Consider the following 288358-nt stretch of genomic DNA (forward strand, 5'->3'; position numbering starts at 1 on the left):
ATTTACCTTTCTGTCGACTGGTTTCGAGCGTGATGTTGCCCCTCTACGGGGCTGACCAACCACTGATTACTCAGGATGTTCATACGTTGTTCCGTACACATCCAATAAGAAGAGAAGATAAGCTTCTGGATTCTCAGATTTGTCAACTTGAAAAGGCAGGATATAATTGACCACTTTGTCAAGCAGTTTTGGCGTGACTTTCTACCAGCGATTCCACAAAACTGGACCAACTAATTTCTTTTTTTTTATGAAGCACACAAATAATGGCTACTTTTCTCGTGGTTCTAGAAGAAAAAATCTCAAAAATTATTTCAAAGTTCGAGTGGTAGTAAACGTCATTTTGAGCAGATCAATAGTTTTCTAGTTATGATTTTTTGAAAAAAAAATAATTCTTTTTTCAAACGCCCTTTTTAAAAGTTGCTTTGAAGAAAAAAAATCATATTTAAATGAAAATTGGTTGCAGCGAATATATGAGTAATATTTAATTTAAATCGGAAGCACTCATTTCCATCCGGTTTGCGTTTTGGGCTAGAAATGCTACATACTAATGATGATGATTGAATAATATTTCGAAAAGAAGTAAAAACCGACTTGAGTGACGGTGCCTTGAGCCTCAAGGAATTAAGTTAGAAAAATCGGACGCATCGATGTGTGAATAAATATGATATGATAATGATATTTTGGTGTTTACTTTCTCAAAATTAGCAGTCTGCATTAGACTACGGAGTAACACTGTAGTTCTACGACCGTTATCTCGAACACATTTATCTACTCGATTCGAGTTCATAAACTTGCAAGAGAGTAAGATGTTCGCTCATTCTCTGCAATCGAAGTGGAGGCTCGCCGGAGTGAGAGTTGGGAAATTTTCACAGCCTCGTCGTCGTCACTGAAGGAACCTGCTGTTCAGTTCACCAGGACATTTTATTGTGATAATATCCGTAATCAATGTATAGATGATTTAGTTTTCTCTGTTTCTTTGTACATAAGACCATAAAGTGTGATAACATTTCATAGTGTCACGAAATAGATTGTCATTTGGTGCATTGTAACAGTAACATGAAGATCGCCTGATTGTCCATCTCTACTTTTTTTTTCTCCATGTGAAAAGAAAACCCGTAAAACAGATTTCCCAGACCCCAGCAGACTTTCCGTCTCGGTTTCTCTTAACGGTAGGAAGAAGAAGAAGACAGAACAAAGATGTGTTTTTTTTCATTGAAGTCAAATGTGGGTGACTTTTTTCTCAAAAGGTGGTGAACATTTTCCTTAACCGCATATAGTCCAGGGGTTTTGTCGATACGAGCAGCGAGCCAAGAGAAGAAACTATGTGCTCATAGTACGAAGAATGGAATGAAGACAACAAATAAACGTTATGAAATTTCCGCACTAGTACCTCAACAAATGTAGCAAGACAGTGGGAAATTAGTGCGGTGCATTAGATTTGAAAGTGCTTCGTAGCTTATTGGTGTTATTTCATGTTAAAACGCCATTTTGACGTTTTAAAAATGCATGTATAAATTCTGCACCCGTGCGGTAGTGCGACACGGTTTTGAAACTATAATCATCACGAACGGATTCGAGAAAATGTGAAACGATGCACAAATGAAATAATCAGCCTGGAAAAGCAGGAAAGAAAATCAAGGAGTCACACAAGAGCTTCGATTTTCTCTCTATTATAACAGCAGCGTTGCGTGTCGTGGTGGTTGGTGATGTGCTGCGAACCCAGTTGAAGTAAAAAAAGAAGGCCGCCGCAACAGTCCAGTGGCAGTGTATAAAGCATAAGCCGTATCCCTTGATATACAGGAAAGGCGACGTCGTGACACTCTCCGTGTTGTTTAGGAGGAAAATGGATGGAGTACGGTTAAGAATGGTGCAATGTTGATGGGTTCAGTATTTAGTGCGATAATTAACCGTCGGCAAAAATAAATATTGATACACCAATAACAAGCCCAGGTCAGGTCGGAAGACAAATACAAGTGTAGTTTGAAAATTTCAATGTGAAATATCATATCGTTATAGGAGGATAACGTTAAAGGATTCCGTGTGCTCATTTATTATTTTGATCAATAAGTACCATAAAACCGCTGTGCGGTGCTGTGTGACAGGAGGTGAAAAAATAAATGAAATTATTTATAATTCAAAATCAGTGAAAGACATGCAATAGTTATGTAAAGAGGAAAAATAATTTGAGCAGACCAACTGCTCGTCACTGGAAAAGCGAGAGAAAGAGAGTGAATACAATGCCATGTGAATGTAAAAACTGTACATAAATGTGGTGCCAACAAACCTAGAGTGGTAGCTAGTGGCAATTTACTGCAAAAAAAAGGAAAAACGAAGGAATATAAACAGTCTGACGAAGAAAATCTGTGAAAATATTCTACTAGCCGTACTGAACTTGTCCAGTAATTTTGCATTTCTCCCCTACTAACACGAGCGTGTGTCCTGACGCAAACCTTCAGGTGGAATCGTACTCATACAATCGTACGCGTAGTCCGTCGCACCGGGTGTACCGGGTACTGTAGAGCATTATCCTTCGATGCTGATTGATGATATGCATAGTTGAGTAGCGTGCAGGAGAACGAAAACCCATCTTCACGGCTACTCTTGCGAGCAGTACCCGACCAGCCTGAGCGAAATCCGCTGTCCACTAAAACACGATCCTATGACGTCCCACGGGCAATGGGTGATTTGCTAGGGATGGGGTGCCCATGGCGCCCCCATGTGATTAAACAATTCAACTGATCAATGTTTGATGATTTGTTCCTTTCTATTCGATCCAACTCAAATACATTGCTTTTAAAAACATCGTGTCGAAGCCATAGAACGAAAACGAAAACGGAAATATCATATCAATACCCATAAGTCGGAGAAGGTCCTGCTCCAATGCGAAGGTGTGCGTGTAGTGTACCGATTTTCCTCATGCATTTCAAATGTCAACTCGCTATGGATATGATGCGGAATTATTGAAAAGCTCGGAAAATTTCTCTTCATTGCTGTAGCGGCAAGGGATACAATACAGTGGTTGGACATAAACGAAAGAGAAACGACTTCAAATAGACCGACAGCTAGCGAAAATACTTCAGAAACCCAACTCTACATTCCCGGTAGAAGACGTATCGTCGACGACGGAAGCTCGGTGGACCTACTGGATTAGTAAACATCATCGACTAATCTTCGCAAGGATATGGATGAGGAAATCGTTGAACGTACATTCCGCGAGAAAGCCTTATTTTACACGACTGCCTTTTTTATCTTGCTCGGAACCTTTAGCCTTTTCGCTTTTCTGTTCTTGGTGCCATTTGTTATTGAACCTGCTTTTACCACGATTTTCATGCAGTTCGATGAGTCACCGGCATTTTGTGTCACCGTCGATACTACGCATCTGTATGGCGCGAAAAACTGCAGCTGGGCTTCATGCCGTGAAGGCTGCACCAAGGACATCTATGACTGTCTGCAAATTCGCGTTAATTATAAAACTAGCGCACAGCTAGCAGCAGAAGCAGCCGCCGCAGAGGCTAGTACCGATGACGCATCGACGACGTCCACGGTTGCTTCCAAAGCAGTCCCAGCCACAGCTATAAAAAACACTGGTGATAGTAGTGTTAGTAATGCTAATAGCAAGAGTAGTCTAAAACATAATTTGGATAGCTTAAGTGGAAATAGTGAAACTAATAAACCAATTTCTACGGCGGATAGAGATTCCTCCTCCAGTCTGTACGGTAGGAGCAGATTTGATACTGCCCTGAGCCGATTTGAACGCGCAGTCCGTGCAGACTATGATTACATCGATATGCTTGTAGACGATAGAACCAATGGTTTCGTTGATCATAAGAATGGTCTCATTAGTTCAATCATCGGTGAAGATAACACTTTGATGGAGTATCCAGATGACATGAATGAAATGAACGGCAATGAGTCAGAATGGTTCTTCACAGGGGCGCGACTGTTTCCCAACGTGAAAGGTTGCGGGTATCCCCCGATACTTAATTGTACAATTTGGACCAAAAAGTATTTGAAAATAGGGACGAACTTCACGTGTTACTATTCCCGAGTGGATCCTGGACTGGTAATTAGCGACTTGGATATGTGGCAGAATACACTAAACCTCGTGTATGCAATGGCCATACCAATTCCTTCATTCATCATCTCCGTGATATACCTAGCGTTTGCATATTTCGTTATTTTCAACGAAGATGAAGAAGCTGCTTTGCTGGATAAGAACGACGAAGAAGAAGAAGAAGGTGCCGAGGACGAGTTGGACGAAACTGATGAAGGAAACGATAACAAAATTAACGAAAGTGAGGCGGAGATCACGGCGAACCACATCAACGAGAATAATGTGGACAGTGATGGCAATTTGGTACATAGTACCACTACGACACCGATCCAGCAACTACCGAATGGGACGGCAAATTCGATCACAAATATGAACAACACAAATACCAACACAACTGCAACTACCAACACGAACGGATCTTCGAAACCTATCACGCCGAATTCTACGTCCGATATGAATTCATTCGGTCACCAACTCAAGGTAAAAATGGCCGATGAAATGTCTCGGGAAAGCATCGATGGAGGATTACTATCGAATTCTGCGTCCATTCAAGGGTTAGTATGAAATGAGTTTTGATATTTGTTTATGTTTATAATAAAGCATGCTGTTTACGTTAAATGTTTTTTTTTTCCAAAGTATCTGAGGGTCATTGCGTTATTGTAGCGAAAATAATGGCTGAACCTTAAGTAAGCATGTAATAAAAAATAAATATATGTTCTTAATATGAAGTGCAGTGTGCCACAAGGCCGTTCTCACAAGGAATGGTCACGATGGTGAATACCGAATTTTCGAACGGAACTATTTTTTTTTCAGATTCAGCATGCTAAATGACGAAATCCAAAATATGAGCTGTGAAAAAGCAGATACGGATCTATCATAAATGATTATTATTAATTTTCCATTATATTCATAAATTTGAATAGTTTTATTAAATATATGAAGATGGCATGGAGGCATAAATACTTCAATTTAGAAATATGAAGAGGTTCAAAAACAATTAACTCATATCTAATTTAACCCAATAGAACCCCTCCTGGTCATATTCTTTATTTCGTTGGTATGCTGAATCTTCTAAAGGTTAAGGCTATGGACAGTGAAAATTTACGGAAAAAATAGACAAAAAATGGTCACGGTCGAAAAATGCGAAAAAAAAATAAATTTCGAGGCAATATTTGAACTAACAAGAGTTCTAGTGGTGAATGATTTTTAGATTGCTCGAATTCAGTAATCGTCTATGACAAGTATTATGTGTGTGACCTAATACCAACCAGTTAAAAACAAATAAACCATACATTGTATGTACAATCTGATAAGACGTTTTTAAGGCGTTTCGAAAACACCACGGAGCATTAGGACCAGTTTCATGAACTGACAATTTTTACAATGATCCGAATCCTCCGGTGGACAATCCCGTGATCCTCAGGGTCATTGTTCTGGCCACAACTCCGAATTCATACTTATAGTTATAAGACGTCTATAAGTGGTATAGAGAAATCCGCGGAGCTTTTTTTTCTTCCTTTATTTAACGTCGGTCTCTGTTCCACAATTTAGTGCCAATTACCGACGGACATCGATTGCCATCCATTGACGGCAATCGAATGCTTCCACACCAGCGTAGCATATCGCACCAATTCAAACACACATGGGCCGGGACCAACGGCTTTACTTCCCTTCCGAAAAAAGACGTGACCAGAGATTTTTATGCCTCAGAAAAATCCCACCGACCTCGGCTGGGATTTAACCCAGGCCCATTGGGGTGAAAAAGCAGTCACGTTTACCAATACAACACCGGCGCCGGCTCAAATCCATGGAGCTCAAGGATCAATTTCATGGATTGATCAGTTTTTTAGATGATCCGGATCTGCTAGTGGACTACCCCGTAGTTTCCAGGGTTCAATTTTTCGGTCATAACTCCAAATTCATTCAAAGTGTTTTTTATGTAACTTCATACGCGAAGTTAACGATTTTCAGAGTTGGTTGGAAATGCTAACATGAAGCTTTAGTGTGATGATTTATTAGCTAGAGAATGATCTTTAGAAGAGGGTAGGTGGATAGTTCCGTTAGAGTACGGCAGTATGAAAATTGAATAGAAGTTGAAAATGAGCGAAGGGCCATTAAAGCGACAGTTTTTCAAGATAGACGCACATTTTTGCCTAGCCCGTACGATGTACGCGGGGACTTGAAGTATGTAAGCCTGTGGACTTGGAGACATACTTCAAGTCCCCGCGTACATCGTACGGGCTAGGCAAAAATGTGCGTCTATCTTGAAAAACTGTCGCTTTAATGGCCCTTCGCTCATTTTCAACTTCTATTCAATTTTCATACTGCCGTACTCTAACGGAACTATCCACCTACCCTCTTCTAAAGATCATTCTCTAGCTAATAAATCATCACACTAAAGCTTCATGTTAGCATTTCCAACCAACTCTCCAAATTCATTCTGATGAGACGCCTGAGAGTGGTTTCGAAATAAAACGTGGGGCACTAGGATCAGCTTCGTAAATTGATCACTTTTACGGATGTGTCGGATCTTCCGGTGGACCACACCGTGGTCCCCAGGGTTCAGGTTCCAGTCACAATTCCAAATTAATTCTCATGAGATATCTATGAGTGGTTTTTTAAAAATACGCGGGGTGCTGGGATCAGTTTTACGGATGTTCCGCATCTTTTGGTGGTCCATTACGCTGTACCTTGGATCCATATTCCGGTCACAACTAAGAATTCATTCTGATGGCAATATGAGTGGTTTCGAAAAATCGACGGAGCTCTAGGATCGGTTTTATGAACTGACAATTTTTACGGATGTTCCGGATGTCCAGGGTTCATATTCCAGTCACAACTCCGAATGTATTCTGAGAATACGTTTATGAGCGGTTTCGAAAAAAAAAACATGGAGCCCTGGGATCAGTTTCGTGAATTGGCCACTTTAACAGATGTTTCGGATCTTCCGGAGGACCATTACGTGGTATTCAGGGATTCCAGTTACAACGATGAATTAATTTTAATACGAAGTTTATAAAAAAAAACGCAGAGCTCCAAGATCAGTTTCATACATTGATCACTTTTACGGATTTCCGGGTCTTCTGTAGAACCAGACTTGTGACTTTCCGGATGAATTTTTTTTCCAAAAGGTGGTCATGTATCTTGTCAATAACTTTTTAAAATAGAGCAAATTACCCTACAATAAGAGTTTGTCCCTTTGGGGGCGACGTTGCATTAATACTGATACTATATTGTCAAACTTTTCAATTACTAGCATAACTATGTCATCCCCAAAGCCTGCAAGCTCGAAACCTCTTGAGAAGATTGTCTACAGCTAAAGACCACATAAGTGGCGAGAGTACACCTAGTTAAGGACAGCCTTTTGTTGGCCTTACTTTTATAGAGGACTGTATGATCTTTTGCTGGGGGATTTTGTAACCTAGAAACTATAGGAGTTTTTTTTTCAAAAGATTAGCTTATTTGAATCCAAGATCACCTCTTAAATTTTTTGATTTTATGTTTGTATTCGGTAAGGACTCTTCTATACTGAGTCCAATCCGATGTGTGTTTCTCTTGTTGAATAATTTTCAAGAATTTTCCCGAAGCTATTCTAGCTTTTTGTTCTACCATGGCGCGTTAGACTGATGCAAAATTTGAAATTTTCGCTCCACAGTGCTCAAACGGTTCCAAATTGAGTCCTGATTAGCCTCTCAACATTTGAACTCATTTAATAAGATCTGCCTCCCTGGCGTCGGTAGCATTGGTGCTCAGCACGGAATACAAGATCGACGGAAAAAGAAATCAAGGAAAAAAAAAGAAGATATGAACCGAAATTATGGTTACCCCATAGTAATTTCCATATAAACTTCAAATGGTTTGTGCCAAGTCAGTTTCTTATCAAATGAGTTTAAACGTTCGGAGGCTAATGAGGACCATATTTTAAGCCTTGTGAACACTGTGGAGCGAAAATTTCAAATTTTGCATCAGTCTAATGGCACGTCCCTGCTCGATGAGTATTGCTTGATAGAATAATTAATGAACTTACTTTGTATCACAACTTCTACTTAATATGAATCTTAAAAAATAGTACGCTTTGATGAGTAAATGAGTAAATCATAATCCCTGTACCGTGGAAGCACCATATTTGACGCGGGTCCAAACTTGACGCACTTTCCAATCAATTCGATCATAACTCCTGTTTCGGTTTGAATTGCACCGAAATTGTAATTTTCTGTCCTTTGTTTACACTCATGCCACCCATTCATAACAAAAAACATACTTTGTTTATTGCTAATAAGAGCAATCAAAATCAAAACGAAAAAGCCATCTGTCAAATGCGTCATTTTTTTCTCATCGTAGCAACAACGCTAAGGAGCAAGTTTAATGTTTATTGTTACTTTTCACGCAGAAAATCAGTTTTTGTGTAATAATACGTTACTAACTATTGAACTGTAAGTATTTTTAACGTTTAACAGCTGATTCAGCAATATATAGTATGTTTAGAGCACATTATTTAACGAAAATGTTTTGCGTCAATTTAGGCTCACAGTGGCCCTTATTATTTTCTATGTGAAACATGGAGCCCAAAACAAAGTACATGACCTACAGTAAGACTGCACTCGGTAAAGCCGTGGACATGGCACGAAGAGGTACATCAGTTCGGAAATCTGCTGCCTCGTTTGGTATTCCGGAGGCAGCCAGAGAAGCGAAGAAATTGGCCGCAGCAAAACGTCTTGAAAATAAACCTAAATCTGCTCCAAAGAAGATGAAATTGATTGTTTGATCTTTAATGATTTGTATATTTACCATATTTCATCAACCATTCAATAAACACTTGTTTTTTGTTGAAATTAAGCTATTTTTTTAAGTGCGTCAAATAAAGAACACCTTGCGTCAAATAAGGCACATTACAGATTCTATGCGTCAAGTTAGGAACCCAAAGTACCAAACAGAAATTTATTATAACATCAAGAAATTAACAGATATTTACGTTTTATTTATTTTTCCTACATTCTGTATTTACTGAACTATTACTGTGTAAAATATTGATTGAATTGGTAAGACTCTCATTTTTTAGAACATGTTTGAATTTGAAATTGTCTTAACTGCGTCAAGTATGGTGCTTCCACGGTAGACAATTTTTTGGAGGTCCTATTCTAAGATAAAAATATTTGATTGCGCAGCGAGTGTTTCGTAATTGGATGAATCAATCAAATTGTATTGTCTATTTTGAAAAAAAAAACACTTCTTTTATCCTGATGGCGGAAAGCTGGATATGACACTCGGACCTCCTCAGATCAGAAGTCGGTTTTACAAGCGACGTAAGAAGGGCAAAAAGGCTTTACGACCGTATAAACTTAACAGTAGCACCTTTTTCAGAGTCACAAATTGTCAGCCCAGAATGGCTTCGCTTTGAAGCCGCGCTTTTGATGGCTAGCCTTAACGAAGGTCCATGGTTGAATTTTAATGATTTTGTTGCATTTCTAGAGCGAAAAATGAACAAATAGTACTAAATAAAAACGTTGTGAAATACCTATACATTCTTTATTCAGTACAAAAATGTGGACAGACTTGCGGTGTGATTCAAATATAAAGTCCACAAGTTTTTGGGTTTTTTTCGCGCCACATTTTTCCATACATATTACGCATACTGTCACAAATTCTAGGGCCCCCTCCCCACCTTAAAAATGGACGTCATATGTAAATTGGCAATCCTCTATGATTTCCTGCAATGTTTGTTACTCTGCTTTTTACTGATCAAAATCGATTTAAACTGAGTGTCTATAATTTTGTCATCAAAACAATCAGAATAAATAGTGTTGGCACCTTTTGCAAATAAAATAGTAAATAAAATTAATAACCATACCTAGTCGCCAGTATTCAATAAATGTCATTAGCTCATCACCATTAATGCACTCTAAATAACTAAGAGCCATGTCATACACTGTCATCATTGTCATTATCAATTTGGCAAACTCGTATCTTGTCACCAGGAGCCAATTATCGATGCACGTCGGCTCGAAATGCACCGGAAGCTTGCTTGACAAGTATAACAACACAAGATTCCACATTGGTGCCAAAAATACTCTGGCACAAGCACCAACGCGGCGCATGAATGTTGCGATTCAGCCCGTTTCAATTGTAATTAAAAACGGCCAAGGGTATACGGTACGATGTGCATTATGAATGGCATCGCCGGTGATGGTACCTCAAGTGGGCTTTCCCCGTTCGATATCCTTGGAACCTTTCATGAATTACGTAATTTTGGGGAAAGAAGGAGGGGATCTTGAATTCCGTTCTTTTCAATGCTTTAAATTAAGGTAAACTATATTTGGAAGGAGAAAGAAGTAGTCTAAATGTGATTTTTTAACTAGTTTCGCATTTTATGAACGTTCCCTTTCCACAATTCAATCGGTATGTGGAAGCTGATGATGCTGCTGGATTTTATCTTCGTCATTAATCGTGGCACATGTGGTGCTCAAAAATTACACAGATCGGGAGGACTGTCGTGCTTAGCGACGAATAGAATCTTTGTTCGTTTGTCTCAATGCAGATCAAAAGGCAAATATTTCATCCTTTTTATATGTTTCTTCGGAGAAATGTAATGGTAGTTCAACAGGCTGTAGTGAAACAAATCACTTTTAGCTGAATTATTTTGATTATTTTATAAGTTCAATCTATGGGTGCAAGCAAATATATTATATTAACAATATGATCCACTCTTTCGCTTAGCTGGCGAACCGAATTTTCAGCGATGAAAGCACCTCTGTGACCAAAAAGGCTACCATTGTATTTGTTTATCATCACGAGGGGTAAACCAAATGAAAATTTGTTTAATATTTCAAATGAATGTATTTCGGCATTTTATTTTATTTGATGACAACAGTGACATGTCAGACAAATTTTAAAGTAATATACACAATGTAATTAATGAAAATATTTTGATAATTTGCAATAAGTGCTATATTCGCACCCCTCGATTGTAATTGAATGATTGTTGCTGACATTTTTCAACGCTAGATGGTGCATGAAGCAATATTTTGCGGGTCACCATTGCAAAATTTGGAAAAGGCATGATGGATCATATTGTTAATATGATATATTTTTGGAGGCGAACCAGCCCAAGGCTGAAAGCCTCCTTAATAAAGCTAAATAATAATAATAATATGATATATTTGGTGCAAGTCAAGGTTGCTTCAATGCACTTCGCATTAATTTTAATGGCTTTTAAACAGTGACAGAACCACTCCGATACTTGATTTGAATTATTCTAGCCTTCGTTATTGTTTCATTGTACTATTTCAATACGTCTTATGGATTTTCTTGGGAAACTAAACACATTCGCTAGCTTAGATACGGCCTATGTTTGTTTTCACGGGTAATTGTGTACACTTTTTAACTTTCCTACTTGTTTTTTTTTTCAAGAAAATCTACTCCAATAGTTATTGTTATTGTGAACAAGTTATTATCAAAAGTTTCCCAATCCGTCCACAACTTCTTCTTCTTATTCGCATTTCAAGCTTATTACGTAGTGCATATTAGCTTATTGCGTACTCTCAACTTAGTGTTCTAAATGCTCTTCCACAGTTATTTATTGAGAGCTTTCGATGCCAATACCAATGAATGAATTTGCCCAAGGAAGTCGAAGTCATGTTCTATGGATTTTTTCCTTAAAAAATGACAATTTTCGAATTCAAATATCTCGAGTTAAAAAAATGATACCTCTGCCAATTTTTCAGCAAATATAGAACCAAATTGCTTCTTTCCATTACTTTCAATAGATTTGCATTAGTTTGAAAAATACTTGGTTCAAACCTTAAAATGACTATATCTTTTGATTCAGTGGTCAAAATTAGGTGATCAAAATGTGTGTTTTTTAATGATCTAAAAGTGTTTTGAAGACTAGTTTTCTCTAAATACAAAGCAAAACAGGTTATGGTCAAAAAACGGTTTTTTCATGAATCACCCTAACCTTCTAGTTGTTTCAGTTCGTAGACTGCGTGGATGATGAAATAAAAATTTGACGTCTTGGACAAAGTTGAATGGTTTTGCATCCTTTACAACTTTGAAGAAGTAAAAAAAGTTCCCAAAAATTTCCCTGAAGAGTTAGATTTTTGAAGTCACCCTAAAACTGAATCACCCTAATGACTGATCCATTGAAAAGATGCGTTTTTTTGTTACCAACAATTCTTTCGAAGACATCAAAACGCTACAACCAGTAGATTTTGCGGAAAACCCAATTTCCATGTATTTTTCCGCTCTGGACCACTGTGCAGTGTAAATTGTCCTGTGTTAATTAACTACACAACGTTTGAAAAGTAAGAAAAAGTTAATCTATGCATTTTGTAATAAATACGATGGATTATCATTACTAGACGATTTTGAGTATGAATTATTACTATGTTTTATTTATTTTGACTAATTCTGTTAAATTTTATGAGAAATAAACACTTGAAGTGTTAAAACGAAGCGTTGATATGCTGATAAAGTTAACCCCTCGATTACTTTTTCAAAGGAACATATCTGCTTTTGTAAACAAAGATTCAAACGTCAATTTGTCGAAAATCTTAGCACACTCCCGCAAACTAAAAATATTTCTTTCTGATTCTTTTTAATTTTTCATTCTGATGGTGGGGATAAGTTGAATGGGAGTGCTAAGAGTTTCGACAAATTTTCATTTGAATCTTTGTTTACAAAAGCATATACGTCCTTTTGAAAAAGTAATCGAGAACTAATATACTTTGCAATACTGAACAGTCTATGAATTTTAATAGAAATAAAAAATTGAAGTCAATTTTGACTGTGATTCACATTACCAATCTAGCTTATTACCTATCGCGCTCTTCGGGGGATCACAGTAAGTAGATTCAATTCTGTTTTTACGCGTTTTTATTTTCAGAAATTTCATACCTTTCATTTTCTTTTTTCATTATGTTTTTAAACAAGTTGCACTAAATTTAGTTGCAATTTTAGTTCACACTATCAAAAATACAGTACTTCTTTTCTTTTATTTAACGTCGGTCTCTGTTCCGCAATCTAGTGCCAATCACCGACGGAAATCGATTGCCATCCATTGACGGCAATCGAATGTGCAGGAAGGCAGCTTCCACAACTGCGTAGGATATCGCACCCATTCAAACACACATGGGCCAGGACCAAAGGCTTTACTTTCCTTTCCGAAGGAAGACGTGACCAGAGATTTTTATGCCTCAGAAAAATCCCACCGACCTCGGCTGGGATTGAACCTAGACCCATTGGGGTGAGAAAGCAGTCATGCTTACCAATACACCACAGACGCCGGCTTAAAAAATACAGTACGCGTAAAGTAGAATTGAGTGTAGTTCGAAAGAATTGCCTTCTAATGACGTGTTTAAGTCTAGATGATCATCACATACTACTCTTGAGATCACTTTTTATCTTCCACCTCACATGTTATTTTTATGGAGTGCTTACCCCATATACGAGTTTCAATGATTGAATACGATTGAATAACACGGTCACTGAGGATAATAGTACGTTCAGACTACAGAGTTATAACCTGTTATAGCGCTATCTCGATGGTGGTTTCTGTGTTGCAATTATTTGACAACCGTTATAACATGTTATAACTCTCCAGTCTGGACAGCGTTTAAGCAAACACAACATATCAAGAAGACTGGCAACTCTTCCATTTTCTCATACTACCGCTATGAGACCGACACAATCGCGTCATCTGTCGCGTATATGCTGTATGTGTATTTGCTCATTTTTCTATGCAGTACTTCCACCTTCGCTCAAGCGCAGCGCTACTGTATCTGTCGCTTGGATTCTGGCAGAGTTGCCAGTCTTCTTGATTTGATGTCTTCGGTTTAAGTCTCGCCGTAGAGTTGTATACTACAGGCAACCGGTGAACACTCGTGTTTATTTCAGTTACCATGGAGACGTAATTTGTGATTAGCCCCGGTCCCTTTCAAATTGTATCATTATTTATGAACGGCCTTATATTTGAAATGACGTTTCACATTCATCTAGTGATGTCCGATTTTCATTCGAATAATCGTTTAATCGATTAACGAACCGAAAAGTAAACTATTTATAATCGGTTAGATCATGCCGATATAAGCATTAACATCTCCACAGGATCATCACCGATCGTTTCAAACATGTGCTGCACTCTCATTGGTGGAAAAATGGCAGCACAGCGAACAAAAAATAATCGATTAGTTGTTAATCGAGTAATTAAAAAATGGGACATCTCTGATTTTGGTGTGATTGTTTTGATGAAAATGAGCGCAAAATTTCATCTCTTCCGAGGGGGCAGCAAAACCACAAAATTACCTTGAATACGGGGGGTTCTCATTGGATGAAAGGGACCGTGAAAGAAGACACTAAAATAGAAAGTTTTTCTTCCGACAGTTTCATCTTAGTATTCATCTTTGCTACAGGAGTCCCCCGAAAAGTGCAATGGGTGGTGCCGTCCGTTTAACGGTTTTCCTCAGTTATCCTTAAACCAATTGAGCTGAAGGTGACTAGGGTAAATTTGCCATTTGCCATCCGTGTATAGTTTAAATACTATAGATTCCATAGATAAGCAGAGGCACAAACAGTTGTTTTGGCAACCATGAAAAATAAATGATCTTACTGGCATCCATGAAAAATGTTCATGCCATCATAGAGCTCTTCGTTGTGCAGTTCAGTTTAGATTTATTTTGTTTCGTGCGCAAAAGTTCAAAATGAAGTGCAAAGCAAATCTTTGCAACAATGAATCGAGCAGTGGTTTGCGTTATGTTTTTTTCTTCCGTTTTTCGTTAAATAAATTGGAATGTGGAGTGTGGAAAGCGTTTTTTGCTCATAATATTACAATACTTCTCCCGCAAAAAATACCATGATGACGTCATGCTCGTTTGGCTACACTAACTGACAGTTCGTTTGGCTACATTGTACTTTGCCTCCGCTTATCTATGGAATCTAAAGTATTTTTAGTGTATAGGTGGTCAAGTACTCACGATCCGCTAGTGTTGGTGAGTTATTTTCCGATAATACTCATGAAAAATTCACTATTTTGCCATAAACAGCGCAAAAAAGAAAATGTGACCGGATATGGACAGATTTGTACCTGTTTCATATGACCGGCAGGTGTATACTGGTCACAAATCCCTTGCCAAATTGATTTCCTACGCAAATGATCAATCTTTGATGTGATACAAGCTTGCAAATGCTCATTACAGCTAAAATGCTATTTTTCGGATTAATGAACCTATGAAATATTTTAATGATAATCCTTATTTACCAGATGCAAGAAAAGCAGGTAAAGTGTGTGTATTGACAGGTTTTATCAATTTAGCTTTCAGGGGGTCAGAATAGGGATTAGCTGTAACGATGAGCAACGTGATGAGCGAGCAATCAGCGATCATACAATCGCTAGCTGTGACGTTCTGAAAGCAAAATTGACAAATTTTATATGTCATACACAAAATATACCACCTATTCTTGCTTCTTACAAATAAAAATTACCACTATAGTATCTCATAGTTTCATAATTACGAAAAATAGAATTTTAGCTTTAATGAGCAATTACAAGCCTGGATGTGAATTTCGCGAATAAACACGAGGAAGATTGATTATAGCAAAACTTGCCATCTACAATCGACATAGTTCATTTTAGTAAATAAACTAATACTTCTCCCTTGTGTGGCACCTTTGTATAAGACGCCTAGCCCGGATACACTGTTTAGTGGGAGTATTTCCCAAAGAACGGGGAAGTTAGCTGTTTTCTGCACACAAACAAAATAATTCAAATCAAATCATCAAATTGGATGCTTAATATGCCGAAAATATAGAATATATATTACTTGTCAAAAAGGACAAAATCTTCATTAATACATGAACTGAAATTACGCTTGCTTTTACTGCATTTGTTTATTTTTGTGGTTATAAAAATTACATGAGATTTTCAACATGATTGAAGTGCATTCTCTGGGATGTAATATTAAAATTTATTTTTTGCTGTGCAGAGTGGCGTGCTCGGTGGCGTGCTATAAAAACACAAAAATTGCGAAATCTATTCTCGATGAACATTACAAATGGTCCTACCTGCTTTGATCGATTCTCTTAATCGACTTTCTCTTTTGATAACTACTGCTATTCAAACAGATTTCGCGCTAATTCTACCACATAGTTCGATAAAGGAGGTTCTTATCTAGCGTCCAAAACGTCAAATACAACAGGGAAAGGTTTTGCAGCTGAGTTATTGACGAAAGAGAAAGTCAATGAAGAGAATCGATCAATGCAGATAGGACCTTTAGAAATGTTTACCTAGTATTGAGGAAATTGGTGCATTGTGAATGCTTAAAATAGTTGAAGGGGAAGTGTGGGCATACTCGTCACTGTGGGAAAGCTCATCACCCTACCATTTTTACTAGAAAACAGTTTTAGTGTAACAAAATAAACACAGGTCATTTTTCTATTGATTATTTTAAACATTTTGAGATAAAGTGAACCCAAGGTTGCAAATATTCATTTCAGTTAACAATTTTTTTTTTTTTTTTTTTTTTTTTATTGTAGCCACTTTAACGCTCTTGGGTCATTCGTGACTTGTCCGGGGGTGAGATTTGAACTCGTGACTTTGGCGTGAGAGGTATGGATGCTAACCACTACGCCGGGGTCGCCCCCAGTTAAACAAATGTTTTTTTTCGGAATAATACAACCAATAGATGGTATGATCACATGTTTTACTTGTAAGAAGAACTAATAATTGCGATTTGATATAATTTATTTTTACATTGTTAGATTGATATAGTTGTAATAGAAGTCCTTACAATGAAAAGTATTCATTTTAACTACCACTTCGTCTTCTGAATTACTGAACTTAAGCAGGTCACTTTCACACAGCGAATTATATTCTATTGTTGATTACGTTATATATGGACGTAAGTAATTCAAAACCAACCCACTTGGTACCATGAATTGCTTAGCAATAGGTAGCATGTTAGCATTTTAGCAACAAGTTGATACCTGAGAGATGTATGAAAAAGGTCGCATTTTTTATTTTTATATTTTGGAGGCGAACCAGCCCCAGGCTAAAAGCCTCCTTAATAAAGATAAATTAATTAATTATTTTTATATTTTAGAAGACATTTAATATATTTATGAGCCACCAAGAGCATTTTTATTGCAAAATTTTCTGATCTTTCCGAAAAAAATATTGTCGGGATTGGAGAACCGCGAAATACATTAAAAAATGGCCAAAAGTTAGCAACATTTTAAAAATATATACTTTCAAACCGCTACATCTCGAAAACGGTGTGGCTTAGAAAAAAAAAATCACTTGAGTGCTTTTTTATTGTAAATTTGGTGTACTTTCATTATAAAAAGTCGAATAAGTAATTGGACTAAGTTTTGGATATTTTTCCAAAAATTTGAGTTTTTATTTAAATTATAACTTTTTTGTCCATTATTTCTCCATCTTGACGTATAGTGCAATAGATGGCATTTTTTCCCTTAAAACATATCAGCAAATAAAAAAATGAAAAAATCCTTTTTTTGAGAATTTTTTTTTAAGATTCTCTTTGAAATTAAAAAAAAAAAGTTGGGCAATTTAGAGTGCATATTTTTTTAAATAGTTTCATCCATTATCTGCAATATTACCCAAGACACCAAACCGATCGGGCAAACAGTTTTCGAGTAAAAAATTTCTGAAGATATGCTTGATATTTTTCTATAGGCCCTTTCAACCAAATCAAAAAATACAAAAAATAAACCGATTTGCGAAATCGTAGAGAATTGCTCAGTTATAAGAAGAGTTTACAAAGTATGTGTTTGACACATAAAACCTGTCAATTTAGCTTTCTTTGAGCAATTTGCTGATCGCTGAGTGAGTGGCTGATTGTGACTCTCACGAAGTGAAACAAACAGGTTTGATATGTCAAACACATTCTTTGCAACCTCTTCTTCTATGATAGCATATATTTTTTCATCATTCAGAAAAACATTTTTTTAGCTTAAATGAGTATTTGCAACCTTGATTCGACCCAAAATGCTGTCAAATGCTAAGAAAATAAACAAAACATACCCAAGTATTGATTGTGTGTTGCTGGATGTTATTTTGTATCAGCTGATTTTAAGGTTTTGACAGCACTAAAAGATTGGAATCCTGTACTTTTACACAGATAAATATTGCCATCTTACCCTTTAATCATCATCCTTGTGCGATTATAGATAATTTTGATCAATAATATTCACTCTTTGTGGCTATTTCGACTTGTATTAAGGTGATTGAGGCCCCCAATAGCTGTGCAAAATTTGAAGGAATTTGGTTGCAATCTTAAATTGCACCAGGATTTTAAAGATGTCTGTGGATATAGAAGGAAACGGAATGAAAATATTCACTTGCTTGTCACAAATTCACACTTTTCTCAACATCGCATATGTTTGAGATTTAGATTGGGCAACTCATACAGCATAACTTTTTTGAACACTGCAAATTAATTCGACTACTTTGCAAAAAGTTAACTATAACCAATTAAGTTAAATAAATAATAATCAAGCTCTATGCACATACCTACACTGCCTATAATCTGTCCCATGTGGATTTTCATTTATTTTAAGATAACAACGTTATCCTCTATAAATTGGCATGTACTTTCATATTACGTGTTAAAACTACGGACTTTGATCATGAAAAATGTGAAAACAACATAAAGTCAGGTTGTACCATTAAGCAAAGCAATCGCATATCAGTCCGATCCTGAAATTCGATCGTCCAGAGGTCAAGTTACAGTTCCATATTTTTCGCTGATATAACAAAACATGCAAGATTCATTGTAACAGATTTCAACTTGGAAAAATGATCAATTTAATTACTACTATTTTTTAAATTTTTAAATGGGAATTGCACTTCGTAACTTCAACTGCCATTTTCTCAATGCCTACATTTTCCATATGGGACTGACATGGGATTATAGGCAGTACAGGCGTATAGTTAGCAAACCAGAGACGGAGGAGCACTGATGGATTCTTAATTCTAAATAGTTACCTGTTTCAATTGTAAAGTTTCTAATTAATGCTTTCTCAATCGGCAGTTAATCATTTCACTAAGCCTCGCAAACATGTAATTTAATCAAAATTTAGAATGTAAAAATCTCGTTCGGTAAAGAGTACCGATCTTAACCCGAAAGCATGACGGTCTGACCCTGCCCTGTTGTAAGTATAGTATGTATGTTTTTGTCACTTTTTTGTAATAATCAGTAATTAACAAAATATACCTTAAATTGAAGTTACCATACCCAAAGCTTTTAAAATATGTTATTTTAGTCACTTTAATATTCGTGACTTGTTCGGTGATGAGATTTGTTCTCGTGACTTTTGCATGAGAGGTATAGGTGTTAACCACACGCAAAAAAAAAACCGTTCCGGTATTCGTGAACGACTAATCACGAAAGCATGAACTGCAAGTTCGTTTGGATTCATGACTTAGTTCCCGTAAACGTGATCGAGTAAATAACATTTTCATGAAATAGGGTAGATAGGGGCAATATGGTCCCCCTAAGAAAAACACATTATAACACATGCAAAAACATTCATAAATATATGATAGCTGTGATCATGCTCGTGCTTTGGAATATGTTTGATAATATTCAATGTTCAAAATATGGATAAAATATGAAAGACTCAATAAATTATTCTGTTTGAAACATTTCAGTTTTTGCTCCGATCAACAACCATACGGGGTAATATGAGCACCCTACTAAAAGTTAACGTTTTGACAGGTTTTCACTACAAAATAACATTCAGGAATCATGTGAAATAGAAACAGAAGTTCTTTTAGCAACAGTTACGTGTATTGCTCGCTGTAGAACCAGCGGATCAGTAAAATGTAATATAGTGAATACAATGCAATGCGTACTGAGCCCTCGCGCAGAATCAAGAACCCACGAACATCTCAAGCATCACGGAAATCATCTATAAAGCCGCTAGCACCAGTATACCCAAAACTGGCTGTGTCCCCGGGCGGAAGGCACTCCGCTGGTGGAACGACGAAACCAAAAGGGCAGTAAAAGCCAGGTGAAAAGCACTCCGGAAGCTCAAACGCACCACCCCAAACGATCCAGCAAGAGAAGAGGTCCTCGCGAACTATCGCTAGCAGCATAATAAATGCCGACAGGAGATCCGGACGGCGAAACAAAATTGCTGGACGGACTTTCTGGAGAGTATCAACGCCGAACAATCATCAGGGGAGCTCTGGAGTCGCATTAACGCCCTTAGCGGCAAGCGGCGATCATCTCCGCTTCAGATTCGAACAGACACCGTCACCATCACTGATCCAACCGTCGTAGCAGACGAACTGGGCAAGTACTTCGCCAAACTATCTGGCATCTCGGAGTACAGCGAAAGCTTCCGACAGCGAGTCCGTCCCTCTCTGTCCTCTGTGTCTACCTTCGGAATTCATCCAGACAACGACGACCTACCGATCAACAGCCCACTCTCCTGGGAAGAACTCGTGTTCGCTCTCAGTCGGAGCAACGGGAACTCGGCTGGACCGGACGAAATCGGCTACCCGCTGCTAAAGCACCTTCCACCCGAAGGCAACACGAAACTTCTCGACCTCTACAACCAACTCTGGACCGCTGAAGAATGCCCGGAAAACTGGAGAGAAAGCCTCGTTATTCCGTAACCGAAAACCAATGTCAGGACCAAAAACATCACTGGGTTCCGTCCCATTGCACTGACCTGCTGCATGGCGAAAGTCCTGGAACGGATGGTCAAGAGGAGGCTGAAGCAATATCTTGAGGCCAAGGGGCTGCTTGACCATCGGCAGCACGCCTTCAGGCAGGGGTATGGCACCTCCACCTTCTTCGCCACTCTTGGGGAAGTCCTGAAGGAGGCAAAGGACCAAGGTCATCACGCGGAGATCGTCTCGCTGGACATCTCCAAAGCGTTCAACCGAACATGGATACCAGCTGTATTGAAGAAGCTTGCTGATTGGGGCCTGAAAGGACACATCCTTCACTTCGTCCGGAACTTTCTGACCGACCGATCTTTTCGGGTTTCGGTTGGAAACGTGCAATCCGGAAGTTTCAGTGAGGAAACCGGAGTGCCACAGGGTTCAGTGATCGCGGTCAACCTCTTCCTGGTGGCCATGAATGGGGTCTTTATCCAACAGAGGACGAAACTGAAAGCGCAAGCGGCAGTCTCCTCGGTGGTCAGATGGGCTGACTCTGTTGGTTTCTAGCTTTCCGCCGGCAAGAGCATGCGCTGCCATATATGTACCACCAGGCATCGCAACAACGGACAGCCCATCATGAATAAAAAACAATACCGACCAAAAACACCGTGAGGGTCTTGGGAGTGCTCCTCGATCGGAAATTATCCTTTGAGCCGCACTTCCAACAAGTAAAGAAGGACTGTCGCAGTCGGTCCAACCTGATTAAGACCATCTCCCGCCCCCACCGATACAACAATCGCGAAATTTATTATGATGTTTATCAAATGCTTTGAACGATAAGATTTTTTATGCACCGATGTGATGTGAATGGGTCTTATACACGGGAAAAAAATTAGTTCCGAAATTCATCAACCTCAAGACACGATTTTCGGAACAAGTCAATCTTTCGTTTACGAAAGTGCACCATGAATGGAATCGTGAACAGTGTTCCGCAAAATAAACGTAACGCCTGCGTTACGATGCACCGGGCACCAACAAAAGTCATAGAAACGTGAACTCTGTTCTGAAAATCATGATCTTGTTCTTGTAAACGTGATTAAAGTTCATGAGTTTTGTGTGTGTGTGTGTGTTTTTTTTTTGCAAGGAGGAAACCTTCAAAAAGGCCATCGTGCCACCGCTTGACGACTGGGTGCACAGTCGCGGTGACACGGTGTATGGGATTCTTACCGCACTAATACCTCCTTGGATGCCTTGCCCTTTTCTCCCGGAACCACTTGTCGTGTTACTTTGGGGGCGTGCATTACGCACCTCACTTTACCTCAGCTAATTGGCGCTTCCAGTTCGCTGATCGTCTCTCCAATTTGTCTACTCGGTTATCCCCGGTGGTGGATTCAGCCTACTCTGACGGAGAGTTCTCCCGGCTTCGGCTTTCAGTTCGCACTTGTGTGAGCACATTACTACTTTCTAATTGGTCTTCTCGCCATTTTCGCTGCAGCGCTGACATGATCTGCGTTACTGCTCTGCTGACGGCGTTAAAGGTGCCCCCCTCTCGACACATTTCTTCGACGACATTCTCCGTGCTAAGGGCGAGCATATCCTCTCGCACATCATCAAATCTAGGACATTCGAAGACCACGTGCTCTGGTGTTTCTTCCACATTCCCACACTCCGGACAGAAGGGTGAAGTTGTGTGTCCGAACCGATGCAGGTACTTCCTGAATCAGCCATGACCAGACAGGAACTGCGTCAAGTGGAAGTTGACTTCTCCATGCTTCCTGTTCACCCAGGTCGAAAGAGTCGGTATTAGCCTGTGTGTCCATCTACCGTTCTCTGCTGCATCCCACTCCTGCTGCCACTTAGCCATCGACTCCGTTCTCACCATTTTTCGTACTCCTCTGGTTTCTCTCGTCATATAGCACTCGTAGTCCTCCGCCAAGGTGATGCCGATTGGGATCATACCGGCGATAACGCATACTGCCTCCATCGAAATGGTTCTGTACGCACTCACGACTCGCATGGCCATGAGCCGGATCGTGCTGCTCAATTTCTTTTGGTTCTGCTTCGTTTTCAGCGCTTCAATCCAGGCTGGACCTCCATACCTTAGTATCGATGAGGACACACTAGCCAGAAGACGCCTCTTGCTGCTGCTTGGACCAGAATTGTTCGGCATGATTCTGGTTATTGCGTTGATGAACTTCGCCGCATTTTTTTTTCTTTGGTTTGTTTTCCGTCGATCTTGTTTTCCGTGCTGAGCACCAATGCTACCGACGCCAGGAAGGCAGCTCCCACACCTGAACCCTACCTATCGACCCATCAACTCATGAACCGGGGACCAACGGCTTTACTTCCCTTCCAAAGGAAGGCGTTATCAGAGATGTTATGCCTCAGAACATCCCGGCGGCGCCGACTGGGATTGAACCCAGGCCTGCTGGGGTGAGAGGCAATCACGCTTACCACTACACCACCGGCGCCGCTACCTTCGCCGCCTTCTCGCAAGCATATTCGATGTGGCTATTAAAGTTTAGTCGGTCGTCGATCATCACTCCCAGATACTTTAGCACGCGCTTCGAAACAATGGTGTGCTCTCCAACGGTGATTTCTGCCCGTTGCACTGCTTTGCAGTTACTGACCAACATCACTTCTGTTTTGTGGTGGGCTATCTGCTGCTTCGCTCCTTGCATCCAGTTTCCAATCGTATCTATAGCCAGTGCCACCAGCATTTCCACTTCTTCCAACGTCTCACCGGTTCCCGTCAAGATGACATCGTCCGCAAAGCCAACGATCTCAACTCCTTTGGGCAGCATGAGTGTCAGCACGCTTTTATGGAGCGCCTTGGCGATGGCCTCCCAGCTTTCGCTATTGAATGCATTCTTCACATCAATCGTAATCACGGCGCAGTATCGATTTCCTCTCCGCTTCTGTTTGGAAGCTTTCTCGGCTCTGTCAATCACTGTCCGAATAGCATCCACCGTCGATCTTCCTTTCCGGAATCCAAACTGCCTCTCCGACAATCCGTGTTCACTCTCCGTGCATTTCGTCAGCCTGTTCAGGATGATCCTCTACAAGAGCTTTTCGACAGTATCCAGCAAGCATATTGGCCCGAGTATTGGCCTATACGATGCAGGATCTCCCGGCGGTTTTCCGGGCTTTGGCGACAGAACAAGCTTTTGTACCTTCCACCTATCAGGGAACTGACCCTCGTCCAGACATTTCTGCAGCACCATCCTGAACATGTCCGGGAACGTCTGGATCGCCGCCTTCAACGCCACGTTGGGAATTCCATCCGGGCCAGGAGCTTCATTCGCTTTCAACCCTTTCGCTGCTGCTATGAGTTCCTCGTTGGAGACTTGTTCAACGTTGTCTTCCTCTACCTCGCCATATGGTGTAGGTGGCAAGTTCGTTGGGTCATGCTGTGGGAAAAGTCCCTCCACGATGACTTTCAGCTTGTTGGGACACATTTCAACCGGCATCGATGGACCTCTGATCTTCGCCATCGCGACTCGGTATGCGTTGCCCCAGGGGTTGGCATCAGCGTCGCGGCACAGCTCCTTGAAACTATTTGACTTGCTCAGCTTTATCTTTCGTTTTAGTGCAGCCCTGGCCTCTCGGAACACCACCCTGCGCTCCTCTCTGGCTGCTTCTGTTCTTGCTCTCTGAGCACGCCTTCTTCTGGCTAGAAGACAAGTAGCACGGAGGGTGCTAATTTCCTCGTTCCACCAGTAAGCTGAACGCCGCCTGTTCGTTGGCTCCAGTTTTCTCGGCATAGTTGTGTCACATGCCCTTGCTAATGATTCGGTCAACTCGTTCGCGCTTAGGCCCGGGACGCTGCTGTCTACCCTTAGAGCTTCGATGAAGAGATCCTTATTGAATGCCTTCGTCTTCCACTTCCACTCGCTTACTTTCGTCCTCCGCATTTCCACCGGTGTCCGTTCGCCGATACTGTACCGGATCGTCTGATGGTCACTATGGGTGTACTCTTCGCACACTCTCCAGTTCATATTTGCCATTAGCGACGTACTGCAGAAAGTGACGTCGATAATGGATTCCCTACCATCTTTGCGGAAGGTGCTGATGGTTCCTAAGTTGGCCAGACTGACGTTCAACTTTGCCAGAGCTTCCAGCAGGCTATACCCTCTTGCGTTGGTACATCTGCTCCCCCAATCCACTGCCCAAGCATTGAAATTTCCTGCGATGACGACTGGTCTCCGTCCAATGAGTTCTCCGGTGAGCCCATCTAGCATCTTGTGGAACTGGCCTCCCTTAGCTCAGTCGGTAAAGGCGCAGCTACAAAGCAAGACCATGCTGGAGGTGGCTGGGTTCGATTCCCGGTCCGGTCTAGGAATTTTTCGGGTTGGAAAATTTCTCGACTTCCCTGGGCATAGAGTATGGTTGTACCTGCCACACAATTATACTAATGCAAAAATGGTACAGGCATCGAAAGCTCTCAATTAATAACTGTGGAAGTGCATCTAGAACACTAAGTTGAGAGCACGCAATAAGCTAATAATGCCATACGCAATACGCTTGAAATGCGAAGAAGAAGAAGAAGAAGGAACTGCTCAATTGTCCATCTTGGGGGTGCGTAGCAACTACATACATAGATTTCATTGATTTTGGCGATCACGAAACCTTCGTATGAGCTTGCCACCACTTGTTGAATGGGATACCTGCCCATGACTTGTATGACCGCCATTCTTGCTCTATCCACCACCCAGTTACCATTATCGAGAGGGATTCGATATGGCTCTGCAATGATTGCAACGTCGCACTTTGTTTCCGTTGTTGACTGCCACAACAGTTGCTGTGCTGTGTTGCAATGATTGAGATTTATTTGGGTTACCTTCATTATTGCTGGCCCACCATCGCCTTCTTGAACTCTGGGTACCTGAAACTTCCCGTCACATGGCCGTTTCCGTCCTCCTTTTCGCAGAGCATGCACCTCGGTTGCTTTGTACAGTCTTTTGCAACGGAGAAGGGGCCCTCCGCATTTCCTGCACAGATCAGATCTATCTGGGCCTTTGCAATTTCTCGCCTGGTGACCGAAGCCCATGCATTTGTAGCATCTCTCCATTTTCTTAGATACCTGAGGAATAGCTTTCAACGGGCACACTGACCACCCAACCTTAATTCGGCCTGTCTTCAGCAGCTCGTTAGCTGCGTCCGAAGGAAGTCGTATCGATGCCATCTGCGTGCCACCAGACGCCTTCCTCAACCGAATTGCCATCGGTACGTCTCCCAGGTTGCATAGCACCTTCAGCGCACTCTTCTACTCGTCTTCTGTTGTGATCTCGTCCAGATCCCTGCACTCGACCACTGACTCCTGGGATAAAGCTCTTACGTTCGCCGTCTCGCTAAGAGATTTTTCGACGAGCTCCTTAAAAGCTGCGCTCTTAACCGTAGGATCCCTTTTCAGCTCAAATAGCATCTCGCCTTTCTGGGTTCACCTGGTTTTCACCACGTTCTCGCCTAATTGTTTCAAGTCCGGATCCTCTCTCACTTTCCGGAGGAGTGTTGCGTAGGACGTTTTGTCCTTCACCTCAACAACCGGAGCGTCACCCTTGCTTCTCTCCCTATGAGGCCTAGACTTCTCCTTATTCTTCCTGTCTTCCTTCTTCTTCTCTTCCTTCTTCCTCGCTTCCTCTTCCTTCTTCCTCACTTCATCTTCTTTCTGTTTTTTCTTCCTCTCCTTCTGGTTCTCGACTTTACGCCACCCACCATTTTTCCCCATCTCCTTGATGCCTTCCTCGTCCTTGCGTTTTTTGGGCTCCTCCTCATCTCCTGACGTGTCCCTATATCTCTTTTCAGGACATGGATTTGTGGGTCCCTTCGGCGTCTCATGTGCTTCAGCCAGTCTTATGCTCTCCTTGGCCTCCCGGAGAGCCTTTTCGGCATTTTTGGCTCTTTTTCTCCACTCTTGGAATTCCCGATCTGCCACTTTTATGCCGGATTTGATTCCAGTTACAAGTTGCTTGATCTCTTTGTGTACGTTGTTTTTATCCTTTACGAACACATAGAGATCATCGATCTTCCTCCTGACCTCCGTCATTTTGGTTCTCCCAAGCTGCAATTCTTGCTGTTTGCCACCGCTGGATTTCGGTGTGAATATTTGGCCGCACCGCACCTAGCTGCTCTCCTTGGGATCCATGCTGTTCCACTTGGGGGTATAGTGGTTACCGTTTCCGCTTTCCAAGTAGAAGGTCACGAGCTCAATCCCAACCTCAACCCTTTTTTTTATTTATTTTCTACGCCTAATTAATTTAAATCGTAATCATAGATCGTATCACTCACGACAACCAATTCATAAATCTATTGAAAAGAATAGCATCCTTTCCATCGAAATTAGAGAGATGGATAGGTAGCGTTGGTCTCATGTTAAACAACTATGAATGAATTAATCATTTTCACATCTCCTTGAATTAGCTAGAGTTACGGCTGGGAGTGCTGATAGGTTTTTAGATTCAAGCTTTTATTACTTATTTAGCTGCCTAGGATAGCTCAGATGGCAAGGCAAGAGGCTGGTGATCGGAAGGTCATGGTTCGAAACCCATTCAATGACATGTGTGTATGTAGTAAATTTTCTAGGATCTATGTGCGTGCTTCGACAGAATTAAATGACACATCAATCACTAACGAGAGAGAACAACCCTGCTCTGTCCCGTTCTTATTTTTGGATTAATTATCCCGTAGTTTAATAATCGTTTAATAAATGTATAATAGTGTCTAATTAAACATTATTTCACATTATTACTTCACCATCGCTGTTTAAGGAAGTAATGATGTCGCCGAATAATCAAATATTTGATCGAATAAGCTCTGTTACAACTTTTGTAAGTCGAATAAAAGCTTCTCGACATACCTTATTCAACACCAAATAGTTCGATGTTGTGGTTGAATAAATTCTCCAGATTTGTGTGAACAAAGCCTGAACAGAAGTTATCATTAAAAATAGTACAAGTATTATTAAGCATGAAGTGGAATAAAATCGTCAAGAAGTCGTTTTTTCAATAGGCAATTGTTTGTTGGGGTCTTCCTTCGGAAAGGAAAGTAAAGTCATTGGTCCTGGCCCATGTGTGTTTGAATGGGTGTGATATCCTACGCAGGTGTGGAAGCTGCCTTCCTGCACATTCGATTGCCGTCAATGGATGGCAATCGATGTCCGTTGGTGATGGGTACTAGGTTGAGGAACAGAGACTGACGTTAAATAAAGGAATGAAGAGATTTCTTTTATTCTTCTCCTCTCCATATCTCGATATCTAAGAGAGATAGAGAAAGATCGAGGTGAAGAGAATATCGAGATATAGAGCACTTGATGTATAAAAATCTGAAACACGGCCAACCATACCAACTCAATAAGAATAATTGACTCAGAGAATTTTCTTTCCATACGAAATTTACTCAGATTTGGAAAAAGTGCAGTTAAGGTATCAGTACACGAGACAAATATTTGTCTTAATTTGACAGATACATTAAATGTATCTGTCAAATTAAGACAAATATTTGTCTCGTGTACTAATACCTTTACTCATAGCTTATGAGTAAATTTCGTATGGAAAGAAAATTCTCTGAGTCAATTATTCTCAGTCACTGAGTTGGTATGGTTGGCCGTGAAGGAATGTCCAAAACATCGAGAAATGGGAGAATTATCGAGATAAAGGGCGAACACGAAATTATTGCGACACATTCAACAGGGCATAACTTTTTTACCATTGGGTAAAAATCAACCAAATTTTGCACACTTTCTCATTGATGTGTATTGTGTACATGCTGTCAAACTCGAAGTCGTGTTTTTCGATTCAACGAAAATGGAGGTGAACCAACGCGAGTTGAGAGAAAAAATTCTTTCCAAACACCTGGAATTTCCTGACCTGTCGCACCGGCAGTTGGGAAAAATGTTGAACATTACCATTCAACCGTCTCCAGAGTGTTGAAGCGGTTCCAGGAGCGGTTGACGTTGGACCACGGCAAAGGAGCTGGAAGAAAACCGGGACCGGAGAACAAAAAGACGGGGGAAAGGTGAAGCGGATGATTAAAGTAAATCCCAACGTCTCAAGCCGTGATTTGGCTAAAAAGATCGGCATGTCGCAGAGCTACGTCCAGAATGCAAAGAAGAGAGCTGGACTACATACATACAAGGTACAGAACTTCCCAAACCGCGATGAGCGGCAACAATCGACGGCTAAAACTCGGGCACGGAAGCTCTACGAGAAGATGCTGACAAAATATGGCTGCTGGGTGATGGACGACGAAACGTATATAAAAGCCGATTTTAAGCAAATTCCGGGGTTGGAGTTTTTCACCGGCAAGAGCAAGTTCGATGTGGACGACAAATTTAAGAAGAAGAAAATGTCGAAGTTCGCCTCCAAATATCTCATTTGGCAGGCCATCTGCTCTTGCGGACTGAGGAGTGAGCCTTTCGTGACAAAGGGCACAGTAAATGGCGAGATCTACAAATATGAGTGCCTCGAGAAGCGCCTTTTGCCGTTCTTGCAGCAGCACGACGAAGCTCCGCTATTTTGGCCAGATTTGGCATCATGCCACTATTCTAAAAGTGTCCTGGAGTGGTATGAGGCCAATTCTGTCCATTTTGTTCCAAAGGACATGAATCCGCCAAACTGTCCGGAGCTGCGCCCGGTGGAGCAGTACTGGGCAATAATGAAGCGGGAACTTCGGAAGAGCAAGAAGACAGTCAAAGACGAGAAGGACATGTTAAGAAAATGGAAAAAAAACTGAGAAACTGGTACCGGATGACACTGTAAAGACTTTGATGGAGGACATCAAGCGAAAATGCGTTCAATTTTACACTCAAGGCTCCATCGATTAACTTTTCTTTTGATTTTTGAAGTAAATATATGTATAAAACTACCCTAAAATTTTGGTTTGATTCTAAACATTATAAGAAAATTGGCATGACATTTTCGGTGTCGCAATAATTTCGTGTTCGCCCTATATAGAACATTGATAAATTTATAAAGTTGGCTATATAACAATTAGGGGAAATGTAAGTAATGTCGGCCTACATGTCCCTAATTTGGGCCCATAGCAAAAAAAATCTGCTATTTATCAATTTTATCTAGATGAACGTGTCATTGGGACGGTACTAATGGGTATTTTTGGTCGCTATTGAAGATTTAGTCGATTGCTGTGAATTTATGTATGGGCCCAAATTAGGGTCGTTTAGGCCAACATTACATCCATTTCCCCTATAAGCTCAATTGATTTTCTGAACTACTTCTTTTCAAATACAATATCGATTCAATTAGCAAAGTATTTCTTTAAGACACCAACTGCATCAATATTGGTTTTATTTGAATAGCGCGAAAATAAATTAAATTTAGAAGCTCTCATACTAACAACTGTGGCAGTAATTTCTCAAAGAAAACTAAGTTGAGGGTAGGCGCAAGGTTCCAGCTGGAATAATTGGAATTTTACATAATGACGTCAATTCTGTTAATATTAACTGTCTTTTATTCTCTTCCTTTACAGAAACTTGAGCAAGACGATGACGACCAGTATCTCGACTCCGCCTGGTCCGATAGCCGCAGTTTGAAGCGCCAAGTGCACGGGTTAGACGATGTTAAGTTTAAATTTACTAAGTAAGGGAAAGCTTTTCTTATGAGTATCAAAAGACAGCAACACAAACATAAGCAAATGAGATATTTTCAGTGTCCAGCATGCGCAATAATTCTTACAATTGATAACACTCTGAGTAAAACTACAAATTGCAAGTATTTTTTAAATGATCGGAAGGAACGGAAGCTCATTTTAAGAGAATATTCTAATCTAACACTCAAACAGCAACACAAATATGCACAAAACGGTACAGACCAGTAGGATCTAGAAAAAAAAAAATACCAAAAACGATTTTGTTCACAGTAAGGAATATTTATGTTTCAACATCAATTTTGAAGCTAGCTAGGTGAGTGCCGAGTTATCGAAAGTACATGCTGGAATCTGTTCTATGCGTTAAAATGAGTCAAATTAAAACGAATTTTCATTCTAATGTAAGGTAATGCAGGATCAGTGCACTGGGTATTTCTGGAAACATCTTTTTGAAACCATAGTCCAGATTTGGTATATTCACAGGAAATGGTAGGGTAAACTTTTAATTCGTCGGTTTAGGTACACGTGCACAGAATAGTCATACAATAAATTGTCCACAGAAGTCCATAACCGTAGAGAAACGACTAAACACAAACCATGTTTCAATAATGAAGATGAAATTTACACCACTGTTGCAAAGCAGTTCTACAGGCAATAATGAGAACCCACCAAATACATAGCTGTCCATGGAGCGTTGTTTATACATTCGTTCCAACGAGAATTCAAAATTTTATTCATTATACAAATACAAACTTTCCAGAAATATCCATGCTAAGGGAAAAAATGAGATGATTCAAAATTATTTATTCAACGTGAATTCCTCTGCAACTCTTTTAGTCATCGATTTGTTGAAAGCACAGAAAGCGAATATAATTAGATGCGTCACCAAAAGATGACGAAGCCATTGATAGACTTTGCTAGTTCTACGGAATAGAATAGGCAAACTGAGCGTTCCGGAAAGATTTTAAAAGTTTTTTACAATAAATTGACAAGATTGGGAAGGTTAGATCTAGTCAGCGCTAAACTGTTTTGATAAAGTTCTTGCTTTATGTTGATAGGAAAATATGCTTCTTCAACTATACACTGTTTAATTTCACGGAACACTGGAGAAATCAAGTTAGCTTTAGAAATTTTATTTGTTTTTCGTTCGTTCGTTTTTGGCAGGTCTGAGTTTGTTGGTAGAAACCTGTTGAATTTTGGCAACATTGACATGAAACATTTTTGTTATGTTTTTACCCAGTTAGTGAATATTTAAGGGCCCATTCAATTACTACATAACGCCAGAGGGGTTGGGGTAGCCTAACTTTGCATTACACGCCATTTGTTACGAACAGGAAAAGTTTGTGATTAGGGGTGTGAGGGTTAGTTAGTTTAACATTATTATAGAGACTTTTTTGCGTTATGCTTTGTTAATATATTATAACTCTGTACTCCTGTAGTCTGAACATAGCATTGCGTAATATTTGAAAGGGCCCTAAATGATGAAATTTAAAGTTCCATAGTTGATGTTAATAAGTGTCTCGCGAAGACTGAAGCCAAAAGTACCAATCGAACTGTCAAGTGCGGTCGAGAGTGAGTATGGTAAAGTATAGTACCAAATGAGTATAGTAAATAAACATTATTGTTTCCAAAGCCGGTGGACTGCAAATATTGTATTCATTGCAGAAAGTATTCTAGATATTTTTTATAAAAAATATAATTTTGGATTATTGAGTGCATTTTGGTATTGATAAAAATGTGGTTGCCACTAATATGTCAATCACAAATTTTGCTGCTTGCTTGAAATATTCTTTCTTTTCGGGTGACTTATTAACATCTACTCTGTAGAGTTCAAAAAACTTAGCTTCAGCATGACCATTTTCCCCATTTATCAGATCAGCAGTATAAGCTGTAGCTTTTCATATTTGATGATTAAAATTACATTTTGTACGTTGTAGATTTGTAAGCAGTATAGTATTTAAGGTTTTTTTTTATGGAAAAAGCAATATTTGGCTATACCACGAAGCGATGTGATGCGAAATGTTTCATTGTTTGAGAAAGTTCAGATTTATATTTTACAAGCCAAAACTACAAATCTATTTTTATAACATTTGATGTATCTCCAGTTTCTAGACATCATTTTCTTCGAATCATTCTTGCTCTAGATAAGTGTCAACTGTTTAAAACATGCGCTGAAAAAAATATTATAAGATTTCGAACAAAAAAACGTTGCTTACTTTAAAATCTCTATGAAAAATGACAGGCAAAGTGAAGTATTATGTCTGAATGCTACCATTACCGTTTTCAATGTGTGCAAACTATTCTTTTACACATTCATAACATCATGAAATATAAAAAAAAAAACTTAACGAGTATAATACATCAGATCTATGAATAGAGCTAGGCGAAACAAAACTAAAATCTATTAGCTTGGCTGATTATAGAAGCGAGTAAAAACAGATAACAAAAAGCTGCAAATACATAATAATGACTTTAAAAGCGATGATTTTAAATAGATTAAAGAATCATACAATCAGCATTGCGAGACATAAACAACCTAGTTTTATTCCAAACTCACAAGCAAATAAGAAAATTAAACTTAAAATAATAAAATAGCATGAAAGATGAAACAAACGATTGTCATTGAGCTGGATCGTTCTTTTCAAAGTTTATCTTCAACATTTTGATTGTGTAAATATTGAAAGTACAGAATTAAACAAACGATAATAATCGCTACAGATTTATTCACAACGTCAGAAACCGACAGAAAGAAGGAATCATTGGAATCGGTAAGCTATTCCCATCACAAAAAAAAACAGAAAAGAAACCATACACAGTTCAGAGCCACAACTTGTTATTGCAAAACAAATTCACAGATGCTATAACAAAGACATATGATGGAACATTGAAAAGATTCTCAGAATTGTATATTTTCAAATATGTATTGCCTTGTCATTGCTACTAATTTAAGGTTTATCAAAAGGAAGAGAATAGATGAAATGATAAAATCTATTACAATTAATAAATAAAATGTGAAAGCTTTGATGGTTGCTTTTACATGCATTGGAATTTGAATGAAATCATTTACTCCCTTTACGGTTGCTTTGACCAGTGCGGCGATATCGACAAAACATTTTTGGTCGCTCATTCGAGTTAAGAGTCATCTTCACGGGAAATGACGATGTCTAGTAACGTGCTATTGAGTTATCGTACCATATACTAAACTTGAATTTGATGGCAACTGCGATGGTGATAATGCTCGATAATTTTGAAATTTTAAAGTCCTTAAAAATACTATATTGCAGGTTTAAATTAAATACCTTCACCAATAGATTTTTGCTGAAAACAATTTCGTTCAATTTTACTATTATTTCTATCAAAAATACTATGCATTTTGAGCAAGCATAGTAGTTTGGCCAGAATCATAGTAAATTTGTCAACTTTCATAGTCAACTATACTGAATTCATAGTAGATTTAATAAGCGTGGTTATATTGAAAATAAGTGTTTTCTGCAAAATAGTATTCCTAACTCATTGTCATTGTTTCAGAGCAGTTACACTCACACCTGTAGAAAGAGAAGGGTGAAAGAGAGGGTGAGCGCGAGAAAAAAAGAGAGGGATAGAGAGAGAGATTTCGGAGTTATGAAACAATGAGATCAGGAAGACTCTTTCCCTGTCAACCGATGCACCGCAGCTTAAATAATTTTGACATTTTTGGGCAAACCTCCAAGAACTCGCTTGGAAATCTTCTCTGAAAATTTCAAGTCGTTTGGTATCCCGCATAAATGCGAACCATTGCTTGATCTTGCCAAAAAAATGGTTAAAAATTGTTTATAATCCCTGTTAAACTTTAACTGAAATGGTTATGGAACATTACATGAACGTTTCAGCGTGGTAAGCGTGATTACCTCTCATTCTGAGGCATAACATCTCTGATCAAGGGAGAAGGGAAGTAAAGCCTTTGGTCCCCGGTTCATGAGTTGATAGGTACAGTCCAGGTGTGGGAGCTGCCTCCCTGGCGTCGGTAGCATTGGTGCTCAGAACGGAAAACAAGATCGACTGAAAACAAATCAAGGGAAAAAAACAAAAACAAAATTACAAGAACGTTTGTGTGATAAAGTTTTAACCATATATGTTTTCTCCATACATTTTCGGAAAGAAAACTATATAAAAACCTTTTTATTTATTATTTGAGAACTGTAATGGTAATGGTTATGGTAGTCAGTAAGGTCAATGGATGGTTTTGTAACATCGATCAACTTTATGTGCAATATATCGCGAATAGGTTGCTTGTAAATTAATAATTAACAATTCGCGAGATATTCCACGTAAAGTTAACCGTCAATAAAAAACCATCCATGGACCTTACTGACTACCATAACCATTGATTACCATTAAAATTATCAAACCATAAGTAAAAAGGTTCTAATATAGGTTTCTTTCCGAAAATGTATGGATAAAACAAGAATTTTCAATGGTAATGGTTCTTAACAACCCATTATTTGTGGGGGCTACTACCAAAAAACCATAACACATATGGTTAAAACTTTATCACACAAACGTTCATGTAATGTTCCATAACCATTTCAATTAAAGTTTAGCAGGGATTATTACATTTTTAAAAAATTACAAAAAAAAGTTCTGAATTTTAACAGGCAAATTTTGAATAGTCGACCTCACGGCAATTGAATGTTTTATCAAAATATTTGCCGAAAGTTCAGTTGTTGGATTCTCGACACTTTTATGCCGGGCTTTGCAAAAAATAAAATCTAAGTGTTTAAGATACTCCTTTTAGTGAGCAATATTCATCACGAACACGATTTTCTTATGTTGCAAACTTTTAGGACTGTCCAATAGTTTCTAGATGTATGTTCTCACCCATGACATATAACGAATAAAATTGGTAGGTATGTTGATTTTGCTTAACGACGTGTTCAGGGTATTATTCAAACCATTTGTGGAATAGTTCAATCATTTGGGTTATCGTTCGGGCACAGACAAACAGACATAACTCATTGAATATTTCTCACTGTAAAACATCGTCGCTAAACAATTGCGCCATCTGTTGAGTACACTGTGGTGGGTAGTACGTTGAACAGATGGCGGTAGTGTGTAAACGTCAAATGCAAGGGAATTGACTATGCGCGCCACAGGTGATGCAACTACCAACAACGATACTTTTAAATTGGCCGTTAAATGCGTGTTCGATGAACAACTAGCGAGTGTTATGTCTGTTTGTCTGTGGTTCGGGTATGGTGTTTATTTGATTAGGGAATTCTTCACTATAGAGATTTTCACGTCCGATTGTATTGGTGCGATATGTGAGTGCGTGTTAGTGATAATCCTAAGAAAATACATAACAAATCACTGTCAAACTCATTTTGGCAGATCTAATTTCATACATTTTTTAGGTTAGCCAGAGGAAAATAATAAACAACTTTACACGGCGGTGCCCCCGCTAGTGTGCGTGCGTTAAACGTCACTAATCTCTATAAAATATATCGGACAATATTCATATTCATCTTACCTACACTAATAAAAATTCAATGATTATTTTTATGTGTCCCACACATGAATTTTTGAAATGTGATAAACAAATCACATACTATTCATTTGACTCATAAATTTCATGTGAGAAGAGCGAGTAACGACCCTTTACATTTACGCCTTTATCCGTTCATTCTATGAAAAGAACAAATCCAAGCCGGTACGGAGGAAACTCGGGCACTGAGTGAGTGCCGCTGAGATTCAGGTGGCTTAAATCACTGAGTGACTGAGTCCATGGTTGAGCAAGATTTTACTATAGTCGCTATATTCATAGTCTGGCGGATAGAATCTCGGGAACCAATTGACCTGTCAAATAGCGGAACCAATCGAACAAATCACGACCAACAACAGAAAAGAGCACATCAGGTATTGCGATCAAAACTTCGGAAACCCTTTTCTTGTGACTCAAGGCTCACTTACGCAAACTAACACCATCTTTGGGTTGAGGAAAGTTTCCCCTATCCGAAGATGCCGGTAATTGGCATTCGATTGGCGAGGAAAGAATAATCAACGTTTTGATTATAAAAGATGGTACCTTTTCAATTGTTGGTCTATAATATATAACTGACTGGTGGGAAACGGGAGCTTAAGCAATGGCTATTCTGTATGCATTTAAGAGATAGTCTACCAGAATGGATGATTTTTTTTTTTGTACAATTTTATGTTTTCTGATGGTTTCGGTTGCAAAACATGAGAATTAACTTTTCCAATGCTTTCAATTGTACAAAGCATTAGAGCTAGAAACATGATCTTGTAAACACTACACGCCTTAACTGGTAGTTTACTAAAAAAGATGCTGCTACAACCGTCAAGCTCGCTGTAATGTCACCAAGTGCCTCGTCACCTACAAATTGGCGCCTATGTCAGTGGTCTAATAACTTTTAGCGCGCTAATGGCATAGTTCCCCTGCCGCATAGAGAGTTGCCGCAATGATATTAGGTTAGCTAAGGTCAGTTAACTGACTGGTGGGAAACGGGAGCTTCAGCATTGACTGTTATGTACGCATTTTTATTATGTTATCTAACAACAATGGTGTGTAGTGTTTACACGATCATGTTTCTAATTCTAATGTGTTGTAAATATAATTGAAAGCATTTGAAAAGTAAGATTCTAGTGTGTTGTATATCTAAAAACATTAGTAAACATCTACATTTGAAAACATTCCAGCAACGTTAACTTTAAACGTTTTGTACATCTGAAAACATCAGAGAACAACAAACACGAAATACAATTGAAAACATCCGAACAACGTTTAGTTCTAACGTTGTGTACATCCGAAAACATCCAAAAAACGTTTGGTTCTAGCATCGGGAGACATCTACGTTAGAAAACATCAGAATACATTTACATATAAAAACATCCGAACAACGTTTGTTTCTAACATCAGGAAACATCTACATTAGAAAACATTAGAAAACGTTTACATATAAAAACATCCGAAAAACGTTTAGTTCTAACGTTTTTTACATCCGAAAACATCCAAAAACGTTTGTTTCTAACATCAGGAAACATCTACATTAGAAAACATCAGAAAACGTTTACATTTAAAAACATCCGAACAACGTTTAGTTCTAACGTTTTGTACATCCGAAAACATCCTTAAAACGTTTGGTTCTAATGTCAATAGATTGAAATTTTTGACGTCAGACCGACATTAGAATGGCAAAATTTTGTTCCAAAATTTCTGATGTATACACCATGTTACGTTGCTTAAATACAACTAAATCATAATGTTTTCTAATGTTTGACATCAGGCATACATTTGATTTCGATGCTGATGTAGACATCAGAATCAAACGTTGGGCTAATGTAAATTTCTATTCGGGATATTGAATTGGTTCCGCTTTTTGATAGACCTAAATTCTATCCGCCAGACTATGACGACTATAGATTTTACTGGATGGAAATTCTGTACTGATATGGAGACTTGACTACCCAACAAACAATTTGAGCTAAATAATGGCTGCCATTTTTTAGCTGAAGAATCATATTTTTGCCTGAATCGGCCTGAATAAGCTCTTATTCTGTATGCAATGTTTGTTGGGTAGCTTATTGGTCCCAAGCAAACGATTAACGTATCCCATTCTAGTTGAAAATCTAGTACTACACTATGTCTGTTTTGATTCGCTATGAAAGTTTGACAAACAAAATGAGGGGTTCGTGGATGTTCCTATGTTTCGAGGGGTGCATCGATTAGCTTGGGACCGAAGAGAGTACCAGAGCTGAGCCAAAAAGTTGAGCACGTTTCTTAGGGACCTGCTGGTCTTAGAGTTACCTCTATGGTTATACCAACAATCAATACGAAACTAACGATTTTAAATTGGCTCACCACTTGACTAGCCTATTGGTCCCAAGCAAACGATTAACGTATCCCATTCTAGTTGAAATTCTAGTACTACGCAATGTTTGTTTTGATTCGCTTTGAAAGTTTGACAGGTAAAATGAGGGGTTATTGGTTTTTCCTATGTTTCGAGGGGTGAATCGATTAGCTTGGGACCGAAGAGAGTACCAGAGCTGAGCCAAAAAGTTGAGCACATTATTTCGGGACCTTCTAGTCTTAGAGTTACCTCTATGGTTATACCAACAATCAATACGAAACTAACGATTTTAAATTGGCTCACTACTTGACTAGCCTATTGGTCCCAAGCAAATCGATTTACGCACCCCATTCTAGTCAAAATTCTAGTACTGCCAATGTTTGTTTTGATTCGCTATGAAAGTTTGACAGATAAAATGAGGGGTTGTTCGATTTTCCTATGTTTCGAGGGGTGAATCGATTAGCGTGGGACCGAAGATAGTACCAGAGTTGAGCCAAAAAGTTAAGCACATTTCTTCGGGACCTACTAGCATAGAGGTAACTCTAAGACCACTGGGTCCCGAAGAAAATCATTATTATTTTTGGCTCACTCAGTACCAGAACAACGGTCCCAAGCAGTCCCAAGCTATTTCACTCACCCCTGCATGTTCTGCATGAATCCACACACCCCTGATGTTATCTGTCAAACTTTCATAGCGAATCAAAACAAACATAGTGTAGTAATAGAATTTCAACTAGAATCGGGTACGTTAATCGTTTGCTTGGGACCAATAGGCTACTAAAGTGGTGAGCCAATTTAAAATCGTTAGTTTCGTATTGATTGTTGGTAATAGTACGTTCAGACTACAGAGTTATAACATGTTATAGCGCTATCTTGATGGTGGTTTCTGTGTTGCAATTATTTGACAACCGTTATAACATGTTATAACTCTCCAGTCTGTACAGCGTTTAATTTCAATTTTTTTATCGAAACAAAACAAAAAATTTCCGGCTGAAAATAACACAGAGTGGTTTTGACTTATAGTACGTTCAGACTATAGAGTTATAAAATGTGATAGCGCTATTTTGATGGTGGTATCTGTGTTGCAATTATTTGACAACCGTTATAACATGTTATAACCATAGAGGTAACTCTAATAGTACGTTCAGACTACAGAGTTATAACATGTTATAGCGCTATCTTGATGGTGGTTTCTGTGTTGCAATTATTTGACAACCGTTATAACATGTTATAACTCTCCAGTCTGGACAGCGTTTAATAGTACGTTCAGACTACAGAGTTATAACATGATATAGCGCTATCTTGATGGTGGTTTCTGTGTTGCAATTATTTGACAACCGTTATAACATGTTATAACTCTCCAGTCTGGACAGCGTTTAAGACTAGAAGGTCCCGAAATAACGTGCTCAACTTTTTGGCTCAGCTCTGGTACTCTCTTCGGTCCCAAGCTAATCGATTCACCCCTCGAAACATAGGAAATACCAATAACCCCTCATTTTATCTGTCAAATTTTCATAGCGAATCAAAACAAACATTGCGTAGTACTAGAATTTCGACTAGAATGGGATACGTTAATCGTTTGCTTGGGACCAATAGGCTAGTCAAGTAGTCTGCCAATTTAAAATCGTTAGTTTCGTATTGATTGTTGGTTTAACTCTAAGACCGCTGGGTCCCGAAGAAAATCATTATTATTTTTGGCTCACTCAGTACCAGAACAACGGTCCCAAGCAGTCCCAAGCTATTTCACTCACCCCTGCATGTTCTGCATGAATCCACACACCCCTGATGTTATCTGTCAAACTTTCATAGAGATCTCCAAGCGCAATCTCACGAACACTAAAATCCAACATCCATATATAAAAATTAAGAAGAAGAAGATTCAAAAAGGTATCGCGATATCACAACTACTTAAAAAGGTAGCGCGCAGTCTCACGCACACTTTTGTGCATCTGGAGAACTCTATAGCGAATCAAAACAAACATAGTGTAGTAATAGAATTTCAACTAGAATAGGGTACGTTAATCGTTTGCTTGGGACCAATAGGCTACTAAAGTGGTGAGCCAATTTAAAATCGTTAGTTTCGTATTGATTGTTGCTGGTACTCTCTTCGGTCCCAAGCTAATCGATTCACCCCTCGAAACATAGGAAAAACCAATAACCCCTCACTTTATCTGTCAAACTTTCATAGCGAATCAAAACAAACATAGTGTAGTACTGGAATTTTGACTAGAATGGGATACGTTAATCGCTTTGTTTGGGACCAATAGGCTAGTCAAGTAGTGAGCCAATTTAAAATCGTTAGTTTCGTATTGATTGTTGTTATAACTCTCCAGTCTGGACAGCGTTTTACTCTGCGCGATAACGTAATTTTCTCAAAATTGAGTAAAAGTGCGCCAACTCACTTTTGAGTAGCCATACCATAGAGGTAACTCTAAGACCACTGGGTCCCGAAGAAAATCATTATTATTTTTGGCTCACTCAGTACCAGAACAACGGTCCCAAGCAGTCCCAAGCTATTTCACTCACCCCTGCATGTTCTGCATGAATCCACACACCCCTGATGTTATTTGTCAAACTTTCATAGCGAATCAAAACAAACATAGTGTAGTAATAGAATTTCAACTAGAATAGGGTACGTTAATCGTTTGCTTGGAACCAATAGGCTACTAAAGTGGTGAGCCAATTTAAAATCGTTAGTTTCGTATTGATTGTTGGCCATACCATAGAGGTAACTCTAAGACTAGAAGGTCCCGAGGAAACGTGCTCAACTTTTTGGCTCAGCTCTGGTATTCTCTTCGGTCCCAAGCTAATCGATTCACCCCTCGAAACATAGGAAAAACCAATAACCCCTCATTTTATCTGTCAAACTTTCATAGCGAATCAAAACAAACATTGCGTAGTAATAGAATTTCGACTAGAATGGGGTACGTTAATCGTTTGCTTGGGACCAATAGGCTAGTCAAGTAGTGAGCCAATTTAAAATCGTTAGTTTCGTATTGATTGTTGGCCATACTTTCCGCTGAAATAAGCATGTCCGACTCAATTTTGATTTGTTGCGAGCTGAGGGAGAGTCGCGAAGTGAGACAAATAGATAGTCAAATGCAGCCAGACGGCTGTCACGAACTGTCATTGGGAGCCGAAAAATTTTATGATGTTTGTCTTACAGTTGAACAAGAATACACAAGGCAGTATTGAAATCTTGCGTAAAGTAATTTATGACAAACTGTCGTTTCCAGCTATTTTATTCAATGGGACACCGTTTCTTTTTAATTCATTCTAAATACAAACAAATTAATATTGGAAGATACCATTAACCAAAGTTTTGTAAAAACATCTAGTGGTATAGTAAAATACCAAACAGAAAGTACAGTTTCTCACTGAACACTGAACAATCTCAAACCAAAACACGCTATTGATTAACAGACAATTAATTTAAATTTGAGTTCATCTATTATTACTCAATAGATGAGTAAATTTGACCCATCGCCGCTTTTCTGATTCACTCAACGATAGACCTCAAATGATAGAACCCAACGGTGAGTTTTTTTAAACTTAATTGTGAGTATTTTTTTCTTACCGTGTATAGTTTGTTTTGAATCCGCTCCTCTCTAATCTTACCCGTCGCTAACCACTTTCAAAGCAAAGGAATTTTATGTACTAGTAGTATGTAAAATTAAGATAGAAATCATTCCATATCGCAGTTGCAGTTTTTAACTGATAATCCAATGGAATCTATCAATCATTACCTAGAATGAATAAACCTTCTGGCCTATGTTATAAGATGGATTCAATAAACCGTACATGCCGATTTGTTTCAGTGTAAATGTAAGTAATCATTGAAGATGATGATGAGTGATGATGACCAGTGGAAAAAATAACAATACTGCATACTGCACAACAGTGGCAAGTGGATGAAGTTAAGTCGTTTAAAAGTGGTGAAAAATTAGTGAAAAACGTGAAAAATTGGTGAAAATGAGAAAACATTTTGCTATCGAGTGAATACTAATACGTTTCGACATGGATTCCAAAAAAGATATTTACAATCTGTGGATTCAATACACGACGAAGGTGATTTTTCATTCATAGGAAAAGTGAATTTGTTGTTTTTGTTGCTTCTGATGTGTCACTACTTTTTTTTCATAATGAATGAAGCGATTTAAATTCATGTTTTGTATGTTTTCTGTTGATGCAACAAATCTATTATAAGATTATTTCTTCCGATGGATAGAATGAGGAGATCTACTTCCGGCAGTTCGTTCAAGGATTCGTCAGTATCTGGCAAAGTCAGCTTCTGCTGGATTTCGATAACGTTCCGCGTTGGGCATCTATTTCTCCCGATTCTGGACCACACCTGAATCGACTTCCGGAGGAGTTGCTACCGGCAATAGAAAAATTTCTGATCATAGCCCGGGACAAGTATGAAAAGGTAAAACAATCCATTTCCATAAACATTCCACAGTAACGATTGCGTAATAAAAAAGGATACCTATATTCAAAACATTCGGCTTGTGTACATATAGATAGTGCATATAAAGAAAAATAAACGTGATAAGAACGGAGAAGAAAATACCCGCGTTAGACGTATTCGCGATGGAAGCTTATTTATCTATCTATGTTGGGAAGCAGGTGGTTCTGATTGTATATAGGTCTCGATCAACAATTGAAAATGACCTATCAGTGGTTGTAAAGTAAACATTGTAAGCCCTTTCCTCGCAAAGCGTAGGTCGCCCACGCAAACCATCAGCATCATCGGGATTATGGAATTTGAGTTTCATCATTGGCCTGATGCACAGTTTATACTCCTATCGTAACCAATAAAACAATAAACTACAAATCGGGTAGGGGAAACTTTTCTCTACACGATGGTGCTATTGATTTGCGTGGGCGGCCTTTGGTTTGCGAAGAAAGTCCTTACATAGTTTTGTTTACAAAAGCTGATAGACCCTTTTCAATTGTTGATCGAGAATTGCGCTCAGTGAGTTTTGTTTGGTTTCCTGGACAAGAATTGATAGCCTCAAATGTATTTTAATTTTAGACCTCCAGTGATGGCGCAGACGATGAGAAGGATAATGAAACGATTATGGAAATTCAATTATTGGTACAATGTCTGACAATAATATGTCGTCACTTTGACAATATCGGAACGATAATCAAGTCAAGCTACATATCCAGTTGCGTTGCGATTTCAAATTCGATTGTTGATAAGGTATGGTTGTTCTGAATTTATGTTTTGTCTCAAAAGATCATTGATTTTCGCCTTAATCTCTGACAATTGCTTATATATTCTAGTTGAATGGATCGGCATCGTTCAGCACCGCACAACCCCAATTCATAAAATGCTTCAGCAATTTTCTCGAAGTGCTGTACGATCCGTATTTTACCTGGAGGAACTTTCTGCGTGGCGAAGTGGCCGATTATGCTAAACTTGGATACAAGATCTCCCCGATGCATGCCGAGATAGTGCCATTCATATACGATTGTTTTCAAACGAAAAAGGTTTCCAAGAATCCGGAAATCGGTAAACATTTGATTCATATCCTAGGTGCAGTGATATCTGGATCACAGGTAGGTTTTGATTTGCTAACACGATGGTAGTTGAATTCCAACATGGTTAGGTGGCTGATGGGTTAATCACAACAAGAGCACTGTATAGGCAAGCAATTTTCAGCATAAAGTAACAAAAATTGTCATTTGGCTTTGGTAACAGTCGGCTTAAGTCATTTTGAATAGAATGAAAATTTAAATTGGCATTGGTGCTCAGCACGAAAAACAAGATCGACGGAATACAAATCAATGAAAAACAAATCACTTCTCCGTTTTTCTTCAGGTTTGAAGTGTTCATTGTGTCCAAAAAGTATCTAAACGAGAAAACCCAAAACTAGTGAATGATTGAAACATAAACTTATCAACTATCTACAGCTTGACATTCGCCAACTGCGAAGGTCCCATTAAGTGGTTTCCATTGTTTTTTTTTGTTCTAAAAATTAAATCTTCAGTTCAGTTCTTCCATTTTAAACCATACAAAAAACAGTTTGAACCTAGTCAAATTTTTAATGTATATTAAGTTTAAATGATCTTATTTATACATGTTTTATTAATTGCATATCTCAATTTCAAAATTCATTTTGTGATAGTGTACATACTTTCAAAACAATTTTTAAACAGGAATTGTCCTTGTTTGGTACTTAAAACTATGGATATTGTCCTCGTTTTGCTCCAGAATTCAAATGAAATGTCCTCCTTTTTAATTTTGTAATATCCTTGAAACCTATGACGATTTTTGTGTTGAATTTCATTCATCGGAAATTGTTTTGCTGTGCCAGTAGTTGTTTTTGCTTCAGATGGAGTTTTTGTAAATTTAGTGCTTAGATTGTAACTGTAATACCTTTTCATTGTAATAGTTAATGTCTCAAATTTTAATCATACCGATTTGTAGGTTGCTCTTATTAATGAACCGAATCAGAACATTAATTCTTATCATCTAAACTATCCTACTGGTGACGGAAATGCTAATGTGGTGAGTCTTTGCTTTGAATGTTATCTTGTTTCAAGTTGCGTGTTTTCATATTTTGTTCAACATAAACTCATCATACCATGCTTAAACCTAGTACCTAACATGCATGTACCTATTGTTCCAAAATATTTCGACTTTTAATACCTGTTGAATCCGAACAGGATAACGGATTGCGTGCCATAAGTCCCGCCACGGTTACCATAGTTATGGATGTTTTGTCCAAGTGGGAAAGTGATTCGAGCTTACGCCAGCTCGTACTGCAATGTTTCACCATGATGGCAATCATATTGCAAAAGTCTAGTCCTGAACAGGTACAGTAGTTTTCGACTGTATTGCAATCGTGTAGCTAATTACCACCGCTCTAATTTTAGCGTCAAATCGATTTACTTACTATTTTTCAACTGTATATGGGAGCCGTTCACACCTTACTGGAAACGGAGCATTTCCTGCAGAAAACATCGCCGGCAGAAAGTTTCGAGGTTTCGCCAAATGATGATAATTACATTGACGTCGGGGCTCTGACTGCTATTATCGGAGTGATAGAGCACTTCCTACCGGGGCACGTCAACAAGCATGTACTGTGCAATGCCATGTTTGAAGCAAAATTTATACCCAGCCTAGTGCTGATCCCGGAACGTGTTAAGGTAAGAGTTGCACTTACTCCCCGTCCACAATTATTCAAGATACTTGTTGGCTTTTCGTTTATCTCCAAAACAGTTCTGGCATATCGATCATCAAACATTGGGCTCAACACTGGTCAGGAATTTCCATAAGCTTTGCAGCAGTTCTGAAAAAATCCACTACAATCTAATGCATACCAACAACGTGAACGTTTTGTTCGATGGATTGAAACTTTTCGGGCGACCGTCTCACGATTTGGTATGCGATTGTTTGTACTTTGCCTTCGAGGGAGGCGATTACCATAGTTTGAACGCTCGAATCGTTATCAAGCTGGTGGAGTGGATACCTGCGATGGCTGAAGCGGAACAAAACTACATCAGTGACGTACTGCTAAAGAAGTGTTCGGCCAGCATTCAAAGGTAAAAAAAAACCTATAAATCTGTTTAAAAAACAAATAAATAAATCGGCATTATTTTTTTAAGCAAACATTCAATATCGGAGCAACGGATGATTAAGTGTATCGTAGATTACTGCCTGGAAGATCAAAATAAATTGTCAGCAAAGTGCGCTGTAAACTTGCTTAAATTGATAGAGGAACTCGCCAAGCATAGTATCCACCCGATTGAGCTGAAATGTCTTCTCCGGTTGCTCAGGAACGATGCTAGCTTTGAATATAGAAAACAGTTACTGGAAGTCATTCTGAAGGTTTCTCAATATAGACTGTCACTTGGAGTTACCCCAATAGAGTATCTGGATATCCAAGGTAACACAAATGGCATTACAATTCCCGAAATACGTAAATGGGATACCGCCCATGGATTTGTGTTTCATGCTTGGGTTCGACTTGATAAAGACGTAGAACATTTTAACGACGCGGAAGGCATTAATCTGCAAAACTATCGCAGACATTTATTCAGCTTGACGACGAATTTCGGAACCGGGTATGAATTTTTCATCCAGAAAAACGGCAATTTTGTGGTTAGTGTCATAACAAAAAAGGAATTTTTCACCGCAACCGCTCAGTCGACCCACTTGCTGGATGGTCGATGGCATTCGATTACTGTAAGCGTAATTCCACCGAAGAGATTGTTTTCATACCATCAGATCAACGTTTATATAGACTCGGTGCAGAAACTTGGATCAACGATGAAATATGCAGCATTTGCCGAGGTGAGTATTATAGATTGTGAAACTGGGATACTTTTGAAGGGTTCTAAAAATCATACCCTTTTTTTTTGCTAATACGCCTCAACTGTAACTTTACGCCTTTCCACCATTGAGAGCTTTATATACCTGTACCATTTTTGCATTCGTATCAGGTGTAACAAGCACGATAATACTCTTTGCTTAAGGAAGCCGTTTTTTTTTAATCCTAGACCGTATAGTGAGAATTGAACCCTGCCACCTCCAACATTCTTCTTCTTCACATTTCGCTTATTGTGTTATTGATTGAGAGCTTTCGGTGCCTGTACCATTTTTGCATTCATTTGGACAATCTCGAAATTACATTTCCCGAAATGACATTAAACAAAAGATTATTAAATCTAGTTTTTAGGACAAATATGAATAGGTATAATCGTAGTTTTACATTGGAAGACTTTTAATATAATCTATTTTTATCGGAATCAAAGACACTATTGCATGTTATATCAAGCATAACATTTGATAACGGCACAAAAGCATTTGTAAACAAACTTTCTAAGGCCCTTTACACGTGAACCGAAGTACGCCCACGCAAACCAACAACATCGTCGAATAGGGGCAACTATCACCTTTCCGAAAATGGCATTGGTTTGCGTGGGCGTACTGTGGTTCGCGTGTAAAGGTCCTTATAAAGTTGGTTTACAAATGCTTTTGTGCCGTTATCAAATGTTATGCCTGATATATATTTTTTTTCGAAAATTTAGACACATAAGAAATTAAGCGGTGTATGTTTTTTCGTTTCTGAATTACAATTTTAGGGTTAACTACCCCATTTCCGGCCTATTAAGCACAACCCGCATTTAGTCTTTCTTAATCTAGCGCAGTTTAGCACCAAACGGAATGTTATTATTACTGATGGCTTCCAAATTTATTTACCTTTCCGTATGTACCGTAAGATTTGATAAAGAGAAACCAATCGTTGAGATATTGTCAAAAGTCTAACACTGCTTCTTGACGCCAAACTCGCGATACGGATTCTAAGCTCGGCCTAACGCATTGAAACGCTATTGAAACGCCAATGAATTCACTTCGGCCTATTGGATGAAGATAAAATTGATTCGGTCGGAGCGCTTCTTTTGTTTTTGGGAATAATGGGTGCAAACCTTCATATCACGCGTTCTCATTGGCTTCGATCCGTAGCTTATTAACTAAAGTATCGTACCAAACGCATAATTGACTGGTTAACTCTGAAATCATGGATTTATTTGAAGTTTCTGCTCGAAAGGCCCAAAATGGGCGATTAGGCCGAAGTAGTTCTCTACCCTATTAAGTTTTTAGGTTTTGCTCATAAACTGTCATGACCATTATTCAAAACTCAATACTTTTGAAAAATTGTAGCTCAGAAACATACGTTGCTGAATTTTGTATAGGTTGTGTAAATAAGTCCAAATTTTCAAGTAAAAATACAACATACAATAGTGCTTTTGGTTCCGAGGTCATGAAAATCATGAAAATCGATTATAACACTCCGAATACGGTGGGTAAAAAACTTTACGCCGACTACGAAGCCTCCGAAAAACGTGTAACGGCAAGTTTGCAATGGCACAACTTAGCCATTTCTTAATGAATTTCAAAAATTGTGGTGCCTTTAGAATTCCTAGGGTTTCTAGATGATTTTGATTGCAAAAAACTTGAAAATAGAGTCGTCTACTTTTTTAAAAAGCGAAAAGAGTTGTTACACGTTTTTTTGAAAGGTGTGTTTGTAGGGTTTTGCAAGTGGCGCAAGATCTGTAATTTAGATTAATGGGCACAAATGTTCACAACTAGCCAGAACACAGTCATGGTTCCTATATATGGATCCTGGAGACAACGGAACGGTCCTCGAAATATCCGGAACATCCTTAAAAATGGTTAATCCATGATCCTGATCCTAGAGCTCTGCGGTTTTTTTTTTAAAACATTAGGAACTGTGATATAAACAAATATTTGGGATCGTGACATAAAATGTACCTGGATGGCCATGGGACCGTCCTCCGGAAGATACAGAACATCCGTAAAAGTGATCCAGAGGTTTCTTATATCACAGTGTTTAAAAAAGAACTGCAGAGCTCTAGGATTAGTTTCACAGTATGATAAATTTACGGATGTTCCGGATCTTTTGAAGGACAGTCTCATGGCCATCCGGATCCATATTTATATCACGACCCTAAATTCTATCTTAAATCGCAGTTCCAAGAGTTTTCGAAAAAAAACCACGGTTTTTTCACAGTTTCATCGATGATCCACTTTTACGGATAATCAGGATCTTCTGGAGGACGTTCCAATGGCCATCCAGGTTCATTTTTACGGATCTTCCGGAGGACTGTCCCATGGTCATTAGGTTCCATCTTTATGTTAAGACTCCAAATTCATTCTAATATCACAGTTCCACGGCTTTTCGTTCTTGGATGAATTTTATGGCTTGCAATCGGGCTAAGGCCTTGTTGTCCTCTGCTGTCCGAAGAAGTCGTCTCAACTCTACTCGATCCATGGCCAGACTTTGCCAGCCTCGTAGTCTGCGAAGGGTCCGCAGGTCACCTTCTACTTGGTCGATCCACCTTGCCCGCTGCGCGCCTCTTCTTCTTGTTCCTGTTCGGGCGCTTTCGAGAACCATTTTCACTGCGTCGTCGTGCAACATTCTTACGACATGCCCAGCCTACCGTTGTCGCCCAATTTTTGCAATGTGAACGATGGATGGTTCTTCCAACAGCTGGTGCAATTCTTGGTTCATTCGCTTCCTCCACGTTCCGTCATCCAAGGGCGCGTTTGTACTCCACGAGCATAGTCACGGTCTCGTGGCCGTAGACGACCACCGGTCTAATCAGCGTCTTTTAGATAGTCAACTTCGTGGCGAATTTTATTCGACCGGAACGTCTTCCGGAGTCCAAAGTAGGGACGATTCACTGCCATAATGCGTCTTTGAAATTCTCTGCTGGTATCATTTTCGACGGTCACCAGTGAATCCAAATACACGAACTCATCGACCACCTCGATTTCGTCACCGTCAATCTGAACTCGGGGTGTCTTCCCTAGAACCTTTTCCTTTCATGTATTTTGTGTTTAATGCGTTGATGGCAAGTCCAATCCACCTAGCTTCAGGCTTCAGTCTGATGTACGTTTCCGCCTTCGTCTCAAAGTTCCGTGCCATGATGTCGATGTCATCGGTGAAGCCAAGAAGCTGTCTTAATACTCGTGTCTATCCCAACTCTTCTGATCACACCTTCTAACGCGATGTTGAATAGCAGACACGAAAGTCCATTACCTTGCCGTAACCCCCTTCGAGATTCAAAGGGACTCGAGAGTGTCCCCGATACTCGAACAACGCACATCACTCGATCCATCGTTGGCTTGACCAATCGCATCAGTTTATCTGGAAATCCGTACTCGTGCATAATCTGCCATAGCTGATCTCGATCGATTGTGTCGTATGCGGATTTGAAATCAATGAACAAATGATGTGTACACACTTAATCTAGCTCGGTAAAATCTCCAACAGCCGATTACTTCGGCATTAACTTTTGCTGATATCTCTGCAAAATATCTGTTTGTTAGCTGATATCTCAGCAAAATTTTATTTGTTGGCTGAGTCTCGGCAATTGTTTTACTGAATCTCAGCAAAATAAATTGCAGAACTACTCGGCTATTGGAATCTCGGCGAAAAAAATTAAGTGTGTAAGCAAGTTGTATTTGTGGCATTTCTGCAGAACCTGCCGAATCACGAATATGAACCCATGAATTCCTGCTGGTATTGCCCAAGAAATCTCTTGCAAATGGTGACAGGCGGCGGCGTATAATTTGGGAGAGTACCTTGTAAGCGGCGCTCAGCATTGTGATCGCGCGGTAGTTTCAGCAATCCAACTAGTCGCCCTTTTTGTAGATTGGGCATACAACACCTTGCTTCACTCCTCCGGTAATATCCTCTCCTCCCAAATCTTGGCAATTACCCAGTGCAGCGCTCTAGCCAGTGCTTCACCACCGTATTTGAATAGCTCACTTGGTTGTTGATCTACACCAGTTGCTTTGTTGTTCTTCAGTCGACCGATCTCCTCCTCAACTTCTTGAAGATCAGGGGCCAGTAGCCTATCGTCTCCTGCACGTGCTCCAAGGTCTGTTTCCGTGCCACCTTCGTTTTCTGCTGCATCACAGTTGAGGTGCTCGTCATAGTAATGCTTCCACCTCTCAATTTTATGGAGTGACCATTTTACGGATGTTGTTGATCTTCCGGACGACGGTCCCATGGCCATCTAGGTACATGTTTAAGTCACGATCACAAATTCATTCTTATATCACAGCTCCTAATATTTTTGGAAAAAAAAAACTGCGGAGCTCTAGGATCTGTTTCATTGATTAACCTCTTTTACGGATGTTCTGGACTTACCAGAGGATGGCCCCACGGTCATTTGGGTTCATGTTTATGTCATGACCCCAAAATATTTCTTATATCGCAGTTCCACATGCTTTCGAAAAAAACGTAGAACTCTAGGATCAGTTTCGAGGGTTGACCATTTTTAAAGATGTTCTAGATCTTGCGGAGGACGGTCCCATGGCCTTCTGGGTACATGTTTATGTCACGACTGCAAATTAATTTATATATGACAGTTCCAAGTGTTTTCGAAAAAAAACCGTGGAGCTTTAGGATCAGTTCCGTACATTGACCACTTTTACGGATTTTTCGGATCTTCCAGAGGACGTTTCATTCTATCATCTCAGTTCTTAGTGTTTTTTTTTCAAAAACTGCGGAATTTTTCGGATCTTCCGGAGGACGTTCCGATGGCCATCTGGGTCCATGTTTACGTCACAATCCCAAAATCATTCGAATGTCACAGTTCCTAACGTTTTCAAGAAAACCACGGAGCTCTAGGATCAGTATCGTTAATTTTCCACTTTCACGAATGTTCCGGATCTTTCGGATGACGGTCCCATAGACATCCAGGTTCATGTTAATGTCACAAGCCTAAATTCTTTCTATCATCACAGTTCTTAATGTTTTCAAGAAAACCACGGAGCTCTAGGATCAGGATCGTGGATTTACCACTTTTACGGATGTTCCGGATCTTCCGGAGGACGGTCCTATGGACATCCAGGTTCATTTTTATGTCACAAGCCCAAATTCTTTCTATCATCACAGTTCCTAATGTTTATAAAAAAAACGCGGAGCTCTAGGATCAGGATCGTGAATTTACCACTATCACGGATGTTCCAGATCTTCCGGAGGACGATCCCATGGCCATCTGGGTCCATGGTCCAAATTCATTCTTATATCACAGATCCTAATGTTAAAAAAACACGGAGCTCTAGGATCAGTTTCATGGATTGTCCACTTTTACGGATGTTCCGGATCTTCCGGAGGACGGTCCCATGGCCATCCAGGTACATTTTATGTCACGATCCCAAATATCACAGTTCCTAATGTTTTCAAAAAAAACCGCAGAGCTCTAGGATCAGGATCATGGATTGACCATTTTTACGGATGTTCCGGATTTTTCGAGGACCGTTCCGTTGTCTCCAGGATCCATATATAGGAACCATGACTGTGTTCTGGTTAATTGTGAACATTTCTGCCCATTAATCTAAATTACAGATCTTGCGCCACTTGCAAAACCCTACAAACACACCTTTCAAAAAAACGTGTAACAACTCTTTTCGCTTTTTAAAAAAGTAGACGACTCTATTTTCAAGTTTTTTGCAATCAAAATCATCTAGAAACCCTAGGAATTCTAAAGGTACCACAATTTTTGAAATTCATTAAGAAATGGCTAATTTGTGCCATTGCAAACTTGCCGTTACACGTTTTTCGGAGGCATCGTATTCGGAGTGATAATCAATGTAAAACCACGATTCAAGCCCATATTCTTATTTTTCCAAAAATCTAGATTTAATAATCTTTCACTTGACAGCTTGATCAAAAAAAAATCGGTCCAGTGATGGTCCAGATTCAAGTGATTTTTTTTTTAAGTATCATGCCAAACGACAGTTATTTCAAACTACTTTATATCAACCGACTATTATGCCAAACAGGGTAGATCCATCCAAACAAACAAATCGTTATAGATTGCATAAAAATTGCTTATTCGTATAAAATATACGTGCAAATTTTAGTTTCTTTTGAGTTGATTTTACATGTACGATTACAAACAAATTCAAATTGAAAAGTCTTACAAAGTTATCGAATACAATTTGTGATACAATACGATGGAAAAATGATTCACCGCATTTACACACTGTCTTCATACTCGGAAAAAAATCCGTTCCCATATTCGTGAACGGTAGCCGCGCCTAGAAGGAAATGTACACCGTGAACTATAAATAGTTCACGAATCTAGCTCTCGAATATGGGAACGGATTTTTTTTGCGAGTATGACCGCAGTCGGTAATATTTGACCGGGGGTTTGAACAGCTGAACAATAAGGTAAAAAATTACAATTAGGTGAACAAAAAACAAGCTCAGAATAACTTATTTTTTTAATTTTTCACTGATTTAAGCTTTTACCGAACAGTTCCTTAGTTTAAAAGTTACCGAACAATGGGGACCTAGGGCCACATTGCGCAGCAAGAAACGATAACTTTTTTTTATACAAGCGTTCATTCAAAAAATGTTTCGTTCCGCAATGTGGTCCCTGGATTAGTTTGAATGTTATTCTTATACGCGATGTTGAATTAAACTGTAGCAATTACGATGCTGTTTGCTCATGGTTATGCGACTTCTAGTTGTCTGGGTTGCGTGTCCGAAACGATAAAGGGTACTTCCTGAAGCAACCGTACTCAGATTGGAATTGCATCAGTTGGAAGTTTACATCTACATGCTTTCTGTTCATCAAATCGGGTGATTCGGTACTAGCCTATGGGTCATAGCCCACATAGTCATAAGTAAGTATGAACGTTCTGTTCAGCTTAACTTGATTCCGCTTGGTTTTTCAGCGCTGTTAACCAGACTGGACCTCCATACCTTTAGTATCGACGAAGATACGCCAACCATAAGAGGTCTCTTGTTACTGGTTGGTCCAGTTCAGCATTATTCTAGCAACTACCGTGATGGCCTTAACCGCCTTCTCACAGGCATAGTCAACGTGGCTGTTGAAGTTTAGCCGGTCACTCCTAGGCAGTGCTGAGATTTGTCATTGTCATTGACAGACTTTCGCATGATATTGACAAAATGGGTTTTCACATATTCATTGACAGACTTGATCTTCAAAAAAACCTTCGTCAAAATCTCATTAATTTTTTCATCAATGACAAAGATTCACCTGGTAACCAAAAGTATAATTTCGTGCATTCTGTGTCACATTATTGTTATCCAAGCAGTGCAGGACGTAGATGCTTGTTCACTTTAACGACTCCATGTAATTATGTTGCTCAAATCATTTAATTAGTTAATAAAAAAATATAAACATGTTCGTCACTGACAGCATTGTCATTGACAATTGACATGGTTTGCCTTGAAGGACTGTTAACTCAAATGAGTGACCAAAGCAGAATTGTCAATATTACCGTGTATTGTTGAGATTTTGCAGCACTGCTCGTAGGTAATTTCAGGACGTACTTCGAGGCTATGGCATGCTCACCGACGGTGAGTTATGCCCGCTACACCGCTTTACAGTTACTGACTAATAGCACTTCCATTTTGTGGTGGGCAGCTTCGCAAACTAGATACACAATCCACTTCTTCTGGCGTAACACAAAGCCAAAGATCTGGGCATAAATAGTGTTGGACCGAGGATGGAGAATTGTGGAACATCTGAAGTAGTCCTGATCGATCTCTGTCATTTCATATATCATTACCCCATTCTGGAAGTTACTCTTCAGAATCCTGCAAAGATAGTTAGGAACCCTCATTCTGTGCAATGCATCCGTAATAGCTTCCTACTTAGCTCTATAAAATGCATTCTTGAGGTCAATCGTTATACGGCGCAATATCGGTTTCTTCTTCGTTTTTGTTTCGACGACTTTTCGACTCCTACTATCACTGTCCAGATTGTATCCACCGTAGATGTTCCCATTGCACATGGGATTATTTAACCCAAAAAGTTGGCCAATACCAATTTATCCTAACATTCTGCCCGGAAATGCCCGGAACATTAACAAAAAGTAGAAGGGTCTGTGGCTAGGGGCACGAACGGAAGCTTGACGTAGGACCGCTAGTGGACGGAACAAATGTGAACATTTAGTTCTTTTAATTGATCAATCATCAATTATCTTAACTCTTTCCGTTTTTTATTTGTAAGCGTATCAATTTTGTAGTATTTATTTCAAAGAGAAAGTTGATGAAGAGAATCCAAGGGACTGTCAACTTGAGTATTTTCGATTCATCTACCCGACTTTAAAAGGTGTATTTTGAAATTTTTGTTATTTATGAATTTTTAAGTTTTGTGGTATTAAAGAGTATTCAATTTACCCCTCACAGGATTTCCTTCCGAATTATATGAATGGGGCGGGGCGGAAAGTATCGTTTGTGCAGAATATGTAAAAAAGGAGGGACTTCAAGAGATTGAACTCGTGAGAGCTAATTTTCTCACAAATTTGATTTTATTGGCTTTCTGGGGACTGAATATACACCCAAAGCGAATTATTCCCACTTCTCTCAAATTCTATGTGGATTTTGAACACTTCCTACCACCGTGTTCTGGAAAATGGTCGGACGATGATTAATCTCACCAATACATTCGGGCTTACAATTCCACATCTTCTATAGAGACCAGGTTGAGCCTTGATAGCTAGCTGCTTGCGGGAACTGATGACCTTGACAAATGTCCAAATAATACTCTTAACAAATTTATGGTGGTCCTGAAAAGGACCGTTTTTTAGTGATGGTTGAGTAATGCTGAGCTGAGCACGACGAGCTACTGATTCCGATCCTAGCCTAGCGGTGGGACTTCTTCCTCCTTCTCGCTGCTTACAGGCAGCCTTTCGTTGTTGTTGTTGTTGTTGTTGTTGTTGTTGTTGTTGTTGTTGTTGTTGTTGAAAGCACTCCTGCTGCTGCTGCTGGACTGGACACCACCACTTACGGTGATTGAATGAGCAAAGTTTAGTGGGACCGCATCGAATTCGATTTTAACACAGACTGTGTTAGGGAATGCGCTGTTTTCAGACATTCGGTGATAATTTTGATCACCATTGCAACAGTTGGACATTTGATATTTTTCAATAGTGACCTATTGAAAATTAACTAAGTGTTCATTTTAGCAGATTGGTAGATACATTTCCAATCGTTTGGCTTGTATAGAATTAAAACCTATCTGCTATTGGTCGAAACCTGACCTCTTTTCGTAATGCTGTGCATTTTGGTTTTTTGAAATTGCGTGGATTCTATATATCCTGTGGAGACATATCTAGCTGATGTATGTGTTGGTAGAGGGAAAAATGTAAACTTTGCGGGAGACGATGTCGTAACACTCGAAAGCAATTTTGTGAAATATGAAGTAAAACAAATCCTAGCTAGTTCTGCATGATGATTTTGTTTGTTTGATTTTATTTATTTGTAAAGTCGCCGGGAAATACCAGCTGGCGATTTGTTTTTTATGATAACTCCTTACTTGAAAACAGGCAAAAACTCACTAACAGGCTGCTTTTTCATGGTATACAGTATGATAGTTCAATAATCAATAAATTATCTCAACATTTAGCGGCAAACCATTCATAAATTTTGGTAACATACAAAAAACTTCTATAATCCACATTAAATTTCATATGTAAGCGCCGATTGAAACAATCTTTTCGACGTCACTACAAGGGTGATTGATTAAACGAAAGAAACAAATCGTGCGGAATGAAAGCCGAGGAAAAACTAATTGCATCAATATATTCAGGCCTACAATTACACACCTTCTATAGACAGGTTGCGCCTTGATAGATAGCTGCTTGCGGGAACTGATAACCTTGACCAATGTCCAAATAATACTCTTTAACAAATTTTTGGTGGCCCTGAAAAGACCGTTTTGTAGTGATGGTTGAGTAATTCTGAGCTGGGTGTTCAACACGGATGAGGCTGTCAAGCTGTATGTCGTTTGGAGCGAGGGTGACACGCTTGGCATAGATGACCGAGCCGCAGCGAGTCACGAAGAGCTACTGATTCCGATCCATAGCATAGCGGTACAGCTTCTTCCTCCTTTGATGGTTGCTTATGTGGGCTTTGCAGCTCGCTGCTTGTAGGCAGCCTTTCGTTGTTACTGGAGAACAATTTTCAACACCACACGCCGAAAGCACTGCTACTGCTGCTACTAATTTAGACGACCGAACACCACCACACAGTGGTGTGGTCGTTGGGAGCATGTGGTTCTGAATATGGCGATGAGTGTGCAAAATATTACGCAATTCCATCCTCCCTATTCGCACGCGCCCGAGGATCGCAGGCGAATTTCCCTTCGACTTGTTTCGTCTACTTACTACTCTCTGACGACTGTGCTGGGGAAGCAGCATATGCATGTAGGTAATTGATGAATTTGTTAGTTAATTCGACGCTTTTTGACAATGCTGGACATTTACCAGTTTTTCAATAGTTTCTTGTTGAAAATCAACATTCGGAAGCATTGTTATCGATGCGTAGTCATATTTCTGATCGATTGGTGATAAAATTATTGAAATTTGACCAGGGGTAGCTGAGTTATTAACGTTCAAAATCTTTCTTAATTTGTTACATGTTCCATTTTCGGTTTTCACAAAATGTACCCCCATATAGAAATCAATGACGTAGTCCTACGTCAAAATACCTTTCAAACATAATCACCAGTGGCGTCCCGTATAACCTCACTTTTTGCCTGTGCACCAACTTTCAAAACCAGATTTAATGCCATATTCATACACTGCCACTCATCTATCCATTGCAAGCAATATTTTGATAATTGTTTATGTTTTGAGAGTAGGTAGATTGAGGTTGAGGAAACACCACAGATAAAGACATAAGCAAAAATCGTGACCTTAATAATTACTATGTTTGGCATATGGATCTAAGATTATCGCTAAAAATCTGCTATTTATCAATTTTATCCCGCAATCAATTTTAGCAAATAAACGCGTCATTGAAATGGTACTAATAGTATATCTATTATATTGGTTTTTATTGATAATTTAGTCGATTGCTGAATTTATGTATGGGCCCAAATTAGGGGTATTTAGACCGACATTACATCCATTTCCCCTACCTTTAACTTGAAAATCCTTTTTAATTCAGGTTGCTGCTTAGCTTTAAATTGAGAGAACTTTCCTTATTTTCAAACGAAATTTATAGCGAATTCGTTTATTATTCAGTTCCAACCTGGATCGGGTATCAGGATTGGGTCTGCTTGTTTTCTGACAAACGTCAGTTTGCTCGTTTGTTTTTAAAACCTAGCTCAGGTTGAGGTTCGCACTGACAAAAAGTTCGGTTTCGCACTGGGTTGGAACTGGTTCCAACCCCGATAATAAACGAATTCGCTATTAGACATGCAACTAACAGCAGAACTTTGACAGCTGACAACGGGATGAAAACAAAACAAAGGAACATAAAATGTCTGTCATATAGTGCACTGGTGAGTTAGGAACACGAGACGTCGGAGTAAAGCAAACCCCACACGCATCAATATATTGAAGCGAAGGGGAATTATTGACAATAATATTGATAATGTGAATTCAGAAATATTGTCAATCTCGATGTATTGACGTCAATATAGAATGTATTGACAATACGATTATTGTCAATAAAAGCAATCGTGTAGGGTTCACTTAAAAGCACGTTTTTAGTGGCGAGTGATTAGGAGAGTATTTGGCTGTGATAGATATTACAAAAAGCGGACATAAATTACGTTTGATTTATTTTTTTTCCTTTGTGATCTGTTCAAATAAAAACAAAGTGAATTAAAGAAAGCAAGGGAAAAGTATAATATAAGTGCGATATGACGTTATTTTTTGGTTGAATTGGAAAAGAGGGTATCCTCAGAAAAACAAAATGGCGTGTAGCCACACGTCTACAGCAATGCAAGAAGAAAAATAAAAATGGGTAACGCGGAACAAAAGGAGGGTGAAATTTGGAGACAGACCGGCACACCTATGGATATCCCCGGATCAAAAATGCAAACGAATACAGGCATCAATCAAGGAAAACAGAAGGTCAACTATCAATACGAGAACGGTGACCAAGGACCGTTTCGTGTTATGGTTGAACTTATCGATACGCAGAATGGAAATCTGAAGATCAACAAGTTGTCGCTGGCTAGCACACTACGAAAGAAAACAATGTACAAGAGTCACGTAACTGAAATGAAACAAGTTGGACGAAACAAGCTCATAGTATATTTCAACAACTACCAGATTGCGAACAGGCTAACGGCAGATGCGGACTTGAATGAGAAAAATTATCGAGCATACATCCCAAGACATCTGGTGTCTGTCACTGGTGTGATCGCCGGAGTACCACTAGATATTTCTGAGCAGGAAATCGTAGAGGAAATGCAATGCGAATGTCCAGTAATGACAGTCTACCGCATGAACCGACACGTAAATGGAAGAAAAGAACCAACCATGCGAGTAAGCATAACGTTCAGAGCGGCCAAACTCCCTGAGCAGGTCAGAATTTTCTGCTGCACAGTTGGCGTCAGAGCGTTTTATAGGAAAACTGTACTGTGCCATAATTGTCTTCGGTACAATCATCTGGCAGCAAACTGCAAGAGCAAGCGGCGATGTAATAATTGCTCGAGGACACACGACAAGGATAAAGATTATAACGATTGCAAACAACCAAAAAGATGCTTGTATTGTCGAGTGAACCACACCACTACGGATACCAACTGCCCAGAACGTACCAGGCAAAACAATGTACAGGCGATCATGGCACGAACGAACGTAACAGCGATTTAGGCAGTGGAAATATTTCCTATCCAAACTCGAAATTATTATGAAGCGCTGGTTGAAGGCGCTCAAGAACCGACGCCCGCCGAATCCTTCGCAACCATGACTGCAGGGAACTATAGGAAACGCACAGTACCAATCAACCGACCACATAAACGTACGGGAGAAGATGAAAAATCAAACAACATCGCGCAACAAGTTGTGATTATGCAGCAGAAAAAGCAGAACACAGATATGAAAAAAAAAATGTGAATGTGGTGGCCTTGTTCAATAAGTTTAAGGTCACGGATGCAGAAAATTGGAAAAACAAACTACGACAGGCAGCGAAGCAACAAGAGAGAAATGCTGAACCGAATGATTCACAGCACACCCCATCAACAAGCATGGGGGCAATCCCGAAGGAGGGATTTGCGATGTTTGTATCGAACATGATCGGAGAAGGTAAGGTAAACCCCTTTAGTTTGGAACTGACCCAACCAAGCAAAAATGTAAATAATATAGAATAGCAAGAGTAAATGTGAAAAACAGTATCAAATAAATTGAAATGCGAATAGTTCAAGCTAATGTTCAAAGTCTTCGGAAAAATAAAGATGAAATTTTACGAGTGTTAAACGAAGAAAATTACGATATCGGAGTGTTCTCAAAAACTTGGACGAAGCCAGGTGAGGAGACAAGCCGAGCGTATAGAATAAGTGGGTATCATCAGATATTTGCAGCAAGACCAGACAGCTACGGCGGAGTCGGAGTATATGTTCAACACAAATACAACTACCAACAAATAAACCTCACGGTGCAAACGGACCAGATCCAGATAATTGCTGTCAAAATACTGCGATTAGACGTCGTTATCGTTGGAGTCTATGCGGCACCATCAGCGGCAGCCAATGAATTTGAAATGGAAATTAACTCTCTTTTGTTTTAACTGGAGCGATACAACAAAGTCGTCATAGCGGGCGATTTCAATTGTCACCACTATTCATGGGCCAACACCACCTGCGACAGAAAAGGAGCAATACTGATGGACGCAATAAATGGCTCAAACCTACTTTTGATAAATGACGGATCAAAAACGTTTGTTCCAATAGACATTGCAAAAAGGGCCACAGCAATTGATTTAACAATATGTTCGGCAAGACTATATTCGCACATGGAGTGGAAAGTTCTTCCAAAAACCATTGGAAGGAGTGAACATTTGTTGATAGAAGCGATCTGGATCACACCTGACAAGCATCCCAGACCACTTTTCGTAAATCATCGGAAAATATTCGAAGAGGTCGCAAATTGGAACAATGCATAAGTTCAAAGCTTGGATGACTTCATAAACAAAGTAAAACAATGCGTAAACAAGAACAGAAAAGTAAGTAGATATACTCCTAAAGCATGGTGGAATGACGAGGTAGAGAGAGCGTGGAAGGATAAGATGGATGCGATTAGAAGGTTCCATGGACAAAGTACTGTAGAAAATGCTATAGAGGTAAAAAAAAAAAATTCGGCGATATTTACTCGACTAAAAAATGAAGGTGTTAAAAAACAAATTGAAGAGCTTGTGGAAACGGTTGATCCTCAAACAAGCTCGAAGGTACTCTGGAACAAAATAGCAAGGATATCAGGGCAATAAAAGGAGAGTTAACAATCCAAAACAGGAAGACACACGTCTGGGAGAAGAGTTTCTGGATGTACACGTTGGAAAAAATGATGTAGACATCGAGGTACCGTTATCATATGGGCCGGTATGTCGATACAACCTGATGGATGCGGAAAAATGGAACCAGATTCTAACATCAAAGAACTCGAAGTCAGCCCCTTCCGGAGATATGATTACATGCGGTATACTCAAGCAAATAAAACCTGAAATAAGAGATATCATATTAGAACAAATCAACCAAATGTTCATATCAGGCACACTGACATATCACCTAAAAGAAATAAAAATTGTTTCGATTCCTAAACCGGGCCGGGATCAAGGTACTGTGCAGGGGAAAAGGCCAATAGCCCTGATTCCAACTATCACTAAGATCATCAACACAGCTGTTTTGGAAAAGATTCACAACCATCTAAGCGATCGAAACATCTTACCAAAACTCTCCTTTGGATTCAGAAGAAATGTTTCTACGTCAACCTGCGTTAATTACGTGGTGAATGTAATTTAAAAAAAAAATAAAAGAGAGGGATTTATCACAGCCGTAACATTCCTGGACTTGACGAATGCATATAATGCTGTCAAAACAGATGTTTTGGAAGAGATTATGCAGGAAATGATATTTCCATCAGAAGTGATCATTTGGGTCACGTCTTTTTTGAAAAACAGAAAAGTGGAAATGAAGGTTGGAGAAAATACATTGGTGAGGATAGTAAGTAATGGGCTTCCACAAGGCGATGTGATGTCTCCATCGCTTTTTAATGTGTATACGACTAAATTGCATACAAATGAGGATGCGGATGTAGTATTGGTTCAGTTCGCGGATGATTTCGCCTTGATAGTAAGAGCGAAATCCATTGAAGCTATAAATCAGAAGATGAATTACCAACTAACAAACTTCACACTTAAAGCAAGAAACTTGAACCTAGATATCAATCCAAGCAAGACCAAAGCAATCCTATTCCATAGAGGAAATAACACGTTGAACATCAAGCTTAACAATGCGGCGATAGAGATGGTTAACAGTCACAGATACCTTGGAATACAAATCGATAGATTTCTGGGATTTGGGGGACACATACGGATTGTAAAAGAGAAGATACAAGAACCGCTAAAAATGCTAAAAATTATCAGTAACATTCGAAACGGAGGTCATCCATAGACTATGAACTTGGTCTACAATGCCTTAGTGAGAAGCTACGTTGAATACGGATCATCTATGGTCAACAATGCGTCTGCAACAAACAAGAATATAATTCAAACGGTACTAAATTGATGCTTACGGAGGGCCACCGGATGTAGCAAAACGACACCACTGAACTCACTATTGGCAATATCAAGTCAGAAACCGTGGAATATTCGAAGCGAATATATAGCATGCAAGGAGATCGCCAAAAGCGTTGCATACCGAAATCCGATCTACGAACAACTACAAGAGATTAAAAACTATGAAGGAGACGACGGCAAATTGTCATACCTAGAAAAACAATACCTGGAACATCAAAACGTCTTCCAGACCATTAGTCCTATCCGAACGGTTAAAGCAAATTCCAGTTCGGACGTGATCGAGATCCACATGAATGTGGGGACCGCATTCAAAAAACAGAACCCGAAGATGATGAAACAAATAGTCCTAGGGCTAATAAACGGAAAGTACAGATCCAGAAATAAGATTTACACGGATGCTTCGATTACGGATGGAACTTGCGGGGTAGGAGTTTTTGTGGAATCCATGAACAAAAGGATTTCGCTGAGGCTGGAACACCAATCATCGATTATGACTGCTGAGCTGGTAGTAATTAAGGTTGCAACAGAAGAGATCAGAGGAAGTCGACTAAAGAACGCTGTGATTCTCACGGATTCACTGTCATCTTGCATGCTGTTGGATCATAGCCAGAGGCATCTGGAGAGAAGCGACATAGCGGACGAGATCATTCGAACATGCCGGGAATGGAAGGTGGACATCCAGTGGATTCCAAGCCATATCGACATCAGAGGTAACGATCTGGCCGACTCGTTGGCCAAACATGGAGCGCAGCACGGCGAGCTTCTAAAGCACCCTATATTGTTGAAAGACGCATATTTACAATTATTGCTGAAAACAAAAGAGACATATATTTGGTATAAGGATTATGCCAAGGAGAAAGGAAGGAAATTCTTTGAGATCCAGCCGGAATTCAAAGAAAAGCCATGGTACTACAACTTACCTCTCAACAACATAGAAACGAGAACGCTAAACAGACTGCTAACCGGACACGATTATAGTAAATATTGGCTTCATAAAATGAAACTGAGAGACAGTCCAAATTGCGATATATGCAACGTGACTGAAACTGCAGAACATGTTGTATTACATTGTAAACGATACACTCAAATGAGGAACATACATGGCTTTGATGGTAAATTTCAAACCATCAAACAGCTATTCGAAGCGAAGGACATCGGATTCCTTCGAGAAGTTGTGGATTTTTTGAAGAAAACCCAACTAAACATATGAAAAAAAAAAAGAATGATCAAAAAATAGTGTAAACAGATAAAACCACGACTACCTATCAAAACAAAATACAACAAGGCAACGGCTGATTAGACGATCGGCTATCCCGCCTACTGAGTCCGATTCTCTGCAACTGCAGCCATAGGGGTGGGCTGTCAAATCGACGTAAAAGAAATAGATGGATTTATGGTCACTGTCACCTGTCCAACCAAAACAGAAGAGAAGAAGAAGAAGAAGGAACACAGTGGCGTGCATAATGATGTGCTAAGCTGCTAGGCCGCTTTTTGAGTTTTGTCTTTTTTGCCAGCTTTCTTGCCCAAATACTCCTCTGTGCATTGGCGTATTTTTTCCAAATGTATCCGGGATGCTGGCTCTCGTAGAGGCTTTCCTGGTTTCGCCAGCGATACTAATTTCTTTATCTTACACCTATCTGGGAAGTGACCTTCATCTTAAACATTTATGAAGCACCAGCCTGAACATATCCGGGAACGCCAGGATCGCCGTTTTTAAAGCCACGTTGGGGATTCTATCCGGATCGGGCACTTTCTTCACGTTTAATCTTTTTACCACTGCAACGATTTCCTTATTGGTGGAGATTTGGAGACAAAAAAGTACACTAACAAAAAGTTCAACAATTTGACCAAAAGTTCTTGTTCTACGGTTTTTGTCAGTTTTCAAGTGTACATGGTTTTTGAACATTCCAAAAGTTTGCATTTTTCATAAGCTTTTTTTACTTTTTTTTAACACGAGCAAGGGCATTTTGAGATATTTGGGGTCCTTTAAATATTAAAAAAATTTACTTGAAATTATCAAAAACATTTCTATAAATATTATTACCAAAAAACATTAGTTTTTATACAACTTGGTATCAGGCGTCATTTCAATCAGAAAAATTCTAAGAAATTGAAAATTTAACATTATTTAATTTTACAAGTACAGCAAAAATGTGAATCGTTGCCCATAACATACAATTTTGCAAAGTTTCATGCATATCGGAGAAAGTTGAGTTTTTCCGAATCGTCATTGGGTGTTGAATTTCACCAATGACTTAAAATAGCTTGGAATCCGTTTTGGCCCGTTTATGTGGTCAAAAGGCACAGTTTTTTTTTTAATTATATTAATTTTATATATTTTTTTTACTATTTAATTTTGATATTTTTTGGGGGCCAAAAGGCCATTAACTCTTCGGGCACCACACTAAAAATGGAGTCGACAATTTTTTCAAAATGATGTATCTCAGTCGCTATTTATCCGTTTTCAAATGTTTTAATACCGTTGGATAGGTCACATCCTAATCTTTTCATTAGCTTGTTATTCACGCTCCCTGATTGTGTCATAGCTTCATAAAATCAGGATTACCAAATTATAACAAAATTTTCGGAAGGTCATTATTCATTCTGTAGGGCGATTAAAAATGTGTGCATGGTGCATTCTATTAGATACTTTTATAGGCTTTCAGGAAAAAATATAAAAGGACAAACCGATCAACTTCAACTATCAAAAAGGAAAATTAATACCCTTTCCAACAAGATAACAACATAGTTGAAGATGCTAATTTCAAATAACAGACTGTAGTGGTAATTTTTATACGATAGATGGAGTAGATGAAAGCATAGAGTTGATAGTTCCGTTAGAGTACGGCAGTGTGAAGATTGCATATAGATATTAGAATAGTCAAAGTACATAACTCTGGATGGGAGCATACCATCAATTACTGTCAATGGTCGAAAGGTACAGTAGCAGCACCTACCCCACCCGTGTCCCCTCGAGATCGTCAAGTCGACGATGACAAGAGCACATATCGTGGTAGGGGTAAACAATAGTTGCAATTTCCAAAACCTACGACTGGATGCCTTCCTTCAAATAACAACTGAAGTGCGGTAAAAATCGGTAGAACTGTTTCAAACACACAGTTGGTACTTGAGCGGGTCGGTTTTCATCTCTTTTTGCCAGTGGTGGCGGGGGGGGGGGGACACCCCTCACCATCCCTCTCCAAAGGGGGAGTTTGGTAAAGAGAGATGAAAAAACCGATTTGTACCTTCCTTAAAAGTTGTTCTAGCTCGCTATTCTAATATCTATATGCAATCTTCACACTGCCGTACTCTAACGGAACTATCAAATCTATGCTTTCATCTACTCCATCTATCGTATAAAAATTACCACTACAGTCTGTTATTTGAAATTAGCATCTTCAACTATGTAAATCGTTGACTTCACGTAGAAGTAAAACTAAAACATATAGTCAAAGTAAGATAACAACATCAAAAATACATGAAAATTTACCGAAGATATTACAAAAATAGTGAAAAGTGTGATTTAGGTGTGGCAGTCGAAGAGTTAAGCTAATTGACAACTATCCCAAATTATTATTTAATACTTATTTAAACTTCTCTGCGTCTTCATTATACTCGTATATATGTATTCTTGATCATTCAATTGAGCAACTATTGAAAAACAATTAAAAGTTTTTGGATTCGATCATTTGAGGCAGTAGTTCTAGTACGTTTAACAAAAACACAATTTTGCATCTCAAAACAAAACAGTTCCACGCCAACTGACGAATTGATTTTAATTTTCCCTCTCCAAACTCCATGAAACTTCGCATATTTTTTTTTTATCCTTTATTTGAGAGATTTAAAAAAAAAAAAAAAAAAAAAAAAAAACTTTGCATATTTGTTCACTACACGGAGATGAAAAACTGCCCAAAATTTAGTACTTTTCCCTCAATTCCGGGGTTCTGCCCAATAACCCAAATTTGAGTAAATCGCATATAGTAGTTTTCATTTAACACCAGCAAAAAAAAATTACCTACCTTTAAGTATATTCTACCCAAAATTAAGTTTAATTCACGTAAATTTGAGAATATGCAATTTACTCAAAAGTAACTTATTGGGCTGAACTATATCGTTGGGTCGAATCTCTTGTTCCTTTATTGACAACAATAACGAGTGCAAGTGAGAGGCTGAAGTCAATATTAAGTAAAAAGAACTCAAATTTTGGGTAGTATTTTTTCTCCGTGTAGGGGTAATGAACCATATATGTGGCAGAATTCAGCCATTTTGATTGATTTCCTTTATTAAGGAGATTTTCAGCCACAGGCTAAAAATGCAGCTATTTTTATTGACGCCTATTTTGTTCAAAATGGCGTGTTCGCTATTTTTGAATAATTCATAGCACGAAAACGGCTCATCTAATTATCTAATTGAATTGACGTTTGACACAAAGTTGTAGGAAACTGGATTGCCTTTTTAGATTGCCTGGGGCGTTTGGTTTTTACCACATTCTCTCCTAGGACCTTCTGTCGAGACCTGAATCCTGATACTCTCTCACTTTCCGGAAGAGTACAGCGTACGTCGTTTCATCCTTTACCTCGACAATCAGAGCGTCGTCCTTGCTTCTTTTCTTACGAGACCACATTGGCAACAGACGGACAGGTTCCGGGTAATCATGCGGTACATCAAATCACATGAGAAAATTGTGCGATTATTGGCCGTCATAAATAGCACCAAAACTTTCAACGTAGTTTGCGAGCCCCTGGAATTTGAGTTGAGTTGGTGTGACAAACCAAAATATGTTGATTTTTTTTTTAACCAGACCCATATTACTCAAAAATTCTCTGATTCCTATTCTCGATCGATTCTCGTCTGGTTTGGTGAAGAATCTTCTCAGGTTAAAAATTTGCTGGCTTCATTAGGAACTATTCTTCTTGCCATTCTATGCACAAACTTTAAAAAGCTCTCAATAAATGAATAATTAATTGGAATTTGTGATACTTACCTTACTATTTATTAGTTTGTTTTCCATCTCAAATCATGACCTGATTTACGAAACTTGTTACATTTTTTTGCTCATTTGTTACAGCTATTCCATTACTGTGCCATTGGTGCTCCGTACAACAATGTTCGGAAGGTATCACATACTTCCCATCTGTCGAACACGGCTCGCATGGCATCGTCACCGGAAAGTACGCCTCCTCCCGTCGAGAGAGACGAAAAACCTAAAGGTGGCCTATTTCCCAGCTTAATGGAGAAAACCTTCTTCCCTGGAATAGTGTCACAGGTCCCGAGTTACTTCACTCTGCCTGCGCGCCAGTCTTCTACATCGTTGGACCCGAGTGTGAAATCCTATCCGATTGGAATGCAGGATCTAGTGTTTGGTGAAGCTATCAGCCTTAAAGGACAGCTGGGCAGTGTTCTGCTGGCTGACACAAACATAAGCCTGAAAAGCTTATTCGAAGCTGGCCCTAGCATTGCCAACGTACTCGCTACGGATATGATCGAATCGTTCGACATGGCTTCCAAGTTTGTGTTTTGCTTTTCTCCGAGCGCATGCTACGACGGATTGTGTTTAGATCTTGCTCCAGGAAATCAGTACAATGGCCACGTGGTAGCCAACGTATCCAGTATATTGTCAATTCAGAATGCCATCAATGGAGTGGGAGGCATGATGGCTCTGTTACCAATTTTGGATAACATTTGTAAAATTCCCGCATGCGATATCCCTACATCGGATGAACTGCTGCCATTAACGCCGGTGGCATCACCCACTGCCACGAGGGAAGATTATTTCAGCGACTGGGAAGTACTGCAGCCAAATTCACTGACAGAAAACAAGATCATACAGAATCCCATAGCTTGTTTCATTTGTTTGGTGAGAAATTTTATCCACGGCAACGATCTAAACAAAGAAAGCTTCCTTAAGAATGAAGGCATTTCCCTCGTAAGCCAGCTGCTGCAGTCGTGTAACGAAGCGTGGTTTGATGTAAATGTCCTGATGGCAGTACAATTGTTGATCGAATCAATTCAAAATGAGATGCCCTCTGCCAATATGGACCTACTGCATGTGCTCTATAAAGATTTGGTGTTCAACTTTCGAATCTGGTCGAGGGCGCAATTCCAGATTGTCATCGGACACATTCAGTACATCAGTGCCATCATCAAAGATGATAGGAAATATTTTCGCAAACACTTCGGAACGCAATTTCTGCTGGATGTGGTCCAGGAGTTTTTCGCCGGCAGTTGTACCCTTCCAGCACAGGATGCCAAAATGGTGCGGGATTCATTGTTGAGGATACTTCGGTATTATATTCAAAAGGAAGTTAACATTAAGGAGGTAAGCACTTTTTATTACGATTATTAGTGCAATCTGCCACTAACTAAATTCATATAATATTTATAGATTTCCTCGCTGCTTATATTTTTGACGACAGTCAAGTCGGAGCCGGTTGTGGTGGAGATCATTGAAATGCTAACAGCCCTCATTGAAGGAAAGCACGTCAAGGATCAGATCTTCCTGTTGATGTACGAACCACACATGGCAGAAGCTCTGTATTCTCTATTCACGGATCGCCACTTTGGCAGCGATGTTCATGTACGGCTGCTAAAATTCATCAGCGGAATGCTAAATACCAAAAGAATCTCCAGCAAACACAAAGCAGCACTACGACTTTATGAAAGTTCAATCGAATGCAACAGTTTGTATCCTGGTTTGTTTTCGTTCATGATACCGTTCGATTTGGAACCGGATGTGATACTTGGTTTGCTAGATTTAAACCTTTGTTTAGATTCTGAAATGGGATACGCTGGGGCATTGTGCTTGATCTATCATGCTAATTTGTCGAGTTTATCATTGAAACTGGAGATCGCCAAAAGGCTAATGACCAGTACATTTACCAAAGCAAAATCACCTCAAATGATTGCCAAACAAGTGGGATGGCAGGAATCGATTGCTCGGTTGTTGATCAAGAAACCTGTTGAAAATCGATCCCTTTCGGAGAAAGAAAATGAAAAGAGACAAATTTTGACTGATATAGAAGAAATTGTTAAACTGGAGAGTGAGTCATCGATTGGTGTGGGTCAAAATGATTTGATTGTTTTCGACGATGAGACTATGGAACTGAAAGCTCAGGAAACCCCAAAACAACCAAACTCGTTTATGACGGAAGCAGCGTCCGCGATTGAAAACGAGATTAAAGAATTAGCCGACAGTGTACAGGAGGCCGTGGTTGACAATATCACATCGTCGATAACTTCGGTTTATTCGGCACTCAGACAGAAAACTTACGATATACAGGATACGTTGGAATCCTTAACGCTGAGTTTCGAGGAAGCTTCCGGTAGAAAGAAAAATTCGTCCTCCTTTTCCAGTAGCAGTGATGAGAATGTTTCTTTGGATGAATCATTAGCAGTGTCGTCCATGCGAGATGATACCCATTCGACCAGAAGTGCTGATGATTTAAACAGTAGTGCTACCGTTGGAACCGATGATCCTAATCTGAAGTGTTCTGAAGATAGTGATGAAGAAAATTTAGTGTACCTTGTGTCGAATATATTGTTTACCATTTTGTGGCGTGGTGTAGAAAATTCTAATGATTCGTGGAAGGAACGGGGACAAGTAATGGCATGTATAAATCTGATAGCGCTGAATAACGAGTTGTACTGTTCTCATTTAAGTTTGAGGCTTCGGATTCTTGAAATGGGTGTGCAAGCAGCTCTAATCGATTTGGGTGAAAATGCGCAGCTAGTCGTGACGCATCAGCAAAATGCAGCTCAATTACTAAGGCTCGCGTATGATTTAGTAGTGCTCGATCCGAATGAAGACGACTCGAAAAAGTGCTCGACTAAATTGTTAGATGGAGTGCTATCACTGTTAGATATCCTGATGGTGTTTCAGCAAAGCAGCTCAGACGATTGGTCTGAGATGTCCCATTTGTGTTTAGGTTTGCTACTGAAGTGTTCGCATAATCCAAACTCGGACATTGTAGCAATGGCTACTGCCAAATTGCATGCGCTGCTGCAAAATCGTATAAATCAAGATCCCGCGGAAATTGGATATTTGTTGTATAGTTTAAATCAAGCCATCAGTAGTGCAATAGAGGTGGGCAACTCCGAACAGTATTCGTTTTTAATTCCTGTGTTGAAAGCGTTGTTGGAAAAGTCAAGAATGGCTATCGGATTGACGACCAGTGCACCGGATCTACCTTCCACGTCCTCGGGACCTATCTTCTTCCAAAACTTTCAAATGTACTGTACGAGTAAGCAGTGGACCACATACATTGATAAGAAGGTAAGTGATATATACTCATGTTAAATCTGTGGAAAACTCACATTTTGTATTGTACATTGTGGTTTGGCTATGTAAAACCGGTCCATATTACGGCACCATAGTAATCCTTGTGCTAATGTATAGATTTCCTACATAAAAAATTTCTTGCTGTCCTGAAAACTTCTAATAGACGGGTCTATAGAAATAAGTACAATGGAACAAATCGGGTCTATCCTGTTTGGCATAATGCCGTTTGGCATAATACTTTGAAAAATGGTACTTGAAGCTGTTAACCTTTGCGTACCTAACGTCTAGATTTGGATAGATTTCAAATTTCAATTAGCTATAAAAACATCATTTTCTGTACAACAAGTTGCATTTTGACGGAGATCTAATCAAGCCTTTAAATCCGTCGAAAAAAATAACATTGGTTCAATACACCGGTCCACGTGTGTATGTATAAAATGGTTAGTGTCCTAGTAGAAGTTGCTAATATTTCAATGGGCCTAATTTTTATCAAAAATATGGTTAGGGTGGTTAACTAAAAATGAGGAATCAATTTTTTTTTGTTATAGGTGGTTACATTCTTCAGAAAAGTTTTCTGCTTTAAACTAGGGTGCCCCTAAAAATGGTTAGGGTGGTTAACTAAAAATGAGGAATCAATTTTTTTTTGCTATAGGTGGTTACATTCTTCAGAAAAGTTTTCTGCTTTAAACTAGGGTGTCCCTAAAAAAATCAGTTTTTTTTTCTAGCTATTTCCTATTTTGTTCCAAATGTTTCGGGAAAGTGGTTTTTAGGAGAGTTGTAGGGAAAATCATGGATCACATATTTGTTGAATAATGTGTTTGGGTATAACGCTTGAATATAGCTTGAATATAGCAACTTGTTGTCTAGTGCAAAAATGTAGGCTGTAACTAGTTCTAAAAGTTTTCCTTACACTAATGTAAAACATGTTAAAATATATAGCGGCGCCGGTTGTGTAGTGGTAAGCGTGATTACCTCTCACCCCAGGAGGCCTGGGTTCAATCCCAGTCGGCGCCACCGGGATGTTCTGAGGCATTTTGGTCCCCGGTCTATGAGTTGATGGGTCGATAGGTAGGGTCCAGGTGTGGGAGCTGCCTTCCTGGCGTCGGTAGCATTGGTGCTCAGCACGGAAAACAAGATCGACGGAAAACAAATCAAGGAAAAAAAAAGTTGAAATACAAAAAAATCTTTTTTTTTGAGGCACCCTACTAAACAAAGAATAGTTCTAGCATGGTCAAATTATGAGCTAGACATACATACGGTTTTTTCGGCAAATTTGCCTGTTAGAATTACCCATACATTTTGAATGTTAAGTTATTCCCAAATACTTTTTTCAGCAGAAAATTGCATCATACTACTTTTCTGAAGACCCGTTTTCCGAAACATTTAAAACAAAAAAGTTAGAATATAAACATGGATTTTTAGTAGGGGCACCCAAGTTTAAAGCTGGAAAATAGTTCTAGCATGGGTAAATGTATAGCTAGAAAAATGATGTCTTCTGTAAAATTGCTTGAAATATGTTTATGTACCTACTTCTTTGCTGAAGAATGTAATCACATATAACGGATACCCCTCACCATCCCTCTCCAACGGTAGTTTGGTAAAGAGAGTTGATTATCCCGATTCGCCCCTTCCTCAAAGTTGTCCTTGCTCGTTTTCTACTCTCTATATGCAATTTTCACACTGTCGTACTCTAACGGAACTATCAACTTTATACTTTAATCTTCTCATCTATCGTATAAAATGACCACTTTAAGTCTGTTATTTGGAACTAGCATCTTCAACTATGTAAAATTGTTAACTTCACGCAGAAGTAATACAAACATAAATATAGTTAAAAAAAAGATCGATTTCTGATTTAAGTTAACATGAGGTCCACCTAACCAGCATTTTTATAGAAAGCAGGTCAATTTAATTATAAACAACTTCTACGAAGACATTAACCCCCTCAAATGAATAGAAACGTATGGAATAATTTATTCCCGCCGTTTCAGCCCACAGTGCATTGTTTGACAAAGAAATAAACAAATGAAAAAAAAATCCGGTTTCCGTTGGGGTCACCCTCAGGCATTCTTCTGCTCTAAGATTCAAAAAAGCAAGCTTTGAATCTTAGAGCAATCTTTGAATCTTTGAGAATGAAATTTTACTAAAACTAGAGGCGGGGTAAGGAATGAAAGAACAACTTGACATCTTCTTGGCTTTCAGTCACATAAAATGGAAAATAGAGAGTTTCTACAGTTTCTACAGAAATCTATTATCCTAAGGAAAATGCAAAATACATTGCGCCGAAACGTCGGAAAGTAGAAACTCTCTGTCTTCCTTTTTATGTGTCTGAAAGCCATATCAAGAAATCAGATTATAATTACTGTTTATAATAAGTATATGTAAAGAAAAACATTGAATGAAGGATGTTACGATCAAAGTTTGGTTGACTTAAACTTGACGCATTTCTATTAATCGAGTATTTAAAAACCTGAACACCCCTCATTTTGTAGGTGTGTGCGTGCAGAATTACAGACATTTGCTCTTTAGTTCTAAAAGTGGCGTCCAAGCAAGAGGAGCTACACATAAACATTATACACGCGCATCACGAAAATCCGAACTACTTGCACGCCACGTCACGTCAAGACAGACCTTAAAAAGCTGGGACAGGAGCTTTATACGGCAACCTGGAAGGGGTGAGGTGGCAGACATGCTCAAGCATATGAACCTGTCGAAGTTCGCTAAGAAATATCTGGTTCGGTAGGCTATCAGTACCTGTGACTTGAAAAGCGGCATTTTTATTGCAACCGGAACCGACAACCAGGAAATTTACGTAAATCTGAAGAAGACCCATAAAACTATTGGAAGTGAGTAGCAGTTTAAGGGGGTATTCCCAATCTTTTGCCTTTTTTCGGCCTGTTTTTCAATTAATTTTTTTTCAAGGAAAATGAATAGTGATGCGCCTAACTCTTTGGGATTCTTGTTTATTGAACATTAAAGTTTACAAATAAATTTTTTTCGACATAAAAAAAGACATTATTGACGTCACAAAATGGCGGCAAACAGACCCCTGTTCGCCGCAAACGCCTGGACGGGCGAAGACTTTTCTCTGGAACGGCTTCATCTGAAACAGATTTCGTGATGAAATTAATAATCTGATAAGATTCTCTGGAGCTTCTCCCGTTGGCAGCAAAAAATCTTGCAAATTAACAAAATGGCGGCCATATGAAAAAACAGGCGATTTTTAGCCCGCTTTTTTGCAGCTTTAAGGTGCTTCAAACAATGTTAAATGTTAATATTTTTGGCTGAAAGTGGGAGAAGCTCCAAAGAATTTAATAAGGAACAAAATGCGCAAAGATTCAAGTCAATATCTCTTATAGTTTCTGAGAAAAATCTTCGCCCGATAAAAAAATGTGGTTTCGAGAAAAACGCGTTTAAAGTTTTGACTTTAGTTAAAACCATTTGGGGGTTCTTACCATTAGTCAGCTATGCCTGGACACCGAATTCGCTGATCGGAAAACGGCTTGGGGGGATGAAAGTATATAGTCTAAAGTACAAAAAAACGTGAAAAAAAAAAAATTTGATTTTTTGAAAAAAAAGATCGGGAATACCCCCTTAAGGAAAACTGGCGCTCTGCGGCGAACAAAGTGGATAAGGTGACTGTAAAATCTTATGGCAGGAGTTAAATGAAAAGCCTGGCAACTCGGATTCGGTCAACCAGAAGCTCAGCTGTATATTTTTAATACTAATTGAACATAAAAAATAATTTGATTTTTTAAATAAAAACTTTAATCAACCTACACGAATTCTTGTTATACCAAATTTTGCTCGTAACACCCTTTGAAGCGTCATTGTAAGCTTCAGGACAGACGTTTTATTTAATTAGCAAGCTTCATGATTACAGTGAGATCGGATTATGAACTTTATGGCAAGCCTTGTGAGGAGAAGCGTGATGATTACTCTAATTATTTTTTTGAAGCATGAGGCCATTAAAAAAACAGTATGTAGGGGAGGAGGGGCATAGTGAACAGGTGGGGCATAGTGAGCATCCCGCAATTTGGCTATGAATCTCCAGCTGCATGAAACAAATCAACTGGTAGTAGGTTCAATATCATTATGATATTGATCCTACCACCAACCAATTTGTTCCGAACGGCCGGAAGTCCAAGCTGGTGCACGGGATGCTCACTATGCCCCAGCTGTTCACTATGCCCCTCTTACCCCTACTGGTTTTCTTATCTTTTAAGTATAAGATTGAGATTACTCAAATAAGTATAAGATTGAGATTACTCAAAAACTAATATCATAAATATCACCTTTCCTAGTACATTTTTTGACAATAATTTCTACAGGGAACACTATGCTGACTTGGAGTGATAATTCAAGAACACATAACATTTACTTAAATATTAATATTAGGGGAAAAGTTGGCTTCGGCAATACCTTAACCTATTATCGTCAGGGGGGTAAACAAAGTCCCAGAACACTCAAATTTGGCCAATAGTTGCTCTGAAACACAATGTATCCACATGCCAAAATTGAGTTCTCAAGGACGTTGTTTACCCCCATGACGATAAAAGGTTAAGGTATTGACGAAGCCAACTTTTCCCCTATTAAATTCAGCGCTTTTTTGGGCAGAAATGCTAGTTTCAGTACTGAGCTATTCCTTTCTGTTTATTCAATTCACGAATTTGGATGGGAAAACCTGTGAAAACCCGCATGGAGCGTTTTACTCCAGGATGCATTTTGTACTGTTTTCATCTATTGGATTCTACCAAAACCTGGGTTAAAGTTCTCAAGTAACATTGCAAGTTTTATCGAGGTTTTAAAGCATGCTACAAGTCTAAATCATTGTCTACAGAACCCTCCTAAAACCAAAATTGTTACTTGGGTTTCGAGCCGTTTAAGCAAATTCAAAAAGACATCAACTGGCTAGCAAATTTCGGTGGAATAAATCAGTTACAACTCAAATTCCAACAGCTCCACTAACAAATGATATGGTCATAACAAATGCAGAAGCAGTATTTTTTGTCACGTGCAGCAACGAACAGGGGGCTTCCTTAGCTCAGTCGGTAAAGGCGCAGCTACAAAGCAAGACTATGCTGGAGGTGACTGGGTTCGATTCCCGGTCCGGTCTAGGAATTTTTCGGGTTGGAAAATTTCTCGACTCCCTGGGCATAGAGTATGATTGTATGTGCCACACAATTATACTAATGCAAAAATGGTAGCAGGCATCGAAAGCTCTCAATTAATAACCGTGGAAGTGCATCTAGAACACTAAGTTGAGAGCACGCAATAAACTAATATGCCATATGCAATAAGCTTGAAATGCGAAGAAGAAGAATAAAGAAGAAGAAGCAACGAACAGCTGGGATTGAATCAATTATTCGATCCCTCAGAACATGGAGATCGTATTATAAAGGATTACAAGAAAAACCATGCATGGGATCGTTCATGATCCGAAAAATGTGAATCCAAGCTGCTCTGTGCATAAGATTTTTTGAAGACTGGTCACTCTGATTCGGCATTTGGCTTGACTGTTCTGCTATAGTTATTTACATACGATAATCATAATGTTTTCTCACTCAAATTATGGATTGGACCAATGGCGGCTATACCGATGATCCATGGTCACATTGGGCATCCTGGATATATTCTGATGCCTCCAATTCTCGGCACGTACCGAAACCCGTCGTACGACATATCAAACTTCACGATTTTACATAAATCGGTCAGTAAAGGCCTTATTGAGAGTCCACGCTCACATTGGCTCTACCGAAAATGTTCTAGTGCCCCCGGGGAAGTGGAAAATTATCGACAAGAACCAAAATCCGTCGTACGACATATCAAACTTCACGATTTTACTATACTCGGCCAGTAGAGGCCTAATTGAGAGCCAACGGTCTCAAAATTAATAAAAACTTTTTATTTATTAATTTCTAGTTAATTATGTATTGTGAACTTTTGAACTTTTAATTACACACATTTTTGTTGAAGCAACCAAGTTACTGTCTCTTTTTGGTGAAACATTATTTACGATCTTTATTACAAACACGTTCTTTTCAAATTTTCATATCTAAAAATGGTGCTAGTGGATTTATATGATATTAGCTGCATTTCAAAGACCGCGTTTCCATTCATCTACACTGAGAAAACTGTGCAGGTTTTAATCTAGGTCTGGCAAAGACGTAATGATTTTCGAACCAACTTGAACTGTCAAAATCGAACAAGTTTTTACTGTTATTTTAAGAAGGAAACAGATAGAAGGTATTGCAATATGAGTGAAAAGTCAACCTTTTTTTCTCGGAATTAACTTCATGGTTATGACCAGTTGACTTGAAAATACGTTATTGCGAAGGCAACTCACAGATAACAAATACATTGTTAGACTGAGTCAAGCTCAGAGAAGTGAGTTGCCCTTTTCGCTCATTATATCCACAAATCGCAACATGTGCTTATTTCACGAGACGAGAGTGAGTGCATTCTTTGGTAGTTTGGGGTTACAGAGCAATAGCGAATTTGTTTATTCCCAGGTTGGTACCAGTTCAAACCCTGTGCAAACCCGAACTTTTTGTCAGCGTGAAAGTCGACCCGTGCCAGGTTATAAAAACAAACGATCAAACTGACGTTTGCTAGAAAACAAGCCGACCCTACTTGATACGCAATCCAGGTTGGAAAGCTATAAGCAAGCATCAGCAGATAGGTGCTGACCATCGGTAGGGGAGAACAGTCTATAATCCACCCCCGGGGTAAAATGGCGCCGTGCGGGTTTTCGTTGCTATCCCATTACAAATTCTGGAAATATCATGTGCCAGAATGTTAATTCAAGCACTGAACTAGCAATGCTGATTGTGAAATTCACGAATTGACAATCGTAAAGCTATGAAAAACAGCGCAGGGCCATTTTACCCCAGGGGTGCGTTTTGAACCATCCTACCCTAACTTTGAACACGAAGGCTGAAACGAGGAGGATGCAAACAAGTCGACTCTTTCGTTCTCTCGGTTTCGAATGCAGCAACAGACGTGACGTAACGTCTGTTGCTGTATTAGAACGCGATGAGAATGAAAGAGTCGACTTGTTTTCTTGCATCTCACCTGTAAATAGCGCACATTTGGCTCGGTAGTACATCGGATAGTTCTGTCAACACGGTGAACTGTTCCTTTCTTTTTCACTCCACCGAAAGGACCAATGCCGTCAACGCAAATACATGTCTCTTTCTTAATTCACAGACTGAAAAAGCAAAAAAAAAAAAAAATCACGATCATTATGGCATCAGTTGTACATTAATCCGAACAACTTCTTGTACTCAGCTGTACGCATTGAGATCTTTAGTTTGTAGCGTGCACTCACAACAAGACTTGCGTAGTATAAGTAATGTATCGTGAGTGTACAGCAATGATGTAGTTATCGTCTTGCTCTCTTGGTATCTTGGTAACTCACTGTTCGAAATGCTCTCTGCGTATTAGTGTTAAGAGTCAGAGTTCATCGTTAGCTTATGATGATGCCAAAAAATCTTGTAGCAGGTGTGTGCGTATTAATTGATCGCTAGAAGCGATTTTTTGACATCACTGGTTATGAGACAAATACGTATTGTGTGGTTGTTTTTTGCTACGAAATCGTATTTATTTTTAACTTCCAAATGTTTTTCAAACGAGATGAAATTAATAAATTGATAAGCTTAGAATGAATATCGTGGTATTCAAGCAAATCGATTGGAACTTCAGGTGTATAAAAATTTAGTTTCACTTCCATAACAACCGATTCAAAATGTGCACAACACAGCCCTGCACTTAGGGAAATTTCCATTTCCGGATCCATTTAGCAAAATGTTTACCACGCACGGCACAGGAAGCGATCTTTCTCGTAACATCGCATTTCAACTGCTTACGAAAGCATGAGCAGGAGCATGATTGACCGCCCACGGTTGCTACTCTGTTATTTCCAGATCAGCTGTTATTACACAGAGACCCAATAGACGATGCTTGGGCCTAGCAATCATCCTCAATGTGTAAAAACTGGTGATCTCAAACTAGGCAATACCAGCACCGGCCACGCCCGAACACAGGTCAAGAAAGGAATGGGTAGGAATGTGTTGACGTGACACTCGCTTTCAGTGCTGTGAATTCTCAAAATCAATTGAACATTTTTGATGAAAATGAGAGAAGCAGTTATTCGCAATCAAAGGGGACCTCCTTCGAATGGGTGATATCAGTTGCTTAGTCATTTGACGAATGCATGGATCATTCTCATTTGAGAAACGCTTGATTTAATTCAATTGATTGTAACCTACACATAAACGGAGCTCTGGTCGACATTCCGGCGAAAAAGCTAAGCCAACCCGACACCAACCTGACTTCTACCAAACCCCAACACGATGTTGACCCGACATAAACCCGACAACAACACGACATTGGGTCGACATAGACCTTAAATTTGCCTTACATTGATCCGACATCGGGTCGACAAGTTTGTTCGGGAACATTTTGCTGGGTTTCTTCCATATTCCATACTGTCGTATATCAAATGATAGTCAGTGACTCAATTGGCAGTGACGATGAGGTTCGAATGAGAAAGGGGCTCTTCAAATTATGATCATGTGAGAAATCGTTTTCACAGAATTGATTGAATGGTTGCATTGGTTCATCTGCAACCGAATGATATGAACATTAACAGCACTGCTCGCTTTAATGGAAGGTGAGCACATCTCTGCACTTCCACGAGGAATCACTAAGATATTGGGTAAGAGGGTTGGGTTTGCAGCAGGGGTCGTTAAGCAGAATTGATATCCTAATGATCCTAAGCGATAAATGAATCTTGAATGTGGGGGGAGGGGGAAGGGTTGAGATTAAACTCATTATGTTCTACTTAGTAAGCAAAAATCGCTCTAAGGTCACCAAGTCCCTCATATTACATCATTTAAGCTACGATCGCGTTGCTATTGCAACCATTCAAAACCGGCCCCGAAGCTGACGTTGATGACGATGTTAAGTTGCATAAAACACACGATAATCAAGCGATGTTACTATAAGTCTCCTTAATATTATAGGATCTGGGATTTATTCAAACTCAAACTCGACGGCGGTGACCTTTACACAAGAATAAGTCTCTATGATCGATGATCTTTTAATCCTGGAGACAAAAAAGCTACGCGACATCCATTGTTTCCATTTGGTCCTTACGTAAGACGGGAACAGAATTCATAAAACTTTCACATTTTTGGACTACCGTGCCCCTTACTTCACGAAGTAAACTACAACTGACGCGACGATTTTACCGAACTCTATTGCGTTTTAAAACGACTGTGGTCTCCTTCATATTTCACCGAACCGCCCCGCGTCAACTACCGCATCAAAACTACCAAACCACAATCAAACACGACCCGCCGTGACTACCGTCAGTCTTCAACCACGGCTCTCATGATCGTGTTGAGGACGCACTCAACAACACATCAAAAACTAATCGGTCAAGTGCCAAGCTTGCATATTCGATCGCGACATTTATTTTTTAACGAACTATGCTTCGAGATGAAAAAAAATCATTATGCATTATTCGTAGGCACCTAACCGTAAAAACCGAGTAACATGCCTCACGCGATCGAGGTCATACCTCTGGCAAATGGGAAACGATGAAAATATATTTCGATTACTCCCTCGAAGGGACGCACCGCTCCCGCAACCGGCACCGCACCGCTCCAGCGCAACCGGCATCTCGGCCACGCATGTCAACACCACCATCAGATAGGGGAAATTTTCCCCTACCTGATAGCGGCAAATGCAAATGCAATCGAGAAATGTATAAGAAAAATCTTCATCCGGAACGTACTCACCAAATCAATATTTTTCTCTAGTCAGCCACACAATAACTAAATATTACTTATATTTTTCAATTCACTCTGTGCACAAAATCAATGCACATCGCAAAAATCTAACAATAGATCAGCGCTGTCGAGTCACACCGGCAACAAAGGGAAGCGAGAGCACACCAAGCACCTTAGCAGTAGGGAGAAAACATCAGCACAAACCTTTCCAAATCAAATTATCGTGCCCGGGACACAAAACTATTCAAATTCAAGCACCGAAAAACTCCAGCACAAAGACAATCCGAACTCAATAAATAAATAAAATAAAATAAAAGCCGCAGCGGAGCAAAAATACTGCCGTTCTCGAACGATTCTCAAAGCAAACTCCGCATTTCAATTGCTTACGAGAAACGAAAAAACGAACAACTAGGTAATGTAGTTACAAGAGAGTCATGCACAGCTCATGTACTAATTTGCTTTGTTTACCTACTTGACACCGAGGTCCTAGGTCTTAATTGAGGAACTCATATATTTAGCTTCTGGAAAGGGCGTACTTTTATAAGGAAATCGTCTATATCAAAAAGAGATAGCACTTTGGTTGCATTATCAAGAATATCTAAAATAAATGGTAAAACTTTACCCAAGACACTATCAACCTAAAATTAATGGCTTGGGTGCAAACTATTAATTCCTCCAAAGTACGGCATTTGGACCACTGTGCACTCACGAAATCTCTTCAAATCTTTTAGTTTTTATTCGTTCTAAATCTACGGGTCAAGTCATCGTTAATAATGTTGAGTTTATGGTCCGTTTTTCTCTAGAAAATTGAGCGGAATGTCCCAAAAAGCCACATATACATTTTAGGGTGTGGTTGCGAGACAATATTATCATATGTATGATTTGATTGCGATAAGGTTAAAATTCATAATGGGATTGATATTACTTACCTTTTTTTAATCATTATATTCTCAACTTGGAACATCGGATCAGAAATGTGTGTTTGCCAACTCCAGTGTACGAAATATAATCTTTATTAAACAACAATAAATAATAACTCAATTCTACCTATAAAATCTTTGAACAGGACAATACTGTTAAAACTATTTTAAGGTCTCTGTAAACTTCATCCTTCAAATCGCGCCCCTGTAACCTATGAACTGCTTGCTTCAGACGAACTTAATGCCTCGCTATTCTGCTTGGAAGTTAAATCCTTTTTAACCCTTGAATTCTGTAATTTACCACTGAAGGTTCCTACATCTCCGATTTCATCGTAGTTCTCATCGTCCACATCTAAAGTCTCGTAATCCAAGTTTGCTCGGTAGTAAGCTCCGTTTCGGCGAGTTGGTAGGAATCCACTGTATAGCAGAGGTTCTTTTTCATTACTTCCAGCGTAGTATGTTTTGGAATTGGATTTCTGTATGGAGAGAATATTGACGTCCTCAAGACCCGACGGTTTCTGCGGAGCTGGTTTGACACGTTTGCCCTCCACCGACTTGTAAAGATCGACGTCAACTGCCTTGTACTCTGTTTGTGATGAGGGTGGTATTTTTCTTGCGTAGTTAGGATTGCCAGGTGACTTCTTGTAGTTGGGAGTGTTGTTTTCCTTGCCTCTGTTCTGGGATGATTGAAGAACAAAGTTTGCTGGGAATTTGTCTTCATCACGTGTCATAGCAATTCCCACGGGTTTGGAATGTTTCATTTGTTTTTGTGGTTCAAACTCGAGAAACTCGTCGGCATCGATGGCAACCTGGTGGAAGTCTGAGCTTGAACCATATGCATCGCGTAGATCGTCTGTATCGAGATTATGAGCTACAGGATTTGTGACCGGTTTGGGTTTCTTTTTCCTGCGAATCTTGTTGCGGTTAACGGTAGAAGGCGGTGAGTAGAGCTCTTCTATTGAAAAGCCATCTTCGGGTGGCTCCGAAGGTCTAGTTTTTGTTTTGACGGATACCCTTTGTGATTCAGAAACACCATCATAGTATGAGTTCAGGTTGGAGAATGGATCATTGTCGTTAATGGTTTGTACTGAGCTAACTAATGACTTGTTTGGATTTGGTTTTGTGGGAGTGTGGAACTGATCTTGCTCATAGCGATACGGTAGGCTCGGATAGTATTCATCATCTTCTTCATCAGTTGAACTATGCGATGTACTGTGTGTTGAGGATATACTACTAGTTGAATGAGTATTGGGATTTCTCTTGTATGTGGAATCGTAATCTTTTGTAGGTTCGAACAAATTCGATTTAGTATGCGTTATGGGTACTTCATAGGAGGTTAAAGGTGTTCTAAATGGGTTTTGTCTGAAGCTTTCCAGAGGAAACTGGTTCTTGGGGGTTTCAATGTCGGTATGATGTGTAAAACTTGTCTGGTCTTTGTTAAAATTAAAATTGGAACCATCTCCGATAAACGATGGTGAGGATTGGTAAGATGGTTGTTTGTTATTAGTGAATGAGGATTGCGAGAAGTGCCCACCAAATGTAGGTATTTTGCTAGCTGGAACGCTATGTGAATGACTATCCAGTAGTCCTGGAAATTTCGAGGGATCGAATCCTTTCAGGTTAGAGGATGCAAGCGAGGGTTTGCCAAATCCTTCGAAACTTGTACTTTCAAAGTTTGGTCTTCCGAAGGTTGACCCTTGATATGAAGTCGTACCTTGGCCGTAGGCAAATGGTGGTGAACCAAATGCTGGTGATGGTTGAATTGGGCTTCCGTAGCTAACTGGGGGCTCCGCAAAGGAGTTATGGTCCGAAAAAGATGTTTCATAGCTCGTACTAAATGTATCATCAAAGTTATGGGGGCTGTACTGCGATAACGGTGGGAAGTTAATGTTTGGTGGCCCATACTTTACTTTCGGCTTTGGTGGTCTTCTCGGTGGCCGAGGTTTGCGGCGTGGGGGTGGCAGTTTTGGTCTTCGCTTAATTACTCGGTGTATTTCTATCTCGTGGCGCTTTTGTCGATGAAGCTTTGGTAGTTCCTTGTCATTTGTCAGTGGTCTTGCCGTGTTGGTGACATCGAGATCGGAAGCTGGTTGCAATCCATTATGGTTGGTTACTTCTAGGGCTACAGCAGAGCATATGATGAACAGCTAGAAAACAAGGAATTTACATAGTTGGATAAACGTCAAATATCACTTTGACTATATGTTTAGTATTACTTCTGCGTGAAGTCAACGATTTACATAGTTGAAGATGCTAATTTCAAATAACAGACTGAAGTGGTAATTTTTATACGATAGATGAGGAGATGAAAGTATAGAATAGATAGTTCCGTTTAGAGTACGGCAGTGTGAAAATTGCATATAGAAGTAGAAAGCAAGCTAGACAACTTTTAGGAAGGTACAAATCAGTTTTATCATCTCTCTTTACCAAACTCCCCCTTTGGAGAGGGATGGTGAGGGGTGTCCCCCCCCCGCCACCACTAGCAAAAAGAGATGATCACCGACCCGCTCATGCACCAACGATGTGTTTGAAACAGTTCTACCGATTTTTACCGCACTCCAGTTGTTATCTGAAGGAAGGCATCCAGTCTTAGGTTTTGGAAATTGCAACTATTGTTACCTCTACCACGGTATGTGCTCCTGTCATCGTCGACTTGACGATCTCGAGGGGACACTGGTAGGGTAGGTTCTGCTACTGTACCTTTCGACCAATGACAGTAATTGATGGTATGCTCCCATCCAGAGTTATGTACTTTGACTATATGAAGTTGAAAATACGCACTTGTCACTTGAAAATTCATATTTGTAAACCATACAAATTCATGAAATAAATATCATTTAAAGTTAAAAAAAAAAAAACATCTGGGTGGAAAACACTCTCCGGTGGTTCGTGTCAGCCTGACATTTACCAGAAATATTCGTGCAGAATGTAAGAGGTACTGTTTGTACTTCTCGTACCACAGGCCTTTCTGTTGTCAATACTGGAAGTCTAAAATGGTGGTACCCAAGCAAAGTCCAGCATCAAAATGACAGCAAATTGAAATTAAGTTTTGATATCAACATCAAACTGAAATCATAATTTGATTTCAGTTTCGCAATTCACAATTTTTATACCATATTTTGTTTTCATTTTGCTGTACATTTGCTCTTAAAACATATGTTGTTGCGGGTTTGTTTTCATTACCTTAGCATAACATCAAATTGAATACTTGTTTTGTTATCAACAGGAAAAACTTATATCAAATTTAGTTTTCAGTTTGCTCTCACTGATAGCAGAAATAGTTTTCAATGTGATGTCACAGGAAGATTTTTTGCTCTCAATTTAGATATTTTAACCGTTAAAACGACCAAAATGACAGCAACCTGAGTAATCATTATCAGCGAAATCACAACATCAAATTTAGATTTCCATTTGATCTCAGACTTTGCTCGGGAACCCATACACATACAAATAAAGCTTTTTATTAACCTTCATGCATATATTTGTTTATTATTCCTTACTTTAGGTAAAAAATCCCGATATAAATGGATGATAATTTTCTTCATTTTTATCCCTTTTTTAAATTTTAATCGCTATTTTCCAATCCAGTTATATTTGTTGCTTGATACGGTTTTGATCATTCGCGAGAATTTTGCGCATTTTTGAACAAGGGTTCATGCGGATTTTATTCCAAATTTCTCGTAACAACCCTAAACATTTTATCGAATGCTTATGTAATCTAGTAACAGGCCGATGCCTGTTCGTGACCTTTCGTAATTTATGCACAGCCTCTTTCTACAGTTGGTACCCCTACATTGGATAAATATATTTTGTTATATATATAGGCCTGACCAGCCTTGGTGAGTCTGAAAAATACCTTTTCCTTTGCAGTAGACACTAATCTACGCTCAAGGCATAGAGTAACGGCTAATATTCATTTTGGAACTGTAACAACAGCAGCAGAGTAGAATTAGTGAATGTTGTTGTGGGCCATGTGACACTGCTCTCCAATCAAACAAGCTTTGGTGACCTACCCGCACTACGATAAGTGCAAGGGAAGGCAGTGCGAAGCGCACCCGCTGGTTTAAAATGGTCAAAACTTTCGCAAAGCTTGATAGAAAATTTCCCATTCACATCAACAAATTATTTTTTGAAATCCTCATGAAAACGGATACATTTACCCCTGGGACCTTATATGCCATATTCAAGTCGAAACGGAGCCAAAGGACGGCTAGGTCGGCAAAATTACCTCCTACAGCGTGTGCCGCACATACCACGGCAATTAAACGAACGACGGAAAAGCGGTCGAATTAGTTTTTACTTTTTCTCATTCTTTGGTTGATTTTTCTTTCACTACATCCACGCGTCTAGTCAGCAATTGCAATCCAAACTGGTTTTCTGCATTGGCTTTCGATTTTTAATGCCCCATACTACTGCTACGTCTAGGCAGCACCTATTCTTCTTGTCGACCCCTCTGAATCGTGATGGAACTATTATGCGATATGGACGTTAAGGATGTTCAACTCGGCGATGGGTTTGAGTGGATTTGCAAAAATGTAATTTGTATGGCTCGTTGGAATGGGATCCACAGTTTCACACTTTTTACTCTTTTACTCTTTCGCTGGAAGATTGGATTTTTGAACTCGTCCAAAAATGATCATTGAGTTCATCATCCGGAAATGGACGCTTTCATACAATATTTTGAATATTTCATTAAATGACTTATGTAACGATAACTAGGAGACCCATTTATTTAATACTATTTATATGCTCACACATATGTACTAAGACAAACCTAGATGAATTCAAGTGAACTAGTGTTTAAGATAATCATTGTAACAAAAACGGTCATGATTGACATGATTGACGACAAATAAATTAATAGACTCATAACTTTACATGAACGTTAATGTAAACTTATAAAATATATGACGCTCCATTTATGTGCATCATATTAAACAGAAATGCCAATATCAACAAATACGCATGCAATACACACTAGTTTCAACGTAGTCTTTCAAATAACGTTATGTAATCCCTAATTGTTACGTAGTCACGCAATATTCGGTAACATTTCAAATTGGAGAAAAATGGCAACATGCGTGCATGCTTTCCTTTTCCTTTTCTTTGATGTGAAGTGCCTTTAAACAAAACCAAAACCATGAACCAAAAGATACAATTGCGTGTTCAAGATGTTGATCTGAAGAGGTGTTTAGGTGTTTCCAAGTATGCTGCTGGTGAAGATCACTGAAGGCTTTCAAATGGGCAAGTTCATATATTAAAGTTGATTTAAGATCATACTATCATGTGCATGTTTTATACTCTCCGCTAATTGTTATGCATTCTCTCGGTTTGGTTAATTTGTTAGTCTTTCAGGGCTTCTGGAGTAATATTTCACTCAGGGCAACACGATTCTTTGCCACTTTGAATGTTTGTTTAGCGCTTTTTTGAGTACCTGACATGAACAATGCGTCTTAGATATCTCATCTAGGAATGCTGAATGAGTAGTCTACTTAATGTGATTTAAAATGGCAAGGATAGTTTTGCTCGGTAAAGCAAGATTCACCTACAGTTCTGTACAAATTATTTTCGAAATCTGTAATGAATTTCCACATATACAGATTCGGTATTCTGGGTGTCGGAGCCGTGGTTTTATAAAATTAATATAAGCTAATTTTATGAGCCACGTCGATTAGTATCGAATATATTGGTTCTAGAAAAGCTGCTCGTTCGCTCGTTAATTTTTCCATCACACCTCGCAATTTCAAGAGCACACAACTCAAGATCTACGAGGTTTATACATCTGCAAATTTCAGACATTGCTTGCTTCTCCGCAGCAAACAACAAGTAGTACATACATAGTTTCAGCTACGTGCATTCACAGAAACCTTATTATTTTTACATGTGAAATTGCGAAGTATAATACGAAAAAGGACGCTACAGGGAATCACCTTGAGCCACTACATTTTTCGAAGTAGCGTATGCGAAAGAAGGATGAATTCTCGCGTCACTTTTCAAAAGGTCCTAAGTAACAAATGTAAACAAATCGAAACCGAGATAGAAAGTACTTAAAAATAAGTACTCCGTTATCATCAAAGTTTTGGATGATCATTTGAACTCAGTGATGAGTACTTTTAATTTAATCTTGAAGTACAACCAGAAATCTTACTTTTTTGTGAATTGTACTCAACCAGTATTGTTGAGAGAGTTCTTATTTTTAAGAGAAATTCAAAGATGCATTATGGCAGGGTATCGTGCCTACTTTGGACTCCGGAGAACACTGTCGAATAAAATTCGCTTCACCACTGACTATCTACAAGACGCTGATAAGACCGGTGGTCCTCTACGGCCACGAGACCTGGACTATGCTCGTGGAGGATAAATGCGTCCTTGGTGTTTTCGAACGTTAGGTGTTGTGGACCATCTACGGCGGAGTGCAGATGGAAGACGGAACGTAGAGGAGGCGAATGAACCACGAATTCTATCAGCTGCAGGGAGAACCATCCATCGTCCACACTGCAAAAATTGGACGATTAAGGTGGGCTTAGCCCACGTAAGAATGTCGTACAACGACCAGTGATATTTAGTTTGAAAGTGATCCAACTGAAACAAGAAGAAGAGATGTGCAATCAGTCAACACGTGATATGACCGGAACATAATCCAGTGTTTGTTTACGAGAGGGTACGTTACCTAAAACATGCAAAACCTATCATACGAAACCTCAAATCACATGAGAATCCAACAACAAGTTAATTGGTGGTCATACCAAGAAGCCAGTTTCTGACCAAACCTCATCATGCGACACCTCAAATAACATGAGAATTCAAAAATAAGTTCATTGAAAGCCATATGTGGCCACATTGGTCACAGCCGGACATGTTCCGAGAACCCCCAAAAAAGTTTCAAGTTCTTGACTAGAATCAAAATCAAAATTCGACACATCAAATTACATCAGAATTCAATACCAAAATCAATAACAGCCAAACCGAGTGCTTAGCACCACATTGGTCCTGGGTTCTTAATATGACCAGCAATGAGCTTGTTTTAGAGTTCTCATGAAATTTTACATGTCGCATGATGTGTGTTAGCTCTAGCCAACACCTGGACATGTTCCGGATACCACCTGGAAGGGATGGATTTCTCTTTGGCGCATTGCTCATTACTTTTTAATATAGATAGCTAACGTTAAGTTCAATTGAATTTGTCATTAATCCATCTTAATGTAAATAGATGTATGCTAATATTCACCCCATCAATTTTCAAAATATGCGCACCGTACAGCCACACTCAGTGTTTTTAAAATGTTTGGCTTAATATTTGATACAATCTTCAACTACTCAAATCTACTTTTAGATAAAAAATTAAACATTTTGCTCGATTTAAAACGGATTCTAATTCGAAAATATCAATCTAAAATTATTTCAAATTAGGGGAATTTACGTATTCTCGTCAATCTAAGCAGCGTCCGAACTTCTATTAGCGATTTCTCAGTTTCACACACATACATGACAGGTTTGTTTGTTGACATTTATCTGCTACTTGCTGTTCTACCAATTCCAATCGACAGAATTGATCAAAACGGGTTGAACATGTTTTCACAACGCTCCAAACTTCTCAGGTGAGTGTGACTATTGTCGGCAGTCTCTTTTTCTTCGGCACCCTTTCCATTTGAACTGCGTGTTAACCAGCTGTTCTATTATCGGCAACTCGAAATCAGCCGTATTTTGTAGTGTGTATATTTCATTTAAAAAAAAAATATGGCAGAACAGGATTGCACAGTCGTAAAAATGTAATCAGATTGAAGCTGAAAAGGTAAGGAATCGGCTTAATACATTCAGCGAAGAGTTTTGATGCGAAAATACAGTGAAATTAACGTTTCAATTTCGGTTGCCGAAAACAGTCAATGGGTGCCGAAGCCATAATTTACCCTACATAAAGAATAAAAATTAAATGCAACCAAGGAATGATTAATGTTTTTCTTAGATTCTCTATTTCTCGAGTTGAACATTTTTCTGGATAAAGATAAGTTATTATTATTATGAACAATATTTGTTCACTATTTTTTTTTAATGAAGTATCCTCTGACAACTCTACTCGTTTATTATTATGGAAAAAAGGCAATAATTTAACGAATCATCTACTATTCTATTAGAGTTGGTTCCTACTAATAATACACTTCATTCTTAAAAGAGCTCCTTGATCGCTAGCGTCATTTGTACTAACCGCTGGGCACCGAAAGGGTAGGTGTACCAGCTATGGCTACGCGTTCTTATTATGGTGTGCTTCAATTGTGGCCTATGGAATTCCCCCCGTAAGAAAAATATACTGAAAAATAAAAATTGGCTATGCCTCTAGGAAACATACCAAACATACAAACATTACACAGTAATTAGGCTGATATAAATATTATTTTCATTTTATGTCCGACTTTACTCAAATAGGTCGAGGGAGAGGGGGGGCGCAGAAAGGAACAAGGAAAAAACACAATAAATAAATAAATATTAAATTAATAAATCAATAAAAAAAATTTGTTGTTGTATTAGGAGTAAATAATAATTTCGAATTAGGCTGACATAAATATGAAAATAAAATTTGCATCAGCTTTATTAAAAAAGCACGTGTAATCTGTTTTTCCTACTATTAACTGGTTCACTCTATTTTGATGTAATAGAGGTATTCACAAAGCGCATCGCAAACGTATACACCCTCGTAAGTGAGTAAACTTCCATTACACTCCAATGGACCCTGGTATTTTTACGATCGTGTACTACTATGCACATACATTCTGCATAATGTTCATATTACGAAGTTTATTGTCACTTAATAAATTTCTACCTTTCTGCACACATTATACACCTTGTTATTTATCAGCTTTACAGACCAAAACTTTCTTCTTCTATGGCCGTTCCACTACGTTTACGCGACTCCCACTGTTGCTTAGTGTTTCTCACCTCGCAATATTACCCTTTACGGATCTCAATGAAAAAAAATGTAAATTTGTTTGGACTAATTTCCTTTCACATAATTGACTCATTTGGAGTTTGTTCCATCTTCCACCGCTTATCTTGTTTTTCGATATTTACCGCGAACGTTAGCTGCCGATAATCCATGATTGCTGCAGCTGTGATAGTTTTCTAAACTATGCGTGAAGTCAGGTGTGTGGTTCAATTTTCTACGGCTGCGTGATTCCTATTTTGCGGTTCAAGTTCAAATAGCTTGCACCATTTCGCTCCGCTTATGACGTTCCACTCGTTGGTTGCAGTTATTGGCAATAATAAATCAATTACTTCACATATAACTGTCTTTTACATACAATTTCTATAACACTGTGTATCATTTTTATCCCGTTGAGAAAACTGCTCTCAATTTGCCTTGATTATTCATACTTTTCTTTATGGTTCTTTCACTTGGTGCACAACATCCGAATTCAAAACTAGTTTTCGCGCGCACTTTTTTCCGAGCGATCGAGCTCTTATTATCATTACGTTACGATCAAACAAGCTCGTGTTGTTTTTATGCGGTGAAACGGTGATCAATAACAAAATTCCAACTCCGGGTTGTCTGCTGGTGGCGATGATAACGTTGCCACTTTCTTTGCCAGACTAACCTTCCAAGGTGTCGAGGATCTTCTTTTATAAAATTTCAACTTATTCCAACCTGATCTGGCGGCACGATGGGCTTAAGCCACTCGGGGGGTGCTTGAGTCTACATGAGAGCTGAGCTGCTGAACAGCAAGATGATATTATTGAAGACGCTATATGGAAGGCTGCGCGCGCCTTTCCGCGAGGAAATTCCATTTCATAGCATGCGAGAGGGAGAGTGTTGGAAAATAAGCAAGATCGTGGGCCTCACGAAGGCCAATTTGAAGGGATAGGAAGTCTCCTTCCCGAGTGCCTATCAACGCCGTAGACCGCGTAGTTCCGTTCAAGGAGAGGGGTAGAAAATCTGGTTTTTCCTGATGGGCAAGTTGAGTTTGAAATTCTGCGTTTGCTCATCGAATCCCCTTCGCTTCACTTTGTAATGTGTAGAAAGGAGGAAATAAGTAACATAAAGAACTACGAATCACATCTAATGCTTTTTTTATGGTGCACATTAAGCTTGTGAATAAACGGGATGTCAAGATATTCTTATCATATCTTACATAGGTCTACCTTAGTTCCGGTGGTTAACATTGATAATATCTCTACTAACATAATAAATCACCCTTATTTTCGTTTTCGATTGAAAAGCATTTCACATCTTGATAGGTAGAATATTTCCTCGCCAACTAATGAATTGTTGAAACGTGACTTTCTATCATCTTCATATCTGTCTGTTATTTGCAATCATTCTCATTTGTGCAAACCTTTTAAATTCAGCTATTTTGAATCATGCAAACATTATCCAAATGGCGTGTTTGATATTTTTCAATAAATAATAGCACAAAAACGCCAATAGTAATCGATACGTCTGACCCAATCGCGTAGGTAATAGGTTTTCTTTCCAGCAAAAATATAAACGGTGGAAAAATCAACAATTATGGTAAACAAAATCCAACAATGTGTTACAAACATAAATAATTAATTTTCTTGCAATATTTTTGACTTTTGTTTTTCATTTATAAGCTTAACAAATATATTATTTGCTTCGACATTTCAAATCCAATCCACTTTCATTTGGCTAAATCGTAAAACATAAATTGTTGATTAAATTTTCATTTTTTTTTTTATTATAATTTGTTTGTAATTTTTGCAAAGAAAACGATGTTTAATGTTTTAAAAATCGTTCACTACACACTAAGAAAAAAACATGTAAGTTTGGGTGCTCTGAGACTGACACATACGAGCGTCAATTTTGACATAAAAATGAGTAATAACAGACGCGCAATTCAACTCAATCAAACGTACTTTTCGTCGAGTAACGAACTTTTCATTCTGGGAGCACTTAATTTTACATGAAATAATTGTTTACGTCTGATCCTTTATGTCAAAGATGGATTCCATCACGTGTAAAATTAGTTATTTCTAAGTGTGTATTACGCCCCGAGCAATCAATTTCCCATTATGCTGACGGAATGGCAGTTGACTTGAACTGTATGAAAGGTGCTTTCTCCTCTACTTACCGGATGCTTCCATCTGAATGGAATTAGTATTCAGTGCTTTCACGAAGCTGCCAATTTTGCAAATGAGTTGTGTACTTCAATTGGAGCAGCTGACAAAATGACAAAAAGACAAGCAATCAACGAGCCGAATGATAACGCTATGTCAGAAATGGAAAGCAATAATGATATAATCTTCTTCCCTTTTTTCATGACAAACTGCCTTTGCAATATAGCTTGCTCGGGCCGGTAGAAGGCAAGGTGCTTCACGAAGTAACGCCGGAGATGATACACGTGTGTTAATGAGATTTCTGTTTGTTATGTGTTTTCTCGATTCCGATCAAGCTGTGTCATCAACCGTTTAGAATGCAACAAAGCAGGCAAACAATATATCATTATTCTTCTATTCGATGTTCATATAAATAACATGTTAAATTTTTACACCATTTCGGTACTCTGGCTAGAGCGATATTGATGAACTTTAAAAGTCTTTCATAGAAAAAAATACCGTTATACCTTTTACACGACTCCTAAACCTTCATCAATCTTTACCATAATTGCACAGGCTCATATTTTGGGGCTATGTAAGGGATTGGAGGATGAGCACCAGCTATGGCTATACATTTCTAATATGGTATGTTCCTATCAAGGCATATGAGACCATAGCAGCTGATGCTACCCTATCACTATTAAAACAATTCAAAGCTGCTGATCTTCATCTTTATACTTGCATCTATGTAACAAATGCCTTCGATTTCGGTACGCAAGGTGCGAACGATGTAACGATTGCCTTTAATGATGATTATGTTGCACTTTCCTGATAGGTAGCGAAAAACGGGTGTATCTTTATTGTCCATTAAGACTTTGAGCTGGCTTACACTGATAATGCACGTGAATAGTTATAACCAACGAACTGGAAAATTTCTTTATGCACGAAGTCAGGTACGGTGGTAATTAAATGGCGGTACTCTGGTGCATACATATTATTCGAACTTTTTCGGATCAGCCACCCAATGTGATACACTCTTGAGCTATGTACATAAAAGAAGGTGCATCACAATGTGTGTGTCGTATTACAAGACATTTGGATTACTTAATTCATGTTACACGCGTAAAGGAATGTTTTATTGACCCATCAATATTCCAACGATGGTAGCAAGTATTGATACAGCTTACCTTCTCCGATCTTTGCAATTGACATTTTCATAACACTGCAAACAGCATTCTTCTATCCTATTTGAATTGAATCGAACAAAAGTTACAACAACATAACAAAATAATGGAATGAAGAAGTAAACTAATAGAAATCAGCTGGATGGAAAAAGGTAAAACCACCTGAGATACGACGATTTTCGAGAGTAGCCGATGTATCTCAATTACCCAGCCAAGTGAACGCATGATGCAGTTTCCGACCTTACCGCTTTCATCTAAACTGGAAAGTTGTCGGTTCATTACACTGACCCGTTCGATTCATGTTGGACAGGATCAAGTTCAGTATGGTTGTTTCTTCAGTTTTTTTTTTCTGTGGAAGGTAATTCGCTCGGGAATTCAAATCAGCAATGCAGTAGTTTTGCGTGTACAGATGTTTAGTGCATGTACAAGCAAAATCGATCACACGATCACTGATTGGCTGACTGACAGCAGACGAAATGCCGTTTGAAGAAATTTAATTAACGTTTCCGATGCTGGGTTTCCTTCCTGCTCATGGACACTAGTGCATGTTGTGAAACAGGTTGACCATGGCTAATTATATCCGTTCGTATGTTAGTGAGTCAGTGTACCTTAGAGTGTCCTTCCATATGAGATGAGCAGGCAGCGTATTGCATAACGTGATCCACTTTTTACTTCTTTCGTTTAGTTTCCGTAAAGGATTGAGTGCCCTGGCCATACATGTTCCGGGGTGAGGTGGAGTTACTGTCACTCAAGAAAATGGTCATAAAGATTAAATTTGGCAGCCTTTAGAATTGATCAATAGGTCCATAACGCTCCTTGAAAACACCCACATGATTCATAAAATCCCCGTTGAAAATCCTGTGTGAATGATCCATATTTTGTTTTTGTCTTTATTAGAGAAATTTTTAGCCGATCCATAAATAAAATCAGTAATATCCATATTTATTTAAAATTTAGCAACACAAATATAAAACTGTACTGCTTAATTTCTAAGAAATGAGCATTGAAATCGTACGAATTACCCATAAACAAATTGCAAATGATCCATAAAACGTTCAACAATGATCCCTAAAGTAACTAAAATTATCCATAGAAAATAATGTTTGCGCTTGATCCGGAGATGAACCAGCCATCGGCTGAAAATCTCCTAAATAAAGAGACAAAAAAAATGTTAGCACACTAAAAAATATAGATATGATCCATAAATTAGACACATATTTTTCATGTTTTGGAGGTTAATTGTTTAATTTTGATCCATAAACCATGAAAAATTGCTGATTTACTATGTAGCTACTCAGATTCACTGTTCTGCCCAGCGGTGGTAGTGAGACTTTTTTTTACAAAATAATGCCACAACGAAAACCGATGGGCGAAAAATGTTGTAACATTTTCTCCCATATAATTTCTATGACATGTCCACCTCCCTGCCCTTGATTTTTAGTCAGAGGAGCTGAGTGATGATGTGTCGATGGTGTGTTATAATGCAATTCTTCTTTACCCAACTATTGTGTTGTTCATCTCGACTGGAAATGCTTTCGCTCTTTATGTAGTCATGAAACGTCGCTAGAACTATTCCACAGCCACATAAAGTATATGAGCAAGTGAAACGTGCATTTTACTGGTTGAAAAAAAAAAAAAAAAAAAAACAAACAGCTGTCAAGTCGAACACTTTGACAGCTGATTTCGTTGTTGAAAATACTACACAAATCAACTTTACACGGCTACGCTCGCTAGGTTGTATTACTTAGATCTTGTATCGAGAAGTATCGAGTTAGGTCAAGACGTGTGCGTTTGACTAGTTCTGTCGCCCTTCGCTCATTCTCAACTTCTATTCAATTTTCATACAGCCGTACTCTACCTATCCCCTTCAGACCTTTCTCTAGCTAATAAATTATCACACTAAAGCTTCATTACAGAACAGAAGTGAGAATTGTGAACGAAAAGTGGGACAACATTTTGGCTTGTGGATGCGCTTCATACGGGTTTTCTGTGGGCACGTACACCTTCAAAGCATGCTGCCTATGTAACTGAAGGTAAAGCTTGGCTTGTACCGCTAGGTGCGCTAGTGTTCACAAACATAAATGGAGCCACTTTTGGATCTGAAGTTCCATTTCTGTTCTGTGGCTTCATGTTAGATAGCTAAACTTCATGTATGAAGTAACAAAAAACACTTTGAATGTCCTCATAGTTGTTTTCTAAGGACAATGATCCCAGATTGTGCTGCCATTTTGACTGATTTTTCGTAATAAATTATTCGATATTTTTCAATAAATCGTAGCACAAAAACGGCTCATATAATTGAAATGACGTTTGAGACAAGGAATTGTAGGAATCTGGATTCCCTTTTCAGAAAAAATAGGCGTTAGTCAGAATAGCTGAAATCCGGCACAAATTTGGTTCATTGCCACTAGTGATCAATTATGCGAAGTTTCATGAAATTTGGTGAGGGAAAAATAAAATCGATTTATGTTTCTGGAGGGAGTTGGATATTGGGAGTTGGGAATACCGTATGCGTGATAATGTTTGCATTTGCACGATTGAGCAATGTCAAAATTAAAAAAATTCTCAAAAATTTCATTTCGAGTTTTTTTTATTTATTCAAAGGGGGGATGTTTCTCAGAGTCTTAAGCAAAGTTAATCATCGGTCTAGTTTCCACTTGCTGCAATTACGGCCTCCACACGCTTCCGGAATGCACGGAAGGTTCTAATAATGTAGTCTGGATCCATTTCTCTCCAGGTACGGGTCAATGTTTGTCTGAGGCTTGCTGTACTCGGGTGGCGTTTAGAACAGGCCTTGGCCTTCATGACGCGCCATATTGAGTAATCCAGCGGATTAAGATCGGGGCTGGATGACGGCCACATATCCTTCGCCCAGAACGGAAGATGTTCCTGCAACCACTTCTGAGTGCGGTTCGAGGTGTGGCACGGAGCCCCATCTTGTTTAAATACAACATTTGGCTTCGGACCGTACTGTTCTTTGATCCACGGAAGAACATACTTTCTTAAAATCCCTATGTAGACCTCCGTGTTGACCTTGTCGCCTTCTGGAATGAACACCGGGTCCATTTTTTGCCATCGGAAGCCACCAATCCAAACACCTTAACGCTAGCAGGATGCTTGGTCAGATACACGTTCTTGTGCTCGTCGGTCACGTCTTTTACCGGAAGAGAACTAATATACCGGTCGGTTCTGGAATTTGATACGGGATCGACAGTAAACATGCTCTCGTCGTTGAACAGGATTACCGGATTTTTTCGCTTGAGGAAGTTCAAGATTTTCTTGCATCGTTCGACTCGTAGCTCCCGGATGCGGTTGGTAATCATGTGAGTTTTTTTTTCCGTGCCCTCGACTTCGCCCCGCAATTTTCCTTTGCAATCTTCCGTGCCGTAAAGTCACTGAACCCTTATTCCTTTGCCATTTTCCTTATTGAACGCACTGGATTCACCCGAATCTTTGGTTATGGGGCAGTTAGAAGAATCTTTCGGATTAGTTGGAAGTGTGCTGTGCTCGTCACTGGATGTGTTTGTTTTCTTCGGTCGTGGTTCGTTTTGTTTTTGTTGTTGATTCTGTCATATTTTGTAGAGGCCCAAAACGTGTTAATCGCTTCAGAAACAAAAAGCAATGTAAACGCCATCATTGCTGGAGTTTTAACATAATGAATTTAGAATCGTCAAAATAGCCTTACTCTTAATCTATCTATCTATCTATATATATAAAAATGAATTTCTGTCTGTCTGTCTGTCTGTCTATCTGACCCTTATAGACTCGGAAACTACTGAACCGATTGGCGTGAAAATTTGTATACAGGGGTTTTTGGGGCCGTGGAAGGTTCTTATGATGGTTCGAGACCCCTCCCCCTTCTGTAAGGGGGGGGGGCTCCCATACAAATGAAACAGAAATTTCTGCATAACTCTAGAACTAATCAAGCAAATGGAACCAAATTAGGCATGTGGGGGCGAGTGTGGGGGTATAAGGAGATAATCATAGGGGGTAGCCCCTTAGATAATAGGGGGAGGGGGGCTACGTACAATATAGCATGCTTTTTTTTAAATCGGCGCATAAACTCAAGCTAATATTGATTCCCGAGCAAGACCGGGCACACTCAGCTAGTATCACATAATGAACAACAAACCTCGTTAGTTTTCCATGAAAACGTCGAAATCGTCAAGGCCATACAAAAAAAAAATCACTTAAAGTTTAACAAAATAGCGAAGAAAATGGACCAGACATGAATAAAAGAGAACTTTTTTGTTCATGTCCGGTATATGTAGTATTTTTGCACTATTTTGAAAGAGTATAGACTGTTTCGTTAATTATAAACACACAGTGTATTAAATTAAACTTGTGTAAAGCTTTAGGCCATTTTATTTTCAAATGTTGTTTATTATCATGTTTCCTTTCACACATAAATTCAATTTGCAGAATTTTATTGAGAGTAGCACAGTACCTTCGCCTACCATTTTTACCATTTTAGACTAATCTTTCATGAATTATTCAACTGTATCCGCTGGTTTAACATGTTTACTAAGCTTTGCCTTTGACAAAGCCCAGAAAGTTTCGATAGAAAGAGCCTCAGGACAATTTAGCGGATTCATCTCTTTTGGCACATATGTGACGTTATGATTCTTGTACCACTCTAGCGAATCCTTTAAATGTGCAATATTAGTACACTGAAGTCTTTTTTACACGGTTTTTTTTACGCGGTTTTTTTTACACGGTTATTTTTACACGGTTTTCTACGATTTACACGGTACGTTTTTATCGATTTCTCGACAACGATACAACATATCTACTTGATTCCAATCACGTTATCCGTTTCAAGCTATTATGTAATCGAATGGCATACTTAGAAAAAAATCACAATTTTTGGTGTAAATACAGAAATTTTTAAAATATGTCTATATTTATTTATTTCCATTTCGTCAAGCTAGTGTAGACTACATACAATGATTATTATAATGTTTACTTACATACTATGCATTAATTCTATTCTGTTTTAGCTTAGTTTTTATTTGCTGCTTGGAAATAGTGATGTCAATAGTTCCGCAATGCAAATTATATAGGCGCATCATTCGATTGATTGGGCTATTTTTTGCATAGTTTGTTCTGTACGATGTTTCTGAAAATAAATTCCGTGTTCTAAGATATCGACAAGGTGTGTAAAAGATTAATTGTGCGAGAATTTCTGCCGAATCTATGCGCATTGAAATAATGTCGTTGATGAAGAAAAGCATTGCAAATTGGCGGCGCTCCTTAAGTGTTTGTATATTGATGAGCATGCAGCGCGCTTCATAAGATGGTAATGGAAATGCAGTCCAATTCAATTTACGTAAAGCATATAAAAGGAATTGTTTTTGGACAGATTCTATGCGTTCTTCGTGTATGGAAATGTATGGATTCCATACTAGGTGGCAGTATTCCAGAATTGGCCTTACATATGTGGTATATAAAAGCTTAATGTGTATGGGTCTTCGAAATTATGACTGAACCTTTTGATGAAGCCTAGCATTCTGTTTGCTTTACTAATGATAGTATTATAATGTTCTATAAAAGTTAGTTTGGAGTCTAGGATTTCACCCAGATCTCTTACAATTTTGCTTTTTTCTACTATTTGGTTGCCTAATGATATTTCAATATGCGGTGTTTCAATTTTTCTGCTAAATGCTATTGCAATACATTTTTTTACGTTCAGTTGAAGTAGACTTTTACTACACCAGGTGTGGAATATATTGATTTCATTCTGGAATTTTTCTGCATCGCTAGAATTACTTATTTCCATAAAGATCTTCATGTCGTCTGCATATACAAGCAATTTTATTTTTTTAAGTATGTAGGAAATGTCGTTTATGTACAAAATAAAAAGAAGTGAGCCTAAATGAAAACCCTGGGGTACTCCAGAGGTGACTGAAATTGGTTCTGAAAGTTTATTTATATGGACCATAGCATGCTATAATTACAAATGGCATCAAAATCTGATTTTTTTTAAAACATTTAAGCTTGTGAAAAATCAAAATCTCGTATATATTTTTTTACACGGTTCGTATCCCCCGTGTAAAAAAAGACCTGAGTGTACGTTGGTAAAATCATCGTCTATAGTAATATTGCTTGATTATCGTGTGTTTTGTGGTTTTGAATGGTTGCAATAACAACGCGATCGTACCTTGTATGATCTGATGTGAAGGGTTTGGTGGCCTTAGAGCGACCATTTTTGCTTACTGAGTAAAACATAATGAGTTTAATCTCAAGCCCCTCCACATTCAATATTTGTTAATGTGAATACATTGGAATCGCAGCCTGCGGCTAAAAATCTGCTAAATAAATAGACAAAAAAAAAACATTGGAATAACAACAAAACTATCATTGGTGTGTTGTTATAAAAGGAGCTCATTTGCCTAGTGGCAAACGTTTTTGCTTACTGAGCAAAAGACCGTGGGTTCAATTCCAAGCTCCTTTGCTTTATAGGATCATTAGGATATCAATTCAGCTTATCGTTTACCAAAACGAACCCTGCTGCAAACCCAACCCTCTTACCCAATATCCCAGTGATTCCTCGTGGAAATGCAGAGGATTTCTCGGCTTTCAACATTCCTACCCTTTCCTTTCTTGACCTGTGTACGGGCGCGGCCGGCGCTGGTATTGCCTAGTTTTAGATGACCAGTTTTTACACATTGAGGATGATTGCTAGTCCCATGCATCGTCTATTGGTTGTCTGTGTAATTACAGCTGGCAATAACAGAGTAGCCGACAATAAATAAATGACAACACTCTAGCGAATCATATGAATAGTGGCAGGAAGCCAGATAAGGCCAAAAGATTACAGGTTTGTCATGCTGCCTGATGAAGGGTAGTAATCTGTTTTGTAGACATTCATTCACATAAACTTTGCCATTCATTGTGTCTCTTGTTATAAATGGTCGAGAATTTTTTCCACACTGGAATATCTCCTGCCAAACCATGATCTTCTTGCCAAATTTTTCGGTGTAAATGGTGTTGATCGATTCAGAAACATCCTTTCCTTTGGGCGAAGTGTAGAACTGCGGTCCTGACAGAATCTGATGATCGAGTTTCACGTAATACTCATCATCCATGATTATACAGCCCGATTTTTCCCCCAGCATTGAGTCGCATAGCTTCCGAGTTCTCGTCTTCACAAATGCAGCCTGCTTTTTGCTTTGTTTTGGTTGCTTCTGCTTCCGATGGGTTTCTAATCCCAATCTTTTCTTGGCCCACGTGACATTTGTTGCCGAAGTACCGATCTTCTTCGCCACATCTCGTACTGATGCTGATGGAACCTTCTTAAAACGATCTCTTCCACGGCTCGAAGAATCTTCGAAAGTGCATGATTCTTCCGCATACTTCCGTAATGCGGTTTGTACTGCTCCAACGCTCACACCCTCATCCTTAGCCAGTTTTCTTTAGGAAAGTCCACTCACGGTACACCTTTTGTGCACATCCCGTTTCACAACGCATTTTCACATTTCCTCGCAAAATATATATAAAAAACTGACAACGTGTTAGAGTAGGATGTAAACATCAGGATGCAGCCAGAATTTTGTGAAATATTGCACGCAGTTTGAAATGACGGTTCATCGTTAGTGCATAAGTGTTACTTCGAGGGGACATGGTGAACGGTGACTGGCTACTTGACGGTATTTATTTTTTCAGTAAGTGATGATAATCTATTACGAATCACTGTGATAGCTGCTAAGCAACCCGGTTCACGGTTTTGCAGCTTTGTTGATCATTTTTGATAAATCCTGGCGAAAAAGTTCATTGCAGTTTTTGCTTTAAATTATACTTTAACATGTAGAACCCTCCCCTTGGCTAGTTTTTGCACCTTGCTGTTGGTGGGCGGGCTTAATTTCATGCTTTATAGTGGAGTGTTGGAGACGGTAGGTTTATGGTCGGCGTTGCTGGCTCATGGCAATGGGTATTACTAAGCTTCCCCTCTCTGATAAACCACTGCATGAGAGAACCAAAGATCTAGTCTAGCAGTGATAGTATCACACTTGTTACTCCTTTAATTGAGAGCCGCGTCGTAGTACGCTTACGTATACGCACTGACGTTGGGTGTGATACTGGCGGGTTTTGCCGAAAATCACACTTATTTCATTTATTTTTACGCAGATAGATTTATTTGGGTTTGCAAGGGAATTATACTATTGGAATATTTCAGAAAGTGCCCTTCTATTTGCGTGACAAGCTTTCATTGTTGTTTTCATTGAAGTATTACTCAGGAAACAATGTTAAACATCATTTTTGTACATGGTATTGTAACTAATCTTATATGTGCTTCATTTTGATTTGGGATAAGTGTTTGAACTATGGCTCGGGATTTCCACTGTGGCGTGCTTCTATTGTGACATACCCATACGTATTTTTGTGGTGCGACATAGTGGAAGCGTGTGAGCATAGTTGGAGCATATACCCTCTATAATTTAAAAATCAGCTAGGAAAATAACTTCAAAATGAAGCATTTTAGTCACATGAAGGTGTTACCTGGGTCGAACTAAGATATAATAAATAGGTATAGGCCAAAATCAAAAGTACTTGAAACACGTTTAATTTTAGATTACAAGCACAAGTTCAGGTACTTAATAAAGCTCGGGTTATGATTGATTAGGTGAATTAGAGCTTTTAATAATTTATTAAATTAGACTAATGAGATATCATGATCATCAAATGAACTTAAATAAGAAACTTCAGAAAGTCTAATGGCATTAAGTAGATTAACAAAAGAACTAGGATGCGGGGGGTCCGCTTAGGGGGGCAACTAACCTTTAAAGTTGTAGAATAAATCTTCTTATTTAGTCTTGAAATTTAATAAGAAAACGCAAGCAGACCAATAGCATTAAGCAGATTAACAAGGAGAGTAATAGTTTAGGAAATAAGTAAAAGTAGAGGTATGTTACAATTAATAGCTTTTAAACTTTTGGAGGCATTGTATTCCCCTGAGTTTGTTGGACTCGATTACTATATTATTCTCTCAATACGCGAAATCTCTTATTTATGCGGCTAAAGCATTTGAGTTTACTTATTTCTTATTGTTCAAGTACTTGCATTTGCAACAGCAGTCAATGTTAATCTATGAACTAAACCCTACGTAAAATCGATCTTTCCTTATGTGGTATTGATGCATGTTTAACTTTTCGCGGCTGTCGGAATCAACGCGCCTAAGTCTTCTACGGAGCTTACGCAGAAGTGATTCGCAATGCGGTAGAGCTCACCAAAAGTTTTTTTGAGCTTCTGTAGTATAGAATTGGTTCGGTACGGTTGTGAAATCTTGAAATGATTGATACGTGCGGTAAAATAACTAAATTGAAACAAATCTCAACAGTAAAATAAGTAGAATATTTAGGGAGGAAACCAAAATTAATCAACTTGCCAACATAGGCTATCACATTTATTTTTGTGGCACTCTTTAAGTGATAATAAGCTGTTTTTTTTCTCTACGGTTGTTTCGCGTGGCGTTGACAATTTGCGCGATTTTCGTATCTTACGTAATTTAGATGTTTAGCTCTAAACGGTTTTACTGACTCGAGGTCGTTCCTTAAGCGGTGTTGGTACAGGTTAAACCTTTGCCGACTGTCGGATTCAACGCGCCTACGTCTACGGAGCTTACGCAGAAGTGATACGCAATTCGGTAGAGCTTGTCAAACGCTTTTGAGCTTATGTAGTATAGAATTTGTTCGGTGCGGTCGCGAAATCTTGAAATGATTGATACGTTCTTTAAATTAACTAATTTGATACAAAGCTCAGTAGTAAATAAGTAGAATATCTAGGGAGGGAACCAAAATTAATCAACTTGCCAACATAGGCTATCACATTTATTTTGGTGGCACTCTTTGAATGATAATAAGCCTTTTTTCTCGCTTCGGTTGTCTCGCACGGCTTTCGTTATTTGCGCGGTTTCCGTAACTTACATAATTTAGATATTTCGTTCGAAACGGATTTACTTATTCAATCGGTTTGCTACGCGGATGTATCTACGCGCACACGTCACAGCATTCTAACTATCTTGCAACAATACATAGGGTTAATTACCCCATTTCCGGCCTATTAAGCAGAACTCGCACTTAGTATTTCTTAATCTAGCACAGTTTAGCACCAAACGGAATGTTATTATCACTGATGGCTTCCAAATTTATTTACCTTTCCGTACGTACCGTAAGATTTGAAAAAATAAATCAATCGTTGAGATATTGTCAAAATTCTAACACTGCTTCTTGACGCCAAACTCGGCCTACGGATTCTAAAGTTGGCCTAACGCATTAAAACGCCATTGAAACGCCAATGAATTCACTTCGGCCTATCGGATGAAGATAAAAATTGATTCGGTCGGAGCGCTTCTTTTGTTTTTGGGAATAATGGGTGCAAACCTTCATATCACGCGTTCTCATTGACTTCGTTCCGTAGCTTATTAACTAAAGTATCGTACCAAATGCATAATTGACTTGTTAACTCTGAAATCATGGATTTATTTGAAGTTTTCTGCTCGATAGCCCCAAAATGGGCCAATAGGCCGAAGTAGTTCTCTACCCTACGGAATCCAGTGTTCAAGCGGCCAACATAGGCTAGTCCTTCTGCTGTATTGTCAAAGATAGAAGCAAAATTTATTCAAATGGGTCAAGTCTTGAAAACTAAGCTGTCACGCAGCTCCAGCTTGATACCCAATAAAAAAATATATATACTTTAACATGTAGAACCACATTACCCCCAAAATATCCTGGGACCATTCCATGTGTTAGCAACATAAAAGTTGTATCAGAAGATCTTGTGAAAATGTACAGAGATAACTAACATCCCTTATAAACGGGTACCATACACAAACGATATCATATATGGTGCAACCATACAGCATTTAGTTGAGATGATATCCTGAATTGGTGGTTATTTCAACAGCCAATCAACTATTGAACTCTCATAAACCCCAACTCATATGATTTTCTGGTCGCGTTCACTGCATTGCTCGTACATTATTCGTTTTGTTGAGTATTCATTCATTGGCGGAAAGATCGATCGCATTTTATCTCCGCTGTTCGTGATATGTTGAAAGGTTACGACCAACAACTATTCGTCATGCTTTGAATATTATTGCCATTTCCGCATCGATGCTACCTTGCAATTCTTTTTTAAACTGTGCCTCCTCTATAATGGTTGCTTTTCTCTTATTGCAGATTAAGCCACTGTACAGCACCTACCAGAAAGACTTATCCAACTCGCTGTGGGAGCCGTTGAATACATTTTGGGCCGAGTGCTACGAGTCGTGTAAATTTTCGTCTCAGCGTCGCGCCAAGCTGCAGATGGAGAGCCGTCGGAAGTTCCAGGTAAGCTATTATAGCCTATGCAGTGACGATGTATGTACATATGTTGGCGGTTGTTGTTGATGATGATTGATTCCTACCAAGTTTGTTACATCAATTTATTTCTATGCATATTATTACTCTGCAGGAGAAAATATTGATCCCATGCCGAATACGGCAGTCGGAGGAACTTGCACGAATCAACGTGCAGCAGACTCAGCGCAAGGCTAAAGATGCACACATTGACCGTAGGTGGCGTATATTGAAGCGGTTTTTGTACGGACCGAAGGGAGCGTGGGCCAAACTGTGAGTAGCTCTTTCATTACCAGTCTCGAATGTCTTCGCAATCGGTGCATTAATAGGATAACTCAATATCACAGATACATTTCTTTGGAATCTTACATAGATACTTGAGAAACGTATAAGAAATTTCGGATTGATAATTCACAAAACTGTTATGTTTCCTTTTCATCGTCATGAAGCTGCGTTTTATCGTTCGTGATTGATTGAGCTAATAACACTAGAATAACACTTAAGTCACACACACAGTCAAACAGGAGAGCAAACGTGTATGATTATTACACTGCTCGTCGTAAGCATGGGTGATATTTTATATGGTACGTTTACATTCTTTGAGCGATTATGTTACTATTTACACATGAATGATTCTAATTGTTTGTGTACAATGTGTACAAGTTTTTGTTTAAACCGTTTATCGTAGTCCTGTTGCGGGGCAAAGGTCATTTCCACGCAGAATATGTTGTGATTTTCAAATGATTGATCGGAGATTTATCTATGCAATCACAACTGATTCATATGGTGTTGCTTATCTGAATTTTTAACCAATGATGGCCTTTCCATAGGCTGGATATCCGACATGGGCAGCTGGGTAACCGGCAACATGAGCAGCTGGGTAGGCCAGAGGGGCTGCGAACTTGGCAACTGGGGCAACAGCCTTGACGCCAAGTGGTTCACGGTGTACAACGGCGTTGAATCCATTGACTGGATCAGCAGTATATTCAACAACACGACGGGTGCCATCGGGTTCGACCAGAGCGTACGATCCAGTGACAACATCTCCGTTGCGAGATTCCTGCTGTTCCTTGTTGTCTCCGGTCAGAGCATCCTAGAATATAGATAATTGTTAAGCTCTGTTGCCATCATACAGCTTAAGTCCTTACGGCAATGTGGTAGCTGTAGCTGTACTGTGGGTTTGGATCATAATCATCGACGGCCTTAGCGAGGACCGGGGTGGCAATCTTGGCAACACCGACGGCTGGGTAGGCAGCCGGGTAACCAATGGCGACGGCGTTAGCGACGGCCACGATGGCGGCGAAGACTGCGAACTAAAAGAAATACGAATCACGTGATCAGTTTTGCCAAATAGGAGTTTCAAACAACAATCTTACTTTGAATGCCATTTTGGGATCTGTGTGAACTGTTTGACAACCGTATGTTGATTATGTTCTGTTCAGAACTGTCCACTCCTTTTTATAGTCGTTATCTGCTAAAAATTCGCTCACATGGTACGAATGTCATTGCTGTGGCTATATTTCTCTCAATTGGTGTATTTTTTTTTTGTTTCTTTTCTGGCCCAGATCAAAAGTGCGTACCTATGTATCAGTTGCACTTGTGTTCTATCACATGCGTTGAGGGTGCAAGTTCAATCTCACGACATGCACATGGTGCATTTTAAAGGCATAGGCAGATTTTATAAACACAAAATATAACAAATGTGATGTCTGAAACATATCCAATTGCTTTCAGTCGTGTTCAATCAGCGGCGAGTACAAATTCGATCGTCAGCTGTACGGTTGGTCGGCTTTGGTATACTTTATGTGCTTTTTCTTTTAAGCCCACGTACAACAGCAGACAAGGTGTGGTACGCGCCGTAGATGGAACGAGATAGGTAAAGAACGTTAATAAAAAAAATCTGCGAAATTAAGATTATCTTTCGCCCTCCAAGGGAAACTTTACGACCATGCACAAATCGACTGATCAAGCACCGGTTGGGTGATGCAATTATTGAAATTTTTGGCCCTTTGGTGATAATCATTTTTGGGTCAATGTGAAGTTGATTGAGCTATTTGGAATAGATTTACTGCCTATAATCGTAGCTGTTCCATATGTGTGCTACGATTAGGCACAGATGGAGGGCGAAAGATAATCTTAATTTCGCAGATTTTTTTAGATTCATGATTGACTGATAATTGCATCACCCAACCGGTGCTTGATAAGTAAATTTTAAGATAATAACACTATGCACTATCAATTGGTATCTACTTTCATATTGTTTGATCAAATCAAGGAATTTATTCATGAAGAAAAAACAGTGATCTCTCTACAACTTGATATTGAAAGGACAATCGATAACAATCCCATAAAAAAATTTTGGTCGAAATATGGAATAAATTAATTATAAACATAATTAGCAAAATTTGCAAAAATTTCATATTTTAAAATAATTTTAAGTTGACAAAATACAAAAATGCTTTTAATATACTTTAAAATTTACTGAAATGTTAAAATTGGTCACTTCCAAATGGATCAAAATTGTAGAATATCAACTTTAGACACTTGTTTTTAATTAATTTCGTATTATTGTTGCACAGAAAATGGTTCTTAAACATAGGCTGCTCCGCCTTGTTAACTCGTTTAAGATGCCTGATCATATTTAACCACCTGTACAATTATTTCACTGATTGGCTAATGTCGAAAAATAATGTCGCTTGCATCTATATGAGTGCATCTCACCACTCACTTCAAAAATAAACTTAAAAAGACATAACGACCAATAGTTCATAAGGAAAACGAGTGTTGAATCAATATTTAATACCACAACAACCTACACACTAATATTATTTTACAGGAGTTAGTAATTGAATTGTTTGCTGGGTTTTTGAATTGGTGAAAAAAATTCATATTTTCATATATCATCATATGATCATATATAAGATATCAATGAAATAAACAAATTTAATTTTTTGTCATTAAGGTGAATCGCTGTGGAAACCTTATTTCTGATTAATTTCGTTATCACCTCGAAACTTCGAAAGCATAAATATCAGCTATCATAAAACATACAACAATGAAGGTGGTACTAAACGTTTGCTGCAGCCCATCAAACAGGGTGTAGTAATTTCTTGAGCGACATCGCAACGGTTTCAGAGATTTGCGCTCAAGAAAACTTGAAGTGAGAGGGCATATCACATCATGACGGCCATGTTGGAACTCCTCAAGGAATCACCTTATATAAGGTTATCAGAGCAATGTTTGTACAAGTTCGTATATTTTCTGATTTTTGAATTTTTCTTCAAACTTCTGTGGAGATCCTTAACTACTTTTTAAAGTTCTCTTATCTTTTAATAAAAATTCTGTTACGATCAAGGACCAAATAAAAAGAAGAAGCTGCGAAGCAAGAAGGACTCCTGAGAGGTATGACGAACTACAGATTGTTTAAGTGTTCTTCGATGATCTTAAAGTACTTATAAGAGGATCTGCAAACTTAAGTGCTGTTTTTAATACTTCAGAGAAGTTCAGAGAGCTTCGTAGTCGAGCTGCGGTCGAGAACATACACCTGGTTTTCAGGGATCTGATGAGGTCATGAAAGTTCTGAGAGGTTTAAAAGATTTATGAAGGGTTTCAAATACTCAAGTACGTTCTGGAAACTATAGAAATGTTCTGAAAATTTTATAAAACATGGCTTATTTTGAAAAAAAAAAAAAATTCTTTTCGCCAGCATGATTGATGAAATACCGCTACGTGCGATGGTTCGAGTATACTTTCTCATCTTGATGAAATCGGCTGCTTTATGTAGAATGGGTAATTTGGATCTTGGGTACATGAGCATGAGTATGAGCGTGATTGACCGCCCGCGGTTGCTACTCCGTTATTTTCAAATCACCTGTAATAACATAGAGAACCAGTATGTTTGGTCATCTCATGCTTTTAAAAAGGTAATACCAGCGCTAGCCACGTCCGAATGCAGGTCAATTAGGGGATGTGTAGGAATATGATGACGTGATACTCGCTTTGATGGAATCTGAGAAATCCTCTGTACTTCCACGAGAAATCACTGGGAGGTTAGGTTTGCAGCAGAGCTCGTTTTGGTAAACGGTAGGTTGGATTGATGGTGATGTGTTATAAAAACAAAGTGTTCTACGACTCTTGAATAAGAACAGGCATGAGCATAAACCCACAATCTCTGTTACGATCTTCTCAGGATGCAAAAGAGGTTGCTCAAAAGCTTTGCTCATATTATAATACATTACTTTTATCCGAGTCGCACAAGACACGACAAGCAAGCAATGTTTTAAACTCTTTAATATGATCATTTACGGACAGATTTGGAATGGTTTGTACCTGTTTCATATATGTAAGTAATTAATCTCTGATGTGATTTTTTGGCGAATCAACGTGATGATCAATTCTTATTGTACAAACTTGCCATACAAATTGCCATTCTTCGAGGGCGACCCCGGCGTAGTGGTTAGCATCCATATCTCTCACGCCAAAGTAACGAGTTTAAATATCACTCCCGGACAAGTTACAAATGACCCAAGAGCGTTAAAGTGACTATAATTTTAAAAAATTGCCGTTCTTCATTTTTTGTCAACAAGCTAACACCAATTCCTTTTGTTAAGCCCCATATTGAACGGTGACGACGACGGCAACTGTCACACAAAACACAACGAGCAAACAATGTGAGCATGAGTATAGAGTATGAGCATCAGATCCAGAAAAATCTGCACGCATTAATAGGGATTGGGATTAGGGTGCAACATGTGGTGAATCAGTACTTTCAAGGTCAATAACGACGCCAGCAACGTCTTTGTGGGCATTTGGGAAGGGAATGATTGTTAGTTCGATACCCGTTGTTGCAAGAAACCGACTATCTCTCTGCATCGTCATGGTTGTCACAGGACAGGAAGGACTTTTTTGTTAGTGGGAAGGGTTAACTATGTCTGGATTCACATTTGAAATTTAAGCGATCTTTCAACTCAGTAATGTAACGATGCCTGGGATAGAATCCACGATCTTCTGCTCAGCAGTGGCGTCGCCCTAACATCAATCTATCTGCTCCACATCGCATACAAAACAGTTTCAAGGGATACAAATTAGTAAAACTCTGCGCCATTTGAAACTGATTTGAATGTTAACATGACCCCAAATAACGTTTTAAAGTTGTTGATAGGTAAAAAGTGAGGTTACGCAACGCCACTACTGCTCAATAAGCAAAAACAGTTGCCACCCGACAATCGAGCCACTTAAATCACAACAAACTACTACAACCCTTGATGCCCGGAAGCATAAAACTACGAAAACACACTTAGGATTAGTCATCTTTTTTTACACAGCGAAATCCAATTAGCCACAGAACCAAGCATGCATGTTCAATCGTGATCGCGGCATCAATGTTTGTTCCTCAAAACGAATCATGTTTTAACATGAACACAAGCTCAATTCATCACTCGTTTCCTACGTTCCTACGAGAACAGCGAGTGGTGTCAAGGCTGCGCACCGGGCACAGCAAAGTCTCCCACAACTTCGGAGGAACACCGTTCCGGAGGACCTGCCAAACCTGCGGAGTGCCATCCACCTTGGAGCACATCCTCGTGAACTGCGCGGAGTTGGAAGACCTTCGGGCTGCCTTCGGCTTGGAGTCAATCAGCATTCGGAACCTGTTGGGCGACGAGTCTCCGGCAGCAGCCGCCCTCATCACCTTCCTAAAGGAGGCGATCACAATATCTGAGTGTTCTTTGTTTATATTTCCGTTTTGTTGGCCCTTTTGGCAGTTTTCTACACCTTTTCATTATCGCAAGATAAATGTACCACAGACAAGATTGGGAATCCGTCTCCTTATTAAGCTAAAAATCTCTATAATAAAGAAATAAAATCATTCGTTTCCAACCGCACCAACCGAACAATAGATCACGTTTGAGCGAGGTTAACCAGCCGCGTAGCAAAAGTGAATCAATAACAATATGATGTTTCATGTAATGATAATAAATGTAAAAAGCATATGTATCGACAGAGTAACTTGGATCTTAAATACAAACAACAAAGTTGACATGTTCTGGAAACCCAGGTTTTGGTTACCAACTGGAAATATCAGTGTCAGGTAGGTCTCAATGTTCCCTGGATTGGACTAACCTGACAACCAAAATATTCTGGATCTCAAAGCCTTCTGGACATTCAATTTCCCTTAAACTGCCTCCAGAAATCTTCAAACCTGGACCTTAGTCCTTTGAACTCATTAACAAAGTGAACCGGGTTTTCAACGTGCCATGAACGGAACGGATTAAACCGTAAACTATTAAAATTTACAATATGGTAACATTCTCATCTGATATTATCAATTTGTCTATATTGTGTGATAGTCGTTTCAGAAATCTTCCAAACAATTCCTAGAACCGAATAAAAGTTTGCATTCATTTGGTTCTAGTGATCATACTCTAGGGTTGTTAATCAATCTGGCTGCCATGTTTGCAAATATGTTTATTCAATAATTAAAAGTCTTATTGAAAGCGGAAACACTCCTATTGTTGCGGTACGTTAGAAGCGTTAGCTGTGGCTAAGTTTATTAACCTCTCTTTAAACTGTTCCCCTGGTAGAGGAGATTAGAAGCGTTAGGTTCCTATTGTTGTGTATGGCAAAAATAGGAGTATTTCTTCTACATTAAGCGGGAAATGCAAGTAACACGTCAAAAAACTCGACGATTTTCGGATTTTTTTTGTGAGCAAATGAAACAACGCAAACGTTTGGGGTTTTTTGCATTTTCCTCGTGCTCGTAGCATTTAAAGAAAAAAAATAAGGTAAAATAAAAAAAATCGATAAAAAACATTTTTTTACTTGTATTTCCCCCCTTAAGTATGAAGTTAAACTTTTAAGTTGTTGGTTACTGCCGTTTTGTCCTATCAAGTTGTCAAAGTAATGTCTTGTTTACAGAAGAAAAACTAAATTTTTTAAGTACATTATATTTTATTCTGTTTTTGTTTTGTTTTTTTTTGTTAACATCGAAGTATTTACAACACACAAGACCTTCATGGTATCATAAAGTAAACAACGTTCAAATTTGCTAAGGGGATCTTGATCACAAGGCTAGGGGATTTTGTATTCCGTGGTGCATTTCTCAGTACGATGATCTTGGCTCAACCGATAACTGGGTGGGCAAATGGATGAGCGAAGGGGTGAGCGGCGTAAGGAGCAGCGATTTTTGCTACTGGTGCAACGACTTTAGCAGTTAGTGGTCTGCGGTGCACGACGGCATTGAAACCATTAACTGGGTCAGCGGTATATTCGACAACGCGCTGGGTACCGTCGGGTTCGACCAGCGAGTAGGAACCGGTTACAACGTCTCCAGAGCGGGATTCCTGTTGGCTCTTGTTATCACCGGTAACAGCATCCTAGTTTGGGTTGGAATGTATTTACATTTAGCACTACGATATTTTCGATAATAAATCTTCGCTTTCATACCGCAACGGCATAGCTATAGCTGTACTGGGGGTTCGGGTCGTAATCAGCACCTGGAGCAGCAAATTTTGCTATGCCTGGAACTGGGAATGCTGGTCGATAGCCATGAATAGGTGCTGGATATCCAACAGCAATAGCATGGGTCACAGCGATGACTGCTGCTAGGATTGCGACCTGGTTTGAAAAATATGTGAAACCAGATCAATTAGATTTTTGAATGTTGGCAAATTTTTCACTTACTCTAAAAACCATTTTCTGTCTTTGCTCTATGAACAACACTTGACGATTGCATGGTTTATCGAAATTGTCTTTCCTTTTTATATGGCAAAGTTTTACTTCGGTCATAGATCATGTTTCTATTGCATGCACTTCATTCGACATGAAAATAGATCAATACCTACCTAATGAAATAAATACATAAACGAAGTATCACATGAATCTGATAAGCTGTTGGCGTCTAAATGTGACTGTAAAATATGGTCCGAATGATAGCGCTTGGGCGACACAGAGAAAGAGAACATTTATATCAGTTGAACCCAGTGCCAGTACACACATAACGGTCGTAAATGGTCACATTTTGGACATGTAGAAAAAGACCCCTGCCCTGTTTGGTTAGTCCGTTTTTTTTTCTGCTGTCAATACTCCTACTAGAATGTCTATGTCATGTCTGAAACGTTTTTACTGCAAAAGGTGAAGTGTCCACCGAAAAGTCTTGCATTTACGCAGGCGCAACTAAGATGTCAATCGTGATCTCCTTCGGCCCTACCCTGAATTGTTCTAATATTGATTCTAGCTGTCACTACTAGCGGCAATGTGACTAAGGAGTGCGTTTTGTAGGCAATGTGACTAAGGAGTGCATTTTGTCGTACAGCTAGAATTTGGTAATAAATAACCTATAACAAGTGCTATAAGTGACGGACGAGCCTCACGTTGAAGCAAGCATTCTTGTTTCTTATGCTGAAGGTCACGGGATTAGCGGTGCCGGTGGTGTAGTGGTAAGCGTGATTACTTCTCACCCCAGCAGGCCTGAGTTCAATCCCAGTCGGCGCCGCCGGGATGTTCTGAGGCATAACATCTCTGATCACGCCTTCCTTCGGAAGGGAAGTAAAGCCGTTGGTCCCCGGTTCATGAGTTTATGGGTCGATAGGTAGGGTCCAGGTGTGGGAGCTGCTTCCCTGGCGTCGGTAGAATTGGTGCTCAGCACGGAAAACAAGATCGACGGAAAACAAATCAAAGATAAAAAAGAAGGTCACGGGATTCGTATCTCCACCTCTGCACTGGTCTTGAATTTCCGAAACAGTATATTGTTAAAAATGTCTATCAAAATGATTACAAATGTTTTTTAGGGCTAATTCCATCCCAAATGGAACTTTGTGGACCCAATTTAGTATTATTTTAGAATTAGTTTCTTAGAATTCCATTGCATATCATTGTAAACTGTGTGTTAAACACAATGACGTTAATGATGATTAAAGTAGAGTCCTAGATCACGTAGAAATATCCTTCAGATCCAAATATGGGATGACTGGTCTTTTCACCTGCGAAAAATACCTGGCCTATCATACCGAAAATATGTGGCCAGTGTCATCCAGATCGAAGATAGTCGAGTTCGGTGACTGACATGGAATCCGTCAAAAAGCAAATCTGGATTGTCCCATCCCCAACGGAAAATTATAGTTTTCAACAGGGTTTACCCATATGGGACTGATATGCTTTTATGGGCAGTATGCGATACTGACAAATAAAACCAGCATACAAAAAACCATGGATGCAGATCTTTGGAGTACCTGGTCTACTTATGCTTTCTGTTCCAAAATATTGTTTTTAGTTTTAGGGATGTAATATTGCTGATTCACAGTAATCTTAGCACAAATAAGAAGAAACAACCACAGTTGTCAAATATTCCAATTATGCATTATAGACACACCCAAATTTCGGTAATAGAAATGTAGACTACAACCAACACAACTGGAAAATAATTATCACTAACCGAAGTGTTGTTTAACTAATATAAATATCCAATTTTAAATCCAATAATCCTTGTAGTTTAGTAAATCAACGGTAACAGCAGAATTGCTTGTAGTTATAAGTATTTGTTTAGCCGTAGGAACCTAGGTATAGTTTAATAAGTAGATTTATAAGGAGGTAATGAAATTGGGTTGTTAGCGGAATGCTTAAATAAAACAGCAAAAAAAAAGGTTATCTTCCATTTAATTCCGCTTAATTAATTTTGGTATCCATGACAGATACGTATTTCGACTACAATGTGTTGAATCGGAACCTACCTAACTAATTAAAACCAAAGATTTAAGTAAACTAAAGGAGAAAAATCTATTCAACTCTCTAATAAGGAAAATACCAAAGGCTAGGTAGCCATCATAATGAGGTAATGAAATTGGGTTGTTAGCGGAATGCTTAAATAAAACAGCAAAAAAAAGGTTATCTGTAGTAGTCGAAATACGTATATACTATATACGTATTTCGACTACTACAGATAACCTTTTTTTAAGAAACTTTCCTGTTCGGTGTCTGCCAACTAGGGTTTTTGATCTAATTTCCGTCCTACTAAGGACATTCCGCACTTTACCACGCTTTTTGGAAAGGGTTTGAACAAAACTTGGAATGTTTTCATCAAAGATAACTTCTAAATTTATCCACCTTTCCATACGTACCGTTGGATTTGATAAAGAGTCAAACAATGTTGAGATATTATTAAAAATGTAACACTGCTTCTTGCTTCTAAATTCGTCCTACGCGTTTCAATTCCGTCCAAACGCATTGAAACGCCATTAGATTTTCTTCGTCCTACGGATAAACGGAGAAAAAGGGGATGCGCTAGGAGCGCTTCTTTTGTTTTGAGAACAATGAGCGTAATTATGCATAAATGCGCTCTAATAGGATTTATGTTGTAGCTAATGAACTAACGCATCGGAACAAACGTATTATTGTTTGTGCATTGTGAAATCATTGATATTATTGATGATTTCTGCTCAATAGAACGGAAATGGGCGATTACGACGAAGTAGCGCTCTTCCCTATCAATTTAACTTCTCTTATTGTTTTCGTTGTTTACAACCCCTGTCCGCTTTATCCTTTCATCGCGCGGCAATCCCTCGTATGCCGATGGGTGTGGTTGCACTCACTCGTCAGTGGTGGGTGTACGTGACACACATTTGAAGCGGGCGTAACCAACACGCAGGCTCGGTTGAAGGCGGAATGAACTACTTGATATTTTCGACATGATTGGCTGGTTTATCAATAGATTATCACTCTAGCTGTGCCGGAACCATTTGTAAACCTACGATCTACGAAACAGCTGCACAGTGGTTCCAAGGGTATCAAAACACGCGCTTTTTTATTTACGCTGAAATGGTTGATTAAAGCTACTAGATGTCTTCTGAGAAGTTTCTCGGGTTACAACACTCCTTCTTATGGTAACAGAAAATTAAAGATTAATCCACCTAAAAGTGAGATGCAAAATTTATTTTTTCAATAAAATAAGATACAAAATAATTTTGCTAGGCAAAGCTGTAGGGAACATTACTGTGAACAACTTTGCTGAAGACTATAACTTTCTAGCTCTTATAACTGCTGAGATATAAAGGTTTTTTGTGGAGACATCGTTAAAATCAGTTTTGTATCTGTAACTTTTTCTACAATATTTCTACATGTCTGGCATGTTGTACAAATATGTTAGAAATATCAAATCACATATCTTTTAAGAAGACTGCAAATTGCTACCATCAATATTTGAAAAGTTATTTACATTTTTTGGTTGAAAATTACCCAACTTCCAATAACAATAGCTTCTAAACAGGCAACTAGTTAGTCACTAGAAATAACCCAGGTTGCTTGGTTATCCATTTGTATGCCTCTTTTCACACCCACTCGATAGCAGTCCCGTTGTTTCACAAAATCGGCATTTCAAATTCTGAAAAGTGACAAGTTTTAATGCAAGTATTTTGGTTAAGGGTCAAGTGGGGGCGGTCTGGTTTCTTCACCATTTTATTGCATTTTCTTGTACTTTCAATTGCTCAATGAATGGCCTGCTTGTTTTTGCCCGTTTAGAAGCTGTTGTTATTGGAAGTTGGGTAATTTTCAACCAATAAATGTAAATAACTTTTCAATTATTGATGGTAGCAATTTGCAGTCTTCTGAAAAGTTATGTAATTTGATATTTCTAACATCTTTATAGAACATGCCAGACATGTAGAAATAGTTACAGATACAAAACTGATTTTAACGATGTCTCCACAAAAAAACCTTGATATATCAGATGTTATAAGAGCTAGAAAGTTATAGTCTTCAGCAAAGTTGTTCACAGTAATGTTTCCTACAGCTTTGCGCAGCACAATTATTTTGTGTCTTATTATGTTAAAAAAATAAATTTTGCATCTCAATTTTAGGTGAATTAATCTTTAATTTTCTTTTACCATAAGAAGGAGTGTTGTAACCCAAGAAACTTCTCAGAAGACACCTAGCACCTTTAATCAACCATTTCAGCGTAAATAAAAAAGCGCGTGTTTTGATACCCTTGGCACCACTGTGAGCTGTGAAGAGGGGTGTCACCATGTAATAAAGTAGTGTAGACGTCCTTAAGTTGATCGGAGGATCCTGTACCATTGTGCAGGCAGTCAGTTTTCAGTTACTTTTCAATTAAAATATCCAAGAGAGTTTAGGAAAGACCTCTAAGAAAATTTTGAATAGAACTTTTACTGTGTTACCTGACCTATAACGAACGAATGTACGTTGTATACGAGTACCCCGAATACAACGTATGACTCGTCTAATTTTGCATAGCATTTGCAATGTAAAATTAGACGAACTATACGTTGTAATCGGACACTCGTTTACAACGAATATTCGTAATAAGTCAGGTAACACAGTAGTCAATTGTTCAATAGAGAGTACAATTCCAAAAGATTCATGAGAAGAGGCTTAATGTAATTCCGAGGATAATTCCATAGACATTTCGAGAAAAAATATTGCTAGTTAACTGTGATGGAAGTTTTCAAATGCATTTTCAGAAGAATTTAGGGGAGAACTCCAAGAGAAAATAAACATTTTAAATCAATTCTCAGGAGAATTGCATGGGAATTCTAAAGAGAATTCAAGCTTATTTATAATATAGTTTTGGAGGGAAGCTTCAGTTAATTCATAACAAAACTATAAAATTCTAGGGAACTCTAGGAGGAATTTTATGATTTTTTATTTTGAGCGCTATGCAGAAAATTTCCGGACTGTGTAGAGAAATTTCCAAAGGTATCGCTGAGAAAATCTAGAATTTATTTTAGAATTATTCTGAAAAGAACTCTGTGAAAGGAAATTACTGTTAAGAGAATGCTTGAGAACAGTTGCATAAAATCCTATAAATAGTTCTGAGCGAATTTTTAAGGTACCGTGGGGTGTCGTTTTGCCAAAAAATTAGAATTTTTCGTTCCCTACCTTACAACATTCAAATTTTAGCAAGGAAAACATTTTTTATTCTTTTTTTTTTTGTTTGTTTTCCGTCGATCTTGTTTTCCGTACTGAGTACCAATGCTACCGACGCCAGGAAGGCAGCTCCCATACCAGGACCCTACCTATCGACCCATCAACTCATGGACCGGGGACTAACGGATTTACTTTCCTTCCGAAGGATGGCGTGATCAGAGTTTTATGCCTCAGAAAATCCCAGCGGCGCTGACTGGGATTGAAACCAGGCTCTTCGGGGTGAGAGGCAATCACGCTTACCACTACACTACCGGTGCCGCTCTGAAAAAATTTTTAAGCATGTGAATATATTGATCAATGAAATATTTACATAACAAAACATAAATTTGATTAAAATATGTAAATGTAACGTTGCTTTTAAGAGTACATTTGATGATGATCACAATGTCCTTTGTATATATGGCTAAATATCGCGTGTAATCCTCGTGCATCCACATAAAAGCGTGTTAAAATGTTTGTTTGCCTGTGGAAATTTTTAAAACCACTACTATTTATAACACTTAACTTAACTTAACGCCGGGATGTTTTGAGGCATAAAATCTCTGATCACGCCTTCCTTCGGAAGGGAAGTAAAGCCGTTGGTCCCCGGTCCATGAGTTGATGGGTCGATAGGTAGGGTCCAGGTGTGGGAGCTGCCTCCCTGGCGTTGGTAGCATTGGTGCTCAGCACGGAAAACAAGATCGACGGAAAACAAATCAAGGGAAAAAAAAACACTTAACTTTACAGCACTATTTAAATAAAACAACTGGTTTATGTTATTTTCTGGAGTTCTATAAACATAGTCTGGTCATAATTTTCTGTATGTCAAAGGAAGAACAAAATTCAAGGTATATGCTTCTGTCTTAATAATGACTCATTTATCCTAGTAATCCCTTAGAGTTTCGGTTTTATGCTTAATTGAAATGCATATCGCACAACCGGGATATTTTCCAAAATATTTGGGATTAACTGGTCACCCTAAGTTTTTGTAAAACAATGTTTTTGCAATTTATTTAATTTTCTCACGATCGATACCAAAACTAATCAGCTGAAACAAGAACTCAAGTGAAAATTCTAGCCCTAATTTCAGAAAATAATCGATTCGTAATGACAATGGAATTTTCTTTTTGAAGTATGTTTAAGTACTGAAATCCATAGAACATATTTTTTTAACATAACTTCACAGAATGATTATGTATCCGATGCGTTCCAAAGTTCTTGTAACTGATAGATAAATAGTGCATTTTTCCAACCACAACATTTGTGAAACAATTCGATTTGTTTTAGCCCAGCTCTAACAATTTACACCACCAAAACGAGGGCTTTGAAATTAGAGGGTTAAAATTCACTTTTTTTCTATGTTGGTATGAGGATTGTTTTTTAACGATTGCAATCATCGAAAATATAAAAAAGGAGCTAAAGCTTCTGCCTCTAGTGTCACTTTCCTGTCAGTGAATGGTTTGCACTTTTGAACCAACTCGTTTTTTTCTCCATAACACCCAAAACATTTCAATTATATAGGTCATATTTAAATGACCTAAGAAGAAGTCGTGTGGTATAACTTGTACATTACTGAGGTGCTTGTACTGATCAGTAACTATCTGTCGAAAATTCCTTACAATGATCGTACGTCAATTAAAACCAATACATGAATGGATATTCAATGGAAAACTGGGATATTTGTGTTGCAGGGAATGTTTTTTCTTTTCTTTTGTTTCGAAATACTACAACAAGACAATATATTCTTTTATAGAAATTGCATTTATTTGACCGTAATTTTCCATGACGGTCCCTAATCGCAGTTTGTTTAAGTCACACAGTCAAAGATTGAGATGCTTTTGGTAGCATCTCAACTCAGTACATTCACGATTAATATTATGTCTATCTTTTGTACACGCATTCAGTTGAGCTTGGAATAACTAGATAACTCTCCTTTTGTAGATTTGAAGGACAAGTAATAGCATGAGAGAAGTGAGACATAGATAACAATGAAATAGTTAAGAATAAATAAACAGTGTTCAAACTATTGACTTCAAGGAAGCGAAAGAGAAGAAGTGTTTAGGCTGGGCTTCGAACTTTAACCAATAAGGGCTTTTCCGTAGGCTGGGTATCCAACATGGGCAGCTGGGTAACCGGCGATATGGGCAGCTGGATAGGCCAGAGGGGCGGCATACTTGGCAACTGGGGCAATAGCCTTGACGGCAAGTGGCTGACGGTGGACAACGGCGTTGAATCCATTGACTGGATCAGCAGTGTATTCAACAACACGACGGGTGCCATCAGGTTCAACCAGAGAGTAGGATCCAGTGACGACATCTCCGGAGCGAGATTCCTGCTGTTCCTTATTGTCTCCAGTCACAGCATCCTGAAATATGAACAGTCGATAAGTTCTGATATTTTCTACTATTACTGTAAATTTATCTTTACGGCAATGTGGTAGCTGAAGCTGTACTGTGGGTTTGGATCATAATCATCAACAGCCTTGGCAACAGCTGGGTAGGCATATGGAGAGGCGACCTTGGCAACACCAACGGCTGGGTAGGCGCCTGGGTAGGCACCTGGGTATCCAATGGCGACGGCGTTAGCGACGGCCACGATGGCAGCGAAGACTGCGAACTGAAATAATTGATGTTTTAATAATTGTTCTCGGTGCACTTAATCCTACACTTTTTCAATCACATATTGGAAAACTAACTTTAAATGCCATTTTTGTATTCCGTGTGTGGTGTTTGTCACAACGTTGTACTGATTATGATGCTTATTCAGACGAGCTGCCCTTTTTATACTGAAAACTATTCTTAGCCGCCGAGGTTCAGAGTGAACGATCAGGTCTCGCCCAGTTTTGCAGAATTTTCCGATCGCAGTCGATGCAAGAGCGAGAAATAAAATTTATCATTCTTTTCAAATTGCATACACACGCACCCGGAGCGCACTGCAGCTGCTGAAATTTAGCGAAAGTCTCAGAACTGCGTTGAGCTTTGAGAGCATGCCCAACGATTTGCGTTTGAGTGGTGGCCAATCTGTAAAGCTTCGACATATGTACAACCAGTTTACTATGCTTTTCTGAACCATATACTCTGCATGTTCCGCATAAAGTTTTTTATTTACAATATAGTAAAAACCCGTTAAATCTGAGGCTTATGATATGGGGTACAATTTTGTTTCATTATCGTTCAGCATTGGGTTCGTTCGTCTCTTGAACGGAAATATTTTTATTGTGCGAAATGAGCATGGATCAATTTTTTAACTTGGAAAGTGTGACAATAATGGCATATGCACCAGTCATGGCAAAATCGCAATGGAATTAATTTTTTATTATTCCCATTATCTGCTTGCGAAGTTTGAATTTAAAATACGCGATAGCATTTTTCCTCCTACCATCTTCAACGAAAACAAATGTGTTCAAAAATGAGAAGAAATTCATATGAAGATATAGAATCTACATTTGAAAAAATAAAATAATTAACTACTGACATCCGCCCCAACTGTTCACCGGGGTAGCATTGATTGGTTGGTGATAGACATCAAAAAAAATCTTGAGCATTCTTGAGTAGCTTTGACTAGTTTCCCTTAGCAAAAAAGAAGATTTTCTTCATACTTTTCAATATTATTTAATTGACGTTCAATAGCATTCAAAATCAGTTTTCAAACATACGAATCATAGAATTATAAAGTTGGAACAATTGTTGTTCTTATCTTGAAGTAACATTTTTCAGTAAACTTAATGTCAATCAATCTATTTTTTTAAATTTTGGTAAAATGTTTCCAATGCTAGAAATTAATGAGAAATTGAGTGAAATTACCAGTGATGTAAAAAAAAATGCGTACATATAGGAGCAATTGTATGAATAATATATATTATAGGAAGATTTTATAACAATGATTTAAGGAACCCAAATTTAATAGTCACTCGAAAGCCATTCGAGAGGTTTGAAAATTTCTCCCAATATCTATATTTTCCTATTTGAGTTTTGAGAATTGTCCAAAAACTAAACAAAACACTCAATATAATAAGTAATCATACAGAAGGATTGCATAATCAAAACCTCTTGAATTTAATATCATAAGTTTATTAGTTTTCTTTAATGTAAGAATAGATTTACATATTTACGTTTTATGTGATTTGTTGAATGCATATTGAAATGCTACATGAAACAATACAAATCAGTAAAAAGTATTGTAACCAACCATGGAGCATTTAGCTTCAATGTAGGCGTCCATGCTTTAATCTTCGTAAGAACATTTCTTTCGTTCAGCAAAAATAAAACATCAGCCATTCATCAGTTATCGAGGTCTTCAATGATCTTAATTTGTAATTAATCAAAACTAATTTTCCGAAAAATCTTTTACATCAACTCAACAATTGGTGATCAACAAGTTCAGATATATTGGCCGATCGACGTATAAAATTAAATCCGACGTTCAGAACTAAACGTAAAATGAAAATTATTTGCATTAGCATATGATAATTTAAAAAATACAAAAAATATTAGCTCAGCGTCCACGGCTGAGCCACCCCACTAGCCACGTGGGGGCGGGAAAGTTGCCCTCATGTTCTCCCTCAAATGCGGTCCTGGTAAGAACATTAGATTTTGTAAATAAAATTTATAATTTTTACGGTTTTTCTTCAACTTACAACTCCCTGAAATAAGCGGCGCCGGTGGTGCAGGGGTAAGCGTGATTGCCTCTCACCCTGGGTTCAATCCAAGTCGGCGCCGCCGGGATTTTCTGAGGCATAAAATCTCTGATCACGCTATCCTTCAAAAGGGAAGTAAAGCCGTTGGTCTCCGGTCCATGAGTTGATGGGTTGATAGGTAGGGTCCAGGTGTGGGAGTAGCCTCCCTGGCGTTGGTAGCATTGTTATTCAGTACGGAAAACAAATAATAAAAAAATCCCAGGTTATTTTAAACTGAGGGAAAATTTTCAGAAATATGAAAATCTTACCAGGGGCTCTCCACATACCACCTGGACAGTTTTTGATATATATTAGACTCATACTCACCTCGCGTGGACAATCATCCATACACATTTTGCCCCTAACCTGTCCACGTGGTATGTGGACAGCCCCTTAGGATATTATAAGACGGTTTACTATCGCATAATGAGGTTACCCAAGTGACATTTTATTTTTTATAAAGAACTGCAAGAGTACGATAAAACAACATTCCTAAACCCTGCACAGATAAAAATTCTGAATTTTAATAGTGATGTAAAGATTCATTCACGTAAACTTGTATTTCATTTCACGCAACCGACTTGTAAACAATGTTGTTTACAACAATGGGCTTTTGTATACAATATTAGCTACATTGCTTGAAATGTCTCAGAACTTTACATGATAGATAATTAGGCCTATTCTGCGCGGCGTGTGAGGTGAGGTTACAGTGAAGCGATGGTGAAGTGACAATTGTCACCTCGGGTGAGGTGACTCTCCATGCAAATCAAATGGAGAGTCACCTCACCCGAGGTGACAATTGTCACTTCACTAGTGACAGTGAGTCACCTCACCTCACACGCCGCGCAGAATAGGCCTAAATGTAAACTTATATGATATGTAACGCTCCATTTATGTGCATCATACTGAACAGAAATTTACACTACTTTTTCGAACTGTGTGGTCAAGGTTGCTTTGTTTTTATTGCATCCACCAAAACCTCAGTTAGACTAGAATCTGTCTGGTTGGCCCACCAGTTGCTGCAAAAAGGTTACATAACGAACGCATTGAGAACCATTTGACCATGTGTAAAGTTCAGTAAAAGCAATTTGCCATCTACATAAACTTTTTTCGTGCCATATTCCATAGCCATTTAGCGAATTATAAATGTGCCAATTAGTTGGCCATTTTCCACCAGCCCGTCAATTTCCGGAAAGCGCTTCCAATAATTTGATATTACATACACGCAAAATTCAGCATATTTGTAGTTCTGTGTCAAAATTTCTGCTTAATTCAAGAGCCACATGTGAAAAGGGCATACAAGATTTTTGTAAACAAACCTTTGTAGGTACATTTCTCGCCAACCGAGGGTCGCCCACGCAAACCAGCAATATCATCGGGAAGGGGAAAGTGTCCCCTACCCGGTGATGTTAAAGGTTTGCGTTGGTGTCATATGGGTGACGAGAAAAGGGCATAAGAAAGTTTGTTTACAAAAAGCTTGTATGCCCTTTTCACATGTTGTTCTGGAATTGATCATAACAAAACATAGTTGCAACATGCCAAAGTTGACTAGTTTGTATGAAAATCGGCCTATTGTGTAAATTTAAAGGCCACCAATGTATCTCAGCCTAGATATTGAGAATTTCGCACCAAAGTAGATTCCTGCGCTAAAAATAATCCCTCAGAATTATTTTCACTCAGGCCAGTTTAAATACAATTTTACTATTTTGAATGTAATAAACCACTCCATGTTAAAACTGAATATCATATCAACATACTAGTGTAGCGATGATAGAACTACGAAAACACATTATTTTACTTTAACTAATCATGTTTTTATTACTTCATGCGTGAAATTAACGATTTACATAGTTGGAGATACTTAACGTCAAATATCAGATTTAAAGTGGACATTTTATAGGAAATGAAAGAATAAAGTTGGTAGTTCCGTTATAGTACAGTGTGAACACTGTATATAGAAAGTAGAAAGCGAACTAAGGACATTTTTAAGAAAGAATCGGGGCGAGCATCCCCTTTACCAAACTCATCCGTTGATGAGGGATAGTGAAAGATATCCCCCGCTACTGATAAATAGAACTGTTTCCGCACATCGGAGGAACATGTGCAAATCGACAATCATTCCTTTTGCCAGTGGTGGTGGGGGGACAGGGGTACCTGATACTGAGGACTCTAGAGTCAATACGTAAGTAATATGTTTAACGGAAATTATTGCATTTGCACCTTTTTTTTTGCTTTGTGACCGAACATCTTTTTTTTTAATCTCAAACAATTTAGTTCATGAAATATGATACTTTGAATGAGTATATAATCAGAAACAACATTAGCAATAATTCGACAACATTGAATTTGTGAAGGCTATATCGAAAAAAAAAAACATTTAATAAGTGATTGTTGGAGTGCCTGATTGAAAGGCGAAACACAAGAAGATTGTTTTTTAAGCTACAAAATGTAACCAATTCGGAAATAGTGCAGAGAGATAATTTAATTATTATATTCTACTACCAAAGTTATCCGCATTATCAAAGATACCCCGTTTTACGGTACCGAATTTGTTTTTGATTAAGTGCCAACCTAGATCGGGTTTCAAGAATATCAAGATTGGGTCAGCTTGTTGTCTGATAAACGGTAGCTTGATTGTTTGTTTATGTCATCTATCTCAGGTCGAGGTTTGCACTGATCAAAAGTTCGGTTTTACACTGGATTGGATTTGTTCCAACCCGGATAGTAAAATAGTATGTCATCTAGTCAAGATTTTTTTAGCATTTGGATTAATATTAAAATAGGCGTAGCAAATTTTTTTATTTTGCTTTTAGCGTGTAGTTCAGTGTGCTGGGAGAAATTTTCCTTGTTGGTTTATATTTGTTATGCCACCAAAGATTATTATAAAAACCTTGATTAACGGTATCTTTTCTAAAACCTTTTTTTAATCGGTATCAAAGTCTTCGTCAATCACCGACGGATATCGATTGCCATCCATTGACGGCAATCTAATGTGCAGGAAGGCAGCTTCCATACCTGCGACCAACGGCTTTACTTTCCTTCCGACCAGAGATTTTTATGCCTAAGAAAAATCCCAGCGACCTCGGCTGGGATTAAATCCATACCCATTGCGGTATCTAAATAAGCATATGATTTGTTCACTGATTGAAACTAAAAATGGGTGTTCTTTCGAATTACTTAGCTTAAAACGAAAATATGTCATACATTACTATACGCAAGATATGGTTCGCGATGACAGTTTGTATTTGACTCTTTCTGACGTTTAGATTTTTCGAATCTGGATCACCCTCTCAGTTCAACTCTATTTTGTAATCTAAAGTGGCAATTTCAATAAAAAACGTTGAGAAAATGTTGCCTGCTTGTATTAGTTTGCGCGGGTGAGTTTCGATAAATTGACGTTGGATCTCATTGTTTACAAAACCAGGTACGACTTTTTGATCAACTTGTCAGTTTAGAGCTTATTGCAGTAAGGCAGATTGCTGTATCTCAAAATGAAATGTGTAGTTCATGGAAAGAATTGTCTGGTTAATCCCTATAACGAACGTGACTCAATCAAATATGGTTAGGGAATATTGGTAGTCCCGTTACTTAAGCTTAATAAGTAATAACAAGAAATGTTTCCTTTTGTAGAAATTGCATTTATTTGATCGCAATGAGTATCGATCACGACAGCTTACGGTAGCATAATTTACACTCTGTTCAATTCACACAGTCAAGGAATGAAATGCTTTGGGTAGCATCTCAACTCACTAAGATTCTTCATATTTACAATTATATGTATATCTTTTGTACACGCATTCAGTTGAGCACGGAATAACTAGAAAACTCACATTTGTAGCTTTGAGGGAAAATAAATAGATGGACAGTGCGACATAGATAACAAAGAAATAGTTTAGAATAGATAAATAGTTGTTTAAACTAATGACTTCAAGGGGGAAGTGCTTGAGAAGGGTTGAAGTGAAGAGGTGTTTAGGCTGGGCTTTTCAGTTTAACCAATAAGGGCCTTTCCGTAGGCTGGATATCCGACATGGGCAGCTGGATAACCGGCGACATGGGCAGCTGGGTATGCCAGAGGGGCGGCATACTTGGCAACTGGGGCAATAGCCTTGACGGCAAGTGGCTGGCGGTGGACAACGGCGTTGAATCCATTGACTGGATCAGCAGTGTATTCAACAACACGACGGGTGCCATCGGGTTCAACCAGAGAGTAGGATCCAGTGACGACATCTCCGGAGCGAGATTCCTGCTGTTCCTTATTGTCTCCAGTCACAGCATCCTGAAATATGAACAGTCGATAAGTTCTGATATTTTCTACTATTACTGTAAATTTATCTTTACGGCAATGTGGTAGCTGTAGCTGTACTGTGGGTTTGGATCATAATCATCAACAGCCTTGGCGAGTACTGGAGCGGCAACCTTGGCAATAGCTGGGTAGGCATATGGAGAGGCCACCTTGGCAACGCCAACGGCTGGGTAGGCGGCCGGGTAGGCACCTGGGTAGGCACCTGGGTATCCAATGGCGACGGCGTTAGCGACGGCCACGATGGCAGCGAAGACTGCGAACTGAAATAATTGATGTTTTAATAATTGTTCTTGGTCCACTTAATCCTACACTTTTCCAATCACATATTACAACACTCACTTTGAATGCCATTTTTGAATTCCGTGTGTGGTGTTTGTCACAACGCTGTACTGATTGTGATGCTTATTCAGTCGATCTCTGGTCTTTTTATAGTGAAAATGATTTTTAAGTGTCGAGATTGATAGTGAACGATCAGGTCTCGCAGAGTTTAGCAGAATTTTCCGATCGCAGTCGATGCAAGAGCGAGAAATAAAATATATAATTTTTTTCAAATTGCATACACACGCACCCGGAGCGCAAGCTGCTGAAATTTAGCGAAAGTCTCAGAACTGCGTGAGCTTTGAGAGCATGCCCAATTCATTCAGTGCGTCTGAGCGGTTGTACAGTGTCAAAGGCTTCGATATATGTATAACCTGTTTACTTCGCTTTTTAGAACTATGTACTGCATGTTCCACTTTAAATTTTCAAAATCGAAATGGTATTTGTTTTGAAACACTTTCGGCTGCATGGTTTATTTGATTGATTGTTTTTTTATTATCAAGACTTATAGCATTGGCCTAGTTAGTCTTTCGAACTTTAGTATTTTTATTTGGCGTTAAGAGCTTTCTAAAAATGTTTACTTTAGTATTTCAATGTTTCCAGTTTCTTTGATAGGTATAGCATACATAAATTAAATTTTTACAGTTTTGTGATTTTTGTAGAGCTTTCCAATTGCTGATACTGTTTGCTTCTAATCATGAATTTTCAGAATCATTGAAGTCACACATTAAAAAAATATCTTGTTAAGCTTTCATGGGAGGATAAAATGTCACATTATGAAGTTATGATGTTTTTAGGACTGGGCTTAGGAGGGTACTTTGGAATCATTGGGTGTCAATAATGTTCGATCGCAGCATCTGAAAAAAAAAGTTTTATTTTATTATTTGTTCTTGTCTCAACTGACAGCTATTATTGAAGAGTGTATAACGATTTATAATAGTAAAATTGTGCTTAAAAACAGAGAAGCTCTTTTACTAATTACACAAAACAACAATTGAAAAAAGGAAAATCAAGTTTATTCCATTGAAGTGACTCTTCGTATAACAGTGGTACGTGGTTTAACAGTTTTATGCTAAATTGGTAGACAGCCACTGGCCAGGCAAGAGTCTCTTTGATTTGGATGACATTTTGCATAGGCTTTCGATAAGAGATTACATGCATTTTCGACAGATAAATAGGCCATTATAATTCAAGCGTTTGAAAGATAAGCATTTTTGGCATAATTTACATAACGTTGCAACTCAATATCCGTTGATTGTATCGAAATGTTGTTTGAGTTTGATTTAAATAATCAGTTCTGGGAATTCATATGCTGACAGAAATAGTTGAAAATTGCTATGACTATTCAAGATATACCACAAAGATATATCGGTTTGTAGCACTCTAAATCAATAGGAATTCACTTGTAGAGATCATTGCAGTAACCAAATAAATCATAACTTACTATGATCTTATATCAACATTGAAGAATTTAATCTTATATCAAAGATGAATTTAGTTCAAAGTGAAAAATGCTAGACACTCATTTTTAATTAATTAAGGTGTCTTCTTTATTTTTCTGTAATTAAATTGAAAACAGTCAACAACAGAAAAACAACAGGGTTCGTAGAAGTATGGCTTGTTGTAAATTTTTGAAATAATGAAAAGGGAGAATTAATTTTTTTCCGGATTTTACTTTTTTCGTTTTCATTTTTTTTATCGCGCTTTGGTAGAGTTTTGGCTGCTAAGTCGTAATTTTAATTAGGTTTTCCCGTGTGCATTTCAGTCAAATTTCAAAATTTGCTTGATAAAGGATAACATTGATAGAATCCACAAATGGCCGATATCATGACAGATTTTACAAGGCACATCAGGCTTAGCAACGATTATTTGCGGGTTCTAATAACCTCGTTCTTATTTGCTTTACCAACGGCGTTTTCAGTTGCACCTGGTTTTTCATGCTGTGTGAAGTAATTTTTCTTAGCACGAAGACAATTTTCTCCTGTAGGTGGAATCAGATTCATCCAGGGATTTTGTTTAGATCGTGCGTCAGATGATGTTTGGTGAAGGCGACGACGATGTAAGAGTACATAAAATTTCCGTGAGAAATCAAGTGAATATTGATCTTTAGAATACTTTCCTTTATAACATTGATTTTCAGGAAATTCCCTTTTGATTTGATGTTTTGTAACGAATGAAAAACAAAGTATAAATAACGCATGGAAAAAAATAATGCTAAGATTGGACAGCCCTAGGGATAAGACGGCCGTATGGAATATCACATGATCCTGGCCATATAGAAGGTTACTGCCTTCTGCAAAATTTTACAGTTTGTCAAGACCGATTGGTTACAGAATAGTCGTTCAAAATTGTCTCACTATCTGGGGGGCTAATGTACAAGTTATTTTCCTGTATAAAATATATCTTGAGATCAAGACTACATAGGAAGTTTCCGTCTTCAGGATATTTGTTCAGCTGACCAAGGTCTTCTAAAATTTCAACCACGTTTCCTTTTCCTGATGCGGTATAAAACTCCTATCCCGGAAGCTGCTTGAAATCCGCCTTCACATAAGTTTCATCGTCCATGACGACACAGTCGAACTTTGTGAGCAGATTCGTATACAGCTTTCGGGACCGCTGCTTTGCCGACGTGTTTTGTTTGTAATCTCAGTTCGCCACCTTCACCTTCTTAAACGTCGACAACCCGGCTCGTTTCTTGGCCCGCTGCACAGTAGTTTGGGAGACATTGAGCTTGCCAGCGACGTCCCGGATGGAGAGGTTAGGATTCCGCTTATATTTCACCGCCACCTTCTTCGTCGTCGCTGCCACGTCCGGATTATGATTGCCGTCGCTTCCAGGCTTCCTGGCGGTCGACAGACGCTCCCTGAACACTTTTAAAACGTCTCACGGTCGATTTGGCCACATCTAACAATTTTGCCAACTTGGCGTGTGAGAACGTCGGATTCTCTTGCTGCGCGAGCAAAATTTTGACACGCTGCTCCTCTTGCTTGGACGTCATTTTGAAAACTAGAGAGCAAACGGTGAAAACTTATCATAGCAACACTCAACTTCCAAATGCAGCATTTCAGGTTCTTTTTTCTGCATTTTTAACAGAAATACACCAATTTGAAGTTGACCAATTTTTGCGCGTTCCAGACTTTAATAAGCAAAAACTATGGTAGGAAAACAAAAAAAGAAAAAAATACTAAATTAATCAATATTTTGATATCATGATATCAAATTTAGTAATCTGCATGTTTTGAAATCTATTAGTTGATATCAAGATTCAAAATTAAAACTTCAAACGTAACTTTGGAGCAGTGTTGGAAAAATCATTTTCAAAAAAAGTTCTATCACAGCTCATTGCAGAGATAAATCCCAAAGGAACTTCTCACAAAAAGTTCGCGAACGAGAGATGATAAAAAGTTCATGAAAGCGTAGAGCGAGAGAAATTTTCATTTCGTATCGCGAAAGATCTTTCGTCTCTCCATCTCACATCATTTCATACGTACTCGTGATTCGAACCAACCAAATATCCCCTCAGCTTTGTTTCTTTTTTTCCAGCGAGTAAAGGTAGGCGATGATCACGCGAGAGTGTCTGTTTGTTTTCTTCTCGTTCTCCGATATTTTTCGCATCCTTCACATTAAATACCATTTCCAGAGAACTTTGAGATTTGGGCGTAATTGCTTTTGTAAACAAACACGTCATTCAGCGATTTCTCACGAATCAAAGCACAATCTAGCGAACTATACTATACCAAATGAATCATTCATCTACCTGTCTGTGTTGTTAGTTTTTTTAGATTGAACTTTAATTCACGAGAAATCGGCGAATTAAGTGTGTGTTTACAAAAGAAATTACGCCCTAATCTCAAAGTTTTCCGGATTTATTTATAGTTTTAGTTCTCAATGCAACCAGCTAATAATAGATACTTGTAACCAGTGCTGTAAATTTTCATATCATTCGATTGAAGATGAACCACTGCAACCATTCACAGAATTGTGTAAACGAATTCTCACATGACCATAATTTGAAGAGCCCCTTTCTCATTCGAAGCTCATTGTCACTGTCAATTGATTCACTCAGTATCATTGGTATTGGCTCAGTAGTGGAGTATGGAAGAAATCCAGGAAAATGGTCCCGAACAGACAAGTCGACCCGATGTCGGATCAATGTAAGGCTAATTTAAGGTCGATGTCGACCCAATGTCGTGTTAATGTCGGGTCAATTTTGGGTTTATGTCGGGTCAATGTCGGGTCAATGTCGGGTCAACATCGGGTTGGGGTTTGATAGAAGTCAGGTTGGTGTCGGGTTGGCTTAGCTTTTTCGCCGGAATGTCGACCAGAGCTCCGTTTGTGTGTAGGTTACACTCAATCGAATGATATATAGCGTTTCTCAAATGAGAATGATCCATGCCTTCGTCAAATGACTAAGCAACTGATATCACCCATTCGGAGGAGGTCCCCTTTGATAGCGAATAGCTACTTTTCTAATTTTCATCAAAAATGTTCAAATGATTTTGAGAATTTACAGCACTGGTAATAGCACAGTGAAAAAGTTCACCACCACCTATATTCCCAACCATCCCCCTGCATATAATTATTGCATAAGAGCTTACAGGAACGATATTACGAACACTAGTGATGAGAGGTGCCATGCATTAACTGTATTTCGTGAAAATGAGGATACATTAGGCGCTCCTCCTTCCGCAACCCCCTATCCTGAGGAACGGTTTTAATATAAAAATTGCTAGTCACAAAATCTTACACTACCCTCCCCGTTCCTCGTTAATGTCGCGTTGACACTTGTGCTGATTCATTCATTTTTTTTTGCCAGAAACCAATGCACCAATCAATCAGTTGCACAAAACTGTTCACATCATCCTGATAACGGCTACTTTAAACAACAGGCGCCAGTAGACAGCCAGGTACCAGACTTATCAGTCTTTAGATATTGTATTGATTTACTCGGGATAGCTTTCTGTCTATAATCTTTCCCTTGTGAAATGTGCAGTGCAATTTTCAAGAACGAATGTGGTGTAAAGAGATAGAGAGAAAAAATGATCTGATATTTTTCGTATCCTCACGTTGGTGATTCGAGTTAAAAAAGTTCGCGATATCTCATTCTCTCATCCCAGAAAGTTCGCTCAGGAAATATTGTAGTGTGAAACTAGTGAGGGAAAGTTCCCAAGAGAAAACGTATCGCAAGCGAAAATGATATTTTGGTGAGAATTCCATCACTGCTTTGGAGCACTATGGAATTCTTTCATTATTTCCTTACGAAATAATCATCCAGTGGTACCACATCAACTCCTAAGAGCTACCAATTTAATTCGTTCAAACAAATCTGAAGGCTGCTCAACTGGAGTTGCTCTTCTAGACATAGAAAAAGCATTCGACAGTTTTCGGCTTGAAGGTTTGATTGCTACATTGAAAAAGTAACTGACAAAACTTTGCAGGTAAATTATCAAAATTCCAAATTTGGACGACTACTTGTTAGATCAGGAGTTCTTCAGGATAGCATTCTTGGGCCTATATTGCATAACATTTTCACTTCCGACCTCCCTGCTTTGCCTCAGGGTTGCCACAAATCTTTGTTCGCCGATTACACAGGCATTTCCGCTGAAGGAAGAAGTCTTCGTGTTAATTGCAGCAGACTGCAGAAAAGTTTAGATATTTTCTCTTCTTATTTACAAAAATGGAAGATTTCTCCCAACGCTTCCAAAACTCAACTTATAATATTTCCACATAAGCCTAGAGCTTTCTTTTTGAAACCTAGTAGTAGTCACATAGTCACTATGAATGGAGTTCCAATTTCTCGGTCAAACCTAGTGAAGTATCTTGGATCAATACTTGACCAAAAATTAACTTTTAAAGATCACATTGAGGGCAATTAAGCCAAATGTAATAGATATATAAAATCTTTGTATCCTCTTATACGCAGAAAATCCAAACTTTGCCTGTAGAATAAATTTCTAATATTTAAACAAGTTTTTAGACCGGCCATGCTTTACGCTGTGCCAATATGGTCTAGTTGTTGCACTACTCGAAAAAAAAGCACTTCAAAGGATTTTAAAGTTGCCTCCCAGGTACAGGACTTTAGAACAAATGTCCATCAAAATAATCAATAATTTCAGGCAAAAACCGATGCAATCATTAATTGCAACGATTAATTCTCTTTATACTTAAATAATTTAGTGTTAGTTTTTAGTTATAAAATGTAAATTGTTATACTGACATGCAGGTTTAAAAAAAACCTGTTTAAAATATAGAATTGCCAAGGCAGGAACAATGTAACCACACTTAGATATATATCATAGCAATTAAGGTTGGTAAAATAATGTAGTAGCTGGAGTACCTAAGTTAAAATTAAATGTAATTTAAATAAATTGCATTGGTTTTGGAACAAAAAAAGAATTAAAAAAAAGTCATAGAAATAGACGATGGAAATTTTTTAAGTTTAGAATTTTCATGACAAATTCCAGTGGAATTATATTATGAATAATCAATTCCTTTGCATCTAACATATTTTAACAGACATGGATGACGAAAATTTATTATGTTGGGAGAGAACTGATAAGTTAATGAAATTTATATGTTGTCATTTAAATATGAGCTAAGAAATCGACTAAACGTACGAAAGTTAAATAAACATATTCGGCAATGTTTAAGTATAAGTATTAAAGACGAACAGGATGAAATACATTTTGTATCGATTTGTAAATTAAGTTCACAGGTAGATTAATATCAATAAATTTTGTAAAATATAACTGTAAAAATCATAATTGTCATAAAAAAACAGCAAGCATCCTGATTGACTCGTAAGAAAAAAAAAAAAGTATACTTTAGTGATTAATGTGGCTGCTTTTTTTTATAACACGTAAAATTTTGTTTTAATTATATTTTTTAGAAAATATGAAATATGAATTCAACCAAAATTAAAAAAATAGCATAATACATGTTATCAACATGATTGCAAAAACATATTTGATATCATTTTGATAGTATCTGATATCCGACTTTGCTCGGGTTGTGTTTACTAGCAATATTACTTTTACATGATACATTATATAACAGCTCTAAAACATCAAATTCCGTGGTGCCGACCGCCGCCATACACAATAGTGGTGCACCAAATAGTGCCAATTGGCCATGTATTCGGCGTTTACGCAAAAATGTTATCTGATATTCGGCCTTTTCTCAGCTGACAAGTGGTTGACAAGTGGAATTTCAAAAGTACAAAGCTTGATATTCGGTTGAATACTATGGCAGCTTAATATTCGGTGCATCACTAATACAAAATGTTTGTTTTTGTTCTCCATTATGTCGTTTCATATTTCATCAAGCTAAACTGTGTTTTACAGCATCAACTATACAAAGAACTCTGCGTTATTTTTTTTTTTCAAGCGTTGAATGTTTCAATAATCCAAAGGATGGTCATCTTACCCCGGGTGGCCGACTTCCCCCGTCTTCCCCTATGCTATGGAGTAGCGCACCGTATTCTCGTTTTAGTTTAAACCGTATTTGCGGTACAAACAAACTTGGATGATAACTTGGTATGATCGATACGTTTTCACATGCATAAGATTCATCATCATTTCAAAATCGCGATTGGTCAACTACCCGGCAATGTGTTACAGTGTTTTGTATTATTTAAAATGCCAGTACCTTGCAACCGACAAAATGCAAAAAGGAAACTGTGTTTTTGGAAATTATTGAAAATATGGTAAGTCGTTCCATTATACACTGGAGTCGCTTTTTACGCAGTTTTTTTTACGCGGATTTCGGAATTTACACGGTTTTTTTTACGCGGATTTCGTCGCTTTTTACGCGGTTTTTTACACGGTTTTTTTACGCGGTTTTTTTTACGCGGATTTCGGAATTTACGCGGTTTTTTTTTTACGCGGTAAAGCGACTCCAGTGTACTATATTTAATATTTTATATTCAATTATCATATTCCCATAACCCGCAGCGTTATGTGTTAGCCATTTTGCAGGGCTCCTATAAAATAGCCTTTAATTACGTGGGATTTCGGGTCCATTTTTACCATTAGATTTTAAATACTTGACTTGATTTTGAAAAACTATAAAACAATGTCAACAATTTATTGTTTTTGTACGTAGAGATTGCACGGTGGCCAGCGAACCTGAAAAACCTGGAATTTGAAAAGTAACAGAGAAAACCTGGAAAATTCTGGGAATTTGATGGAAATACTAGGAAAAAGCAATAATCCTTAACATACAGTCACCTTAATTAAATTTAATCTTTTATTTTTTATAGGTGTGCAGGTGATAAATAATTTGGTTTTTTTCTATACAAATTTATTATAAAGTTTACGAAATCTGAGCTTAAATTTTTTCATGATTTCTGAGCCAAGTCAATTTCAACTTTATCAACTTATGTGTTCTTTTCTAATTGGTTTAATTAGCCAACTCCAGATCAAAAATTTAAAATTGTTTAAGAATTGTTTGATCTGATGTTAGATTAATTTTCGGTGACTCAAATGCCATGGTCAATGCAGGGAGACAATAATTCCTATACATACATTGTTCTTGTATCATGAAAGCCGCTTATAACACTTTACAACTCTCTAGTCTAATCAAGGAATAAATTTAATCCAATTTTCATATATTATTTGTATTTGTATATTATTTAACATTTCGATGAAAAATCAGCTCTTTTGACATGACATGCCATAAAAATATTAATACACTAATGACCCGATTTTGGCAGTCCACTTTTTGAAATATATTTTATGTTCTACGAAACCCATTCACCTTTTCTGTGGTCATCTATCTTGAAAATGATTGAGAATGATTTGGAATTAGGTTCATGTAAAATTATTGAAAAATAAAATGAATGGAATTCTTTTCTTGAAAGTTTCATAAGAATATGTTTTGTTTTCTGCAATTTTTTTTATCAGTTATCCTCATAATATGAAACTTTTTACATTTTTCTCAGAATTAGCTTGAAGATCTGTTCTGAACTGTCTTTAGAATTCCTTTGAAAATTATCATGCAGGACACTCTTTAAATTCTATTAAAATCATTATTCTCATCAGAATTCTCATCAGTTTTCCCATTAGAATTCTCTTGGAATTCTCCTATTACAATTCTCCTCAGGAACACCATTTTCTTTGGTGAGGTTTTAAGCGATACTGATTTTTTTTATATTAATATTATTCTGGCAGGGACACCTTTTCTAAAAATAACGGCTAAGGGAAAATCCATAAATGAATGAATGAATCTGACTTCTATTTATGTTCAGTTCACTCAAATCCGCAAAAAAGGAGTTCACTCATAGGCTGACTATATTTTTTTTTCGATTTTACAGGAAAAATATTTCACACAAAATGTAAGGAAAATCGTCACTCAGTCATATTCGAGCTTAAGAAAAAGCGTGGAAAATTTTACTCAGTCTACGAGTGATCTAAGTTTTACGATTTTGAATGAAAAACCACTCAATTTAGAGTCGATCTCATAGGCCGTGCATAATTCTCCAAAGAAACACCCACCCTCTGACTAAATATTCCGTCATTTAAGTTCACTAAGTAATAACAAGAGATGTGTTCTTTTGTAGAAGTTGCATTTATTTGACCGCAATGAGTATCCATCACGGTTGCTTACGGTAGCATAATTTACACTCTGTTCAATTCACACAGTCAATGGTTGAGATACTTTGTGTAGCATCTCAACTCACTAAGATTCTTCACATTTACAATTATATGTATATCTTTTGTACACGCATTCAGTTGAGCTTGGAATAACTAGAAAACTCACATTTGTAGCTTTATGGGAAAAGAAGTAGAGGAGTGAGACATAGATAACAAAGAAATAGTTTAGAATAAATAAATAGTTGTTTAAACTAATGACTTCAAAGGGGAAGTGCTTTAGAAGGGTTGAAGTGAAGAGGTGTTTAGGCTGTGCTTCGAAGTTTAACCAATAAGGGCCTTTCCGTAGGCTGGATATCCGACATGGGCAGCTGGGTAACCGGCGACATGGGCAGCTGGGTATGCCAGAGGGGCGGCGAACTTGGCAACTGGGGCGACAGCCTTGACGCCAAGTGGTTCACGGTGGACAACGGCGTTGAATCCATTGACTGGATCAGCAGTGTATTCAACAACACGACGGGTACCATCGGGTTCAACCAGAGAGTAGGATCCAGTGACGACATCTCCGGAGCGAGATTCCTGCTGTTCCTTGTTGTCTCCGGTCAGAGCATCCTGGAATACGGAAAGTTGATAAGTTCTGATGTTTTCTACTATAATTGTGAATTCATTCGTACGGCAATGTGGTAGCTGTAGCTGTACTGTGGGTTTGGATCATAATCATCAACAGCCTTGGCGAGTACTGGAGAGGCAACCTTGGCAATAGCTGGGTAGGCATATGGAGAGGCCACCTTGGCAACGCCAACGGCTGGGTAGGCGGCCGGGTAGGCACCTGGGTAGGCACCTGGGTATCCAATGGCGACGGCGTTAGCGACGGCCACGATGGCAGCGAAGACTGCGAACTGAAATAATTGTTGTTTTAATAATTGTTCTCGGTGCACTTACTCCTACACTTCTCCGATCACATATTGCAACACTAACTTTGAATGCCATTTTTGTATTCCTTGTGTGGTGTTTGTCACAAAGCTGTACTGATTATGATGCTAATTCAGACGAGCGCTGCCCTTTTTATACTGAAGTATTCTTAAGTGTCGAGATCCACAGGTCTCGCCCAGTTTAGCAGAATTTTCCGATCACAGTCGATGCATGAGCGAGAAATAAAATGTATCATTCTTTTCAAATTGCATACATACGCATCAGAGAGCACTGTAGCTGCTGAAATTTAGCGAAAGTATCAGAATTGCGGTGAACTTTGAGAGCGTACCCAAGTCAAGCCTTGCAAGATTTTAATACATAGGCCTATTTCTGACTGGGCGCTGGCTCCAGTGCCCAAAGCTTCAACAACCAAACTAACCAGCGACGGACTTGTACATAGACGCTTGATTAGAAATATATGATCGAGCGCGTACCTACTGCTTATACTGAAAATTGTTCTCGTCCTGCATGAAGTGCATCGAAGGAATATGGTGTAGCATATACGTATATATATGTATACGTACCTACTCTTGTAAATCAAATTACACCTCTGTATTGGTTGATCGTGTTCACACCGTTCAGCAAACTGATACTCGTGTACTTTTGACATTCAATCAAAATAAACGCCCATTCACTTGGTTAGAACTTGTAAAATACTAGCCTCTTTACTAAGGGGCAGTTATCATGATAAACTACAGCATAAATTGTTAAGAACGTTTGCCGACGAACTTACGACTAGGGTATTGCCGCTGTGTGCTCAGATAGGTGCGAGTTGAAAATGCCTATTTGAATTGCCAATGTTTTTTTTAGTTCGAAGGGTTGGTCAGTTTTGTTCGTTCTAAATGCAAAGGTCATCACTGGGGCTGTTTGTGAGTTAAAACATGTCGCATTTGTGTGATTCTTAAAAGCTGTTTAGGTTGTTGTGTTAATGTTCAATAAGAAACATCATAAGTAGTCAGCATCGATTTGTTTACTTATGAAATATGAAGATATGCATTATTCAATTCAGTTGTTTAGAATATGTCGTTCTAAGCCTGTAACACACCTAATATCGATGCATTTCTTTTATATAATAGTGAAACAATACTAGTCTAATACCATCGTCTGGGGTGTCTAGACACTGTTTAAGGAATGTATAACCTTCCGATGCTCTTTTTTACATAATAAGCGTTATAGTCAGCATCATTGCTTTGTCTATATGCTTGAGAACAACCCAATTGTTGTGCTATGTAGGAAATTATTTTAATTTGGCGCATGGATCTATAGTTTGATCCCATCAATAAAAATTATCTATATTTAATTTTTTGCCAGGTAAATGCTTCGATCGGCCATAATTTTTTTTTAAATCTTAACATTTCTCAATTTTTATATGACTTTTGACAAACTTTTAATAGCTACTTGTTTTCTTTTTATTTTGCTTGCATTGTTAATCGATCCTTTTCAAGTACCGTAATTGCAATGTTTGTTAAAATATATGTGTGTTTTCAATCCAACTCTAATCTAACGCTGCCCGGTAGTAATATCACGCTGCTTGCAACAATTATGGATTACTGCGTAGCTACTTTTTTTTTTAAACTTTATTAAAATGATTTTCAGCCTGATGCTAGTTCAACAGTCTGCGTAGCTACTCAGAGTTACTGTCCTGTCCGTGTGTTTTTTTTTGTCAGAAGAGCACAACGCATGCATATGTGATACATACCGAGAGGTACAACTGGATGCTGCCGGTCTGAGAGTAATCTGATTTTGGCGTTGTAAGGGTACTTTTGCGTTAAAAATCCACTTTGGTTTTTTGTCATTTTATGCTGATGTTTGGATTTTAGTTTTTGTTTTATGGCGTTTTAACGTCAGTTCATCGTGCAATACCTATTATGCAATACTATTATAAATCGCGAATTAAAGTTAGCACTACCATTTTGGCTTTTCTGACATTTCTATGGCAAATACATATGGACGTGTTTAAGGCATTTTAACAATCGTATCGCGCGTATTTTAATCCATATCGGAATTTTCAGAGCAGTTTTAACCTTTTCAAGGCGATTATGATGTTTTGAAGGGCGTTTGGTTGCAAGGCGATTTTGTCGTCTTTAGGCAATTTTCTGCGTGTTTAACGTCGTTTTGGGGTTCATGGTTTATGGTTTTTAGTAAAATTGTAAATCAATATACGCCAATTAACCGTTTTTTTTAAGGTATGTCGATTAAGACGATTCACATAGGGTATTGGCGTTTTAAATCCATTTTATTTATATTATTGCGATTTTTGTTTTGCTTTGAAAAGGATTGTGGATTTTTATGTCATTGTAATTTTGTTATTTAAGCATTTTATGGCTATTTTGATCTATAGATTTGCTCTGTATTTTGCGACCATTTGGAATTTTTTTCAGCCATTTGTTTATTTTTGGAGCGTTTCCAGCAGTTTTGAAGCCATGATAGCATTTTTCAGGCTATTATGAAATTTTTAACGTCTCTAAGTGATTTGTGTGGCAATTGTTGTGGTTAAAATTCAGTTTTGTATTATTTTAAAATCATTTATGTGTTGCAGGTCATTTTGACTTTTTTTTACTTGAATGTTTAAAGGCTTTTTTATTACCATTCTGGTGCATATGAATGAATAATTGAGTCTGCCAAGCCAACTACACAGATGATTTGTAGAATCGGGAAAATTTTGAAATATTGACCAGGAAAATCATTTAAATACTGACATTTTGAATTCGATGTTAATGTTTCAATTTTTTCCCTTGTCTGTGATTTCGCAAATCTGATAGACTTATCACATATTTTCTGAGGTTTTGAAAAAAAAAACTTACTTAGTTAAGGGTCCTGTGCACCACCAGCGGTGCAAAGGGCCAACGTGAAAGACTTCCATCCTGGGCGGCTGCTCGCTTTTGCCTTGACCTGGGCCCAGGTCAGATTCCTATCGACTTGCTTAATTTCCTTATTGAGGCTCCGCCGGCCGCCATGACCCCTGGGTCTGCCTCTGCTGCGATGTCCTGCCGGATTCCAATCCAGCGCTTGCTTGCAAATTTCGTTTCCGCCCCGTCGAAGTCGGAGAGTCGCGTCGATCTTCTCCTGTATCCGATTCAGGATAACTTTGCACAGAACTTTGAGAACAATACACAGTAACATGATGCCTTGCCAATTGTCGCACACAGTCAGATCCCCCTTCTTTTTGACCTTCACTAAGAGGCCCTGCATCCAGTCGGCCGGAAAAGTCGCGGTGTCCCAGATATTACAGAATAGTAGATGCAACATTTGTGCGGATAGCATGGGGTCAGCTTTGAGCATCTCTGCTGATATGCGATCGACTCCTGGAGCCTTGTTGGATTTCATGCTTCGGATACCTGCTTCAATCTCCTGCAGTGATGGGGCCTCGGAATTGACGCGAGTGATGCGCCGCACCCTAGGTGGATCATGCCGAGATGTTGATGGCTGGTTGGCCGTCGAAACTTGAAGAAGTTGTTCGAAGTGCTCAAATCAGCGTTTCAGCTGGTCAGTGGGGTCGGTAAGCAATTGTCCAGTCGTGTCCTTCACTGGCATCCTCGGGTTCATCCTTGCTCCACTCAGGCGTCGTGAGATATCGTAGAGGAGGCGTATATCGCCAGTGTTTGCGGCTTTCTCCCCTTCGTCGGCCAGGGAGTTCACCCACGCTCGCTTGTCCCGTCTGCACGAGCGCTTGACTTCCTTCTCTAGAGCCGAGTACCATTGACGGGCTTCGTTCTTGGCTCCTCTGGTTCTCGCCCGCTCTATCGCGGCTTTTGCTTCTCTACGCTCCTCAATCTTCCGCCAGGTTTCATCTGTGATCCACTTTTTCCTATGGGTTGCGCAGCTCACCCAAGTTGTTCTCGCTTGTTTCTATAAAGGCATTCTTGATGGCCGTCCATTGTTCTTCTACGCTGCCACCTTCTGGAACGTCCGCAGCTCGAGTCTCAAGTTCTTCAACAAAAGACCTGTTTACCGCTGGATCTTCAATTCGGCGTGTGTTGAACCGCCGCCCGAGTCTCTCCTCCCGTCGCTGGATCCGCGCCATGCGTAGGCGGATTTCGCCGATTAGAAGGTGATGGTCAGACGCGATGCCGGCGCTGCGTTTATTCCGGACATCAAGAAGGCTCCGTCTCCATTTTCGGTTGATGCAGATGTGGTCGATCTGATTTTCGGTATGTCCATCACGGGAAACCCACGTGACTTTATGCACTGGCCGATGGGAGAAGAGCGAGCCCCCGATCACCATGTCGTTATTGCCACAAAATTCTGCAAACAGCTCACCGTTTCGCTCATTTCGCCGAGACCATGGCGTCCCATGACACGCTCATAGTCCGTGTTGTCGGATGCGATCTTCGCATTGAAGTCGCCAGTGTAGATCTTGATGTCACCCTTTGGAACCTTATCCACGACGGCATTCAGTTGACTGTAAAAATTCTCCTTGTCCTGTAGCTCAGCAGCATCGGTTGGCGCATAACATTGGATTATGGTAAGGCTACGAACCCGTGTTCTAAATCTGGCAACGATTATCCTCCCACTTGATGAGCGCAGCACTTGCCTGGACGCTAAGTAGGAGACCAACTCCACGATGGCGGGGAGCGTTTTCACCTCGAATACCAGAGTATAGTAGTACCTGTCCCGACGGCAGTTTGTGTTCTCCAAAGTTTGGCCAACGAACTTCACTCAGTCCCAGGATTTCTAGCTTCATGCGTCGTTGGCGAGTTGTGTCAGTTTACCCTGCTGGGCTAACGTCAATACATTCCATGATCCAATTCGTGTCCGTTGTTTTGTGCTAAAAGTCGTTGCCGTTAAATCAGTTCGATGTCTTTCTCTATTGGTTTCTGTAACAATTGTAAAGGTTTCAGAGACAGTAGGTGGTTGGCCTAAGGTCTCCTATCCGCCGTGATGGGGCTGCCATCTTAGGTGTAGCTTCCGGGGAAGAGCATTTCTTATTCAGCCGCTGGATGCCAGTCAGACGCTATTTGAGCCGCACCTCCATGGTGAACAGACGCTCGGGTTGGCGATGCATTTCCTCTATCACCGTGCTATGGTTACCGCGCCAGTGTTCGCGTCGCACCTCCTCATTCTGCTATTGTCGGATTGACAACATTGCCCAGGCTACGCCAACCAGCTGTGTCCATGTTTCAGCTGGCAGTCTTTTGTGATCATATGACTCGTGGAGGCGTGAGGTAGGAACTTGTGAGGACCGGAGCTAGGTATATCGCTCCTTCCAGATTGTCACTCACCATTTTGTAGCCCAAGCTCCGGCTTTTTTTATTTTGCAATCAAAAAAGTTTTCCAAGCTTAGGAAGTCAACAAATTATATAGGAAAATTTTCAAGCTCTAGAAACCAGTTTTTCAACGACCAGAAATTTAAAAAAAATCTTTTTAGCACGGTAGCTTTAGTATTTGTCCAATCATCTAGGAAAAAAAACCTATTGCAGAATCATTAGATCTTCTCTTAGTCCATTAAAATGTAAGTATTATATTTTTCGGACCTTTTAATCCGAAATCAGTTCATATTTAGAAAAAAAAATCTAAAATGTTTTTTTTTTGTTTCAGAAGTATTAAACTATTCTAGAACTGTGAACTTATACTCTACATGTTCAAATTTTCTAAATTTAAGTCAAGACACATGCAAGATTTGCTATGTCCGTATGTAGTTGGAAAATTTTCCTCGGTCCAGAGTAAAATTTTATCTTGAAAAGTTGTGTAGGTTCCAGAGCTATGAAATTGTTTGTATGGTTGAGGTGTTATATTTAGAAGTTTCTATATTCTAGATCTTTAAGACAATCAAAATTGTGAAAATTCGTCTAAGTCCGAGACTAAAGAGATTGCCTATTCAGCCCCATTTCCCCAAAAAGTCGGTATTTGAAAACTGTCGCTAGATTTTATACATAAAACACATAATTTCTTATGTAAAAAAGTCCAATGAATCGATACAGCAATAGTGTAGAGCTCGGAAAGTAGCTAGTTTAGCCCCGTTTTCCATAAATCTCGTTATCTAAGGGTAATTAATATCAGTTTTGCAAACTGCTGCTAGATTTCTGACATAAAATACAGTTTCTTATAAGTCCAACGAATCTATTGGAGCATGTATCAGATAGTGTAACCGGCAGTCGCATATAAAGCCAAATAAATTCTAATTTCAACAGAAAATGGTGAGAAACGGGTAAAATGGGGTACTTCCGGTAGTCCAAAGATAAAACTGGCGGCCTTCGATAACGTGGATTTTTTAACATAAGGACAGGTATCTAACACCACTTGAAACCTGCCACACGAAATAAGTGCCTCTGGGTAAATTTTTGCCCACTGTGTAAAGAAGGTTAGAATTGGATTGATTCAATTGATACTTATTTTTCGTGAACAAATATATGGTATCCTTAAACCATTTGTTTTATTTTAAAGAAGCATGAGAAATGCTCATATTGGTTTTGTAAGTTTAAACTATTTCTCAAACTGATTCGCAATCAACGAAAGATCAATAAATGTCACCATTCATCGCTGTTTTAGAGTTACTATTTGATCACTATTTTCATTATTTTTGTCACTTAAGTCACTACTATTATATCACATATCCAGCCTTAAATTTGTCGTTTGAATGCAATAAAACAATTATTTGTGAAAATCTAAATGCTACACCTGCTTCTGCATTTACTTGTATATTTTGCTAGTGTGCTTTTTCTTGTTCGTTTTTATTTTTGAAGCAGCAATTACGAAGTGAATTTTTGAGATGTGCGTCAACTTATTCTTTGTCCTGGATAAAATGGATAAACATTGCTCACATATGTTTGTTGATCAGAAAGTCAAAGTAACTAAAATATAAAGATTTCTTGCCTTAAGGAACTCTATTTCTGGAACGAACTTGGAATAAAAGGTAAATATCCAATTATTTCCAATCTTTGCTCACAGTTCAGAGTCACATTGTAACACAGTAATTTCTCAACGTCGACAGTGAATGGGCGGAAAAATAAGATACAATTGTTCGTGGGCCTTGAAGACCCCAATTATACTGTCAAAACTTTGTGTTTACCCGTCGTCAAAAAATGAGTAAAATCCTGTTTAAAATACTGAATTGGTTAGGCAAAAACAAAGTAAACAAATACCCTTAGATATATCATAACAAACCACGTTGCTAATATACTGTAGTAGCAAGAGCACCTAGGTTAAAATATGAATGAAAATTGATTTGAATTTGGAACAATGAAGAGTTAAAAAAAGTCCTCGAATTGTTTTGCTCACAAAGCCAGTTTATTCACAAAAGATTTTATTTGGTTAAACATGATGTGCATCAGCTTGTCCTTCCCTTGCAAGTTAGCGATCAAATCGTACTATCCGTCAAATAGGCGAAAATTGCCACCCATTCAGAGTTTTCAAATTGCTCGACTGGGTTTCCCCTTTTTGTCATGAATTCTCCGATTTCTACTTGTAGGCCACCTGAACCGGAACTGTTCTCCCAGTGGTTGTTAAATACGTCTTCAATAGGAATGTGCATTGACGGCGTTAACGTCATTAACAACCCTGACCGGGACCACCCTGACCACCTACAGCATGGTCTTGTTTTATAGCTGCGACATGAACGACTATGGATAAGCGGAGCTTTCACTCATTCATAGCTTTAAGAATAAGGATAATGAAATCCTTTGATCACCTTTGAAATGAAAAGAAACATAACAAAAAGAAAGCCTTGCCAGTAAAGTGAAAACAAAAGTCACGCCGGTTGATAAAGCAAAACAATTGCTGTATTTCAATGTCCGAAGAACTGCTCTACGTCTCATTATGAAGATAACGATAATGGATCGTTTTACCATAATTTATCTAGATGTACAACTCAGTGAAATTTCGGGCTAAAATAACCCTTTCTTATTGGCGATGGTAAATGCAAACGGTCATATTAATTTTAAGCATTCGGTTAATCGGTGACCCCTTAAAATTTTTTTTTTGTACTCTAATAGGTCCAACATAACAAGCTGGCAGTGCTTCTAATGCATTGCAGCTCTGCAGCACAGAAACGTTAAAATGACCCAGTGCGTCAACACATGCTATCAGCTGCAGACATCACGTGCATGAGTTGAACTGGATCACATGCTGCAGCAGCAGCCGGTGCAGGGGCATGCCGTGCACAACTTTCGTTCTTTAACATTGAATCGATCGGGAGGGCAAAGTCACTTCGATCTGAGAGTCAAAGAACGGCACCGGCTGAGAGCAGTGAGCGGTATTTTGCCGTTGACTTTGCCCGTGCCTTGTTTGCCGCCTTGTTTTGTTATATAATATGGGCTTGGTGTAGGTCAGTTCTGGCGTGCCGGTTGGGCTGATGCAATTCTGGTGCGGATATTTAGTAGCCTGAAGATTTTTTTTAGAAGAATGGAAGTTACATACTACCATTTGAGAACTAGCCTTGAAAATAGCATAGAGGGTTTTCGTTTTACGCTATTCTATTTTATATTTTTACGATCATTTAAAAGAGATCTAATAAATACCACACGTTACATCTACATGCAGCGAAAACGCAGATGCTTTTCTCGCTAAAAGTCTTTCATTTGCTGCAAGCGACGAACCCGTTGAAATATGCACCTTGAAGGCGAATATCTAATCCCTGCTCACACCTTACTAGCTAGTGAGACGCCCCAAATGGAAGTTCTTGCATTCTGTGGAGCTATTAATCTATCTAATTGTAAGCATTTATGCGTGAGCGTATAGATGCCGGCTTGTGTAGAACTGAAAAATCAAATTAACGCTTCGGTTAATATGTGTTGTACTCATAAGTCATACTGTCAACGTCAACACGTGGGTGATCAACGTATATAGATTATTTTCAGACCGTTTTGGTTGTTCTATGAAAATATGAAATAGGATAATTTTGGGCCGTTAACATCCTTTTCATTGTTTTAACTTCTTTGTGAAAAATTAGAAATAAAAATGCTTTACGGGTATGTCGATGTCCTTACAGAAGTAGAGTTATTGTTGGAACACAACAGCCAAGACAAATAGAAAGAAAAAGAAAAGATTTTGGTATGACTATCCATAGTTGTAATCAGGGCTGGCAAATGTCATTTTCAATGAAAGATCTCACGCGATATTTACAGAGATACTTCTGTCACTATCATTGGATGAGAAAACGATGATAGAGATTTTCTTCAAAATCTCAACGAATTTGTTGTCAGGACAGAACGTGACAGTGTTGTAATCATCGTAATTACTAGTTAATTTAATGCTATTGAAGTTACCTTTACCGAGTAAATCCTAATAATATATTCACTCTACCGATTACATACTGTTGCTTGCTTAAATTCATCTAAATCAGTTAGAAATGTTGTTAATCTCATGATTGCTTGATCATTGAAAAATGACAAGAAAGCTAATGATAGGTAGTTTCGTCTCGTAATAGTGAGAGGGCCTGTTTTGTCATAGTCACATGACGGCCATGATATTTACCAGCTCTGGTTTTAATTAAACAAAGCCTGTCAACTTATTTTTTTTTTCCTAATCTAAAAGTGGCAGTTCGATACTTGTTTTTCTTATCGATTGATTTCGGTTTATATTACCTTTTTATTGTTAATATTTCTAGTATTGAGGATTGGCACGGCGTTGTGGTTAGCATTAATGCTTCTCACGGTATAGGTCACAATCTCAAATCTCGTCCGCGGGCATGTCACGAATGACCTAAAATGTGTTTAGATGCCTAAAGATGATAGATCTATTATTATTTTATGTTTTATTCGTGAATTTAGTCACACTCGATAAATACTGGCTACATTTATATAAGTCTGGTGCGCCATGCTAGAGATTAATACCTTGTCGTTAGGAATAATATATACAGTTTGCTCTATTCATAATTTTATACTAAAACATATTATTTTCCCTTCTATTGACCATAACATCTCAATGAAAGTAAGAATCTTCTATGAACAATAGGGTGGGTCATCTTTACAATTCCATGACTTTTTGCACATTAGTCGAATCAATTTGTGGTCTTCGACAAAGTTGTTTTTCATAGTTTTTCTAATTTAATTCTCAATTTTGGTAAAAATTTAACAATTTTTAAGATTTTGACATGCAAATCAATAGTTTTTCTCGGTTTCCTATCCATTTTTCCATACACCTGCAACTCTAAATTCTAACCAAAATGGTTCAAATTTGGCACTGTGGTTGAGGATCTTAATACAGATCGAAAGAGCAGTGGGGAGTATGGGGTTGTGGTCTGTCATAGAAAATTGACTCACCTTAATGAACAATTATGTCTTCAGAATCTCTGAAATCTTTTAGAATTTCGAATATTTTTCGAAGTCTGGCAACCCGAAGATCCTTTTCCAAAGTTCTGCATCTCGAATATTTCTCTGAGGCTACTTTTACGTACCATTATTTCTTATTCCAAGATCTCGAAAAATGTTCAAATTACATTTCCAAAAAATTTACATGCCGTATTTATAAAAATCATTGAATTAGTCATAGTCCTAGTAAGAGAAAACTGATATGTTCAATGAGTGCAAGTCAATAGAATTTTACAGAAACTGATTTTGTGAAAGCTAAAATACTCATAAAAAAGGTTTATCCCTCATGGCAGCGAATAGCTGTCAATGCTCAAAAAACAAAAATATCACAAGTTCACGAAGAATCCACATTTTTGAAACCTTTGGAAATGCACTGGCATACTTGATTGAAAACCAAAATTATTGAAACAGTGGTCCAGAATGCAGATTTAGCTGGAAGAATATGTTATGAGCTCGAAATTGAAACTTTAGACTGAAAATCTCTGCTACAAAGTTGTTCATTATAGTTTTTTTTTGTATTAATTTATTTGTACAGGCTCAATCGAATAAACTTTACAGAGCCAAGTTATCATCTGCGTTATACATAATTAATGTCTTAAATCTAGAGTTAAAGGAATTGAACCGATTACTGGCGGTCGTCTCGAGGTTAGTAGAGATTTACAGTTTTATGGATGGGGAGAGGGAGAAGGAGGTTTGAGCTATAATTTACGATACAAATATTTCATTATTCCTAAAACATGAACTTATTCCTATTCAATTTGGTATCCGCAGTGTAATTATACAATTATTACAGAAACAAACATTAAAAAAAACCCACACGAACAAAACACAAACTAAAAACAAGGTTAGTCAAACTTACAATCTAAGGTTAATATTCTTCAAGAAAACATATATAAGTTTCATAAACTCCAGATCGCGTCTGCCAAAAATATCCCGAACTGGAACATTAGGTTGTCTACCTCGAGCCCGAAGGGAATCATACAACTCGGATCTGACTCCGCGATGCTCAGTGATCTGCGTCGATGTGATCTGCGTCCTGGGAACCTTGTCCACATTCACAGAGATTGCTGTCCCCCAGCCCAACACGGATTAAGTGAGCGTTTAACGAATAGTGGTTGGACATGAGACGCGACATCATACGAATGAAATCTCGACCCACATCCAACCCCTTGAACCAAGGACTCTTCGACACCTTAGGGATGATCGAATATAGCCATCGTCCCAAACTCCCTTCGCTCCATTTATTCTGCCAGCTGACGAGTCACTGTTGACGATAAATGAAGAAAAATTCACCGTAGGCGATTTGTCGATCGTAAATATCGCCTTTCTTAGCGCCCACCTTAGCAAGTGAGTCCGCCATCTCATTGCCCGGAATCGAACAATGAGATGGGACCCATGCAAAGGTGATGACAAAAGATCTTAAAGATAAAGCACTTAGAAGCTCTCGTATTTTCATGAGAAAATACGAGGAGTGCTTTACCGGCCGTATAGAGCGAATAGCCTCGACAGAACTGAGACTATCCGTAATAATAAAATAGTGATCTGGTGGAAGTAAGACGATTGTTTCTAGCGTATAGTATATAGCCGCCAGCTCAGCAATATACACGGAACAGTGAGCTTGAAGCATTCGAGAGGCGCTATGAAATTCGTTATAAATACCAAAACCAGCGGACGCCTCTAACTATTAATGATCCATCTATGAAGAACGATCTTGCGGAATCAACTTGGCCAAACTTTGCAGCATAAATTGACGGAACAATCATGAAACGATGATGTTCTGGGATCCCACGTATCTCCCGCGTCATAGATACATCAAAACTAACTGAATTGCCGAAGTCGGAGAAGCATACACGATGAGGATTATGCTGTGAAGGACTGACATCCAGTGTTATGTACACATAGTACAATGACATAAAACGAGTTTGAGGGTTCAGCTCAAGAAGCTTTTCAAAGTTTTCGATTACCAGTGGGTTCATAACTTCACAACGGGTGAGGAGCCTGAGGGACAATTCCGAAAACCGATCCGATAGTGACAACATGCCCGCCTACACTTCTAGACTCATCGTATGAGTCGAGTGCATGCATCCTAACGCGATACGAAGACAACGATACTGGATACGTTCCAGTTTGATGATGTGAGTTTTAGCCGCCGACTGGAAACATCTTGTAGATGAGCTCCCCACCACGTTCCGGTAATTGTTCGGAGAAAATTGATCCTTTGTTGGCATTTTCGTCTCAGATACTCAATGTGGGATCTCCAGGTGCATTTTGAATCGAACCAGACCCCAAGATATTTGAAAGACATGGAATGAGTGATCGGTTTACCCAAAAGTTGAAGCTTCGGTTGTGCTGGGCTATGCTTCCTAGAAAAAACGACCAACTCCTTGCAGGTCAACCCCTTTGGGGCTGGCTGGCTGATCTCGTCTACCGAATTCGTCGTTTCGCGAGGAATCATCTGTGCCGGCACGGAATCAGGACATACTTTTCGCGCGAACTTGAGAATCCAACGATCTGAGTACTCCTCGCTCTCGTTGTTCGAAGACCGGTTACGCATCCTTCGCGCCGCGTTCCAAAGCGTATTCATCGACGTTTCACGCGATAATCCGTCCACGAATTGCCGCCAGTATCCGCGTTTCCAAACTCAATTTAGGAAAATTGTTCTTAATCGGTCAATTCTTGAGATACAAAAAAGTGTTTTTATACAAAGTTGCTTGAAATTAGCACAGCTATAACTTTTCCGAAAAATGTATACGTCAATTCCTTCACACAAAAAAAGTTAAATTTTTGATTTCAATGATAATAAGAACCATCTTAGAATTCATTGTCATAAAAATGAGGGCCTAACTATAAGGAACAACTTTGTAGAAGAGACTTTTTGTCTAAAATTTCAATTTCAGACTCAAAACTTATCCTTCCAGCTAAATCTGCATTCTGGACCACTGTCACAAGCACACGTCTGGAAGGACCTGCAGTAAGTAGTTTCAATGTATGTAGGAGTACTTTTAAAATTCTTTTAATTAAAATATTAAAAGAATTGTTTACGCCAGAGTTTCGTAATCAATAAGTTAAACAGAGCCATTCTTTACGAAAAGATCCAACTAACAATTTTCACAATGTAAACGCTTTACTCATTTCATTTAAATAGCCTCAACAAGTTGTAATTCATATGTTATACGATATGAGGCAACCCTTACTCAACCTCTATACAAGCAAATCTGGCGAACTTAGTCAGCTACTTATGGCTGTTGGGCTCTTAATGTATATCCATTTACGCTTCTATACAGCTGTTATCCTGCTGTTTAGTTGTGTGTGAACTTAAATGGCGTTTATTAAACCTTTTCCCGGTAATCCAATAATCACTGCACTGCTTTCTCTTAAAGCCGGGTTACATATTGCTTACGGTTTTTGTTGGAGGAATTTATTGGGTATCAAATTATCGAAATTAGTTATAAGCACACCACCAAATTATTTACTCTGCTCCGGCACCTGGAATTGAACTCGAGCTCGACTAGTTAATTCAGTTTTGCAAATAAACGGATTAAAAGCTATAAAGCTGTAAACGTCTAAAAATAAACCTAGTTGACTGTAAAAATGCTTCCAAAGTAACACAGTTTATATGCTTAGTACAGGTTGTTTACTTGTTGAAAAGCACTTTTGATGTTTATGTTATGCATCAGGAGTGGTTGGTTGTGTAGATGCCATCAAATGAGTAATATATTCACTTTATTAGCTTTGTTTTGCAGCTTCAAGCTGAAAGTTGATTAATATGTGCATAAAAGTGACATTTAGCGTTTATTGGCTGCTGTTATTCAGTGCTACTGACAAATTGAATAATAATTGTGAAAAAGTTGAGTAAACGCTCTCCAAAACTATTTTGCTAGCTGCTGCTTGTAGGTATATCTGCAGCTTTATTCCGCTAATTTACAGCACAACGCCGGGAAAGTTGGCTTATAAAGCTGAAAATCATAGTTGGGGAAATACTGTGCTCATTTTGATGCATAGTTTCCATTAATTACTCTACATTTTTTATGATTTATTTTATCTGAGAGAGCTGGGGAATATTTTTAAACAAATTTCGTGTCAATGGTTGGAAAGATACACTATGTATCTACCGTTTACGTGCTTATTTACAAAAAAATCCATAGTTATAAATAATAATAATTGGTGCAGTGGTTCGTGAGAACATTGAAAAAAAAATGATTTTTTTTTAATAAATACTGCTCTAGACTGATATAGATAGATTTTTTTTTTCATATTGCCTTGGTGGCATTTTGAAAGAATGCATGCAGAATAGAAAACCAATTTGGGTAGTAGAGAAATCATAACTTATGGTACTTCCCCCTCCAATCCAGATGCAAAGAGCATGTCCTTACAATTGTATGTATATGTATGTATATACAATCCAACTTCCACTGTCCGGCAGTGTTTTTATGGAAGAAAAACGTTTGCAATATAATCTATTATTATCTTATACTGTTCCCATTGCAAACAATTTTAGCCCGGAAGTTGAAAAGTGATAGCTCTGTTGAGATTCAGTAACCCATTTCAGAATGCCTGGTCACTCACGTCCATTCCGAGGTTACTTTAACTTACAACAAGCGTCGCATACACGTAGTACCGATATAAAATGTATATTGGTACTGCGTGTACACTTCCATCATCAAAGCAATTCCTGCTTTGTAGATGGCACGTATTTAGTAGGATGCATTTCATATTTTTATATCTAGTTGTAATCAGTTAGATATCACCGCTTATGTATTGTATCCTTGCTGCTCAATCTTTGACATCTCGCTTCTCCTTGAGTCCTGTTGAATAATCGGCATCTGTAGTGGAATACTCTTCTCTCTCTTTCTCTATCACTTTTCGATGATTTCGTATCTCTTCTTGAATATTGTAACCATAATTCCTCGTAATCCAAATGGACCGCTTCCATTCCATATATTCATTCATAAGTTTTTCACTTTCCCATACATAAAACTCGCAGTCATACAATCACACAGAATGCCTTATATCTGTATTCCTGAGCTCCAGCCTAGAGAATTTGGTTCCACTGAGAGTGTTCTCTTCATCTGATAGACGTACTTCCCCTCGCGTTATATCGGCCCTCTCCACTCCAGAATCTCTACGCAGCGCAAGCACCGCTAGAACCATTCACACACTGCTAGCCGTCTGTACGTTTGTAGAAATTGATTCACTTTTCTCGCTCTTTTCCTTGCTCTCTTCTTTGTCACTGCACACGCAAAATAACAGTGCCTTCCAAGATAACCATGGATCAATCACACTACCACTGTGAGCGTATTTCTTTTCTGTGTTATTCTTACTATTTCGACTCTCCTCGCACTACGGAAACTTCGTGGCCTGAGCACTCTTTTCTGTATTGGTGGAAACGATTTTTTTCGTTCATTCGCTTCCTCCACACTTCAATGGCTGTAGATTTCACACTCTCTATTCGTGTGTGTGCGTATGAACGTTGTAAATCCCATCACTCACTCCTTTTTTTTTCATATTTTCCCCTCCTTTGAGAGAATTCTATCGCCGTCAAAATGGCGCCCGAAAAATTTAGAAAATTTTACCAAGTTGTAGCAAAATAAACACTTCACAGGTAATCCACTTCTTCCTTCTTCCGCCAAGAAAGAAATTTTGCCTCCCTACATATTATTTGGGGCCACTGGGTGGCACCAGCCAGAGACATCACAAAAAAGAATTAAAAAACGTACAGAAGTACGCTCGTTTCCGCACTGTGCAACACTTTTATTTTCTATCACTGGCCGCGAATTAAATTTATTTCTCGCTGTGATAGCAAGACACTTCCACTTCTTCTGCAAATAAAATTTTGCCAATTTTCACCAAATAGCACTGTTTTCACTTGATTGAACCCGCCGAAATCGTAATTTTCAAGAGAGATTTCCCGATGCATTCGCGTTGCGACACCCATTTTCCCAACTAGCACTCTGCCTGTATAAGCTAGTGTTACTTGCCGCACAATTATACTAATGCAAAAATGGTACAGACATCGAAAGCTCTCAATTAATAACTCGAGCATGCCCTTACAATTCATCTAAAATTCTTTTCAATATTTTCTTTGAGCTTTACGCTTTATGATTCGAAATATGTCCAAACAGAATCAAAATGCCTATGACAAATAGATTCTTGGTGGCTGTTAGGATCATGCACAACCTATTTCCTTGTATACCAGATGCTCTAGGTTCTCCAAATTGTCCTGGAGTTCTGATGATTTGTTCAACTAGATCACAGGCATTGCCCCAGTCTTGGTTGATCTAGTAGAACAAATCATATGAACTCCAGGACGATTTGGATAACCTAGAACTTCTGATATACAAGGAAATAGGTCGTGAAACATCCACATATTCATATTGAATCTGTTTGGGCATAATTTGATTTTAAAGACATTGTTCCAGTCATGGTTGATCTAGTAGAACACACCATTTTAACTCCAGGACGATTTGAACAACCTAGAACGTCTGGTGTACATGGAAATTGGTTGTGCATGATCCTCACAGCCGCTATGAATCTGCTTGGACATATTTTGATACTACAGACATTGTAGTTGAACAAATCATCTGAACTTCAGGATGGTTTGCAGAACCAAGAACTTCTGGTGAACATGTCAATAGATTGTGCATGATCCACACAGAGACATTTTTTTCCCTTCATTTGTTTACCGTCGATCTGCTACCGACGCCAGCGAGGCAGCTCTCACACCTGGACCCTTCACCTATCGACCCATCAACTCATGAACCGGGGACCAACGGCTTTAAAGGCGTGATCAGAGATGTTGTGCCACAAAACATCCCGGTGGCGCCAACTGGGATTGAACCCAGGCCATTTGGGGTGAGAGGTAATCACGCTTACCACTACATCACCGGCGCCGCTTAAACACACAGACACATTGTATAGTTTTGGTCATTTTTCGATACTACAGATATTGTCCCAGTTTTGGTTGATTTAGTAGAACACATCATCTGAACTCTAGGAAGATTTAGAGAACCTAGAACATCTGGCAAACTTGGCAATAGGTCGTGCATAATCCACTTAAAGGGTGATACGGTCAAAATTTGGTCAAGGGAAAACGCGTGTAAATCGGTGAAATCGTTTATTTAAAAAATCAAATTAAATTTCTTTTTCAAGTTCAATTAGTATAAAATTCAGGAAAAATATTCAGTTAGGCTTCCGCTTTTCCAAATCCGAATTGCCGGGCCTTACGCTTGACCCCTGCCATCAGATTTTGTACAGCCACCTTGTCCACCTTCTTCGCCGCAGAAAGCCAGTTTGCCTTGAACTGCTGCTCGCCCTTAGCAGTTTTTTTGGTCTTCTTTAGGTTCCGCTTGACAATAGCCCAGTATTTCTCAATTGGGCGGAGCTCTGGCGTGTTGGGAGGGTTCTTGTCCTTGGGAACCACCTGCACGTTGTTGGCGGCGTACCACTCCATGGCCTTTTTACCGTAATGGCAAGATGCCAAATCCGGCCAAAACAGTACGGAACAACCGTGTTTCTTCAGGAAAGGCAGCAGACGTTTATTCAAACACTCTTTCACGTAAATTTCTTGGTTGACAGTCCCGGAAGCTATGAAAATGCTGCTTTTCAAGCCACAGGTACAGATGGCTTGCCAAACCAGATATTTCTTTGCGAACTTTGACAGTTTCATGTGCTTGAAAACATCTGCTACCTTTCCTCTTCCTTTTTCCGTATAAAACTCCTGTCCCGGAAGCTGCTTGTAGTCGGCTTTGACGTAGGTTTCGTCGTCCATTACCACGCAGTCAAACTTCGTCAGCATCGTCGTGTACAGCCTCCGGGATCGCGCTTTGGCCGTCGTATTTTGTTTATCATCGCGATTTGGAGTCACTACCTTCTTGTAAGTCGATAGTCCGGCTCGTTTTTTGGCTCGATGCACGGTTGTAGACGATACACCCAGCTTATTTGCGGCATCTCGGAGAGAGAGGTTAGGGTTTCGCTTGAAACTACCGGCAACTCTCTTTGTCGTCTCAGCGGCTTCCGGTTTTCGATTTCCCCCCGATCCAGACTTCCTGGCTGTCGACAAACGTTCCCCAAACACTTTAATTACATTTGTAACGGTTGATTTGGCAACTTTTAGCGATTTTGCCAACTTTGCGTGCGAGTAGCTCGGATTTTCGCGATGCGCGAGCAAAATTTTGATACGCTGCTCTTCTTGCTTGGACGGCATTTTGACAACTGAAGAGTGAATTCCAAAATCAAAATAGGAGCAACATTCTACACACACACACCTTCAAAATGAGGGGTGTTCAGGTTTTTTAAATGCAAAATTGAAAGAAATACGTCAAGTTGATATTGACCAAATTTTGACCGTATCACCCTTTAGACACCTTCAATCTGTTTGGACATATTTCGATACTGTAGAACACATCTTCTGAACTCCAAGACGATTTGGAGAACCTAGGAGAACCTGGTATACATGGCAATAAGTAGTGCATAGTAGACACTAAGAAACTGTTTGGATATATTTCAATACTACAGAAATTGTCCCACAACGTTCGAAAAGTAGTGTAAATTCACGTTATTATGATGCACGTAAATAGAACGTCATACATCATACAAGTTTACATTATAGATCGCGTAAATTTATGAGACATGTCATGAGACATTCCATAAATTGTATGCAACCGTCCATCTTTGTAAGTAACAATTTTTGCAAGTTTCTGGTTTACGTGAAAATGAAGTTTATATGCATGAATGTTTGCATGTATGGATGTTTACACCATCAGTAAAATTCAGATTTTTTTCTGTGCTGTCTTGGTTGATCTAGTAGAATACATAATCTGAACTCCAGGACGATTTAGAGAACCTAGAACCTCTGATATTCTTTGGAATACGTCGTGTATGATCCACACAGACACTTTGAATCTGTTTGGGCATAGTTCGAACAAGAAATGCATAATTTTTTGCTTTGTGCATCATCAAAGAATCCGTCAATTCCGCGAATGGCCACTTTTTCAACGGCACTGAGTATGTTCGTCCGGTTGGCTATTTGATCAGAAATGCCTCAAAGCATCATGATTTAATGGGCACACCAGTTTTTGTTCGGAATCTTTAGCATGCGTTTTACCACTCCTGACCCAGAAACCTACGGCCACAGGGTCCCAGATTTTTGTGTAGAACCATGTTTTGAAACTTCAATTGAAAGTGAACCTACCGCCAATGTTTCAAAAAAATCGGTCAAATAGGTTAGGGCCTATTCATAAATTACGTAGACAGTTTTTTTTTGGGATTCTTGACCCCCCCCCCTCCCCCTGCATAGACAATTGTCCATACAAATTTTTTTAAATTTGTATGGGCCGTCGATAATTGTCAACCCCCCCCCCCCTCCCCTAAACTGTCTACGTAGTTTATGGACAGCCCCTTAGCAACATTTTGATTTTTTTTAATAGCCCGGTAGCCAATGAAGTTAATGTATGCAGTTCAAAATGCAATTCAAAACTTTAAAAAGTTGTCTGAATTCCTGTGACCCTTCTAAGAATAACTTGCGACCCGTAAATCTAGAATTGTTGATCTAAACCCTGTCGCTCTTGACCAATAGACTTTGACAACCTGACTTTAAATATTCACCTTCATAGTTCAAGGTCAAGTTGCGAATGTCAGATGACAACTCATGTTCCTTTACTAATAATTTGTCGCCAATTAATATGCATTTCGTTCGAAGCAACCGTGCAACTGTGTCAATAGTATGCATTTATGTCCACCAAATCGTAAAATTTCTCTATATGTAATAATTATGTAACAATCCCTGGTGGGCGTATGTCCGAAAAATTATCATTGTTTGATTGATCGAAACGCAACCGACGAACGTACGGATTATGCATGTACTGAAACTGCAACCGCTTGCGCTTATGTCTCACGTACCCAGTTATAATGTATATCGTTTATTCCGTTGCCTCGGTTCGTCACCAATCATGTACCGCTATTTTCGGACATATATTACAATATAATTAAATAATTTGTCACCAAGAGCGGGGTGAAGACGATCGATCCCTTTATAAACTCGGAAATTAATATTACAGCTATCAAAGTAGTTTCAAACATCCAAGTGTAAATCAATAGTGTTATCTATAGCAAAGCAATACGTGTACCAAAAGATAAGAATGGCTGCTTTCAAGGTATAGTCGTACGTTTACGTTCTAGTTTAGCGAATAAGATATTACAGTGAATGTGTTTCGTTACAGGTTGTGTTCGTTACCGTTTGCATGATCGGACTGAGCAATTGTGGAATTCTTCTACCTGGTGCCCGATTTGCTGCTGCACCTGTAGCAGCAATTGCTCCAGTAGCACCAGTAATCAATACCAACTATGATCCACTACCACAGTATACCTACGCGTACAGTGTTCAAGATGCTTTAACCGGCGATAACAAGAGCCAGCAAGAAACCCGAGATGGTGATGTCGTGAAGGGTTAGTGAGCTTTTTTTACGGCAAAATGCACTCTTGAGCTTTTGATTGCCTTCTCCCCATGGAGCTTTTTAACTTGACGAAACTTGTATATCTCTTTTATAGGCTCTTATTCGTTGGTGGAGCCGGACGGTACCGTGCGCACTGTGATCTACACTGCTGATCCAATCAACGGTTTCAACGCAATCGTTCAGCGCGGCCCATTGGTACACAAGGCGCTGGTTCCAGTAGCGCCCGTTGCCAAAGTGTTCGGTTAATTTCAATTGACCGACGTTTTGTAGCATTGCTTACCGATAGAAAAAAACAGACTGATGTAAACCAATCATCATTTACACTATTGTTACTTAGATTTTTTGTTATTAAATAACATACTGAAATAAATGTGTTTTAAAAATATCCATTATTGTTTCAAGTGTATAAAACCATTGAGTACAATGAGCTGAATGTATCATCTATGGGAGCAGTTTGGCATTTTGAACAAGATACCACCATTGAGAGAAATTTCATAACTGTGATGAATGCATTTTGGGGAAACAAAAATCGGAAAATTCTAGCGTTCGGAATCATAAGGGTCTAACTGCAATGATCGATTCTCTTCATCGATTTTCTCTTTTGCTAATAATTGGATTTATTAACATTTCTCGGCGTGTTTGATGTTGCTTTTGCCGGCTAATACAAACTTTAACTATAATGTATTGGAAAAATTTCGGAAAATCCCTTATCCCTTAAATGCTACACTGGCACAGGTCTGGCCGTTTTGATATATTTTGCGCATCTCTTGACAAGAAAAATTATGGAGGAATATCCTTCATTGTCCAGGATGCTTTCATGAGCAGGCTGTATTGGTGTAAGATTAGATCAGATTAGATTAGAGATGATTTGTAACATTCTTGAAGATCTCTAATTACAAAATTCCAGGACGATTCTTGAAAGCTGCAATAATTTAATAAAGCTGCTCTGAAATTTTCTAATCTTCCTAGAAATGCTCGGATCATCCCTGAAAAAAAAATTAAACTGCTTATAAATCTATTAACTTGAAGTTCTATAGACTTCCCTTAAAACCTCGAATCTATGTTGAAGTTTTCAGAAATTCCCGGAGTTTCCCGCAACTTCTGTAAAGTTCCAGCAATTTTTTTTTATGTCTCGAAGCTGCCCTGAAATTCTTGAAATGCTCCTGAAGTTTCTGGTACTGTCCTGAAATTAATGAAACTGTCAAAAAAAGCTCTTCTGATAATTTCGAAAATATGTCTGAATATTTCTTAATTTGTCAGGAGTTCTCTAGGCTTCCCAGAAAATCTCGGAACTTTCTTGAAGTTTTTCAAATTTTTCCTGAAGCTCATGGTGCTGTCTTCAATTTACAAAAACCTAACCTTTACAATCTTTAAATTTCACCGATAGTCTGAACTTTCTTGAAGTTACTGGAACTCCCTAAAGATTTCTAAACCTATCTTCAATAAGGTTCTTGAAACTTCCACAATTTTCTGAAAGTTCTCTGAACTTTTCTCGACTTATCTATAGTTTTCTGGCATCCCTGAGGTTCATAGAATTTCTTTAAATATTCCTGAATTTCCCTGAAAGTGATGAAAACACCTTGATGCTTTAGAAGCTTCCCTGAAATGTCTGACATTTTGCATAAGTTCCCTTACTATCCTGTAGTATGTTCATAAAGCTTCTTCAAAATCAACATTTTTTTAAACTTTGAAACGTCTTCCTACAATTTTTGATGATGGAGATTCTGATGATGTTTCTGAATTTGCCCTGACATCAATGGAACTTCCCTAAAAATCTCTAACCATCTCATCGTTTTCTGCACTTCCATTAATTTCTCACAATTTCTGTGAAGTTTCCTAATTTTTCCTTAAGTTCTATATACATCTCTAATATTCGATATTTCTTGTAAGTTCTTATCATTTTAATGAATTTGAAGTAATTTTCCTAAATTTCTCGAAATTTACTTGAAGTTCTCGGAACTTCCTTGAAGTTCCAGCAATTTTCCTGATTATCATGAAATTGTCTCAGAACTGTCTGAAGCGACGTAACATCCCTTAAATATTTAAGCTCAACAGAGTTTTAGAACTTACTTTATTTTTAGAAGCTATTTGATCTTCACTAAATTTTGGGAAATTTTCCTGAAATCTGTACAACTGCCCTGCAACTATATGAGCTTAGTCTGTAAGATCTCAAAATTTCTTCGTAGTTTTGGACTTATCAGCATAAATCATCTTGTTTAGATCCACGTTGTTCAATCTACCACCCGTCGAGTAACTTGTTTTTCGAAAATGGGTTATTTTTGGTACAAAAAGCGATAAATTTGTGCAATAAGTAAAGATAGACACATACTATACTCTAAAAATGTGGTGTGTTCTGCATATTTTAAAATGTGTATAAAACTGAAAACAAAATTATAATTAAAAACTAATTTTAAGAGATCTTATATGAAAAACACGATTTTCCTATCTTAAACGAGTACATATGAAGTTAGTGCAGCAAACTTTCTTGTAATAATATGTTCTACAACTTTGCTGAAAACACCAATATTAACAATTGAAAAAATGACCTCTAGGTGAATTAATCCAAAAACGAATAGCGTCAAAAGTTAGATCTATCAATTTCAAGAAAATTTCCCGAAGACACCACATACTTAAAAACACATTTTCCCACTCAAATCTGGATTACACAACTGTGGGGCGCAACAAATTTTATTTCTACACCCAACCAGTGGATGTAAGATTCGCTTACAATTATGTGGGATTCATCATCAGAGGATGTAAGTGGAGACCGCATGAACCGAGGATGCGATATACCTAGCTGCGGTCCAATGCAAGACAATTGGAGACCGAAAAATGAAGAGTGTATTAGTGAGGTAAATTAATTATGTCGAAAAAAATAGGAAAAAGGTTGCCGACTGGACTCGAACAACGAACGTTGCGATTATCAGACCTGTGCTTTCTCCACTGCTCTCTCTATGCTTCTGAAGAAGGATAGCCTAAAAGCGAACAAGAAGCGCTCATTTCCTCTCACACTCGACTTCGTATGCTTTTTTTCTGCTGGAGAGATTCGAGGCAAGTGTGTGCGTCGGTCTACCATGTTATACATAAAAATCAAGGCAAATGCTTGCTTGTGTAGGTGAAAGCACAGACAGAACACGAAATAAAAAAGGCAAAAAACCATTACATCGCCTGCAAGGTCAACTTCTAACATTCGCTGCGATGTTCATATACAGAGGATGATAGGAAATGGAACTAACATTCATTGTAATAGATTTTTGGTTTGCGTGTAGTATAACTGGAATATATTTTTTTTTAAATATTTGATTATTAATTTGTAATTTAATCTAAATTTAATCTAAAAATCTAAATAATAATAATCTAAATTGAAAGGTGTGGAGCCGGTGGTGTAGTGGTAAGCGTGATTAGATGAGCAATCAGTGGAGGTATGTTAGAGTAATGTGTTTCTACAGTGGCTTATGAAGTCACCATAAGCCACTATAGGAACACATTGCACTAACGTACCTCCACTATTGCTGCGTTTACCCTAATGGAAGGCGTCCAAAAATTCCATTATGAATGTTTGTGCACTACTTTTCTAACAGCAGCTTAATGCCAATAATTGTCCATAACATCATTCACATTTTTGCAAAAATTAGGCCATTTTAGATGATGCAATTTACTTCAAAATGGCGCTTTTATCATTTTCAAAAAAAAAAAACTGTAGCACGGATCGAAATGACGTCTGATACAAATTTGTAAAGATAAATACAGTCTTTCTGAAAAAATATACCTGTTTATTATTATACCTACTTATGTGATTTTGAGTAAAAATTCAAAAATTGTGTTAAAATCTCAAAGTCCCAATTAAAAAAAAAGCTCATGGTTTTAAATACTCCAAAAGTTTTCATTTTTCATGAGCTTTATTTAAAAAATAAATTAGAAATATTGAAGACATACTTTTTGAGATATTTCAATTTATATTCCTCTTTTTTATTTTTCTCAACATTACTAAAAAACGTGCATGTTTTTTTCCCAGAAAAACTTTACATTTCTAAACAACTTTGTCTCGGACGTTATTTTGACGAAAAGTGAGGGCATCGTGCTCAATTTAGAGAAAAATGTCATAGCGCAATTTTGAAAAAAAAAAATACAAGTTCCAAAATGTGAAGCGCATGTAGATCGATATTTTAGCGCCCAGTTAGTTTTAATTAATAAAAACAAATCGATTTTTGGAGTAACTATTAGTAACCACAATATCAGGCTTGGAATCGATCATCGCAGTTAGGCTCTTGTGATTTCGACCGCTAGAATTTAATTCAAAAAAGCTACACCGGGGCAAATTGAAACGGAATTCGTAACTATTAGTGGAAGTGAATAATCACTGTCATTATTTTTAACGCAACACGTAGTACTATACGCATCCTATGACTGTCAAATCAAATAGTTACTTTCAAAAAGCTTAGCGTGTCCCTAAGCTTATGTGTTATGAATTTAACAGCAAACATTTATTTTGCAGCGCTTAAATTTTCTCTAAAAAATTGGATTTTTTTTTAATTTTATCCAGTTTTATGCACCAGGGTGGCTAGTTAGAGTGATGATATAAGAAAAACCAGTCACAAATGAGTTTTTCCTAATCATTTAAAGCATTTAAAAAAATAGTAATGGGTGTCCGTAAAGTTTTTTTTTCCCTTTTTATTTGTTTTTCGTCGATCTTGTTTTCCGTGCTTGAGCATCAATGATACCGACGCCAGGGAGGCAGCGCCCACACCTGAACCCTACCTATCGACCCATCAACTCATGAACAGGGGACCAACGGTTTTACTTGCCGAAGGAAGGCGTGATCAGAGATATTATGCCTCAGAACATCCCTGTGGCGCCGCCTGGGATTGAACCCAGGCCTGCTGTGGTGAGAAGTAATCACGCTTACCACTACACCACCTGCGCCGCTTTGTAAAGTATCAAAAAATAGTAGAACCTACTGTTTTTACTATTGAAACGTTAGGTTGAGTGTCCTAACTATATAAAATCATTTATTTTTTTCACCAAAACACTAAACCCACCGGCTAATTTAGCTGGTTCAAAGGAAAATAAGCTTGTGTATAGCTGCATAAAGTAATATTTGGCTGTATGAGCTTTTCTGTAGCTAATATTGTTTGTTAAGAAGTTCAATCTGATATATTTTAGTATTTTCCAATGGTTGAAATTTATAATAATACAGAAATGTATTGTAAACTCGCAGACAGTACACCTATTGTGATAATAATATGATCATTTAACCAATATAATTTACCCTCCCCATGGATATGGAGCAAATGTTTAATATTTTTATATTTGCAACGATGATGATTCCTCATAGTGACACATATCATCTTCATAATGCTTCAGTATGCCTCAAAGATTAATTATTGGTAGTTAATAGAACTTCCTTGATGAAATCGGCTGCTTCATGTAGACTGAGCAATTATGATTATAGAATCAGCTTTGTTCTGTAAACAGAAGAACTAGAAGGGGTTATTAGAAACTTCTCACCAATACATTAATGATCTTCTAGAAAATTTTGTTATATAATTTTATCAAAGTTTTCAAAGTTTTATCAAAGCTAGCTCAGCAACATAAACGGAACAAGGTTCCTGAAGTTTCCGAAAGGCGGTTGAGCATTCATTGAAGACGCCGAAGCCAGTGGATCCATCAATGCGTGTTCCATCAGTGAAAAATCTTCTATTGCAATTGACTTGTTGGTACTTTTCAGCAAAAATGCGGGGAATTGAAAAGCCTAGCATGTTATTTTCCCTGTGAATGATTGTGTTGTAATGATCAATGAAAGTTAGCTTGGAGTCTAAGTTAATTCCTAAATGCCTAACTCTTCACATTTGTCTACATATTGATTTCCTAATGCAATTGAAATGTTTTACGTTGTTCTTTTCCTGCTAAATGATATTAAGATGCATTTTTTACATTCAATTCTAATAAACTTTTTTTTACACCATGCCTAGTATATGTGTATTTCATTCTGGAATATATTGATTACTTCTTCATTTCTTATTTCCAAAAAGAGCTTCATGTCATCGGCATAGATTAGCAATTTTATTTTTTTAAGAATTAAAGGAATGTCGTTTAGAATAAAAAGAAGAGCTCTCAAACAAGCGGCACCGGTGGTGTAGTGGTAAGCGTGATTATCTCTCACCCCAGCAGGCCTGGGTTCAATCCCAGTTGGCAACACAATTGGAATTGGGCTCGATTTCTTTCCGTTGAATTTAATTATTTGTTGTCGGTTAGTTAAATATGATTCAAGCCATTTCAGGAGTCCTGAATCAATTCCAATTTTTTGCAATTTAAAAAGTAGCTTTGGTATGTTAAAGTGGTCATATGTCTTGCTAAAGTCTGTATAGAGGGATTCTACGTGGTTTCCATTATTCATTGCATTCAATGAATAGTCTATAAATGCAAGTAGATTTGTCGAAAAAGCCGTGTTGCATGTCAGTAATTCTATTTTTGATTTGGAGAAATAATTTTTCGTTGACAATTACCTCGAACAGTTTAAGAAGGCAAGAGATGATGGCTATTCCACGATAATTACGTACGTCAGATTTTGGGCCAGATTTAAAGATAGGCACTACAAATGAGCTTTTACAAATGTTTGAGAGGGTTCCGGATTTCAGAGACATATTAAAAATCCAAAACAATGGATCAGTGAGTTCCATTGCTAGACTTTTCATAAATACTGGAGGAATTCCGTCATGTCCAGGACCTTCTGAAGCGTTTATTTTTTTTAAACCTGTAAAATATCCTACACTTGAAGCTGATTGACGTCAAAGTCCCTTGAAAATTCTGGATAAAATGCTAAATAATAGCGGTCATGATCTTCTTCAGAAAATGTCGTGTATATTTAATGAAAAAAAATTGCTAATAGATTAGTTTTTTCCGAGCTATCGCTGACGTTTTCGTCAAGATGCATGATGCAAGAAAAATTGCCAGATTTTAATTTGGTTTTTACGTAATTCAAGAAGTTCTTCGGACAGGACTTTATCTCAAGTTCAGTTTTTGAATTTTAATGTTGTGAATTTTATGTGCTGTTTGCTTTTGATTTTTCAAGTTTTTTATTTATCTGTTATAGGGGAAATTGATGTAATATCGGCCTAATGCCCCTAATTTGGGCTCTTACATAAATTCAGCAATCGACTAAATTTTCAATAGCGACCAAAAATATACATTATTACCGACTTAATGACGCGTTCATCTAGATAAAATTGATAAATAGCAGATTTTTAGTGATGGGTCCAATCTTAGACCCATAAGCCAACATAAGAGCCATTTACCCTACCAGACAGGATTTTTTTGTGTTTCTTGACGTCTTTTATCTTTAATCCGAAATTATTTAGCATTTTAGACATTTCCTACATTCCTAAAAATTAATTGCCAATTAACATTGTTAAATTTAAATTTTATAAGGACTCCGCAGCCTGACTTCTTCTGAGACACATGTAAATTTGTGTCATCTGATGATGATGATGATGGTCCCACCTCTTACCCCTACAAAGGTTTGAGCTGGACGATTTATCTTTAAGATAATTAAATATGACATTTTAACCAGGTTGGCAAACAAAATCGAACTGGTTTCAGTTACAGATATAAATTCCCTCTAGAGTTTACAGTTGCTTCACAGCGATATAAATGTTGAAAAGCTCAGGCGTCCACCTCTTAGTTCGCCTTTTTGTCCACCTAAAATATTCATAAGTATTACAAGCAATCAAGAGTTAATGAACAATCAACAAAGCATCCTATTACACTAGTAACCCCGCAATCTGATGCTATCATAATTTTCAGCAATGTCAGGAATGCTCACAAACCCCCAACATTTGCCAGAAAACTTACTACTAACTCAAGGTATCTTCCAAATAAGCTTCAAAATTGCATTTTTTTTTTTATCAAATGTTAAATTCAGTCCTCTATATCCGTAATACGCGCGCGAGGCTCAAACCTTTGTAGACTACTATTTTTTTTACTACTACTATTAAATCATATATCAAAAATCCATCATCACCATCGTGGCGAACAAAATAGTTTTTGCAGTGCTACAATAATTATTAAAAAGTCGTTATAACAGCTATCCATACAAAGTAATCCGTTAAAAATAACTTCGTCAAGATACATAATTTGTCAATTCATAAAAAAAAATCACTGGATAACCGTTCAAAAGACAGTTTTAACGTGTGAAATGCAATGTCTCTTAAATTCTGCTAATGTTGTTGAACGTTTAATGTGTCTAGGCATCGAATTGAAAACATTTATTCCTTTAAAAAATAATGAATTCTGTGAAGCACAAGTCAAGAAATGTGGTGTTCTTATTTCATCCGCGTTTCTAGTATTATATCTATGATAGTCACTTCCTCTTTCAATTCGATCACACAAATATCGAGGCAGCAAACCGTTAACTACTTTAAAAATGAACACCATAGTCAAATATACAATTCTTTGCTTCACCGACAACCATTGTAAGGCGTCTAACATCAAAGTTGAGGAAGTGAATCTATTACATCTCAAAATCAAACGCATTATTTTACTCTGCAAGCGCTGTAATCTCGATATTTGTGTTGCATTCGACAGAAATAAAATGGATGGGCAAAAGTCTAGATGAGGAGAGATGATTGATTTGTATAGCTGTATTTTACTGGCAATAGTTAAATCGTTTTTCAATCGACATAGAATTCCATACTTCTTGGCAATTTTCTTGATGACATTGTCAATGTGAGAGTTGAACTTAAGTTTGTCATCAATAATCACGCCAAGATATTTAATCTCCTGAACGCGATCAATAGTCTCATCATCAATTACAACAGAGACGTTCTCATTTAATCGATTCCGCGAAATTACCATAAATTTAGTTTTACTTGTATTCAATTTTAACTGCTTACACTTCAACCATCTACTTAGATACTGCAAATCTTCATTCAAGTGTGAGACGGCAACTTCTAAATCCTTAGCTGCAATGAATAACACAGTATCATCTGCAAAAAGGTTAATGTCGCAAAACCGTAAAACACGTCGCAAGTCATTAATATACATAATAAATAAAAGGGGCCCTAATACACTTCCCTGGGGCACTCCAAGGTTGTTCCCCACGGGACTGGAAACAGAATCATTAAAAACAGTCCGTTGAGTTCTGTCAGACAAATAGCTTTCAAACCATTTATATGCAGTACTCGTAATTCCAAAGCGCTTGATTGTACTTAACAGTAAGGGCCTAGAAATTGTTTCAAAAGCGCGTTTCAGATCCAAAAAAACAGCAACAATCGTATCTTTACGCTCCAAGTTGTCTTTCCACTTTGCTAACACCAAATTCAATGCAGTTTCACAAGAATGACCTTCCCGATATCCCGATTGTTCTGGTATCAACAAAGAGTTGCTATTCAAATACTCCAACAGCTGGCCTTTAACAACAAGTTCTAAGATTTTCTCTAATGTGTGCAACATGTTGATGGGACGAAACTCTTCGGCTTTAATCGTTCCAGCAACTTTTTGAATAGGAATCACTAAGGATTCCTTCCAAATTTGTGGCACATGTCCATTCTGCAATGATTCATTAATAAGGTCCAGAAAGATGTGGCCAATGACATGAAAGCAATCTTGAATAACTCTAGCATTAACATTATCTACTCCAGCCGATTTTCCTAATGAAAAACAAATAACTCTAAGTTCATCTAATGTAATTGGGTGAAAAACTTCAAATCTGCAACTACTATTAACTGGCTGTTTTATTTCGTCAGGTTCATCGACCAATTCAATAGATTGATTAATCAATGAAACACTGTCTACGAAATAATCATTAAACTTAGATGCAATTACTTGTTCTGACTGTTCTAATGTGCCATTAAAAGTTATGGACCGCGGTTTGCAATTACTAGGTTTTAATAAAGATTTCAAAATTTTCCATAACTCTTTGCTGTTGTTTTGATGCTGATCAATCTTCCTTTGAACATATTCACAACGAGTTTTCTTTATCGATTGTGAATACTTATTACGCGCGATTGTGTACCTAGTCCAATGATTGTCATTATTAGATCTACAAAACTTTTTGTACCATTTGTCCCTTTTCCGTTTAAGACGCAAAAGATCCAAATTGTACCAGCTGTTCGAGTTTTTCAAAGAAACAAACTTTTGCTCAACTAGTTGATTGGTACACGTTTTCAAAGTGTTATTAAGAACAGCTGTAGATTCATCTAAGTTACCGTCCGCGAATGGAAAATCCAGGCTTCTCTCAACAAGGTTTGAAACAGCTTGCTTCGAATATTTCCTCCAGCACTTCAATTTTACAAAATTATCGTTATCGTTAACATGGTCTAAGACATTAATCACTAAAGTCTCATGATCGGTTATTTTCAAATCAGTATCCGTAACTGAACAAATGGAATCAAAATTGGAATAAACGTGGTCAATTAAAGTTCTACTGTGCCTGGAAATACGCGTATATTCATTTACCGTTTGCTTTAAATTAAAAAACTCAGCTAAACGCTTCAAATGATTCGAATTATGGTTATCACGCCAATTAATATTAAAATCACCAGCCAATATATTTAATTTACTAGAATCAAGGAATGTCTCGAGCCAGTTCTCTAAAACTTCAACAAAACGCTGGTCACTAGAACTGGGAGAATGATACAAAACACCATAATTACCCATCTTCATGCCACGTACAACTGTAATGCCCAAGAACCAGTTGCCATCAATAACTTCGTTGGTACGAAGGTTGAATTGAACTGATTCTTTGACATAAATAGCAACACCGCCAGTGTGTCTAGAATGTGATAAACAAGCAGCAACAATATATCCCGGAATACTATACTGATCAAAAGCTTCAGTTTCTACAATATGAGTTTCAGATAATAAAACTAAAAGAGGACGTTTTTTCTCAACAATCTGACGTAATGCTACGTAGTTTGTTGACAACCCCGCAATATTCAAATATAAAAAATCGAATTGATTCACATTCCTGGAACTTGGCTGCTATTTATTGAAACGCAAGCTGCTTTTCTTCTGATCAAAAAGTCTTTTATAGAGCAAACATTCCGAGCTAAATGCGGCATGGTTGACGTCCAAGTTCATTTTTCGTTCTTTATTCATTTTCAAACAATTAATACATTTCAATACAGTTGACGTACACTCTGACGTTTTGTGTTGTTGGCTGCACCTAGAGCATCTATCACAATTTTTGCAATCCATGCTCTTGTGCCCAAATTCTCCACATTTGAAGCATCTCAACACATTAATCGCGGGAACTATCGAGCACCGATCAAACCCTACATTTACTTTTTTCGCACATAACAAACATTTATAAGTATCGACATCGACTTCAATTACAACACTAAACTTGTTATAAGTGAAGCGTGGATTTTCAAACATGTTCACTACTTTTACATCATTAATAGCGATGTCTTCATTTTGACTTTTTAAGTAGTCAATAAAGACATCGGAGGAGAACTGATCGCTCATGCCCACTATTTTCAATCTTGGCACCGAAGTGGGAACAACAGCACTATATTTTTCACCCAGATTGCTTTCAATACCATTTTTCACATCACTTACGTTTGCTCCTGTTGCACACTCAACAATAATGGAGCCATCTTTACCATTTCTAAAATTACTGATTTTGTGTGTTTTTGGATCCAACTGAGTTTTTAAAAACTTACGAGTATCTTCGCAAGGTTGTTTGGACTCTTTCGGTTTAATCACAATGACTGGACGAGTCTTACGATTTTCTGGTTTGTTACTTTTACTATTACTGTTACTATTAGTTTTACTTTGACTAATACGACTATGTCTTTTTACAACATCCGCAAAACTCGCATTTTCTTGAAAAACAACATCATCATCATGATCACTATTACTAATTACTAATTTACGTTTTTTGCGTCTGGTATTTTTGTCCGATTCCGACTGAATCGTCCTAGATGAACTGCACGGATCATTCTTTACAGCTAATTGATTTTCCGCATCAATTTTAAAAAATGAACTTTTCATATTATCCAATTTCTCACAAATCAAATTTTCAAGACCATTTACATTTATTCTAATATCTGCCATCCCGCTTTTAACCGCGATGTCCACCTGAGCAGCAATGTGATCTCGCATGCCAGTGATCGAGTCCGAGAGTTGAAAAACCTTCTTCATCTCTTCCTCTATCCTTTTGACGCGCGAGATCAGATCATTCTGCTCGTCACAACTCTGATCTGATAGACAACTATCACACTTGAACAGAATATTTGCATTATCTGCTATAAGCCTGGCCGCAGTCTTAGTGAGTGCCGCACAAGCGAAATGGAACGTTCCATTGCACGGACCTACACACGTAACTGGGAGCCCACTCATAGCAATAGACTGCTCGCATACATTACACACATCCATTCTACCAAATTAAACGCTAACACTGTTAGCAGCAGACATATACAGGGGAGGAGAACACAAAATAAAATTTTACCGCCACAGCTCACTATACAAATCAATAGCGCGCCGGGGGGAAAATACAAAATTAAACAAAAACTAGTTGCTAGGCAACCTTTCCTCTACTTATCCTGTTAGAAAAACACCACGGGCACGCGTTGGAATAATCCTTTCGCGGCACACGCCACTATTTCACACGAAATTATTAATTTATTTTCACAGCACAACTCAACAAAAACACTACTTTGTACGCCATACTACTAGGTTTAAGGTATTTCCAAAGATTTCTTCACTTTGTACACTTTCACCAGAATTTCCGAAAAGGATGGGCATAATAAGTTGAGATTGATTTATTTCATTTTGGCTGAGCTTTTCATGCTATTGAAATTTTGATAGCCGCATTCTGTTTATGTGAAGAAATTGTTGGAAGTTTCCCTTATACTCTACAGGTGTTGGATTCTCTGGTTGGTAAGATGACGGCGATAGGATTCCACGTCGTCAGATTCCGCCTGTTTTGGTACACCATATTCTTCATGCACCTCGAAAAAGATTTTTCGAAGTTCCTCCGCTGAGGCCGGTATTCCTTCGGATGCCAAATTAATGTTGATGCTGGTATTCGTCATTCCTTCATGGCAAAACGATGGCTCCTTGTCATGCATATATGCCAAATATAGGCGAACGATGTATATTATGTTAGTGTCCCGTAGTCGTGCTTTCAGGAAACGATGAGTAGGCGCAGTGTAGTAGAAGGGCAATCACGCTTACCACTACACCACTTTTCTGAAGAATGTAAGCACCTATAACTTTAAATAAAATAGTTCGATATCTGATTTAAGATAAAATGAAGACCATATTAATCATATTTTTTTTTATAAAAAGCCAATTTAATTACAAACAACTTCTACGAAGACGCTAAGGGGGTGGTTCTCATGCCATTTTTTTGTTTCAAAAGCTGTATCGTTTTTCGATATTCATAACTGTATCGTTTTTCGATATTCATATTAAAAGTTGAATTTTGCGTTTTTCCCAATCATTTCGGCCATACGTTCGTACTGCAAACAGAAATTCAAGCTGAGGTTGTTGAATCGTAGAGATCCAAGCACCACATAAATAATTTATTCCCGTTAAACTGCCGTTTAGATCCACAGTGCACAGGTCTAACATCATTTGTCCAAAATTCTAAAGTAGTGTTTTCGTTTAAAACCAAAGTTCTGTTAAGAAAAATGTGTGGTGAGTATTTCGCTTGACAAGTAGAATACATTGAATTTGATGAGTAGAATGTTGCTTTTAAACAAATAAACTGCTGTTGAATTTAAAAAAAACTGCGTCCTGTTGATGTACCTTTAACAGAGTTGTTTACGCTATCTTAGGAATTTAAAAAATATTTTTAATTTTGATCTTACAACATGGTGCATTGATTTTATGGCGTGATTAGTAGCCATATCGATTGCAGTAATGTGCTTCAGAACTTCAATATCCACGCTCCCATCCGCCAACTCCGCAACATTTACTTTTTGCGGAATCCCGGACACCGCACCTAGTGTAGAAGACTAGTTTTAAAGAATAGAATTAAGTATTTTTAAACAGGCTATTCTTTTAAAGATTATGAACAAATTTATAAAATAAATTGCAAAGAAATCCATGAGAATATTGACTTCAAAAAGCCTAACAATTAACCCGTTACTCAAGGGCCGCGGATAAGGAAATTCGCCATTCCGGCGGCTGCAAGATCATTAGCCAATCACCTTGCACCGGCATAAACCAGACCTTTGCTCGGTTGGCCGTGTGTACGGCTTTGGCCATTCTGGTGGAATTTCAACACTCGTTGCCGCGGATGGCTGACTGCAGTGCAGAGCTGTGGAAAAGTGGTGCACTCTAATTAGACGTTTTCTCGTCGTTTCCATTTTGAGTGTGTAGGCTAGTTAGACCACAAACTGACTGTTGCTTTGACTTTTGGACATTCGACAATATGATTAGATTAAACGGTTTCAAAGTGAGCCATCATTATTGATTTGACTGCCATCGGAATTAGGATTACATTTGGATTTTACAGCAATTATCGGACCTTCCGATAGCTGCACCTCTAGAGTGACTTCGGGTTCTAATTCTGAGTCAGTCAAAGGTATTTTAGAGTTGAAAACGTTCTGTGGAAAAGTGGATATTATTACTTTGGATGATTGTCAGGGGATCTAAATAATTAAAAACAGTCCCTTATATATGTTGTGGTGTAACGTTTTATTGATTGATATCTCAATAGAAATTTATTGTTATATGAAACGACAGAACTGACTTTTAATAAAATTGACAATTAAAAAAAAATCGGCACAAATATCAAACAAATAGGTTGAAAAATGGTGAGTTGAATTTACACAAATAAATATATAATAAAAATCATTCAGTCAATCAGATTTTCATCTGTGAAACTTAGATCGTGTTTTGTAGAGTTCACTGTTTTTTTATTTTTCATTTTGAAAGGTTGCACGTTGCATTTCTATTTTGACACATATCAGAAGAGTATAAAGCACATGGAAACATATTTATAACAGCAGCTATTGGATCTGTGAGTAATCCATGCTTACATAACAAACTTCGATTGCAGTTGAATAACTCTCTGCACTGCCAATCCTTTAGACAACGACATTCCATTCTAACCATTTCTGTGACACACGCGCTCTTGTCATTGCTGTGAAATCAATATGATATATTAAACTCGTTTCGCGTTCTGTTTGTATTCTACGTCATTCATGCAATGCTTAGAATACAGGAGCATGATTTAATTAAACCACTTTTTAGCGAGTGGGTAATTTTTCTGGTTCATTTTCTACGCCGAAACTGGTCCATTCGACAGTCGGCCCACATTCGAGACATGCTTTCAGCCATGCTTACCTCTGTTCTGTCCAGGGTTGCCACATATATAAATATTCTGTATTTTACCGATTTTCTTGATAATTTCTTGAGCAACAATCTGTGCGTAACGGATTTTTGTAAAAGTGCAGATTATACATATTTTTTCGCGAATCTAAATTAATTTCCGGATTGATTTGAAGCAGGGAAAATGGATGTAATGTCGACCCCTAATGCCCCTAATTTTGGCCCATTAATAAATTCAACAATCCACTATGTTTTCAAAAGCGACCAAAAATATCCATTAGTTACCGTCCCAATGTTGCGTTCATCTAGATAAAATTGATAAACTGCAGATTTTTAGCGATGGGTCCAATCTTAGATACATAGGCCAAGCCATTTCCCCTATATTACGATTTGAGTTTTAATTTGCCATGCATTTTACTTCGAGTGTACTTTTTTAATTTCTGTATTTTTTTCTGATTGTTCTCATGTTTTTCAAATTCATTTAACGTTCACTGGGTTAATATTTTTTAAATAGCTTTTTTATAATAGCTATTTACCACAATTATGCAACTAAAATACAGAATGTGCCAAATGCATTTTAAATCGTTTTCGCAGATAAATGTGATGCACAATTTATTCAATATCGCTCGCTAGATGAAAGTTAACCCCTTGTACACATTTATCTAGACATTTTCCAGTAAAGGAACATTGAGTGTTCGCGAATTACTGTCAATTCAGAGAGAAAATAGCATCCTGCATCGAATAGTTCGACACATGCAGCGTTAATAGCATGATGTAATTTTAAATGCTTATTTTTCGTTTGAATTGGCAATATATGCTCCAGAAAGTAACGACACGGTTTAATTTACATTTATCGACATTTCCTTCAAAAACGCATTTTGCTATGAAATTTTAGATCATCAGATGATACACATTTTTAGAGCAGATGTTATTCCTGGCGATACAGATTTTTTCACTAAAAAATACAAATTTAAAGGTGGCAACCCTGATTTTGTCTGCGGTAGTTCAAAGTTGCGGCAATCCACTAGGGAGAGTCAATTGAACTGCAAGCCAATCAGCTGTTCAGTGTCTCCAATGAGTTACTACTGCCTTTAACCGCTTCTGCTGGTTCGGAGCGTTAAACAGGTATTTTCATTCACAACTAACTGCATCTTGGCTGACCGGTGTAGAGACGTCCGAACACAAGAAGTGCAACTTGGTGCAATTGAACTCGCTCTCAGAACCTGTTATGTGGCGCGGTTGGTGCTTTTCAGAAGACGAAAAACAAATCTCTAGCTACACGTGGTGGGAAGAAATGCAACCGTCAGCATGCACGGATGGAAAAGAAAAATGTAACATACCTTTGAACCGACTTTTTCCATGTTGGTACAGAAGGGGCTGGCCGGTCCTCCCCAGAACGTTTTGTTTGACACCGTCTCGCGGAGTGTATTTATAAGACTGTCTTAGAAGATCTGAACTCATACCAAACATACAGCTCGTCAAGGTATACTAACTTACAAGAATCTGTAAATCTACGTGGCTTGAAAAAGCTTCTTCAGTGTCGGATAGTGCGTGCGTGAAAACAGTGCCGTTGGAGGACCTCACAATGATCGGAAAGGTGACTTTCGCTTGCAATGGTATTATTAAGGCAGTGGATATTCCAACAGTTCAGATGGTGTTTTGTTGCGTGTGATCTCAAATTGTATTCAAATTTTGTTCAACTTGTTTCAAAGAGTCAGAAAAAAAAAATCAAAAAACAAAAACTATATATATGGTGGGATAACAATTTCTGTTCCTAATTAGGACAAAACCGAAAAATCGTGTTAAAACAGAATTGAGTGTATTTGAAAATGTTTAAAAAATAATACGTTTATTTCAAAATGGAAATTAACATTTCCTATCTTTTTTAAAAATTTGTCTGTCTATCCAAAATTGCATGAAATAGCTAGAATCATCGCAAGAAACCGATTGATTTTTTGGAAAAATGTTCCCAGACACGAAGAATGCTCATTCTAAATTTAATGCATCATGAGCTTTGGGGGATATTTTTTTTTACCATCGGACAGGTTTGGGTCGAAGCGTCTGAGAATTTTAGGAGATTTTTCCATCTGGTAGAGGTTATCATTATAAGAACGAAAATAATTTTAAAATTTTTGAAACGATACTTGAAGGCAAGAACATGTGTTTGGGTGGTGAGATATGTTGCGAACCATTTTCGCAACATATTTCACCACCCAAACACATTAGCTTGCAATATTTAAAAAAAAATCGGTGTGGTTTATTTTCCAGAAAGATTTAAGCTGATTTCTTTTATTTTGATAAGAAAACCTTTCTGCTAATAGTGGACAGTCATTCCAAATGGCTTGAGGTAGAATCAATGCGGTATGGACAAATGTTAAAGCGGTAATTAAAAAATCCTTTCCTGTTTTTGCTCGTTTTGGTCTACCAGATGTGGTAGTAACAGATAGAGGTCCTCCATTTCACTCTATAGAGTTTGTTAAATTCTTAGAGCGCCAAAGAACTAAAGTTCTTAAAAGTCCACCGTATAACCCAGCAAGCAATGGTCAAGCAGAAAGGCTGGTGAGAGTTATCAAGGATGTTTAAAAAAACCTGTTTGATGAAAAGACAAGGTCTTTAAATATAGAAGACCGATTGAATTTTTTTAATCAACTATAGAAATAGTTATCTTGGTACGGAAGGGAAGTTTCCTTCAAAAAGAATGTTTTTGTACAATATCTTTTTAATCATTGAATACACTCTTAATGTTATTGAATCGAAACTGGGTTACTACAAGTGCATTAAACTCTCATTACGCTGCTTTTACTGTATTTGTTTATTTTTGTGCCTTTAAAAATAACATGAGATTTCCGACATGATTGAAGTGCATTCTCTTGGATATAATATAAAAATTTATTTTTTGCTGTGTAGTGTTAGTTTGCGTGTGGTGGGACAAGCCTGCGTAGTGGTAGCATCCATGCCTCACACGCAGCAGTTCATGAGTTCAAATCTCTTCCGCGGACAAGTCACAAACAACCTAAAATGAAAACTATGAGTACCGAAAATTTGACGTTTGAAGTCATTGTTTGTAAAGGTACTTGAAAGTATTTTATCATTAATGCTAGATTTTTGAATCCACCATTTATGCTCATCTCAATAATTGCTTTTCAATTCGTTATACCAAAATACTGGCATTTAAGCCTTTTAAAACCGGTCTTTCGCTATTCAGTATTTCGGCCGGTATTACCGGTTTTCGCTATCGGTACAACCGGTATTGAAACCCCTTATTGAAGAGTTGCTTCGATTGAAAGATCTGTTGAATAGATTAATATTTTGAAATAAATGCACTTATAAGCGTTCAGTTATTCCCATTTGAGAAATAATGGTACACAACCGTTTTAATAAAATAAAAGGATATTGATAGAAAAATTAGGGTTAAATTATTTATTTAATCATGGCCTTTTTTCGATTAGAAAAATATAAAATCACAATGCAAAATACATTCAACAACAAATTTTAGTCCCAAAATTTCTAATAACAGAAAATGCTCACTTTGAATTTACTCAAGTAGACCAATGTATACTTAGTGCTTCGATAAGCATAGTCAAATACTTTCCTTTCAATCCATAAGTTTCGAAGCATTTGAACTCATTTAGCATAGATAAAAAAATCCAGGCATCATCAAAACTGCAGCAAAATTTAAAATGAGTATTACCAAAAACAAACTGGTATTTTCAAATGCCAGTAAGGGTAAGTGAACCAGTTTTTGACAAAAGAGGTTTCCTCACTCTATTTTTTACCATATATATATATCCATGCAGGGTAAGAACATAGATTTTATTCTTTGTTTGATATGTGTACGCGAATGAAGTGAAAATTTATGTCAAATTTTAGGGCGAAAAAATAAAAGACTAGTGCCTGTCGATATTTAGGTGCCGAAAAATTACCCAGTTTTGCCGGTACTACTGGTAACACAAGCAGTAAAATTTCATGTTCTGATGCAGTTTTATACTTTTTAAGAAGGCTCCCCTTCTTTTTAGTCAACTTTCCACATTTTTTTAAATTTAAATGGTTGTTCTTTCACCGAGTCAACACCGACCAGAATTACTTCCATTTATTTTGTATATATTTTTTATTGTATTATGGAATCATAAGATTAAAAGAAAATAAGCAATAAGATTTTAAAATAATATTTTATATTTGTAAGTAATAATAAGACGTTGTATGGAATGTGTTGTATACATAAAACCTGGTAATTTTGCGTTCAAAGAGTCGCAATCAGCGATTTTAGCTCTTCGCGAAGAATGAAGAACGAAGAAAAATAGAATAGAGAGAAAAATATAAAATCGCTTATTACGACTATCATAAAACGAAATTGGCAGGTTTTATGTGTCAAACACAAACTTAACCTTTTCTTGTTACTTACAAATACAAAATATCATCATCATAAACATCCCATTTTTTTAATGCATGTAGTAATCCTGAACATCGATACACACTTTTCTGCATAAACAGCTGCTACCCTGTTGGAATATTATTATTGCTAAATGATCGTAGTCTAAGTTCTGTATTGGACATTTTTTCATTAACCACTAGGTGCTAGTACTCGCAGCTACATTTGCCGTAGCAGTCGCAGCTCCTGTTTACGGACCAATCTCTTACGGTCCAGCACTATCGTACGGTTATGCAGCCAAAGCTATTCAACCTCTACACACAGTGACGTTAGCCAAACCAGTAGTAGCAGCAGCCCCATTCATCCACCATGCTCCGGTGTTTGCACATGGTCCAGTTGTGGCACCAGTTGTCAAGCACGTCGAAGCTTTCGATCCAAACCCACACTACAGCTTCAGTTACGGAGTAGCCGATCCTCATACCGGTGATTCCAAGCATGCTGAGGAACACCTGGAAAACGGAGTAGTGCACGGAAGCTACTCTCTGACCGAACCCGATGGTACCATCCGCAAGGTTACCTACACCGCCGACAAGGTCCACGGATTCAATGCAGTCGTAGAAAAATCTGGCCAGGCTGTCCATGCGGCGCCAGTTTTCAAGAAGGTCTTAGCTCCAATCGTGCATGCGGCTCCAGTCGTGCACTACCACCATTAAATACCGTTGGCCGAAACCGAAACTGCCTTTTAACTCAAGTTGTATGATATGTTTATTTAGTATGTAAGAGTAGCGAATAAGTAAAATAAATGGAAGCAGTTTGTCTTCGTACAAATGGAGGCAGTAAAATTGAACAACAATCAATAAAATTCGATTGCCAGCGTCTTGAAAAACAATGCAGTTGCATTTCTCGCATGAGCAAAAGATGTATCTGTCCTCTTTCTTCTCAATAAAAAAAAAGATTTTATAGATAACAGAAATCGCCGTTCAACCCGTGTCAATACAACTAATCTACCAACCCCCGAGCACGCGTCATGCGATAGCATGTTGTTCACGTCTTCGGTTAGCATTGCATCAAGCGACGCAAGTAGAATACGTTATTGTTGTTGATTTCTGTGTTAAACAAGCCTCCCTTGTACCTATATCACCTGGAATAACCATTTTAATGGAAAGGTCTTGATGCGTATGCTGTAATAATTACTAAATCATTATGCTTAAGGTTTCACCGGGGCGTCCAACTGAAAACAATTTGCAGACATAATTTGTTGTTGACAAGATGAAGCCTTACAACATTGCATCTCCCAGCAGCATGATCAATCCTAATTGATAGCTTGCCAATGACAAGTGGGGCATTCAGTGGCGTTAATTAAGTCCAATCGGTTAATCTAACCGAACTCAATGCTTATGTGCGGGCGTAAATCATTTACTCGAAACATTCTGTTAGAAAATACTCTCTCTGTTTGAGTCATTTCGCGCAATTGAAATTTATACATGTGCCTTCGTTGTCAAGTGCGCTGGCCAAGAAATGTCCCTCCTTCAGCCACACCGTGCCTGACGGCCAGCATGACCAACCAATCTGGGTCACTTGCCTTTGGATTTGGTTTCTATTTGTCATGTCACCGCACCGGTCTGCGCCTTGTCAGTGCTGACTGAAAGCAATCGCATTTTCTACCAACTTGCTGAGAATTCCGTATGCATCGATTTAAATTCATTACGATTCGAATGGTATTCATCGGTTGCGAAGGTATACATACATTACAATTCACTTTCGTTGACTGGGAACGTGACATGCAATACTGTCGGACATACGGAATATGGAAGACAATGGTTGAAAACTCACGTTGACTCAGTTCTATGAAAAAATAGACGGTTTATCGAGCATTCATGTTAGTATGATGGGTACCTCTTTCTCTGTCTTACATTTGCAAGGCAAACATAGGAGTTTTTATGTTTCCTAGAATTATGAAAGATGCCGTTAGGCAACTTTCCAAAAGATAAACTGTTGTTCTCAAATCATACGTGATTTAAATTAATGGCATTAGGACATGAAGGGATGGTTTCAGGAATAATATTACATCAGCTTTCAAATTCTATAAACGTGCGTTTTACATCAAAAGAAACATGGTTCTCGGGGAAATTTCCAAAAACATTAAATTATAGTTTAACATAAACACATACAATAAGCCTTATTCTCAGAGACCATTGACCCCTGGCTGTCTGAATTTTTCACCAAAAACTGATGTGACCTTCACTCCCTCGCTTACGTATTGACAGAAGCACCTGTATCTGACATAGGAGACTTCCAATGTGAATGTTTAACCTTGAAGATGGATAACATTCCTCTGATAATATCCTTCTTCAGTGTATGTATTTAAATCGTCGGTGTTCACAATTCGATAGTGGTGGTTCGTGGGGTGGATTTTCATTGCGAATTGGTGATTTTTATTTTTGGTATATAAACGCTTGACAGCCAGTGATAGGTATGTCAGTTAGCTCTTCACTTTTCGTTTGAACAGTGTGAAATACCCTTTTCTAAGCTTTACAATGAGTTTGCTTAAAGTAAGTATATTTGGATAGTGTGTTTAGAACATTTCAGTGATTTTAAAGTGCAATAGTTAATCGAGTGCATTGATTTGAATTTTTAGGTTGCCGTTTTCGCCGCACTAGCTCTGTGTGCTAGCGCCGATCCTAAACCAAACCCGGGAGTCCTGGCCGCTCCAGTAGCTCCAGTGGCTTACTCAGCTCCATTTGTTCAGGCTCCATTCTATGCTAGGGCTTATGCTTCACCATTCGCCTATGCCGCTCCAGTTGCCGCTGCTTACACCGCTCGTGCAGCCCCAGTTGTTGCTGCTTATAGCGCTCCAATCATCGCTGCTCGTGCTGCCCCAGTCATTGCTGCTCGTGCTGCCCCAGTCGTTGCCGCTGCTGCCCCAATTGTTGCTGCTCGTGCTGCCCAAGTGGTTGCTGCTCCCGTTCAGGCTGAGTTCACCGATGCTTACCCACAGTACCAGTATGCTTACAACGTTCAGGATACTCTGACCGGTGACTCCAAGACTCAGGAAGAGACTCGTGATGGCGATGTTGTCAAGGGATCGTACTCCCTGATCGAACCTGACGGCAGCCGTCGTATTGTCAACTACTACGCTGACCCAATCAACGGATTCAACGCTGTTGTGCAGAAGGATGTCCCAGTTGCCGTTGCCACCCCAGCCGTTGCTGTGGCCGCCAAGACCGTTCTTGTTTAAACAGATAGCACGTCTCCGTTGTAGCGATGATTAGAATCTGTCTAAATATGCTGTGTATATAGGATCAATTCCCGAGTGTAAATAGTCATTAGGACTCCAGCGACACAATTGTGCAACTTTAAGCAATCACTCATCTGTACATAATTTCCACTGTAAAACGAATTGCTAAAAGACATGCACTTTGTATAGCATTGTTTTAGGTAATAAATTCAAAACAAAAACGCTTATTATATAAAAACCTGCTTGTTTACTTATCTATTCTTTCTCCTTTCAACCCTTGTTCCACAAAAGATTAGAAGGTTTTTTTTCTGGCATCACATATAATAGGAAGAAATGGTGTAAAACGCACCGGCGGGCTAAGATTTATTCAACGATTTGTAAGAGTTTTAACAGGCAAAATAAGAGCATTCTTAACATGTAATATATGAATCAACCAGGTTTTTGATCTGTGTGAAAACAGAATGTTTTTCGATCACAAATTACTGAATACAATTTTAATGTACAAAGCTCTGAATTGAGGGTGGGTCAATATGCGCTGTGTTGTTTTGGGAGCCCCTAAATAGCCTTTGACTATTAAACGAAAAATAACAGTCTGCGACAATCTCAACATGTAGCAAACAATTTACTACAAAGTAGTCCGTCTGTCAAAGTGGGTTGGTGAAGCAAAGCAACGCACGTATCATATTTTGACAGCCAGCTTTTCAATAGCGTTTTCGTCAATGAGAATCGAGAAATGTTGCATGTCAGTTGTCACGTGATACTGGTCAAATGATGCAACACTGGGTTATCCTGGAATCACTAATATCATTTAGCGGCGCCGGTGGTGTAGTGGTAAGCGTGATTACCTCTCACTCCAGCAGGCCTGGGTTCAATCCAAGTCGGCGCCGCCGGGATGTTCTGAGGCATAACATCTCTGATCACGCCTTCCTTCGGGAAGTAAAGCCGTTGGTCCCCGGTTCATGAGTTTGATGGGTCGATAGGTAGGGTCCAGGTGTGGGAGCTGCCTCCCTGGCGTCGGTAGTATTGGTGCTCAGCACGGAAAACAAGATCGACGGAAAACAAATCAAAGGAAAAAAAAACTAATATCATTTGACCAATACAATACATTACGATATCTGGCCCAGAGCAACAGAGAGCTAGGAGCTGATGAAAGCTAAGTGAAAATATACCACACTAGCACTAACACAAACATCATACAAAATACATTTGTAACACTAACACTGATGGTGACACGAATGCAATGAATCAAACATTTAGCTAGGGCCTCGAATAATTAAGATCATAAACTTGGAAAACTGGGAAATAATTCAGGATTTATGGATTTTTAAGATCTTAGATTTAAATTTTCAACATCCGGCACAGAAAAAAAAATGACTCAAGGATTACCGATTTAAATACTCTAGAACAGGAAATTTACATCGAGATCTCATGCTTGGACCAATTTTCTTGATCTCGAAATAAAAATTCCTTATGTTTGAGTCATGAAAACAATAGTAAACGTTCTTTGACATTAAAAAGTTACGAGATCTCTTATTATGAAAAATGGTCATGCTCTGAATACAGAAAATAATAATCAAGAACCACATCTTTTCAAGAATTTAGGTCATGACAAGGTATCAAGATTTCCAAAAGAAAGAAACCTCACAACAAATATTAAACATGTCGGGCTCCCCAATTTTACTATTAGTTTTTAAAGCATCTGAGACTTTGAAACTTTTAAAAATTCTGTTGACATTTTTCAAGCTCGATAATTAAAAAAATTAAAGTCAATTCCTTCTTCTTCTTTTTATTCTTCGCATTTCAAGCTTATTGCTTATTGCATATTAGCAAAGACATCATATCATACCTGTACCATTTTTGCATTAGTATAATTGTGTGGCAATTCCCAGGGAAGTCGCAAAATTTTCCAATCCTAAAAATTCCTAGACCGGACCGGAAGTTGAACTCATTCATCTCCACCATGGTCTGCAGGAGAAAATAACTAATGAATACCTAATTCTGATCTGATACCAAAATTTGGTATTGACCAGCATGACATAAGAGGTAAAATATCAAAGAATAATACCAAAAAATTACATGGAAAATACTTTGTAAATACCAAAAATTGATATTTGAATACCAAAAACATACCTGGGTGGTATTGTTTTGGTATTGCATTATCATAATTTGGTATTGGACTTGTATTGTGGGAACATTTTTTTGGTATTATTTTTTGGTATTTTACCTCTTATGTCAGGCTCATCCATACCAATTTAAGGTATAGAGATATTCGTTCCTGCTCGGGTACAAACGAGAGGTTTGCGTATTTGAGCATTTTTTATCCAGTGCTGATCAAGCGCAGAGCACTATTTGTCTCTTAAGGGGAGGTTCATTTGGGTTTGGCCGAAAATCGTGCAAACTTTGCGAATTTTTTGTGGGAAAACGAAAGAACATACAAAGTTGGGCTAGTTAGTTTTAATGCATTATACATTGATGACTACAAAATGCTTTTTGTTTTTGAAAAATTCAAAATGGCGGCTTCAAAATGGCGGATCTCGTCGGCCTCTGCGCACGAAACAATGTCCCCTGCTGTCAATTGTAGGGCCTTCCGTGGTAAACTGAAATGAGTAACTGTCATATATTATGAAAATACATAAAAATTTCCTACGGCATATACCTAACCTAATAGAACAAGGCTTATCATTGACAAGAGTTCTCAAAACATGGTTCCGAGAAAAACGCGTTTAAAGTTTTTGGCGTGACATCGGTCCGTTCGTGACATGGGTCCGTTTAAGACGCTCTAACTTGAAAAATACGTATTGTATCGGAAAATCCTTTGACACATATATTCTACACATGTGTAGTTTTCATTTTATGTAAAAATAAAAAATCTATTTTTTCGACAAAATCTAAATGAACCTCCCCTTAAATGCTGGCAGAGTTGCCAGTCTTCTTGATATGTTGTCTTCGATTTGAGTAAAATTGAAAGGAATTGCTTATGCGGAACTTCTGACAATTTTCAATTTTGAGTTGAATTTTTCTATGAAGAATAGCAAAATGAAGTGATACAGTTGTGTATCCTTATTCCCGGATGTTTTGTTGCCCGCATTCCTTTATTCGTATTCCTAGATGCTTCGGCAAGTAGAATGCTGACTATATAAGGATTCCTCACTGTGTACATTTAGATTTTTGTACACAACGCATTTGCATTATCGTTAGGATTTTTTTTTAACATTTCAATAAGGCGGCATTAACATTAGTTCAATAATGCGAAGCTTTTGAAAAAAAAAATACTCCAACCGTCGTGAATAAATGCTCATCTTTGCAAACAAACTAAATCAACTGATGAAGAAAACATTACCCTTATTGTGTTGTTGATTTGTGTTTGTGAGCATTTATTTTCTTGATTCAAATCACTGTTTACTAAAGCAGTTTCACCCTATTGAAGGACTTTCCGCATTCCACGTGGACAGCTTTTGCGATCATCCCTCCCCCTGTGTCGACAATCATCATACATTGGATTCTTTTTACGCAGATTTCTGAATAAACGCGTTTTTTTTGCGGATTCCTGAATTTGAGCGGTTTTTACGTGGATTTCGGAATGTACGCGGTTTCTTTTACGCAGATTTCGGATTTTACGCGGTTTTTTATGCGGATTCCGGAATTTGCACGATGTATTTTTACACGTTTTTTTTACGCGACTCGTATCCCTGCGACTCCATAGTATTTTTTAATTTGTATGGACCGTGGAATTTGACAAACACCCCCCCCCTTCCCTTCATGGGATGTACATTCCATTAAATTTTTATACCGATTAAAAGCGAAAATTCGAGGAAATTCTGCACTTGGGTTCTTTTGTGATATTGAGGTAAATACATATTCGTAATCTGCAATAAAAATGAATTCCAAATCCAAAATTTCATCAAATTTTTTTGCACTGGAACTCTTTTTTTTTAACAAGTACGATTACATTAGCAAAAATCACCAAACAGTGAAGCTATTATTTTACTTTAAATATTGATTAAACATCATGATAAAAGTCTATGGGATCGAAAAAAAATGTCATTGTGCCCGGAAAACGAAGCTCTCGAAGATGATGTATAATAACCGATAATTTTTAAAAAATTATAGAGCCCAATTACACCTGTTTGTATTAAATGCAATGCAACAACCGCACCAAACATATGTACATGTACAGCAAATCCATCTAGACTCGTGGTTTCAATGTCAGTAAATTCGCACGTCTACGTGTTCTTCACCATACACCTAACAGTGGCAGGTGGTTGGTCTTTATGCCAGCTACATCGCCGTGAAGCATAAGGTTTAATACTCGCTGCTGCAGCCTTGAAACGACCTTGGGGTTTCCCTCTACCTCCACGCTGATCATTATCGCATCCAATGAGTAGGGAGCAGTTTGCCGGTCGTCGTGGGTCTCCAAATCTAACGGTGACTACTGATGCAAACGTGAGTCAAATTGTTGTGTCCACCTACGCCACCCTGGCATTGCCCTAGTTGTTCCAGTTGGCAACATTTATACAGTAGCAAAGGTGTATGCAGTTGCGGCTTTGCTCTTTCCAATTGAAATACTCAGACTTCAATATAACTTACATTGAAGTGTCGAACGACGTATAGTAGTAAATTTGATAAAAGTACGTGATTGTTGTGAATAATTAGGATGATTGAACCGGGCTTGAGTGAATTTCTTTTCGAGCTTCCTTCGTGGTGATCCGATAGTGGTGGTTTGTTATATGGAAATTCAATTGTGGATTGGTGATTTTTATTTTTAGTATAAAAGGACTTGACAGCCAACAAGAGGTATGTCAGTTAGCTTTTCACTTTTCGTTTGAACAGTGTGAAATACCCCCTTCTAAGCTTTACAATGAGTTTGCTTAAAGTAAGTGGATTTGAATAGTGTGTTTAGAACATTGTAGAATTTAAAGTGCAATAATTAATCGAGTGCATTGATTTGAATTTTTAGGTTGCCGTTTTCGCCGCACTAGCTCTGTGTGCTAGCGCCGAGCCTAAACCAAACCCGGGAGTCCTGGCCGCTCCAGTAGCTCCAGTGGCTTACTCAGCTCCATTTGTTCAGGCTCCATTCTATGCTAGGGCTTATGCTTCACCATTCGCCTATGCCGCTCCAGTTGCCGCTGCTTACACCGCTCGTGCAGCCCCAGTTGTTGCTGCTTATAGCGCTCCAATCGTCGCTGCTCGTGCTGCCCCAGTCATTGCTGCTCGTGCTGCCCCAGTCATTGCTGCTCGTGCTGCCCCAGTCGTTGCCGCTGCTGCCCCAATTGTTGCTGCTCGTGCTGCCCAAGTGGTTGCTGCTCCCGTTCAGGCTGAGTTCACCGATGCTTACCCACAGTACCAGTATGCTTACAACGTTCAGGATACTCTGACCGGTGACTCCAAGACTCAGGAAGAGACTCGTGATGGCGATGTTGTCAAGGGATCGTACTCCCTGATCGAACCTGACGGCAGCCGTCGTATTGTCAACTACTACGCTGACCCAATCAACGGATTCAACGCTGTTGTGCAGAAGGATGTCCCAGTTGCCGTTGCCACCCCAGCCGTTGCTGTGGCCGCCAAGACCGTTCTTGTTTAAGCAGATAGCACGTCTCCGTTGTAGCGATGATTAGAATCTGTCTAAATATGCTGTGTATATAGGACCAATTCCCGAGTGTAAATAGTCATTAGGACTCCAGTGCCACCATCATTGTGCAACTTTAAGCAATCACTCATCTGTACATAATTTCCACTGCAAAAAAACATTTGTTGCTAAAAGACATGCACATTGTACAGCCTCGTTTTAGATAATAAAATCAAAATTGCAACGCTTGTTAAATGAAGAATATTTGTTTGATAGTTTATGAATCGACCTTTCCCTTGCATTTTGATTTGAACTACGCTTTCATAGATCCACTCAAAGAAGCGATTTCACTTAAACAAAAAACTCGGTTAAATTAACAATTTTGCTCCTACCATGATCATTCCTTCCAAAATTAAGCTTATTAATTGTGTTTGTTAGCTCATGCTACACTGGTATTTGAATTTTATATAAGAATTACTAATCTAATCTAATTTAATCTAACACCAACACAGCCAGTTCTTGAAAGCATCCTGGAAAATGATGGATATACTTCCATAATTTTTCTTGTCTATTTAATACATGTTTCACATCAAAGATGCGTCACACATATTCAAACGGCCAGGTCTACTGTGCAGCATTAAGGGGCAAGATGATTCAGAAAACATCGGGCCTGTTTAAAGCGAAGATTTAAACACGATAGTTTAGAATCCAATAAATGGATGAAACGTGGACATCTCGTACCGTACGTTCCGATTTTGGTAATTATATGATTGGTTGGTTGATGGAAGCATGAAAGCTAGAAAGGTTAAGTGATGCTCCATTTTCTTCTGACGGTTGGGACATAAGCACTAACTCTTGTCCTAGCCTTTTATGGCTAGCGCTATAGCCCCATTACTCGCTTTCTAAAAAGAGAAGAGGGAAAGAAGAAGGACAAAGCGGACAAAGGGAAAAGGATTATGTAAACTCTATGAACATAACAAATATTTTTGATTTGAAATATACAATTATCACGACTAGGGTTCGGTGGTAGATCTTATACCAGGTACTCACCACAAAAAGGTGATCTCCCAATGTTACTGGTTTGAAAAGATAAAAATTACAAAATGGAACGAACTCACCAAGTTTAGCCAATTGAACCTGAATGCTGCCTAACATGTGTTGATGTAGAAGTCCAAATTGTAGACGAAGCTTGACGAAGATCAACATGAACTAGTCCGGTTTATGGTAGTTGCGCGGAATGGTAGTCTTCCGTCGATTTGAGATAAACAAATGATGTATGTAGTCGATTTTTGATGGGCATTGGCAAGCCTATTCGTGGCCAATAGTCAGGTTCAACGCTGCGACTCAACGAATGATGGAACTAATTATGGGACGCCTCGTGGAGGTTCTACTTGGCTTCGGAACAGCTTCTCAGTGTCATAATAGGGATTGAGGAACTAGAAATTGTCTCCTGGGCCTTGTTTTGTCCAGTTCAGCAACCGATTATAGATAAAAAAAAATCCACGGAAAAAACAAACGTCAGGTTCGATCAAGATTCGCTTACAATTATGTGGGATTCATCATCAGAGGATGTAAGTGGAGACCGCATGAACCGAGAATGCGATATACACGGTAAGAAAAAAGTACCCAAAATTGAGTTCCTTTCACTCATCACGTGGCTTCCGTGGGGCTAGGTAAAATTAAGTTAAAGAAGAAAACTCAATTTTGAGTAATCCTGGCGTTGACCAAGTTGAAAAAAAAATAATAAAACGGAGCAGACTGGAAACGAACCATGGACGTTGAGATTACGGGGCCCGTGTGTTGACCACTCCTCTATCAACGCTTGTGAAAATGAAATAGTTAAAGGCGCATAAAAGCAACCTCAATGAAAATAAACTTATATTTGAGTTCATTTATTATTACTCAATAGTTGAGTAAATTTTAACCAACGCCGCTTTTCTGATTCACTCAACGGCGGACCTCAAATGATAGAACCCAACGTTGAGTTTTTTTTTAACTTAATTTTGAGTATTTTTTCTTACCGTGTACCTAGCTGCGGTCCAATGCAAGACAATTGGAGACCGAAAAATGAAGAGTGTATTAGTGAGGTAAATTAATTATGTCGAAAAAAATAGGAAAAAGGTTGCCGACTGGACTCGAACAACGAACGTTGCGATTATCAGACCTGTGCTTTCTCTACTGCTCTCTCCATGCTTCTGAAGAAGGATAGCCTAAAAGCGAACAAGAAGCGCTCATTTCCTCTCACACTCGACTTCGTATGCTTTTTTCTGCTGGAGAGATTCGAGGCAAGTGTGTGCGTCGTTCTACCATGTTATACATAAAAATCAAGGCAAATGCTTGCTTGTGTAGGTGAAAGCACAGACAGAACACGAAATAAAAAAGGCAAAAAACCATTACATCGCCTGCAAGGTCAACTTCTAACATTCGCTGCGATGTTCATATACAGAGGATGATAGGAAATGGAACTAACATTCATTCTAATAGATTTTTGGTTTGCGTGTGCACTTTCTTGCAGTAAACGTGATCGAATTCGAACCAAAATTTGCAAGTTTGTTTACAATGACTTACCTTACCAATCAGGCTATGGCCTTGCTATCCTCTGCTGCCCGAAGAAGTCGTCTCCACTCTACTCGATCCATGGCCACACTTCGCCAGTATCGTAGTCTGCGATAGGTCCGCTGGTCACCAATCCACCTTGCCCGCTGCGTGCCTTCTTCTTGTTCCTGTTGGGTCGCTTCCGAGAACCATTTTCACTGGGTCGCCGTGCGGCATTCTTACGATGTGCCCAACCCACCGTAGTCGCCCAATTTTCGCAATGGGGACTGATACAATTCGTGGTTCATTCGCCTCCTCCACGATCCGTCATTCATCTGCACTCCACCGTAGATGGTACGCAACAGCCTCTGTTCTAAAACAGCGCGTTGGTCAGCCACGAGCATAGTCCACGTCTCGTGTCCGTACACCCAACCGGGGGATGTAAGATTCGCTTACAATTATGTGTGATTCATCATCAGAGGATGTTAGTAGAGACCGCATGAACCGAGGATGCGATATACCTAGCTGCGGTTCGATGTAAGAAAATTGGAGACCGAAAAATGTGGAGTGTATTAGTGAGTGAAATTAATTATGTCGAAAAAAAAATAGAAAAAAGGTTGCCGACTGGACTCGAACCACGGACGTTGCGACTATCAGATCTGTGCTTTCTCCACTGCTCTCTCCATGCTTCTGAATATGGTTAGCCTAAAAGCAAACATGAAGCGCTCATTTTCTCGCATGCTCGACTTCGTATGCTTTTTCTGCTGGAGAGATTCGAGACAAGTGTGTGCGTCGTTCTACAATGTTCTACAATGTGCGTCGTTCTACAAGATTACTGGTATAGTCGAAAGCGTAGATGGAAAACGAAATAAAAAAAGACAAAAAACCATTACATCGCCTGCATGGTCAATTTCTAACATTCGTTGCGATGTTCATGAACAGAGGATGATAGGAAACGGAACTAACATTCATTGTAATAGATTTTTGGTTTGCGTGTAGAGGACCATCGGTCTAATCAGCGTCTTGTAGATAGTCAACTTAGTGCGGCGACGAATTTTATTTGACCGGAGCGTGCTCCGGTGTCCAAAGAAGGTACGATTCCCTGCCATAATGCGTCTAAGAATTTCTCTGCTGGTATCATTTTCGGCGGTCACCAGGAGCCCAAATACACGAACTCGTCGACCACCTCGATTTCGTCACCGTCAATCTGAACTCGGGGTGGGAGGCTAACATTGTCTTTCCTAGAACCTCTTCCTCTCATGTATTTCGTCTTCGATGCGTTGATGGCAAGTCCAATCCGCCTAGCTTCAGCCTTCAGTCTGATGTACGTTTCCGCCATCGTCTCAAAGTTCCGCGTCATGATGTCGATGTCATCGGCAAAGCCAAGAAGCTGGATGGACTTCCTGAAGATCTTGGCACTCGTGTCTATCCCAGCTCTTCTGATTACATCTTCTAACGCTATTAAAGACACGAAAGTCCATCACCTTGCCGTAACCCCCTTCGAGATTCAAAGGGACTCGAGAGTGTCCCCGATACTCGAACAACGCACATCACTCGATCCATCGTCGCCTTGACCAATCGCGTCAGTTTATCCGGAAATCCGTACTCGTCATGTCTACAATGAATCAAGCTCCAAATTGGCATAGATGTGCTCAATTCAGCCTAATTTTCCTTACTATTCCCTGCGATTGCAAGGACGGTGCCCCAGGTGATAATGATGATATATAACTTTAATGTGATACTTGTTTTGCAAATTTGGTTGTGTGGGAAAAATCACTAATCCCAAGTGGTTTTTCGCGCGAACACACGATATTTTCTGCTCTGCTATGCTATGGTCAGCTTAAAAAATAGCAAAATCGTTAACATGAAAAAGAAAAAAATGCCACCGCACGAGGAGATGTCCCTGGCAAGCTTAACCATTCACCTATGCCAAAAAAAAAAAATAGTTCACTTTAAGTTGAAATTATTTTAAAATAAGGGCGGATCTCTCATGGGAAGCAGTTATTGTAAAAATCTACCCATGAAAAGGGGTATATTTCGATGTTAGAGATGTTTATACCACGAGATCCTCGCCATGTAGAAAACGTTTCTTCAGCAATGATGTTTTAAATACTTTTAACTTGCTGAGATACCGTGTGCTAAAAATCTCGCTAACTTAGAATTAAAAAAAAAACTGATATACTGAAATTTTAATTTGGGTTCAAATTGGTCAAGTATTTAGAGACATATTTCATCGCATATTTCACGATAGAATTAGACAAATTAATTGCCAAATAAAAAAGTTCTAGTCAGTCAAAGTAACCTGGCGTCAAATTTACCCCAAGGTACTAATAAAGGGTAAAGTTCATTTTAGCCGACAAATTCGCCCGGAAATTGATGATTTGGTACAGGATCTGCAGTTGTTGCCGCAAATACTCAAACTTTCACCACAAAGAAGACGATGGGCTTAAAGCAAATGCCTGAAAAATTTGGGAAACACCTTTTTCAACTCATCTGTATCAAATTCATGGAAAATATTGGCCAAAAATATAAACCAAGAAGAAAATTGCATTTCAATGTGAAGCACGCCAGTAGCTGTTGAATAAAACAAATGTTGCAAATAAGGGCACGAAATTTAAATGTGTTTTTTAGTGGACCATTTGTTTTAGAAGACATTCAAACAAAATATCATACTAAACTCAATATTATATTGCTCTGGCAATATAATTTTATACAAAAAATTGCATTCTGGAAAAACTTACTTGTACTACAGCAGTCCATTGCAAGACCTGGCATTACATTTCTTGTAAAAATAATTGAGTTTATCCTTCAAACAATTGCACGAATACTAAAGTTCCTCTTTTCAACCAGTAGTTTACTAAAATCATAATTTTCATCATTTTCTTCTATTCTATAACCAGTTCTACAGAGGACGAATATTGGCGCCTTTCACATCACGAGAACATCGTTCGCATGCGACTTAAGTTGGAGCCCGACCTGAACCACGATCCACATACTGCCGCCTCCAATATGCGGGACAACACGACTAGTACATCCCAAAGTCAGCGATTGTCGGCTGAATTAAGTTCAACGATAGCCCCGGCTGCACTCGGTGACGAAAGTGTCGATGAAGACATTCTTCTTCTGGAGGAAGAGATGCGAAACAATGTGGAACCACAAGTGTAAGTAACTCTCTGCGATGGTTGATGAGAAATAAACCTCATTATGGTTGACATTTTTAGTCCTGAAACCTCGGGAAAAGAGAAAATCGTCATATCTCAGGAATGTGAGTTGATAACACTTATGACCAGAGTCAAAGGAAGACTGGACCTAACAACTAATCAGATAGTATTCTCTGAAATCAGTGCCATACGAGACGACGGACAGCGCCATGATTTCAAATTTCCGATCAGTCAATTGAGAGAGCTCCATTTGAGAAAGTTCAATCTCCGCAGAAGCGCTCTGGAAATGTTTCTAATAGACCAAACTAGTTATTTTCTTAATTTTACTACCAAAACTCGAAATAAGATTTTTACTAAAATTCTAAGCTTACAACCACCCAACATATTGTACGGTTCTGGACGATCACCGGCTGAATTGCTACGATCGTCAGGTCTTACGCAAAAGTGGGTCAATAGAGAAATATCTAACTTTGAATATTTAATGCATCTGAACACAATCGCTGGTCGTTCATACAATGACCTTAGTCAGTACCCAGTGTTTCCGTGGATACTGGCGGACTATACTAGCGATATCCTTGATCTGAACGACCCGAAATCGTTCAGGGATCTTAGCAAACCAATTGGCGTAGTCAATCCAAAGAACGAGCTCGAAGTGAAAAATAAATTCGAAAGCTTCGAGGATCCTTCGGGAATGATCCCCAAGTTCCATTACGGTACGCACTATTCCAACTCTGCGGGAGTTCTACATTATCTGATACGTGTGGAACCCTTCACCTCGTTGCATATCGAACTGCAAAGCGGTCGATTCGATGTCGCGGATAGACAATTTCACTCTATTCCTCAAACCTGGAAGCTTTTGATGGACAATCCAAATGACGTAAAAGAGCTGATCCCAGAGTTTTTCTACTTCCCGGAGTTTTTGAAAAATATGAACCAATTTGACCTCGGAGTTCTTCAACAAACAAAAGAGCGAGTTGATGACGTTGTGCTACCAACATGGGCTAAATCAGCGGAGGATTTCATAGCCATCCATCGGCGTGCACTGGAATCTGAGTACGTCTCACAGAATCTACACCATTGGATTGATCTGATATTTGGATGCAAACAAAAGGGACCGAAAGCTGTCGATGCATTGAATGTGTTTTATTATTGCTCGTATGAAGGTGCAGTTGATCTGGATAAAATAACGAACCCAGTAGAAAGAGAAGCTGTGGAAGGGATGATTAACAATTTTGGACAAACTCCGTCACAGCTTTTAAGAGAGCACCACCCGAAACGATTATCCCAGGATGAGCTGACAATGAAGTTGCTGAAATTGGAGCTGAAAAAACCCGATCTTACTTTGATCCTTGACCGTGTCAATTGTATCCACTGTGAGCTTTCCACTGACAAAGATCCCGTTGTGTATTTGAGCACACCACGAAGCCCTCCCCGGTCGTTTTTGCAAACTAGTCCGGATATGCTCATTTCGGTCACGAAAAACGGTATTCTCGGTTGCAACAGTTGGATGTCGTTTGACAAAGAGAAAGGATTTCTGCTTGAAATCGATGCCACTACCTCCAATCTGAAGTAAGCCATAACTGCCCTGCATATTAATTTCAGTGGTGATTAATTTACATAATATTTTGTTTTGTTTCGTTGAAATTCATAGAAATCGCAAGAAGCTAGTCGGTCCATTCCATCCTTCGATAAATTTGAATTCCAATCTATTTGCTGTAAGTGTCGATGGCAAATATTTGTATGCCGGTGGCATTTGGGACAACTCAGTTCGTATATTCAATATGGCACGAGGAAAGGTGGTTGCTTCGGCGATTCATCATTTTGGTAGGCCCTATTACGCTGCAGTTTTGCGATTTAATATTTAACTTCCGTTTTCGCCCACCTAGACGTAGTAACATGTGTAGCATTGGACAGCTGTGGTTCATATCTGGTGACCGGTTCCAAGGACTGTACCTGCATTATATGGTCAGTCAACAATGCTAGTACGAGTGGCGCTTCCAGTGCCTCGAATCTGCAACCCAACACGGCAGCAATGAATCAAAATCTGGCGGGGAACGTGGTTGGAAGTGCGAACGTAATTCATCTCACTAACAATCTAACGCCGAAGCCAGTTCATACGTTATACGGGCACGACGGTCCGGTTTCCTGTGTGTCGATCATGACAGAGTTGGATATTGTTGCCTCAGGGTCACTGGTAAGTAACTGGTAAATTATGTGATTAAAAGCCACCTCCTCCTTCTATTGATTGTCCGCAGTTTATTGACAGTTATGCGTAAGTTTGGTTATCTATTCAATTACATGTTATCTGGTAATAACGGAGTAGCAACCGCGGGTGGTCAATCATGCTTATGCTCATGCTCGCGGCCTTTTTGACTTTTTTGTACCATTTTTGATGTTTCAATATTATTATGAGAGTTGTCGTTTTCAAGAATGACAGAGTTGTCAGGTGGTTTTAGCGATTTTAAGGCCAATTGAACGTTTTTGAAGCTTACTGTGTTGCCTGGCTCATAACGATTATACGTTGTATCTGCGGGATCGTGATAATAAAAAAATGAGTCAAAAGCATTCGAATGAAGAACAACTAACTAGAATTGAGATTATTTACATTTTGTAATATTTGGTTATGTTATATATTTTATGCTTCACTATACTGCCCCTTTCAGCATAGTTGTCCCATTCGTTAAATCAGCAAGCTGCGAAAACGCTGTTGAAGTTTTTTTTTCATAGTACTCAAAATTAAGTTATTTTCACTCATCTCGGCACTATAGTGCAGGAACCCAAAAGTAGTTAAAGCGGGTCAAAGTTATTTTCATTTACTTGTGTGCAGTTCGTATGGAATTTTCCACTGGCTTTTTAACCAAAAGTAAGTTAGTTGTACCCAACAGTAGTAAAATATGATTATACTCAACGTTGGGTTCCCACACTTTACTACCTCTGTTGGGTGGTTTTGCTCCTCCGTTATTGACAACAATAGAAGGAGAAAAGGAGACAAACTAGTCAAAAGTAGGTAAAAGTGAACTTTCCGTTGGGTACTTTTTTCTTACCGTGTATGTGTCCCATCCATAGTTTTGGTATTTTTCGTGACATTTTTTGAACAAAGTAAGAAGCTTTGCGTGTACATTGTAAATGGTACTTGACAACTGATTTCAATGTATAACTCATTTTCATCAAAATTCTAATGGGACTGTTATGCCGCACAGGGCAGTATATAGTTTATTCACATTAGAAGTTGCATGACTTGACTATGTATGAATTCACTCTACATATTTTTTAAATGCTGGGACGGGAGGGAGCATCAGGACATCATTGATGATACAACTGGACAATTGGGTGGATTGTCAACCGGAGTCTTCGAGGGAATGTATACTATCGTTAAAGATACACTCAAGTCTTTTTTACAGGTTTTTTTTAACAACACGGTTTTTTGAAATAACGCGAAGAGCAAAACAATTCTAAGTGTTTTCTGAGGAATGAACTTAGCCAAAAATCAAACTTGGAAGTGTACTTTGTGTGGGTTCACCGCCCAGACAACCAGAAATCGTATAACAATGTACACACAGTATCGTAAATTGCTACAGTTTAAGTCAAAATCGCATATAAGAATGGCATACCTCGCATTATGTTTAAGTTAAATCGTATAGAATGCAAATTTCCGACCTATATGCGATGACTCATTTTTCCGTCGTACTGTATCCCAAATTAAATCGGATTACATCGTAAGACTTTTCAAAATGAATTTGTTATTACAGATTAAATCGTGTATGATGTTAAATCAACTCGTTTAAAATTAATTTAAAATATGCACGTATATGGCCTCCACTTTTGTACGTATAAGCCATTTATTTGCATTATATACGAATTGTTCGTTTGTATATATGTTTGTATATCACGAAAACAACTTTGAATATACGTGCATTCTGGTTGCCTGGGTGGATAATATGGGTGCCGGAGAGGCTGGAAATCGATGGTTGATGCCGTTTTGGAATCCAAGATGTCAACTTCCGGTTTATGATGAAATTTCGAATACCCTTCAAAATGGGTATTTTCGGAACGAGGATGACGTATAGAGGTCAGAAATCGATTATTGATGCTATTTTGGAATCCATTATGGCGATTTCCGGTTTATGAAAGTGCCAAATGAATGTTATGCAAAAAGTTTTTAAGTAACGTTTATTTTCCATAATCTGTCATTAATCTTATTATATTTACAGGAATTGTATACATTTGATACTGAACAACATTTGATACCAGCAACTTGGTTGTAGAATGCATGTGAGGTTTTCAAGCAAGTGGTAATGACCTCAATAGTGTCGTAACTGGGCATCATCCTACTCGAGATTTGGCTGGATTGCGCTACTTATTCAAATAAGAGGGCTTTCCGTGCCAAGTTCTCGATCGTAGTAGGCTGCTGGTGTTTGTCTTGGTTACCGTCGACAGAGAGCTCGCTTGGGGACTCTCGCTTCCAGAAGAAGGAGAGGGCTCGCTTGCTCGGTTGGTTGCTTGACTGATTTGCTGGTGCTGCCGGGTTGCCTTGGCTACCGTCGTTCGGTCGGTTGGCTATCTAGCTGTTGTTCCTTCCTGTTTTCGAAGTAGATGCTACCTTTTCAGCGTCAGAATGGAGAATGACACACATGGACAGTACACCCTCTTTAAATAAATGAAGGCTTTTGCACTTCAACCAATCAGAGATTTCGAAAGGGAATTCAATCTCATTAGGGAAGTTCAAATATTCTTATTATTAGGGAAGTTCAAATATTCTTATTACTATTATTATTATGATAATTAGTAATGTCGATTACCAGTTGATTAATTTGGGCATGACTTTGTTAATAGATCCATATTTTTCTATTCTGGATATTAAAACACAATTATTATTTTCCAATTTTATTTTATTCACTCATCGCACCTTTATACTACAAATAGTACCTAGCATAACTGGAACTGGGACATAACTGAACCTGGTTCACTAGTGAAACAGAGAAATTTAATTTGAAGCTTCAAATAAAGGGTCTACTTTAGCTGCTCTTCCGATGTGTATTGGGATTCCTAACAACGGTGTCAAATTTGAACAAATTTGGTTATGATCTGGATTTGTTGGATAATTTTTAATTTTGTATGGGAAAATGTATGGGAATCGAAACGGACCTATTCATTATTATTTACATGCCAAAATTTAAAATAATCATCAAATTTCGGAAATAGATGAGGAATACCGATGAAAAAAAAAAACAGATTTGTCGAGAACTGCAAATCGATTAGACTTCTGAGAAAAACGTTATTATTATATTAATTTAGACCTATTGCCACCGACGATCCGACATGGCACAGGAGCATTTCGTTTATCTACAATTCGAATTGTCAATCGAACGATTCGAACTTTCAAACGGGCGATCAGATCTTTCAAATGAGGTGAGACGCAAAGCAAGGCAATATCAATTATACGTGGGTTCGTGTCCTTGCTCATGGTATGACGCGATCAGATGAGTAGATATCGGAAGTGTTTAACGTATTTTAAATATGGCGCACGAATTTGAAAGTAGCTTGAATGAGCTGTCACGTCGGTTCGTCGGTGCTATTGCCCGACGCATACCTTAAGGCGTATATGAGCTTGTAGGTACGTGAGGAATAGTTGGTCTGTAGTGAAAGATTAGTAAGTTTTTGTACAAATATCATCTCGATTTGCAGTCTTCGACAAAGTTGTTGTGTATAGTATTATCTATCTTATTTGGTGAAATTAGAGCAATGTTTGTTAAATCAGGATTATAACAAATTTTTTTCAAATTTGCACAATTGTTGAAGACCCCAATACGTATTGAAAGAGTTGTTGGAAACAGGAGGTCGTAAAGTTGACCCACCCTAGTGTATATTCTTTATAGCTTACTATTTTGCCAAGTTGTGCACTAATCAGCCCTAGGACTATATTTATAAGCATTAACTAACTGTTTATATTCGCACATAGCGCTACCTATCTGCGCTTACCTTTAACTTGAGTGACACGCTTTTTTGCGTACATCATACCATACCAAAGCGTTAATGATCAAAGGCTCGCAATGAATCATTAATTTTCTACGATTAAAATTTAATATTCTATGATTAATGAATAAATCAATATTCAAAATAATTGATGATTATGATTAATTAATAAAACATTTATTATTCTATGAATAATGATTATGATAAAAGAATAAATCTAAATTAACAATTAAAAAGTCGAAAGAAAGAAGGTACAAAGGAACATTATATCAAAAGAGATAATAGTTCGAATGGCCATTCGGCTGAATGCCATTTGTCGGCCAAATGTAGTTTATTTTCGAAATTATTTAGCACCACTAATATGGCTAGGAAATTTTAGATACCGTTTGAACAAATTCAGATAAATTAGAATTTATAAATTTTAAAACCATGTTTCCTTCTTTTAATCTCATATAATCTCATACCCAAGTAACAATTTTGGTTTTATGAGGGTTCTGGAGACCATGATTTAGACTTGTAGCATGCTTTAAAACTTCAATAAAACTTGCAATGTTACTTGGGTATTTAAGAAGATCTTTTTATACATATCAGTCTTCGTTCAAACGGCATTAGACCAAACGGCGTGTGACCAAATGATCCGGAAGCAAACGAAGATAAGGTCGAAAGGCTCAGAGATCAAAAAGCCAAAAGCTGTATTCATGTTTTTCCTTCTTTGACATCTTCTTCTTCTTCTTCTTCGCATTTCAAGCTTATTGCTTATCGCATATTAGCTTATTGCGTGCTCTCAACTTAGTGTTCTAGATGCACTTCCACAGTTATTAATTGAGAGCTTTCGATGCCTGTACCATTTTCGCATTGATATAATTGTGTGGCAGGTCCAATCATACTTCTATGCCCAGGGAAGTCGAGAAATTTTCCAACCCGAAAAATTCCTAGACCGGACCGGGAATCGAACCCAGCCACCTCCAGCATGGTCTTGCTTTGTAGCTGCGCCTTTACCGACTGAGCTAAGGGAGGCCCCAATCACCCCCCCCCCCTTTGACATCTATTCGTTCTTTAACATTTGGTTTTCAGATGACTTGTTTCTTTATAGAACATTAATTTTACTATAATATCGAATGAAATTATATAACTCTACTGTCTATTCAATTTTCCATTCTTAGCTAGACGTTTATTCTGATAAATGGATAAGGTTTTGGATTTTGATTTTTTGTCCATTCTTAGTCTCTTTTGAATTTCGTTGCTTTTGACCTTCTGTCCTTTCGACTTGACCATTTTCTTAGATTTTAAAGTAAACTTCACAAAATGTGTTTATCTGCAAAAATGTTAGCCCTAATATAATGCATTTATGTACGGAAGTTATCCCATATTTTAGATGATCCTGATAAATGAAAAATCATCGAACTTATTCATGTTTATATTACATGAAAGGCCTGTGAATTTAGTTGAATAATGGGCATAACATATATGTATTTCAAAAAAAAAAAATTTAGGCGATGTACTGCATTGAATTTTGAAAATTCAGTTATTGAAGCATTTTTAAGAATAAAAATTTGATAGAAATTTTGAGGAAAATTTAAAGGACATTGATGGGTCCATACCAATGTGTTCAGAAAACTGTTCTAAAGTAGCTCTAGGAAGAACTCTAAGAGAGTTTTGACAAGAACTGCAAGGCATTTTTAGAAAGAATGAATAACACCAGGAGAGTTGTGTTTATAATTTAAGGATATTTTGTTTTAGTTTTGGCTCCACAGTCTTAATTAGTGTAAACACCTATATGTTTTGTCTACACACCAAAAAATTCTGAATTTTACTGGCGATGTAAACATCCATGCATGCAAACATTCATACATGTAAACTTCCTTTTCACGTAAATTAGCAACTTGCAAGAAATGTTGCAAACAAAAGTGGACAGTTGCATACAATATATGGGATATTGCATGACATGTCTCATAAATTTACACGATCTATAATCTAAATTTGTATGATATATGACGCTCCATTTATGTGCATCATAGTAACGGAAATTTACACTACTTTTTTTAGCTGTGTATCCAACATTATCAACAGAACATAATCCTTCACAATCGAATTACCCTTATAATTTTAGGTAGCTCTGAGGGGTATTCCATGTTCCATGTGAGGAAGATTCATGGTCCTATTTGAATGAGTATTTCTAATAAGTTCTGATATTAATTTCATAAGTGTTCTATTGGGTGATTCAAAAGAAATTATTTGAACACCTCAAAGGATATTGAATTCTAAAGGATAGTTTCAAAATATTTGTGTGTCAAGTTTCAATGAAATTCTGAGAATAATTCCAAGTTACTTTTAAAATAATTTGTATCATAGCTCCTAGGTAATTTTGAGCAGAAATTCAATATTTTCTGAGGTGACTTGCATTGGGATTCTAAGGATAGTTCATACGATTTTCAAATAGAATAATGGATGAAAACTTCAGAGAATTCTTGGGAGAGTCACAAAAGTCGAAAAGAATCTTGAAGTGAAATTAGATAAATCATAAAACCAGCACTGCGTGATCTGAAAAATTTCTTGACCGATGAATGATTATTTATTACTTAATGTCCAATGATTATAGATTGAAGCATGATAGGATTAAATAATAATGATTACATTATGTGATTATTAATCTCTAAAAAACATGATTTGTGATCATGATTAATTATAAATCATTAATCATGTTTCATTTTATGAATAATCGCTAACGCTCTACATCATATCATAGATTTGCTGTTCTACAATTTGGATGAACATTTGATACGGAAAAATATATTAATTTTATTTTTTCTTACAGGATGGAACCGTAAACGTATACACAGTAAAAGAAGGTCAATTTGTTAGGACAATAAACCCAGTAGGTTGTACGGGTACTAATATAGAGATATCTTTCATCATCCTATCCTATCAAGGTATTGTATGATTGACACGTTTTGAAATTCTTTTTTAAAGCTAACGCATCACCGTAAATAGGTCACATTGCATTATCAGCACTAGACGACACGTCGCACTCGGTCCATGTATTCAGTATTAATGGTGTAAATTTAGGTTCCAAGTATGTTTCCGGTCGAGTTACAGGACTGACCACTGCAACCGATTATTTGGTTGTATCCGACGACGCTGGAGACCTCACGATGAGCCGTTTATATGGGTTTGATTTCAGTGTTTTCGCTTATTTTATTTTCAGTCTAACATTTGATTTTTTTTTTCAGTTTGAAACCCATATTTGACATTCCGCTTCATATTCCCACCCAAACGATAGTGGCTACTGGTGGCAATACCCACCTGCTGGCACCACTCCGCGATGGAAGTTTGGCTGTGATTGGCATCATGCAACCTATTGCATACAAAAAGCACACCGTTTTGAATGTTTAATGTTTTTTTTTTATACGAAGAGAATAACGGCACCAGTTTGTCGATTGAATATTTATTTTGTACCCTTTAATATTCGCCCTCCTATGATAATTCAATATTTCCAGCAAATCAAACATAGCCTAGCCAATACAAAAGGAATCTGCGTTGTGCAAATAAACATGAGGGATTCGCGATACCTTTATATTTAGGATGCAAGGAACAAAATGCGTTGTGAAATAAGCGCTCGTTTTGCTAAGAATTAAATACGCTTTATAACACAAATTTAGACGTGAGTAGAAAAGCTTCATATAACAAATGACTACATTTTCGATTGGATATGTTAAATTGTTTAACGAAACGTGACATTAAGCGTCCGGGTGGAATAGATATAATTTTAGAAGAAATGTTGTTTCTAATGCATGTTGTTATTTTATTGACGTATAATGTATAACAATCATAGTGCAGAATAAATTACTGTTGTAATCTACCTTTTTATGAACATTTATTTGAGTAATGTATTCATCCACGACAAAAGAGTTCCACTCCTTTCATAAGGATTCTTTTGAGTTTTGACGCATCACTTCATATTTCAACATCAAGAGTGAGGGTAGGGTAAAGTTTCCCCAACATTATGGTGATGCTAGATCAACCTGGTCTATACAAGGTGTGGAATTGATTGCCTGTACGTATTGGTGCAGTTCGTTTTCCACTCGGCTTTCAGTCTGCTGCGCACGATTTGCTTCTTCCGTACGCTCAAACACGCTCGTAGTTACGTCATAACGTTTGTTTCAATCAGCGTTTGCATTGGAAATTGAATATGAATTATAGAATTTCTGTATGACACCAACATTTATGAATGATTTCCCACTGAATGTTGAGATAATGTATTGATTATTATATTAGCACACTGTATACCATGAAAAAGCAGCCTACTGGTGAGTTTTTGCCCGTTTCCAAGTAAGGAGTTGCTATAAAAATACAACTCATGCTGTTATTTCCCGGATACTTTACAAAAGCATACAAGCAAGCGCAATCATCATGCAAACATCTTAGAGATGAACCAGCCTAAGGCTGAAAGTCTCGTTAATAAAGGAAAAAAAAAAAAAAAAAAAAAAAAATCATGCAAACATATCTAGAATTTGCTGTACTTCATATTTCACAAATTTGCTTTCGAGTGCTATGACGTCGTGATCATCCTCTCCGGCAATGTTTACCTTTTTCCCTCTACCAGCACATACGTGAGGGCTAGATCTCCACACCTTGTATAGACCAGGTTGGTGCTAGATTGCGTGGGAAAGCTAAAAGCGTGTCGACCAATAATTGACGTTTGAATCTTTGTTTACAAAGCCATATAGAGGTTATTCATTAACTACGTAGACAGTTCAGGGGTTTCATTTAGCCACTTTTAAAAATTGTGTTTGGACAATTTGGTTCTTCAAAGGCAGAGTCGATGTTCTAATAAGAGTCCCGCCAAGAGTGAAGCCAGAACAGAAGTACCAATCGAACTGTCAAGCGGGGTACCAAACGAGCAAAGTAAATAAACATCATTATTCCCACAGCCAGTCAACTACAAGTATTGCACTCATTATTGACAATATTTTAGTAATTTTAGATTTTTTTTTTTTTTTGTTTATTAATTTATTTGATAAGGCTCAACCGAATTAACTTTACAGAGCCGAGGATTCTTGGTCACTTTACAATACATCTTAAAACTATAGTCAAAAGGTACAACACAATAAACACTTTATCTTCCGCTATCCAAAAAGCCTCGTCAATCAGAACTGGAGTCGCTTCCAGTGGTTTCATTGTACGGCAGTTACGCCATCGAGGGGCAGAGCGCTTCCATTGCAGCAATGGACGCAAAACGTGGTCAGCACTCACACACACATCACGAAACGGTTGCTTTCCAAAGTCGACGACGCATCGACCGAAAGAACTGCTGATGAAGAACAATGAGGAGGACCACACAATGGTTGCTGCCGAGAAAACAGACGATCGCGTAGCACACATCGAGAGTGGCCTGCTTTTGTCGACAGCCGAGTGAACACTGAGTAATTTTAGATGAAAAACATGTCTTCGCTTTATTTAGTACATTGTGGTATTTATACCCAGCACTCGTTTGAACCTTTTTCAGGTTTTATAATTGTTTTTGTCTCCCAGAAGCTCCGTTATCGACATGACATTTTACACTTCGGAATGAAAGTCATCCGATGCTAACGCAAAAAAATCTGGTTGCCGAAAAATAAATCCCAAACAGTGCTGCTTGTTTGCAACATTTTCTCTTGGCGGGACTCTTATTATAACATCGACTCTGTTCAAAGGCATTGAGGTAAATGCATATTCGTAATCTGCATTAAAAGAGCCCAAACCCAAAATTTCTTCAACTTTGATACACTGGAACTATTTTAAATAAGTACGATTACATTTGCAAAAATCACCTTATTAGCGCCCCTCGGTATCACTTTGTATAGAGATTGCTTAAGTATGATTGTGTTTTGCATGTTACACTGTTTGATATTACTAACCGCACCGTGCCTTCATTCCGGGTGGTGAGCGAACCTGAAGAAGAAGAAGAAGACCATAAACCCCTTGTTTTGTTAGTGGACCTGGTCTGCGATTCAAGGTTGGACTCTGTGATGATAAGTATCACATAACAGGTAAAGTAGGCAGCATCATCTTTATCGAAATGTAAGTATTATTGACAATAATCATAACTAGATTATAGGCAAATTTATATGATAGGTACCTGGATCAACGTTGTTTAAACATGCGCATTCAATCGTGACGGCTAATATATATATCAATTTAAGTCAAATATATATATATATATTCTATAAAATTAGTCACTATAAATTTCATGCATTGTTTCTTCTCATTGTAGACAGCGAATAACGAATAGCGAGCAAGGGCGCTATAACCTAGGCGAATACAGCATTCCCTCCGTATGGGTTACGTCCGCACACCGCTCTCTGTTGTCCTTCGACTGAGGTCGGCTGGATCGATTGAGGGATGGCAGTGGGTGGGCGGTGCCGTCCACGCTTGTACGGAGGGAGGACTGTACGCTCGAACACAAGGGGTAAATATCTGTGTTCCATCCCAGGAGATCGGACAACCAAGGAGTGTACATTAACATTCTTAGCTCTGTCACTCCCAACGATTTATATAGCCTATTTTCAAATCCTGCATACGGAGCGGTTGGTACGGTATGTCCCCGCTCTTTGATTACCTGTGGATTAAATGTTAGCCACTGTCTATACTTATTAAGTAGACATGGTAAACATTCACTTCCACAAAAATTAACTAAACGCTACACAGTAGGCCTGGCCGCTTTATTGTTTGTTTCACATCCTTGATGTGCAGCAGGCATTATTAATGACAAGAAAAATGATAGATGTATCATTTTCCAGGATTCTTTCAAGTACTGGCTGTGTATGTGTAGACTAGACTAGACTAGACTAGATTGCTTAAGTATGATTGTGTCAGTAATTTGTTTTCATCGAGAAAATTTTCCGCTATGAAGTTTTTTTTTCCCGATGAAAACATTTTGCGTATACGTATACGTGACGTAGTGTGTGTACGATAAACGTCAGCAATCTCTATGGGAGCGAGCTGTCAGTTTGTCAGTTTAGTGTCAAACAGTGAAGTAATTATTTTGCTTTAAATCTTGATTTAAAAATCGAGATGAAAGTGAAAAAAATATCGCTTTGCTCAAAAAACGAAGCTATTTCAGATGAAATATAAAAACCGATTTATTTTTCAAAATTAAAAAAAAACCAATTGTCTATGCAGGATGTAGGGAGGGGGGAGGAGTGCAATAATCCCAAAAAACTGTCTACGTAGTTAATGAACAGCCCCATACGGCTATTTGAAAATTCACCACTTTTTTTTTTACTTTTAATGATCTTTATTTCTTGTATTTGTGGGGTTTTACATGTATGAATTATCAAGTGGCACAGATGCGTCTTTTCAACTTTAGTTCATATGAAATTTTTAATTATTAATTAAAGTTCCTAGTCCTATCAGGCCTGTTTTAATGAATGAGCACCTTGGTGGGATTGGTTTGTTTTGAAAATTTTCCATTGGAACTCGTAGTACATAGTACAGCGTGCTACATGTTGCACTGGTGTAAATTCACCCTAACATGTAACGCTATTCGATGATTTATCAACATCAACATCTAGGCGCTTATAGAGTTTAAGTCGATGCACTGAAAAACGAAACTAACTCATGCGCTGAGAGACCTACGCTTTTAGAAATTTATCCATATGAATGAGTAAGAGTCATTCACTCTCTGAGTTAGTTTCGTTTTCAGTGTTCGTTGCTGTATTGCACACGGTCGGTGAGATGCTCACCAATTTTCTTTACATGCTATATGGAAAAGTACCTCACTTTACAGAAATTGCTCATCTAGCGTTCAGAATCATGGAGGCATAACTGAGATGATCGATTCTCATCATCAATTTTTTTTTAAATGACTATGCTGGATCATTTGTTGATGTGTTGCTGATTCTTTTGCTAGCCATTAGGGGTAAGCGAGGCATAGTAAGAGATGAACTAGCCTTCGGCTAAAAATCTCTATTAATACAGCTTTAAACTGCCAACAATCGATCTTATTGTATGTATATCATACAAGTAAATTTTAAGTTGACATACTTCAAGTCTCCGCGTACATCGTACGGGTTAGGTAAAAGATGTGCGTTTGACTTTAAAAACCCTTCGCTCATTTTCAACTTCTATTCAATTTTCATACTGCCGTTCTCTAACGGAACTATCCACCTACCCTCTTCTAAAGATCATTCTCTAGCTAATAAATTATCACACTAAAGCTTCAGGTTAGCATTTCCAACCAACTCTTAAAATATTGTTATTCAATAGATCTACAATACGTCCCATATAGTATGAATTTTCAACAATATAAAAACAATCAAATGAATGGTTAATGGCTCAAGTTTGTTCTGGAAAAAGTGATTGTTTGTACGGTTAAGATACATAATCCCAATCGTTCTATTGTGGATTTCCCACCGTAGATTCAATTGTGGAAACAATAAATTCTTTGGTAAATTTATCATTGTGAACAATTCCATTTATGTTAAGTACAATCAATTCTTTTGTATGGTTACAATACACTTCATTGTACCTCTATCGTTCTTTTTTTTTACGGGGAGAGCACCCTTCAACGGCTCGCTTCTTTGTCAGTAAAATGTGTTTCCTTAGCAACAAAATTAAACAATGACACCGATACCGATTATACATCAGAACCGTAGTCTTAACCACTTCAAACCAGGGAACAACGAATAGAAGATTAGGAATCACATAGATGAAGACTAACTTTCCTTGTTTCAAGATCATCCTTTTCCTTGGTCCAGGCAACTCGAGGACTTATTACTATTAATAAGGCATAAAAGGTAACAAGGATTAAGATGTGTTCCTTTGATTACAAGAAAATCCTGTTCCCCTAGTTTGAAGTAGTCAGAACTATGAATCGGTGGTAGATCTTACATCCCGTAACGTACCACAAAAAGATAATCTGCCAACGTTACGGGGCTGGTCGTAGGGTACCTAGAATATCAAATTGAAAATGAACTCCATTAATATGCGCGAAGTGACGTTCAAATTATCGGCGGTCTAAGTAATAGGTAGAAGGTTCAATAACAATATGATTATGAACAAGTACCTATCCAGTAGGTTTAATATCAATATGATATTGAACCTACTACCATTCAATTTGTTTTGAACATTTAGAAATTTAAGGCTAAAGTACAGGATGATCATTATGCCCCTCCTTCCCTTACACCGTGTTTATGGGTTTCCTCCGGTAATTTCGCCCATTTATGGGTATTACGTACCGTAAAACGGGGGCAAATTGATCAATCAAGTTGATCAATTTTTACCGATAATCTTGAATATTTGTTGAATATGTGTTTGGCACACAAACAAATACCTCTCAAACCTGTACTAGCAAATGATTTTTTAATATACGAATTAAGATTTCGAAATAGCATGTTTGATTTATTTTTTAAAATTAAAATTAGATTCAACATGTAAACTATCAATTCTGGGGTGAAGATGATCGTGCGGGTTTTTATGCAATGCAATATTCAGAATTTAGTATACTTTTATTTTTTTTTCCTTGATTTGTTTTCCGTTGATCTTGTTTTCCGTGCTGAGCACCAATGCTACCGACGCCAGGGAGGCAGCTGCCACACCTGGACCCCACCTATCGACCCATCAATGGATTTACTTCCCTTCCGAAGGAAGGCGTGATCAGAGATGTTATGCCTCAGAACATCCCGACGGCGCCGACTGGGATTGAACCCAGGCCTGCTGGGGTAAGAGGTAATCACGTTTACCACTACATAACCGGCACCGCTAATTTAGTATACTTGATTTGTGTTCGCTGAAGAAGAATCTCGCGTTAAATTTTCATCAACTGGTGTGGCTTACAAAAAACTGCATATTGTGTAGCAAAATTATTAAAATACGCCAAAATATAGTCAATGAACATAAGTTTGTCACATAAAATCATTTAAGATACGAAATCGTTAATTTTAACAAAATTGGAATACAGATTAGGATTCAGCAACTGAAATATATGTAAAATAAGTAATTCCACCGAACACAACACCATAATAAATGCTGATTCTGATAGGATGTTCAGGAACAGTTAAAAGTTATATATTTTATTGCTTCCACAAAATTGTATATTAAGAGTGGTAGAATGCATCCTTTGTTAGGCGAAACGCTTCAAATGTACTACTTTAAACTTCTTCATGAAATATTAAACGAATTATCTCATAACGAAACGAAAATTGAACGATGTAGTGATCAACTTCACCTCACTGATCAACTTCACCCCGTTTTATGGTACTCATAATGGGTAATGCTATGTTCAGGCTAGAGTGTTCACAGTTTTTTTGTTGAGATCTATTAAAACATTTTATAACACTGTAGTCTGAACAAAGCATAACATAAAGTATCCATAGGCTCTTTTTTTCGCGGAATGGGTGAAATTTATCCCATAAATGGGTACCTATTTGATTCTCAACGTGTAGGAAAAACGTTTTGAAAGGGGGGAGGGGGTTTATTTTTCCTACATTTCACATGACGTGCAATGCACGCTCCCTTAGTTGCATGCAGTGCCGATATTTATCATTGTCTTTTATACTAGATTTCATGCAATATTGGCATAATTATTTTTTACTTTGTTACTAGCAGAATTGGGTTGTTCAACTTCGAAAAACATACCGGTTTTTATACATCATCTGAATGAGTTCCGTTTTATGAGTACAACGATATTTTCATGGATGTCATAGACATTCATCTCTGGGTTCAATCTCAGCCGAGGTGGATGTGATTTTTTTCAGACGCATATATCTCTGGTCACGTCTTCCTCCGGAAGTGAAGTTTTGCCAATGGTCCCGGCCCATGTGTGTTGAATGGGTGCGAAATCCTACGCAGGTGTGGAAACTGCCTTCCTGCACATTCGATTGCCGTAAAAGTATGGCAATCAATGTCCGTCGGTGATTGGCACTAGATTGCGGAACAGAGACCGACGTTAAATAAAGGAAAGGAAAGAAATCAAATCAAAACAGGCGTATCAATATAGCGTGTTTTGCTTTGAGCGTGTAGTGATTGTTTGAGATTGTTTAGTGTGCATTGAGAAATTGTACTTTTATGTTTGGTATTTTATTATGCCACTAGATTTTTTTTGACAAAACCTTGGTTAATGGTATCTTTCAATATTGATTTGTGTGTATTTTGAATGAATTGAAAAGAAACGGTGTCCCATTGAATAAAATAGCTGGAAACAACAGTTTGTCATAAATTGGTTTACGCATGATTTCAATACCGCCTTGTGTATTCTTGTTCAACTGTGAGAAAAGCATCATAAAATTGCTTGGCTCCCAACGACAGTTGGTGACAGTAGCTGTCTGGCGATTCTTCCTCAGGTTGATACCTTACTCCAGTGTTGGAAATATCGCCAAAAGTTCATAATCACAAGCGAGATGTTTTCACTAGAGAAATTATCGATGGGAATTTCGCAAAGCGATATTTCCCGAGCCAACTTCCTTATTTGAAATTACGAGGAACTAATATCACTCCTACTTTGACTCACTTGCACATACATACGCTCTGTTAAAAGATGGCTCGTGAACTTTTTTTATTGGTAATGGCTTGTTCAGACTGGAGAGTTATAACATGTTATAACGGTTGTCAAATAATTGCAACACAGAAACCACCATCAAGATAGCGCTATAACATGTTATAACTCTGTAGTCTGAACGTACTATAACAAGTGAGCAGCCATTGAAGTTTGAATTGCTGTTATGAGTAACGTACAACAAGAGTTACAGAAAGTGAAAACCATATAAATGTGTATTAAATGTATCCCAAATGTATACCTCCACCAATTATAATGTACGGGTAGCTCCTACATGTATGCAACCTAAATATCGTCAAGCATAAAGCATAACACCTGATCGCGAAAAAGATGACAGCAGATATTAAAAGCAAGATAATTTCATTTTACTCCGGACAAAAAATGACAAAGGAGACAAGAACCTCAGCACAGAACAGAAGAGGAAGTGCAAACAAATCAGCGATGCGTGTGGTAGCGTTCAACATGCTTTCTAAGCACACTCACACTATTATGCTGTCGTTGCCTATCTTAACTGCAGGCACAAGATGCCTTCTACCGCCAGGTGCGCTAGTGTTCGCTAATGAAAATGGAGGCATTTTCTGATCCGAAGTTCCACTTGTGTTCTGTGACCTCAGCTAGCTCGTTTATCATTTTTTGTGTGTTAAATAGGTTGAAAGAGCGAAATCGGAATTCTCTTTCAGAATCATTTGCTAAACTGTTTCACACATCTCGTACAGGAACTTTTATTCTCATTTCGATCGTGATTTTTGCATAGCTAGTTTCAGCGAAATGATTCTCTGAAGAACTGCGAAAGATTTTTTTTTTGACGTAGGACTACGTCTTTGATTTCTATATGGGGGTACACTTTGTGAAAACCGAAAATGGAACAAGTAACAAATTAAGAAAGATTTTGAACGTTAATAACTCAGCTGCCCCTGGTCCAATCTCAATAATTTTATCACCAATCGATCAGAAATGTTGATTTTTTACAAGAAACTATTGAAAAACTGGTAAATGTCCAGCATTGCCCAAAAGCGTCGAATTAACTAACAAATCCACCAATTATCTACATGCATATGCTGCTTCCCCAGCACAGTCGTCAGAGAGTAGTAAGTAGACGAAACAAGTCGAAGTGGCATTCGCCTCCGATCCTCGGGCGCGTGCGAACAGGGAGGACGGAATTGCGTTATATTTTGCACACTCATCGCCATATTCAGAACCAAACGCAAATTCTTCAAGATATGAGATCCGTGATGCTGTCACCTACACTAAACACGCCAAGCGTAAGGGGCCATGGATGTCATCTACGTTTTTGAAGTGACAGAGACGCACTCTGTTTGGTTTCGGAGGTTCAATCATCTTTCGCAACAAAATGGCTCTTTTCAAGGCCACCAAGCTTAGTACAGTAAAGAGTAGGAATAGAATTCATCTGCCTGTTTGTCCATATTCAGAACCAATGATCACACAAAATGCTCGTGTAATCAAGCTGGAAGCAGGAGTACAAATTATTTTGATCAACCTTGATCAACTTTGAATGGCCACGGCCGGATATTTTCTATGGAAGAAGCAACAATTTAGCATCTAATTCGACGAAGACGGCAGGAAACATTTCTGGATCAACAATAGAAAACGGCCCATCAGCATTTGTAAACAAACCATTCCAAAACCCATTCCTCACAAATCGAATCATCGTGTAGGTAGAAGTTTCCTCTATCCGATGATGGTGTTGGTTTGTGTGGGTGGCTTTCGCTTTGTGAGTAAAGGGCTTTTGAACGGTTTGTTTACAAATGCTGATGTGCCCTTTTCTATTGTTGATCCATATTTGTGAAGCCGAGTTATTTACGAAAGAGAGTGTCGATGAAGAGAATCGATAAATGTTGATAGGACCTATTGAAAAGTGACGCGAGATTTGTTCTCCGTACTGAGCTCCAATGCTACCGACGCCAGGGAGGCAGCTCCCAGAGATGTTATGCCTTAGAACATGTCGGTGGCGCCGACTGAGATTGGACCCAGGCCTGCTGGGGTAAGAGGTAATCACGCTACCCACCGGCGCCGATATCTTTCAAGATGATATCACGGCGAATGAGAACGACCCAAATTTGAGTTTAGTTATCTCAGAAATAAGAAATAAAGTGCAGGAACTCAGCGATGAGTAAATTTGCCTCATGTTTTCCCAGGTTTTTCCAGGGAAAAATTCCCGAATTTGAGAAAAGTAAAAATTGGATTCACTCAGTCTATTGGTACTACTCCGAGACTGAATAAATAAAATTTTCGTCAATTTCCTCATTTTCTGGCTTTTAGGTTTTCCACAGGAAACCATGAGACAAATTTACTCGTCGCTGAGTTCCTACACTGTTGGCGATTATGAGTGAACTAAACTCAAATTTGGGTCGTTCTCATTCGCCGTGTACGCAAAAAGAAAATAGCCAGTGTCGCAACTTGATAGCAAACTACTCATAATGGGAGGAGTCTTTGTAGCTTTTATACCACTTGGTTGCACATCATTCTGCTTTAACCTAAAAAGATATAAAGCAGCGCTGCTGTCTGGTATCAGCTCATTTTCGCTTCGGACGGCGTGGTCAGCAATAGCAGCAGTAGGAAGGTGGTTAGTCCACTTTTCTATAACCTAACAAGCAACAATTGACTGGTCGTGGCAAAGGGGGTGTCAATCGTCATCGCAAATTGTTCGAGATAACCACCATCCGTCGTCTGGCTCGCCTGGGCGGTGTCTGACGTATCTCCGGTCTGATCTACGAGGTGTGTTGAAGGTGTTCCTGGAAAATGAGGTCCGTGATGCTGTCACCTACACTAAACACGCCAAGCGTAAGTGGCCATAGATGTGCTCTTCAATAAAACGGCCCTTTTCAGGGCCATCAAGCTTACATCAGTAAAGAGTATCTGTGCTTGTTTGTCCATATTCAGAACCACAAGCCCCTAACGACCACACAAACTTGGAAACAGGGGTGCAAGTGATTTTGATTGATTCTCGTAATCAACTTTCTCTTTGAAAAAGATTACTACAAATTTGGTACGCCTACAATTCAAAAACGGAAAGAGTTGAGATAATAGATATTTGATCAATTAAAAGAACTTAATACTCTTCACATATTTCGTCCACTAGCGGTCCTACGTCAAGCTTCCGTTCGTGCCCCTAGGCACAGACCCTTCTACTTTTTAAATGTACTTTCCAACACTACTTTACTCCCAAGTAGGTTCTTTAAGGGTATTCAGGTAAATGCATATTCGTAATCTGCATTTGCCGGTGTCGGTTGTGTAGTGGTAAGTGTTACTGCTTTCTCACCTCAATGGGTCTGGGTTCAATCCCAGCCGAGGCATAACAATCTCTGATCACGTCTTCCTTCGGAAGGAAAGTAAAGCCATTGGCCCTGGCCCATGTGTGTTTGAATGGGTGCGATATCCTACGCAGGTGTGTAAGCTGCCTTCCTGCACATTCGATTGCCGTCAATGGATGACAATCGATGTCCTTCGGTGATTGGCACTAGATTCACAGAAACAAAATTCTGAATTTTAACTATCGCGTAAAACCTCACTTCGTTTAACTTTGTGCTATACTTGGCATGAACAGCGAAATCGTTTACAAGCTTGCATGCTTGGCATACACAGTTTTGGTCACGAACTGCTCATTTGCTAATAACTTTGCACACAGTTGACGGAACATAGTTCTTTTTGAAGCAGTAGGTAGAATAGAGTGTAAGCTTGTTATAGATATGTAAAAAAGTAGATTTTAGTGCTAGTAGTAAACTGTATTTGTTTTTGCGTTGTAAATATGAGGTGAGAAATGCTCACTGCACATCTCGGAATTTAAGTGTTTAATTGATTAGTGTTGATTCAAATGTTAAGCTTTACCTAATCTTCGCATATCTATAGTAAACTATGAGCCTGATAGATTATCAATTACTTTAAAGAAAAATAAATTTCAACATCTGAGTGAAAAGTTATTACCAAATGAGCAGTGGGTGTGAACAACTGTGCATGCCAAGCATGCAAGCTTGTATACAATATTGCTAATTTATGCGATATTGCGCTTAAATTTACACGAAATATCGCGTAAATTAATGCCAATCTAGCGTCAACTTTATGTGCGCTATATCTCGCAGAAATTTACATGAACTTTTCGAACGGTGTTGCGGAACAGAGACCGACGTTAAATAAAGGAAAGAAGAAGAAGTAATCTGCATTAAAAATGGAATCGAAATACAAAATTACATTTGGTACACTGGAACTATTTTAGATAAGTGCGATTACATTAGCAAAACCACCATCTTAGCACCCCTCGGTGGGAAATGTTGATTTAAAACTCAAGATTAAAATCTACTCGGTGAATGAGAACGACCCAAATTTGAGTTTAGTTAACTCATAAATCAGCGATGAGTAAATTTGCCTCATGTTTTTCCAAGTTTGTCTAGGAAAAACTTCCCAAATATGAGAAAAGAAAAGAATTAATTCACTCAGTCTATTTGTACTACTCCTAGACTAAGTAAGGTTTTTATCATTTTTCCTCATTTTCCGGCAGATTGTTGAGATTTTCCACAGAAAACCATGCAGTAAATTTACTTATCGCTGAATTTCTGCACTTTTGGTGATTATGAGGGAACTAAACTCAAATTTAGGTCGTTCTTATTCGCCGTGTATGAAGATGCTTGTTTATTTTGGCCTCGATTTTAACTGCTCCAAGAATTTGTTTTGCTTAATTAATTTCATGTCGTGACATTAATGGGTATTTGGACAGTGGTAACGGAATCGAATAAAAGAGAAAACATAACATCATTTTCACATTTCACTAACACAATTAAGCCGAAAATTTAATATTGCCAAACCAAACCGTGCCAAATTCGAACGGTTTTATTTTGAAATTTAATTTATGATTTCTTTGATTTTTGACCGCCGTGAGTCATCTTTATGGCATAGGCGTTGTTAATAATTATTCTTTTATCATAAATTGCAATCACAAGAAGCAAAAACATATTATTTTCAAATCCGTTCGATTTTGACACGAACCAAAATCGAAACTCGTGCAAGAAACGAACGGGTTTATCGGGCTTGGTGGTTACTTGGGAATCGAACGGATCGCTGCTGTATTAAAACATTGACGAATGAGTGCAGCAACAAGCGGGAAACTTTCAAATCTACCAAAAAACGATCATAATAATCAAACGCAGATTTTGCACACCACTTCACATTCCATTAAAAAAGTAAGAGGTTGTATCCAAGACACGACCGTAGATTTGACGTAGGTTTACGTGCTCGGTATCAATATTCGATGCCTGTGTTGGGGAAACCACTTTTTCCCATCACGGAAACGTTTTCTGATGACAAAGGAGGAATTTCTTGCTAAAATCTTTCAATTCCAACGAGATATTCGCGATCAATCATATAAATCCAAGATTTTCTTTTTGCTTTTTTCTAGCGTCCTAAAGAAAACCTTACCTCAATTCGAAGTGTTGACAAGGTCGTGTGGTATTCGGTCATTGCGAGAATTTTTATGTACCACTTCAATACTACCCAAGTAACCAACAAGCCCGTTTATCGCCCTTTTTGCAATATAAGGCTGATATACGACTGATATAAAGTTCGGAAACCCTATATTTACCTTATATCGCAAAAAGGGTGATTATCGGGTAGTTAGCAGGCTTGGTGGTTACTTGGGTATTACGCATTTGTACTTTGGGGGTGATGTGGCTGGCATCAAGGCAAGCGAGCGTTCAATGAAAATTAACTCTTAAACAACAATACATTTATGGTGATCCTGGAAAGAACCGTTTTGTCGTGATGGTTAAGTGATGCTGAGCTATTAGGGTGTTCAACACAGATGAGGCTGGCGAGATGTTTGTTGTTTGGAACGAGATTGACGCGCTTGAAAAAAAAAAATGGCTCACAGCGAATCACGAAGAGCTACTGAATCCGATCAGTAGTGGTGCGGCTTCTTCCCCCTTTTTCGGTTTCATTTGGGCTGCAGCTTGCTGCTTGTGGCCAGTGTTGCCACATTTTTTTTTTCAATTTCAGTCTGTATTTTCACCGTAAACAATTCTTTTTTTATCTGTGTAGGGTAAACGCTCCTATAGTTGCGGTACGTTAGAAGCGTTAGGTTCCTATAGTTGTGTATGGAGACTCCATACACAACTATAGGAACCTAACGCTTCTAACGTACCGCAACTATAGGAGCGTTTCCCCTATTATTTCTTTATTCGGATTTTTGTACGAATCTTCGTAAATCTGTTCTGAGTTCATTCAAAGTTCAAACAGAGTTTCTTCAAAGTTTTGCATCTTGGAAAATGATGAAAGTTTCCTTTCTAAAGAATGATCCTGAAATCCACAATCTTGAAATTATTTAGGGATTTGTATCTTTTCTACAAGTCTAAAAATACAAAAAATCAAGTCCCAGTAGTAAGAGACAAACCTAAATATTTCTTTAAGGAAATAACAGTCACTCTGGTCTTGTCATTTTTTTTCAACTCAACAATTTGAGAAAATGAAAAATCGAGCATTAACATTTTATGAATAATTTCTAATAAATGTTCGATGTTTCATTTTCTCAAATTCTTCTAATCAAACCAAATTTCAACTTTATCTAAGCATTTGGCAGATTGAAAGGATAATGAATTCGCTTGTTGTTGCTCGAACCTACATACTTAAGTGTACTCAGTATTTTATGTCAGTACCTGTAAAACGTTTTGGGGATAGTGACTAACCATCCTAAGGCTAAAAGTATTTTTAATAAAGCAACAAAAACATTTTGGGATGGTTCCATCTGAATTTATCGCTGTGCAATAAAGCTTGATTCAAAGTAAATTTGGACGCATTCAAGTGATCATAACTCAAGAATTAAACAACATACACGGTTGATCAAAACGTCAAACAAAAATGTATTTATTCAGCTTTCAAACGATATATAACAAGTTATTACATTTCACCGTTTCGAACGAACTGTTGTCGCACTTTACTTGTGATCGATGCCATCATGATCAGCACAGTCGCTGGTGACACTGTATCGGCGAACTTATTCCACTTTAAACGCAATTGTTGTGCATTTGTCACTTCTTTACCGCATCCTCGAAGTTTTCGCTTGACAATTGCCCAATATTTGTCGATCGGTCTGAACTCAGGGCAATTCGGAATATCAATCTCTTTGGCGACGAAATTAACATTGTTTGCAGCAAACCATTCTAATACCTCCTTAGAGTAGTGGCAGCTGGCTAGATCCGGCAAAAACATAGCGTTGGTCTTGTGTTGCCGAATGAAGGGTAAAATCCGCTTTTTCAGACACTCTTTAATGTAAACCTTCGACGTCATTGTGTGAGATGTGATGAAAACCTTGGTTTTAAGGCCACAACTGCAGATTCCTTGCCAAATCATTAGTTTCCTAGTAAATTTATCAGCAAAAACAAATTTATACCTGGAAGGGACATCCCCACGACCAGTTGACTGGGAAAATTTTCGACCGGGGATTTGTTTATAATCCATTTTGAAATAGGTTTCGTCATCCATTAAAATACAGCCATCAAATTTCGTTAAAACTCGTTCGTATAGTAATCGTGCTCGCTTTTTGGCCACTAAATTTTGTTTCAGGGAGCGATTCGGATGTTTATTGGCACAAAAAGACTTATATCCTTCTCTTGAAAGGATGTTACGTACGGTGGAAAAGTTGGGATCGTATTTCTTTGCCAAATCACGTATGGAGACACCTGGATTGCTTTTCACGTACCTCAACACCTTTCTTTTCAGCTCTTTGTCCCTAGTGCCACTTTTATGATAGATGCGCTGTGCTCTATCCACACTCAGAGTATCCTTGTAACATTTGATTACAAGACTCACCGTCGACTTTGGGAATTTTAACACTTTTGCTATTTTTGAGGCAGACCACGAAGGGTTCTCTAGATGTTTGTGCACAATTAATTTTCTTTTCTCAAGTTCCATGATCCGTAATTTCGGGATGCGTCGATCAATCGCGAAAAACTTTTCACCAATTTCTTCATCAATGAAACATCAACAAATGCCTGTCAAACGTTTTTTGTTCCAACCACCAGGAGCGCGGTGGTGTATTAAACCGGGCGTCCAGATTTACTTTGAATCGAGCTTTATGTGTTCATATGTTTTAGCAGCTTTATTGTATTTTGTCACAACACAAAACTTTTATTTGGACGTTTAGTCGAATTGCATACATTATTCTTTATTTGCGATATTATGCTATTCAAATGTCAAAATATCCAGTTGGCTCTGAGGTGAGTCATTAAAACGTTTTGTTTACCAATTCGACAAATCCAAAAAATGAATTAACCATAGTACGCGTCACTATATGATACGGTTAATTAAACAATAAGAAAGAACAACTAACCTTCCCTCTAACGAGCAATCAGAAATCAGAATATCTGAACATCAGAAGTCTGTTCAAAATTAGCAAAGATAATAAAATCATATATTATTTAGTGAAAAACTGCTATTTGGATTAGGTGCTTGTAGCTGCTTAAAAGGAAGAAACGATTGTTTATCGGAATGAATAAATATAATCCAGAGTTAAAAAACATATTCCGCTTATCTGTAAAATCGGTATATTTAAAAAAAAACTGTGATCTGTATGTACAGATTTATCGGCGCCGGTGGTGTAGTGGTAAGTGTGATTGCCACTCACCCCAAAAGGCCTGGGTTCAATCCCAGTCGGGGCAATGTTGCAATGGTGATCAAAATTATCACCGATTGCTTGCAAAAAGCGCTTTCCCTAACACAGATTTCAAAATTGAATTCCATCCGGTCTCGTCGAACGGTGCTTATTCAATCACCGTGTGTGGTGGTGTTTGGTCGGTCGTAATCATCATCATCATCATCAGCAGCAGCAGTGCTTTCCGCGTGACGTTGACCATTGTTCTCCAGTACACAACAAAAGGCTGTCCGCAAGCAGTGATGCCACATATACAGATTTATCGGTTATCATACAGATTTTTCCCAATATTTTTATACAGATCTGTACATATATATATATATATATATATATATATATATATATATTTCTTGATTTGTTTTCCGTCGATCTTGTTTCCCGTGCTGAGCACTAATGTCCAGCTCCCACACCTGGACCCTACCTAACGACCCATCAACTCATGAACCGGGGACCAACGTTACTTTCCGAAGGAAGGCGTGATCAGAGATGTTATGTCTCAGAACACCCGGCGGTGCCGACTGGGATTGAACCCAGACCTGCTGGGGTGAGAGGTAATCACGCTTACCAGTACACTACCGGCGCCGCATGAATCAAATTTAACTATCATTGCTTTGTGAGCTGTGTAAAAGAGGGAACATTCTTTGGGTATAAATATGGGCACATAAGCTCACAGAAGACATTCTTGTGACGAACGTTGAAGATGACGGACGAGCAGCAGCAGTGGAAGCATAGCAGCCGAGATTCGTGTAGCCGTGACCGAGGCTGGAAACTTCGGTCCGGTCACGACACAAGGGTTTCTTCAATTTCTGAGTTATTCAATTGTGGGAAATCAAATGCAGTGGAGCTGTTTTCTTTCGAAAGGTTTTATTGTACGTAGAGATTTTTTTCCTCATGCACCAATTTGCTGTATTAAGATCATTTCATAAACGGGTTCCGTCCATTCCTAGCGGTTCTATTTACAGTTAACAGTGTAATGACAAGATTTCACGCTTGTGCTCGTACCATTTGGCCGTTTTTATATAAAATATAAACTTATATGCTAGTATTCAAGAGTAATTGAAATACTTTTTTAAAGTTGTTTAAATAAATTAATTGATATCGTTTGCGTCCTATATGTTTAATAATAAGTTAAGTAAATGGTAAATGGCATAAGTGTTCTCTACTGACTGTTGAAAATAGTAACTTTATGTTTTAATAGTGATTTCGGTTGTATTATTCATAGTCCAAGAGAGTTTCCAACTTGTCATGTTGAACGGTGTACGTTAGTTGGGTCGAATGGGATAGAGGAAGGTTTCCGCTTCATCTTTGGAAATTGCATTTTTAGCGACACATGTATATGATCCCATGTCGGCCCATCGGAGATCGTTAATGATGAGCTCTCCGGTGGGAAGCGTACGGAAGCGAGGATCTTGCATGCTTCCAACGGCATTGCCTTCTTCATTTTTCCATGTGATTTCGGGTAGCGGGCGACCAACTGCTTTGCACGGGAGTACCACTGTTGAACCCATGTACTCGAATAACGCCTTATAGTGGAGCGTAATACGTGCTGACTTCAGATGCATGAACAGATGGTGACCAGGTTTGATCATGTCCGTGAAGTTGGAGCGGGGTGCTTCAACGTGATAGACGGTAGTCGATACAACGGCGATTTGACCTCCTGATCGGCCGATGCAAGTGTATGTGCTTTCAGCAGCATGTGACGAATGGTCCAATACTAATCGCGATACTACACGAGCCATTGTCGTAGGGCTGCTTTCGCTAATGATGTTCATGGTTGCATCGTCCCACTGTAGAAGGAGAGGAACGAAAGAAAAGTCAATTAAGTTTTTGTCATGATTGATAGTTAGGATTTGATGACTTACATCTGCCGTTTGACCGCTGCCGTGAACCCATTGTACATAGGGAGTTGGCGAACCCATCACCTCACACTCGAGCTCAATGGTGCTACCCCGCACCTGGGTGATTTGCGCTGGAGGGGGCGATGTAATTTTTACGAAATTAGGTCGGGCCATTCGTGGTCCAGATGAAGATGACGACGATGCAGAGAGGGAGTTATCCTGCTCAAGGTCCACCGCTCGTCCGTTGATCAGCGGCACTAGCATGGCCAGCGAGGCCAGCAGATACAGAATTTTGAGATTCATCATTCCTGGAAGGAAGGGAGAAAGAAACGCACATCTTTTAGTTTGTTATCTCAACGGTCAGTTTTTTTAATGTTTTCTTGGAAATGAATAAATCTATGAAATTTTCCTTTCGAATTGCATCAGTCACCGCCTCTCTTTACTATGTATCACTCTCTGTCTCTTTCCACTATAGTGCATGGATTTCTTTGCCTCTCAGATTGTCTAGCCGCCACACCAGCAGGTACGCTTATGTGTTGGTGAACATGTGCTCTCCCGTGAATGAACTTTATCTTCATTGGGTTTGAAAATTTGGACAACTTTTATTATATTTAGAACGTTGTTGGTACGCATTCGAGGTTCCGCACTATAAAGCGCAGAAGATGCGATAAGAGCGAAAGGAATTCGGTTCACGTGACGAGCGTCGCGTTCCGTTCCGGAAGATGGATAGCTGATTGATAGTAATAGGCACTGCCACGTATAGCGATAGCGTTAATCGTTTGGCATCGTATGATGTTAGTCATGTCAAGCCATGTTAAAAAATGAGACCTAACAGTAATACCTTGTAACTTACCTATTCGAATTGAAATTTTCCAGCCGGGATGGAAAAAAACTTGCGTTACTGTTTTCACCGAGTAGCAAGTATCTTTGATACTCCTCTTGCCAGGATTTTAAATCTGTATACGCTATCCAATTGGAGTTGCACTGATTTCGTGCTTGTAAACAATTCTTCCACTTTTCAGTAAAGATCAGTTATATACGAATTCTAACGTTCGTTATGTAATATTAGAGTTTATGAGGTGTTTTATCAGCACATTCAGCAGCATTAATTCTGGTAAATTCACTTTCTGTGCGTAGCTTAACATATGGCCAACTGTAGCGCAAGCGTACGTTATGTTAAACTCTTTCACACTTCCTAGTAGTGCACACTGGGACTCAGTTCTGCGGCTACTTGAGTTGCTTAGCGAATCAATTTTTGACCTCTGAGGACAACGCAAGCTATACTCTAAGGAACGCGTTTGCAAGGATTCATTAAAATCCGTTTGTATATAAACACACCCGGTTGATGATAATTGGAAACTTTTCTTTTGATAATATACTTTCCGCTCTGACTGACATTAAATGGATCGTTCGAGGCAACCGATGAATTATTGCTGACGTAAAACGCGATTTGCTCGTCACACGCTTCGTATTCTTGCACTTGTATATTTTCAGCACTGTCTCTCAACTTGACACCATCGAGAATTAATTGGGTTGATTTGAATGGACTATTGACCAACGGCTGATGCTTGAGAAATGATGAATTGCCTTCCTTCGACAGCGTAGACAGTACTTGAGAAGAGAAGTTCTACGGTTTGCCTTTTTGATAAGATGCTTTCAATGCACGAGCAAAATGAAAACTGATTTAAGCGTTCGTATATCACCACATTATATAGTTTGTATAGTAATACGATTGCGCCTCGGCTAGGACGGTGAATATTCGGTTCGAACCACTCTCTTTCCATTCGCTGTTCGGCAGCTGGTTCTCTCTGTTTCTCAGCAGGATAGCTTAGGAGCAAGTGCTCTTGTGGTTTGTGGTGCGGCTCTTCTATCTGCTCAGTCTCGAGCTGAAACCCAGTACTGCAAGTATGCATAGAGCTCAACCATTCATAAATTGATTCTGCAGATCACGCCGGTAAGAGACCGGCTCGGCAGAGGCACGTTTCCATTATCAGTTGCAATGTTCTGCTGCACTTTCAACGATTCATCGAGAGAACATAAAATAAAGGTACAGACTCTACTAAGCCAGGTAACGACAGCACGAGTCGAGAGAGTGCTGCTGTCGTTGTTTGGAATTGAATTAAGAAAATTTCTTCTTAAGGCCTTTACAAACGGCATAATGTCATGAGAGATAGAAGAAGCAATAAAAAGATATCACCTGATGCAGTTGCATAAATTACATGGGTTCCCCTTTGTCCCACCGCACAATGGGGCCAAACGGTACTCTTGGTGGACAAAAATCACACTGATATTTTCTGGATGTGAAGGTATCAAATGGCAAATATATCAAGTGAGTTTCTTATATTCTCTGTATAGAGCAGTTTCACGTCAAATGACGAATCAATCTGATACGACCTTCTCCGATTTGAATGAAACTTTGCATAGTTATTTGTTATGGGTAATCATTCACACCTGAACTAAAATCCGGACATTTTGAGTCTCGCAAAACACTTCAAAATGGCCTATTCGATATTTCTCAACAATTCGAAAACATCCCTTCCAATCGAAATGACATCTAAGATGAAGTTGTCGGAATAATTATTTCATTTTAATGAAAAATATACACATTAAAAATGTAATTAATAAATGATGAAAAAAAAACAACAAGTGATTAAATCTTAAATACCAAAAAACGTCCCTCTTTAATATTATTTAAATATTTTTGATCAATATTCTTATGTAAAATTATATCTTCAGTGAAAATGTTCAAGTTAAACAACAAATTTTGGTAATTTTTTTTGAACTTTTTGTTTATAATTTTTTTTGTAAACTAAAAAGTAAAGTAAACAAGTATTATTTTAAACTTTCAAAATCGTTTTCTGTGCAAACATAAAACCAAAATTGAGCAAAAACTTCATCATCACTGAAGATAACAGTTTTGATAAGCTCTTTAATGAAAAAGATTCAAATTAAATATTCCCTCTCTATTTTTTTTGGTTATTTAAATTTTAAACATTTTTTTGTATTTTTCTTCCCAAAATTACTTGAAATTCTTTACCGTGTATATTTTTCTAGAAAATGAATTATTTTTTGCTACAAATTTGTTTCAGACGCCATTTCGGTTGGAAGTGACTATCTGTTGAAAAGTATCGAATACGCCAAAATTGAAGTTTTATGCGAGATTCAAAATGGCCGAATTTCAACACAAATGTTATTGATTGACCACAATAAACAATTATTCAAAGTTTCATGGAAATCGGAGAAAGTCGAGTATGACTTTATTTTTTGCTATTTGGCCTGGAAATGCTTAAGGTGGGGCAAGTGGGAACATGGGGTAAGTGGGAACGGTGCACATAACTAATTTTAACATAAATGTATAGGATCAAACCCACCTGAAGATTAAAGGTATAGTGCCAAAGCTTACATTGGATAGAATAAAATGTGTATTGTTTTATTAACAATTTTTCAAACATTTCAGGAAAACTAGTTTACAAACCTGAAGGTTTTAATTTATTTTTTACGAGAGTCTCACTTTCTTGCTAAACATTAATTAATAAACAATGTTATGTGCTCTGTATACCGTGTTCAATTGGAAAAAAGCTATAATCTTTCATCATTCCGATGATAAAAAGCTTCGAAAGCAGAAACCTTAAACCGGAATACAAGGTTTATTGGATTGAATTCAGAAGTAAATCAAAGTTTAGACAGTTAAAGTAAATTTTCATGATAGACATTCAACTTCAATCAGCTTTTGGGACGTTCTAGTTTCAAATAATGTTTCATAATAGTCGGTGTCGGAGTCGAAGTCGGTCGATTCGACTCCGACTCCTTATGCTACGTCAGATTCCGACTCTGACTCTGACTCCGACTCTGACTTTGACTCTGACTCCGACTCCAAGACTCCAACTCCACAGCTCTGGATGTAATAGTTTAATGGTATGTATAACTACCCAAGTAACTGTGGTAGATAGAGTTGAGCAAGAAATAATAATAATAAGTGTGGGTAGTTCTTGTTTAAATATGAGTAAGTTTATGCTTAGCGTGTTGCAATAAATTTGTTAAAAAAACATACTCACATGCATGCACATACAAACCAAGCGAAGCTTGAGCCTGGGATGCTTGACAGTCTCGAGTTAGTTATTTGAACATTCTTTGAGCGAACGGTCGTGTTTACATTGCGTTCTTGTTGAGGCAATCGACCGAGGCTGGAAACCTCGTTCAGGTCACGACATTGTCACGACAGTAACCATAATAACGTAACGTTAATTCACCTTTTTGGCCATATACGGGCCTCATCAGAACTTGCAAACACTGGTATAACCGTTGTTCAGCTGTATATAGCCAAAAAGGCGAAATAACGCGTCTATGGTTACTTGGGTAATAATTGCATCCAGATGATGGGAATTCATACTACCACATACTACCGCAAATCCCGCTAGGCTCTACGAGTGTCCATTTGTCACATTGATAGCCGCAGCATGTTCTTTCTTCAAAATTCGTTTTTGTTTGCGGTTTAACGTGAGAAAGTAGAGAAAAGATATTTTGCCTTTTTCACTCACACGTTAATGAGAAACATGGTTTGACAATGGCTGAAAGTTTCTTTAAGAAAGAAAAAAAAAAACACACACGGTTGGAGTAAAGAAAGTAGGTCTGTTCTCGTACTTGCTTTTTTCCCTTTTGCTCTAGCTTTCTGTAGCCTGTAAGTTTCAGTATGAAAATAATATGGTGCAGAAATTAAGGGAACTTTGTATTTTGTTGATTACAATAAAGTTAATAGGGTAGAATAGCAAGTAGGCCGTTACTAATTTGCATTTTGGACTGTCATACTCTACTGGATCAAATATAGACTGTCGTCAACTCCAATACCTCGAACAAAATAAAAATCATCCGGACCCCTCGTCTAATCATACTCAAGATTGAGTTCACTTTTGGTCTCACTTGCTGAGTTTTGGATGGTTTCTTTATTATTTCTGCCACTGCTCAATCCAGATGAAGGCAAGAGTATTTGCTAAACTCGTTTGGATAAGGTAAATTTGATCAGGACTGCTTGTCACCGATAGGTGGATTAATCTGCAAAATCAAAATTACGTGAATATCCGTGAATCACTTTATTGCGTGTATGATTGACATCAAAAGGTATTTTGCATTCATCAGAGCAGCATTGCCGAAACTTGCAGAATGCATGACAAGCTCGGAACGATTTTTGTTCAACAAAAATGCCGCATTCTTTCCCACTGTGGCACCGTTTCTTTGGGCCGGTACTACAGCTCTCGATCTTGTGGCACTCGAAGTACATACCGACTTGGGCCGGCTGGCGGTGTGCAGCAACATTCGGAGAGTGGTGGGTACCGTGTTACCGGCCGAATCGGGTTTTGGCATCAAAGTACCACATAAAGTCTACTGGATGAAAGGCCCAATAGCAGCTGTGGAGGCGCAGCACGTGGTTGCCAGGCTGTGATTGTGAGGTAGCATGGATTGCTATTAATTAAAATTAATCACCTTGTCACGGCAAATGAATAATTTGCCTCCTTCTCTCTCACTCTACCTCTGCCATCGGTGCCCTGTTACATGTCCTCAACCCATGACAAATCTAGGGAGTCACATTCAATGCAACTGGGCACCAACGACGGAGGAATTTTTCGTGAAACGATAAACGATTGGCTGATGAATACTTCTCAGCTGAATATTCTTCGAATGTAATAAGATCCCATCATCCTGCAAAACTGATAACTTTAGGTTCCGCACTGTAATCAGCTTGCCAGTCGTTTATTTTTTTTATGAATTGATTTCACAAGTTATCGTAATTCTGATACAAAACGAGATTTCAAAATGCTTTCCAGTTCAATAAAATTTCAAGGCGAAGAGAAATCACTGTCACCTTCAAACTGCTGCGATGGATCTTAGATTGATGAGTAAAACAAATCGCATGGAGACTCTCTCGTAGCCAATGTATTTTTTGAGTTTGTTTTTTTTTTCGATACAATTGTAATGTTGAAAGACGAGAAGATTGTGTACTACAAGCACTGGTAAACGGGACATGGTTGTGAGATCAGTTTTAGAGAGATTTGTGAAGAAATGATCGATTGGCTTTTCGCTCAAAATTCAATACTTTTCAGTTGTTTCCTTGGTACATAAATATGGGCCAATTTAGACGTTTCAAATTGGTTCAAGAATAAATTGTCTAATACATTTGTACCGTTATTTCAGGGGTTAATTGTGGGCGTATCTTCTCTGGCGTTACGTTATATTTGAATTGGCCCTATATTTTACAAAAAAAGTGTTTCTTCACATTCATTGACAAAGTACGGGCAGTATACTATTCAATGTGCTTTATATACACATTTATATCTCCAGATCTGGATAACTCAAAAAATACTGATTAAGACTATAGTGTAAGTGTGTAGAGAGGGTATACTAGACCTTCTCTAATTAAGGCATACTTTGCTCTACCAAATAAACTTCACTGAAGAGTTATGAGTTATAAAATGCTATCGCAGCAGGGTAGCAAAAAATAGTTTTATAGACCAAAATATTTTTGGCCACCTATTTGTATGGGACCTTTCCATAGTGCATTGGGAGAAAAAATCCCCAAAAATAGCGTAAGGCCGTTCGCAATGCTGAGTTTCAAAATTGTTTTAAACTACTCGACAATTCTATAATTTGAAACTGTCAAAAATAAAACTGCAACACGATCAGCGCAACGCACAGTTCTAAAAGATGTTTGTAATCATCAAGTTCCATAAACTTTACTGTTCTCTATGAAGTTCTCCGTTTTTTTGTGAAGCTCTTCGAAACATCTTTAAATACATCCAAAGAATTTGAAACAGAGTTCCATTCGTGTTTCAAACTCGCTCAGAAATAAAACAGAATAGTCGAGCAGTTGCAAAATAGTGCTCGAATAATAAAATTGCAACTCAGTATTGCGAGAGGTGCGTTTCTGTTGTAGTTTCAAATTGAAACAGTCCTTATAAAATACAACAGCATTGCGAATGGCCTAACATTTTCTTTTTTTTTCCAGAAGTCACCGGCATCGAGCAAAGCGATCCACTTAGCCGTGATTTTCAGCGGACGTGACATGAAACTGTCATCTTCCGTTTTGTATCAGATATTTAATTTGATTTGCCACGACACAAAATTTTCCAATTTGCTCCACGGTAGTTTGTTTGTTTGAAATTTGCGATACTTGTTGGTTCAGGAAAGATTGAGTCAAGTTCAGGACAAGCTGTTTCGGGGATGCAACATTCTGATAGCAGCTCATCGTTTTCGGAACTGGAGGAAGATTGGATGCAAAGTATGTAGCAATGATATCTTTAGGTTATTGTATCTCACATAGGGGAGTGATTACAGAAAAAGCGGCAACTCGAAAACGACAATCTTCAAGTTGTGGTCGGAAATGCATGATTAATGAAAATGATCAGCTAAGCAATGATCTACCTCCAGCTAACAGACCATCGAAAATGGTGGAACATTCTAATGCTGACGCCAGCAGGGAACTGGTTACCGTTTGCATAGGTGGTAAAAATTACGTTGTTAACGCATGCTTGAGGGAAAATCTCGTTGAAGGCATACATTCTTCCCTATCGAAGGGTAGGTATCCAACGGAAGGATACAGGCGGCTTGATGCGCAACGCCAGCACGAGATCGTAAATCTTCTCTTTACCCCCGTTGAACAAGAAATTGTCATTCAAAAGAAGAACCTTTGTGGAGATTTCTCCGTTGAGAAGTGTAAAGAGCCCAAGAATAGAACGGATGCAAGGCCAACCCAGGGTGAAAAAAGGAATGATGAACCACTGGATTATGATGGTACTCTATCGATGAAGTCAGCTAAAGAGCTAAAAATAGATCGGGCACCGTTTCAGTGTCCAATTTCCACCTGTGGTGATTTTGTATGCGCTGCTTTTTTTTCGTCACATTTGAAGGTGGAACACAGCGGAAAACTGATGGAAGGAATCGTTCCCGGTCAGCCACATCACATCCTAGTCGATCCTAAGCTGAACATAACTGGGAAAAGGCACTGCAATATAGTTTACTACATGGTGACTAAACTTAGGTCAGTTTAAATTTACCAATTATTACTCTGAGTGACTGACCGAACTTCTTTCAGCAGAGATTTTGGTATCAGTGAGTTCAAGAACACCGTTCCCGTCCTTCTAATGTCCTCAAAGTTCAGATTCACTGAAATGGAAGTGGGCCCCCAAAGCCACTTAAGTCGACCGGTATCAGCTGCCCAGCACCATTATATATTCTGGATCACTGGAATCTCATCCGAGAGCTTTAAAATTCAGTACTCGCTTGATATCGGCTCCAATCAGCGGCAAAGTGGGTGGATCCTTCCGCTTGGCCTTAGTCATGACCTTCATAGTGTGTACCAATCAGGTACCGGAATGATCATTTCTCAGTCCCGCGTAGATCAGCTGACCAGCCGAAATGACAAGCTACTAGAGATGCGATTAGTGTTGAGTTAGTGTGAAGCCAAATTCTATTTTGTTGGACTTATATTTGACCTAATATGAATGATGTTGAAATCTAGTATGACCATTCAAATCCAATACTTATTTATCCTAAGCAGCCCCAACATTATGGAAGCAGAATTTAATAGATAGGGCGATGTCAGCTCAAAACTGGTGAAAATGCATATGTTACAGATATGTGATTCTATAAACTTCACTTCACTGGTGATAGTTCACTCCGAATATTCAACGAGTTTGATGTAGCTTTCTATCTAAATTGAGGGTTCTTCAATAACAATCTCTTAAGCTAGATAAATAAAACTATGCCGAAAACACAAAGAGTAAGTTGGGGTAACAGTTTGACTGGAGCAAAAGATCGTTTTTAGTTTTTCGAAGCCCGTTCAAAAATAAGCTCTGTTTTGGAAAATCCTTCAGAGCCAGACTTTCCCCCAAAATATTACAAAAATCGGTGATGATTTCAAAGAGCTATCGATAAAAGTTTGTTTCTATTATCATATTTGCACCAACTTTGGGGACGTAGAGCATGTGCATGAGCATGAGCATGATTTACCGCCCACTGCTACGCCGTTATTGTCCAAGCAGCTGTAGTTACACAGATAACCAACAGAAGATTTTCAGAGTTGTTTCTAAATGTTATACTAATATCAACTTTTATGCTTCATTTAGTGTGATAATTTATTAGCCACTCCTCTACCGTTCGATACGTTTGTACTAGTGTCGCATTAATGGCCCTTCGCTCAATTTCAACTTCTGTTCAAGTTTCACACTGCCGTAGCGGAACTTAAACATATCCTCTTCAGAACTTTATCTAGCTAATAAATTATCACACTAAAGCTTCATGTTAATATAAGTATAACATTTCCAACTGACTCTGAAAATTTGATCAGGCAAAAGCAGTGATTGGTTTCTGCAAAAGCATCTAAATAAATATAATGCATGCAGTGCAGCAATAAGGGAGTTCCAATTTCATCAGTGATGTCGCAAGAGTGTCCGAGATTCGTGCTCTACAACACCGTGACAAATATATATATATGGTCACACTGTATGTTTCTTTGGCTTTATTACTTCCCTACTGAGACTTTACGCTAGCCCTCAACTTAGTGTTATAGATGCACTTCAACAGTTGATAATTGAGAGCTTTCTTAGCCTGTATCATTTTTCCATTAGTATAATTGTGTGGCAAGTACAATCGTTCTCCATTGCCCAGAGAAGTCGAGACATTTTTCAACCCAAACAATTCCTAGATCGGTGTGGGGATCGAACCCAGTCGCCTTCAGCATGGTCTTGCTTTATAGCTGTGCCTTAACCGACTGAGCTAAGGGAGGCTCCATCGGTCACAGAACGGTTACAAAGTCAATCTCAAAGTGTATTATAAATACTTGAATGCGAATTAATGTATTTTGTTCATTAACATGTATTAACACAGACGGTATTTTGGGAACAAATCGCGATTTCCTGATATTACGAGACTAGGATCTCTGACGAAACCAGGGCAAGCAGCGCGTATGTTGAAAAATTGTAGAGAGTTTAATTTTTTCAAGCCTGAAATACTGCAGTAAACTATGAATTTGTAATCGTTTAGTTTTGAAATTGGTTCCAACCTGCACACATTACTGTGTTACCTGACCTTTAACGAAAATACGTTGTGCCCACGGGCTTCGGATAAAACGTATATGTCGTCTAATTTAACATAGCATTTGCAATGCAAAATCAGACAATTTCACATTCCCCCGGATACAATGGATAAAATGTGGCAAACAAATCTCCTGTTGAATATAAGGTGTTTAAGTTGAACATTTTGGAATAATCGGATAGAAACATTAGTAATGGTATGTTCCAAGCGATGTTATCCTCGGACTATTTTCCGGTCACGGTTGGGCTGCATTGATGTATCCATCCTGTAATAATTGAAGTAAAACTTGTCAATTGTAGTGTCCTCAATGATGGATCCAAATAGAATCCTGGAAGAATCTTGGTTACCACCGTATTTCAAGTGCATTTGGCTTGGATAACCCTTACGTGATCTTTAAAAGTTTATTTTTGGTCAAGTACTAGTCCAAGATATTTCACTAGACTTCACCAAAAAATTGGAACTCCGTTCATAGTGACTATGTGATTTCTAGTAGGTTTCAAAAAGGAAGCTTTGGGCTTATGTGGAAATATTATAAGTTGAGCTTAAGGGGCGATGTTGCGAGAAATCTTTCATTTCTGTAAATAAGAAGAGAAAATGTCTAAACATTTCTGCAGTCTGCTTCAAATAACATGAAGACTTATTTCTTTAGCGAAAATGCCTAACTAACTCATGTTGGCGAACAAAGATTAGTGGCAACCCTGAGGCAAATCAGGGAGGTCTGAAGTGTAATGTAAAAGTGAAAATGTAATACAATAAAGGCCCAAGAATGCTACCCTGAGGAACTTCTGTAGATTTTTAATAATTTACCTGAGGAGTTCTGTCAGTTAAATAATTTTGAACTAATTTCATAATATAGCGTGCAATATTAAACTTTTTCAATTTAATAATAAAACCTTCATGCCACAGCAGCGCCGGTGGTGTAGTGGTAAGCGTGATTACCTCTCACCCCAACAGGCCGGGATGTTCTGAGGCATAACATCTCTTGTCACGCCTTTCTTCGGAATGGAAGTAAAACCGTTGGTTCCCGGTTCAAGATTTGATGGGTCGATAGGTAGGGTCCAGATGTGAGAGCTGCCTCCCTGGAGTCAGTAGCATTGGTGCTCAGCACGGAAAAAAAATCAAGGAAAACAAAACCTTCATGCCAAACACTGTCGAATGTTTTTTCTATGTCTAGAAGAGCAACTCCAGGCCTTCAGATTTGTTTGTACGAATTAAATTGGTAACTCTTAGGCAGGGTTGCTTCCACTCACCTGCTATAAAAAACATATTTTTCTTGATTATGAAATCATTAGATGCTATATTGATAATTAGTACTTATAAGTTACAAGAAGAAGATGTAAAATATGTGTTCGACTCATAACACCTGTCAATTTCACGTTTAAAGTGCCAAAATCAGCGACTCTATGATTCGCGAGCCTTGACTCAGAGTGAATGCTCACGAATCATAAAATCGCTCATTGTGACGATTTGAAAGCAATATTGAAAGTGTTTATGTGTCAAACACACACTTTACAATTTATTATCATTATAACATCTAGTGATTTCATAATTCCGAAAAAAAAAATGTTTTATAGAAAGTGAGTGGAAGCAACCCTGCTCTTAGGAGTTGAATGCTCTTGGCGAAATCCAAACTTTTAGTCTTCAAAAATTGAGATTGAATTGATGAAGTATCATTCTATTGCTGTTAGAAGTCTAATTGGTGTCGGGTTGTCTCAATTTTTTCGCCGGAATGTTGACGGTTTATGTGGAGGTTAGACTCTTTTGAATGACATCAAGCTTTTGATTTTGAGAATTTGTAGCAATGGCGCAGGTAGTAGATAAATGAAAAAGCCAGCGCCAGTGGTGTAGTGGTGAGCGTGACTGCTTTATCACCCCATGGGTCTGGGTTCAATCCCAGGCATTTCTGAGGCATAAAAATGTCTGGTCACGTCTCCCTTTGGAAGGGAAGTAAAGCCGTTGGTCCCGGCCCATGTGTGTTTGAATGGGTGCAATATGCTACGCAGGTGTGAAAGCTGTCCGTCGATATCCGTCGGTGATTGACACTAGATTGCGGAACAGAGACCGACATTAAATAAAGAAATGAATAAGAAGATAAATGTAACCAAACATATACTTAATATGTGTGCGTTACGTCGAGAAAAAGTCCATAGAAGGGTGCTGCTTAGACTGCTGGGCGATGCAATGACAGCTTTCATAAACGAGAGAAAAGTTACAAAAAATTGACCAAAAGTTGTTGTTCTATGATTTTTTTTAATTTTTAAGTGTCCATCTTGAAATTTTCACTGAAGACCAGCATTTTTTGTAATTTTTCTATTGAATTGAAGAGGGTCTTCTATTGTTATTTATGTTCTAAACACTTGTTTTCTTCTGATAGTAACTGGAAATGTTTCAGCAAGTATATTATTTATGAAAATGAATATTTTTTTCTTAAATATATGTTTTTAAATTGGATGTGACGTTTTCGGGTTATAATTTGTTGAAATATATCGATTACGCCATTTTGATGTTTTTTTTTTTGAGTGATTAAAAATTGCCGAATTTGAGCTCACATGTGAATCATTGACCATAACAAACAATTATTAAAATTGGAACATTAATTTTTTTTGCTATTTGGCCTGGAAATGTTCTAATTTCGAAAAAAAAAAGGTTAGGTATATTCTGTGCCGCGTGTGTCGCTGAGACTAGTGAAGTGACAATTGTCACCTTGGGTGAGGTGACTCTCCATTTGATTTACACGGAGACTCACCTCATCCGAGGTGACAATTGTCACTTCACCATTACTTCACTGTCACCTCACCTCACACGCCGCGCAGCATAGGCCTACATGTGTTTATTCGAAATGAGTAATGCAAAGCAAAAATGTCGAGAAATTTTCCTATGCTAAACAGGCTGAGCTCGGAAAATTCCCGTATCAATTAAGATCAATACATTAGTTTAGATGTTATTATTGTTTCTAAGTTAGAAGTGTTCCAATTACCAGTCTTGCCCTAGCAACGTCCGGAAATAAAGCTCCGTAACACCGATATATGCAGCTTAGTGGGCGTTGGCTACTAAGGCACAACAGTGCGATAGTAATTCACAGTCACTTGAACATTAGCGTGACTTTCACGTGCTGTTGATTGTTGATCACGATGTCATCCAAATAGGGTACTAAGTAGGCCTAAGGAGGTGGTTGGAACAGCAGTATAGCTGTTATACAAGAATCTGTTTGATATTTGGTACTGATTGGATTGATTTTCAGGTGGAGTGTAGAGGAATTATGATTTGATTGTGGCTGCAAGAGTTATCTTGATGACCATCACGCCCCATCTGAAATGTTACACCAATATTTGTTTGTACATTTTCAATCCCTGTCTAAGTGTTTTGATGAAAAAGAATATATGTTATTGTGGCAAGATTTGTTAGATTGTGGTATCCAGCCTAAAGCTGACAACAAGATCTTAACAGGATGAAACGATGAAAGGTATCTACTGTAATAATGAATAACCTCCTGTGAGTATAGTTTTTTAACCGTTCAAACCAAAATTGACGAAATATGTTTTGAACCTACACATTTCGACAATTTCAGAGTGTACAATAAAATAAATAGAACAGAGTTAATTCATCTATTTAACAAAATTTTCTGCAAGTTAAATCAATGTTGTTTATTTTATCGTGGACATCCTTTATTCAAAATGTTTTACATACTTTATGTATATTTTTTGCAAATGCTCGATAGAATTCAAATATTCAGAATTAGTAGCCCAGATCCCAAGTATATCTACATTGATGAAAACCAAGTCTTGATTCAGCGTCACACTGCATGCATCGCCTTTTTCAAGTCACACTGCAGCGCTTTATCAAGTGATCAATAAAATCGACCACCAAGTCGTGCCGTGCCTTCTATCGCTGTTAATGACCGTTCGACGTCACGAGGAAGAAAGGCACGGCTCGCTGTTTTATTGCCAAGTATCGTGTGCATTAAAAGTAATGATTCCAATCTCTATCACTGGCTGACATGGCAACAGATCTGCTAGCATGAACCTGCGAGGTGATTCGGTCGCATGACTACTTGCTCTCAAGCAAGTCATAACGAAGGAAAAAAATCCTAATGAATCTACCTAGTCGTGAGATCTGATCTTTCTTAAGAATTGAAATTCAGGCAAAGATGTCCAATGTCTTGTTCATAAATCAAGAATCAGTCAATTTCAGAATTTTGGAATTGTTTAATCCATTGTTAATAGTTTGATTTGATGTATTGCTCGCATGGTGGTTTTTATTCAAGTCAGATTCTGGTCACTTCTCCACCAGGTGTAACCAATATAGCTTCGAGCTGTTCATTAGATCTGTAGCATAGTCAGTTAAGCATACATCAGTGTCTGGCCACTTCTTTGGGGGTACCCTAATCATGACCAGGTGTGTCTATAGCAATTTATAAAATAACGAACATTTTGAATGGCTCGAGTGACACTTGCCTTTGATAAAAAAAAACACGTCTACTGAGGATTCATATTTATGAAAAAATCATATATCAATGAAACAGTCATCGGTCGTCATTGAAAAGCAATGCAACTATGTTCTGTCAATCTAATTGACTTTTATTGGTTCTGTTGTCTTGTGAATTTTAGCTAAACGGCCTCTTTTCTGATTTTTATCTCTCAATCTATGAAATATACACGAAAACTATGTTGGAACGAAACTTCTAGAACAATATGAGGAACATTATGCCGTACACTACACATTTTTATATCATATGGGTGGAAAATTCGTAGAACAAATACTTTAAAATTCTTCACATTTTAAGATATCTTCGAGCATGAAACTAAGTCAAACTTCAATAAAATCACTTCGAATAGTCAACCTTTGGTTACAAAGTTGATACATGACACATTAAACTTTGCTATGAAAGTTGTTACAGCAGTTTTCGTTATTTCAGTCTCGAGATACAAATATTGTAAGCCGTAAATTACCTTAAAAACATAAAATTAACTTGAAGCACCTCTAAATCATCATCGATTTTGCTGAAAATTTACACAGAAGTACAAATTAACATGACGAACAGTAATCACGGTTGACCCGTTACATTCGGAACATTTCGTTTAAAATGAACAGGTCTAATGTGGGGCTTATCATATATGAAGGAGACCTCAGAGTGTACGTGTATGAACAGGCATTCTTGAAATGGGTTGTTGGATGTATAGTAGAGTTATCACCTTCCATCACCAGGGCTAAGAATCTTTTCATCTATGTATAAAAATAGGTACAATCAATTTTATTCCTTAAAAGCACTGCCGGTCAGTGGGAAATGTATTGTAGACACAGACAAACACAGAATTTCACCAAATTTCGGTAATAGATTGGGAATACAATGAAGACCAACTTTGCCGAAGACTGCAAATCGAAACTTATTAAATATTAAATTAATTTAAACCTATTGCTGCGCGCATACCTACAGGCGGATAGTATGTGTCTATGAGCTTATACGTACGTGTGTAACATTTGGTCTTAAGTGAAAGATTAGTAAATTTTTGCACAAAGATCAAGTCGATTTGCAATTTTGGACTAAATTGTTTAGTATAGTGCTCATAATCTTAATCCGAGATTTCGTGAAATTTAAGCAATATTAAATCGAAATTATAACCAAAGTTGTTTAATTTTGCACGCATTGAAAGAGCAGTAGGGAGCAGGAGGAGCAGCAGGAGGTTGTAATGATGACCCTTGACTGTTCAAGTAATTCAACCGCTTCCCTGAAGCCCTGAAAATGTCCAGAATTTGGTCACTTCCTTTCTGGATGTAGCCAATTGGATTCTAGGTACGCTAGTACCCTAGGATGGTTCCGGGAGGAAACGGTCTAGAGGCAAGTAATGTTTTCTTTTAGTGGTTGAGAGTCCCAAACTGTGCCAGGGGGAGGGGGACACCGGCCAGATTTTTAAAGTTTTCTTCCTTACTATAAAAATCACACACATACACACATCCCAGACAACCAGAAGTCGTATAACAGAATTGTAGAGTACTACAGATTAAGTCCAAATGGCATATAAGACTGAATGTAATCGCATAATGTTTAAGTTTCACCGTACATAATGCAATATTTTGACCTTTATACGATATATCATTTTTACATCGTACAAGATTATAAATTAAGGCGAATTAACTGAAAATACTTGTCAAACTGAATTTGTTATTGCAGATTATGTCGTATATGATGCCAAATTGAATCGTTTACTAATTAATTTTAAATATGCACGTATATGGCTCCAGTTCTGTAGGTAAAAGTTAGCTTTTGCATTATATACGATTTATTTGTAGACATATGCTTCCATATCATAAAAAAAAAACAACTTTGATATACATGCATTCTGGTTGTGTGAGATACACGCTCCGATCTCGCCGAGCTTGGTTGATTGGTATATAAAGTTCGGCCTTCCGGGATTTGGATCGAAAGTCGGTTTTCCAAGCGGTCTTTGTAAGAAGGGTAAAAAAGAAACGTTGAAAGAAATAGGTCCAGGTAGACATCGAGGCGCGTGAGTGCTTGGATCTTGGCCATTGAGTGCTGATGTGGGTTGAAGCCAATTTGTCATACAACCGGCTTAAGTTTTTATGACACTTTTCTGCTGATTAACAACGCTTTAACGATAGAAATAGCGCTGTCGCATGGTTTACTTTAATTGCTAGTGTTTCTGCAACATGCTCACGTTAAGTCAACTTGCATAAAACTCTTAAATAGTATTAGTTTGTGACGAGTCACATGATGAAAAACATTATAGTTATCCATGCCCTGATGAGCGATAGAATATCTCAACAAAATGATTTTTTTTTAATATGATGGTCACATTAACACTTCCAGGGTCATGAGATTTGAACTCGTGACTTTGACGTGCGAGTTATGGATGTTAAAAACAGCGCTGGGCTGTCCACCTCCTCAAAATGTTGTAATGCTTAAACTTGTTTTTTTTTTATAACTTTTTTAAGCGATTATTTATGAGATTTTCAGCCGTAGTCAATCTCAGAGATGTTGAAAAGTCTAAAGAAGGTAAAATCAGAGTTTTACATATTTATTTTTTTTATTTTTTTGGGTCGTGAAACAAAATGTTGTAAATTGAATTTTTATTGCGGCTGGCGCCGTTGGTGTAGTAGTAAGCGTGACTGCTTTTTCACCCCAATGGGTCTGGGTTCAATTCCAGCCAAGGTCGGTGGGGTATTTCTGAGGCATAAAAATCTTTGGTCGCGTCTTTCTTCGGAAGGGAAGTGAAGCCGTTTTTCCCGGCCTATGTATGTTGAATGGGTGCGATATCCTACGCAGCTGTGAAAGCTGCCTTCCTGCACATTCTATTGCCGTCAATGGATGGCAATTCAAGACCAACAATTGAAATGGCCTTAACTCAATTTTGTAAACAAACCTTGTAAGGCCATTTTCTCGCGAACCGAAGTCCGCAAAGGCAAACCAACATAATGAACAGGTAGGATAAATTCTCCTCTACCAGATTGTGGTTTAGGTTTGCAAATGTAGTTTTCGGTTCGCAAAAAAATGGCCTCACAAGGTTTGTTTACAAAATGGAGTTAAGGCCATTTCAATTGTTGGTCTTGAATTAATGTCCGTCGGTGATTGGCACTAGATTGTGGAACAGAGACCGTTTTTAAATAAAGGAAAGATGAAGAATTTTAGTGCAATAGAACTAGATTATTTTGTAAGCATGTAAGTTTTCTTCATTGACGCTTACAACAAGCTTGTGAAAATTTGTTCTTTCGTTCGGGCACCATAGAAACAATATACCTATGCTTGGTTGCTAATAGATTGCTGAATGATTTTAAACAATTCTGAACAGAGATGCTTCCACTAAATTTCGTTTGTTTAGTTAAAATAGTTCAATTCTAAGGATTTTTAAAATGTTTACCAAATGTGGTTTGTCAACTTGGTTATTCCACTGTTAGTTCAACAATATCATGACTAGCACATAACATAATCCGACTTTGACAGTCTTATAATGTAGAAGTAAATATTAAAAGGTAGCAGGCCTTAGCATATATCTGTCAAAGTCATATACATACTTTTTAAACAGACATATTTTGGTGTACTGAGATCTAGGTTTTTTTTTTCCTCTGTTCGGGACCAAACACTACTGCGACCAGTAAATTGATCTATTGTAGTATATCCCGTGTCCTTAGTTTAGTGCATGTCGTATTACTCCATCACTATTGAGAAATGATGTAGTATTCGATTTTTTTTTTACATGTCCACTCTTGCATTTATCGCAAGGATCCGATTATAATTGAAAGGTCCCGCTATTTATACCCTTCGGAGTGTTGAAACACCCTCCAAAGGCGCGCCCCTTTGTCAGTCAAAATTGGATTCCTTAGCAACAAAATTAAGGTATGACACCGATAATGACCATGCATCAGAACCCTAGTCTTAACCACTTCAAACTAGGGAACAACGAATAGAAGATTAGGAATCACATAGATAAAGACAACTAACCCATTTTTTTCCTTGTTTCAAGATCATCCTCGGTGGACAAAGCCGAGTCTTGTCACTATCAACAAGGCATAAAAATCATTCCTAGTTGAGCATTCAGTCGGTTAACAACGTCCCGGTTTCAGTTGCGCGGCATCTAGTTTTTTTCGGTGTTTTTTCCGCCCGAGCGGTTTTTTTCACCCCCCATTGGGTGCCCCAAGTGACCAGTGTCCAACAGAGGAAGTGGAATTCCATCGGCCGAGCCCCTTGGAGTTACCATCCAGCTTTAATTCATCCCGGTAATCCATCACCGGAGTTAACGGCGTCGTCAAGTCCATCATTTTTTCACGCCGTCGCGAGGGTGTGCAAGTGATAGTGAAGCGTGTCGTATCACCAGCTTGCCAACCCACCAACACCAACCATCACCATCGGATAGCAGCGTGGACCAACACCAACGCACCACGTGATAACAGCGTTTCCACACACACGCTTTGTGGCGGTGTAGTTAAGTAGCGAATAAGTTTTATTTATTGCCCCTTTGTTTTAGTTTCCCCTTTCTCCCATCCCACGCAAATATTTTCTTCTTCTTCTTCTTTTTATCTTGTCCCTGTGTGTTCCCTGTGTGTAGTTGTTTTGTATCTATTGCGGTGGCAGTTGCCCCGCAATGGATGGTAATAGTGATGGCGGGGGGAATACCCTTCCTGCCCTTCCCACTGAAGACGAACTGTCCGACGTGGAAACGTCAGCCACGGTGAAGAAGTACACCGGAACCATCCCGAAGCGGCCCAGGCGAAAACGAGCACCGGAGCCCGTACCGCCTACCCCATCTCCTCCTACCCCGCCTAATCCATCGCCACCAACACCACCAGCACCGTCACCCCCCGCACCACCAAACCCGTTTCCCCCTACCCCACCTAATCCCTCTCCCCCCACACCGCCAAAACCGTCTCCCCCTACTCCGCCTAACCCCGCCAAGAAAACAAAAACTGCCACCCGCCATAAGTCATACCCAGACGCCTCGACAGGCCCATGGGTTGTTTTTTTCCGACCCAAACAAAAACCGCTTAACGTTAACCAGATCGAAAAAGATCTATTCAAACGTTTCTCGTCAGTGACCGACATTTTGAAGGTGAGGCCAGACAAACTGCGCGTCACTGTTGATAACCGCAAGCAGGCGAATGAGATTGTTGCCTGCGAGCTTTTTACGTTAGAGTACCGCGTTTACATTCCCAGTCGTGACGTGGAAATCGAAGGAGTGGTCACCGAAGCGAGTTTGACCTGCGATGACTTCTTGAAGAGGGGGGTTGGTGTCTTCAAGAACCCCGTTCTTCCAGAAGTCAAGATTCTTGACTGCACTCAAATGCAGTCAGCATCCCTCGACGGGACAAAAAAAAATCTATTCGCTGACTGACTCGTTTCGAGTGACTTTCTCCGGATCGACTCTGCCAGATTACGTCCGAATTGGGAGGGTTCGACTTCCTGTGCGGTTGTTTATACCAAGGGTGATGAACTGCACCAAGTGCAAACAATTAGGCCACACCGCCGCCTTCTGCGGCAACAAGCCACGATGCGATCAGTGCGGCGAGAAGCATGCGGAGGGTGCTTGTGGTGCTCCTCCTAAATGTGTTTATTGTTTGGCACCTCCGCATCCTCTCGCAGATTGCCCGAAGTATAAACAGCAAGGAAAAAAACTTGGACGGTCTCTGAAGGCGCGCTCTCAGCGTTCCTTTGCGGAGATCTTGAAGACTTTCAATCCTCCTCCCAAAATCACTCCGGAAAAAGAAAACAATAATCCGTTCAATCTTCTCCCAGTTGACGAGGACGACACTGACTCAGAGGGCAATGACGGAAGTCTTTTTGTTTTCAAAGGTCCTTCAAGGAAGCGATCCAAGAATGACTCGCAGAAAACTAAAAAAACTGACTCCCAAGCCCACTTGGATAAATCAAGAGGTCACGGAAATAAACCGAAACCCAATCCACCGGGTTTTAAGCCTGTCGATTATGACAAAGAATTTCCGGGGCTTCCGGGAACATCTAAAACCCCAGATGTCCCAGTTTTGCAACCAGAACAGCAGAACGCCATGTTCACGCTTTCTGGAATTGTGGACAGCATTCTCGATCTGTTCAACATCACTGACCCTCTTCGGAGCATCATTAACATGATGCTTCCAATCGTGAAACCTTTTCTGAAGCAATTTGCTTCCAAGTGGGAGGGGAGGGGCTTGCTTCATTCGTATCCTTCGATGGATAATTTTCCAAAAAATGATACGGTATCTCTCCTTCAATGGAATTGTAGAAGCATTTTACCAAAACTAGACATATTCAAATTTTTACTGCATAACATACACTGTGATGCGTTTGCTCTCTGCGAAACATGGCTCTCTCCAGATGTTAACCTTTCTCTTCACGACTACAACATTATCCGTCTCGATCGTGCAGATTCGTACGGTGGGGTGCTCCTAGGGGTCAACAAACAACACTCATTCTACAGAATCGACCTTCCTCCAGTGTCAGGTATTGAAATTGTCGCATGTCAGGTGAATATAAGAGGTAAAACCTTCAGTATTACCTCGTTATACATCCCTCCGAGAGCGGCTGTTTCTCGGCGAGTGCTATCTGACATCTGCTCAGTGCTACCTGAACCGCGGTTGATCTTAGGGGATTTTAATTCCCACGGTACAGGCTGGGGAGAGCTGTACGATGACAACCGCTCAACCATCATCTATGACCTATGCGACGATTTCAATATGACCATTCTAAACACCGGTGAAGTAACTCGAATAGCCAAACCTCCAGCAAGAGAGAGCAGACTAGACTTGTCACACTGTTCGAACTCACTATCATTGGATTGCATGTGGGAGGTAATCCAAGACCCCTATGGTAGTGATCATTTGCCCATCAAAATTTTGATTTCCAACGGTTCATCTTCACAGTGTCCAATCAACATCGCGTACGATCTCACGAGAAACATCAATTGGGAAGAATACGCGAACGCGGTCCGTGACGGTTCAGAATCGGTCGACGTTCTCTCTCCATTGGATGAGTACTCCTTCCTATCGCGGCTCATAGTGGATTGCGCGCTTCAAGCACAAACGAAGCCTGTTCCTGGCACTACCATTCGCAAACGTCCTCCCACTGTGTGGTGGGACCAGGAATGCACCGACGTGAATAAAGAGAAGTCTACCGCGTTTAAACAGTTTCGTAAATACGGTTCCCGCGAATACTTTGAGCGGTATACGGAGCTAGAGGAAAAGTTTAAGAGCTTGGTCAGGGCCAAAAAACGCGGTTACTGGCGTCGGTTCGTCGAAGGGCTATCGCGAGAGACTTCCATGCAAACGCTCTGGAATGTCGGCAGGAGAATGCGTAACGCGGCATCCTCGGTCAACGAGGGCAAGGAGTACTCTAACAAGTGGATTTTCGACTTCGCTCGTAAGGTTTGTCCCGATTCGGTTCCGGTCCGATGCAACACTCGCGATCCGCCGCTGGAAAACGATGACATGGACTCCCCGTTTTCGATGGTAGAATTCTCAATTGCTCTTCTTTCATGCAATAACTCAGCTCCGGGAATTGATCGAATCAAGTTCAACCTGCTCAAGAACCTCCCAAAAGTCACAAAGAGGCGATTGTTGAACTTGTTCAATCGATTCCTTGAGCTCAACGTTGTTCCGGATGATTGGAGACAAGTGAGAGTTATTGCCATCCAGAAGCCCGGTAAACCCGCTTCGGATCATAATTCGTACCGTCCCATCGCGATGCTATCGTGTATTCGGAAGCTGTTAGAAAAAATGATTCTTCTTCGTCTGGACAAGTGGGTCGAGGTGAATGGCTTACTCTCAGATACGCAATTTGGATTCCGTAGGGGCAAAGGGACGAACGACTGCCTTGCGTTGCTTTCAACTGAAATCCAATTAGCCTATGCTGAAAAACAGCAGATGGGTTCAGTTTTCTTGGACATTAAAGGGGCGTTTGATTCTATTTGCATCGACATCCTTTCGGAAAAACTCCATGCGAGTGGGCTTTCTCCGATTATCAACAATTTCCTGTTTAATTTGTTGTCCGAGAAACGAATGAGCTTCTCTCATGGCAACACGGAAATTGCACGAATCAGCTACATGGGTCTTCCACAAGGCTCATGTTTAAGTCCCCTCCTGTACAACTTCTATGTCAAAGACATTGATGAATGTCTGGCCAAAAATTGCACGCTAAGGCAGCTTGCAGATGACGGCGTGGTTTCCATGGTTGGACCAACAGCACCGGACCTGCAAGGACCATTGCAAGATACCTTGGATAATTTGTCTACTTGGGCAATGAATCTGGGTATCGAATTCTCTCCGGAGAAAACAGAGATGGTTGTTTTTTCTAGGAAGCTTTATCCAGCACAGTTTCAGCTTCAACTTATGGGTAGAACAATCACTCACAGCATGTCGTTTAAGTATTTAGGTGTCTGGTTCGATTCCAAGTGCACTTGGGGAAAACACATAGCGTATCTGAGGCAGAGATGCCAACAGCAAATCAATTTCCTTCGTTCCATTACCGGCACTTCATGGGGAGCCCATCCGGAAGATCTGATAAGACTCTACAAGACCACCATTCTCTCGATTTTGGAGTACGGTAGCTTTTGCTTTCAATCGGCGGCGGGGACGCACATATTAAAGCTCCAAAGGATTCAATATCGTTGCATTCGAATCGCGCTAGGTTGTATGCAATCGACGCATACCATGAGTCTTGAAGTTCTTGCGGGCGTCCTCCCCTTAACAAATCGTTTTGCGGATTTATCGTTCCGGTTCCTCATCCGCTGTGAAGTCATGAACCCGCTGGTGATCGAAAACTTTGAGAAGCTGCTAGAGCGGAATCCTCAAACACGATTCATGAGCTTGTACTACGAGTACATGACTCTGGACATCGGCCCCTCCTCGTTCAACCCCAATCGCGCTGTCTCCCATCATTTCAGTGGTTCTTCCGTGAGATTCGATCTCACAATGAGGCAGGAGATTCAAGGAATTCCAGAGCCTCACCGTGCCCTGATTGTCCCAACTATTTTTGCGAACAAATACCGCCACGTCCCCACCGAGAAGAGATTTTTCACAGATGGGTCGGTGATAAATGCGTCCACTGGTTTTGGAGTATTCCACGATCTTCATAGCGCCTCATACAAGCTTCAAAAGCCGTGTTCGGTATACGTTGCTGAACTAGCAGCTATATCGTACACGTTAGAGCGTATTGCCTCACTTTCACCTGACCATTATTTCATTTTTACGGATAGCCTAAGCTCCCTGGAGGCTATGCGTTCAATGAGGCCGATGAAGCACTCGGCGTATTTCCTCCAGGAAATACGATCGTCATTGAGTGCTTTATCAAACAGCTCACATGTCATCACCTTGGTATGGGTCCCTTCTCATTGCTCTATCCCGGGCAATGGGAAAGCGGACTCGCTGGCCAAGGTGGGCGCTATGGAAGGCGATATTTACGAGCGACAAATCGCCTACCACGAATTTTTCACGATCTCTCGTCAGCAAGTCCTCGCCAACTGGCAACAAAAGTGGAATGATGGTGATCTGGGAAGATGGCTACATTCTATTGCCCCACAGGTGTCGATCAAACCCTGGTTCAAAGGGTTGGATATGAGTCGTGATTTTATTCGTGTAATGTCCAGGCTCATGTCCAATCACTGTTCGTTAAACGCCCACCTCTTCCGTATTACGCTAGCCGACAGCAACTTATGTACCTGTGGAAACGGTTATCACGACATCGAGCATGTTGTTTGGTCCTGCTCCTTGCATTGTGAGGCGAGATCCGTTCTGTGTGATTCCCTTAGGGTCCGAGGAAAACAACCCTTTAAGCCAATTAGAGACGTCTTGGCTTGCCGTGATATCGACATTATGAAGCTTATTTACGACTTTCTTAAAGCTGTTGATGTATGTGTTTAGTGTTTTGTGTTTTAGTCATCCTTTACGTTTAAGTTTTAAATTAGTTCAAAATGCTTTCCTCCAAATGATCGATACATGTAATCCCTAATCTCGAGTAAACCGCGAGTAATCGGCCCCCGTTCTACTAACATTAGTTGTAAGAAAATTATATTCACACACAATAATGTAAAAAATGTTCGGCTCCGCAAAGCTAACGCATTTGAGCCTTGACAAATAAATGGATTATTAAAAAAAAAAAGGCATACAAAGTAACAAGGACTAAGATGTGTTCCTTGGATTACTGAAAAATCCTGTTCCCCTAGTTTGAAGTAGTCAGGACTAGGAATCGGTGGTAGATCTTACATCTCGTAACGTACCACGAAAAGGTGATCTACCCACGTTACGGGGCAAGAGAGAGAGAGAGAGATCCAGGTTAGCAAGTTTTTAAACGGGACAATAGGTCACAATAATTTATGGTTTTTATCAATTTATTTATAACCGTGTTTATATGCGAGTTATGAAGGATCTTGTGACGAGATCAGACTATAAAAAAAACGAGCTTCTCGGCAACCTTTGCGTGCCATTAGCAAGAAAAAAGTGGTACCGTAAAACGGGTTGAATTTGATCATTGAGGTGAAGTTGATCACACCGTTCAATTTTCGTTTCTCAACAATCCTTTTTCATGATATTGTTATAATCTAATTTGTTCTAAACTTCATTAAGTACACACATACATTTGAAACGTTTTCCCTGACTACCATGTATTCTACCACTCTAAATGTAAAATTTTGTGGGAGTAATATGTATGATATAAATATGCAACTCTTAGCTGTTCCTCAAAATCTATCAGAACCACATAAGATCCAGAAAATTTCTAGAGTGTTAAATGCAATCTTTCAGCAACTTTTCCAACCTTTTCTTACAGACAATTCTTACAACCTTTTCTTACAGATAAGTACGTTTTTAGCAATAGTCTTACCTTGCCAATTTAGCATCAACATCAATCGACAGGAAGTCTCGTTGTTGTGTAGCATATCAACCATTATAACGCACAGAGGAGTAACTAGGACAAAAACCTGGCCAACATTATTTACTACTGTTTCGAGTGATACAAGGCATTGAACCAATGTTTGAAGTATTTTTTGTCTTTGAGTAAAATTGAAAAAAAAAATCATTTAAAAAAATGTTGATGAGTTCTCATCACTAATGTGTTCATGATAGCTTGAAGTTTCATTGGTTCATAGATTATATGATCGGATCTCGCAAGATTCGTCTACTTTTTATTAATGCAAAGGTACAAAAATACTTCCAGATCAAATTTTATTATGATTTTTTTTTTCTCAACAAGCTAAAACATTAAAATTTTGAGATCATTATCCATTAACTAGTTAGCAATGAATTCAATGAACTCATTTTCAGAGGAATATTGACCATGGACTATTTTGTTTACGGATGGTAAGGGCTGTTACTGAGGTCTATTCTGTGCCGTTTGGGGTCGTTGTTTTACAGATGGTTTTTCTGCCTATTTCAAATGTCAACCTGGAAATAGCCTGACTTTCGGGTCAAATGCACAGACACCGGGAGCATAAATTAGCTTTTATAGCAAATATGCTCCCTATGAAAAAATAAATAAATACTATTATTCAATTGTAACTGGGGTTGTGGAGTGGTTTCAGATATTTATTTCTGACATCGGTTGACTCCTTGAAATCCACTTTGCGCCACATGCTGCGCAGTTGGCCTGGCCGTTGACAAGAAAAACTACGGATTCATGAAGCCTTTATTTTCCAGGATGCTTTCAAGGTAATTTCTGTGTTAGAGTGAGATTAGATTAGATTAGATTTTACTGCAAAAGCCGTTCTTTACCCTTTTACCCTATCAGGATAGTAAAAAATATTCTCCCTCGCAATCCTCAGCTCACTACTCCAGCCTGGATGATAACTTGAGACTTAAGTGATTCTTATTTACGCATTCGTTTTCGAGTGCGTGTGAAGCTGTGGCCACAGATCAGAAATAGAACTTCGCTCCATATTACTTTTGTGAACACTAGTGCATCGAGCGGTAGAAGGCATGCTATGCCTGCATGGGCAGCATGCTTTGATTGTGTTAGTACCCACAGAAAACCCATGTGAAGCGCATCCATAATCATCGCTTGGTCTGCCTCTTTTTGATACACTGATTCGTTCACACTTCCACTTACCACACAATGCCGGATCGATAAAAAATTATTGATAATATGAGTGCTGATTTCTATCTCTAGATGGTTTTTTCCACATGTTTCTGGAAATTTTTGGGAGCTATTCTAGAAGTTCTATTTATTATAATTGTATGAAGGAATCCTTGAAATGTGAAACAAAATAATGATGGTTTTTATTCAGACAGGGAAGTAAAAATATCAACTAATTCTTTGAGACGCTATTTGAATTTTATCAGCATATTTGAACAAATGACACACCTATCTCGCTCTTCCGACGTCAGCGAAACCGATTGATACATGCTACGGAATATGCTGAAATTCTGCGTATTCGGCAACGTCGTCTATCGAGTGATTAGCACGTGGCTTGGGGCAGTTCGTCCAATGTCGTATATTGACGTTATCAGTATAACAGATCATTGACTACCGATTTCGTGCGCGGCGCCTTTTCTACGGTTTTATCGGAAGCCCCATACAGTGGAATGCGTAATAGGCATAACTTCTTATTGCTGGATGAATGCCACCGTTTGTTTGCAGTGATGAAATGCGAATTTCGGCGTGGCGCCAACGCACAACGATTGGAAATCCCTTTCTGATTCATTGATTCTGTCATAATATGTTGGAGTTAGGTAGTGATGGTAGGGTGTATAATTATGAGTTTAAGTTTTATCAAATTATATGCATAGAGCTAAATAATATGTAGACGAAAAACTGAACAATTTAAGCAGTTTTTTTAGTTTACCACCCCGAAAAAAATAATTAGCTCTGATATTTCAAAAAACAAGATATTAAAAATCAGAATATATCATTTTTTTCCTAATGAAAATTTACGAATAAAAAAATTTAAAAAAAAAACCACGATAATCGACCATTCGATTCAAGCCCAATTTTTTTGTGATTGTATGTAATTTTTTTTTCGGGAATCAGGTTTTTAATAGATTGCCTATATCTTTTTTCACTATTTTTAGAAAAATCAAAACGTGACATAAATTTGTGTTTTGACCGATATGCTTCCTCCAAAGGGAAAGTGTACCGTTTTAAAATATAAACAGTTTTAATTTTCCTGAAAATATCTAAAAATTTGCTTTTTCTCCTTTATAAAAAAAAAATAAGTGCAGATTTTCTTTTTAATACGTCATGTTGGCAACAAGTTGGACTCAAAAAAAAAAACGCAAAAATCAACCTTTCGGTTTTGTTTAGAGTCTAATTTATTTCATGATGAATATATTTTTACATATCAATTTTCTCAGTAATCAAAGGAAAAACAGATTTTCTTTGATTGTACATATCTTTTCCAATATTTTTAGAAAAAAAAAAAACAAGACACGCCAGAAAAAAAAAATCTGCGTTATAAGCTTCCCCAGAATACTATCATTTAGAAAGCACCTAATGGTACCACTGATCCCAAGTAGCATCGTTAGTTTTATCGCGCGTTTAAAGCATTCGAAAGTCTAAATCTTTTACTTGGGATGGCTGCCACCTACATCCGTCTTGCCAAGCACATCATTAGTGTAGCGGAAAGTAATCAATATAGTCAATTCATGTTTCTTACCTGTCGAACGTTGGGTGGGTGAAAGAGAGTTATCTTCATTTTTTTATTATTTGGTTTACATCACCCAATCACATTTCTTTCAAATTGCACTACGAATTTATCAGTACTTTAAATATTCATTCACTACATAAATAACAAGGCCAGACCTCTAATATGATATCGATTTTGCTTCGCTGGAGCTTACTGAATGCAGTTTCTTTGATGCAAAATTAATTTATTTACCAAGACTCAATTGCGGTAGCTTTACGGAGCCGTCATTAAATTTAGGCGTTTTACAATGATTTTTAAAACTAAAGTTTGTTGGAGGGTTCCAAATACACCCGGCTTACTTGATTTATATTTTGGGCGGGGATGAAGTAAAAGGCACTTGAATGGGCGGTTTATATTTTCATTACGATCTCGATCATAAAATCTCTGACAATTGACAATCACGACAAATTGTACTTAATGTTACAACGGGTTTGTCTGATTTTTTTAAAGTTTTATACTGTAGCTCAAAATAAAAATAAAAAATAAAAGTAAGCCGGAAGTATTATTACAAATTTGAAAAATGCCGTTAAATTTCCTTTAGGAATTGAGCTAAATTTCAGATTGAGTTGCTCAAAACATGTAGTTGTTGTGTATTGTAGTTAAGAAGTGCAAAACGTTGTAACGTAATACAGCATTGTCACTCACCAAATCATATAGAGCTCCTCAAATCATAGACTCTGGATCAATTTTTTTTAGGAAATTTGTCACATTTTCCAAATCTGTAATAATATTTAAGGCTTTCTTTTAACAGTACAAAAAATGTCAATACGTCAGACAAAAAATGTAGATACATCCCGATAGAATTTGTCAATTTACAGCTTTTTTCTGTCAAACACATACTTAAAAACAGGGTTGATACATTAACGTATTCAATTGGAATTTGCATTGAAGATGTTAATGCTGACGTTAACGGCGTTAAAGCCATTGACAACCATGTTTACAACCAATGATATATAAACAGGTGAGGCCCAGAGAATTTGTGGTCCCTTTTTTTCTCCGCTGTTTAAATGGTTAACGGAGTATGGCGTTGAACTCGGTCATCCATGTGAACAGCAGAGGAACAAAAGAGATGACACATTCTCTGGCTCACCTGTTAACATTTCGTTGGTTTATAACCACTTCTAGTAATGTACAACTACAAAATACCAAGATAACATCTAATGATTTCAAAATTTCGAAAAACATACCAATGAGCAGTTCCATGCCAACTGACGAATCGATTTTATCTTTCTCCGATTTCCATAAAACTTCGCATGTCATGAACCAAGCTTGTGCCAGAATTTGACCATTTTGACTCTCGCCTAATTTTTTAAGATAACGTATTCGATATTATTCAATAAATCAATCAAAATGATGATTGAAGCAAAGTTGTAGGAATCCGAATGAAATACACAATACAAAATATAAACAATGAAAATAAAATTGATAAAAAATATAAAAAAAAACATAAAAAACAAATGCATGTTAACGATTTTTTAACTGATTTCCATTTGAAAGCTTTTGCTGACTTTTCTCAAATGGACACAATGGACAGTTCAAAATTGACCAAAATCTATGAGCATCAACCTCTAGTAAAATGTTTGTATTTTTTTTCGCCCAATTATTGAAGTTTTAACAGTTTTTTTTTTACATTTTTTGGCGAAAATTTGCTATCGTTTTTTTGTTCGGGAAAAGAAATACAGCAAAAAAACTTAATATTATATCCAAGAGGATGCACTTCAATCATGTAGAAAATATTATGTTATTTTTATGGCCACAACAATAATCAAATACAGTAAAAGTAGCGTAATGTCAGTTCATGCACTGTATTAATGAAAATTTTATCCTTTTTAGCAAGTAATATTACACCATATTTTTGACACGATTGAAGTGCATCCACTTTGATGTGGTATCAAAATTAATCGAATTCGCGATTATGCAAAATTTGGCGTGAAGCAAAAATGGCCGAATTCCAGAAACAAACTTGGTTCGTTATGCCAAGGCGAAGTTTCATGGAATGTGGACAGGGAAAAATAAAACCGATTCGTTAGTTGGCGTGGAACTGCTCTGTTTGCAAATTTTTATAATTCGTACGCGACGTCCAACTGTTGTCAAACCTTTCCTCTTTGTCACAGGTTGAAACAAATTCGGGAAACCTTTCTCCTCCCAAAAATGCTACGTCATTTCTGCGTGATCCCCAAGTAGAAGTAGATCTTACGCTAAAAGTGTGGCATAGAGTAAGGACACGTGTGCGTACCTAAGCCCGCTTCACCTCACCGAGAATCTGTTGAACATGCAGGATCTACTCAAACAGTGTCTGAGTGACATGCAGTGCCACCCGCTGAATAATATGTGCTCACACTTAAGATGGCAGCCCCATCACGTTTATAGAAAACCTCAGGCCAAAGTTACTGTCTCAAAAAAATGTAACCGATACAGAAACCCATAATGGAAGAATACGAACTGACTCAATTATGCCATTTCATGCATTGGTTGGCATAATAGCTCTCAATAACTGTGGAAGTGCATTCAATTAGCAGGAACAAACTCGCTTAAAAGCCCAATAGCTGGCAAGGTGAAGAAGATTCCATTTTGTTTGTATCTGGCTCCGATAGAACCCTTGTGAATTTGAGAATTTCATCCCGATCATGCGATTGGTTCGAAAGATATGACCAAAAATGTGATTTTTTAAATCTATCTGTAGGGAATAATACTGTCAGTAGTAGGTATACTCTGTTGGCGATATTTGGTGTATATTAAACAAAACCAGTACCAAATGAAAAGAACAGAGTGAAATAGAATGCAACCGAATATCTTTGAAATTGGTCTGCTGGTTCCGGAGATATGGCAGAAACATGACCCGTAAATACGTGTCTAAGCACAAATACCCACTAAGCATTAGAATTTGCAGAGCATCAACTTTATATTTGCATACGAGATGCATCTTGCTGTATAGCATTTTAATGCATATCTGTTGTAAATCAGCAATAGTCGCAAATCAGCATTGCCCATGCATCGATAATAACGAGATAATAAAATAAACTCAAGATTTTTTTTATTAAGTTCATTTTTTTCATTTGGAAGGCTCAATCGCGTTAGCTTTACGGAGACGAAAATTCATGGTTCATTGTTTATAACAAAATTCACTTATTACTATATCTAGTAGGAGCTTGGCCGAACACTCGTGGCTACCGGCGCCGGTGATGTAGTGGTAAGCCTCCCACCCTTAAAGGTCTGAGTTCAATTACAGTCGGCGCCGCTGGGACTATCTAATGCATAAAATCTCTGATCACGTCTTACTTCGGAAGGGAAGTAAAGCCGTTGGTCCTCGGTCCATGAGTTGATGGGTCTATATGTAGTCCAGGTGGGGGAGCTGCCTTTCTGGCGTCTGTAGCATTGGTACTCAGTACGGAAAACAAGATCGACGGAAATTGAATCAAGGAAAACCCGAGGTTAGAGGGGTACATTTCGAAGGATAGGATCAGGGTGCAGCTTGGGGGTGGGGTTTCGTTGTCTTATCAGAGAGTTGTCGCCAATATGTGCAGCTCTAGATTCGTCTGGAGTTCGACCGTCTATGGTGACCAGTGGGTGACGATGAAACTCATCGAGACGGTTAAACTTAAGATGCTTAATTAATTATTATTAATAAAATTAATTAAATAAGCATTAAAAATGCCGTATCGTCAGCATTCAGTTCTAACCAACGGTTGTTAAATATCTGAGTTTTAATTAATTGCATTATTTGATCGTTAAAGGTGTAAGTTTATATTCATAAACATGCTCCAATTTGCAGCTGTGTATCTAAAATGCATTGTAACCCAATATGAATCATATGAGAAATCGAGAACAAGATCATTAGCAGTCATGCTTAGTGCCAAGGATTACATAGGCCATACCCGGACATGTACGGGGTACATCCAAGATACCCCTGGGGGAAGTGACCAGAATCTGACATGAGCTAAAACTCATCATGCGACTCATCAAATCACATGAGAATATAAGAATATAAGAAAGGCAGTTGTCACTGGTACGTGGTTTAATCAGGGTTTTAAATTGGAACACCTCTTTTGACACCAAAGAACTCAAGTACGAGTGTACTTCTGAAGCTAGTTTCTTTGTCAATCAGTCAAAACTAACCTTGTCAAACAGACAAACAATTAATCAAAGGTACTCTTTGAAAGTATATCAACGTTTTTTTATTTAGTTCAAACAAACATGGGAAACATTTTGGAAATATCTCAAGGACATGAGATTCTGCAAACATAATGTTCAAAGTTCCAACTCGTATTAACTTTTAATATCGACCTGAGAATAATACAGATTGGAGCTAACCAACATAAGAATAGCATTAACTGAGAACTTTTGCAGCAGGATTATTCGAACAAAACGTGTTTAAATTTTGAGAAATAAACTATCGAAAGTCAAAAGATTTCTTTGTAAATTCTAGCCACAAGAAGTCGGAATGGTTTCCATTGATTTTCCATATGAATCATAATGTTGATGAATAAATAATAAAATTCCGCAGCCTGTAATTCGAACCATGAACATTGATATCTAAGGTCCCGTATCTAGACCACGCGGCTGTCAACGCTTGTGTAAGATTTGAGCAAAGACAAAATATCAAGAAGACTGGCAGCTCTTGCATTTTCTCACACGAACGCTATGAGACAGGCACAATCGTGTCATCTACCGCTCAAAGGTAAATGCTTCGAATGAATTTGATAGCAAAGATTCCAACCTCAGCAGAAAGGTTTGTGTATTTGCTCATGTTTCTATGCGTTGCTTCCACCTTCGCTCAAGTGCAGCGGCAGCGCTAATGTATCTGTCGTTTGGATTCTGGCAAAGTGGCCAGTCTTCTTGATATGATGTCTTCGATTAGAGGCTCATGGCATATAAGGCTCATGGTATGTTTTTCTACATTCATCGAATATTATCAAAGTAACTCCAAAACAAAAGATGATTTTTTGTAATTAGACAAAAAAAAACTAGTGCAAATGCAATAATTTACGTTGAACAAATTACCAAGAAATTGACTCTAGGATCCTCAGTTATTATTAAAAAAAAATTGAAAACCATTAATAGTTTCAAAAAATACATAGAATTCGCTTCAAAAAACTATCGAAGTTACCCCGTTTTAAGGTACCTAACTTCGATAGTTTATTTGGCTGAGTGTAGGTAAGATTTTGGTTCGCTGTACTGATGTGATTTTAGAAAATTGAAAGATTTCCTTTATGTCATTACACGGAACCCCTCAACCCTAGCGATAATTGATTCTCAAAGATAAATTACATCGCAAGTGCAGCACGTTTTGCTGCCGCGCGTATTCAATCATGCTCAATGAATTTCATGCAGCATGGATAATGCACTCCTTTGATCAAGTGGTGTGTCATTTTAATTATTACAGTTTTCGCGTGAATTTATTTTAATAATAATTTCCCCATACACGGACCATTTGCACTGTGTGTGGTTGCTCTAGGCAAATGATCATCCACTCTCTATGTCTTGCTGCTCTATTCTTAGGGTCCTGATCCAGTTTCCGTCGTATTCCGTATTGCGGCTTCTTCCAACAATTCCACGATTAAGGACGGAAATAGATCCCGATGTGATTAAATAGCATGGAACCCTATATATCGCTGTCCCTACTTTAGAAACGTGAGCTATTTCACGTAGACCCGATCGTCGGTGCACGAGCATCATGGCCCAGTCCTACCAAGAAGCTGCTGCAGCTGATTGAGACTGCACACGAAAGCGTGTTCAGTCGTTGCACCATCATAAAGGCTGGGGACTGGAGGGGAAAAGGGAACTAGGGTAAAGGTGTTTCGAACCGGTAACAAGGAAGCAGGTAGAATTTGAGGAGGTAAGCATGCAATTAAGTCCAGAGGAAAGGAAGCTACAGAGAAACCTGTTCCCGATGTGATCAAGGTCAAAATCTCTGTTCACTTAATAGATTCTTTCACCAGCTGTTAGTCTGTAAATCATTGCCGAGAAAGACACGACAAAAAAGCGGGAAAGGCAGGAAAGCCCGAGTCCAATCAACATATGTTTACGACAGGAAATGTAGCCATGCCATGAATGACGGAGTGATGCTACATTTCGAATGCTGCTGGCAATTGAATCGTCTCTCAGAGATAGCAGCAGCTTGAAAAACCACGTAGGTACCTGATTAAATGCTTTTTTTTATATTGAATATAAAATATTCAGAACATACAGTGAATGATTTTGCATTGCTCTCCGAACTATCTACTTACTTTGATGCCCTGTTTCACCACATATGGGAAAAAGTTGTTCACCCTATATGAACGACCAATTAAGATCATGCAGTTTGGCAGGTCTGAGTTCAACGTATTGTTACCGTTATTGTTAAACACTTTTCAACCAGGTATTTGAGTGATGGAAATAGAGGGATCATTTACTAAGGCAGGATTCACTTTCGATTAACACGTGGTTCAGTTTGTATGCGTTGGTACTATATAGTTAACAGCGCTCAAATTATACTTCTTCGTGAATTGTGACGTAAAAATATTACAAACACATAAACCAAGCAGAAAACCTGAAAGTTTGATTCTATAAAAAACGTGTCTGGCAATGCAAGAAAGAATGTAAATTAATCAACCAAACACGCAGCACGTTGACACGTTGACTCACGTTGCGTGAGGCAAAACACAGGACATGATCATTCATGTCGACAATATGTTTCAACTAGAAAGAAACGATCAATGGGAAACCCCAAACTACAGTTAGCGTTCCAAGAAGTCCAAGGCACATTTTTTCTTCAATGAACATATGACTCATCGGAATGCCAACAGGCTGAGAATATAGGAGAAGGCATAAAGTAAGAAAATCTTATGCAACATCAACCAGGGGGATGGAGGCCACTTGGCAACAGTAACAAAATGACTCGATATCCAAACGAACGCATGTGAGATAAATTGCTTGCTGGGTCTGTGGTATCGGCTCGTCCCCTTTATCCGGGCTCTTCAACCTGTGCCTTGATCTCGGGCAACTTTTAACGATTAACTTGCATTTTTCTGATTTCGTTCGATTGTGCAAGCATGGCTTGTGCTGTTGGGTATTTTTGAGAATTTAGAAATTAGTGTGAACTCATGGTCGTGGACTGGTTGAATGACCGTTTGCAGCTTGAGTGGTGGGTTTTTAATGATTTGTATATTTGAGCTAGTAGGGTAAACACTCCTATAGTTGCGGTACGTTAGAAGCGTTAGGTTCCTATAGTTGTATATGGAGGGTTCATACACAACTATAGGAACCTAACGCTTCTAATGTACCGCAACTATAGGAGCGTTTACCCTAAGGCATTTTTTGCTGAAAATTGGGCAATTGATTTACGTAGCCTTAACTGGTTGCATGCACAGTGGCATCTTCTTATTTTTAGATCTTTCATTGCAAGGCTACGTGTGTTGGAAAATAATCGGTTATTGCAATTAACCGATTGATAGGGGAAATGGATGTAATGTCGGCCTAACTGCCCCTAATTTGGGCCCATACATAAATTCAGCAATCGACTAAATTTTCAATAGCGACCAAAAATATCCATTAGTACCGTCCCAATGACGCATTCATCTAGATAAAATTGAAAATAGCAGATTTTTAGCGATGGGCCCAATCTTAGATCCATAGGCCAACATTAGAGCCATTTCCCATATGTACTGCATTTAAATCAAGCGTAACTATTCAAATCGACGGATCTGATTTTGTAAACAATCACTTCAATCGACGATTTGTGGCAACTGCTAACTCACTCACAGAAACTAACAACACCAACAATTGGTGTTTGTTTGCGTGAGTGAGTTAGCAGTTAAGACAAATCGTCAATTGAAGTGATTGTTTACAAAAGCAGATACGTCGATTTGAATAGTAACGCTTGAAATAATAATTATATTTTTGAGTATCAAACTCCATTTCACAGAAACGATTTAAATCATGTCAAAGCATCATATTACCTTCTCCCCTATTCTAAGATGTACATAGGAATCGAGATTTGGGCGTAATTGCTTTTTTAAGCAAATATGTCAATAACCGATTTCTCATGTATATAAAAGCTCAATCTCGTAAAAAAAAACTATTCCAATTGACATAGCAATCAATCATCTATCTTATAGTGTTATCAGTTTTCGAGATTAAGGTTTTATTCGCGAGAGATCGGTGATTGACGTGTTTGTTTACAAATGTTATTATGTCGAAATCTCAAATCACTCCGGAATCCAAGTATTTTATTGTATTTATTTAAATCAGTCTCGCCATGTACATTAATTTGACATACATGCTATTCAAAATCATTAAGTTATTAGAGATTTGGGCTAATAGGGAAACGCTCCTATAGTTGCGGTACGTTAGAATCGTTAGGTTCCTATAGTTGTACATTAGGGTGTTTCATTTTGAAAAAAGTGATGAATTTTTGATAGGCCACCCTCCAGTTCGATTCATAGCCCCAAAATATGAACCTGTGCAAAAAATGGTAAAGATTGATGAAGGTTTAGAGGTCGCGCCAATGATTTGGATTTTGTATGGAGATTTTGGTGAATTAGTATGGGAAATTATTGATTTTCGTTTACATTGCTCTAACTTTGGTTGTAGTTGTCCAAACGTTGAAAAAAAAAAATATGTGGTTGTCATGACAATGTACATGGAGACTCAATGTACAACTATAGGAAACTAACGCTTCTAACGTACCGCAACTATAGGGGCATATACCCTAATGTAAAATCCAAAGAGTATTTAGTTAACAGCACCCATAAGATTTCGTAGAAGCTTATTTGTTACCTTCAACTTTTTCGTATCAGCTACAGATTTGAACATCACCTTACATTGAATAAAAGCACGTTTCAACAAAGCCCAGTATATTTAAATCGGTAACAAGCACCAAACGAAAGGTATTGAGATCCAATAGAACGTCCCTGAATATTTTTAGAATCAGCCAGCTGGTTCCGGTGATTTTGAATTACAGGGTTGTTCCAGCTGGCGTGGATTTTGCGTTTTGCGCGGAATTTACTTTTGGCATGGATTTGGCGCGATTTTATAGCTCTGTGGCACAGATTTTACGGAAAGCTTATCAAAGAAATTAGTTTTTTTTTTGTATTTTCAACTATTAATTCAATGTTGGTTGGAAATGCTAACATGAAGCTTTAGTGTGATGATTTATTAGCTAGAGAATGATCTTTAGAAGAGGGTAGGTGGATAGTTCCGTTAGAGTACGGCAGTATGAAAATTGATGATCACGTTGGTCATGACGAGAGGAGCAACACAATAGTTGGGTAAAGAAGAACTGCATTATAACACACCATCGACTGGAAATGCTCTCCCAACGTGGGGCTTTAGGTAGTGATGAAAACGTCGCTAGAACTATTCCACAGCCGCAGTCAGTTTATGAGCAACAAGAGGGACGCACATTTTTGCCTGTGGACTTGGAGACATACTTCAAGTCCCCGCGTACATCGTACGGGCTAGGCAAAAATGTGCGTCTATCTTGTAAACTGTCGCTTTAATGGCCCTTCGCTCATTTTCAACTTCTATTCAATTTTCATACTGCCGTACTCTAACGGAACTGTCCACCTACCCTCTTCTAAAGATCATTCTCTAGCTAATAAATCATCACACTAAAGCTTCATGTTAGCATTTCCAACCAACTCTGAAAATCGTTAACTTCGCGTATGAAGTAACATAAAAAACACTTTGAATGTAACAACTCAAGGCGGGAGTAGCCGTCAACAATGCTGATGATGGTACAGCACGCAACAACCACCCTACTGCTTTCTCTCTGAGATGATCACGTTGGTCATGACGAGAGGAGCAACACAATAGTTGGGTAAAGAAGAACTGCATTATAACACACCATCGACTGGAAATGCTCTCCCAACGTGGGGCTTTAGGTAGTGATGAAAACGTCGCTAGAACTATTCCACAGCCGCAGTCAGTTTATGAGCAACAAGAGGGACGCACATTTTTGCCTGTGGACTTGGAGACATACTTCAAGTCCCCGCGTACATCGTACGGGCTAGGCAAAAATGTGCGTCTATCTTGTAAACTGTCGCTTTAATGGCCCTTCGCTCATTTTCAACTTCTATTCAATTTTCATACTGCCGTACTCTAACGGAACTATCCACCTACCCTCTTCTAAAGATCATTCTCTAGCTAATAAATCATCACACTAAAGCTTCATGTTAGCATTTCCAACCAACTCTGAAAATCGTTAACTTCGCGTATGAAGTAACATAAAAAACACTTTGAATGTATTAATTCAATTTTAATTTCAGTGGTCATACTCTTAAAAATATGTTGTTCATCAAGTTTCTGATCGATATTGTCAAGCATTACTTCTGAAACGTTAACGTTTGAACGTTAAATGTTTGGAAATGATTAAATTAATTTTTTTTAAGTTGATTTTATTTTTTTTTATTCTTATAATTATCAATAAATATTATCTTACTTACTCAGCTAATTAAAAAAGATAATTTGTTGCAGAAAAATACCATTGAAAATCATAATAGAAAGTGAAAAGAAGTTTCATTAGATTAGCTTGAAAACCTAGAAACCCGAGGAACTTGAAGATATTCGTGATTCTTGAGACTTGAGCTTCATGAGAAATACAATTGTGGTAGACAGAGATGAGATTCAAATTATAATTAGTTTTTCATACTTCCCCCGTCTACCACACCCAATTTCCGATTTCTTTCAGATTGTCAGATTTAAAATTTTTATTATCATCGATGATTTCTTAGGTTCTGGAAAATTCTGGAATTTTTGAAGTGGATGATCCTCTGGAACTATCTAGAAATTCTACTTACACACAAATAGGGTAGAGAACTACTTTGGCCTAACCGCCCATTTTGGGCCTATCGAGCAGAAAACTTCAAATAAATCCATGATTTCAGAGTTAACAAGTCAATTATGCGTTTGGTACGATACTTTAGTTAAGGGGTTACGCCTACCTGCAAACTTTCAAAAAATCGATTTTTTTATTGTCCTAATCGAAAGTATATAAAGTCAAGAATATTTCCTCAAAAGATCAAGTTGATCCGATGAAAATTGTGAAAGTTATGCGACGTACAAAAATATTCACTTATAGTGGACTAAACCCAACTTGAAACTTTAAACGCGATTATCTCCGATCCTTAATAAGATACCGAATATAGTCAATGAGAACGCGTGATATGAAGGTTTGCACCCATAATTCCCAAAAACAAAAGAAGCGCTCCGACCGAATCAATTTTTATCTTCATCCGATAGGCCGAAGTGAATTCATTGGCGTTTCAATGCGTTAGGCCGAGTTTAGAATCCGTAGGCCGAGTTTGGCGTCAAGAAGCAGTGTTATACTTTTGACAATATCGCAACGATTGGTTTCTCTTTATCAAATCTTACGGTACATACGGAAAGGTAAATACATTTGGAAGCCATCAGTAATAATAACATTCCGTTTGGTGCTAAACTGCGCTAGATTAAGAAAGAATAAATGCGGGTTGTGCTTAATAGGCCGGAAATGGGGGTAGTTAACCCCGGTGTTCTATATTTCATTTCTCATAGATTTTTGTGGATTATCTTCTGTTTTCAGAGTAACTGGGGATTTCCGATGTGCCAGAAATTGAAGCATTGCCGTCCCTTTTCTGAGAAATAACATCTCTGATCACTGATGTGCAATCGTCAAAAAGCACAAAATTATCATTAACACAGTGCATGAACTGACATTACGCTGATTCTACTGCATTTGTTTATTTTTGTGACCATAAAAATTACATGAGATTTTCGACATTATTGAAGCATAGAGGTAACTCTAAAACCAGAAGGTCCCGAAAAAACGTGCTCAACTTTTTGGCTCAGCTCTGGTACTATCTTCGGTCTCAAGCTAATCGATGCACCCCTCGAAATATAGGAAAATCCACGAACCCCTCATTTTATCTGTCAAACTTGCATAGCGAATCAAAACAAACATAGTGTAATACTAGAATTTCGACGTTAATCGATTTGCTTGGGGCCAATAGGCTAGTCAAGTACACAGCAAAAAAATAATTTTGATATCACGTCAAAGTGGATGCACTACAATCATTTCGAAAATATGGTGTAATATTACTTGCTAAAAAGGACAAAATTATCATTAATACAATGCATGAACTGACATTACGCTGCTTTTACTGCATTTGTTTATTTATGTGGTCATAAAAATTACATGAAATTTTCGACATGATTGTAGTGCATCCACTTTGATGTGATATCAAAATTATTTTTTTGCTGTGTAGTGAGCCAATTCTAAATCGTTAGTTACCACCGGTTGATTGAAGTGCATCCTCTTCGCTGTAATATTATTTTTTTTGCTGTGTAGCATATCAATTGTAATACTTAGCTAATAGTCTAATTCAACAAATAGATGTCATTGCAGTTAAATATCGATTCACATGTTGGAATAACGGATATATTCCTTAGCATGGGCATTTAACCCCCATCTCCCCTATAGACTGGCAAATTTAAAGCCTAATCAATTTATTTCTAATTTCCCGTTCTTTTTAGTAGTTCATTAACGCGAAGCTTTACCAAAAATGTTTTTGCATGTAATCTATCTTAAGAATCACAGAAAAAAACTGATTTTCTTGGATATTTGATATCATTTTCATTGTTCATAGAAAAATCTAACTGTAATTTTTTGCCAGCGCCGGTAAGCTTTGCGATAGTCTCTTTTTGATGAAGTGCGCACACAAATGGTCCATAGTAGCACTGAGCAAGCGATTTACGAGCGTAAAGCGGATGATTCACATTTAAGCGATGGTTTTTCTCTTTTTCTACATTCAATTTCACAACTACCCAAATTTGGGAATAATCCACACAGATCGGTCAAAACTGAACCTACCCATAAATAGGTAATCTAAGTCGGGAGTGACAAGCTTACAAATGGAGAACATTGAAATGAATCCGATCGTTGTTGTTCATTTGTCAACTTGTCACTCCCTACATAGTATAAACATTTTTGGCTGATCACGGTAGATTCTACTCAAGTTTGGGTAGTTTTGAAATAGCGTGTACCATCTCATACGATCAAAGCCAAAGCAAGCGTAGGAGCCCTGGAGCGACGTTTGACGTCATACTTTTCTTCTCGTGATCTGTGACTTTCTACAAATCAGGTACCGTAAAGGAACGAAATCCAGACTCTTAGGCCACAAATCCGGACACATTTAAACCCAACCGGGAAATGTAAAATTCTATTACAGATTTGCATGAGAAGTGAAGGCTTTATACGAAAATATTAAATCTGGACAAACTTGTTTGTACGCTGCCATGTTATTTGATGTAAGAAAAAAAAAAAAGATTATGTAAGAAATCTTCCCCTCTGGCGTTTTCGTTTTTGCGGTGTAGCACTGGTGTAGTGTAAGCAGGAATAAGCGCGAGTCTTTGACAGCTCAACATCATTTGTTTGTAAACAAAGGTGCATTCTATATCTACACCCTAAAATATTTCGGTGTACGGCAGTGTAGCACCGGTGTAGCTACACCGCAGAAACGAAAAAAAAAAATAGATTTGATGTTCATGTCATTGATTTAGTGTGTGAAAATTTCCTATCACTGTTTACTATGCTCAAAATATCACATAAATTTTATATCGGTATTTTAGTATAGTTCAGAATCAAAATACTTATCTATTATGTTGCAAAGTAGTTGCATATGGTTAGTATAACATAAGAGACGGAATAAAAAAAAATGCCCGGTATTTGGTGCTTTCAGGTAAATTAATTTTTGTTAGCTCTCTAATATTATAGTTTACCCCTGTGATCCAGTTTGGCAGCTCTGATGTGAATGCAGTTTTACTGATTTGCTTCTGCTGACACCGTTACTCCTTGAAATGAAAATGATGGGGATGAATCACCTCAATGAAAGTTTTTTGCCTTACTGGTACCGTAGTTCTTCGAATTCCAGGCAGTTCGAAATTCAACACGTTTTACAAAAGTTGGTTCGATTTTCTTTGGCAGGGTTATGTTTTTCCTGCGATTCAATATTTTTATCAAGTGCCATTAATTTTTGTTTTGTTTTTGGTAGGAACTCTATATATGTCAAAGTGATCAATCGTCAAAAATTAATGAATATTATGAAAAAAACACATAAAACACATAAAAAAAAAGTTTTCAGATAAACATTGTGTAACAACAACTTTTGGGAATATTTTTCAGTTTCTTGTTTGTTTCATGTAATTTTTGCACATATATCGATTTAAGATGTCTCAAATATGGTTTCCTGTGTAGAAATTACATAAAAAAATCTTACTAGCAAAAAGTTCAAATATTTGACCAAAAGTTCTTGTTCAACATTTTTTGTCAATTGTCAAGTGTCCACGGTTTAATGTATTAAAAAAAATGCATGAGATTTTTTTTAAAAACAAAATTTACCGTAGGGGATATGGCTCTAATGTTGGCCTATGGATCTAAGATTGGGCCCATCGCTGAAAATCTGCTATTTATCAATCTTAACTTGATGAACGTGTCTTTGGGACGGTACTAATGGTCGCTATTGAAAATTTAGTCGATTGCTGAATTTATGTATGGGCCCAAATTAGGGGCATTTAGGCTGACAATACATTCATTTCCCCTACATGCATTGTTAAGAGTAAACATCATTTTTCATTTTAAATTTTGATGAATATTATATTAAAAGTTTTTATTATTTGATCGAATGGTCCAAACATATGTTTATTAGTTAGTATTCAATTTTTATTTACAATCTTGCGATGATAAATCCTTTCGTCTGTGGATAGGAATGATGACGATGTCAAAGGGTGATTTGTACTTGATGTCCCAGGAAATCGTTTTGCGGAAAGATGGGCAGAATTGAACATTTAGCCGAAATGGAATCCTGGCCACCGGTCATTTACTTTTGGATTGGAAATTACCTTAAATACTTTCGTAGTTAGAATAACGATTTTAGGGATTCTTTTAAATTGAAAGGTCAATATTTTTACTGACACAATTGTCATCATGTTATCAAGATAAAATGTGTAACACTGCAGGTTTAGATTTCTGTATAAAATACTGAATTGAAAAGGCTGGAACTATGTAAAAAAATTTAGATATTGTAACCGTTCTGTTACAAAGGTCCAATACAATATTTTAAATATGCACCATGTGATCGAGCATTCAAATAAATTTGTGTAACACTTGCGGGGAAACCCACTGGCCAGACGATACGGCCATGCTTAACGGCCAACTGCTGAATAAGGCGCGCATGGCCGCGGCAAAATGGTGACACGGAGTCACGGGTGATGAGCTGAAAGGTTCTGCGATGCTTAGATAACGGCCATCGTTGACTTTATCTCAGGCGAGCGTGTAGACCAGAAGTGGCCGTGGAATACATTTTAACAGAATACAGTGCGAGTAGTGAATCAAGGTGAAGTGTAAATCACCAATTCAGCTGATTCAGGACCTTTCTTTTTCAACCAATCAAATGGTTTTCTGGTTGGCGAGGACCGCCATTGCACGCTACGGTCTAGGTGACATTTAGTTACCTTGACCTAAACGTAAAGGACATCGTTCTCGGGCTGAAGGCCCTAAACGCCAAGGAGAATTTCCCTTCCCGGTTCGACAGAGGGCAGCCTTGCCGTCGTCGACCGGCTTCGTCAGAAGGAAGCGCGTGTACATCGGAACCATCTTCACAAACCGCTATACCAGCCCCGGTAAAACCAACCCGGCATCGCACTACAGCCGAAGTTCGGTCAGCCTCGCTTCGTCCGCCATTGTCGGAATTGTACCGGAATTTCACCGTGCGGTGGTACCGCCATCTTGCCGACAAGATCGGCATTTAAGGAACATTCCGGAACCACAGCGAGCGCTCGCTGGTCTGCAGTCGTCGTAGTCACCATCGTCATCAAGGGTATATGCCAAGAAAATCGAACATAACACCACACAATCCACACTATCGGTAATTGGAGAAAATACAGTGTTTAAATTGATCCGCGTTGTGCTTCAGTTTAATTGAAAGCTTGAGTGTCTTTTCATCCGCGTAGCCCCTCCAGTTTGCCCAGTAGTGCGCTGACTCTGAGACACAGTTCAAGGAGTCTCGTGCTGCTGAGTTGTTGTCTGGCAGAACAATAGTTTCAATATGTATTATAACAAATAAGGCTGAAGTTACTGTAGTAGCTGGAGCAACTAGTTAAAATGAAATGTAATTTATTTTGAATTTGGAACAATAAAGAGTTGAAAAAAAGAAGAGATTTTTTTTATAACAAACTATTTTATATCAACTGTTAGATTGATTTCCAACAATTCTGTTCAGTTTTGGTCATCTTGTCATGCTTAAATCAAAAATTATAATTCAAACTAAATTAATTCCTCTCATCAAATTATCTGCAGTATTGCGCTCTGCTGTATGAATGAGTACAAATCGGGAACTACATTTATTTTGTTTATAACCGTAACCGTAATCAGTGATAAGCTCTAGCTGAAACTACACAACTTAGTCAAGAGTAGAATGCGGGTTTGGTGAGTTAAACGGTAGAGGATTTGAAATTTCTTCATGCTGACATAATCTCTTCGTGTTGTTGTGTCTAGGACCAAGGTTGAACGTGATTAATAAATGGTTTGCTGGAGGGTTACTACTTTAAAGAAGTTTTTCTTTATTTATTATAGAGATTTAAAGAAGTACTAACCTAGTTTAGGGAGACGTGTCGTGTGTTTATGTAACTTAATTAATGCCTGTTCTTTACATACGAAAACGACAATGATTGACAAACTTAAGCTACCCTTTTTCGAAAATACGAACAACAACTATCAGTGCCACTCGCATATTGAACCAGAACACAGTTGCTAAGACTAAGTCTAATATGTAGGGGAGCTGGGCAATTGATTTGTTGGTGGCTAGACAATAAAATTGTTAATGTTTTGTCACATCCACGCTTAATTTATGACATTTAATTAATTTCTAAGCACATTACTTTGCACGGGACCTGTCAAACGTAAAAAAAGTTAACAGAAACAAAAAAATTATAGCACGTGCAGCGATGTGATGTATATTCCGTAGTGAAACTTCAAAGGTTTTATTGCACATAAATACTAAAAGTCATACAAAAAGGCTTACGATCTTCTAGTTCACTTATAGATCGTTAGTTTAAAAAAAAATGCACTTCTTGTTTTTTCTATTCGCACGTTTTCGAAAACATTTTACCAGTGGGGTAAGACGAACAGTGCAGTGCTGGTACATATTACATCGGAGCCACTACGCCGGGGGTACACGGATCATGTACGGGTGTGGATTATGTGGTACTGGGTGTTCAATTTGGAAGCTAATGATCTTGTTTTTCAATGCTCGTGAGACTTTTTCGGTCACATTTTAACGTTCTTGGGTCATTCGTGACTTGTCCGGGGGTGAGATTTGAACTCGTGACTTTGGCGTGAGAGGTATGGATGCTAACCACTACGCCGGGGTCGCCCGCGCATCCCAAAATATATTCTGATCATCTTATCATGCGTAAATTAAACATTTAAATTCAAACTAAATTAAATGCTCTCATCAAATTATCTGCCACATTGCGCTCTGCTGTATGAATGAATGCAAATCGAGAACTACATTTATTTTGTTTATAATCGTAACCGTAAGGAGTGATAAGTTGTAGCTAATACTACACAACTTAGTTAAGATTAGAATTGGGGTGTTGTTGTTGTTGTTGTTTTAATAGTATAGAAAATTGAATTTTAAAGGCTGTTCGTCTTGCCCCCAGCACTTTTCGAAGAATTTTAGACAGTTTTTGGGTTTCATAAGAATTATAAAATATCTCAATTTTAAATAAATTGGTGTGCCGTGGACTTCGTGCATATTACCTGAGTTTATTTTTAATTTGAAATTCTGGAAGCCCTATTATCATCAGAAAAGGGAGTTTCTGGTAGCCTTATTTGTTGTTTTGTTTTGATTCGGTGTTCTGTTTCGCATCGTTCCATTTAACTAATTTCGCGTCCATCTGCTAAATAACGTTTGAGCAATCTTTAATTTGCACGGCGTGCAGATTAGCGGGGTTCAAACTAAACAGTGTTCAGATTACAAACGGTCAGATTATTGGGGTTCCATGGTAAGTAGTTTCGTTAAACCTATAGAATACTGATATTACAAGGAAAATGCTGTATTTATTGCCGATAAAACAATAACAATTCTTATGGTGTTCTTCCTACCATCCACTTCCCCTAAACTTGGGTGGGTCAACTTCAGCAATCCCCTGCTCCCCAATGCTCTATCGCATTGTATGGAGGCCCACAACAACTTTTTTCTTAGTGTGTGCACTAAGACATCAGTGATGGAATGGTACTGATTCACTACGTGATAATGTGCTTATTTTTAAACGGGCTAATGTGTAGAGAAATGTTTATTTATTGAATGTGTCGTCAGTGGCACTATACTTACTGTAACTTAGCTATTAATAATGATTTCTCATAAAAGATTTAAAACTATTTCAAGGCAGATACAATTCAACACTGATGCTACTTAGTTCAACTTTATGAAGCATATCTCACGTGGATGAAAACCTCAGAAGTTGAAGCTGGCGTTCTTCATGCACGAGTGTGGAAATTTCCTTCCTGTAATAAATTTGACCAATCAATCCGATCGCTCACCAAGGTTTTCAAAAACCTTGATTTTTGTACTCATACGGAAGTTATAGTTATGAAACTAAGGAAATTAAATGCGAGCAATCTTCGAAGGTAAACATGTCAGACGTCATTCAAGAGACTTCAATGGGATCAACAGGCATTGGTTTTCGTATGGAGAGAGAGGCGTAAAACATGGTTCACATAAAGCAGCGTTGCATTCACTCTAGCCGATTAGAATGAATTGTGTGATAAGGAATCCAAAGTTTCCTCTGCGTATTTCAGGATACTTTATACCATACATTTGAAGAGAGTTGCAAGTCTACGGCATTACGTCGGGTAAAGCGGAGAATAGCAAAGATATTGACGGTGGCCTTAGAGACATGTTCATGTCTTTGAAGGACCTAAACGATGGTGTTCCAGATCAGCTGAATCCATACATGATAATCGTGATGCTGTACACACTAAGATTTTGTTTTCGTGTTCGGTAAATTTTACCGAAATCAGAACAGCTGAACGTTCGGTAAAACTTTGACCTTCATTTTAAAGGCTATTGAACTTGAAAATACTTTCAAAACATGGTCAACCTTGTTTAAATGATCAAATCTTGTCATTTTAGTTGAGAATAAGTTTCAAAGTAGCTGAAAATCAATTGAATTAAATTGCATAAATTTTACCGAACAGCTCAGCTGTTCAGATTTCGGTAAAAATTACCGAAGTCGGCGATAATTTCTAGGTTTGTATGGGTCGCATATGCTAACAGTTATCTTTTAGCACCTACCAGCTTAAGTCTTTATAGCGCTCAAGCAATACCAGGTTTTTTTTTGCTTTTTCATTTATCGTCAGTCTCTGTTCCGTAACCGATTGCCAATCACCGACGATCGTCGATATTACTGATTAATCACTGATGGTAATCAAGTGCCAAGCAGACGACTTCCACCTATCAAATATGGGGTTGGTAATACCAACAAAGCATGCTGAGATGAAACAGTCGGAAGAAACAACTTTAAATTGTACCTAGTGCCTGATTTCACGGTCTCTTTAATTACGTTTTGAGCATTTTTTTTTATCAAAACAATCACACGAAAAATGTGTGATGTCCCATTTTTTCATTGCTCGATTAATAACTATTATATAACTATATTATTTTTTGATCACTGTACTGTCATTTTTCCTCCAATGCAAGTGCAGAACATATTTGAAACGATGGGTGATGATCATCTGGAGATATTAATGCTAACTTGGCATGATATAACCGATTAAAAATAAATGATTTTTCGGTTCATTAGATGAATATGAAACGTCAGTTTGACATCCACCGTCAATGTCAAATGTAAGGTCCTTTTCATAAATAATGAGACAATCTTAATCGGACCGGAATTATTAAAAAATAGCGTCCCCATGGTAAGTCAAAAAAAAAAAAAACACAAGTACTGACCGGTTGGATATACCGTGCCTTTGAACAATTAATCTCAACTGTTTTAATAAGGTTCTTGAAGTGATTTTAAATACCGGATATTTACTGCATATCCCAAACTGGGCTGCTTATGTTCATTAAAAGTTATATAAATGTACGAACGTGATGAACTAGCCTACGGCTAAAAATCATGGTAATAAAGAAAAAAATGTACGTTTTACTTTATTATACTAAGTAATATAATTCTCTACAGATTGATACTGCAAAACCTGCCACATAAAAAATCAAACTTGTTTTTTTTGTTTTTATATAAATGAAGTGTCGTCAAATGCGAGATGCTTTTGCTTGAGTTCATAGAAAATATATTTATCTGAATCATATGTGTACACACATATTTGTACATATACATGCGGTTTGAATCTTTTCTAATGTTTGATTGAACGGCGGTGTTGATGAAGATGTATCGCTCCTGTACTTTCCAAATTGACTGTATTGAATTGATTTTTTTTATGACAGGTGCAAATGATTTATTTCATATTATTGTTGTTAAATACTTCTTTCCATGTGCCAGTTCATACACGGTGTATTTGTTAGCATAACTTTCAAACAAAAAATAAAAAATCGTCATTCCCGATACCTTCGTCATTCAAAAGAGGTAACTTTTCCTTTCATTTTGAGACTATTCATGAAATGTTTCATCTTTTTTCTTCAACTTTTTCATGCAACATATGGGTCGATTTGAGCGTTTTATTTTTCTATTGGTCTGTCAGTGAGCTCCCGGTTAAAAATAGAAGTATTAATGTAAAAATGACGGGCTGCGTCCCCTCTTTTGAAGGTGAAGGCTTCGAGAATGCCGATTTTTTTACTTTAAAGTTATGCAACAAATAAAGCCGAAACATGGACCACGTTAAATTTCTGACAATAAGATAATGTCGTGAAAAAAAAACGTACGCATAATACAACAAAACCGATTGTTTATTTCAGTAAAGTACACTTACCGATAGCAAACGTACACACTACGAAAAAGACCTGTAAATTTCAGTGCCCTGAGACCGATACATGCAAGCAGCCCTTTTGACATAAGAATCAGTTGAAAAGGACGAGAAAATCAATTCAATCAAACGCACTTTTCGTCGAGTTGCATATGTTTCAGTTTCAGGACACTTAATTTTACATGCCATGGTTGTTTACGTTCCATGATTTACGTCAAAGCTGAATTACGTCTCGTTAATAACTTCTATGTGTGTAGCTTATTTGAATGTTAATTATTTTATCTATAAAATTCCCAAACTTTCTGTGGGATACCCACCATCAGATTCCGTACAGTATCCTCAGATACTTTAGCGGTGGCGTGCCTCTATCTCCTCTTAAAATTATTGAAGCCATTTGCTTTTCTCTTTGTTTCGAATAGTTTCCACTTAACCAGAGCCCAGTACCTTTCTATTGGACGAGTTCTGGCCAATTTGGTGGATTGACTGTTTTTAGCACGTATTTTACCTCTTGTGCATTATACCATTCCAGGACGGATTTGGCATAGTGACAAGAGGCCAAATCAGGCCAAAACAGAGCTGAAGGGTCGTGGCTTGAACAAATCATATCTTGAAAATTTCACTTTTAATCGAAATGACGTTTTGGACAAACTTGTGATAAAAAGTGATTTCTTTTCAGAAAAAAAAAACCATAGCGGCGCCAGTGATGTAGTGATGTAGTGGTCAGTGTAATTGCCTCTCACCCCAAAAGGCCTGAGTTCAACTCCAGTCGGCACCGCCGGTATTTTCTGAGCCATAAAATCTCTGTAAAGCCGTGGTCCCCGGTCTATAAGTTGATGGGTCGATAGGTAGGGTTCAGGGTGTGACCTGCCTCCCTGGCGGATCAAGGAAATATACAAAAGTCAAACCAAGTAATTATAAGTAACTTCAAGTAATTATAAGTAAAGATTAAAATAAAGTATTTAAAGCTATATTAACACAATAAAACCCTCGTAAATATTAAATGAATATTTTTCATTTAAAAGCTTACTAGAAAGCATATATTTTGTGAAATATTTTACACTTTGGACACTTCAAAATTAACAAACAATTATAGAGCATCATCGTAGTATTGGTAATGGCGAACGTTATAGTTTATTTCGCAGTGTTTTGATAAATATTCAATTAATTAAGTGTGAAATTGTGCTTGTGCCGCGGTAGAATTGATCCTATGCGTGCCCCGTAAAGATAATTTATTGGATAAGTAGGAGAACGGTTGCTGCTGCCGCTGGTTCTCGTTCATTTTTTGTTTTTTCCTTCGCCCGGCAAGCTATTTGGTACTCTTTTAGTAAACTACGGCATTGTAAATTTTTGCTTTCGTTCGTTTTTACTTGTGTCTCTGTAGTGTTGCATGTAAAGTTTATGTGTAAAGGTGATGCTGAGTGATGCTGAGGCTGAGTGTGCAATATGTAATTTGGGGATTTTGGTAAGTGATTTGCCGGTTATCTGTGAGGGTAAGTGTGCTCGTGTATTTCATTGCAAGTGCACTACACTCACGCGGACTAAGGCAAAGCTTATCACAGATAATGCAAATATTCTATTCATGTGTAGTAATTGTCTGTCAGATCAGAGTTGTGACAAGCGGATACCAAAATGCTGGGGGAAGCAATGAAGCAATTGTCTTCTGTTGCTGACTCTATCACTGGTATACGAAACAACGTTGCTGCTCAGATAGACAACGCGTTGAGAATTGGCATGGAAAAAATGCAACAAAATTTGAACGATTCATTAAGTTGCTTTGAAAAATTAATTAGTGAGAAATGGAATACGATGACTTGTTCAAGTTTTGAAATTAATACGAAAAAAAATTAGCTGCAACGAATGGTGCATCTAGGACGGTTCATTCTGAATCGGACCGAAATCCCAGACGCAAAAAACGTAAATTTCAAAATAGTGACAACGATTCGACTGACGATGTTTTTCAAGAAAATACGAGTTTTGCGGATATTATAAAAGATCTAGTCATGCAAGTAAAAGTAAAAATTTTAGTAACAGTAACAGTAACAGTAACAGTAACATTAACAGTAACAGTAACATTAACAGTAACAGTAACAAACAGAGTAATCGTAAGACTCGTCCGGTCATTGTGATCAAACCAAAAGAGTCCAAACAAGCTTGCGAAGACACTCGTAAGTTTTTGAAAACTCAGTTGGATCTAAAAACACACAAAATCAGTAATTTTAGGAATGGCAAAGATGGCCCTATTATTGTTGAGTGTGCAACAGGAGATAATCTAAATGATGTAAAAACTGGTATTGAAAGCAATCTGGGTGAAAAATATAGTGCTGTTGTTCCCACTTCGGTGCCAAGATTGAAAATAGTGGGTATGAGCGATCATTTTTCCTCCGATGTCTTCATTGACTACTTAAAAAGTCAAAATGAAGACATCGCCATAAATGATGTTAAAGTAGTGAACATGTTTGAAAATCCACGCTTCACTTATAACAAGTTTAGTGTTGTAATTGAAGTCGATGTCGATACTTATAAATGTTTGTTATGTGCGAAAAAAGTAAATGTAGGGTTTGATCGATGCTCGATAGTTCCCGCGTTTAATGTGTTGAGATTCTTCAAATGTGGAGAATTTGGGCACAAGAGCATGGATTGCAAAAATTGTGATAGATGATCTAGGTGCAGCCAACAACACAAAACGTCAGAGTGTACGTCAACTGTATTGAAATGTATTAATTGTTTGAAAACGAATAAAGAACGAAAAATGAACTTGGACGTCAACCATGCGCATTAAGCTCGGAATGTTTGCTCTATAAAAGACTTTTAGATCAGAAGAAAAGCAGCTTGCGTTTCAATAAATAGCAGCCAAGTTCCAGGAATGTGAATCAATTCGATTTTTTATACTTGAATATTTCGGGGTTGTCAACAAACTACGTAGCATTACGTCAGATTGTTGAGGAAAAACGTCCTCTTTTAGTTTTATTATCTGAAACTCATATTGTAGAAACTGAAGCTTTTGATCAGTATAGTATTCCGGGATATATTGTTGCTGCTTGTTTATCACATTCTAGACACACTGGCGGTGTTGCTATTTATGTCAAAGAATCAGTTCAATTCAACCTTCGTACCAACGAAGTTATTGATGGCAACTGGTTCTTGGACATTACAGTTGTACGTGGCATGAAGATGGGTAATTATGGTGTTTTGTATCATTCTCCCAGTTCTAGTGACTATCGTTTTGTTGAAGTTTTAGAGAACTGGCTTGAGACATTTCTTGATTCTAGTAAATTAAATATATTGGCTGGTGATTTTAATATTAATTGGCGTGATAATCATAATTCCAATCATTTGAAGCATTTCGCTGAGTTTTTTTAATTTAAAGCAAACGGTAAATGAGTATACGCGTATTTCCAGGCACAGTAGAACTTTAATTGACCACGTTTATTCCAATTTTGGTTCCATTTGTTCAGTTACGGATACTGATTTGAAAATAACCGATCATGAGACTTTAGTGATTATTGTCTTAGACCATGTTAACGATAACGATAATTTTGTAAAATTGAAGTGCTGAGGAAATATTCGATGCAAACTGTTTCGAATCTTGTTGAGAGAAGCCTGGATTTTCCATCCGCGGCCGGTAACTTAGATGAATCTTCAGCTGTTCTTAATAACGCCTTGAAAACGTGTACCAATCAACTAGTTGAGCAAAAGTTTGTTTCTTTGAAAAACTCGAACAGCTGGTACAATTTGGATCTTTTGCGTCTGAAACGAAAAAGGGACAAATGGTACAAAAAGTTTTGTAGATCTAATAATGACAATCATTGGACCAGGTACACAATCGCGCGTAATAAGTATTCACAATCGATAAAGAAAACTCGTTGTGAATATGTTCAAACGAAGATTGATCAGCATCAAAACAACAGCAAAGAGTTATGGAAAATTTTGAAATCTTTATTAAAACCTAGTAATTGCAAACCGTGGTCCATAACTTTCAATGGCACATTAGAACAGTCAGAACAAGTAATTGCAGCTAAGTTTAATGATTATTTCGTAGATAGCGTTTCATTGATTAATCAATCTATTGAATTGGTCGATGAACCTGACGAAATAAAACAGCCAGTTAATAGTAGTTGTAGATTTGAAGTTTTTCACCCAATCACATTAGATGAACTTAGAGTTATTTGTTTTTCATTAGGAAAATCGGCTGGAGTAGATAATGTTAATGCTAGAGTTATTCAAGATTGCTTACATGTCATTGGCCACATCTTGCTGGACAAGTGCCACAAATTTGGAAGGAATCCATAGTGGTCCCTATTCAAAAAGTTGCTGGAACGATTAAAGCCGAAGAGTTTCGTCCCATCAACATGTTGCACACATTAGAGAAAATTTCAGAACTTGTTGTTAAAGGCCAGCTGTTGGAGTATTTAAATAATAATAGTTTGTTGATACCAGAGCAATCGGGATATCGGGAAGGTCATTCTTGTGAAACCGCGTTGAATTTGGTATTAGCGAAGTGGAAAAATAACTTGGAGTGTAAAGATACGATTGTTGCTGTTTTTTTTTTTTGGATCTTAAACGCGCTTTTGAAACAATGTTTAGGCCCTTACTGTTAAGATCAATCAAGCGCTTTGGAATTACGAGTACTGCATATAAATGGTTTGAAAGCTATTTGTCTGACAGAACTCAATGGACTGTTTTTAATGATTCTGTTTCCAGTCCCGTGGGGAATAACCTTGGAGTTCCCCAGGGAAGTGTATTAGGGCCCCTGTTATTTATGATGTCCCGGATTGCCAGCCGCTTCTGTTTCCATCTGCTCTATTCTTGAATACATATTTTGATCATATGAGAGAAGTATATCAAGCTCATCTTGAGTGACTTCTCTTGCAGTCGAATAATCATTGCCTTATGGATATATAAACATGCCTATCACTTGTGCTATTTTTAGCAACAAAATTGTGGTTGGTCGAACGTAAACAATCATTTAAGAGTGCTCCAAGCAGCTTTTGAAGCTTTTAACCAAATGGCAATACAACTACATTCTTGTACAACTCTGGAAGCTATTATTCAACGTTTGATCAACTCAGGTGTTGTATAAGAGCTCCCAATGGTTTGTTTTGATGCGTTTATTCCACATCCTATATGGCTCCTGTCAAACAGTTTAACCGAACGTAAACAATCATTTAAGAGTGCTCCAAGCAGCTTTTGAAGCTTCTAACCAAAAAGGCAATACAACTACATTCTTGTACAACTCTGGAAGCTATTATTCAACGTTTGATCAACTCAGGTGTTGTATAAGAGCTCCCAATGGTTTGTTTTGATGCGTTTATTCCACATCCTATATGGCTCCTGTCAAACAGTTTAACCGAACGTAAACAATCTTTTAAGAGTGCTCCAAGCAGTTTTTGAAGCTTTTAACCAAATGGCAATACAACTACATTCTTGTACAACTCTGGAAGCTATTATTCAACGTTTGATCAACTCAGGTGTTGTATAAGAGCTCCCAATGGTTTGTTTTGATGCGTTTATTCCACGTTCTGTATAGCTCTTGTGAATCAGTTTAACTAAGGTGCTATAAAAGTTATCGTAGGTCTTATAAAGCATATAGTTAAACCGAACGTAAACAATCATTTAAGAGTGCTCCAACAGCTTTTAAAACTTTTAATCAAATGGCAACTACATTCTTGTTCAACTCTGGAAGCTATTATTCAACGTTTGATCAACTCAGGTGTTTTATAAGAGCTCTCAATTGTTTGTTGGGATAATACTAGAAACGCGGTTGAAATAAGAACACCACATTTCTTGACTTGTGCTTCACAAAATTCATTATATTATAAAGGAATAAATGTTTTCAATTCGATGCCGAGGCATATCAAACGTTTAACAACACTTACAGAATTTAAAAGACACTGCATTTCACACATTAAAACTGTCTTTTGAACAGTTATCCAGTGATTTTTTTTATGAATTGACAAATTGTGTATCTTGACGAAGTTATCCCTAACGGATTATTTTATATGGATAGCTGTCATAACGACTTTTTAATAATTATTGTAGCACTGCAAAAACTATTTCTGTTTGCCACGAGGGTGATGATGGATTTTTAATATTTGATTTAATAGTAGATTAATTAAAAAAAAATAGTCTACAAAGGTTTGAGCCTCGCGCGCGTATTTCGGATATAGAGGACTGAATTTAACATTTGATTAAAAAAAATGCAATTTTGAAGCTTATTTGAAAGATATACCTTATGATACCTTGATAATGATACCTTGAGTTAGTAGTAAGTTTTCTGGCAAATGTTAGGGGTTCGTGAGCATTCCTGACATTGCTAAAAATTATGATAGCATCAGATTGCGGGGTTGCTAGTGTAATAGGATGCTTTGTTGATTGTTCATTAACTCTTGATTGCTTGTAATACTTATGAATATTTTAGGTGGACAAAAAGGCGAACTAAGAGGTGGACGCCTGAGCTTTTCCACATTTATATCGCTGTGAAGCAACTGTAAACTCTAGAGGGAATTTATATCTGTAACTGAAACCAGTTCGATTTTGTTTGCCAACCTGGTTAAAATGTCATATTTAATTATCTTAAAGATAAATCGTCCAGCTCAAACCTTTGTAGGGGTAAGAGGTGGGACCATCATCATCATCATCATCAGCATCAAAATTTTATCCAATTTTCGACCTTTTTGTATGTTTACTTTTTTTTATAAATTTTTGCACAGAAAATAATTTTGCAAGACTGGTTTTCTGTGCAAAATTTTGCAAAACATAGTTTATACGAAAAATTAAAAAGTGTCCAAAATGTGTTGTTCTAATTCATTATTTTGTAACCATAGGCCATAGGCCACTCATCCCAATACTGGTTAGCAACCATACCTCTCACGCCGAAGTCATGAGTTCAAATCTTATCCCCGCACAAGTCGCGAATAGCTTAAGAGTTTTAAAGTATTATCCAATCCAAAGTAGTTTTCTTATTCACATACATTTTTTTTTTGCTTTTTTATCCCTCGTGTAAGCTTGAGATAAAAATGATATAAACAATCGCAATTGAGACAAGATTTTATGCGTAAATTTACATGAAATATCATGAAAAATTGAACTAATTAACACAGAACATCGATATTGAGCTAACCATGGTATGAACTACACAAATGCTGCAAGATTGTAACGTAGCGTTCCGCGATGTTTAATACAGATTTACATGAGTATGCCGAATCTAGCGGTAACTTCGTGTGTGCTGGAAATTTCCGAGCAAAGGATTATACCGGATTGTAACAGTGTAATTAGCATTGACTGGTTTTTTCTAAATTATAAAAAAAATATCTATGGTGGAAAACAATGGTGCATTTTTTTATTTCTAAAAAAAATTGAAAAATATATAAAAATCCAAGATAATTAGCTTTTCTATACATACCTAAGAAAATTTAAACGTAAAAATACATCTCATCATGAAAGTAAGTTGGACTTTAAACAATAACACAACAATTATTACGGTTTTTTTGATCCAGCTTTGCGTCATGATGACAAAACAATGTTTTTACTCGTAAATGTTCTCTATACAAATAGAAAAAAAACAAATGTTTTAATTTTTTGATATAGTTTTCCATTTTTTTTTTTAGAAAATTCAAAACATAATATATTTCTCGGAGTGGTAAGCTTAAGTGTTTCATCGTGTACGATTAAGCTTGATCTAGCGTTACCTATTTTTTTACTAGCGTGCATATTTGCAATGGGTCCTTGAGTTGGTTGGAGAAGCACCAATGCTTATCTACTGTACAGCCATATAAACCATTTCCAGAACTTGAAGGATTAGAACTAGTTCCTTATCATCATTTCTAACTGAGAGCGGACAATTTCCTGCGCGACTAGAGTGCAGTAGTTGTCTTGATAGTCAGACCAATATTGTGTCACCAGCACTAAATTAAAGTTCAAAAGTGTGACTAATGACCTACAATACCACATCCGATCTTCTTCTTTTTAATCTTTCCTTTATTTAACGTCGGTCTCTGTTCCGCATTCAAGTGTCAATAATCGACGTGCGTCGTAACCAATTGGAGCTTAATTACCGACAGTAAACAATCATTTCATGTAAACATTAAGTGTTCGGCATTCGAAACGGCTTTACTTCCCGTTCGGACGGGATGGAATACATGACAAAATATTTTTTCACCTCATAAAGATCCAAACGACATCGGTTGGGATTGAACCCAGACACAGTGAGATGAGAAGCCAGCCACGCCCATTGATTAACTTACGGTGCCGTCCAACTATTTCCGATTTGACTTCCGACCTTTACGAAAAACACGACATTTAAATTGTTATCGTTGTTGTTAGCACTTAGGACAGCTCCTTTGCAGTACAGTGCCGGGAATCAATTAATGAGCGACGTTTGATTATTTTAATTTTAATGCACAATAGTTTATGTAGAGTGTATACTCCAAGTTACGATGTTGAAATCGAGGGTATTATTACCGAAGCGAGTATGACTCGCGGTGATTTCCTGAAAGGCGGGGTTGGTGCATTTAAGAATGCATTCAGTTTCCCTCGTCGAAACGAAGAAGACCTACACGCTTTTGGACTCGTTTCATGTGTCCTTCGTTGGGTCAGTACTACCGGATTACGTCGCAATTCAGATGATGTGTGTTTTTTGTATGGGAAGTCCGCATGCTCTCGCTGATTGTTCTAAGTACAAACAGCAGGGAGAAATACTCCAGCAGGCTTTAAAAGCTCGACAATTCATGGTGATATTTACAAAAAAAAAGCTTTCGTCACTTACTCAAGTTAAAGATCATCTTGAAGGGAAGTCTTTCTCGAATTATTGAATGTGTCTGTCTTCATGAGGAACGTCATTGTTTTGATGATGTCAATGCTGAACACTTTCAGCTTCTAAGTGGCCCTTGCTTTCGTCGATCATTAATTTTGATGGTTAGAAATGCTAACCTTTGAGAATGTGGTAGAGTGTAGTCTGCCCGTGTATCAATCTAAGTATCTGTCCTCTCATCGTTGACCCATCCCATCCCCCAATGCAGTAGCATCAACCATCAGTCATCTCGAGATACGAACCAGCTAAATGATGAAAGTCTCTCTAATAAAGCAAAAGAAGAAAGAGATCCAGAGCATTTCCCCGTTGCCGCAGTGCATCCCCATGGTCAATCATCGAAAAACAGTCATTCAACGACGATGGAAATTAATATATAAATCGTATCCTCTTGCACCTTTTCCTTGACCCCCTCCCTACCTGTCAATAGCTGTTAGTATTCGGCCCTCCCTTGTACTAATTCTAGTGTTCCGAAACATTGTAAAAAGTCAAATGAATTTCAGCCTCGTCAAGCATCCGAATTTGAGTATTGATAAATAAATATATAAAATGATGGAAAAAAAAACAATAAAAATTAATATACATTGTATTTGTATACCATTGGTGATATTTATATCAAAAGCTCGTGAAAGTGATCGACTTCATTCCTTGATTACATCATTATCACAATCTTTATTACCAACCTTGTTTCTCTGCATTAAATTACCAATTCAAATTTCAGTTTGTTTGTTTTTTTTTTCTTGCTGAGCACCAATGCCACCCTTGCCAGGAAGGCAGCTCCCACACCTGGACCCTACCTATCGACCCATCAACTCATGAACGGGGGACCAACGTTATGCCTCAGAACATCCCGGCGGCGCCGACTGGGATTGAACCCAGGCCTGCTGGGGTGAGAGTTAATCACGCTTACCACTACACCACCGGCACCGCTAGGAGTACACTTGGTTATGATAACAATGTAATTCGTACGTATGGCTAAAGATCGCGTATAACCCTCGACTATCGACATAAAAGTGTGTTCAAACTTTTGTTTGCTTGTGGACATTTTTAAAAACGTGTTTTTGATACTATTTATGTCACTTAACTTTACAGCACGATTTAAAAAGAAACTGGTTCATATTATCTACACTTTACTCCAGAAGTTCAAGAAACATATTCTAGTCATAATTTTCTGTATATTCAAGATTTTTGCATCAAAACACATTTTCAAATTTTGGTCCTATGTCACCCCCTAGGCCCAATGTCACCCAGTCTTACGGTATTTTAAACTATGTCAAGGTTTTAGTGGTCTAAATATCCTGTTGTAGATGCTCTTTACAATTGCCACTCAGTATCAACAGTCTGAATTCAATAGTTCTTAGTTGCGAGTGAGTTGAACTGATGTCGTTTTCAAATAAATCGAAATTTCTCATTTTTTTCCAATTTTCAGCCAAAATAACTAGGGAAAATGTTGGCTTCGCCAATGCCTTAACCTATTATCGTCAGGGGGTAAACAACGTCCTTGAGAGCTCAATTTTGGCATGTGGATACATTGTGATTCAGAGCATGTATTGGTCAAATTTGAGTGCTCTAGAACTTTGTTTACCCCCTGATGATAATAGGTTAAGGTATTGCCGAAGCCAACATTTTCCCTAAGTAAATGTATCTTAAATAAGACTAAATCATTTGAAAAAAAACAGCGATTCCTTCACACCCTTTTCCATAGATACTAAGGGTACTCGAAATAGCATTATAAAAACATTTAACGATGGGTACAAAAAACTGGTTTGCCACAATGTGCAATATTATAAAACGAGCAAAACGTATGTTCTTAAATTCTGTTTTGATGCGATTTTCATTTATTCAGTATTCCCTAATGCAGAATGGGTGTAACCATTTTAATACCACCTGATTTTTATTTGTATTTTTTTTTTTTTTTAACAAGTTGCATTAAATTTAGTTTTGAAAATTGAGATCAATCGATCAAAACTATAGTCGTCCGGCGGCGATAGTCGTGTAAAACAGAATTCAGTGTACCAAAACTATGGTTTATTGTTTTATGACTCAAAAAATCGAAGAACTTTCTTGAATTTGAAAATTGTTCTTTTTATTTGGAAGTCATTTTTTAGGTTATAACTTATTTTCGATACAGTCCTCAGTTTCAAGTACTCAAAGCAGTGCTTAAAGAAGTCTACAAGTAGGGGACGGAATATGCCTATCTGTTGAAAGATATGCTATTATAACGGTATTAAAATAAAATTACTCAACACAAAGGCTCGTCAAATGATTTTTAGTTATTTTTTTGCAATCAGTAACAGATCTGTTCTAAGCCGGCGTCGGTGGTGTAGTGGTAAGCGTGACTGCTTTCTAAGACCCCAATGGGTCTGGGTTCAATCCCAGCCGAGGTCGGTTGGATTTTTCTGAGGCATAAAAATCTCTGGTCACGTCTTCCTTCGGAAGGGAAGTAAAGCCGTTGGTCCCGGCCCATGTGTGTTCAATGGGTGCGATACCCTACGCAGGTGTGGAAGCTGCCTTCCTGCACATTCGGTTGCCGTCAATGGATGGCAATCGATGTCATTCGGTGATTGGCACTAGATTACGGAACAGAGACCGACGTTAAATAAAGGAAAAAAAAAAGAACTGTTCTAATCACTTTCAGATAATCAAAATGGAAATGTTCTGGAATCAAGTTTCAGTCCGTTCATCGTTCCGACCGCACGACAAGACTGAAACTTAACACTTTGCACATGACTTTGTGGGTTTAAAACCGGTATTTCCTTGCATATCTTGCATGCATTTCCAACTTAATCTCCTGAGCGATTTGCCGGCATGAACCCATTTCGGTCTGAAACCAGATAGGATTAAACTTTTTCGAACTTTAGGGTAATGTAAAATAGCATTCGAGTAAGTTTAAACGTTGTCAATGGCTTTCAATGGGTTAAACTTGTTCACTCTGGTGGAGTACGAAAGAGAGTGTGGCAAAATACGTCATGAATCACAGAGCACATGTCCCTTGACTTATAACCTGTTCGGCTGAAGCTAAGATCGTTTTTGTGAGACATCAGACGCTCGGGTGCCATGGTAGGGTGGCAGCATTGTATTTCGCCCTCTAAACACAGAATTAAGCAGCCATTTTTTGCGTTTAATCACATTGTTTTCGGTAATTTAAAAAAAAAATGGAATCTTGTTTCTTTTATGCTTACACTTTTACATTTAAATAGTGTTTTGTATTTTCAGTAACTCTTATTATTACAAATACTGCCCATAAAAGCATAACTGTCCCATATGAATAGGAAATCAAGCAAAGATGGGACAATTATGTGAGTTTCGGCAGAATACATCTAATGCAAGTATAGATTTATTAAGTCCTCCTTCTTACGAGGAATGTAAAGGCAGTTCTTTCACACACACACTGTCACACGTTTTCTCGTAACCATCGCTCGATTTTTAATTTTAGCTTTAATAAGTGACCCATCTTTGGTGCTGTGGTTAAATTGGTTGCTTTCCGAACATAAATATGTACCCAATCTTCAATTTACTTTACTACCTGCAGTACATCTCAATGAAATAGACATTAATATAAGTTTAGTCGACCAGTCGAGTGTTAAAACAAAACGTGAAACAAGTTGAATGTTCGGCAATACCGTTTAGACCTGAGATACGTTTGGGTTTCCCAGGTAAATGACCTGAAATAAATCTTGACTGACATGGTCGTCGATAAAACGTAGACAGATTTGATTGTGCATGTTTCAAAATGATATGACATAATAAATCAAATTGAAAAAGTCTACTGAGCTAATCCATAGCGTGCGTCATCTCTTTTGGAAAAATGTCACAGCTGAAACATTGAGTGAAACTGCAATCTAATCTGACTGTATTTTAAGTTTGCTAGCTACTAACAGTGGGGAAACTCCTTGCAAAACCTGGAAAACATTCTGAAGTACCTTTAAAATAACCAACAAAGGTTAACTTCGATCAATAAGGGAAATGGATGTAATGTCGGCCTAAATACCCCTAATTTTGGCCCATACATAAATTCAGCAATCGACTAAATTTTAAATAGCAACCAAAAATATCCGTTAGTACCGTCCCAATGACGCGTTCATCTAGATAAAATTGATAAATAGCAGGCTTTTAGCGATGGGCCCAATCTTTGATCTATAGGCCAACATTAAAGCTATTTCCCCTATCATCATTTGTTTAAAATCCTAGATACAGAAAATTAAAGTCTCTATTGGTCAAAACCAACTTTGAAGCCATACCTGTTTTCACAGTTTCATATAAAAAATATATTTTTTCGCCAATTTACCAAACTTTCTGAAACATAAGGATGTGATTTTTGAAAAGCTTTCTTTTATACAGGGCCAAATTTGTAAAGACTAAGTTGGATGTTCGTTTTTTTGTAATTCATTATTGTAAATTGACGGTCAAGAAAAATGTTCAATTGTTCTATTCAATTTTATCGAACGAAATTAAGTTGAAAAATTCAAAAACATTTTTAAATATTGATATTTAGCGGCGCTGGTGGTGAAGTGATAATGATTACCTCTCACCCTAGCTGGCCTGGGTTCAACCCCAGTCGGCGCCGCCGGGATGTTCTGAGGCATAACAAGGGAAGTAAAGCCGTTGGTCAACGGTTCATGAGTTGATGGGTCGATAGGTAGGGTCCAGGTGTGGGACCTGCCTCCCTGGCGTCGGTAGCATTGGTGCTCAGCACGGAAAACAAGATCGGCGGAAAACAAATCAAGTAAAAAAATATATTGATATTGGATATAATTTATACCTATGAGAAACATAAAATCTGCAAAATAAATTAAAACTGTATGTAAAACTCGTCCAAGGAAAATGTTATTTGGCAAGCATTTTTCGCATTTTTGAACTTTGCAATTTTACCAAAACTTTCATTTCTCTGCCGTTAGGGCTGAAAACTTGGATTCTCAATTCAATACAATTCATCAACTGGTCATAAATGCGACGACCTTTCAGTTTGCCTGTAAATTTAGCAACCTTAAGCCTTCTGGGTTCAGGCGCTCATAGATGTGGGGGTGAATGGTGATGTCGCACCCTCTGACATGTAAGATTATAATATCAGTGGTACGCCACACGTCATGAATTTTTTTTAACGATGCCTGTCCAGTGGGCACCTTGCCTTGACTGCATCAAACTAGCTTGTACATTGTTTTGTAATTTAATTACTAAATATATTCATCTTGGGTTAAGTTTTAATTTCCGTCATACTAAGCACAACCCGAACTTTACCTATCTTTTTCGAACGGGTTTGTTAAAAATATTGGAATGTTGCTATCAAAATGACTTCAATATTTATTTAACTTACCGGTACGTATGGATTTTATAAAGAAACACAAATCGTTGAGATATTGTTCACCATGACTACACCCTGACGGGCATAACTTTGAAACGTGAATCGACTATCAATGATCTGGGAATACTGATCGACTTCAAGCTCAGCTTCAAGGATCATGTTGTATACGTAGTATCCGAAGCTTCATCACAAGTCGGGTTCATATTCTACTTCGCCAAAATATTCAAAGATGTATACTGCCTAAAATCATTATACTGTTCGTTGGTGCGACCTATTTTGGAGTATTCGATGGTCGTGTGATCTCCATACTAGTATGATATTACCAAAATGAAACCATGCGTATTGAAGCTATCCAACGGAAGTTCATCCGATATGCTTCAAGGCATTTTCACTGGAATGGCCCTACAAATATGCCTAGCTACGAAAGCTGTTGTATGCTTATCAACTTAGAGCTTTTGGATGCGAGCAGTAACGTAGCAATGGCGAGCTTCGTTGGTGATCTTCTTCAGGGAAACATTGACTGTTCTACACTGCTGAGTAGTATCGACATCAATACCCGAAGCTGTAATTTACGATCCCAAAGTTTCCTGAACAACCGCCTCTCATGAACCACCTACGGATGGAATGAGCCCATGCGGAGGATGTGTCACATCTTTAACAGATGCTACAATGTATTTGACTTCAATGTTCCCTGTCTTTGGAGTGAATATTTACCTGTTAACCATAACATAAATAAATAAATAAATAAATAAATAAATAAACACTGATTCTTGATTCCAATTCCGTCATACGAGTTTCAATTCATTGCAACGTCATTGGATTCACTTCGGCATACGGATGAATGCAGAATAATTGATTTGCAATGAACGCTTCCAGCGGTGCCGGTGTGGAAGTGATAAGCGTGATTACCTCTCACTCTAGCAGGCCTGGGTTCAATCCCAGTTGGCACCACCGGGATGTTCTGAGACATAACATCTCTGATCACGCCTTCCTACTTAAGGAAAGTAAAGCCGTTGGTCCCCGGTTCATGAGATTGATGGGTCGATAAGTAGGGTCCAGGTGTGGGAGCTGTCTCCCTACTCAGCACGAAAAACAAGATCGACGGAAAACAAATCAAGGAAGGAGCGCTTATTTTGTTTTTGAAAGATGAAGGTTCATAGAATGGTTTTCTCTGAATTGGCCATAACGGGCACATGATCTCCTGGCACCGATTGCAGTAGGACCCAAAAAGGTCACTTTCAAAACCTCATGTACTGGTGATGGCATGTGATGGCTCAAAATTCATGAATTTTCTTCCAGAAGTAAAAAGAGATCATACCATGGACCAATAATTGGATCTGATCATTTCCGGATAGTCCGAAACTGGATCCGGTAGGACCTATAAATGGGAAACGTTCTAAACCTCGTGTACTGGCACCGACCGACGGCTCAAAATTCATAATTTTTCAACCAAAAGTAAAAAAAAATCTCATGCTAACAGGTGAATTTGACCACTTACGGATACCCCAGAACCGGTACAGTTTTTAATACAGTCCCATTTCGGTAGGGCTCAAATAGGACACTTCTCATGTGCTGGTACCGTGCGCTGGTTCAAAATTTATGTTTTTTTTTATTCAGAAGCGAGTCAATATCATGCCATGGTCCAACAGGTGAATATGGCCACTTCTGGATATTCCGAAACCGGTTTGGCTGGGACCCAAAAAGACACTTCCAAACCTCATGTACTGATATCGTTCGATGGTTCAAAATTCATGATGTTTAATCCAGTAGAAAAAAAAACATCATGCCATGGACCAACAGGTGGATCTGACCACCTCCGGATATCTGAATAAAAAAAAAATCATAAATTTTGAGCCGTCGGATGGTGCCAGTATTTTGAAAATGTCGTTTTTGGGCCCTACCGCAACCTGTTCTGGGGTATCCGGAAGTTTCCAGATCTACCTGTTGGTCTATGGTATTATGTCTATTTACTTCTGGATGAAAAACCATGAAAAGTACATGATGTTTTGGAAGCGTCCTTTTTGAGTACTACCGGAACCGGTTCTGTGATTTTCGGAAGTGGCCAGATTTATCTGTTGGACTAAGGCATTATGCCTTTATCCGTTTGGAAGAAAACCATGAATTTTGAGCCGTCGGACGTTACCAGTATATGATGTTTAGAAAGTGTCCTTTTTTGGGTCCTACCGGAACCGATTCCAGTGTATCTGGAAGAAGCCAGATCTTCCTGTTGGTCCCTGATATGATGCCTATTTTCCTCAGGATGAAAATTTAAAGCCACCGATGAAGTCTTTTTTGTGTCCTACTGAAACCGGTTCCGGGGAACCTTAATCTTTCATTTGAAGGTAAGAGATCAACAATCGTTCACAAATTGATTTTTGAGAGCGAATTGCAGTCTAGGACATGTTTGACCGGCTTATGCACAGTGTGTCACTGAAAGCTTCTTTTAACAGCATAATGTTCGTTTTTGAAAATTATCAAAAGTTAGGAAATTTGAGATTTCTATCTTATTTCGTTACCAAATTACAGCTTTGGAAAAGTTTCGTAAGGCCAAAAAATACCTAAATGCTCTAGGAAGGTTAAGGGGTCATTCTTTTATTAACTCATCGTTTTTCCAATACACTCAGGTCTTTTTACACGGGGGATACGGTCCGTGTAAAAAAAAAACCGTGTAAAAAAAAAAACCTACGAGATTTTGATTTTTCGCATGCTTAAATGTTTTTAAAAAACCGGATTTTGATGCCATTTGTAATTAAAGCATGATATGGTCCATATAGACATATTTTAAAAATTTCTGTATTTACACCAAAAATTGTGATTTTTTTTTAAGTATGCCATTCGATTACAAATAGCTTGAAACGGATAATGTGATTGGAATCAAGTCGATAGGTTGTATCGTTGTCGAGAAATCGTTAAAAACGTACCGTGTAAATCGTGGAAAACCGTGTAAAAAAAACCGTGTAAAAAAAAACCGTGTAAAAAAAGACTTCAGTGTACTGCACAGTAAAAATTACATGTAACATTCGATTACATTTGAATACAAAATTAAGGGGATATTCATAAACTACGAACAAATTTTTTGAGACTTATTAGACCCCTCCTCCATCTGGGTAACAATCGTCCTTACATGTTATTTATATTACGCTGCTTTCTGTATTTTATATTGATTATTATTAATTATTACTATTAAAAACAAAGAATGTAATTATTAATGTAACAAACCGGTCTACATATGAATGACGACAATAAATAGGGGAAATGGATGTAATGTCGGTCTAAATGCCACTAATTTGGTCTCATACATAAATTCAGCAACCAACTAAATTTTCAATAGCAACCAAAAATATCCATTAATACTGTCACAATGACGCGTTCACCTAGATAAAATTGATAAATTGCAGATTTTTAGCGATGGGCCCAATCTTAAATCCATAGGCCAACATTAGAGCCAACAAATTTTATTTATTTTTGAAAATTTGCATCGACCATAGATACTCTCCGCCCTCCCCCTCTCCTAAAGCCTTTACGTAGGTTATAAACAGCCCCTTAAATGTGTTAAAGACTTTTCTGTCAATTATTAGTTGTTTTTTGGAAAAGTTAGAAGATACTGAAAACCAAAGCACATATGATTGGCCAAGACACGTGTGTGTGAGAAAATTTGCGAAAAAAATCTGTGGGATTTGAACTCCCATTACCAAATATACTAGTGTTACCGTAGTACATAAAAATCATATAAAGGGGTTCCTGAGTCTACACTCCTTTACACAAATGCATATAGCCAAAAGGGGATCAAGTCTCCAATTGTTATAAATGCGTTTTTGGAAATCCTCCTGAAAAAAACGTTCATCTTCTTCGCATTTCAAGCTTATTGTTTATCGCATATTAGCTAATTGCGTGCTCTCAACTTAGTGTTCTAGATGCAATTCCACAGTTGTTAATTGAGAGCTTTGGATGCATTTACCATCTGTGCATTAGTATAATTGTGTGGCAAGTACAATAATTCCCTATGCCCAGGGAAGTCGTGAATCGATCCCACTCATCTCCAGTATGGTCTTGCTTTGTAACTGGGTCTATACCGAGTTAGCTAAGGTAGGCTCATTAAATCATAAAGTTACTAATGATATGAGCCTGTCCGAAAACCGCATCTAGTCTGGTGACACTCTTCCCTAATGATGATTTCATATGCATATTTACTGCCTAGTTAGACTGTCATCTTCAATTTAGGCTCATTTTTTATTCTCATCCCGTAGAGCTTGGGAACATAATCATGGATTGAAATCCATCATCTTAAATACGAGTCTGCTATCTTGAACTCCGAAATGTCCCTTGTTCCAGAAACTACCATAGCTGTACACATTAATAGACTCAAATTTATCGTGTTTCCTAGTTTTTTTTTTATCAAAATATCGTGATATTTTAAACTTTCTTGTACAATAAGCGCTATTGATAACAGGACTTTTTTAAATTTAATATGCGAGGGCATCTGTTTCGTAAAAAACAATTTCGTAAAAAACAAATGTTAATTCCAGGCCCTTTATTTCCCATAACCACAAAATGCACACTGGCTTAGGCAGGCAGATGTCACAGCTGTATTCAAGGAGAAACATGATCTCTGTGGAATAAATTTTACCGCTGGCGTTACTGCTATTCATTCTGGCACGACATCACACAGGCCTTATCAACGAATGAAGACGGATTCATGATCAAAATATAAAACTTTCTATTACTTAATAACGTATCGAAGACCCATTTTGA

General features: G+C 38.3%; 13 protein-coding genes across 15 annotated transcripts; 7 read left to right on the plus strand and 6 right to left on the minus strand.

Moving 5' to 3' along the window:
• The first annotated feature begins 888 nt into the window (after positions 1 to 888).
• tipE (temperature-induced paralytic E) lies at positions 889 to 33300 on the plus strand. 2 transcript variants are annotated; one of them, XM_065237282.1, is made up of 3 exons: positions 889 to 1169; positions 2017 to 4608; positions 30162 to 33300. In XM_065237282.1, exons 2-3 carry the CDS (start codon positions 3182 to 3184, stop codon positions 30223 to 30225), a joined length of 1491 nt encoding a protein of 496 aa, XP_065093354.1. In that variant the 5' UTR covers positions 889 to 1169; positions 2017 to 3181; the 3' UTR covers positions 30226 to 33300. The 2 variants fall into 2 exon arrangements, with proteins under 2 accessions (XP_065093354.1, XP_065093353.1); XM_065237281.1 differs by having other exon boundaries at positions 889 to 4608.
• An 8704-nt stretch (positions 33301 to 42004) lies between these two features.
• LOC135714022 (neurobeachin-like protein 1) lies at positions 42005 to 202196 on the plus strand. Of its 2 annotated transcripts, XM_065237279.1 has the most exons (20): positions 42005 to 42190; positions 42351 to 42548; positions 43158 to 43328; positions 43412 to 43687; positions 44559 to 44639; positions 44798 to 44947; positions 45008 to 45280; positions 45354 to 45676; positions 45740 to 46427; positions 67250 to 68500; positions 68567 to 70453; positions 104584 to 104733; positions 104858 to 105015; positions 192104 to 192364; positions 192425 to 193933; positions 194016 to 194188; positions 194251 to 194558; positions 201153 to 201267; positions 201329 to 201506; positions 201568 to 202196. In XM_065237279.1, exons 1-20 carry the CDS (start codon positions 42140 to 42142, stop codon positions 201728 to 201730), a joined length of 8364 nt encoding a protein of 2787 aa, XP_065093351.1. In that variant the 5' UTR covers positions 42005 to 42139; the 3' UTR covers positions 201731 to 202196. The 2 variants fall into 2 exon arrangements, with proteins under 2 accessions (XP_065093351.1, XP_065093352.1); XM_065237280.1 differs by lacking the exon at positions 44559 to 44639.
• Positions 81258 to 90816, minus strand: LOC135714017 (uncharacterized). Its single transcript, XM_065237274.1, has 2 exons — positions 90240 to 90816; positions 81258 to 83323 (listed from the first exon to the last, which is right to left on the minus strand). The coding sequence occupies exons 1-2, from the start codon at positions 90264 to 90266 to the stop codon at positions 81389 to 81391; spliced, it is 1962 nt and encodes a 653-aa protein (XP_065093346.1). The 5' UTR covers positions 90267 to 90816; the 3' UTR covers positions 81258 to 81388.
• On the minus strand, positions 105030 to 107572 carry LOC135714029 (larval cuticle protein A2B-like). The gene is made up of 3 exons (XM_065237289.1): positions 106119 to 107572; positions 105891 to 106055; positions 105030 to 105835 (listed from the first exon to the last, which is right to left on the minus strand). Exons 1-3 carry the CDS (start codon positions 106128 to 106130, stop codon positions 105548 to 105550), a joined length of 465 nt encoding a protein of 154 aa, XP_065093361.1. The 5' UTR covers positions 106131 to 107572; the 3' UTR covers positions 105030 to 105547.
• On the minus strand, positions 119397 to 120443 carry LOC135714028 (larval cuticle protein A2B-like). The gene is made up of 3 exons (XM_065237288.1): positions 120350 to 120443; positions 120082 to 120270; positions 119397 to 120019 (listed from the first exon to the last, which is right to left on the minus strand). The coding sequence occupies exons 1-3, from the start codon at positions 120359 to 120361 to the stop codon at positions 119732 to 119734; spliced, it is 489 nt and encodes a 162-aa protein (XP_065093360.1). The 5' UTR covers positions 120362 to 120443; the 3' UTR covers positions 119397 to 119731.
• On the minus strand, positions 125588 to 127013 carry LOC135714027 (larval cuticle protein A2B-like). The gene is made up of 3 exons (XM_065237287.1): positions 126972 to 127013; positions 126668 to 126892; positions 125588 to 126605 (listed from the first exon to the last, which is right to left on the minus strand). The coding sequence occupies exons 1-3, from the start codon at positions 126981 to 126983 to the stop codon at positions 126318 to 126320; spliced, it is 525 nt and encodes a 174-aa protein (XP_065093359.1). The 5' UTR covers positions 126984 to 127013; the 3' UTR covers positions 125588 to 126317.
• LOC135714019 (larval cuticle protein A2B-like) lies at positions 136501 to 137562 on the minus strand. The gene is made up of 3 exons (XM_065237276.1): positions 137519 to 137562; positions 137215 to 137439; positions 136501 to 137152 (listed from the first exon to the last, which is right to left on the minus strand). Exons 1-3 carry the CDS (start codon positions 137528 to 137530, stop codon positions 136865 to 136867), a joined length of 525 nt encoding a protein of 174 aa, XP_065093348.1. The 5' UTR covers positions 137531 to 137562; the 3' UTR covers positions 136501 to 136864.
• Cpr64Ab (Cuticular protein 64Ab) lies at positions 157806 to 158580 on the plus strand. The gene is made up of 3 exons (XM_065237292.1): positions 157806 to 157910; positions 157977 to 158202; positions 158305 to 158580. The coding sequence occupies exons 1-3, from the start codon at positions 157896 to 157898 to the stop codon at positions 158454 to 158456; spliced, it is 393 nt and encodes a 130-aa protein (XP_065093364.1). The 5' UTR covers positions 157806 to 157895; the 3' UTR covers positions 158457 to 158580.
• Cpr64Ac (Cuticular protein 64Ac) lies at positions 174740 to 178656 on the plus strand. The gene is made up of 2 exons (XM_065237268.1): positions 174740 to 175092; positions 178068 to 178656. Exons 1-2 carry the CDS (start codon positions 175081 to 175083, stop codon positions 178575 to 178577), a joined length of 522 nt encoding a protein of 173 aa, XP_065093340.1. The 5' UTR covers positions 174740 to 175080; the 3' UTR covers positions 178578 to 178656.
• LOC135714020 (cuticle protein 21-like) lies at positions 180324 to 181340 on the plus strand. Its single transcript, XM_065237277.1, has 2 exons — positions 180324 to 180416; positions 180503 to 181340. The coding sequence occupies exons 1-2, from the start codon at positions 180402 to 180404 to the stop codon at positions 181100 to 181102; spliced, it is 615 nt and encodes a 204-aa protein (XP_065093349.1). The 5' UTR covers positions 180324 to 180401; the 3' UTR covers positions 181103 to 181340.
• On the plus strand, positions 185877 to 186932 carry LOC135714018 (cuticle protein 21-like). The gene is made up of 2 exons (XM_065237275.1): positions 185877 to 185975; positions 186060 to 186932. Exons 1-2 carry the CDS (start codon positions 185961 to 185963, stop codon positions 186681 to 186683), a joined length of 639 nt encoding a protein of 212 aa, XP_065093347.1. The 5' UTR covers positions 185877 to 185960; the 3' UTR covers positions 186684 to 186932.
• Positions 202197 to 219368: 17172 nt separating the features above from the next.
• On the minus strand, positions 219369 to 221968 carry ImpL2 (Ecdysone-inducible gene L2). Its single transcript, XM_065237286.1, has 3 exons — positions 221215 to 221968; positions 220386 to 220669; positions 219369 to 220310 (listed from the first exon to the last, which is right to left on the minus strand). The coding sequence occupies exons 2-3, from the start codon at positions 220665 to 220667 to the stop codon at positions 219786 to 219788; spliced, it is 807 nt and encodes a 268-aa protein (XP_065093358.1). The 5' UTR covers positions 220668 to 220669; positions 221215 to 221968; the 3' UTR covers positions 219369 to 219785.
• Positions 221969 to 227797: 5829 nt separating this feature from the next.
• On the plus strand, positions 227798 to 228805 carry LOC135714031 (uncharacterized). Its single transcript, XM_065237291.1, has 2 exons — positions 227798 to 228390; positions 228448 to 228805. The coding sequence occupies exons 1-2, from the start codon at positions 227798 to 227800 to the stop codon at positions 228803 to 228805; spliced, it is 951 nt and encodes a 316-aa protein (XP_065093363.1).
• Positions 228806 to 288358: the final 59553 nt, after the last annotated feature.

The sequence above is a fragment of the Ochlerotatus camptorhynchus genome, unplaced genomic scaffold (assembly GCF_037179485.1).
Source record: "Ochlerotatus camptorhynchus isolate MF236.1 unplaced genomic scaffold, CSIRO-AGI_Acam_v1.1 ptg000599l, whole genome shotgun sequence".
Taxonomy (NCBI): Eukaryota; Metazoa; Arthropoda; class Insecta; order Diptera; family Culicidae; genus Ochlerotatus; species Ochlerotatus camptorhynchus.

Coding starts and splice junctions, on each gene's coding strand:
- LOC135714027 (XM_065237287.1), bottom strand. Junction 126,606..126,667: donor GCTACAGCTACCACATTGCC/GTAAAGATAAAT, acceptor TTCATATTTCAG/GATGCTGTGACTGGAGACAA.
- LOC135714031 (XM_065237291.1), top strand. CDS start 227,798: ATGGTGGAACATTCTAATGCTGACGCCAGCAGGGAACTGGTTACCGTT. Junction 228,391..228,447: donor TACATGGTGACTAAACTTAG/GTCAGTTTAAAT, acceptor TTCTTTCAGCAG/AGATTTTGGTATCAGTGAGT.
- LOC135714022 (XM_065237279.1), top strand. CDS start 42,140: ATGGATTCCAAAAAAGATATTTACAATCTGTGGATTCAATACACGACG. Junction 194,559..201,152: donor TTGTTGCCTCAGGGTCACTG/GTAAGTAACTGG, acceptor TTTTTCTTACAG/GATGGAACCGTAAACGTATA. Junction 201,507..201,567: donor ACGATGAGCCGTTTATATGG/GTTTGATTTCAG, acceptor TTTTTTTTTCAG/TTTGAAACCCATATTTGACA.
- LOC135714019 (XM_065237276.1), bottom strand. Junction 137,153..137,214: donor GCTACAGCTACCACATTGCC/GTACGAATGAAT, acceptor TCCGTATTCCAG/GATGCTCTGACCGGAGACAA.
- LOC135714017 (XM_065237274.1), bottom strand. CDS start 90,266: ATGGATTATCGGCAGCTAACGTTCGCG. Junction 83,324..90,239: donor ATCGGCAGCTAACGTTCGCG/GTAAATATCGAA, acceptor CTTGTTTTCTAG/CTGTTCATCATATGCTCTGC.
- LOC135714029 (XM_065237289.1), bottom strand. Junction 105,836..105,890: donor GCTACAGCTACCACATTGCC/GTAAGGACTTAA, acceptor TCTATATTCTAG/GATGCTCTGACCGGAGACAA.
- ImpL2 (XM_065237286.1), bottom strand. CDS start 220,667: ATGATGAATCTCAAAATTCTGTATCTGCTGGCCTCGCTGGCCATGCTA. Junction 220,311..220,385: donor GCAGCGGTCAAACGGCAGAT/GTAAGTCATCAA, acceptor CTCCTTCTACAG/TGGGACGATGCAACCATGAA.
- LOC135714028 (XM_065237288.1), bottom strand. Junction 120,020..120,081: donor GCTTCAGCTACCACATTGCC/GTAAAGATAAAT, acceptor TTCATATTTCAG/GATGCTGTGACTGGAGACAA.
- Cpr64Ab (XM_065237292.1), top strand. Junction 158,203..158,304: donor AGATGGTGATGTCGTGAAGG/GTTAGTGAGCTT, acceptor TCTCTTTTATAG/GCTCTTATTCGTTGGTGGAG.
- tipE (XM_065237281.1), top strand. CDS start 3,182: ATGGATGAGGAAATCGTTGAACGTACATTCCGCGAGAAAGCCTTATTT. Junction 4,609..30,161: donor AATTCTGCGTCCATTCAAGG/GTTAGTATGAAA, acceptor CTTCCTTTACAG/AAACTTGAGCAAGACGATGA.